This window comes from Hyla sarda, chromosome 1, assembly GCF_029499605.1.
Source record: "Hyla sarda isolate aHylSar1 chromosome 1, aHylSar1.hap1, whole genome shotgun sequence".
In the NCBI taxonomy this organism is placed as follows: domain Eukaryota; kingdom Metazoa; phylum Chordata; class Amphibia; order Anura; family Hylidae; genus Hyla; species Hyla sarda.
In genome coordinates, this window is record NC_079189.1 from 431,318,949 (window position 1) to 431,560,264 (window position 241,316).

A 241,316-nucleotide genomic window follows, 5' to 3' on the forward strand; every position below is an offset into this window, starting at 1 on the left:
GCTGACTCTGCACTTTCCAGTGCTGGACTAACACCGCCCCATTGGCTGACATGCGCACACCCGCCCCCTACCATTGGTGCCAGGGGGTGTGTGCGCTCTCTACAGCCCGATCCTCCACTCTCACACAGCAAGATGTTCAGCACACACTCTCCCGCTGTAAGAGCAGAGAGACAGCGGGGTCTGCAGCGGAATAACTTTTTTTAAACATACAGTACAGACCAAAAGTTTGGACACACCTTCTCATTCAAAGAGTTTTCTTTATTTTCATGACTATGAAAATTGTAGATTCACACTGAAGGCATCAAAACCATGAATTAACACATGTGAAATTATAGACATAACAAAAAAGTGTGAAATAACTGAAAATATGTCATATTCTAGGTGGAAAGTGTCCCCAAGTGCAGTCACAAAAACCATCAAGAGCTACAAAGAAACTGGCTCACATGCGGACAGCCCCAGGAAAGGAAGACCAAGAGTCACCTCTGCTGCAGAGGATAAGTTCATCCTAGTCACCAGCCTCAGAAATCGCAGGTTAACAGCAGCTCAGATTAGAGACCAGGTCAATGCCACACAGAGTTCTAGCAGAAGACACATCTCTAGAACAACTGTTAAGAGGAGACTGTGTGAATCAGGCCTTCATGGTAGAATATCTGCTAGGAAACCACTGCTAAGGACAGGCAACAAGCAGAAGAGACTTGTTTGGGCTAAAGAACACAAGGAATGGACATTAGACCAGTGGAAATCTGTGCTTTGGTCTGATGAGTCCAAATTTGAGATCTTTGGTTCCAACCACCGTGTCTTTGTGCGACGCAGAAATGGTGAACGGATGGACTCTACATGCCTGGTTCCCACCGTGAAGCATGGAGGAGGAGGTGTGATGTTGTGGGGGTGCTTTGCTGGTGACACTGTTGGGGATTTATTCAAAATTGAAGGCATGCTGAACCAGCATGGCTACCACAGCATCTTGCAGCGGCATGCTATTCCATCCGGTTTGCGTTTAGTTGGACCATCATTTATTTTTTAACAGGACAGTGACCCCAAACACACATCCAGGCTGTGTAGGGGCTATTTGACATAGAAGGAGAGTGATGTTGTGCTGCGCCAGATGATCTGGCCTCCACAGTCACCAGACCTGAACCCAATGAAGGCAAAAGGGCCAACAAGTGCTAAGCATCTCTGGGAACTCCTTCAAGGCTGTTGGAAGACCATTTCAGGTGACTATGTCTTGAAGCTCATCAAGAGAATGCCAAGAGTGTGCAAAGCAGTAATCAAAGCAAAAGGTGGCTACTTTGAAGAACCTAGAATATAACATATTTTCAGTTGTTTCACACTTTTTTGTTATGTCTATGATTCCGCATGTGTTAATTCATAGTTTTGATGCCTTCAGTGTGAATCTACAATTTTCATAGTCATGAAAATAAAGAAAACTCTTTGAATGAGAAGGTGTGTCTAAACTTTTGGTCTGTACTGTACATGGGGAAAACAGGGAAACATCAGAGCCAGGGGGATGCAGTTTCACTTGTCTGCGCTCTCCCCTGGCTCTGATCGCAGAGAAGTAGCAGGCAGGAAGCTGCAGGGGGAGCGGGAATAAGGAGTCTGCATGAAGCCCCTGCTCGTTGCATGAAGCCCCTGCTCTCCCCTGGCTCAGAGACAGCAACTTTGGCCCGATGAGAGCGGGGATCCTCCCCACATCTCTACTCCGATCTCTCTGCTCTCACAGCGAGAGAGTGTGTGCAGAACATCCCGCTGTGTGAGAGTGGAGGATCGGGCTGTAGAGAGCGCACACACCCCCAGGCAACAATAGTAGTAGGAGGCCGGGGTACGTGTGTCAGCCAATGGGGCTGTGTTAGTCCAGCACTGGAAAGTGATGAGTCAGCTAACACATTCTACGGCAAAACACATATGGCACATCCCCGGGACACGTCAATGATAGAGAAGGTCTTGCCTCGCTCTTTGGAAAACATCTAAATTGGTCTGGGTGAACAAGACATTACAAAAGCAGAGCCAACCCAAGAGCAAGCAGCTTAGCATACAATTGATTATCAATATTACTTCAGTATATAACTCTGGCAAAGTTTGGCAACTTTCCCTTCTTTAGGAATCACTGTAATGTAAGCACAGTAAAAAGTGGAAAGGAAAAGGGAAGTTTCCAAGACTGCAATAAAATCTGAAATAAAAAGAGAAGAGAGTTCTGGTTGGAGCAATACAGGAGTATCGTCACTCATGATTGAGAGGTTATAGAGGCCAGAGTAATAGTCCTTAGTTTTTGCATTTTAGTTTTTGTTTGTTTGTGTACATCTACTGGTTTGAAAAAATGCTAAAGAAAAGTACTAACCAAAATAAGCCCATATTAGAGCAACCTTAGGACTTGTCAGCTTTTCATCCATGTTTGTTGTTGTGCTAAAAGATTAAGGGCTCGTTTACACGGGCGAATCCACAGCGTATTTTACGCTGCGGATCTGCCGACAATGGATCCCCTAAAGTGTGCCTCCAGATGTAACTGCTCAGAGCGGCAATCCGCCACTATGAGCACATACACTGCTGCGATGTGCGAGTCACCGCACGCGGCGTACTCACACACATTGCAGCTTCTCCTCCTGCTCCCTGATTTACACCGACAGCAGCCGCGATATGTGCGAGTATACTGCGCATTGGCGCAACAACATCACAGTGTGTCTGCTTGTAGTGCAGAAATATGCTGTGGATCCGCCCATGTGAACGAGCCCTCAGGGTGCGTTCACACGAGCGTATTTTTTTCAGCAGATTTGCTGTCACAGAATATGCTACCCATTGAAGTCAATGGGCAACAAAATCTGCAGTAGCAAATCTGCAGCAGATTTGCAGCAAACTTACGCATGTGGACCCCTGATGTGGACCCCGTCCAAAACTATAGAAGAAAAAGGGAAATGTCCAGTGCTTGACTCAGGAATAAATCTTTAATTAATACGCCTAAGTAGACATATAAAAGTACTTTTTATCGTGTCCCTGTATGTCTACTTTGGCATATTAATTAAAGAATTGTTCCTGAGTCAAGCACTGGATATTTCCCTTTTTCTTCTGTTGTTAATTTAATTGACTTAAAATTTGCTGTCAAAATGAACACTGGTTTACAGCATGTATTTAAATGGGTGAGATGTCCTATTTTTGCTCCTACATTATCATAGTGACAGAAGTCAGATGAACACCACCAGGGATGTTGACAGTTTTTAATATAGAAAAGAAAATGATCATAATAAATCAATGTTTACATTGCTAACATATACAGGTACCAGTAGAAGTATATTTGAAGGAAACCTGTAAGTTCCTTTAATGAGCATTCAGCCACAGCATTGGTCGCATGGGCAAAATGCATCACACTGCAACCCAGCCTACCGTCGGCCAATGCGGGACATAGCTCAGGGTGGCGATTTGCTGAGCCTAAGTGTGATGCGTTGATCATGGCCAGACCAGGAAGAAGACAGCAGAGAAGGAGCGAACTGAGATACCAGGACACGGAGGGAATGGGAATGTTTATTGTTTTATATGCAAGCAGCTTGGGTTTTCTACAAAATATATTTTACCATGGAACTCCTTTAAGTTATGTGTAATAATGTGAAATGACACAGGAAATAAGTATTAAACACGTTACTTATATTTATTTACTACTTTGTACAAAAACCTTTGTTGATAATGACAGCTTCCATATGGCTCCTGTATAGAGAAACTAATCACATGCAATGCTCTGGTGTGATTTCGGCCCATTCTTCCAGACAGTCTTCAAATCTTGAAGGTTCAGTGGGCCTCTTCTATGTATCATAATCTTCAGTTCTTTTCATTGATTTCCAATGGGATTTAAGGTCGGGTGAATGGCTGGGCCATTCAAACAGCTTTATTTTCTTACTTTGGATCCATTTGGGAGTTTCCTTGGCTGTGTGTTTTAGGTTATTGTCTTGCTAAAGTGTCCACCCGCGTATCATCATCATCATCCTGGTAGATGGCAGCAGGTTTTTGTCATGAATTTCTCTGTAGATTTGCCCATTCATCCTTCCTTCAATTATGTGATGTTTGCCAGTACCATTTTCTGAAAACAGCTCCACACCATGATGTTCCCACCTCCAAACGTCACTGTTATTATGGTGTTTTTAAGGTCATGTGTAGTGCCATTTCTCCTCCAAACATGGTGTGTACTATAGAATCCAAACTGTTCCATTCTACTCTCATCTGCCCACACTATATTCTCCCAGTATTTCAGTGGCTTTTCCAAATGTTGTGCAGCAAACTATTTAACAAGCTTCAGCATGCTTTTTATTCAGCAATAGACAGGGGTCAAGTCCTGGAAAAAAAAAAGTGAGGGAACTCATCCAAGATTTCCACTAAAGGGCTGGTACTGCAGGACTCCTGCTAAAGGGAATAGTGTTCCTGCTGGGGGGAAAAAGTGCAGGAACTCAGTTCCCATGCGTTCCTGCAGGACTGGAGCCCTGGCAATTGAGTGTGGTGAGCATGCATACAGACCATTGTTGCTGAGGAGTGCATTTCTAACTGTTTTCTTTCAGACAACAGTACCTGTTAATTTCAGGACTTTTTGAAGCTCTGCACAAGTGATCGTTGGTTCTTGGACAATCCTTCTGATCATTCTTTTTACTTCTCTGTCAGAAATCTTGCGAGTTTCAGGTACGCCTTGACGTCCTGGTACTCCCTGGTCCCGTACTCCCTGGTCCCGTTTACGTGGTATAAACCATTCCCAAGAGCGGAGAACAGGTTAAACCCGGTGGGTCCCAGTTGCTACGGGCAGCCAGGACCCACGGCTATCACCGATCAGGCCGATGCCCGGCATTAACCCTTTAGATGCCATGATCAAAACTGCGGCTTCTAAATGATCGTTGCTTCTAAAATGAAAGTGAAACTATCCCGGCAGCCCAGCGGAGCTGATCGGGACTATCGCAACAAAATCGCGATGTCCCGATCAGCTTACTGGACGACGGGAAGGCCCTCACCTGCCTCCTCTTTGTCTGTTCGGCGATCTACTGCTACAAGCCTGCACAGCAGGCTAGAGCAGCAGAGCGCTAAGAACACTCATCAATGCTATGCTATGGCATAGCATTGATCAGTGTAGGCAATCAAAAGATTGCATGTTGTAGCCCCCTATGGGGGCTAAAAAAGAAGTGTAAGAAAGAAAGTTTATAAAAGTGAATTAACTTCCTTATTAAAAGTTTAAATCACCCCCCTTTTCCCCTTTTTTAAATAAAACAACGTAATAAAAATAATTATATGTTGTACCGCCACATGCGTAAATGTCTGAACAATTAAAATATCTAAAACGTATGGTCGATGGTGTACACGTAAAAAAATACCAAAGTCCAAAATTTAGCATTTTTGGTCACTTTATCTATATATATAAAACTCAATGAGGGACATGTATTTGTGTATGGTAGAAGCATTTTACCCCTTTTCCCGAATTCTAAATTATGTGCAGAAGCGCTAAATTTATCAATCAAGTGCAATGAGCTTCATAAATTGCGGGTAAATATAGTAATCTCCTAAATCCACTCTTTGGAAAATAGAATCAATGATTTAGAGCATCTCGCTATGTTAAGTCCAAGATGGCTTATATTTGCGCAAAAAAAACAGCTCTTGCGGCAAAATTTTTGGTGTAAAAAAAAAGTACGCAGTTAATAAATCCATGTGTACTATAGATGGCACTCCAAGGTACCCTGATTCAGCCACATCTGGAGGACATGCTCTACCAAAACGTGCGCAAAAAAATTGCGCAAAAAAAGGGCTTGCGCTAAATTTTGCGCAAAAAAATACACACAAAACAGGGGTAAAATCTTTGATAAATGTCCCCCAATGTGTGTATGTGTGTATGTATGTATGTGTGTATGTTCCAGCATCACGTCCAAACGGCTGAAGAAATTAACATGAAACTTGGCACACGTTACTTATATGTCAACAACAAACATAGGGTAGGTGATTTAACCCTTACTCACCCCCATTTGCCAGGGGCGGGGATTATGTTTAAAGTCCCATACAAGTCAATGGGAAATATATGTTACTGCATAACTTCCAAACGGCTGGAGATATTTCGATAATACTTGGTCACATGTTACTTATATGTCCACTTAAAATATAGGATAGTTAATTTGACCCATAACTACCCCCATTTGTGAGGGTCGGGGTTTTTGTTTAAAGTCCCATGCAAATCAATAGGAACTGTATTCTCCCACATAACTTCCGTACGGCTGGAGATATTTCAATACCTGGTACACATATTACAGGTTGGGATAGGAGGTCGGGATAGGAGGACGGGATATGAGGACGGGATATGAGGACAGCATATGAGGACGGGATAGGAGGACGGGATAGGAGGTCGGAATAGGAGGACGGGATAGGAGGACGGGGTAGGAGGATGGGATAGGAGGACCGGGATAGGAGGTCGGGATAGGAGGTCGGCATAGGAGGTCGAGATAGGAGGACGGGATAGGAGAATGGGATTGGAGGACGGGATAGGAGGTCGGGATAGGAGGTCGAGATAGATGGACTGGATAGGAGGATGGGATAGGAGGTCGGGATAGTAGGTTGAGATAGGAGGTCGAGATAGGAGGTCGAGATAGAAGGTCGAGATAGGAGGTCGAGATAGGAGGTCAAGATAGAAGGATGGGATATGAGGATGGGATAGGAGTTCAGGATAGGAGTTCAGGATAGGAGGTCGGGATAGGAGGTCGAGATAGGACGTCGGGATAGAAGGTTGGGATAGGAGGAGGGGATAGGAGGATGGGATAGGAAGACGGGATAGGAGGACGGAATAGGAGGACTGGATAGGAGGATGGAATAGGAGGTCGGGATAGAAGGTCAGGATAGGAGGTCGGGGTATGAGGACGGGATATGGGGTTGGGATATGACAACAATATATGGGGATAGGATATGAAGTCAAAAGCTTCCTCGTTTGTTGATTTTCCTCCCCAACAAGGATGAGGAAGGAAACGCCGGGTACTCAGCTAGTCTATATATATAAAACTCAATGTGTGTATGTGTGTGTATGTCAGGATCCGGACTGGTATGCAGCGAGGACACTGGAGGTGGATCCTCTGTGTCAGTGGGGTGATGGCGTGGGCCGTACCTGGGGAACGGAATCTAAGGGGTAACTGGTTTTCACCAGAGCCCGCCGCAAAGCGGGATGGACTTGCAGCGGCAGGTAACCCCCAGGTCGTTCCACCCGATAGTGACTCAACCCCAACTGACAGCTGAGACAGGCGCGGTACACAGGGACAAGGCAAGAGCAAGGTCGGACGTAGCAGAAGGTCAGGGCAGGCAGCAATAGTCGTAGTCAGGGGCAACAGCAGAAGGTCTGGGTACACAGGCTTGGGAACACACTAAACGCTTTCTCAGGGCACTAAGGCAACAAGATCCAGCAAGAACAGGAAGGGGAAGTGGGTTTTTACTCACATGGAGCAGGTGGGAGCTAATTAGGAAGATTGGACCAGGCACCAATTAGCGGTGCGCTGGCCCTTTAAATCTGAGAGCCCCGGCGCGCGCGCGCCCTAGAGAGCGAGGCCGCGCGCACCGGGACCCAGCAGGAGATCGGGACAGGTGAGTGGGACGGGGTGCGATCCGCGAGCGGGCACGTCCCGCTAGGCGGATCGCATCCCCGCCGGGCACAACAGAGCAGCGTCTCCGGTCAGCGCTGCCGACCGGAGCGCTGCAGGGCAGGAGACGCCGCGAGCGCTCCGGAGGAGGAGGAGGAGCCGGAGCGCTCGGCGTAGCAGTGTTTGTGTGTATGTTCCAGCATCACGTTCAAACGGCTAAAGATATTAACATGAAACTTGGCACACGTTACTTATATGTCAACAATAAACATAGGATAGGTGATTTAACCCTTACTCACCCCAATTTTCCAGGGGCGGGGTTTATGTTTAACCCCTTAAGGACCCGGGGTTTTTCCGTTTTTGCATTTTCGTTTTTTCCTCCTTACCTTTAAAAAATCATAACTCTTTCAATTTTGCACCTAAAAATACAAATTAAGGCTTATTTTTTGTGCCACCAATTCTATTTTGTAATGACATCAGTCATTTTACCCAAAAATCTAAGGAGAAACGGAAAAAAAATTCATTGTGAGACAAAATTGAAAAAAAAACGCCATTTTGTAAATTTTGGGGGCTTCCGTTTCTACACAGTACAGTGTTTGGTAAAAATGACACCTACTCTTTATTCTGTAGGTTCATATGATTAGAAATGATACCCTACATATGAAGGTTTGATTTTGTCGTACTTCTGGAAAAAATCATAACTACATGCAGGAAAATGTATACGTTTAAAATTGTCATATTCTGACCCCTATAATTTTTAAATTTTTCTGCGTATGGGACGGTATAAGGGCTAATTTTTTGTGCCGTGATTTGAAGTTTTTAGCGGTACCATTTTTGCATTGATAGGACTTATTGATCGCTTTTTATTCATTTTTTCATGATATAAAAAGTGACCAAAAATGCACTATTTTGGACTTTGGAATATTTTTTGCGCATACGCCATTGACTGTGCGGTTTAATTAACGATATATTTATATAATTCGGACATTTCCGCACGCGGCGATGCCACATATGTTTATTTTTATTTACACTGGGTTTTTTTTATGGGAAAAGGGGGGTGATTCAAACTTTTTTTTTTGCAAGGTTATAGCTCTCATAAGAAACCACTGATCGATGATTCTGCCGCTTGTCTGCTCATGCCTGGATCTCAGGCACTGAGCAGTCATACAGCGATCGGACAGCAAGGAGGCAGCTAGGGATCCTTCAGCTGTCATGTAAGCTGTTCGGGATGCCGTGATTTCGCTGCGGTGATCTCGAACAGCTCCCTGAGCTAACTGGCATGGTTTCGCTTTCACTTTAGACGCGGCGTTCAACTTTGCGCTATTTAATTTCATTCAGCCCTTAACTACCCCTATTTGTGAGTGTCTGGGTTTTTGTTTAAAGTCCTATGCAAATCAATGGGAAATGTATGTTCCCACATAACTTCCGTACTGCTGGAGATATTTCAATACAGTGGTCCCTCAACATACGATGGTAATTCGTTCCAAACGACCCATCGTTTGTCAAATCCATTGTATGTTGAGGGATCCGTGCAATGTAAAAAGTGCATTAAATACTCACCTGTCCCCGCCGCTCCGCACCGCGTCCTCACCGCTCCCGATGGTCTCCCAGGGGCTCCCGATGCTGTCCCGCTGCTCCGGCGTCTTCTTCTGGGTCCTCCGGCGTCTTCCGCATCTTCACCGGAGTCTGGGCCTCGCTTTCTGATGACGTTATTACGTTAGCGCGCCGGGACGGCGTGCGCAGCTACGTAATAACGACGCCGGAAAGCGAGGCCCGGACCCCGGAGAGGACCCGGAGCAGCAGGGATAGGTAAGTGAACCTGCTGGGGCACATTACACTGCTATCCGACAGCAGCTTAAGCATTTTGCGCTGCGGATAGCAGTTAATGCGATGGCCCCTACATATAAAAGCATTGTATATCGATGCTGACATCGACATGCGATGGCCTCTGAGAGGCCATCGTATGTAGATTTGATCATATGTCGGGGCCATCGCATGTCAGGGGGGTTACTGTACCTGGTAAACATATTACTGGTCGGGATAGGAGGTCAGGATAGGCGGTCGGGATAGGAGGACGGTATAGGAGGATGGGATAGGAGGACGGGATAGGAGGGCAGGATATGTGGTTGAGATAGGAGGTCGAGATAGGAGGACGAGATAGGAGGACGGGATATGAAAACGGGATAGGAGGACGGGATAGAAGGTCGGGATATGGCCGACTTCAAAATGGCTACCATGGTCACCACTATCTTGAAAAGTTTCCCCCCTCACATATACTAATGTGCCACAAACAGTAAGTTAATATCACCAACCATTCCCATTTTATTAAAGTGTATCCATATAAATGGCCCACCCTGTATATATTACATATACAGAAATATATATATATATATATATATATATATATATATATACATACATATATATACAATAAATATATATATATAAATATTTAACCTCTTGGGGACGCAGGGCGTTAATACACCTTCTAATTGTTGGGGGGGGGGGGGGGCAGATCCACAATTTGCAATGGGGCTCACGGAACTAGTTATACCCCTGATCTTATATCTGCCCTAGGGGGAAAACTAGGAGAGGGCAAAATAAAGTTTTGCCTAGGATGGCATAAATCCTTGCACCACCGCTGCTGAACAGGTTAACATTTCACCAAAGCCTGTGCCTAGAGATAACTGACTATAGCTATTTAGGCAAAGTCTTAGTACATAACCCGAGAGTCAGCGATGCATCTGCAATGTGGAAACACTACAGCTCAGTGCGAAGTGGCGCTGAACTGCCGCTAGGGGCGCGCACACTACATGCCAGCCTCTCCACACAGCTGATCGCGCAATCCTTCCCAGCCAATGGGCTGCGGGCTCGAAACAGGTGCTGGTGACGTTTCGGCTGCGCACGCATTACCAGGTTCTTGCAGAGATGGGTGCGGGGGAGCGCAGCGCTGCAAGGAGAGGAGAGCGCAGCGCAGCCCGAGGCCTGCGGGGCCGGACACCCTGCTACTGATATCATAGGGTGCGGGGGGAGGGGGCTGGGGAGCTCACACTGGCCTGCACCAGGTAGTGTTGGCACAGACTGGCACTAGACAGGGTGCGGTGTCAGTGAAGACAGGTACCTAGTAAGAAATCAGTATTGATTGTAGGCTGCAGGGTTCCTGTCCCTAGACAGTGTCTGGGCCCCGTTTGGGGTGTGTATCTATCCCTTGCTGAGGGTAGCAGGCGCAGAGCCCACGCAATGGTATAGTGCGGGTATGTGAGCACCGGCAGGCCGTGCACCGGCATCACATTTCTCCCCCTGTAGCGCCCACTTAATCTACAGCGCTGTACAGTGACAATCCAGCGGTGCGTGCGTGCCCAGAGCACTGGGGGTGTAACAGGGCACAGTGTATAACCCAGCTCCAGTGCCCTGCTGCCCGGGCATAGCCTTCTGACCGCGGCTCCCAGCTTCAGCACCAGCCGCCCGGACAGCGCCTTATGGAGCTTCCTGTCAGCCGTCGTTCTACGTCCTCCCCAGAGCGGCCTGACCAGCCGGAGCCGGGGTGTGGGCTGCTGGAGCTGGACGAAGAGCTAGTGCTAATGGCTGCAGAAGGAGAGGGGGACCCGGAGGAGGAGGCCGAGGGCTTCGGGGAGGACCCAGCTCTGCTCTCGGTCATTCGGCAGAAGGAGAGGGACCTGATGCTGGCGGCCCGGCTCGGGAAAGCCCTGCTGGAGAGGAACCAGGACCTGAGCCGGCGGTACGAGGAGATGCAGAGGGAGCTCACGGAGCGCCTGGAGGTCAGGGCTGGTATACACTACTGTGTGTATGGGGTGTGTATTCTATGTGGATGAGGTGTGTGCTATGTGGATGAGGTGTGTGCTATGTGGATGAGGTGTGTGCTATGTGTATGCTATATATGTGTATGGGGTGTGTATTCTATGTGGATGAGGTGTGTGCTATGTGTATGCTATATATGTGTATGGGGTGTGTATTCTATGTGGATGAGGTGTGTGCTATGTGTATGAGGTGTGTGCTGTGTATGTGTATGGGGTGTGTGCTGTGTATGTGTATGGGGTGTGTGCTATGTATGTGTATGAGGTGTGTGCTATGTATGTGTATGAGGTGTGTGCTATGTATGTGTATGAGGTGTGTGCTATGTATGTGTATGAGGTGTGTGCTATGTATGTGTATGAGGTGTGTGCTGTGTATGTGTATGGGGTGTGTGCTATGTATGTGTATGAGGTGTATGCTATGTATGTGTATGAGGTGTGTGCTATGTATGTGTATGAGGTGTATGCTATGTATGTGTATAATGTGCTATGTATGTGTATGAGGTGTATGCTATGTATGTGTATGAGGTGTGTGCTATGTATGTGTATGGGGTGTGTGCTATGTATGTGTATGAGGTGTGTGCTATGTATGTGTATGGGGTGTGTGCTATGTATGTGTATGAGGTGTATGCTATGTATGTGTATAATGTGCTATGTATGTGTATGAGGTGTATGCTATGTATGTGTATGGGGTGTGTGCTATGTATGTGTATGAGGTGTGTGCTATGTATGTGTATGAGGTGTGTGCTATGTATGTGTATTAGATATGTGCTATGTATGTGTATGAGGTGTGTGCTATGTATGTGTATGAGGTGTATGCTATGTATGTGTATAATGTGCTATGTATGTGTATGAGGTGTATGCTATGTATGTGTATGAGGTGTGTGCTATGTATGTGTATAATGTGCTATGTATGTGTATGAGGTGTGTGCTATGTATGTGTATGAGGTGTGTGCTATGTATGTGTATGAGGTGTGTGCTGTGTATGAGGTGTGTGCTATGTATGTGTATAATGTGCTATGTATGTGTATGAGGTGTATGCTATGTATGTGTATGAGGTGTGTGCTATGTATGTATATGAGGTGTGTGCTATGTATGTGTATGGGGTGTGTGCTATGTATGTGTATGAGGTGTATGCTATGTATGTGTATGAGGTGTGTGCTATGTATGTGTATGAGGTGTGTGCTATGTGGATGAGGTGTGTGCTATGTATGTGTATGCTATGTATGTGTATGAGGTGTGTGCTATGTGTATATGATATGTGCTATGTATGTGTATGAGGTGTGTGCTATGTATGTGTATGCTATGTATGTGTATGCTATGTATGTGTATGAGGTGTGTGCTATGTATGTGTGTGCTATGTATGTGTATGCTATGTATGTGTATGCTATGTATGTGTATGTTATGTATGTGTATGAGGTGTATGCTATGTATGTGTATGCTATGTATGTGTATGCTATGTATGTGTATGTTATGTATGTGTATGAGGTGTATGCTATGTATGTGTATGTTATGTATGTGTATGAGGTGTGTGCTATGTATGTGTATGAGGTGTATGCTATGTATGTGTATGAGGTGTATGCTATGTATGTGTATGCTATGTATGTGTATGTTATGTATGTGTATGAGGTGTATGCTATGTATGTGTATGAGGTGTGTGCTATGTATGTGTATGAGGTGTATGCTATGTATGTGTATAATGTGCTATGTATGTGTATGAGGTGTATGCTATGTATGTGTATGAGGTGTGTGCTATGTATGTGTATGGGGTGTGTGCTATGTATGTGTATGAGGTGTGTGCTATGTATGTGTATGGGGTGTGTGCTATGTATGTGTATGAGGTGTATGCTATGTATGTGTATAATGTGCTATGTATGTGTATGAGGTGTATGCTATGTATGTGTATGGGGTGTGTGCTATGTATGTGTATGAGGTGTGTGCTATGTATGTGTATGAGGTGTGTGCTATGTATGTGTATTAGATATGTGCTATGTATGTGTATGAGGTGTGTGCTATGTATGTGTATGAGGTGTATGCTATGTATGTGTATAATGTGCTATGTATGTGTATGAGGTGTATGCTATGTATGTGTATGAGGTGTGTGCTATGTATGTGTATAATGTGCTATGTATGTGTATGAGGTGTGTGCTATGTATGTGTATGAGGTGTGTGCTATGTATGTGTATGAGGTGTGTGCTGTGTATGAGGTGTGTGCTATGTATGTGTATAATGTGCTATGTATGTGTATGAGGTGTATGCTATGTATGTGTATGAGGTGTGTGCTATGTATGTATATGAGGTGTGTGCTATGTATGTGTATGGGGTGTGTGCTATGTATGTGTATGAGGTGTATGCTATGTATGTGTATGAGGTGTGTGCTATGTATGTGTATGAGGTGTGTGCTATGTGGATGAGGTGTGTGCTATGTATGTGTATGCTATGTATGTGTATGAGGTGTGTGCTATGTGTATATGATATGTGCTATGTATGTGTATGAGGTGTGTGCTATGTATGTGTATGCTATGTATGTGTATGCTATGTATGTGTATGAGGTGTGTGCTATGTATGTGTGTGCTATGTATGTGTATGCTATGTATGTGTATGCTATGTATGTGTATGTTATGTATGTGTATGAGGTGTATGCTATGTATGTGTATGCTATGTATGTGTATGCTATGTATGTGTATGTTATGTATGTGTATGAGGTGTATGCTATGTATGTGTATGTTATGTATGTGTATGAGGTGTGTGCTATGTATGTGTATGAGGTGTATGCTATGTATGTGTATGAGGTGTATGCTATGTATGTGTATGCTATGTATGTGTATGTTATGTATGTGTATGAGGTGTATGCTATGTATGTGTATGCTATGTATGTGTATGTTATGTATGTGTATGAGGTGTGTGCTATGTATGTGTATGAGGTGTGTGCTATGTATGTGTATGAGGTGTATGCTATGTATGTGTATTAGGTGTGTGCTGTGTGTATGAGGTGTGTGCTATGTATGTGTATGAGGTGTATGCTATGTGTATGGGGTGTCTGCTATGTATGTGTATGAGGTGTATGCTATGTATGTGTATGAGGTGTGTGCTATGTATGTGTATGAGGTGTATGCTATGTATGTGTATAATGTGCTATGTATGTGTATGAGGTGTGTGCTATGTATGTGTATGAGGTGTGTGCTATGTATGTGTATGAGGTGTATGCTATGTATGTGTATGAGGTGTGTGCTATGTATGTGTATGAGGTGTGTGCTATGTATGTGTATGAGGTGTATGCTATGTATGTGTATAATGTGCTATGTATGTGTATGAGGTGTGTACTATGTATGTGTATGAGGTGTGTGCTATGTATGTGTATGAAGTGTGTGCTATGTATGTGTATGAGGTGTATGCTATGTATGTGTATGAGGTGTGTGCTATGTATGTGTATGAGGTGTGTGCTGTGTGTATGAGGTGTGTGCTATGTATGTGTATGAGGTGTATGCTATGTGTATGGGGTGTCTGCTATGTATGTGTATGAGGTGTATGCTATGTATGTGTATGAGGTGTGTGCTATGTATGTGTATGAGGTGTATGCTATGTATGTGTTTATGATATATGCTATGTATGTGTATATGATGTGTGCTGTGTATGTGTATATGATATGTGCTATGTATGTGTATATGATGTGTGCTATGTATGTGTATGCTATGTATGTGTATATGATGTGTGCTATGTATGTGTATATGATGTGTGCTATGTATGTGTATTAGATATGTGCTATGTATCTGTATATGATGTGTGCTATATATATGTATTAGATATGTGCTATGTATGTGTATGAGATGTCTGCTATGTATGTGTATGAGTTATATGCTATGTATGTGTTTATGATATATGCTATGTATGTGTATATGATGTGTGCTGTGTATGTGTATATGGTATGTGCTATGTATGTGTATATGATGTGTGCTATGTATGTGTATGCTATGTATGTGTATATGATGTGTGCTATGTATGTGTATATGATGTGTGCTATGTATGTGTATTAGATATGTGCTATGTATCTGTATATGATGTGTGCTATATATATGTATTAGATATGTGCTATGTATGTGTATGAGATGTCTGCTATGTATGTGATGTATGTGCTATGTATGTGATGTGTGAATATGGTGTGTGCTGTGTGTATGTATAAGGTGTGTGTGATGTATGTATATGAGATGCCTGCTCTGTATGTGGCATGATATGATGTGCTGTGTATTTGTACTACATGCATGGTGTCACCTCAAGGTATTATATGTTTGCACATGTATGAATGTACACATATATGTATGTAGGTAGGTACTATACATTCACATGAAGTTTCCATGTACTCTGTGTGTTGCACTGAATAAGACTATGATATGAACGTGTTCTGCATTCTGCATGTGTGGTGAGTTCATTGATGTAAGCTACTAATGTAATTTGTACAATATATGTGACATTTACATGAACTGTTTGCACGGCATATACCTGCACTATAGGGGTCTGTGTGGTGAGCACATGATATTAGGGGTGGTACGTGAATGTACCATATCTGTGTGATATACACTGCACATGTGGTGTGTACATGAGCTGCATTCACTACCTCTGTGTGCTGTACAATCTCAGCCCCAAACTCACATTCTCAGGGGCGGGGTGTGACGTCATGAGGGGGCGGGGCTATGATGTCACGAGCTCCCGGCGCTAGCTCTAAGCGTTTGGAACATTTTGTTCCAAACACTGAGCAGCGGAGTACCCCTTTAAACAGATCTTATGCTTCTCACACATGAGGGTTTGTTACATTTGTATCTGGCCTAGGCGTTGGTTTTTAAAGGGCTTTCCAAGATTTTTTTTATTGATGACCTATAATCAGGATAAGCCCTAGGATCTGAAATACCATGGCATGGCCACTGCACAATGAATGGAGCCAAGGTATTTGGCTTCATTAACAGTGTCAGCCCCTTCAGTCAGCTGATCATTGAGGGGGGGGGGGGGCAGAAGTCCACCCCCACCTTTCAGATATTGATGGGCTTTTCTGAAGATTGGCCATCAGTTAAAAAGTCCTAGGCAACCCCTTTAAGCTAAATAACCTGGACTTCAGGCTGACACATTTTACCTACATTGATTCATTGATTCGTCAGGCTGTTAGGACTAATGATGGATTTGGTTCACAAAAGATTACCAAGACTGGATTAAATTATAGCAAACGTTCAACTGCAAGAAGTAGTAGCTCTGCATGGACTTTTAGACTAGGGTTAAGCTATGACTCTTTATAGCACTAATGGTTGATTTTAACTATTGAAAGACGGCAGCAGTCCAGAAGATTGTATACAGCTCAACATATGGCTCAGTGCTCCAGCTTTAGATCAATAATTAAATCAATTAAGGTGGCCGAATATTTTCAGTAAGTGCCAGCCAAATGTTTATGTTTCCCCTATGAGGAGGGGAGGGGTAAGCTGCAGCCAGACAGCTCTGGCCTAGCGCCCCAGATTTAAAGGGTTGGGCAGTGAAGTTCCATGCGCAATCCTTCTCTCCACTGATATCATCGGTTGGTGGAGAGTCAGGAGGCCGCCATGCACCTTATAGTTGACGGAGGCGTGTTTAGCCAGCTCTAGTCTAATGTGTATTGGCACCTTTAGTAGCCTCTCAAAAAATTGCAGTGTAGACCAGGCCTAAGTCTTCAAATATGAACTAGAAGCTTTCCAATGAGCACGATGAAGATTATAATAGATGCTTTCTATTTAAGATTCTCCATTTACTACCAGGAGTGGCTTAAAGGGGTACTCCACCCCTAGACATCTTATTTCCTATCCAAAAGATAAGATGTCTGATGGCGGGGGTCCTGCCGCTGGGGACCCCCACATTCTACCATGCGGCACCCACCTGTAACGGCTTCCGGAACCACTGGAGGCCCTCAGGCTAATACGATCCCGACCACGAGAACGGAAGATCGTGACATCACGACTCCGCCCCCCTGTGTGATGTCACACCCGCCCTCTCAATGCAGGTCTATGAAAGGGGGCGTGACAGGATAGGTAATATATATCTGAGCAGTAGTGGTCCAACCACTGGGAACTCAACCGATCATGGGAATGGGGGTCCCTTGTCACAAGTACGTGGAGCAGCAGCGCTTATGCTCTGCCCCTGCCCATTCACTCGCTATGGCTCTTCCAAAGATAGCCAAGTACAACTCAAGCAGTGTGTTTCCAGGCAGGCTTACCAAGCTTTTATTTACTCACGCTCCCTACCATGTTATCAGAGCATTCTCAGTCATAAATGAGGCCATAGAAGTAGAAAATTGCTGTTCAGTGTTTATTCCCTTCCCCCATACACTACACAGCTATTAGTTTGTAATGAGGGCTGTAAGTGACTAATATAAGAGGAAACTGAGTGCATTGTATAGGGGGCCACCTCCGTACAATCCTTTACACTTATAAACAAAGATGTGACCCTATAGAATTTAAAGTGCTCTTTAGTAAGCCTGGTGTAGGGTTGTCAGTCATACAGCAGGTAGTTTGGCGCACCCCTGAAATGCAGAACATTAAATGGGTCACCTTTGTAGATTCAGTCATGTTCAGAGCTGGTTAACAGATTTGTACTCCATCCAGAATCAACTGGTGTGGAAGTAACTGGCTGAAAGAATGTGCCTGAGCCTTTCGCTACTATTTCTTTTGCCTAGATTTAGCGGCTACACAATAAGTGAGACATTTTACACACATTATCATATCTGCAGATCATAAACCAATCCAAAGGAAATCTGTGTAGGTGCAATATACAGCATACATGATCACATTAAATAATACCTTCCAAGACCCATTGCATACAGCCTGTATTGTCATGGGAGGGGAAGGTGCCATCAGCTGCTCATTCCCTCTGCTTCAGTCACTACAGGGGTAATGCAGTATAACATTTGGCAATTTAAATGAATTGCTACCCATATAATACATGGAAATGACCCAGGATCTCCATTGTAGCTGTGTAGAGTGGCTCCCTAACTGTATATCCCTCATGACATCCATATGCCTTAGTAGGGCTTATAGACTGGGGTTATATAGAAGAGAAAATTCCTTGAGGGTTTGTTCACACGCTCTTTGTTTTTGTGGGTTTTCCGCAGCGTATTTGAAAGGGGCGGGCTCTTCTTGGCTGTCCATAGCAGATTGTCCGCAGCAGAATTTAGGCTGCGGAAAATCCGCCGCAAGCCCCATTGAAGTCAGTAGAGAAAAAGACAAAAAGAGAGGTGCGCTCCTAGTGCGGATGGTTCAGACAGGTGAGCCCCTTAGGATAATTAGGTAGGCTTACCAGAAGTGGTCATGCTCAGGGCACAACACCTATATCTGCATGTAGTATCGCTCGGTGAAGATGAGGTCAGCAGCTCCTGAAGTCCTCTCTGAGTGAGCTAGTCACTCAGCATTTCTGATACAGTCTGGAAAAATGTGAACCAAAGGCCTGGGACACATAAAAGGAGGACTGGGTTCCGGGCGCTTCCCCTCCTAGTAGAGTACTGAATCTTAGGCAGGCAGATCCATAGAATAAAAAGGGAGTTTATTCGCTAGCGAATAAACTCCCTTTTTATTCTATGGATCTGCCTGCCTAAGATTCAGTACTCTACTAGGAGGGGAAGCGCCCGGAACCCAGTCCTCCTTTTATGTGTCCCAGGCCTTTGGTTCACATTATTCCAGACTACATTGAAGTCAGTAGGGACTGCGGCGGATTTTCCGCAGTGTAAATTCCGCCGCGGACAATCTGCTATGGACAGCCAAGAAGATCCCGCCCCTTTCAAATACACTGCGGAAAACCCGCAAAAACAAAGAGCGTGTGAACGCACCCTTAAAGAGTTTTAATTTAAGTTTTAGTTTAAGTTTCATTTAACAAAGAACATAGTCATAGAAACTGCTAGGACTAGTTGGAAGAAGCGATTGACTGGACGTTCTCTCCCCATTTCAGTGTAGGAGACAAATTCTATAGAAAGTCCATGGAGCCTATCTCCTACAGTGAGTCGGGGAGAGAAGTGCTCAGCCAGGCTCTACTCCCCACTCGCTCTGAACACCAAGATCCTGAAAACTTTTGACATGTCTCTATGATACATGACAGTAACACATGAAAACTATTAGAATGAACAAGTGGTGCATAGACCTCAGGTGTAGCCCTTATCTAAGTGAAACTAAAGTTTTCATTCCTAAGTTTGCCAGTGAAGTTGATTGTAACATATTTCTGTCCTCAGCATCTGGAGCAGGAAAAGCATGAACTGAAAAGGAGGTTTGAGAATCGTGAAGGAGAATGGGAAGGGAGAGTGTCCGAGCTGGAGAGTGACGTAAAGCAGCTACAGGAAGAGCTAGAAAAGCAGCAGGTGCACCTGAAAGAGGCTGACCGCGAGAAATGCTCAGCTGTCCAAGAACTCTCAGAACAGAACCAAAGACTTTTGGAACAACTTAATAGGGTGAGTGTCACCTTCATACCTTGACACCTTGTAAAATTGTTATTGTAACTAAAAGGGGGACCCATCAGATGGTTCCTTTGACCCTATTCAGAGCTACTGACTGGCTAAGAGGGATCATGGGACACCTGTGATTTTACTGATCCAGGAAGACTTTTCAGGAGATGCAAAAAGGCCCAGTTCACAATGGCTCCATGTCGTCATGGATCCACTACTAAATGACCAGTGAATATGTCAGGTTTCCATCAAGTATCTATTTTGTACTGGATAAAACATGCTACTTGAGGGTGCGTTCACACGCTATTTGTTTTTGCGGGTTTTCCGCAGCGTATTTGAAAGGGGGCGGGCTCTTCTCGGCTGTCCGCAGCAGATTTTCCACAGAGGAATGTACGCTGCGGAAAATCCGCCGCAAGCCCCATTTAAGTCAGTAGGGACTGCGGCGGATTTTCCGCAGTGTAAATTCTGCCGCGGAAAATCTGCTATGGACAGCCGAGAATACGCCGCGGAAATCCCGCAAGAACAAATAGCGTGTGAACGCACCCTTAAGATCATGCTTTCTCTCACCCAAGTGCTGAAGAAGTACAGTTTGCCACACAAAAAAGTGTACAGGGATGAGGTCCATCCCAAGCGCTCTTCAAAAGAAGGGTCCCATAAATCTTTTTTCCATTCTGCAAAGCCCTTTCCAAAATTAAGGATTGGAAAAAAGGAAAGCTAAGAGAAAACATCCATCTTGCTCCCAGCTTCTGTCTGAGTCGTCACCCTAATATTTACCAGAATCTGTAAATCTAAAGGATTACTCCCATCACCTCATAAGGTGGAACTAGGGTTGCATGAGGGTGAGAAAGCTGATGGCCATTCGCACTCACTAAGAATTACAGGTGGGAAACTCATAAGGGCACTGCACCCTGACACACACAGTGGATAGTGAACACTCAGTGAAACATAAGTTACATAAATGAAAAAAAGTCATATCCATGCTATAACATGTTACACAATGCTGACTACAAAGAAATGGAAACCTGATGAAAATCAGCTAATGGAAGTATACCACAACCTTACACTCATAGTAAAGCTCTGTTTGGGCATCACACTATAAACAGTAAATGAAAAAGATCTGTCATACTGACAAATTCTCTTTATTGACAACACAAACAGAAAATACATTGATATAGAAAGTAATGAATAGTCGGCAACTCACTGCTTCTTCTCAGTCTTCTTTATTGTATAAAATACTCACATAACATAGACGGTGGGGAGGGACACAATAGGTTTTTTTTTTTTAAGGCAACAGCAGCCGTTGTTTTGCACGTAACCCGTACGAAACAACGGCTGCTGTCGTCTTCTACATACCCCCCCCTATTGTGTCCCTCCCCACCGTGTATGTTATGTGAGTATTTTCTACAATAAAGAAGACTGAGAAGAAGCGGTGAGTTCCCGACTATTCATTACTTTACTTCACGCCCCTCCCATAGACATGAATGGAGGGGGCGTGGCGTGACGTCACGTCCCTAGTCCCGGAAACCCGGAGGTTTCCAAAACTAGAGACGAAGTTGCCGGGGGGTCTCAGCAGAGGGTCAGACATCTTATCCCCTATCCTTTGGATAGGGGATAAAATGTTTTTGCCCGGAATACCCCCTTAAATACAGTTTAAATCCAAACCTGGAGGTTCCCGAAACTGGAGATTCAGCACCCGCATAGAATGCCGGGGCTGCAGGGAGATCGCGGGGGTGGTCTCAGCAGCGGGCCCCCCGCGACCAGACACCTTATCCCCTATCCTTTGGATAGGGGATAAAATATTTTTGCCTAGAATACCCCTTTAAAGTGCAATGGTGGAATGATGCTTTTTACATACACCTATGTATTACTCTGGGCTCAACAGTGATGTGATATTTTTTCAAATATGCTAAACTTGTCGTCTGTGAAGTCAGCCATTTGCCATTGAAGAAATCCAAAGTACATTTATGAGTTTAGCTGCAGAGGACAATTACATGTAATTGTAGAAGAGAATTGTTGTTCGGAGTATGCTTATTGTATATGACAGTTCCATCACTTGCATCTGCAAATATAGGAAATGAGATTATGTTTGTGTACACAAGGGCAATAGGCCTCCTTCATTCTCTGTCTGGAGACTGTCTATAAATAGAAAAAAAAGCTGCTATCAGCCTTACCTAAGACTGCAGTCTAATAGGATCTCCTGAGCCGGACACTCTTGTGTTTGTTTATGGAATAAACCTTAGTCAGAGGTATGACCATGAGCCATAGTGCTATAGCCTTTTTTCATTCATATATAATTTTTTATGCATTCCTTCAAGAACTTATTCAGTTCTTAAAGTTAATACATTTTTGCAGTACTGACTTCACAGACAGCTGGGATCAGTTTTTATGCAGGTTATCTACATTATGTTAGAAGGGAGCCCCAGTGATCAGCTAATAACAGGATGTCATGCTGCTGCATCGGTAGGTGCACACCACAGGCTGCATTAAAGGGGTATTGCAAGGATTTTTTTTATTTGACTATGCTACAGAGGCTGTAAAGTTAGTGTAGTTCATAATATAGTGTCTGTACCTGTCTCTGATGGTTGGTCTCACATTCATATCTGATCTTTGCTCTGGATGTTCATTTTTAACAGTATATGAAATGTACTTCTGCCTCAGGTATTCCCAGGATGCAGTGCGGCCGAGACACTTCCTCACTAGTCAGGTGATGACAGGGAGCCTGTTCTGCTTTAATGGGTGGAGCGACCACAGGGAATTTGCAACAACTGGAGGCACCCTGGAGGCAGCACTGGTTTTTTGCATGGAATTCAGCTCATTTGTCACTGTTCCATGATGGGAGTAGTAGTACCTGTACTAATTGACAGATCGCCCGTTGCGATCCTCCTGTATAATGTATAGATGCGGCCAGCCGCTCTTCTATGGTCCCCTGCACTGACGTATATATACACCTATTCATATTCACTTTTTTCTTTATTATTTACATTTTTTTAGGTAGTACTACTACTCCCAGCATGGAACACACTGTTCCATGATGGGAGTAGTAGTACATATACTAATTGACAGAATGCCCGTTGCAAACCTCCTGTATAATGTATAGATGCAGGCGGACGCTCTTCTATGGTCCCCTGCACTGCCGTATATATACCTATTCATATTTCCCGCAGAGAGCTGTGATTGGCTAGATGGTTCCAGCCAATCACAGCTCTCTGTGGGAAATAGGAATATGTATATATATAAGTCAGTGCAGGGGACCATAGAAGAACGGCCGGCCGCATCTATACATTATACAGGAGGATCACAGAGGGTATCAGAAGTGACATCCACTGTGATCTTTCCTTAACTGCAGGTACTACTACTCCCAACATGGATCACACTCTGCTCCATGCTGGGAGCTGTAGTACCAGCATTAATAGACAGATCGCAACAGGTGTCAGAAGTTACACTCGCTGCGATCTGTCTATTAATGCAGGTACTACAGCTCCCATCATGGAGCAGAGTGTGCTCCATGTTGGGAGTAGTAGTACCTGCAGGTAAGAACAGATCACAGCGGGTATCACTGCTGCCATCTGCTGCGATCGTCCTGTCTATTGCAGAGATGGAGCGGTTTTCTCCTGTGCTGGCATCTCTGCACTATACTCCGGCCACTCACTCATTCATATTTCCCGCGAGAACGGTGATTGGCTGCAACATCCGGCCAATCCCCACTCTGGGCAGAAAATATGAATGAGTGATGTTCTATTCACATCACTGGCCGAAGTACAGAGCAGAGATGCGAGCGCTGTATAGAGCCACTCAACTTCTCTGCTATATTGTGGACGATCGCATCGGGTGTTACGACTGACATCCGGGGCGATTTGTCTATTAGTACAGGTAGTGGTGTGGATGCTGGATAACCTAGGCAAGGTGCTTGTCCAGTCCTGGTGAAGATGGTGATGCTTCTCTGGGGCGCCTCCGGATATGTGGATGTTCCAACCTCCGACCCAGGTAAGGGTTAAAGAAGGAAGGTGCGGAAGCAATTGAAAGTTTTAAAAGGCTTTATTCAGACGATGCGTTTCGCAAGGGGTCCCTTGCTTCATCAGGTCAGACAAAAGGGGTAAAGACAGTCTTTATATACAGTGTATACTTGAAAATTACCTGATGAAGCAAGGGACCCCTTGCAAAACGCGTCGTCTGAATAAAGCCTTTTAAAACTTTCAATTGCTCCCGCACCTTCCTTCCTTAACCCTTACCTGGGTCAGAGGTTGGAACATCCACGTATCCAGAGGCGCCCCAGAGAAGCATCACCATCTTCACCAGGACTGGACAAGCACCTTGCCGAGGTTATCCAGCATCCACACCACTATCGACCAGACCGACACCACGGAGTATCGGGACAGATGCTCGGCAGCCTAGAGGAGAATATATAGAGTGCATGCACTCAGAAAGCTTACATCAGTGTTGTGCCTGAGCTTGCGCAACACTAGAAGGTGAGTGTGTTAATTCACACTTTTACTCAAACCCACAATTTTTGTACGTGCATCTTGTACATCCGTTGCAATTATCATCATTTACGGCACTTAGATAGCGCCCCCTTTGTTCCCCTTTTATTCCTTTTCTGCACATATTAGTACAGGTAATACTACACCCATCATGGAACAGGCTGTTCCATGCTGGGAGTAGTAGTACTACCTAAAAAATGTAGAAAATAGAGAAAAAAAGTGAAACACAAACACTTTCTTAAAAAAATAATGAAAATGTTGTTATAAAATATATAAATTTAGTTAAATAAAAAAAATCTCTACTGTATCCTTTTTTTTTTTTTTTTTGGTACCCAACAAATTTTGGGTACCAAAAAAAACTGCCAAGGTGCCATTTCCACACAAATGAAAAAACGGCTGAAAAAACGGCTGAAAAAACGCCAGAGGCAGGAAAGTGCACTGGCGTTTTTTCATGCGTTTTTTTAAACCCAAAAAATGCAGGACAAAATAACAAGTGGAAACTTAGCCTAAAGTGTGCTGGTATGCTTTGGAATACCGTTTTTTCTTATGTTTTACTGTATAGGAAGGTGTAGTTATCCCATAGAAAATGTCTTTACTACTCTCCCCCTGTAAATGCTGTGAGTAGGCAAAATTGGAACAGAGTGTATACTAGGAGCTGTCATCCTGTTCCGAATAGTTTATATGGCACCATTAAAAGGAACGGTCAGAACATTCACTCAGAATGGTAGCAGGTGCTGCAACATCACTGATTGTGTGATAGACTGCTGAGAAATGAGATGCTCTGCAACAGCTCTGGACAGGATCTGGCAGGAGTGAGGTGGGAGGGGAGTAGGCAGGGTGGGGGGCTGTGATGAAGAGCTAAGGAAAAGCAATTGTAGTACTGAGCAGCTGCTCAAATCAGGGAGTATAACCAGGAAGTAAAGGGCAGTAAGACCCCCAAAACATTATTTTTTTTTTTACTTAAAGGGTACCTCTCATCAAATAAACTTTTGATATATTTTAGATTAATGAATGTTGAATAACTTTCCAATAGCATGTTAATGAAAAATACTCTTCTTTCTATTGTATTTTTCCTGATCAGTCCTGTCAGCAAGCATTTCTGACTCATGCTGGAGTCCTAAACACTCAGAGCTGCCAGCCTGCTTTGTTCACAGCCAAACAGGCTATGAACAAAGCAGGCTGGCAGCTCTGAGTGTTCTCCTTTGTGAACAAAGCAGACTGGCAGCTCGTAGTGTTTAGGACTCCAGCATGAGTCTGAAATGCTTGCTGCCAGGACTGGTAGGGAGACCCCTAGTGGTCATTTCTTCAAAGTGGAAAATTAAATAGAAAGAAGCATATTTTTTAATAACATGCAATTGTGAAGTTATTCTGCATACATTAATCTATAATATATCAAAAGTTTTTTTGATGAGAGGTACCCTTTAACATCAGAGTACCCCTTTAAGTTCCAGATAACCAGTAGCCTGCACTTGAAGGGGGAGATTTATCAAAACCTGTGCAGAGGAAAAGTTTCCCAGGTGCCCATAGCAACCAATCAGATTGCCTGTTTCATTTTTAACAAGGCCTCTGAAGAATAAAACAAGCAATCTGATTAGTATCTATGGGCAACTGGGCAACTATTCTCTGGACAGCTTTTGATAAATCTCCCCCGTAGTGTGCATATTGTTTCCCTTTCTTATCAAAATAGTGTATTCACATGAAGCACATTTGTTGCAGAAACTTTGGAGACTGAAAATCAGAGCGGTTCCTCTAAATGTGTTTGTTTTCAAGGAATGGGACAGTGTTAAAAATGTCTGTAACAAACTCCTTGTGTGAATGTGTAGTTAACCCTTATAGGGTATTGAGCTTCACTGGTTACCAGCAGACACCACTAGGGGATTCTCATTAAATGGAACCTGTGTCTACACACTGGCCTAAGTACCTGAAAGATGTTGAAAACTGCATTATGCTTTATGCATTCCGAGAAACACTGAAAAACATTGTTTACACCCTGAGGGCAAGGCAGAATTACATTCAGGAGGAAGCACTGTGTACATCATTTTGGCTCCAAACTGTGGACCTCTAACTGTTGCAAAACTAAAATTCGAAGATTGCCCTGACAGCAAATGGCTGGTGTACATAGTAAGAACACATGTTATGGCTGTCAGAAGGTGAAAGCTCCAGACTTCTAACCCCCAGTGATCAACTGTAATCAGCACTGAAATCATTAGGCTTTATGTGTAATACATAAAGAGAGTCAAGATTATGAAAGACACAAGAGAAAAAGACAGCAAGGAAAAAAGTGTACAACAATCATTTATGTAAAAATATGTAGACAACTTTTATTATACATGTATAAAGCAAAAAAGACCAGACAAAAGAATTATAAAATCTATTTAAACACACACTAACACCTGAATATAGCAGTTAATAAGCTATATCAGACCCTCCTAGATGCAGCAGTAAGCATAGCGATATGTACAATGCAAACAGTACTCAATAGCAGCTGCTAATATATACAGTCAATAATAGTAGACAGTAGATGAAAATGCATATGGATGAAAACACAGTAGTGCCAAGTGACTGAGATACTACACAGTGCTAAATGGTCACAATCCATAAACAATATACACATAATATAGTGCACAGAATAAGACATAATGGAAGTTCAGTCAACCAGTCTGCTCTAAAGTATAGCCCAAAGTCTATAAGGGAAGCAGTCCCACATATTGGGTGAGATCTGTCGCTCAAGGCCAGCAGGGCAGATAGAAGCCACCAAGAACCTCCCAAATGACTCATCTATTAGCACTTTACTAATCTTCTAAATGATCCACTCTGAAGAGCAGATTATGCTGTTTAAACTCTTGTATTACATATTACCTTACATATTGCCTGTTAGTGTGGTGACTTCTATCGTAATTCCACTAGTAGTTGGAGTTCCAGAAGCCACAAGTGTGGTGAAAAATTTAAGAAAAGGTTAAATAACAGCAGTTCAATATTTTTTCCACTGCACCTTGTGGATTTAGCATGTTTCTCTTTTATACTACATTTCTAGTTACGTAAGTAGTAGGGCCTCACGTCTGCCTTAGCGACTTCACCTTGCGGATCAAAACTAAAGAAAAATATTTATAAAGGTGCCGTAAAACTTAGCATTTAATTGTATAGCTAGATAAAATTCACCACAATATTTGTGCAATATAATAATACTATCACCAAATCATAATTAAAGAAAATTAATGTATGTATCCTATTTATGATGATCGCCTGGTATGTTTAAGCGAACCATTCACAATACATATCTGATTGCATTAAGTATGCGTAAAGATAACCCCAAGTACACCCGACGCGTTTCTGCCTGGTTAGGTTTACTCATTATCACATATATAACCAGGCTTCCTCAGGGGTAACACAACACACAAAGGGTTAATTGAACACTCAAAAGGGTTAATAATCCTATATAGAGAGTAATATGAATGGTCACAGCCTTTAATGACCACAATTATTAAAGCACAACACTGCAGCTCTAGACCGCTCCAGGTGGAGCAAAAATTAGAATATATTTAAGGATTTTTTCATCCAATACAAGACACCTCCCCTCTGGGTAACGATAAACCCACTTTGGAATGATACCAATGATAGTACGGGAATGTCTCAAAATTGCCTCCTATGTGAATAATTCCAGGTCCACTGTACTGTGAATAGATGTACCAGATAACCTGAAAAAAGATCAAATACAGATACTAAATATATATAATAAAGAAGAGAAGAGGGCTTACCCTATCTTCATCAAAACAGTTAATGATGGTTGTACTCACAATGAACTATAGGAGACCAGACCTGAGCTGCCTAGAAACAGACCAGGATACATCTTAGTTATAAAGAACATACATACAACGAGTCCTCATACGTTTAGATAAATAAGGCATCACAAGGAGGACTTGTACTTACAGTGAAGAAAGCGAACAATCACGCACGTCCTGCAGTGGCAGGGGACCCGACCGTCTGCCCGGCGTCTGCCTGATCTTTTTTCAGGTTATCTGGTACATCTATTCACAGTACAGTGGACCTGGAATTATTCACATAGGAGGCAATTTTGAGACATTCCCGTACTATCATTGGTATCATTCCAAAGGGGGTTTATCGTTACCCAGAGGGGAGGTGTCTTGTATTGGATGAAAAAATCCTTAAATATATTCTAATTTTTGCTCCACCTGGAGCGGTCTAGAGCTGCAGTGTTGTGCTTTAATAATTGTGGTCATTAAAGGCTGTGACCATTCATATTACTCTCTATATAGGATTATTAACCCTTTTGAGTGTTCAATTAACCCTTTGTGTGTTGTGTTACCCCTGAGGAAGCCTGGTTATATATGTGATAATGAGTAAACCTAACCAGGCAGAAACGCGTCGGGTGTACTTGGGGTTATCTTTACGCATACTTAATGCAATCAGATATGTATTGTGAATGGTTCGCTTAAACATACCAGGCGATCATCATAAATAGGATACATACATTAATTTTCTTTAATTATGATTTGGTGATAGTATTATTATATTGCACAAATATTGTGGTGAATTTTATCTAGCTATACAATTAAATGCTAAGTTTTACGGCACTTTTATAAATATTTTTCTTTAGTCTTTTATACTACACTTTTAGTTGTACAATAGGATATGTAAGTTTTTGAGACAACTGGACCAACGTAACTATTAGGCTAAGTTTCTACTTGTTTTTTTTTTTAAACGCCAAGAAAAACGCCAATTCTGCCGCATGGCGTTTTTTCGGCCAAAAAAAGCTGCGGCCAGATGTTAGCTGTAAATCAATGAGAAATCGCTAAATTCTTATTCAACTTGGTGTTTTTCACTTTGGCGTTTTTTTCTTATCATTTTGGCTTTTTTTCACTCTTTTTTGGCATTTTTCAGCTCCTTGGTGGTTTTCCAAAATCGCAGCATGTTGAGCCACTGGTGTTTTTTTGGGGCAAAATCGTGGCGTTTTTCTCCCATAGAAGTCTATGGGAGTGAAAAAACAACAAGAAAAACGATAGGTTTCAACTTTGGCGTTTTTGCAAGCGGTTTTCATTCTTTTTTGGAATGATGGAGATACCTTTTTTGGAGTGATGGAGATACCTTTTTTAATAAAAGTTCATAGGGTACCATTATAAATAAAAAAGATACAGTAGTGAAGGAAAAAATTGTATCTACCGAAATGTATCTTTTTTATAACAACATTTTTATTAATTTTTAAAACAGGGATCAATTTATGTGGGTGGGCGGGGACCTAAAAATGTAGCCGACAATAATAAAAATGTAGTGTGTGTATGTTTCACTTTTTTCTTTATTATTTACATTTTTTTAGGTAGTACTACTACTCCCAGCATGGAACACACTGTTCCATGATGGGAGTAGTAGTACATATACTAATTGACAGAATGCCCGTTGCAAACCTCCTGTATAATGTATAGATGCAGGCGGACGCTCTTCTATGGTCCCCTGCACTGCCGTATATATACCTATTCATATTTCCCGCAGAGAGCTGTGATTGGCTAGATGGTTCCAGCCAATCACAGCTCTCTGTGGGAAATAGGAATATGTATATATATATAAGTCAGTGGAGGGGACCATAGAAGAGTGGCCGGCCGCATCTAAACATTATACAGGAGGACCACAGCGGGTGTCAGGAGTTACATCCACTGTGATCTTTCCTTAACTTCAGGTACTACTACTCCCAACATGGAGCACACTTTGTTCCATGCTGGGAGCTGTAGTACCTGCATTAATAGACAGATCGCAACAGGTGTCAGAAATTACACTCGCTGCGATCTGTCTATTAATGCAGGTACTACAGCTCCCAGCTTGGAGCAGAGTGTGCTCCATGCTGGGAGTAGAAGTACCTGCAGGTAAGAACAGATCACAGCGGGTATCACTACTGACACCTGATGCGATCGTCCTGTCTATTACAGAGATGTGGAGCGGCTGTATACAGCGCTCACATGTCTGCACTATACTCCAGCCGACCACTCACTCATTCATATTTCCCTCAGGGAGAGGTGATTGGCTGCAACCATCCGGCCAACCACCACTCTGGGCGGAAAAATATGAATGAGTGATGTTCTATTCACATCACTGGCCGGAGTACAGAGCAGAGATGCGAGCGCTGTATAGAGCCGTTCCTCATCTCTGCTATATTATGGCCGATCGCATCGGGTGTCACGACTGACACCCGGGGCAATATGTCTATTAGTACAGGTACTACTACTCACATCGTAGAACAGTCTGTTCCATGCTGGGAGTAGTAGTACTACCTAAAAAAAATTAAAAATTGAGAAAAAAGTGAAACACACACTTTATTAAAAATTAATTAAAATGTTGTTATAAAATATATACATTTCGTTAAATAAAAATTTTTCCATTACTACTGCATCCTTTTTTTTTTTTGGTACACAATTGCACTGCCATTTTTTCAGGCGTTATTACTTGCGTTTTTTTTCAAACCAAAAAACACAGGACAAAAAAACAAGTAGAAACTTAGCCTTACATGCATTAAGAGATGGGATTTGTGAGACCAATGTGTAAAAATCTGTAAAGATACTAAGTTTTGATACCTGCCTTTTCCTGTCTGTGTGAGCCTGACAATTGGGGAACAGGGTGTCATATCCTCTGTGCAGTTTTATACAGAATCCTGATAAATATTAAATACAGTGTTCACATAAATCAGGGCAGCCCACAGAATTACAGGGCCTCCTGACAAAACAATATGTTGCCTACGGGGTGACCTATTGAGTTGAGGATTTAATGGTATTATCCCTGGTGGTGTAGGGTATTAAAGATGTACTCCACTGGAAAACATTTTTTAAAACAACTGGTGCCAGAAAGTTAAACAGATTTGTAAATTACTTCTATTAAAAATCTTATCAGCTGCTGCATGATCCACAGGAAGTTTTTTTTGTTTTGAATTTCCTTTTCTGTCTGACCACAGTGCTCTCTGCTGACACCTCTGTCCATTTTAGGAACTGTCCTGAACAGGATAGGTTTTCTGTGGGGATTTGGACAGTTCCTAAAATGGACAGAGGTGTCAGCAGAGAGCACTGTGGTCAGTCATAAAGGCAATTCAAAAAGAAAAGAACTTCCTGTGGAGCATATAGCAGCTGATAAGTACTGGACGGATTAAGATTTTTAAATAGAAGTAATGAGCAAATCTTTTTAACTTTCTGGCACCAGTTGATTTTAAAAAATGTTTTCCCGTGGAGTACCCCTTTAAAGAGTTTAAGTACTTATTTTGTAATCTAAGGTAAAAAGGGGGGTTAATGTTTACATCCCTGGTGATCTAGGGTTGTTAAGGGGTTAATGGCAAGATCTTTGATGGTCTTGGGATATGAATGGGTCAATGTCAGCCCCTTTTGTTGGTCAAGCAGTGAAGTGGTTTATCCTAGTTTCCCTGGTGGTCTATGGTAGTGGAGGGGTTTGGGCTCAATCCAGGGTAGTGAATTGGTTAATACCAGTGCCCATGGGTTTAATCTCCTCCTTAGGTTCCAGTGATGTCTTCTTTCTCTAATAAATGAGCTGTACCTCTGTGCACCATTGGAGTCATAGCAGCTATTTCCTGCACATATTCTTATTTTCTGAGAAGTTTTAATTAGTGACTAATTAGTGACTAAAGTAGAATTAATATTTAACTCCACCTCATCTGCTTATGTTTAGTGAGTTGGTGGCAGATTTCTTATGCTAAGACTCACCAATGCTATTAAAAATAATTGTCATATTACAGCATCATATATGTCATAATACTAGAAATGTATTAATGCTACAGGGGCTCTTAGAATAAGTCCCATCAGATATTTTTTTTTAAGCAGAAACCAAACCAAATCCTATGCTAAAGAGGTATTCAATGACGTCCATGTAGATTGTATCTTAGATGCACTATATACATTTTCTATCTTTGCATTTAAGAGTACCTGCCTGTGACATCCTCTGAAAAATCAGCTGCCAGCATCCACTTTTAGCTGCCACTATAAATTCCTGTCTATAAATTGACAGTCTTATGTTCATAGTTGGACTGTGAAGAGCACAGTCACTACTGCTCCTCCCATTTGGCAGTGCAGGTACTACAGTATTAAGCATTTTGGTCACCATAACTGGAGAACTGGGGGACGCTCTGTATAACTCAAGTGTGTGTATCCAAGTGTGCCAAGTTAAAGTAGGTCTGTTATTGACACCTGTTAAATCTGGGGGATACTGACAGCTGGATTTTTCAGAAGGTTAAACAGCTATTTAGTAGACATAGTGACATTTATTGAAGCACTAGTAAAAAAAAAATGCTGGCCAAGAGCATACGTGCATGGGTGTCTGCAGAAATTTTCCACACACTCCATGCATTCTCTGGGGGAGGAGCACCGGAGATACACAAGCACTGTACTCCTGAGCTCCCATACATAGAAAGATAGATGAGAGATAGATATGATATGATATAGATAATAGATAGCAAAAGGAATCTTCCCACATCACACAAAAAATTGGTGAAAAAAAGTGTTTATTTCATTGCAAAAAAGCTGTGCTGTGAGACTATGTTTTTTTGCAATGAAATAAACACTTGGCCTTTTTTTCACAAATTTTTTGTGTGATGTGAGAAGATTCCTTTTGCTGTTTGAAGTGGAGGTCCCCTAATCCAGGCTAAAGAACCCACGTGCACCAACTACACCTAATCAAAAGGAAAAGGGATGTGCTGTTTATCTACACTAGATAGATAGATAGATACGGTAGATAGATAGAGATGGATAGATAGATAAGGTAGATAGATATGATATAGATGATAGATAGATATGCATGCAGATAGATGGAAATATGTTTGGCAGAAGTGGGGAGAGCTGCTTTGTATCCCTCTGGTTTACAAGCATTTTCAGGGGGAGAGGGGTTCAAACCTGTAGACGCGCATGCTTATGTGTATTGCATTGCATATAAAATCCCATCCCTTCCCCAATATCGCGCCACACCCCTACCCCTTAATTCCCTGGTTGAACTTGATGGACATATGTCTTTTTTCGACCGTACTAACTATGTAACTTACTCAGGCACAACATAAAATTTGCTAAGTATTTCATTTCATGCTTGCTTTTTCAGGGTTAAAAACAGCAGTTGAAAACAAATGCTGTAAGCTGACAAATTTTATCCTGTGTGAACCTGGCTTTAGGTACCATGAGCCCTTCCATCATCTAGGATCTGTTACGTGCATAGTCGACCATGTTGACTTACAGATGAGTACATTGAAATCTCTGTAAAAGACCACCCCCTTGCTTAAAACAGATTTTTTTGTTACAGTTTTTTTCCCATAACAAACAATCACAGCTAAGAAATGACAGCTGAGCTGGAATTGGTTGCAGTTTATGTTGTTGGATAAATGGGTAACCACCATTTTTGGACCTAATTCCAAAACGAGTAACCATTGCCAAAAGCCGATGGTTCTCCGGGCATGCTGGGAGTAGAAGTTAAATGACATCTGGAGGGCCACGGTTTAAAACCACTGCTTTATAATGTTCACATGTACTTGGTTGACCCCAGGAGAAGTGTCACTTAATGTTATATGGTTGTATTTTTCCACAGAACTGTTTTAGAAAAGTCAGGCAACCTGAGTCAGGGTAGTGATTATAGAAAGATACCAAAGTAATAGACAAGGTGATAATCACACCACAAGGGTGGTAGGCAGGCAAAGGGTCACCATGGTCAAGGCTTGTGGTTGGCAACAGTCATGCTATTACTGAGAGAAGGTGAAAGAGTTAGCCAGGTCAGTTTCAGGCCAGGGAGTTCAGTGGTAACCGGCAGTTTTCAGGGAGCATGTTGTAGCTAAATGTCATCACAGACAGTCAAGTGATATATTTGAACAATTAAAGCGTACTTGTCATATCCTACAATCCTACAAAAAAAGCATCTATCACCTATATTTATTATAAAAATATCTCTTTTCATTAGCTCACAGTGTTACAAATCCTCTGATGGAAAGAGGGCGTGTCCCTCCCTTGTAGTGGTGGAAGGTGATTGGTGCGTCTGCTCATGCAGCCTTGTCCATGAGTCATCTCTTTTCATGACTCATGGACAAACCTAATAGTGCTGCAGGACTGGTTAGTGTCTCGATAGGTATGGGGACCCCCTAGTGGTGGGATTTTCAGGGGCCATTTTCTTTCTTTAATAATCAAAAAAATAAAAAATAAAAAACGTATTACAAAAGGTCTTTCATTTTCATCAGTAATATCATATAAAAAGTTTTTGATTCTGACAGTGCCCATTTAATAGGATCTATTGTTTTTGCATTGCCTTACCAGAGCACTTCACTACTGTGCATAGAGGTTGAAAAAAGACCAGAGTCCATCGAGTTCAACCTATATCCTTAATGAGTCCCTACTGAGTTAATCCAGAGGAAGACAAAAAACCCTTGTAATAGAGGTAAAAAGTCCTTCTGGACTCCAAATATGGCAGTCAGAATATATCCCTGGATCAACTTTCTGTTCCTATAAATCTAGTATACATAACCACATATGGTATTACTCTCCAAAAATGCATCCAGGCCCCTTTTGAACTCTTTTACCGAGTTCACCATGACCACCTTCCCCGGGAATGAGTTCCACAGTCTCACTGCCCTTATAGTAAAGAACCCCTGTCTGTGTTAGTGTTGAAACCTTCTTTCCTCTAAATGTAGAGAATGCCCCCTTGTAATGGATACAGTCCTGGGTATAAATAGATCATGGGAGAGATCTCTTTACTGCCCCCTGATATATTTATACATAGTTATTAGGTCGCCCCTAAGCCTTTCTTTTTCAAATTCTGATTATCTTTCTGGGTACTATAGTCCTCCCATTCCCCGAATTACCCTGTCTGCCCGTCTTTGAACCCTCTCCAGCACCACTATATCTTTCTTGTACATTGGTGCCCAGGACTGTACACAGTGGTATGTCCAGTGATTTGTACAGCGGTATTATTTTCTTGTCGTGGGTATCTATGCCCCTGTTGATGCACCCCATGATTTTATTTGTCTTGGCAGCAGCTGCCCGACACTGGTCACTACAGCTAAATTTAATGTTAACTAAGACTAAGTCCTTTTCCATGTCAGTCGTCCCAAGTGTTCTCCCATTTAATATATAACCCCGTCCCGGATTTTACCTCCCCATGTGCATAACCTTACATTTATCAGTGTTGAACCTCATCTGCCACTTCTCAGCCCAAACCTCCAACCTATTCAGATTCATTTGTAACAGTGCACTGTCCTCTATAGTGCTTACCGCTTTACAGAGTTTAGTATAATCTGCAAAGATTGCTACTTTACTATTCAACCTCTCTACAAGGTCATTAATAAATATATTAAATAGGACAGGACCCAAGACTGACCCCTGTGGTACCCCACTAGTAACAGTCACCCAATCAGAATAAGTACCATTAATAACCACCCTCTGTTTCCTATCACTGAGACAGTTACTTACCCACTGTTACGCCGAGCGCTCCGGGTCCCCGCTCCTCCCCAGAGCGCTCGCAACATCCTCGCCACTGCAGCGCCCCGGTCAGATCCACTGACCGGGTGCGCTGCGATACCTCCTCCAGCCGGGATGCGATTCGCGATGCGGGTGGCGCCCGCTCGCGATGCGCACCCCGGCTCCCGTACCTGACTCGCTCTCCGTCGGTCCTGTCCCGGCGCGCGCGGCCCCACTCCCTAGGGCACGCGCGCGCCGGGTCTCTGCGATTTAAAGGGCCACTGCGCCACTGATTGGCGCAGTTGTTCTAATTAGTGTGTTCACCTGTGCACTCCCTATGTATACCTCACTTCCCCTGCACTCCCTCGCCGGATCTTGTTGCCATCGTGCCAGTGAAAGCGTTTCCTTGTGTGTTCCTAGCCTGTGTTCCAGACCTCCTGCCGTTGCCCCTGACTACGATCCTTGCTGCCTGCCCCGACCTTCTGCTACGTCCGACCTTGCTCTTGTCTACTCCCTTGTACCCCGCCTATCTTCAGCAGTCAGAGAGGTTGAGCCGTTGCTAGTGGATACGACCTGGTTACTACCGCCGCTGCAAGACCATCCCGCTTTGCGGCGGGCTCTGGTGAATACCAGTAGTGACTTAGAACCGGTCCACTAGCACGGTCCACGCCAATCCCTCTCTGGCACAGAGGATCCACCTCCTGCCAGCCGGCATCGTGACAGTAGATCCGGCCATGGATCCCGCTGAAGTTCCACTGCCAGTTGTCGCCGACCTCACCACGGTGGTCGCCCAGCAGTCACAACAGATAGCGCAACAAGGCCATCAGCTGTCTCAACTGACCGTGATGCTACAGCAGCTACTACCACAGCTTCAGCAATCATCTCCTCCGCCAGCTCCTGCACCTCCTCCGCAGCGAGTGGCCGCTTCCGGCCTACGACTATCCTTGCCGGATAAATTTGATGGGAACTCTAAGTTTTGCCGTGGCTTTCTTTCACAATGTTCCCTGCACTTGGAGATGATGTCGGACCAGTTTCCTACTGAAAGGTCTAAGGTGGCTTTCGTAGTCAGCCTTCTGTCTGGGAAAGCTCTGTCATGGGCCACACCGCTCTGGGACCGCAATGACCCCGTCACTGCCTCTGTACACTCCTTCTTCTCAGAAATTCGAAGTGTCTTTGAGGAACCTGCCCGAGCCTCTTCTGCTGAGACTGCCCTGCTGAACCTGGTCCAGGGTAATTCTTCCGTTGGCGAGTACGCCATACAATTCCGTACTCTTGCTTCCGAATTATCCTGGAATAATGAGGCCCTCTGCGCGACCTTTAAAAAAGGCCTATCCAGCAACATTAAAGATGTTCTGGCCGCATGAGAAATTCCTGCTAACCTGCATGAACTCATTCATCTAGCCACTCGCATTGACATGCGTTTTTCCGAAAGGCGTCAAGAACTCCGCCAGGATATGGACTTTGTTCGCACGAGGCGTTTTTTCTCCCCGGCTCCTCTCTCCTCTGGTCCTCTGCAATCCGTTCCTGTGCCTCCCGCCGTGGAGGCTATGCAAGTTGACCGGTCTCGCTTGACACCTCAAGAGAGGACACGACGCCGCATGGAGAATCTTTGCCTGTACTGTGCCGGTACCGAACACTTCCTGAAGGATTGTCCTATCCGTCCTCCCCGCCTGGAAAGACGTACGCTGACTCCGCACAAAGGTGAGACAGTTCTTGATGTCAACTCTGCTTCTCCACGCCTTACTGTGCCTGTGCGGATATCTGCCTCTACCTTCTCCTTCTCTACTATGGCCTTCTTGGATTCCGGATCTGCAGGAAATTTTATTTTGGCCTCTCTCATCAACAGGTTCAACATCCCGGTGACCAGTCTCGCCAGACCCCTCTACATCAATTGTGTTAACAATGAAAGATTGGACTGTACCGTACGTTACCGCACGGAGCCCCTCCTAATGTGCATCGGACCTCATCACGAAAAAATTGAGTTTTTGGTCCTCTCCAATTGCACTTCCGAAATTCTCCTTGGACTACCTTGGCTTCAACGCCATTCCCCAACCCTTGATTGGTCCACAGGAGAGATCAAGGCCTGGGGTACTTCTTGTTTCAAGGACTGTCTTAAACCAGTTCCCAGTACTTCCTGCCGTGACCCTGTGGTTCCCCCTGTAACCGGTCTCCCTAAGGCTTATATGGACTATGCTGACGTATTTTGCAAAAAACAAGCTGAGACTTTACCTCCTCACAGGCCTTATGACTGTCCTATTGACCTCCTCCCGGGCACTACTCCACCCCGGGGCAGAATTTATCCTCTGTCCGCCCCAGAGACTCTTGCTATGTCTGAATACATCCAGGAAAATTTAAAAAAGGGGTTTATCCGCAAATCCTCCTCTCCTGCCGGAGCTGGATTTTTCTTTGTGTCCAAAAAAGATGGCTCCCTACGTCCTTGCATTGATTACCGCGGACTTAATAAAATCACGGTAAAAAAACGCTACCCCCTACCTCTTATTTCAGAACTCTTTGATCGCCTTCAAGGTGCCCACATCTTTACCAAACTGGACTTAAGAGGTGCTTATAATCTCATCCGCATCAGGGAGGGGGACGAATGGAAAACTGCATTTAACACTAGAGATGGACACTTTGAGTATCTGGTCATGCCCTTTGGCCTGTGCAACGCTCCTGCCGTCTTCCAAGACTTTGTTAATGAAATTTTTCGTGATCTCTTATATTCCTGTGTTGTTGTGTATCTGGACGATATTCTGATTTTTTCTGCCAACTTAGAAGAACACCGCCAGCATGTCCGCATGGTTCTTCAGAGACTTCGAGACAATCAACTTTATGCCAAAATGGAGAAATGTCTGTTTGAATGTCAATCTCTTCCTTTCCTAGGATACTTGGTCTCTGGCCAGGGACTACAAATGGACCCAGATAAACTCTCTGCCGTCTTAGATTGGCCACGCCCCTCCGGACTCCGTGCTATCCAACGTTTTTTGGGGTTCGCCAATTATTACAGACAATTTATTCCACATTTTTCCACTATTGTGGCTCCTATCGTGGCTTTAACCAAGAAGAATGCCAATCCTAAGTCCTGGTCTCCTCAAGCGGAAGACGCATTCAAACGGCTCAAGTCTGCCTTTTCTTCTGCTCCCGTGCTCTCCAGACCTGACCCGTCTAAACCCTTCCTATTGGAGGTTGATGCCTCCTCAGTGGGAGCTGGAGCTGTCCTTCTACAAAAAAATTCTTCCGGGCATGCTGTTACTTGTGGTTTTTTTTCTAGGACCTTCTCTCCGGCGGAGAGGAACTACTCCATCGGGGATCGAGAACTACTGGCCATTAAATTGGCACTTGAGGAATGGAGGCATCTGCTGGAGGAATCAAAATTTCCAGTTATCATTTACACCGATCACAAGAATCTCTCCTATCTCCAGTCTGCCCAACGGCTGAATCCTCGCCAGGCCAGGTGGTCTCTGTTCTTTGCCCGTTTTAACTTTGAAATTCATTTTCGCCCTGCCGACAAGAACATTAGGGCCGATGCTCTCTCTCGTTCCTCGGATGCCTCGGAAGTAGAGCTCTCTCCGCAACACATCATTCCTCCTGACTGTCTGATCTCCACTTCTCCAGCCTCCATCAGGCAAACTCCTCCAGGGAAGACCTTCGTTTCCCCACGCCAACGCCTCGGGATTCTCAAATGGGGTCACTCCTCCCACCTCGCTGGCCATGGGGGCATCAAAAAATCCTTGCAACTCATCTCTCGTTTCTATTGGTGGCCGACTCTGGAGACGGATGTTGTCGATTTTGTGCGGGCCTGTACTGTCTGTGCCCGGGATAAGACTCCTCGCCAGAAGCCTGCTGGTCTCCTTCATCCTCTGCCTGTCCCCGAACAGCCTTGGTCTCTGATTGGTATGGACTTTATTACAGACTTACCCCCATCCCGTGGCAACACTGTTGTTTGGGTGGTCGTTGATCGATTTTCCAAGATGGCACATTTTATTCCTCTTCCTGGTCTTCCTTCAGCGCCTCAGTTGGCAAAACAATTTTTTGTACACATTTTTCGTCTTCACGGTTTGCCCACACAGATCGTCTCGGATAGAGGCGTCCAATTCGTGTCAAAATTCTGGAGGGCTCTCTGTAAACAACTCAAGATTAAATTAAACTTCTCTTCTGCTTTTCATCCTCAATCCAATGGGCAAGTAGAAAGAATTAACCAGGTCCTGGGTGACTATTTACGGCATTTTGTTTCCTCCCGCCAGGATGACTGGGCAGATCTTCTACCATGGGCCGAATTCTCGTACAACTTCAGAGTCTCTGAATCTTCTTCCAAATCCCCATTTTTCGTGGTGTACGGCCGTCACCCTCTTCCCCCCTCCCTACTCCCTTGCCCTCTGGTTTGCCCGCTGTGGATGAAGTAACTCGTGATCTTTCCACCATATGGAAAGAGACCCAAAATTCTCTTTTACAGGCTTCATCTCGCATGAAAAAGTTTGCCGATAAGAAAAGAAGAGCTCCCCCCATTTTTTCTCCCGGAGACAAGGTATGGCTCTCCGCTAAATATGTCCGCTTCCGTGTCCCCAGCTACAAACTGGGACCACGCTATCTTGGTCCTTTCAAAATCTTGTGCCAAATTAATCCTGTCTCTTACAAACTTCTTCTTCCTCCTTCTCTTCGTATTCCTAATGCCTTTCATGTCTCTCTTCTTAAACCACTCATCATCAACCGTTTCTCTCCCAAACTTGTTTCTCCCACTCCTGTTTCCGGTTCTTCTGACATCTTCTCCGTGAAGGAGATACTGGCCTCCAAGACGGTCAGAGGGAAAACATATTTCTTGGTTGATTGGGAGGGCTGTGGTCCTGAAGAGAGATCCTGGGAACCTGAGGACAATATCCTAGACAAAAGTCTGGTCCTCAGGTTCTCAGGCTCCAAGAAGAGGGGGAGACCCAAGGGGGGGGTACTGTTACGCCGAGCGCTCCGGGTCCCCGCTCCTCCCCGGAGCGCTCGCAACATCCTCGCCACTGCAGCGCCCCGGTCAGATCCACTGACTGGGTGCGCTGCGATACCGCCTCCAGCCGGGATGCGATTCGCGATGCGGGTGGCGCCCGCTCGCGATGCGCACCCCGGCTCCCGTACCTGACTCGCTCTCCGTCGGTCCTGTCCCGGCGCGCGCGGCCCCGCTCCCTAGGGCGCGCGCGCGCCGGGTCTCTGCGATTTAAAGGGCCACTGCGCCACTGATTGGCGCAGTTGTTCTAATTAGTGTGTTCACCTGTGCACTCCCTATGTATACCTCACTTCCCCTGCACTCCCTCGCCGGATCTTGTTGCCATCGTGCCAGTGAAAGCGTTTCCTTGTGTGTTCCTAGCCTGTGTTCCAGACCTCCTGCCGTTGCCCCTGACTACGATCCTTGCTGCCTGCCCCGACCTTCTGCTACGTCCGACCTTGCTCTTGTCTACTCCCTTGTACCGCGCCTATCTTCAGCAGTCAGAGAGGTTGAGCCGTTGCTAGTGGATACGACCTGGTTACTACCGCCGCTGCAAGACCATCCCGCTTTGCGGCGGGCTCTGGTGAATACCAGTAGTGACTTAGAACCGGTCCACTAGCACGGTCCACGCCAATCCCTCTCTGGCACAGAGGATCCACCTCCTGCCAGCCGGCATCGTGACACCCACTTACACATATTCTCTCCAAGCCCAATCCTTCTCATTTTATGCACCAACCTTTTATGTGGCACCGTATCAAATGCTTTGGAAAAATCCATATATACGACATCCAGCGATTCCCCCTGGTCCAGTCTGGAGCTCACCTCCTCATAAAAGCAGATCAGGTTAGTTTGACAGGACTGATCCCTCATAAAGCCATGCTGATATGGAGTCATACATTTATTTTTATCAAGATACTCCAAAATAGCATCTCTTAGAAAACCCTCAAACTATTTACAAACAACGCAGGTTAAACTAACAGGCCTATAATTCCTTTTTAAATATTGGCACCACATTTGCTATGCGCTAGTCCTGGGGAACAGACCCTGTCATTATAGAGTCATTTAATATTAAAAATAGGGGTCTGTCTATTACATTAATTCATTCCTTTAGAACACGGGGGTGAATGCCATCTGGACCTGGTGATTTGTCTATTTTGATTTTTTGTAGGCGGCACTGTACTTCTTCCTGGGTTAGACAGGTGACCTGTACTGGGGAGTTTTTTTTCGACCTTATTTCGCTGTATTTCACCTGGCATTTCATTTTCCTTGGTGAATACAGTGGAGAAGAACTTGTTTAATATATTTGCTTTTTTCTGATCCCTGTCTATAATTTCTTCCACATAATTTATTAAAGGGCCAACACATTTTTAACCTTTTTGTTATTTATATAGTGAAAGAACATTATGGGGTTAGTTTTACTCTCTTTGGCAATAAGTCTTTCTGTCTCTACTTTTGTGGCTTTTATCTGTATTTTACATATTCTACTTTTTTATCTATAGCTTTTTAATGCTTCCTCACTGCCGTCCTGTTTTAGTAGTTTAAATGCTTTATTTTTGTCATTTGCATACAGCACCCTAGACCCGTTCCAGTGGCCATAGTCTAGAAAAGTTTTTCACCAATGTAAAGTTATTTTTATGGCAAATATGTTTTTATTGATTTTAAAGAAAACAACAAACAAAACATACAGTAAAAACATCAAAAAGATGGTACATGGTAAAGCTTGTGTGAAGAGAAGCGTCCGAGTACATTCACATAGGGTCACCCCCCCCCCCCCCCCCCCCCTAGACTGAGTGACCCTCCTCGGAGAGTCCGACAATGAAATATCCCACCAAGACAGTTGCCCCAGTTCGCAACAGGCACAAGATCAAATAGGATACAGTACTAATGTGAAGGCAGGTTCTCCTATTAAGGAGATCTTGTGTATCAGATTCTAACACAGTCTTCCACGAAGCTAGAGCACCACGTAGTATTAATGAGACCCAGAGAAAGGACAAACAATAAGTAAGCAGAAAAGTAGAAAGCAAAGAACGAAAGAGGGGAGACACACAAGCCACAAAGGCAACAATAGAGGGAGACAAAGAAGGGTGAGGGGGGAGGGAGGAAACAGGGAAGGAAAGAATATGGGAGGGGATAGGAAAAGGAAATCATTATGGCATGAATACATCAAACTACTGTAGCCACACTAGAAACTCAGCTGATTCCCTATAATAGTCCCAAGACGCCCAAACTGCAGAGAAGTTATCTATCTTATCCCTATCCGAGGCCACCATCTCCTCCATTCTGCGGATCTTATTCAAGGTTTCAACCAGCTCAACCCTCGAAGGCCTAGCAGCCCCAAGGAAATGTCTCAGTAGACCCTTTCTAGCTCGAGATAAGGACCCAGGCACTAAAGAAAGAAGAGCTATGGCGCGATCAGGAGAGACGGACCCCGACGTAACCCCATTATAGAGGTCAAAAACCTCCCTCCAGAAACCGTTAATCTGAGGGCAGCTCCACCATATATGCAAATATGTACCCGTCTCCTGTCCACAGCGCCAACATATCTCCGATGCCGAAGGGAAGAGCCTATGTAAACGGTCAGGACATCTATACCACCTGGTCAATATTTTAAAATTACGTTCCTGGATCCTGGAAGAGAGGGAGGCCCTGTGGGTCAAGGTATAAATCTTTAAAAGTTCAGGTTCCGAAAAAACCCGATCTAAGTCATTCTCCCAATGAACGACATACGCAGGTTTCAGCGGTTCCTCAATAACCCCCCGCAGCATCGCGTAGACTAAAGAAATTGTATGTAGGGGGGGGAGACGAAAGAGTACATAAGGTTTCAAAGCTAGTTAGAGATCTGTGTATTTGTGTTTTAGGGTGTAAGGAGAGGTAATAGGATCTGAGGCATTCATACGTGAACCACGTGCCTGGAGAACCAGAGTAGAGGAGTCCACCACAGAGTGCAACCTGAGATGTGGATTAGGGGGGTCAGGGAGTAATGCAGCAACTGCAGTGTCCCGGCCCAATGTAAGGTTACTAAAAAGGGGAGTAAGTTGACCAGGGCGTGAAGAAATGTCCGGAGTGAGTAGGAGGGACTCCCATACGGGCAGCATAAGATGAGTCAGGTGAAGGGAGGTCCACGTTCGACGGTCTAGAACCCGGGGGTAACCAGGGCAATGCAGCAGGATGGACAGGAGATAAAGCTACTTCAAGGGCAACCCACTGCTTCGAGGCGGTATGATGACAGAAATCCAAGATACGCGAACAGATGACCGCCTTGTAGTATAGGCGAAAATCAGGGAGTCCTGCTCCCCCCCCCTCTCCCTACTCCGGATCAAAATCTGGTGGCGCATACGCGGCCCTCCAGAAGACCAAATGAATTGAGTCACCATAGTCCGAAGCCGGGACAAAAAGGAAACAGAAATCCTAAAGGGCAACGTCTGCATGAGATATAGTAGACGCGGTAACAGGTCCATATTGATAGCTTCCATCCTACCAAATCACGAGAGCGTGAGATTCCCCCAGCAGGACAGATCTCGTTCTAGGGATCACAACAGGGGGAGATAGTCGTTGTCAAATAGAGAGGACAAGTCAGGACCCAGTTGTATCCCCAGGTATGAAATAGTAGTGCGCTGTACTTTAAAGGGAAAATGGGAGGAAATGGCGGCAAATGTGTCGGGAGAGATAGTAATATTGAGGAGCTCCGACTTATGAGAATTAACTTTGAAATGGCAGAGAGCGCTATTACTCTTCGAATTCAGATAATATGACAGGGATAGAGACATGGGGAGAGGATACATATAAGAGCAAATCATCAGCAAAAAGAGATAACTTATATGTGGACAAACCTAAGGCCAGTCCTTTGATAGAATCATTCTGTCTCAGTGCCACCGCCAAATACTCCATAGCTATGACGTAAAGAAGTGGCGATAAAGGGCAACCTTGTCTGGTGCTGTTCCGAACATCGAATGGAGCAGACAAGGTACCATTAACTTTCACTTGGGCACTCGCACCCTCATACAGTGCCATTACATACCTATGAAATCTCGGACCCATGCCCATGTTTGTCATTGCCAGATCTAGGAAGTCCCACCCCACTCTATCAAAGGCCTTCTCGGCATCTATAGATTGAAGGCAAACGGGTAGGCCCTTCGATTTGGCAGCAGCAATGAGAGAGAACGATTTCAGGGTGTTATCCCTAGCCTCCCGCCCTTTAACAAAACCCACTTGGTCCGTATGAATAATAGAGGGCAACAATGGGCCTAATCTCAGGGCCAGGATCTTGGAGTACAGTTTCAAATCCAGATTAAGGAGTGAGATAGGTCTATAATTACAGCAGCTAGAGGGATCTTTATTAGGTTTTGGTAACACCGTGATATGGGCAGCCAGAGCCTGCTGAGGGAAGCAAGCACCATCCACAATAGAATTAAAAGAGGGAAGCAGAGGTGGTGCCTCCATGGACGCAAATAATTTATAGAATCGAGCCGTGAATCCATCAGGTCCAGGACTCTTACCATTCTTCAAAGCTTTGATGGCGTCGGTTACCTCCCCAAGCTCTAGCGGCCGCTCAAGATGCTCCCATAAAGAGGGGGATAACATGGGGAGACTATGGCGGGTCAGGTAACACTGAATTTTATCACGGAAGATAGAAGTCGGGAGATCCGAATATCTGCCTTTTATGCTGTACAGGGATTGATAATAAGATCGGAACTCCTCAATAATCTGTTGTGTGGTATGTAACTTACCCGAGGAAGGGGATGTCAGGGACAGAATGTAAGGTGTGGATAAACGTGGATACAAGGCCCTAGACAGCCATGTACCCACCCTGTCAGCATACTCATAATATCCCCTATGTGCCCTTTCCCGTAAGCAAAGAGATTTGCTGTCTAACCGACGCGATTTGAGCTCTGGTAGAATCCGTGTAAGATCTCTTGTTTGACGCTTCCAAGGAGGCTAAGGAGTCAAAGAGATCATGCAACTGTGATGCATGTTCTCTCTTAAGTCGAGCTCAATGAGCAATAAAAATACCACGGACTGTACACTTCAGCGCCTCCCATTGGGTGGGCGCCGAGGTACAATCGGAGGCATGGATGTCAAGAAAGTCGGATATCACTTGTCTGACCACCTGGACACAGAGAACGTCCTTGAGTGGATGATCCTTCAGCCTACAGGAATAAGCTCTGGGTGCACCCGGGGAGAGTTGTATGCTGACAAGGACAGGGGCAGGGTCTGACCAAACAATTGGGGCGATAGAGGCCCAGGGTGAGAGGGAAAGGAGGGAGTGACTAATGAATACCATGTCTAGGCGACTATATGATTTATGTGTGGGTGAAAAAAAGGTGAAATCCTTGACCCCCGGATGAGTCGTGCGCCATACGTCTACCATCTGGCGATCAACGAGCCCCCCAGTCAGTCAATGCTGCAAATGATAAAGAGGACTTACCGGTCGAAGTATCTACAAGAGGGTCCCAGACCCAGTTGAAGTCTCTACCCAGAATAAACTGTGAGGAACCTGCGAAGTCGTCCAGGAGTCGAAGGACCTTAGTAGCAAAATAAACTTGTCCCTGGTTCGGAAAACAAACAGATGCAATAGCGAACAAGCGGGAGGAATGTGAAAATTGTAAAAATACATAACGACCCAGAGGGTCACAGGATGATTTCAGGGTAGTAGGTTGAAATGATCGATGAAAAGCTATAGACACCCCTCTGGATTTGGAATCGGGAGACATAGAGTGATACCAGACCGGATACAGCCGATCATTGATCACCGGGAATTCTGTGGATTTAAAGTGAGTCTCCTGGAAGAGAGCTATTAAAACCTTTTGCTTGTGGAGGTATCTAGAGATTTGGTGTCTTTTTTCAGGGACATTTAGACCTTTCACATTGAAGGAGCATAAAGACAATGTATCCATAACGACCTAAGGTGGGTAGGGGAAAGGGAAAAGGGAGGGGAGGGTAAGACAGGGAGGGACAGAAGGGGAAGGAAGGGAAGGAGAAGAAGGGAGACAAACAGACAAAAGAAACAAAGAGAAAGAAGAGAAAAAACAAACTTAGGAACTGAGAAGACAAGAAACATAACAAAAATAGGATCACGATGCCTCTAGTAGACACCGACATGCACGCTACCAACAGAGCAGCATTTGGCGGTATCCCACCAACCGCCCTTGGCAGGCTAGGGCAATGCCAGCCCATCACAGCTAATGGCATAGGACAATCTAGGACCAAAGTGTAACTTATGAAATATAAACACCCCAGCTACCCACCACCCTCCACCTACCCCCCAACCCGCTCAATAACACAATAATCTCCCCGAAGGGAGAGGGGATAACCCATCAAACATAAGCACTTGTATTGTAAGTATGCACAGTATACCGTAGCTTGAAAAGAAGGACTCCAGCAAAAACGAACAAAAGCAATGTCCACAGTTCCATACAGGCGTGACAATTCCTGTGAAAAATTAACAAAAAGAACAAAATAAGCACGCCATGAACTGTGTTAATGGCATAGTAAGGAAGAAAAAGTCGCAGAGTCAAGCAGTGGGGGGGTCCCTGCGATGATCTATTGCGTGGCTTCTGCTTTGGAGGTACCGTCGCCCACTTTTCACGAAACGGTGGATCAATAGGGCACAAGACAGACGGCCAATCCGGAATGGAAACCATAGGCAATTCCAAAACTGTGAGAAACTTCGGCAAGTCCCCGAGATGACGAAAAGTGGCAGTCTTGCCCTGGTAGCGTACATTCAATTGAAATGGAAACCCCCATCTATATGGGATCTCCCTCTCACGGAGCATATCCAAGATGGGTTTCAGAGCTCTGCGTAGTTGCAATGTGCGTCTTGCTAAATCTGGTAGGAGAGTGATAGTAGCGCCGTCTAGGTCAGTGGGGCCATGTGAGCGCACTGCGGTCATGATCCAGTCTTTTTCTTCATAAAAATGCACCCGGCATATGAAGTCTCGAAGTGGTGCGTTGTCAGGTCGCTTAACTCCCAGCAATCGATGGATACGATCAAGTTCAATAGAGGGGGGAGTCTCCATACCCCAGAAGTAGGCCAAAGATCCTTTGGGCTGTACTGTCCAGTTCTGGAGGTGGGACCGTTTCAGGTATGCCCCGTAGCCTGATATTATTTTGCCTGTGGCGGTTTTCAATGTCCTCTTGCATGTAAATGAGGTCAGTGATCTTGGCTGCATGGTCCTGTAGGACCTGTTGATGATAATCTATGCGGTCACCGAACGCCTCCTGCTGCTTCTCTATATCCTTCATATGCTGGCCCAGCTGCCGCATGTCCCCCTTAAGAGAATCCATCCTTTTATAACTGGCTTCCAGTCTATGCACACAATTATCAAAGTCCTTCTTAGTGGGTAAAGCTTTCAGGTAAGATCTAATATCCCACTCACCCTCCTCGTCTGATACATCAGAGCAGGGGGCCGCGGGAGGCACGGGAAGGAGTAGGAGAGGGAGGACCCGCGCGCACAGCCGAACGCTGAGAAGATCTTGTACTTGCCACAGCCGCCATCTTAGGCCCCGGAGATCCTCGTCCCGCTGACCTCTGGCTGCCAAAAAATGGGTAATGGAGCCTCCGTCCGATGGTGTGAGGGTAGGCTGCTTCTTCCCCCTCCTATTAGGCATCAGGGGAGCCGAAAAAGTGCTTTTAAAGCGGGTCGAGGAGCAGAGCCGAGGAGAAGTGTGTCCTCACGCCGCCATGAGCAAGCCACGCCCCCTGTAAAGTTATTTTTCATAAATGCTGATAATATATAAACCAGACAACAATATAGCTGTAAGTGATCTTTTGTATGACATTGTCTTCATACATCATATAGTTTTATTGAGAATACAGGTCACAGATTTTTAAATTCAGTCCAGAAAAACATTTTTTTTTTAATGCACAGTAGAGTTTTTGACTTTTAAGGTGAGGTTATAACCAACCATGATATTATATTTTATTTTTACACAGGTGGAAAATTGCTGCTTTTGTTATGCTTAGTGTAGTATCATGCCATTACATCCAAAGTGTCATATTTGGATTTAAGTATTTTATCCCAAACATGTAATGTCCAGTAATGATACTTGTTTGACTTTAAGAGATGCTGAAATCTTCCTTCCAGTTGCTAGGCTACACCATATTATACTGTCACAGTCTAGTGATGTTACCATAGAGATGGGATTTTATTGCTGTTCTCCTGAGTTTAGACTCAACGTTCCTATGACATCAGAAATATTACTCAGACATCACTCATGGTGTAAATAAAACTGTTATATTCAATGCATTGTAAAAGCTTCAGTACCAAAAGAAATGGAGTTCCTTATTTTAACCTCTTCCCGACCTATCATGTACCGGTACATCATAGGTCAGGTGAGAGGAATAAGACGCAGGCCGTGGGTCGGATCCACGTCATAACCGGCAGAGCCCCGCTGCTATCAGCAGCTGACATCTACCGGTAATGACGGACATTGGAGCTGGCTCCGATGTCCATCATTGAAATGGTTAAATGACCTGATCAATAGCGATCACGGTATTTAAACATTAAATGCCGGTTATCCCTGGGGTCGAGGGGACCCATCTGCAGGTCCTCGGTGGATCAACGATTGCTTCACCACATTTCGATGAAAAACAAAGATCACATAAGAATTGTGAGACCAGCCATTAAACACAGGTAGAGACAATATATTATGAACTACACTAACTTTACAGCCCCTGTAGCATAGTCAAATAAAAAATCCTGAAATACCCTTTTAAGTTACAATGGCCACAGGTTACCATATTTTCAATATACATTGGTCTTTTCTGGACCAATTAGGCTTGAAGCCATACTCAACATACAATGCCAGAAACAGTGCAGATTGGTGACTCATGTGAATGGCTGGAAGATCCATCCAATCAGAATGGGAATTTTACTAATAAAACCCCTGTATTATTGAAGTACACTCACTGATTTCCTGTCTAGTAGTGCCTCCCTACTGTAAAGTGTGGTACTGTACTGCCCTTTACCGGTGCCAGGACATCTACTCCTTTAACATCAATTTGTATCTCTGGTACACGGCGCCTACTGTGCAGGACTATGAAGAAGCCCATGCCCTCTATGAATAAAGTGATTTATAGTTTCTAGCAGCTATAAATTTAATATGTAAGGACTTGCTATTAGGGATCGACCGATATCGTTTTTTTAGGGCCGATACCGATAATCGGTGGAGGTTAGGGCCGATAGCCGATAGCTTATACCGATATTCCGGTATAAGTTATCAGCTATTTATCTCCCCTCGACACCGCTGCACAACATTGATTTAAAGCGGGCGCTTTAAATCAATGCACTGCAGTGGCTTTTGCGGTGCCATAGGCCGCTGCCGCCACCCGCTTCTCTCCCCCTACCTGTCAGGGTGGTCCGGGCCATCCATCCTTCCTGTAGTGTCCGGGGGCGTTCCGGGTGGAGGGTGAACCGGTCCGGGCTGTCCTTCTTCTCCGGGGGTCCTCTTCTCCACTCCGGGCAGGCTCCGGCCTAGTACGCTGCATAGACGCCGCTGCGCAGTGACGCCCATGCGCAGCGACGCACCTGACGTCACAGCGTAGCGGCGTCTATGCAGCGTACTAGGCCGGAGCCTGCCCGGAGTGGAGAAGATGACCCCGGAGAAGGACAGCCCGGACCGGTTCACCCTCCACCCGGAATGCCGCCGGACACTACAGGAAGGAAGGATGGATGGCCCGGACCACCCCCATTACGGGTAAGTTTAATTTTTTTTATTGACTCCGAGGGTGGGGGAGGGGCCCGAACGGTATAGTGGTATGGGCAAAAATCCATACCGGTATACCGCCCAGCACTACGGTGGGGGGTGCGACGCGGGGGGGGCGCTCGCGGTCGATCCCTACTTGCTATATCTATATTCATTGTCTTGTCATTTTTATTTAATCTCCATTTTTTTCTTCTTTTCTTCCATTTTGGAGAATATGGAACTAATTACTAGTTTTCCGTAGCGTTATGGTCTTAACATACAATGTTCATCCTGGAACCAATTAAAGGAGATCTGCAGTGCTCTGAACTTTGTCCCCTATCCGAAGGATAGGGGATAAGTTTTAGATTGCGGGGGGTCCGAGCGCTGGGGCCCCCCGCGATCTCCTGTACGGGGCCACAGCAATGTACAGGAAAGGGGGCGTTCTGTCCCCGCATGACGCGGCAGCCGGCACGCCCCTCCATATATCTCTATGGGATTAATGGAGGGGCATGCCGGCTGCCGTGTCATGCGGGGACGGAATGCCCCCTTTCCTGTACATTGCCACGGCCCCGTACAGGAGATCGCGGGGGGCCCCAGCGCTCGGACCCTTTGGATAGGGGATAAAGTTCAGAGCACTACAGATCTCCTTTAATATCTCCTTTAATCTCTGTGTATGTAAAACAACCGCCAGACTTTCACTGTACATCATGCTCCAATATTGTGAGACACTACCCCATTCTTGGCGCATGGACCGGCGCTGATGTCAGCAAACCGCCGCAGCAAGATAAAAAAGCAAGGCAGCATGTATGTGAATTATACATTCTTCATAACATTATAACTCTAAGAGGGTAGCTTTAATGAACACTTATGGGTTTGTGTTACTGTGAATATGATTTTTCATTTTAAACAGGATGTAAAAAACAAAAAACATTTCAGGAAAGACCTAAAATTGAAGAACTAAATCACTATAGTTTGGGGGAAAGAAGAGACATGATTGAAACCTTTTAACATATCAAAGTGTTAGGTAAGATTCAGGAGGGAAACTGAGAAGCTTAAAGAGGTTGTCCAGGAAGCAGAAAAGGCCCTACCTGTTCTGCCTTCCTTCTGCTCCACGATTGTCTTGTAAATATACTGTTCTGAGACAGGAGGGTGCCGGTGCTTGTACTGGTCATCGCGCAGGGGCAAAACCACACCCATGTGGAATGTCCAATTGTTGCATAATGTCGTCACAAAATCATCATGGATGTGGTTTCTCCTGCATTCGATGATTGAGACAAGCACCCACCTCCTTCTGTCTTTTAGGATAGATACATGTTTCTTCCGGGCATGTTTAGATTCACTTACTGTAGATTTACCAAACCACATACAGTCATGGCCATAAATGTTGGCACTCCTGAAATTTTTCAAGAAAATTAAGTATTTCTCACAGAAAAGGATTGCAGTAACACATGTTTTGCTATACACATGTTTATTTCCTTGGTGTGTATTGGAACTAAACAAAAAAAGGGAGGAAAAAAGCAAATTGGACATAATGTCACACTAGACTCCAAAAATGGGCTGGACAAAATGATTGGCACCCTTTAAAAATTGTGGAAAAATCGGATTGTTTCAAGCATGTGATGCTCCTTTAAACTCCCCTGGGTCAAGTAACAGGTGTGGGCAATATACAAATCACACCTGAAAGCAGATAAAAAGGAGAGAAGTTCACTTAGTCTTTGCATTGTGTGTCTGTGTGTGCCACACTAAGCATGGACAACAGAAAGAGCAGAAGAGAACTGCCTGAGGACTTGAGAACCAAAAGTGTTGAAAAATATCAACAATCTCAAGGCTCTCAAGGCTCCAGAGATCTAGATTTACCTTTGTTCACAGTGCGCAATGCTGTCAAGAAGTTTGCAACCCATGTCAGTGTAGCTAATCTCCCTGGGCGTGGACGGAAGAGAAAAATTGATGAAAGGTGTCAACGCAGGATAGTCCGGATGGTGGATAAGCAGCCCCAAACAAGTTCCAAAGATGTTCAAGCTGACCAGCAGGCTCAGGAAGCATCAGTGTCTGTGTGAACTATCTGTTGACATTTAAATTAAATGAAACGCTATGGCAGGAGACCCAGGAGGGCCCCATTGCTGACACAGAGACATAAAAAAGCAAGACTACATTTTGCCAAAATGAACTTGAGTAAGCAAAAATCCTTCCGGGAAAATGTCTAGTGGACAGATGAGACCAAGATAAAGCTTTTTGATAAAGCACATCATTCTACTGTTTACCGAAAACGGAATGAGGCCTACAAAGAAAAGAACACAGTGTCCACAGTGTAATATGGTGGAGGTTCAATGATGTTTTGGGGTTGCTTTGCTGCCTCTGGCACTGGGTGCCTTGAATGTGTGCAATGAATCATGAAATCTGAGGATTTCCAATAGATTTTGGGTCGCACTGTAGAGCCCAGTGTCAAAAAGCTAGGTTTGCGTCCGAGATCTTGGGTCTTCCAGCAGGACAATGATCCCAAACATAAGTCAAAAAGCACCCAGAAGTGGATGGCAACTAAGCGCTGGAGAGTTCTGAAGTGGCCAGCAATAATTCCAGCTCTAAATCCCATTGAACACCTGTGGAGAGATCTTAAAATTGCTGTTGGGAAAAGGCGCCTTCCAATAAGAGAGACCTGGAGCAGTTTGCAAAGGAAGAGTGGTCCAACATTCCGGCTGAGAGGTGTAAGAAGCTTATTGATGGTTATTGGAAGTGACTGATTTCAGTTATTTTTTCCAAAGGGTGTGCAACCAAATATTAAGTTAAGGGTGCCAATAATTTTGTCCAGACCATTTTTTTGGAGTTTGGTGTGACATTAGGTCCATTTGCTTTTTTCCTTCCTATTTTGGTTTAGTTCCAATACACACAAAGGGAATATACATGTGTATAGCAAAACATGTGTTACTGCAATCCTTTTCTGTGAGAAATACTTAATTTTCTTGAAAAATTTCAGGGGTGCCAACATTTACGGCCATGACTGTATATTAAAAGTATGTCCCGAGCATCTAATACTTTTTCATAAAATATTTTCTCACATTTGCTCAATATCTTCCCTCAACTATTTCCAGAGAGCATTAGGGAGAAGAACAGGTAGGACCTTTTCTGCTTCCCAGAAATAGTTGAGGGAAGATAGTGAGAAAATATTTTATGAAAAAGTAGTAAATGCTTGGAACACACTTTAAATATATGTGGTTGGTAAATGTACAGTAAGTGAATCTAAACATGCCTGGAAGAAACATGTATCTGTCCTGAGAAAAAAATGAAAAGGAAATAATTTATCTGCAGAATTGATGGACAATGTGGTCCTTTTCTCCTACAAATGCTACCAAAAAGGGTAACTATTCCTATTGTTAGGACTTCTGGTATAAGCACTTTAAAAATTAATTCTGTACATTCGGTATGTTCACACGTTCATATTTTGCTCCAGATTTGCTGCTGCAGATTTTGTTGCCCATTTACTTCAACAGGAAGCAAAATCTGCTACAGCAAATCTGCAACAGAAAATATGCATGTGTGGAGGTAGCCTGCAGAAAGATATGCAGCAGATCCTGTAGTCTTTTTAAGGTGTTAAGTTTTTAACAGCATGCAATAGGAAATATGTATGGCGCACACACATACAACAATGACATATTAAGGTACAATAAATGTGCATCATAGTAGGGTACAGCACGCCCAGACAAATGCAGGGACTAATGGTAAAGTCACAGACCAGATTGACATTAATGAGTAAGACGCAGCTCAACAACTGAGCCAAATGTAAAATGACAGCAACATGGCAAAGAAAATAGAAATGACAATCACAGGATCTATCCATAGTAAGATTCTATTTGACAAAAAATATGTATAAAAAACATCCCAAATTGGTTGTACTTTGTTTTCTGAATAGAGATTTTTTGAGATTCACATGGGTACAGGTTTATCAGTTTGGACTCCAACAGTTTGGAGAATATACAGGTCCCATCCCGGGTCTTGGATAGTTGACTGTGCATTGTCAGCCACCACATTCCCGCCTATAATGGTCTTATGTCATAAAGACTAATTTGAAAATTCTCTTTATTAATGTAAATTGATCTGTATTATTGTATTTTCCTTCAAGCTTGACACATTGCTGTGAAATTGAAATCACCTATTTGTTTTCGTTTTGTATCTGCAACATTCCATTTAGCATGGCGTATAAAACCCCAGGCACAGGAATCATGCAGAAAGACACAGGAGGATGTACACAGATTAACCCACAATGATATTGATTTTTCTAGACGTTTGGAGATTATATTATTATTATTACAGTTGGCAAAATTGGCAAAATGACTCATTATCATTATCCAGCTTCACAACAAGCCTGATGCCTGGGAAGGTTCCAGTTAAAATTAAGAAATAATTTCCAAGAATGCTTTTACATCTTGGCAGCAAGTGAATGTTCTTGTGCTATTTGTGAACAAACTGGAAACAGCAACGCAGATACTGGACCCAGTAAAAGTGGTGGATTCCCATCCTATTCTATAAAATCACTATCTACTAATTACAAGTTATTACTGGAATGGATCAAGACATAGTTACTCTAATAGAGACACAAGTCCTTCAAGTTTATTCTTATAGTTTCATACTGTCCTGATCCAAGCACCTTGTTAATTTCCGTTGGGATAGTATATATGTTTGTCCTCATTCAAGGAAAGCCAAAAAAAATAAGTTTCATTTCATTGAGGTGGCTGGAATTTTATTTTTGTCATTTTGTTATTGCTAAAGAAAAAAATCATATATCTGCTTATGTGGATTTACATTCCATATAGTGTTGCCACTATACAACACTTACAAAAACACTTAAAAAAAAGACACTGAGAAAGTTCTCTAGTTGCCCCATCATTAAGACACATGACCAACACAGGAGTCGGCTTAAAAGTAAAAAAAAATTTCCTTAAAAAAAAAAAATATTTAACAGGTTACTTGTTTCAATATATTTAAGAAAATTACATATAGACCAATTTTCTTCAATACGTGCATATATAGAAATAAGTTCCAGGCTTCCGTGACCGTAACACCACAGCGCCGGCCCAGAGATCGTCGGGGGGGTCCCAGCGGCCGGGTCCCTGCAATCAATCTTGTTATCCCCTATCCTTTTTTATAGGATATAACATGGGGTGGAGTACCCCTTTAATGTTGCTGTCTCCTCAAAATAACTCAAAAGTGAGTACACCCCTAAGTGGAAATGTCCAAATTAGACCCAATTAGCCATTTTCCCTCCCTGGTGTCATGTGACTTGTTAGTGTTTCGGTGTGAATGGGGAGCAGGTGGTAAATTTTGTGATATCGCTCTCACACTCTCAATCTCAACACTGGAAGTTTAACATGGCATCTCATGGCAATGAACTCTCTGAGGATCTGAAAATAGGAATTGTTGCTGTACATTAAGATGGAATAGGCTATAAAAAGATTGCCAAGACCCTGAAACCGAGCTGAAGCACGATGGGCAAGACCACTTACAGGACAGGCACCACTCAGAACAGGCCTGGCCATAGTTGACAAAAGAAGTTGAGTGCACATGCTCAGCGTCATATCCAGAAGTTGTCTTTGGGAATAAACGTATGGGTGATGCCAGCATTGCTGCAGGGGTTGAAGGGGGGGGGGGTCATCCTGTCAGTGCTCAGGCCACACGCTGCACACTGTATCAAATTGATCTGCCCGGCGGTCATCCCGGAAGGAAGCCTCTTCTACAGGTGATGCATAAGAAAGCCCACAGTTTGGACTAAGGACATGGATTACTGGAACCACATGCGGATCTCTTAGCATCCACCAACACTGTGAAGTTGTCATGGAGGAGTGGGAGAGGACAACAGTGACAACCTGTGAAGCTCTGGTGAACTCCATGCCCAAAAGGCTTCGCTGGAAAATAATGGTGTTCACACAAAATATTGACACTTTGGGCCCATTTGGACATTTTCAGTAGCTGTGTACTTACTTTTCTGGCCAAGATTTAGACATTAATGGCTGTGTGTTGAGTTATTTTGAGGGGACACACCATTAAACACTGTTATACAGGCTGTGTACTCACTACTTTACATTGTAGCAGAGTGTCATTTCTTCAGTGTCGTCACATGAAAAGATATAATAAAATATTTACAAGAGTGTGAGGGGAGGACTCACTTATGTGACATACTGAATGCAATCTTGCTTATTCTGTAGTGACCTTCATCGTTTTTGATGATGTCAAATCTTATTTTGTTAAGAAGCAGTGACACTTTGATCAGTAATCACTTCAGTAACCCTTTTTAAACTATCCATCAAGGTCTGTATTGAAAATCAAGGTGAGGGCTTCAGCTGCTTTCACTTGATACCAAGTCAGTGGATCATATGAAAACTGTATTGTATGAACATGATCATAATGAGACAATGTCCATTGTATGGCAGCAATGATGGGTGATGCCATATCAATTGATCATCAGAGTGATGCTATATCAATTGATATGTGTTCTTGATATGCCAGCTTTTCTGTATTTTCTGTATTTCAGTCATTTACCATCACTTTCAATTCTTTTGTTTTTCATGGCTGCAGTGGAAAAATACCAGGTCATATTTTCTAACCTAGTGTTACCTGTGCTCCACATACTTCAGTGTAATCACTATATGGAAATCAGATGCAAATTACGTATTCAAAGAATAGCTCCAGGTGTTGTATACTTTGGATATGGACAAATCATTTTTATATGCCCCAAGTAAATCTTTAGTGGTATGCATGTATATATGGAAGTCTACTAAATGTGTACTGGTGAATTGTGAAGAATTAAGTTGCTATCATAGTGTTATACACTATATGTGAAAGTTTTTGTTCATTCACCCAAAAGAGCATATGTGAGATCAGTCTGGAACAGAAAACTGGAACAGAAAAGGGCTTTCCCCAAACTGTTCCGCATACAATTTTCCAGAATGTCTTGGTGTGGTTGTTACGATATTCCCTTCACCTGAACTAAGGGGACTAGGCCAACCCCTGAAAAACAATGCCATAGAATTATCTCTCCTCCACCAAGCTCAACAGTTGGTACAGTGCAGTCAGGCAGGTACGCCGTTCTCCTGGCATTGTTATTGGCTGTTTTCGGTTCTCCGTTGTCCACTTGTGCAGTGTTGTTGACTGATAATAGCACCTGATGTTCACAAGTCTGTTTTCATGATTATGATGTTTGGGGTGATGTACCAACATTAAGGTAGATGTTTATTATAAGTAGTCCATGGTACGGGTATTCTTATTGTACTGGGTTCATAATACTGATCTTAATATAAAATTGTTTGTTATTCAGTTTCAGTTAATTGAGTCAGATTATTATGTAATCATTTGCATTTTATTTGATATACCTCATGTTTAATGCTACATTATCTGTTTAGGCTACAGAAATGGAGAAGCAGCTGTCTGTACAGGTGATTGTCCTTCAGGAGGAGTTCCGTGAAAAGAGTGTATCTACAAGCCAACATATATCACGATTGGAAAGTTTACTAGCAGAGGTGAGTTTAGAATATAGTTTAGTATATGTGATAGTGTTTTGAGTTGAGTTTTACGGAAACACACGGGTTACCAAGAGACTTAATCCTGTAGAGCCATTGAGTTAAAGCTTAACTGAAACTTGATTAAGTTTGTTGGTTTCTCCATAGAGCACTGGAATGTTTATCTTACTTCTGCAGTGGACCATTACAATAGAACTAGAGCTTTCTGCAATCTGGGATGCTAGTATGAAAAGAGCCATAGTTTTCTCTTCCTGTGGGAAAGCTGGGTGACAACCAGTGGGAACACCATTACAACCCTTGCAAAGGTTGTTATCCAATTCAAACTAGGTTATTTAGGGATACATGTCCTGCATCCACCCCATGTAGGAGCTTTATTGATGATAGATATTTAAAACAGTGCCCTTATAATTATGTGTCCCCTACTATAGCTTTTCCTCACATGCAGTATTATAGTAGTATAGTCACCTCAAAGCATTACTCTTTTACATCATGATGATTATGGCATCTGAAGGCGGTAATAGCCAGCTATCCATAAAGTATTTATTTACTGGGCATCATAGGAAACCCGTTTTCAGAAAGGAACTTGAATATATGTATAAAAATAGCCATGCTTTCAAAATATCTCAGCTCTATGGTACTATATGTACTGCACAATTGTTCAGGTGAGATTTGGAGTGATCTCCTGCTGTATAGGTGCACACTTAAAGCTGCAAACATTATAAACAACTTCTAGGGAAATGACCCAGGTTATATAAAACTGTTTACTCTCAATAACTGTCTTCAAGAGCTACATTTAACATCATGAAACATTTAATTTAATTCTAGGATGGGTTTTAATGATAATGTATACATAAAGAATATTGTATACAGAGGCATGACATAAACTCCTGGGCCCCACTGTAAAACTGGTGACAGGTCCCCAATTGTGCCAAGTGCCATTTATAATACTGGTGTCTTCATGTGCAGAAGATTGAATTTTAACCACACACCCTTGGGGTATTCCTCTGATATTTACATAAAAAAGTACAAATCATTATTACTAGTATACAGGCAGCACATTAACTTGCCACACAGGAGTGGAGCCAGGGGCCTCTGTTAAGAGTAGTCTAGTGAAAAATAACTTATACCCTATTCCCCCCCCCCCCCAGGAATCTCCTGCACAGGGCCCCAGCAGTTGTCCAACCCCCACAGGAAGCCGCGGCTGGCAAACCCCCTCCAGGTATCTCTATGGGATACCTGGAGGGGCGTGTCGGATGGCGCTCCGTGTGGAGTCAGTATGCCCCCTTCCAGCCGACTGCCGGGACCCAGTGCAGAAGACCGTGGGGGGGAGATACATTTTTTTTCCTCACGCCACTCCTTTAAATCACTAGAGGGTTGCTTGCGGCCCTGTGGTAGATAATTGTTCTACAATGTCAGAATATAGCATCAATGGTGAGCTGGCACTGGGGCATCTGCTTGTTATACTCCTTTGACTCGTAGCTCAGAGATTTCCATATCTGTTGCATTGTCTATTGATTCAATGGAGCAGATGTTAATAAAAGGACACCATAAACAATAAAACATTTTAGGTTGAAATCTTTAGGAAGAGAGGTTTTTTAATTTATTTATTTGTTTATTTTAAATTTAAATATTTATTAGTTTTTTTTTACAAGAAAAACAAAAATGGCCAAAAACTATTCCATAAGCAGGGTCAAACAGTAATTGAATACATCAGAAGGATCAGTAAGAACAACATAAACCCTTGCCTATAAATTACTAGAAAAACCTGAAAGTTTACAAAATGTTACATGAAAAGCAAAACTGGGAAAAGGTTACAGCAGCACGATGACTTAAATGGCAAAGAAAATTTGGCAACCACTCTAGAAGTAGTAAGGTCGGGAATACTCAATGGACTTCAACAATAAGAGGAAGGGCGTGTACAAAATAAGTAGGTGGCCCAAGGAGCATTACAGATATGAAAAAAACTTTTGATAATGACAAAACTAGCCCATTCCTAGAAAAGCCAACCCACCCTATAATCACTGCCAAACAGTTAACATAAATGGGGGGAGAAATAATCTAACAAAGACAAGGTGGGATTTTGCTGGCTAGAGGAATGTCCTGCCTTGGCCTGTGAGCAGTAGTGTGACATATCAAGCCCCGACACTGGTCTTCTTCCTGGTGCCTGTGCTCAATACGTCATACTGCCGCTAAGCTAATAACTTGGGACATCCCTGTGGCCAGCGATTTGCAGAGCCGCAGCCTGACGTATTGACCACAGGGAACCAGAAAAATTAGAACACCAGGAAATGCAGTTGGAGAACGGAGGTATTGGGGAGTGGAAGGAGGTAAGTAGATGTTTGTTTTTTTATTACGGGCAAAATGGGAAAGTTGCAGACACCCACCCCCTATTTAAATTGCAGACACCCACCCCATATTTAAAAACAATGTAAGAAAGACAAAGTGGGACTTTGCTGGCTGCAGGAATGTCCTGCCTTGGCCTGTGAGCAGTAGTGTGACATATCAAGCCCCGACACTGGTCTTCTTCTTGGTGCCGGGGCTCAATACGTCATACTGCCCCTAAGGTAATAACTTGCCAAGGTGGGACATCACTGTGGCCAGCGATTTACTGAGCCGCAGCTTGACGTATTGACCAGAGGGAACCAGAAAAATTAGCACACCAGGAAATGCAGTTGGAGAACGGAGGCATTGGGGAGTGGCAGGAGGTAAGTAGATGTTTGTTTTTTTTTTATTACGGGCAAAATGGGAAAGTTGCAGACACCCACCCCCTATTTAAATTGCAGACACCCACCCCCTATTTAAAAACAATGTAACAAAGACAAGGTGGGACTTTGCTGGCTGCAGGAATGTCCTGCCTTGGCCTGTGAGCAGTAGTGTGACATATCAAGCCCTGATACTGGTCTTCTTCCTGGTGCCGGGGCTCAATACGTCATACTGCCCCTAAGGTAATAATTTGCCAAGGTGGGACATCACTGTGGCCAGCGATTTGCTGAGCCGCAGCCTGACGTATTGACCACAGGGAACCAGAAAAATTAGCACACCAGGAAATGCAGTTGGAGAACGGAGGCATTGGGGAGTGGCAGGAGGTAAGTAGATGTTTGTTTTTTTGACACAGTTTTTGACATATCAGCACATAGTTTACATTTAATTCTGAAAACTGTCTTGATATTGACAATTTGATTTATTATAACACTGTATTGCACACAGAAAAGTACTCTAAAAATATAAAGGAAAGTAATCAGATACATGAAAGTAATCAGCTCAATGGTTTTCATTCAGGAAATGGAAGCCAAAAAATTGTTGTGATGACTTAGACTCATCAGCTCCTTATCTAAAGGGTTTCTCAATTAAATAAAAATAAAACTACTGCCTGCTGGGGCTAGAAAATCATTACACTCATCCGCCCTCACCAGTGCTGACACTCCCATCTACCCCGACCCACATTGTGTTCCGAACGTTATCCAGGCAGGTTAAACATTGTGTCATCAGGGTAAGTAAACAGAGAGACAATGGTGGATTTTGTATTTTTAAGAAAACAGCACTCAGTACAGTGCTCCAGCTATTCGCGTTACAATTTCCCTCTCAAATCTTCAGGAAACTGAAACGCATACTGTTGAAAGCAGAATACCCCTTTTACCTGGAATATTATACACACTGACACACACCTTCTGATCTTAGGGGCACTGCTAACATATGTGTGTGTCAATACTTTTATTCAATAAATACTTTCATTAAAATTAGAATGCTACAGCATCTATTCTTTGAACTCTGCTGGTTCTGTTCCTCTATTGTACCTAATGGAATTGTATGAATAAATTGGCAATTTAAATAAAAATAAAAAAACATTACAAAAGTAACATCTGAAATTTAGATTTTTTTGCATGTAAATTATGGCAGTTTGTTAGGGCGTATTTTAGGCTGTTTTTGGCTGTACCAAAAGCTATACCCAAAAAATCGGTAATTGCCATGACAGCACCAGGAGGACCCTGCCCCCAGAGAAGGAAACCGAGAGATTAAAAAAAAATACTCCACCTCTTACCGGTACATATCAAAAACATTACACTCAATAGGATACCAACCCAGTGATGATTTTTTTTCTCTTTATGCATTACCCAAGTAACAGGCAAATACACCCAGTGACGAAGAAGAAAAAGAAGGGTGGGAATAAAGGGGTGGTGTCTTGGTTTGAGAAAACAAAATTATCGGTAAGTGTAATTACCGATTTCCCTCTCACTGCAACAGCACCAGAAGATCAGTGCCAGAGTATAAAGCATTAGGGAGGGAAAACAGACTGCAGCACCTTAAGACCAAAGGATATAGTAAAGACATTATCAACATCCAATTGACAGAAGAAAGCATGCGGGGAGGACCAGGTTGCGGCCCTGCACACTTGTTCTAACAAAGCCTCCCTTCTTTCTGACAATGAGACTGCTAAAGCTCTGGTAGAAGGGGCTCTGAGTTACTTTTTACATCATATTATGCATTCTCTATGGTGCTTCTATTTGGAGGCTTCTTTATATACCTCCTTACACTACAGCAGGTGAAATATGGCTATTTGTATAGTCACCAACCCAATAGTTCCCCTCAGGTGCCAAGGTGTTATTAGGGCCTTGAGAAGAATCACTGGAGTCCTTTCCTGCAATGTTCGCCACTGGCACTCATCATTGCAGAAGTCAGAATTCACTAGGCCAAAAATGCTAGTATGCTGCTGGCCAGCTCAGAGAGGGAGAATCTGTCAGCATCTGACATCATACCTGGATAATCGGACGTCATGGCCCTGCACTGAGGATGTTATCTGCCCCACTTACAAACTGGAAGTGGGGCACAGAATTCCAGAACTCTGAGACAGAGCCTGAGGACCCCGCACTGCAGCCGAACTGGCGCAGATGATAGCAAGCTAATCACTGCCACCTATGTTGTCCAGGTACGAGTGAGAGATCCTGAGGTATTCTGAACAGGTCCCAACAAGCAAGCATGCTTTAGACTAGGGCTTAACCCCACAACGATCATGTACCAGGGCCCCCCTAGATACATCCCAGGGTATCCCCTGCCAAAGATGCCTCAGCAGGTGGGGAAAAACCCAGAAGGAATGCACTTTTGATCATATGACTACATGCATGTTGGAAACCACTGTGGAGTAGGAGGTCCGGCATGCATAGGTCTTATTTTTAACTTCGACATTCCTGTCCCTGGGGGTGGGGGTCCCTCTCTTCTGGTGTTATCATGGTGAAGGAATAACGTTTGCTCTGTTTAAAGCCCAAAAATATGCTCCAAATTATGTGTAACATACATGCTGAAGTATGGCTGTAGATAAATATAAAAAGGATCTGACAGTTGATTTTACAGCCAGAACAATAAGAGTTATAAAACGTAATAATACATATGTGCACAAACCACCATTTTACCATTCAATTCAATAGAAATGAACTATTCACTTATTACACTGAACAAAGCCTGATGAGCTTGGAGTTAGCTGTGACAAGATCCATCATCAGCAGGCAGCTATGGGTACTATACTGATGTTGCTTTCAGTCAGTCAAATGCAACAACTGGGGTGTCCTTAAATGAACTTGGTTTTTTTCATTTAAAAATACCTTTAGCCCAAAGATGCCTTTATCAAAACTGTTCCCTGATCACCAGCAATCCAATGCAAATTTTAAGTATATGTCCTATCCAGAATCTGTTAGAGATACCCATAGGAGTGCCTAATTTTATTGTTGTTAAAATGTCAACAAAATGTTATGGTACTGTCTGATAAACTCTTAGCTGTGTGATAGAAAAAGTCCTAAGGCTTGGTTTGCACACCAATTTTTTGCTGGCACTTTTTGAAAAACTGACACTGCCGTTTTTGAACCAAAGCCAGAAGTTTATTAAAAAGGAGCGGGAAATATAAAGGAAGGACTTATTCTTCTTCTTCCAACTGGATCCACTTCTGACTTTAGCTCAAAAACTAGTTTTCCAGAAAATGCCACAAAATAAACCTGTGTGGAAACCTAGACTAAAAATGTAACCCTGACATTTTCTATTCATTTAGAGCGAGCTGAAATCTTTAAAGTTACTTTACCTAAAAAACACACAGTTGTACTTTGCTGCATATATATGTGTGGTATTGGTACGCATTTGATTATTTCAACTTAGTTTCTTGGAATAACCCCTTTAATGTTAAGAGATTGCAACACAAATGGTAATGGCATTATCTGTTTTACCCCTTTTTAATTTGAAGGATGCTTTAATAATAAACAGATCAGAGGGCGTGCCACGCTGACGATGCTGTACTCTGCTGTAGAGAAAAAGTCTACAAAAAAACAAATACTGTAAAACATTACATGGTGCCCAATAAAATCAATAGACTGCGTATACACAGTAATGCATGGACATGCTTGGTGCACCAAAGAGAGAAAGGTTTTTCTGCTCCTAATAATTTATGGAGCCCCTCCTACTTCAGAATTGCCTAATAGGATATTTTACATGCAACCCTTTAAGCATTATCTATCCCCAGTCCCCCCCGCCCCAAAAAAAAAAAAAAGGAAAAAAGTTGAAATTCGAATGATAAGACTATTTTATTGAGGGGAATTTAGTCTGTAAGTATGAAATACCATGTATGGATGCACCCTTTGTCCCTTTCAATTATCCTTACTGGGTACAAGCCCATACGTCTATCCTTCTGTATGATGTTATGTAGAGTGACAATGTAACCTTGGAACAAATCTATGTAGTGTGCCTGACCTAACCAGAAATAGATAATGTTCCTTTGTCTCTGTCATTCCTCCTTCCTCTTCTTTCCATTCAATCCCATTTTCCTTTCTCTTTTTTGCCTGGTGCGGAGCAGCAGATACTAGAAGTAAGTGCCTCATCCTAAGTCTGGAGTGCATGAGCCAACCTGTCACTTGTATCTGTGAGTTATTGTCTGCATGCAGTAGTCCTGACCGTACATTGCGCACTCTTATCGTCTATTAGCGATTTGTTCGTTTTTTAGATATAACATGAAGCATATAAAACAATTCATGTTCTCTTTCATAAAGTTATATTATGGTGTTTTACAGATATCTTGGTCTTGTCAGGTTAGCTAATGGTTACTTAGCACTGTTCTCTGATATGTAAAGGTCATGGCCATGCAGATTAAGTCACCTCATCGCTTCCTGGATTTTACCACATAAGATGAAAATATAAACGCTTACCAAGTATCTTGTTGCATTGTGACATGTTTTAACAATTGCACATACCTCATTATCTCAGGACACAGTGTACAGTAAAATTAGATTTTAAGCCCTTAAATGGTTGCCACATCTTCAACAAACTTTGCAAATAGTAGCATCTTCTTCTGTGTGCGCATGGGAGACATCATCATGGCTAGGCTGCAACCACTAGCTTATGGATTGGAAACTTTGAGAGGGAGTCTGCAGAGAAGAAAACTTGTGAGAATGCCATCTAGTGATAAATTGGTCAGAAATATTGCTACTCCTCAGGTATAGAAACATCTGAGTTTGTTAAGTGACCATTTAAGTTTTGTATATTTATTGATATCAGGTTCCAATGAGGTAGCAAGGCTTCTGGTACTACAAAGGCACTAGGGTCCAAGAGTAACTGCTTCCTTGTACTCCTTAAAGGCAACATGACACTTTTGTTTTTAACATTTCTTTTTAAATTTATATATATTTTTTGTGGGCAACTTATATTTAGAGCTTAGCATCTGCTGTTCTAAAAGATGCTGCCTTCAGACTGGACTGCATTGTCAGTGCGACAGTCTCCCTTTAACATTATTACTCTGACCATATGCAAGGAAGCTGAAAACCCAGTGGGGTTCTAACTGTTAGAGCAAATTGCAACTTCATTCATCACAAAAAACGAAGAAGCCAAGACGTTGGTGTTTTTCTGTAAAGCTGATGGTTGTGTTGTTTCAAAAGTAGCTCTACCTATCCCAGCCAAAAATGCACCACCGTCAAAGAAATAAGAATTACACAGATTTTTCATTTGCTTTGGATGTAAACAGTGCCAGTTCTGTTTGAGTGCAAGTAGAAATTTTAAAAACCAAAGGAAGAACAGGTTGTAAAAAAAATTGTATAACTTTTTACTGGAATTTACACGTGTGTATTTTCTGCGGCAGATTTGCTGTATCAGATTTGCCACCCATTGAATTCAATAGGGAGCAAAATCTGCAGCAGCAGATCTGCAGCAAAAATACTCGCGTGTGAATGAACCCTTAAAGTGCTTCCATAGATGTAAAGATCAGTTACAGGTAATTTGTAATTGTATATTTCAGTGATATAACATATGCACATACTCTGATTGTTGGCATTGGGGATATAGCTGGTATATTGACTGGTAACTTCCTGTGCAGAAAATCCAATTGCTATGATATTAAGGCTTTATTCAAATACAGTGGTGTATCATGGTGTCCCTGGCCCCCAGTTAAAATCTGTAACAGATTGTTATTATTATTGTTATTATGTTATTATATTAGAGAGGGGCCTTAGGCCCCCCTAAAACACCATGGTCTAGGTGCAACTGCTCCCTGTGCACTCCCTGTAACAACATTCCCTTAACATATTAGAACAGTCTGTCAGAGGTGGGCTTACCTTCCTCACAGCCTCTGTTATCTCTGCTTCACTTCATTTCAAGAAGCTGCAAACAATACACCACATTGGCGCTCAGCCAATCGCTTCTCAGCCTTTTGGCTAAGATCAAGTGTAGTATCTGTTCTTATCAGTGGTTTAGTATTTGCCATTGATGTAGGATGGGTGCTGCATGGAGGAGCAGGTGTACCGGGGCGTTTTGGGGCTGGTGCCAGGTAGCCAGCTCAACGGCTGCCCTGATGTGACCTGTTTCCTCCGGGTCTCGTCATGAGGCTGGGAGGGTCTAGAGCCGAGGTACTTTTGTGCCTCGGGGAGTGGTGACCCTGAGGTGCCGAAACTTACTGGGTGTTATAGCTCACTGAGTGAATGCACTGCACCACACACTCTTCACCTTTGGCACTCACCCTTGGTATCCCGGCCTTCTGGCTAGGATCAGGAAAATTTTTTAGAGATCCGGCCAGATGACCGGGCAGTATATCTGCACTCATTCACTTATTTATTCTTTTTGTATGTCACTGTGCCACTTTACGTGTTTGTTTGTACACAGGATTTTTCAGGATGCGGTAGCCCTTCTGGGTGTCCCTCCTGGCGGTCTAGGGGAGGTGTGAGTGACCATATGGTTCCTCACCTCCCTGCAACCCCTGGTCATCTTGGCTTTGGTCAAGATGCCATCAGTATACGGCTCCTTGGCTGATACCTTGGTTAACGCCTAGGTTGAAGCCAGGTGCATTTCTGGCCCATTAGTAGCTTTGGCGAAAAGTGGCATCAAACCTGCACTTTTTCTTGCACTTTGGGTGATAGAGCACTTGCCTTGGCTTGAAAAAAAAAAACATTGGCGCTCAGCCAATCACCGACAGTGTCCCATGAGCCAGTGATTAGCTTAGCGCGAATGTGATGAAGGGTGGTGCAGAGACCAGGCAAGGGAGGTAAGTAAAGGATTTTTAACCCTTGGCAGTTTTCTTTAAAAATATTATGACGTTCATACTGTGTACAAACAGACATATAAACCATACTTCTGGTGATGGCTCCGGTGGCAGGATTTTTTTTTGAATTTTCCAGCAACTTCAGAACTTGAGATTTACCCAAGTCCCATAGACCTATATGGAACTTCTGGAAAATATATCTCCTGATTGCTATAGTCTCGGGGAAGTCTCTGGTTCTGAAGTTGCCGGAACATTTAAACAGATGTCCTGTAAACGGAGCCATCATTGGAGGTATGCTTTAAATCTCTCTCTGTACATAGCAAGTCTAGACATTACACTGTAACCAAGTAGGAGTAGAGAACCATTTATTGAAATAAATAAATACTAAAGCTTGGTCAATCCCACCAAATGTGCATGGAGTTTAAGTGAAAAGTTAAGCAAGGGGTAAAGTTTATACTGTGCTGTATCTCCTGACATTCCTGAACACTCCCACACCGCAGCTTGCTCCTGGTCCCTGGTTCTGCTCGCATTCTTTACCTCCCCCTTCTAGGTAGGCATCACACAAATTCCAGAAGGGTTAGTTTCTTCATTTCTGATTAGCAATCCGCTGTGCTGTTCTATCTTGTTTACCAGGCTCTTATTATCTGTGATTTCCAGATAAAGATGCTTTCTGATCGGAAGCGGGAGCTAGAGCAACAGCTGAGCACTATAATGGAAGAGAACGATCAGCTTCAGGGAATTGTGGAGGAACTACACGACCGAGAGTTAACCCTGAGTCAACAGACTTGTGCCAAGGAAATGCAGGTAGATACAACCTCTTAGTAATAAACATTTGTTTCTTGTAAATAATGGTGACAACCCCTATCCATATGCTGGATTAGGACACATGGACATCATAGATCTATCAAAGAAAAGGGATTTGGCATTGGATATGGGGTTTGTTAGCAAATTGTTAGTTAAAGTGTCTATAATAAACAGTCTTAATCTGTAAAACCATCTGCCCTGCCGTACATGTGCTCCATTTTTATACATAAGACATTGATACATGTATATCTTAGCTGTGACCTACGAGCTACTCTGCTATTGAAGGACATGTCATTGACAGCCTCAGCTCTTGAGAAATCTGTCTAAGATCATCTGAGTCTGTTGTCAGGACATTGAAGTCCAGATTCACACATAGGGGGAGATTTATCAAAACCTGTCCAGAGGAAAAGTTGCCCATAGCAACCAATCAGATTGCTTCTTTTAATTTGCAGAGGCCTTGTTAAAAATCGAGGCGAGCTGATTGGTTGCTATAGGTCACTGGGCACCTTTTCCTCTTGACAGGTGTTGATCAATTTCCCTCATAGTGTTTAGGTGTGTTCTTCCCAGGATTTGTAGCTTTTTTTTTGGTGTTTTTCTAAACTGAAAAACACTACGACCAGTGGTCAGTGTATAGGTATATTTACTCTCATATCATTGTATATGTATATTTACTCGCATAGTATTTTGTTTTGTTGCACTTTGTGGTCAGTAACATTTAGTTGAAAGCACAGCATTTTCTGGTTAAGATTTTTTTCATGATATTAAAGGAGTTATCTAGCACAGGATAGGAGATTATTGTCTGATCGTAGGGGGTCTGACCTCTGGGACCTCATACAATATCCAGAATGGGATCCTGACTCTCCCCGCTGCATGGAGCAAGAGACGGCAGATGCTCCATGTGCTGATTAAAGGCAAAACCTTTTTTTATATATATCAACTGGCTCCGGAAAGTTAAACAGATTTGTAAATTACTTCTATTAAAAAATCTTAATCTTTCCAATAGTTATTAGCTTCTGAAGTTTTCTGTCTAACTGCTCAATGATAATGTCACGTCCCGGGAGCTGTGCATGATGGGAGAATATCCCCATAGGAACTGCACAGCTCCCGGGACGTGAGTCATCAGAGAGCAGTTAGACAGAAAACAACAACTCAACTTCAGAAGCTAATAACTATTGGAAGGATTAAGATTTTTTAATAGAAGTAATTTACAAATCTGTTTAACTTTCCGGAGCCAGTTGATATATAAAAAAAAGTTTTGGCCTGGAATACCCCTTTAAGGTTTCTTTCATTGTACGCATCTGTTGTATGCATCTGGAAAGCGTATTCATAAACCCTAGTCACTTCACGGCTTCCGATCAGGTAGTTTTCATTGAAATGCTGAAAGAGTAGTGTATATTGTTTTTTTTTTTACATGTGAGTCTATGTTTGACTGTGTTGGAGGTATCTGTAGGGAAGTAGCCGATGAATACCCCAGACAGACACATAGTATGAAAAGAGCCTTACTTTCATCTGATTGGATTATGATTTATATGACTGTATCATGTGTTTTTTATTACATTATTTTAAAATTTTGATTGAAAACTATATCAAATTAGGTTATTTATTTCGTGAGCCATAGTTTGCATTCTCAAGAAACCTTATATGGCTTGATTGAGAGCATTAACATTCCACCTTCTTAATCTTCTTTATGACTTTAACACAGAAATTCCTTTGTTCTTTTTTTTTTACTTTCCTACAAGTACAAAAATTTAAATCAAGTTAATAAATCTGAAAAAAATAAATATTTCCAGTTTGGTCAGTTTAGCTTTTAAATAGCATGTAAAACATAAAAAAAATTGGCAGGAACATATTAAAATAATAACTGGTACTATAATAAAAACAGACATCTGCAAGTCCATCAGTTACTATGGTGATTTCTGGCACAGGGCTGCCCAGTAATCTGTAATCATACACTAGAAGAAGATGGAGCAGAAGAATTAATATTACTGATGTAAAATGTAGTAGAATAAATTGTTTATCACCTTAAAGGGAATGCGTCATCAGAAAGTGACTTATTGTTTAAATAAAGTTTTTATGTTCAAGATGTTTTTGAGAATATTTGGTTATTATTTTTTGTTTTTCATGTCACTTTCTGTGTAAAAAAAAAAAAATCCTAAAATTTAGCAATTTTTATTCTGGCTCATAATAAGCTGACACTTCCTGTTTTGTAGAGATCACTTCTCTGTAGTCATTAGATAAGATTACAATGACAAGTAACTTGCAGAGCAATAACAAAGGTTCTTACACTCACAATAGAAAGGGTTAATTTTAGACTAAGTTTGGACCTTAGCAAAATTAACCGTGTGGTCCCAAATAGTGGAGTACCTTATCAAAAACACAGTCCCATACTATAGCTACAGTCACTGTATAAAAGACCAGTACTGTTAATAATACTGATATATAGGACCCATATAATACCATTACATCAGGAACACTACGATTAACACTAAATAGTACTACCCTACTGTTACTGAATAAAAAAAAAAAAAATTATATAGAGACCAAAATTACCACCATAGAGTGGCCATATAAAGTTGTAGATATGAGTTCTACCCAGTCTCTGCAGACCAGATTGATTGCAGTAGAGTTCTCTTTAAGATCAGATTGATTGCAGTACAGTTCTCTTTCAGATCAAATTGATTGCAGTACAGTTCTCTTTCAGATCAGATTGATTGCAGTACAGTTCTCTTTCAGACCATATTGATTGCAGTGCAGTTCTCTTTTTTAGACCAGATTGATTGCAATACAGTTCTCTTTCAGACCAGATTGATTGCAGTACAGTTCTCTTTCAGACCAGATTGATTGCAGTACAGTTCTCTTTCAGACCAGATTGATTGCAGTACAGTTCTCTTTCAGATCAGATTGATTACAGTACAGTTCTCTTTCAGATTAGATTGATTGCAGTACAGTTCTCTTTCAGATCAGATTGATTGCAGTACAGTTCCCTTTCAGATCAGATTGATTGCCGTACAGTTCTCTTTCAGATCAGATTGATTGCAGTACAGTTCTCTTTCAGTTCAGATTGATTGCAGTACAGTTCCCTTTCAGATCAGATTGATTGCCGTACAGTTCTCTTTCAGGCCAGATTGATTGCAGTGCAGTTCTCTTTTAGACCAGATTGATTGCAGTACAATTGATTGATTGCAGTACAATTCTCTTTCAGACCAGATTGATTGCAGTACAGTTCTCTTTCAGACCAAATTGATTGCAGTACAGTTCTCTTTCAGACCAGATTGCAGTACAGTTCTCTTTCAGATCAGATTGATTGCAGTACAGTTCTCTTTCAGATCAGATTGATTACAGTACAGTTCTCTTTCAGATTAGATTGATTGCAGTACAGTTCTCTTTCAGATCAGATTGATTGCAGTACAGTTCCCTTTCAGATCAGATTGATTGCCGTACAGTTCTCTTTCAGATCAGATTGATTGCAGTACAGTTCTCTTTCAGATCAGATTGATTGCAGTACAGTTCCCTTTCAGATCAGATTGATTGCCGTACAGTTCTCTTTCAGGCCAGATTGATTGCAGTGCAGTTCTCTTTTAGACCAGATTGATTGCAGTACAATTGATTGATTGCAGTACAATTCTCTTTCAGACCAGATTGATTGCAGTACAGTTCTCTTTCAGACCAAATTGATTGCAGTACAGTTCTCTTTCAGACCAGATTGCAGTACAGTTCTCTTTCAGATCAGATTGATTGCAGTACAGTTCTCTTTCAGATCAGATTGATTACAGTACAGTTCTCTTTCAGATTAGATTGATTGCAGTACAGTTCTCTTTCAGATCAGATTGATTGCAGTACAGTTCCCTTTCAGATCAGATTGATTGCCGTACAGTTCTCTTTCAGATCAGATTGATTGCAGTACAGTTCTCTTTCAGATCAGATTGATTGCAGTACAGTTCCCTTTCAGATCAGATTGATTGCCGTACAGTTCTCTTTCAGGCCAGATTGATTGCAGTGCAGTTCTCTTTTAGACCAGATTGATTGCAGTACAATTGATTGATTGCAGTACAATTCTCTTTCAGACCAGATTGATTGCAGTACAGTTCTCTTTCAGACCAAATTGATTGCAGTACAGTTCTCTTTCAGACCAGATTGCAGTACAGTTCTCATTCAGATCAGATTGATTGCAGTACAGCTGCAGTACAGTTGCATGTGTTTATATAACCATGGTATTAATTCACAGTACGGTCACGTAAATTTTTACTCATGGCAGTATTGTTCTGTTCTGGTATGGCAGTGTTAGGGTGGGTTCACACTACGTTTTCTCCCATACGGGAGCGCATACGGCAGGGGGGAGCTAAAACCTCGCGCTCCCGTATGCCTTCGTATGCGCTCCCGTGTGTCATTCATTTCAATGAGCCGGCCAGAGTGAAACGTTCGGTCCGGTCGGCTCATTTTTGCGCCGTATGCGCTTTTCCCCCGGACCTAAAACTGTGGTCAACCACGGTTTGAGGTCCGGTCGTAAAAGCGCATACGGCGCAAAAATGAGCCGACCGGACCGAACGTTTCACTCCGGCCGGCTCATTGAAATGAATGACACACGGGAGTGCATACGAAGGCATACGGGAGCGCGAGGTGTTAGCTCCCCCCTGCCGTATGCGCTCCCGTATGGGAGAAAACATAGTGTGAACCCAGCCTTATTCAGTCATGGTATGGCGGTATTGTTCTGTTCTGGTATGTCTTTTTTTTCAGTCACGTTATGATGATATTTTTCTGTAATGAATTGGCAGTTTTACTCAGTCACGGTATGGCGGTATTGTTCAGTTCTAGTATGGTGGTGTTATTCTGTCCTGGTATGGAGGTATTGTTCTATTCTGGTATAGCGGTGTTAGGGTGCATTCACACCACGTTTTGTACATACGGGTGCCGGATCCGGCAGGGGGGTGGCAAACTGGGAGCTCCTGAACCCCGGCCGGATCAGCCCGTGACTCCGGTCGGCTCAGTTTTGACCCGTATGCGGTTTTGGACCGGACCTAAAACCGTAGTAAACTAACCAAGATCCCACCGCAGCTGCCGAGACCAAGATTAAGTACAGCTCGTCCAGCAAAAAATAAGTCCTCACAATGGTCGGACGAAAAATATATGTCATTGCTGTTGGAACATGGCAAAAAAAAAAAAAAAGGATTTTGTTTTGTAAAGAAAACAATGGCATACAAAGCTATATAAATTGGGTATCACCATGATCGTTTCAACCCATAGAATAAAGATAACATAATTTTTACTACACAGAGAATGCCGTAAAAAAAATATATATATTTTTTCTGTTTCAGATGTTACCCATTTTGTATGTACTGTACCGCTGATTGACAGACTCTTGGCTTACGTATTTTGTTTTCTGACTGGTGTATATGAAGTCAGGGACACTTTCTTGTCTTGTTTTATGGGAACATTTGTTCACAATGTTTGTTACTTAATATGTTTACAATGTTAAATGTTATTTTTGCTCAATACTGCATGTATCAACAAAAATTTACCACTACTATAAAGTACAATATGTCACAAAAAAAAACTTTTTGAACCACTTCACTCAGTTAAAATATGTTAAAGGGGTACTCCGCCCCTAGACATCTTAACCCCTATTCAAAGGATAGGGGATAAGATGTCTGATCGCAGGGGTCCCGACACTAGGAACCTCTGCGTTCTCGGCTGCGGCACCCCAGACATCCGGTGCATGGAATGAACTTCGCTCCATGCACTGGTGATGCGGGGCGGAGGCTCGTTACATCACGTTCACGCCCCGCTCGTGACGGCATGACCACGCCTTCTCAATGCAAGTCTCGCCCCCTCCCATAGACTTGCATTAAGGGGGTGTGGCCGTGACGTCACGAGGAGGGCGTGACCTTGACGTCACAAGCACCCGACGCTCTAAACGAACGCTGAGTGCTTCTTTAATGAACCTATGTGGACAAATTTCTTGGTACGTTTCTGTTAAAGACAGAAAACCCACAGTGTTCCGTGAAATGAATTGAAACTGACAAAAGTTTCAAAAATAAATAAATAATGAAAAAATTAACTGGTGAAAATCAGACATTATTTGACCATAGGAAGATGTTAAACTAAGGTGTGTCCTGTAATCAGCGTCACAGGTGTCTCCAAACTTGTAATCAGTCAGTCGCCTATTTATAGGGTGAAAAGTAGTTACTGCGCTGTTTGTTATCATGGTGTGTATCACATTGAACATGGACCACTGAAAGCCAAGAAGAGAGTTGTCTCAGGAGATTATAGATAAGCATGTTAAAAGGAAAGGCTATAAGACCATCTCTAAGCAGCTTAATGGGGGGCATTTACTAAGGGGTTTAGTCATTTTTTTCTGACTATTTTTGGCGCAAAATTGTCGCAATTGCGCCTACCCTATAAATTGTGCGACTTTCCCTAGCAAGAGCTAGAAAGTCAAATTTTTTTTTCCCGCTTAATTTACGCAAGTTTTCAGTTTTTACTTGCAGTGGTCAGGAATTTATTAACTGAGACAGTCGCAGTTGCGCAATAAACTGTCGCAACGGCCATAAAAATTGACTAAATTTACTCCAGCTCCAACATGGAGCAGGAAAAGCTGCTGCCGCCCGGGCTCCGACATACTTTCTCCCCGCTACCCTCACTGCGCTACCGGGACACTACAGTGATTTACATCCCCCCCCCCCCTCTCACCTGCCAGCGCCACACAACTCCCATCTGTCTGCTGTTGCAAGACTACAAGTCCCAGCATGGCCTTACAGTGAGGACACGCTGGGAGTTGTAGTCTTGTAGCAGCGGGAGCTGAGCGGCGCGGGCGGGAGACAAGGGGGGGGGGTAGCGGGGAGGCCGTATGAGGAGCCCGGGCGGGAGACAAGGGGGGTAGCGGGGAGACCGTATGAGGAGCCCGGGCGGCTGCACTGTAATGTCAGCCCGGGCTCCTGCCCTGAGAGCCATAGGCTTTGGCTGTCAGGGCATGCTGGGTGTTGTAGTTTTGCAACAGCTGGAGGGCCACAGTTTGCAGACCACTGGTGTGTGGTCTGTAAACTGTAGTCCTCCAGCTGTTGCAAAACTAAACAGCTGAAGGGGACCGGCGAAGACGTTCACTTACCCTTCCGAGGCTCCAGCGACGATCGCTGACGGAGATCGTCGCGCGGCACTGTCGCGCGGCAGTGTCGCGCGGCAGTGTCGTGCAGCGCTGGATCCTACGGAAGCCGGTAAGTTGCGCAAGCTTCCCAACCAGGGTGCCTCCAAATGTTGCAAGACTACAACTTCCAGCATGCCTGGACACCCTTTGGCTGTCCGGGCATGCTGGGAGTTGTAGTTTTGCAACAGCTGGAGGCACCCTTGCTGGGAAACACTGGCCTAAAACAGTGTTTCCCAACCAGGGTGCCTCCAGATGTTGCAAGACTACAACTCCCAGCATGCCTGGACAGCCATTGGCTGTCCGGGCATGCTGGGAGTTGTAGTTTTGCAACAGCTGGAGGCACCCTTGTTGGGAAACACTGGCCTAAAACAGTGTTTCCCAACCAGGGTGCCTCCAGATGTTGCAAGACTACAACTCCCAGCATGCCTGGACAGCCATTGGCTGTCCAGGCATGCTGGGAGTTGTAGTTTTGCAACAGCTGGAGGGCCACAGTTTGCAGACCCCTGGTTTGTGGTCTGTAAACTGTAGTCCTCCAGCTGTTGCAAAACTAAACAGCTGAAGGGGACCGGCGAAGAGGTTCACTTACCCTTCCGAGGCTCCAGCGACGATCGCTGTCGGAGATCGTCGCGCGGCAGTGTCGCGCGGCAGTGTCGTGCAGCGCTGGATCCTACGGAAGCCGGTAAGTTGCGCAGGCTTCCCAACCAGGGTGCCTCCAGTTGTTGCAAGACTACAACTCCCAGCATGCCTGGACAGCCTTTGACTGTCCAGGCATGCTGGGACTTGTAGTTTTGCAACATCTGGAGGCACCCTGGTTGGGAAACACTGTTTTAGGCCAGTGTTTCCCAGCCAGGTTGCCTCCAGATGTTGCAAAACTACAACTCCCAGCATGCCTAGACAGCCTTTGACTGTCCAGGCATGCTGGGACTTGTAGTTTTGCAACATCTGGAGGCACCCTGGTTGGGAAACACTGTTTTAGGCCAGTGTTTCCCAGCCAGGTTGCCTCCAGATGTTGCAAAACTACAACTCCCAGCATGCCTAGACAGCCTTTGACTGTCCAGGCATGCTGGGACTTGTAGTTTTGCAACATCTGGAGGCACCCTGGTTGGGAAACACTGTTTTAGGCCAGTGTTTCCCAGCCAGGTTGCCTCCAGATGTTGCAAAACTACAACTCCCAGCATGCCTAGACAGCCTTTGACTGTCCAGGCATGCTGGGGCTTGTAGTTTTGCAACATCTGGAGGCACCCTGGTTGGGAAACACTGGCCTAAAACAGTGTTTCCCAACCAGGGTGCCTCCAGATGTTGCAAAACTACAAGTCCCAGGTTGGGAAACACTGTGCCCGGCCTCCGCCCCACCTTACTGTAAGGGCATGCTGGGAGTTGTAGTCCTGCAGCTGGGGGCAGGGGACAAGCTTGTCACATTTATTATCACCTGCTCACACATCTCCTGCACCACACAACTACAACTCCCAGCATGTCCTTACTGTAAGGGCATGCTGGCAGTTGTAGTCGTGCGGGGCGGGAGATGTGTGAGCAGGTGATAATAAATGTACTAAACCATTTTTTTTGTTTTCTTCTCATTTCAGATCCGTTTATCCTGTGGACTCCTTCGGATTCGGTGGACTACTTCGATGACCAGCGTTTTTCTTTGTTTGATTTTAATAAAATGGTTAACGAGGGCTTGTGGGGGAGTGTTTTTTGTAATAAAAATTTTTTAAAACCTGTTGTGTTTTTTTCTTACTTTACTAGACAGGCTTAGTAGTGGAAGCTGTCTTATAGACAGAGTCCATTACTAACCTGGGCTTAGCGCTAGCCACAAAAACAGCTAGCGCTAACCCCCTATTATTACCCCGGTACCCAACGCCACAGGGGTGCCGGGAAGAGCCGGTACCAACAGGCCTGGAGCGTCAAAAATGGCGCTCCTGGGCCTAGGCGGTAACAGGCTGGCGTTATTTAGGCTGGGGAGGGCCAGTAACAATGGTCCTCGCCCACCCTGGGAACGTCAGGCTGTTACTGTTTGGTTGGTATTTGGCTGAGAATGAAAATAGGGGGGACCCTATGCGTTTTTTTTTTTTAAATAAATAATTAAATATATTTAAAAAACGCATAGGGTCCCCCTATTTTTATTCTCAACCAAATACCAACCAAACAGTAACAGCCTGACGTTACCAGGGTGGGCGAGGACCATTGTTACTGGCCCTCCCCAACCTAAATAACGCCAGCCTGTTACCGCCTAGGCCCAGGAGCGCCATTTTTGACGCTCCGGGCCTGTTGGTACCGGCTCTTCCCGGCACCCCTGTGTGTTGGGTACCGGGGTAATAATTGGGGGTTAGCGCTAGCTGTTTTTGTGGCTAACGCTAAGCCCGGCTTAGTAATGGACTCAGTCTATAAGACAGCTTCCACTACTAAGCCTGTCTAGTAAAGTAAAATAAAAATAAAACACAACAGGTTTTAAAAAAAATTTATTACAAAAAACACTCCCCCACAAGCCCTCGTTAACCATTTTATTAACATCAAGCAAAGAAAAACGCTGGTCATCGAAGTAGTCCACCGAATCCGAAGGAGTCCACAGGATACACAGATCTGTAGAAGAAGTAACCAAAAAAAAAAAAAGTGTAAGTACATTTAGGGAGAAAAAAACTGTGTTAAAAAAATGTAATAAACACACACACACACACACACACTAAACGCCGTTTACCACTTCTGAGCCATGACTACAATTTACAGTGATCCCTCAACTTACAATGGCCTCAACATACAATAGTTTCAACATACAATGGTCTTTTCTGGACCATCGTAAGTTGAAACCAGACTCAACATACAATGCTACAGACAGTCCAGATCTGTAAAACGTGTCAATGGCTGGAAGAACCAACCAATCAAAATGGGCATTCACTGGTAAAACCCCTGTATTACTGAAGTGTATGCACTGACTGGTATTACATGTTCTGTACACTTTACCTGTATCAGGGTTAGCTGCTCTTTTGGACACCAGGTGAGGGCAACTCCATTACTTGTTTTGGACATTGCCTGTACTGTACAGGACCCCTGAAGAAGCTCCTGTCCTCTACATAGACCAGTGTTTGCCAAGCAGGGTGGCCCCATTTTTTGCAAAACTACAACTCCCAGCATGCCCGGACAGCCTTTGGCTGTCCAGGCATGCTGGGAGTTATAGTTTTGCAACAGCTGGAGGCTCCCTGCTTGGGAAACACTGACATAGACAGTGATTTACAGCTCCCAGCAGATCTTTATTACTTTTATATGTAGGGATTTGCTTTATCTATATCAGTTATCTACTTATTTTTCTTTGTCACTTTTTCCTATTTTTGGATGACATTTTGGTGCCTTTAGAACCAATTACCCTGTTTCCATAGAGTTATGGTCTCAACATACAATGGTTTCAACTTACAATGGTTTTCCTGGAACCAATTAATATTGTAACTTGAGGGACCATTGTAGTTATTGAATTATTTAGATGTGGTGAAAAAGCTAAAAAAAACCTCAAAAACAAAAGATCCAGAAGGAAACCAGCAGCCAAACCTATTCAGACAGCAGGAAAAAGGAACAGACTATTTTTTCTACTACATGAAGTAAATTTCCCACTTTTGCCTATGTGCGCCAAATTTATTAATGCCGTGCAACAATTTAGTAAATTTGTCGCACATAGTCAAAAATGAAGTAGAAAAAAACAGGGTAAAAACCAGACTACATAGTAAAAGATTAGTAAATGCCCCCCTATGTTCCTGTGACTACAGTTGCACATATTCTAAAGTTTAAGGTCCAGGGGACTGTAGTCAACTTCCCTTAACATGGCCGAAAGAGGAAAATGGATGACAAATCAAAGAGACTGATGAAATTAATGATAACCAAAGAGCTCAGAACAACTTCCAATGATATAAGAGGTGAACTCCAGGGTCATGGTACATCAGTGTCAGATCACACCATCTGCCCTTTGAGCCAAAGTGGTACTTCATTTTAGATGACTGAGGAGGACAACACTGTTTAAAGCATATCATAAAAAAGCCACAAAGCTTCTGTGAGGATGTCCTTTGGACAGATGATCAACCACAAAAAAGAAAAGACAGGTGTATGGAGGGTAAATCATAAATCAATTTGAATACTTATAGACCATAATCAGATGGTCCAAAAAAAACATTCTTCCCATACACCAAAATAGAATATTAAAAGTGCGATCTTTATTGCTTGTACATGCACCAAATTATTAAAAATTCTCAGGGGCCACCTGATGTGGAATTGTGGAATTTCACTGACCAGCCGGTCTAGCAAGATAATGTGTCACTCTAGGTGAAGGTGCCTGCAGAACACCGTCACTCATAAGAGGCAGATGGCTCCTAAACTTTTAAAACATATCACACTGCCCCCCTCGACATGTTTCGCTGTGATGCAGCTTTATCAAGAGGTAAGCGGGCACTGGTTAAAAAACGCCGGTACCAGGGGTTTTAAAACCTCCCCTGTGACATCACAGGAAGGGGATACTCTTCAGCACAATATCATCCTGCTAATCACCATACATGATTCACTGATTGAGATCACCAACAACCAATAAGGATCTATTCTTTGGGACCAATTGGAAGACATTCCTCACCTTAGCCTATCAGTACTAGTTATGCACTAATTGGCATTGATACTCACCTATCAGAGGATTCTCCTCCTCTCTATGACAAGCTGCGCAGGAATAATGTGCGCACACTGACAGTGTATTTTCCAACAAGTGAGTATGATTGCGCATGTCCCGCCGTCCGACACCCACTGTCAACATCCGGCTGCGCTTGACTCTCTGCGCGAACTGACAGAACATTCAATCGTTTGTATCAATCAGCAGAGCATGCGCACCGTTGCTACGCAACACTTGTACACACTCAGTGTGCGTTCTCCCCCGTGTCGGAACTTAGTTTCTCACAGCTCTGCGCAGTAGGAATGCTCAAGAACTTAGAACCAATTACATCCACATCTACATATGCACACCAAAACAATTCTAGGTAAGTATTAAGAACATTGTCTATTATCTGGACATAAATTATTAATCCGTGCATAAGAGATGAGATTGTACAGGGGATCAGTCATACCTGCATATGAGGACTTACACTGAAACATTAAATCCAAATAATTTGAAGTAAGGATGTTAGCCTATAGATCGGGGTGATCACAGATGGTAACTTAGTAACATTATTATTAATAGTCATAATATACTGATCTATTGAGGCCATATACATACTTGTACATATGACACACTATCCTTGTATACTGACATATTGATCATATTCTTGGAGGACATCATAGCTTACTTCCCCCCCCCCCTTTTCTTTTTTTTATATATTTTTAGTTTATTATATATACATGTCACATTTTCCGGCAAGGTGCTAAATTATTGAAACTTGTGTGTATATAAATGTGAATAATTACATACGACAATGGCAGGGGCTTATATAGGAACATACCAAGGACATATCAAATAAATACACTAAAGGTAAACCCTTCATTTATTCCTTTTGGAGACATGGATCCCAATCTGTGGATCCATTTTGCCTCTTCACGTAACAACTTCTTGTCCAGATCTCCCCTTCTCGGACCAAGACGGGGTTTTGCAATCCCATAGAAACGAAGACTAGACCAATTTCCCCCATGACATGTGACAAAATGCCTTGCTATTGGGGTATCCACCCCAGTGCGCATAGTACTCACATGTTTTGAGATGCGCCTTCTTAATTGCTGGGTGGTTTTTCCCACATATATCATGGGACAGTCGCACTGTGCGACATAAATCACCCCCATCGTCTGGCAATTTATAAACTCTCGTATCGTATATATACGTGCGTCTATTGGGTTTGTAAATTCCTATTACGAACCCAATAGACGCACGTATAAAACATTAGACTATTCTGAAGTGGCCTTCTCTGAATCCTATAGGACATCTGTGGAAGGAGATGAAACGTAGTCTGGAGAAGGAACCCTTCACACCTGAGACAGCTGGATACCTATAGACAAGAGCAGAAGTCTTGTTGAGAGTTACAGAAATCACTTGATAGTAGTGGCTGCCTCAAAAGGTTGTGTAACTAAATATTAAAGGGGTACTCTGGTGGAAAACTTTTTTTTTTTAATCAACTGGTGCCAGAAAGTTAAACAAATTAGAAAATTACTTCTATTAAAAATTCTTAATCCTTCCAGTACCTTTTAGCTGCTGAATACTACAGAAGAAATTATTTTCTTTTTGGAACACAGAGCTCTCTGCTGACATCACGAGCACAGTGCTCTCTGCTGACATCTCTGTCCATTTTAAGAACTGTCCAGAGTAGGAGAAAATCCACAAAGCAAACATATGCTGCTCTGGACTGTTCCTAAAATGGACAGAGATGTCAGCAGAGAGCACTGTTCTCGTGATTCAGCATAGAGCACTGTGTTTAAAAAAGAAAAGAATTTCCTCTTTAGTATTCAGCAGCTAATAAGTACTGGAAGGATTAAGATTTTTTAGATAGATAGAAGTAATTTACAAATCTGTTTAACTTTCAGGCATCAGTTTATTTAAAAAAAGAAAAATTCCACCGTAGTCCCCCTTTTAAGTTCAGGGACCACCATTTTTGTCCAGGTCAGTTTTATTTTTTTTTATTTTTTTTATTTTTTTCAAAATGATTCTGTTGGGCCACAATTCAAAAGCAATGTCTGATTTTCATTAATTAGTTTTTAGTGCATTTTAAATCATTATTACTGTTGTCAGTTTCAAGTTATTTCAGGAACTATTGTGGGTTTTCTGTCTTTAACAGATAGGTACCAACAATTTTTGTCCATGTTTATATGTTACATTTGTCATATGTACATTTGACATATCATCACAAGTCTTTATTCCAATTAAGGGATAAGGCTTGTTGGCAGGACAACCCCTCTAAGTAAGTGTTCTGCTTCTTTTATTTAAACTATTGGGCAGATTTATTATAATTTACCAAAATAAGGTTAGCTGAAATCTATTGATGAGCTAGTTTAATCTAGCAGCTCTGTGTGTTTTCAGTTCAGTGGAACTACAGGCCACTGAATAGAGTGATCTTGTGCATTTTGTGCATACCTGGTGTTATATTTCTAATATGGACTAGACCACACAGTGCTTGTGATTTTAACAGTTACTATATATTATATTATTAACAGCTCAATAAAAGCTAAGTTTTAGGAGGTCGGAAGTCCATAATAAGGTGCTTTTGTGACCCTAGGCCTTGTGCCCATTGGCCCTCATTTACTTAGAAAATCGGGTTGTAAGTCTATGTTGCTTTCTTACCCGATTGCTTTTTCCCCTGGTATTTACTATAATGTCGCATCCTGTTTGTCGCATTGGCGTCTTTTTGGCTTGGTTTCCAACTCCTCTGAGTTGTCGGGAAAAAATCCACCACAATTGAACAAATTCGGGTTGGAAACCTTTATAAATACGTGGGAAAGCTCAGAAATGTCGGGTTACGACCCTTTTTCGGGTTTGGGAGAATCCACATCGGGTCCGTCGGGAAAAAATGTTGCATCGTGTCGCAGACTGGCACACGATGTCTGTGACATGTCGCAGACAAAGATGCGACAAAAAAAAACGACAAAACAAGTCGGGTTTAGAATAGTAAATGAGGGCCATTGTCTTGAGTAATGATTGATTGCAGACCCTTAAAGGGGTTATCCAGGCAAAACCTTTTTTATATATATATCAACTGGCTCCGGAAAGTTAAACAGATTTATAAATGACTTCTATTAAAAAATCTTAATCCTTCCAATAGTTATTAGCTTCTGAAGTTTTCTGTCTAACTGCTCAATGATTATGTCACGTCCCGGGAGCTGTGCATGATGGGAGAATATCCCCATAGGAACTGCACAGCTCCCGTGACGGGAGTCATCAGAGTGCAGTTAGACAGAAAACAACAACTCAACTTCAGAAGCTAATAACCATTGGAAGGATTAAGATTTTTTAATAGAAGTAATTTACAAATCTGTTTAACTTTCCGGAGCCGGTTGATATATAAAAAAAAGTTTTGGCCTGGAATACCCCTTTAACCCGCAGTGGGGAATTTTTTGGTTTAGGCCTGAAATACATCCACGTTATACAGTTGGTTTGATCAGATTATTGCCATTCGTAACTCAATATCCTGTTTATGTCATAAAGTCCTTTATGTCAATAAGATCAGTACAACACCTTAGTGTATATCCCATTAATGCTTACATGTTTTTCTTTACTATAGTCCCAAGTGACAAACACATGTACTTATTCCCGGTATCAAGTATACTGCAGCTGTTCTTTCAAGCGCAATTCCAAAACAATTGGCAATTATCAGTGTGTAATATATTATAGTATGTTCGGAAAAAATTAATCGCTTGCAAGTGCCAACCATGTTTTGCAGATCGCTGTTATGTGAGTCAGGCTATATCAATGGTAGTACGGGTCAAAGGTTATATTTACCATCCGTGGCTATCTAATGGAAGCAATTCTGGTTTAATGGGAAATAAAAACGTCCATAGAGGGGTTTGTTCCACTAAGAGTCGAGTTCAAAGTTAATATATACATTTTGATATTTAGGATAATACATACATTATAATATGCATAATCCTTAAAGACAACATTAAGGGAAAATTATTAATAATGATCTACAATACAAGCTATGATAAAGTGAGAGGCACATGGTCTTATTCATAAATATGGTGTTCTCCTTTATTGTCTTGTAAAGAATAACTCAATAATTGTGCAATATTAAGAAGTAGCATAGTTCATAAGGTTGAAAAAAGACCACCAAGTTCAACCTATATCCCTAATGAGTCCCTACTGAGTTGATCCAGAGGAAGGCAAAAATTCCATATACTAGAGGTATAAAGTCCTTCCCGACTCCAAATATGAATATCTATCGGAATAGATCCCTGGATCAATGTTCTGTCCCTATAAATCTAGTATACATAACCAGCTATGTTATTATTCTCCAAAAATGCATCCAGACCCCTTTTGAACTCTTTTACAGAGTTCACAATGACCACCTCCTCTGGCAGAGAGTTCCATAGTCTCACTGCTCTTAGTAGAAACTTTCTTTCCTCAAGACGTAAAGGATGTTATGAATACAGTGCTGGGTATAAATAGATCATGGGAGAGATCTCTGTACTGCCGGCTGATATATTTATGCATAGTTATTAGGTCTCTCCTAAGCCTTCTTTTTTCTAAACTAAATAACCCTAATTCTGATAATCTTTCTGGGTACTGTAGTCCTCCCATTCCCCATATTACTCTGGTTGCTCGTCTTTGAACCCTCTCCAGCTCCAATATATCTTTCTTGTACACTGGATCCCAGTACTGTACACAGTATTCTAAGTGTGGTCTGACTAGTGATTTGTACAGTGGTAGAATTATTTTCTTGTCATGGGCATCCGTGCCCCTTTTGATGCCCCCATGATTTTATTTGCCTTGGCAGCAGCTGCCTGACACTGGTCGCTACAGCTAAATTGACTGTTAACTAAAACTCCTAAGTCCTTTTCCATGTCAGTTGTCCCAAGTGTTCTCCCATTTAATACATAATCCTAGCCCAGATTTTTCCTCCCCATGTGCATTACCTTACATTTATCAGTGATGAACCTCATTTGCCACTTCTCAGCCCAAACCTCCAACCTATCCAGATCTATTTGTAACAGTGTACTGTCCTCTATTGTGTTTACTGCTTTACAGAGTTTAGTATCATCTGCAAAGATTGCTACTTTACTATTCAACCCCTCTACAAGGTCATTAATGAATATAATAAATATAATAGGACCCAAGACTGACCCCTGTGGTACCCCACTAGTAACAGTCACCCAATCAGAATAAGTACCATTTATAACCACCCTCTGTTTCCTATCACTGAGCCAGTTACTTACACACAATCTCCCCCAGCCCAATCCTACTCATTTTATGCACCAACCGTTTATGTGGCACTGTATCAAATGCTTTGGAAAAATCCAGATATACGACATCCAGCAATTGCCCCTGGTCCAGTCTGGAGCTCACCTCCTCATAAAAGCTGATCAGGTTAGTTTGACAGGACCGATCCCTCATAAACCCATGCTGATATGGGGTCATACATTTACTTTTGTCAAGATACTCCAAAATAGCAACCCTTAGAAAACCCTCAAACAATTTACATACAACACAGGTTAAACTAACAGGCCTATAATTCCCGGGGTCACCTTTTGACACCTTTTTAAATATTGGCACCACATTTGCTATGTGCCAGTCCTGGGGAACCTTCCCTGTCACTACAGAGTCCTTGATTATTAAAAATAGGGGTCTGTCTATTACATTACTTAATTCCTTTAGAACACGGGGGTGATTTGTCTATTTTAATTTTTTTGTAGGCGGCACTGTACTCCTTCCTGGGTTAGACAGGTGACCTGTACAGGGGAGTTTACCTTATCTCGCTGTATTTCACCTGGCATTTAATTTTCCTTGGTGAATACAGTGGAGAAGAATTTGTTAAATATATTTGCTTTTTCCTGATCCCTGTCTATAATTTCTTCCTCATGATTTTTTAAAGGGCCTACACTTTCAGTTTTTTACTTTTTTGCTATTTATATAGTTAAAGAACGTTTTGGGGTTAGTTTTACTCTCTTTGGCAATGAGTCTTTCTGTCTCTTTTTTTGTGGGTTTTATCTGTTTTTTTTTTACATAATTTACTTTTTTCTCTATAGCTTTTTAATGCTTCTTTACTGCCGTCCTGTTTTAGTAGTGTAAATGCTTTATTTTTGTCATTTATTGCACCCTTAACATTTTTTATTCATCCACATTGGTTTTCTTTTATTCCTGACCCTTTTATTCGAGGGGGAATTTAAAATATTCTTAAAAGTTTCCCATTTAGTGTCAGTATTCTTGTTTGTGAGGACATTATCCCATTTTATATTGTTAAGGGCTTCTCTGAGTTGATCAAACTTTGCCTTTCTCAAGTTCATTGTTTTTGTGGCCCCTCGAGAGATTCCCTTATTGAATAACAAACTATAATGTATTATATTATGATCACTATTTCCTAGGTGTCCTTCTACTTGCACATTAGTTACTCTGTCAGGTCTGTTGGTTAATATTAAGTCTAGTTGGCGCCCCCTCTGGTCGGGCCCTGCACCATTTGGGACAGATAATTGTCTTTAACTATAGTCAGAAACCTGTTTCCTTTATGAGGTTCACAGGTCTCAGTCTCCCAGTTTATATCAGGATAGTTAAAGTCCCCATTATTATCACCTCATTCTGATTTGCTGCCTTGTTTATTTGCCTCAGTAATTGATCTTCTTCCTCTTCCATTATGTTTGGTGGCTTATATCAAACACCTGTCAGAATTGTTTTATTTTTACCTCCATATATTTCTACCCATAATGACTCCACATTATGGTTTCCCTCCCATATATCGTCCCGCAGTGCGGCCTTCAGACTGGGCTTTACATAAATAAAAACTCCTCCGCCCTTCCGTTTTGTCCGATCTTTCCTGAATAGACTATAACCCTGTATGTTGACCGCCATGATAGCTATGGTCCAACCAAGTCTCTGTTATACCCACTATGTCATAATTCTCCTCAGACATTATCAACTCCAGTTCGTCAGTTTTATTGGTCAGACTTCTGGCATTACAGTTCAATGGTATATGTTTTTTTTTCCTATGAAGCCTATCCCTATTAACTATTCTAACCCCTCCCTCCACTCCACCCTAGGTACATTAATAAGTCCCCCCTCTCTATCTACACTATCTTTCCCCTCTATGTTGTAGGTTCCCTCCCCCCTCCCCTGCGAGTCCCTAGTTTAAACACTCCTCCACTCTTCTAGCCATCTTCTCCTCAAGGGCAGCTGCCCCAACCCCATTGAGGTGCAGCCCGTCTCAGCGGTAGAGCCGGTATCCGACAGCAAAGTCGGCCCAGTTCTCCATGAACCCAAACCCCTCCTTCCTACACCAGCTTCTGAGCCACTTGTTTACCTCCCTGATCTCCCACTGCCTCTCTGGTGTGGCTCGTGGTACAGGTAATATTTCAGAAAATATTTCCTTGGAGGTCCTTGCCTTAAGCTTGTGGCCCAAGTCCCTGAAATCATTTTTAAGGACACTCCACCTACCTCTTACTTTGTCATTGGTGCCGATTTGTACCATGACCGCTGGGTATTCTCCAGCCTCACCCAGCAACTTGTCAACCCGATCTGCGATGTGCCGAACTCGAGCGCCGGATAGACAAACCATTGTTCGTCGATCCCGGTCTTTGTGACAGATCACCCTGTCTGTCCCCCGAATAATAGAGTCCCCCACTACCAGTACCTGTCTGGCCTGCCCTGCACCCCTCCTTACTGGAGCAGACACCCCCCTGGCGGTCAGAGGCAGTATCTTGCTGCAGTACTGCTAGCTCTGAAATGGAATCCCCCTCATCTGCCAACTGGGCAAACTTGTTGGGGTGTGCCAGTTCAGGACTAGCCTCCCTGACACTTTTCCCTCTACCCCGTTTTCTAACTGTAACCCAGCTAGCTTCCTGACTGTCCTGCACCTCCGTCCCACTATCCTCCCCCACCTCTACTCCAGAGAGTACTTGTCCTCTAGTGTTGCCAGTTGCTCCTCTAAATGAACGACTCACACACATCTCGCACAAAAATATGCACCCTCAAACTGCTGTTCAACAATTGCATACATTGCGCAAGATGTACAATGGATTGCATTTTCCAACATGGAGGCAATCTAGTTATGGGAATTTCACAAACTAACAGCCAAAAACAGACAGTAAATATTACAATTAAATTCTCAGTAGACCGTGTGAGTTTAACGTCCCCACACTGTAAGGAAAGAAACACTCACAGCAATCTCAAACTCCTGCTTTCAAATTCCTGTTTTACAACTCTCTTTCAGCTGCCTCTCTTCCAAAGCAACACTTAAACAGAGCACGCTCAGCAACTGAGTCCCAGACTAAGATTTAAGCACCTGTGACCAATCTACCCCTCCCCCTAGAGGCAGGATAGAGAAAAAAATGTGAAAAGGCTATTTAAAATTCTATCAGTGATCCCTCTATGTGCAAATGTAAGTACTCACAAAAGTCACCCCAACTCAACAGATTCACTCTGCACAGCAGGTATCTCCTGTTTTACAATTCTCTTTCAGCTGCCTCTCTTCCAAAGCAACACTCTAAGACACAATAATCTCATCAATGAAATTTATTATTCTGTGTTTACTACAAAGAATTTGTTTTATTCCTGGGTTCACATTCCTCTTCAAATTCCTGAATTCTGTTTTTCTTATAAATTATATATGTATTTGTTTTTTGCTTTTTCTGCAGCTGGGCGAGAGTCAGCTGGAGTTGGAAGAGCTACGACATTCTTATCGGCAGCTGCAAATGAAAATGGAGGAGCTCAGAGATGAGAAGAGTCTCCAACATCTAAACAGCACAAGTACCTCACTGCTGTCAGAGATTGAACAGAGTATAGAAGCAGAAGAACAAGAACAGGAACGGGAGCAGGTAAATTTCGCCAACCTACTCACCATTAACAACTTTTAAAACAAAAATCCTTTAATGTTTTTGATGGTTCAGAAATCTTACTGCAGTAACACTTCCGTATTCAGTATTAATGTGTAGTCAAATCCTCTGAATCTACACACGGCAGATTGGTTGACCTGTGTTGAACTATGTAACTGTCCTATTCATTTGAATGGACCATGTAGAAATCCACATGCTTGCTGCCATAACAACTCTATTCTGCTTTATGGAACAGATTTTAAGGTGTAGAAATTTCTGGAACAAATCTGGCTAGTATGAATTTACCCATATAAGGACTGTGCCTCCATACCATTCTCTCAAAACTTCCTCAGTGTCATGCTACTCAAAGCTGAGGAGGGATTTTTAGGCCACAACTTGTTTCACGCTGGCTAACCTGAGGAGCTCTGTTCTTCAGCCTTAAAGCATACCTGTTGTTTTATGTAACTTTTTACAATAAGATGCCATGTTTGTGTAAATGAGGAGTAGCACTATTTTTGGCCATTATATATTACACATTAAGATCTTGTGTAGTCTTTTTGAAAACTTTCAGTGTCTCTGTTTCCACTTACTCCCTCTGCCATGTCCATCCCCTCTCCATATACTTGTATGGACAGCATGTAACTGATCCCTCATTCAACTGCTAGTGTGTCTTGCAAACACACTATGGAATTTAGGTGGGAAGGTTTGATCAAATGTCAGTACCTTCCACAAGGTTGTTTGGACTTTGCTGCAGTTTATCCCCAGTTCACAATCACCAGAGTAGACACCAGTATACAGCCAGAAGCTGTAGAGGCAACGGGGCAAAAACTAGGTGACTGGACCAAAAAGTGGCCGCAGGACTGGAGAGAGTCCAGATGGAGCTGGGAGTCAGAGACAGGTAACCCGAAACAGGAGTAGAACTAGAAGTCCCAGGCATGGCAACAGAAGGAATCTCATGGAGGCAATGTAGTTTATTATGTTAGTGGCCAGCAGGTAGCAGTTAGTTTTAAGTAAATCAGAAAACCCCTTTAAAGTAACCATACACATAAGAATGCTTGTTCAGCCAACAGCTATCCCTCTCAATCCCCCCCCCCTTACACATAAACATTTCTCAAATGTGCGAGAGCAAAATCTTGAAGAGCAGGGAGGCAATTGATGTTGCAGTACCCCAGCACCTAAGCTATGCCTCCAGGACAATGCGTACGTGAATTTACAAGCAATCTAATTCCAAAGCAATAGGGCTAGGATTATGATACATTTTACAGCATCTATCTGGCCCTGCCTGCAGTTTATCTCGCTGAAATAAGCTTACAGTCTTCCATTAAATCCCTTGTTCATATATATAATGGTGATGTAATGATATATATATGTATAATGGTGCTTGAAAATACATATTAAGACATTTAAAACACAAATACCAAAAAAATAAAAGTTGTAGTTCAGGAGTTAAAAAAAAATCTGGCAGTAATGGCCATCACCTCACTTAAAGGGGTATTCCAGGAAAAAACTTTTTTTTTATATATATCAACTGGCTCCAGAAAGTTAAACAGTTTTGTAAATTACTTCTATAAAAAAAATCTTAATCCTTTCTCTAATTAGTAGCTGCTAAAGTTGAGTTGTTGTTTTCTGTCTTGCAACAGTACTATATGCTGACATCTCTGCTTGTCTGGGCGGTTCCCGAGACATGTGTCATCAGAGAGCACTTAGACAGAAAAGAACAACTCAACTTCAGAAGCTCATAAGTACTGAAAGGATGAAGATTTTTTAATATAAGTAATATACAAATCTGTTTAACTTTTTGGAGCCAGTTGATATTTAAAAAAAAGTTTTTTCCTGGATAACCCCTTTAACATCAAGCGACAGTGACCACACTGGACCTGGATGCTCATTGTGGTCACATGTAGATGGAAGAATAATGCCACTATATGTCATTGCAAATCTGCAAACAATTTTCAAGAAAATACACAATATAAATCAGCACCAAGATATGTGGCTTATGACAAAATGTGTGTATCACGTTATTTTTGTAACTTTCGGCGGTTCCACGGTATATAACGGTATTTCCTCCCCCCCAAAAAATTAATTATTATCCCAGCACTGCGCTGTTCTCCCCCCCCCCCCCCCCCATTATCAGCCCAGCGCTGCCCCCATCGGGGTAAATACTCGCATGTCACCCGCTAGCGCTGCCCTCCTCGTGCTGTTTGTTGCGGCCGCCGGCGCTGACACAAGGTAAACAAAATAAACTAATGCATGTTCCGATGTTGGCCTTACGCTGGGGACGGGAACGTCGGACAGCCGTCAGCCTATTACCGACCGCAGCAATGTTCCGCCTCGGTTACTGATAGGCTGAGCACACTGTCATGTAAGGAGCTCTGGACGGCTTCTTACATTACAGGGAATGGAACGTCGGACAGCAGTCGGTCTATCACCAACTGCAGCGATGTTCCGCCTTGGCGGCTGCGTCCACTGTCATGTAAGAAGCCGTCCAGAGCTTCTGACGGCTGACCGACGTTCCATTCCCTAGAAAGCAGATGAGGCCGATACCTGACCAACGGCAGGGAAGATAAAGTTTATTTTGTTGATTTTTTGCAGCCCGGGCATAGGGATACCACACAGTATAGAGCAGTGGTCTTCAACCTGCCGACCTCCAGGTGTTGCAAAACTACAACTCCCAGCATGCATGCTGAGAGTTGTAGTTTTGAAACATCTGGAGGTCCGCAGGTTGAAGACCACTGGCAGAGTGTCAGCGCCGGCGGCCGCAACAAACAGGAGGATGGGGACAGCACTAGGCTGATAATGAATTGGGGGGCAGAACAGCACTCGCGGGCAACATATGATTAGTTCCCTGATGTGGGGACAGCGCAGCGCTGGGCTAATTCATTCATTCCCGAGGGGGAGGGGCGAAACCGGTATTGCGGTATGGGTTAAAATTCATATCGTGCAGCACAAAAATGTCGGTATTCGGTATGAACCGGTATACCGCCCAGCCATAGCAGGTGGTATTCCTTGCTGGATTCAACTGTCTTCTTTCCTGCCTTCATACATTTAGATTATTTATTAGAATTAAGCAAATGACAATCATCCTCCATACTCTTTCAATTTCCCCCTCAGAGAGTCTTGAAGAGGATTGTGAATCTGGAGTAGTATGTCTTATAAGTTTCTTGAAAGAGGGGCACAAGGGTTGCAAAAATTGGAGAAAGCGTTCTTCAGTTGATTTTTAAACCATGCAAAAGAGTTTTTTTTTCTTCTGACTGCAGAGTTTCCTTTAGAAGAGCAGCATACTGTACATAGTTCCTCTTCAATCATGTCTGGAAATGGTTGCTGACAGGACAGTCTCTGTGGTGGGACTTGTGGGACATGAAGGGGAAAATGAAACCATTATATTAGTATGTGCCATATTTAACAAAAGGCTGTTATATAGAGCCAAAAGCTCATTTTAAACTACAGGGGTCCCTATAAGCACAAGTGCAACATGACACAAACATCCCTTATATAGTATTAATGGCGTACAATCTGCCGCCACATACACTCACCTACAGAGTTAGTTATGATAGGCTGTAAGCAGGTAGATTGTCCAACTACAGAGAGGGCATAGCATTAGGGTTAAGGCAGCTAATGCCGATGTAGCATGTAAGAGAAATGCCCCTTTACTGGAGGCGCAAGTGAAGACTACAAGTGCCCATGAAAAAACGCTTCTGCATAGAGTAACCTTACAAGTCCCCTAACTGGCCCCCTAGAACCTGAGCACTAGATTATGCACAGAGCGCCCTGCTATGGAATGGCTCACCTGGAGTTCAAGTTCGGTTTCTGCTGTCTTGTGGAGGGACAGTATCACATGTATACCACAACAACAGTATCCCATTATGGAAACGCAGAGGGACGGGGTCAGTTGTTTACTGCAATATTCAGTACTGTGTGCAGATATGTGGGGAAGGTGAGTCTACCGGGAAAACACAGTGTCCACGAAATTCTTAACAGCTATAATGGTAGATCAATTCATTAATTAATTACGTTTTAGTGTTATGTGATTAATTAAAGTGTACCTGTCGTCAACAAAAACTTTTTACATAATGTACATAATACCATTATATGTATATTTGTAATATACATTGGTTAAAAAATATGTATATATTTGTCCCTGCAGCTATTGCCTGTGTGTCTCTATGAGGATTCCAAATGCAGGAAGTGTGGGCAGACAAGCAGGGCTTCATGCAATGAGGACAAGCAGAGCTCTGTGCAGTGAGGACAAGCAGGGCTCTGTTCACTGAGGACAAGCTGGGCTCTGTGCACTGAGGACAAGCAGGGCTCTGTGCACTGAGGACAAGCAGAGTTCTGTGCATTGAGGACAAGCAGGGCTCTGTGCACTGAGGACAAGCAGGGCTCTGTGCACTGAGGACAAGCAGAGTTCTGTGCATTGAGGACAAGCAGGGCTCTGTGCACTGAGGACAAGCAGGGCTCTGTGCAGTGAGGACAAGCAGGGCTCTGTTCACTGAGGACAAGCAGGGCTCTGTGCACTGAGGACAAGCAGGGCTCTGTACACTGAGGACAAGCAGGGCTCTGTACACTGAGGACAAGCAGGGCTCTGTACACTGAGGACAAGCAGGGCTCTGTGCAGTGAGGACAAGCAGGGCTCTGTGCAGTGAGGACAAGCAGGGCTCTGTGCTGTGAGGACAAGCAGGGCTCTGTGCACTGAGGACAAGCAGGGCTCTGTGCAGTGAGGACAAGCAGGGCTCTGTACACTGAGGACAAGCAGGGCTCTGTACACTGAGAACAAGCAGGGCTCTGTACACTGAGGACAAGCAGGGCTCTGTGCAGTGACGACAAGCAGGGCTCTGCACACTGAGGACAAGCAGGGCTCTGTGCACTGAGGACAAGCAGGGCTCTGTGCACTGAGGACAAGCAGGGCTCTGTGCACCGAGGACAAGCAGGGCTCTGCACTGAGGACAAGCAGGGCACTGTCCAGTGAGGCTCTGTGACATGCTATGGGCTCACACATGACGATGATTGACAAGCCAGGAGCCTGCACAGAGCCCTGCTTGTTCTGCCCTCACTTCCTGTATTCGGTCTCCTCACGGAGACACATATGCAATAGCTGCAGAGACAGCATTTTTCACCCAAAAATATACATATTTTTTTAACCAATGTATATTACAAATATACCATAGAAGAAGAAGTTCCAGCTCCCGAAAAAATTAGATTTAAAAGTCAAAAATTTATTCAGTCCATATTAAAATCAAAAAGGAAAAACACCCTGTGGTTAAAAACCCCCTACGCCGACGCGTTTCGGACTGTCTAGTCCTTAGTCATGGCACAGGAAAGGAATAATAACTGACCTTATATAGTTACTCACAAAGGATATATAAGGTCAGTTATTATTCCTTTCCTGTGCCATGACTTCTTCTATGGTTTATCTATACCAGGACAACGGCTTGGCTTCTACTCCGGGCTTCCGAACCAATTCCTACGAGTGTCAGGATTAAATCATTACAAACGGTGAGCTGGCTATACACCTTTTTCTTTGTTTGAATATTACAAATATACATATAATGTTATTATCTAAATTATAAAAAAAAGTTTATGTTGACAACAGGTACACTTTAATATAGTTCAGTCAAATGGGATTGGGATTTTGTTTGACCCATTGTATGGTGCATGAGGACAGTCAGAAAAAAAGTTTTTATCTGTTACTTAAATTGGAAAAAAGAAACCGATGAGGCATTCATGCTTTGTAGTGTAACGGCTGTGATAGGTGGATCCACTGACCTGTTGAGGAAGATGGCTTGGGCCGTACCAGGGAGCGGAGTCTAAGGTGCCGCTGGTTTTCACCAGAGACCGCCGCAAAGCGGGATGGACTTGCTGCGGCAGCCAGCACCCTGGTCGCTACCCCTGATACCACTCATCCCCACAGGCAGCTGAGGTATAACGTGGCACAGGTAGGATGAGACTCAGACGTAGCCAGGACAGGCGTGAGGTCAGGACAGGCGGCAATGCAGCAAGGTCAGGGCACGAAGCAGGAGGTCAGAAGGCAGGCAGCACAGGAGCAAGGTCAGTATACGTAGCAGGAGATCAGATACACGGCAAGACTAGACACAAAATACGCTTTCTCTTGGGAACTAGGGCACAAAGATCTGGCAGCGAGCCGCTGGAAGTGCCGGAACTAAATAGGGGCTGATTTTACAAAGCACCAAATTATTGGTGCACTGGCCTTTTAAATTTAATAGAGTCGGCGCGCGCATGCCCTAGGAGCACAACAACAGGAACAAGCAGAAGGAGGACAGAGCGGGGCTCCCAAGCGAGCGTGCCCCGCACCGGACCGTGGGACATGACTGGAGAAGGCAGGGGCAGGTGAGCGGCAGTCCAGGGTTTGCATGCGGTCACGTCCCGCGATGCAAGCCGCGGCACTGCCAAGGACAGGGGAGATAGGAGTGAGCGCTCCTAGCCGGAGAGCCCGACTTGAGCGAGAGAAATGACATGTAGAAGGCAGCTGTTATATAGGGATACATCAGGTTAGATTTATAGGTGTCTAATCCTGACTCAAACATGCATGTTAATGAGAGATTTGGGATGTGATCTATTAACCAGAATGATTGGTTTTACAGAAAACTAATTCTACTGCCTTAAATGCAAAGATGTTGGCTTTAGATCAGCCTATGATCAATATTAGGTCAGGGGAAGGTGAAACTGCTTTCTTTATGTTTAGTGATGAGCTGATAATAATAAAGGTCAGTGACTGGCAAGCAATTCCAAGTGTCCTCCTGTCAGCTGACACACTACATTTTTCGATAGCATGTCTGCTGCTCCTCTGAGAGATTAGAATTAAAGGGGTACTCCACTGGAAAACATAATTTTTCTTTTAAATCAACTGGTGACAGAAGGTTAAACAGATTTGTAAATTACTTCTATTTAAAAATCCTAATCCTTCCAGTATTTATCACCTGCTGTATACTACAGAGGAAGTTCTTTTCTTTTTGAATTTCCTTTCGGTCAGACAACAGTGCTCTCTGCTGACACCTCTGTCCATTTTAGGAACTGTCCAGAGTAGGACCAAGTCCCCATAGAAAACCTATCCTGCTCTGGACAGTTCCTGACATGGACAGAGGTGTCAGCAAAGAACACTGTGGTCAGACAGAAAGGGAATTCAAAAAGAAAAGAACTTTCTGTGGATCATACAGCAGCTGTTAAGTACTGAAAGGATTAAGTATGTTACAAAAAAAAAGTATGTTTAAAATTACCCTATTTTGACCACCTATAACATTTAAATTTTTTTGTATATGGGGATGTATGAGGGCTAATTTTTCGCGCCGTGATCTGTAGTTTTTATCGGTACCGCGTTGGCATATATGTGATATAATATAAATGTTTTTATGAATTTTTTTAATGACATGTTTTCTTTATTCTGTGGGTCAATACAATTAATATGATACTCATGATTACATTCTTTTCTATTATTGTACTTCTTTTTAAAAAAAAATTTTTTATTTTTATTTTTTACAAAAAAAGTATGTTTAAAATTGCCCTATTTTGACCATTTATAACATTCAAATTTTTTGTACATGGGGATGTATGAGGGCTAATTTTTAGCGCCGTGATCTGTAGTTTTTATCGGTACCATGTTTGCATATATGTGATATAATATACATTTTTTATAATTTTTTTTTAGAATATAATGTGACAAAAAGCGGATATTTTGGACTTTTTTTTAATATAAGTTTATGCCATTTACCGTACAGGATTATTTTGGACATTTACGCACACGGCTATACCAATTATGTTTATTAATTATTATTTTAACTAGATAACTAGGTAGTCAGGTATGTAGGTAGGTAACTAGCCTGTTAAGTAAGTAGCCATGCATGTAGGTAGCTAGCTAATTAGTTAGGTAACAATGTATGTAATTAGGTAGTCCGGTAGCTAGCTAGGTAGTTAGGTAGCCAGGTATGTAGGTAGCTAGGTAGTCAGGTATGTAAGTAGTTAGGTAGCCAGGTATGTAGATAGGTAGGTAGCTAGCTTGGTAGTTATATAGCAGGGTATGTATTTAGGTAGCTAGCTAGGTAGTTAGTCAGGTATGTAGTCAGGTATGTAGTTTGTCAGACAGGTATGTAGTTAAGTAGTCAGGTATGTAGTTAGGTAGCCAGGTATATAGTTAGGTAGCTAAGATAAAACAAAAACAGAGACTCATCTGTCCCATGCAGCAGTCTCCTCCACCCTACCTCCGGGCTGCGTCCTTCTTCTTTCACAGTGCAGGTGCCGAGGAGTGTCGTCGTGCCTGCACTACATGGAGGTCACGGTCTCCTCTCAGTGTAAGCTGCAAACATGCAGCTAACACTGTTAGGCAAATTTCACCTGTATGCGTGTATCCTGGATTCTCATTAGTCAGCGAGCACGGGCCAGACTCGGGGCTGACAGCCCCCATAGCCACCCCTAGTGACGCCACAACCTCTCAGTGTAAGCCGCACATGCTCACACTCACAGGCAGCTTTAACCTGTATGGGTGTCTGCACATTCAAATTAAAGCAGCGCTCGCTCATTGGATCCTCATTAGCCAGCGAGCAGGCCATGGGGGGGGGGGGGGGGGGGGGGCACACCTGGGGCTTTAGCTGTTGTTAGTGTAATTTTAATTTTTAATTTTTTTGCAAACATTTTATTGGATTTTTAAAAGACATATACAATATGAATATGAAGCATATTATTTGGGCTACACTGGCTCCTTAACACTAAATTGGGTACATGTATATTGTCCACAAAATATACAGAATAAAAAAATTATAAATAATGAAATAATTTGTAAGTACATGGTCAAAAATATCATGAAAGAGCAAAACAAACCACTGACTGACAGGCCAATATCTAAAATGTTCAGTGTGTTATAAAAGGCTTGATCAAACACTACAGTTGTTTGATTACCTCTCATGAAGAACATAATGATTGCTTTAAAAAAGAAAAAGTAGAAAATATCCTGACTAATCCACCATTAATCGTGTCAAAGTGCCCTTTACATTTTCTAATAAATACAAGCGGGTTAACCCGAATGGTTTCTTTATTTCTTGTCTTTCTGCCTTAGAAAACCCCTTCCATTTCCAAATCCGTTTTCCTTCAGTCTTTTTTATGTTTTAAAACTTCCAGCTTCACCATAGAGAGCACTCGCTTTAACCCCTGTATCACTTCTGAAAGCAATGAGATCTTATTTATAAGCCAATGTGCCAGAAGGCTCTAGTCAGCCTCTTTAAGCATGGTGGGTCAGTCGTTGCAGCGCTGGTGTCTTAGGTTCAAATCCCACCAAGGACAAAATGTGCAAGTAGTTTGTTTGGTTTCCTTGTGTTTACATGGGTTTCCTTCCACATTCTAAAACATAATGGCAGGTGAATTTAGATTGTGGGACCAATTTTAGTATACATCACTGCTGAAACTGTGTGCACTATGTAAATAAAGATTTTTTAATTATGAAATGTTACTTCTCGGACATCCAGTTTTTGCTTACTAAACTTGGTGATTTGGGCCCAAAATTGCTGTACAGCTGGGCATGTCCAAAGCCCATGATAAAGATTGGTTCTTCCTTGACCATGCTTAGGACATGACTCCAATCTGTCTGCTTTGGAGAGAGGTGAGGGGAGGCGACAACCATATATTGAATGGTCTAAGACTTTAAATGGCTTTCTTTAGAGTTGTCACTGATGACCTGCTTCCTCATGTCTGTCAGGGTTGCGAGAATGCACTGTTAGGTTTGGCTTGTTAAGTAGGGAAATCATTTCCGAAAGGCCTGATCAAGTTTGATAGAGGCCAGATGTGAGCAGAGGACTTCATAAAGAAAAGAAATGACCCTCAACTAGGTCATCAAACTTGTTATTTTGGATTTTCTTGGAGCTATCCTGGGGCGCCTCCAAGCCAAAATGTCTAACCTGCCTTGTGTTATTCTTTAATGTTATTAATAAAGTATTCCATTATTTTGTTTATTGTACTATTAATGGTAAGGTTAACTTTGCCATTGTTTTTGTTTGCATTTCAGTTGAGATTGCAGCTTTGGGAAGCACACTGCCAGGTCCGATCTCTTTGCTGCCAACTTAGGGGAAATGAAAGTGCCGATTCTGCTGTATCCACTGACTCCTCAATGGATGAATCCTCTGAAACTTCATCTGCCAAAGATGTGCCTGCTGGGAGCCTCCGCACTGCCCTGAGTGAACTAAAGAGCCTTATATTAAGCATACTGGATACTTGTGAAGCAGCGGTACTTTATCCATCATTTATGTACAAGAGCTTGGTTCTGTGTGGTGATCATATCATATTTTCTCAAAGTGTTACTGTCATTAAAATAAACTTTTGACTAGTCAAAAGTTTAGATCTCACTAGGTTGGACGGAGAGGCTGGCACCGCCACCCACTTCACCAGCTTATAACTCGCGATCACAGCGGGTCTCAGAACTGAGACACTGTGAAATCTAAGCTTTTGACATATCTGGATGACATGTCAAACATTGTTTTATATGACAGTAACCATTTATAATTAAGTTATAGGAATTGAATAATTGTTCACATACAAGAATAATAAAGGAGCTTTAATATTAGGAATAAAAATTATACACTGACACCCATTGCCACTTCGTAAGCCAAGTTAAAAGAAGAGTAACAGTTGTCATTAATATGGGCGGACAGATTAGATAGAAAGGGAGAAAGGTCATCTCTTAGTATCGACAAAGTACATGCATCAGTTATTTTCCACATTCAGCTTATCATGGTTTTCATTTAAAACAATCTCAACATTTCACTGCGTAGAGTTCACGGAAATGTGAAGATGATGGTTTGGAGGAGCAGATTAAACGGACAAGTGAAGACTCAAAAGCTCTACGGGAGCTTTTACAAGGAGAACAAGTAAGAATGAAGCAAACCTTTGAAGAACTACAACGACTTCATAAACAGGTACAATGTAACGAAAACATTGTTAGATTGTGGAACCTGTCTCTAAGTCATGTTGGCATCGGTAAAGGCAGAATGATAATGCTGGCAGGTGCATACTCATTACGGCTCTGTATTGAAGTCTAACTGAAGTCATGCAATGCTTTTGAATAGCTTCTCAATAATATATACTACTAACTTCAACAAGTTCTTTGCCAGGTAACGTTACTGAGTGTGGAAATGACTGAACTTAAAGAAGAAAGGGACCACCTGCTGGAGCTCACCCAGAATAATGATACACGTGAACAGTTACTGAAGGCCATTAAGGATCGAGATGAAGCTATAGCCAAGTAATTCGAATTTTGACACATTCACTGTATCATTTCATAATATGTAAAATATATTGGTTGGGTCCCAACTCCTATATGTCCAACAGTGCAACATGTCAGAGAGCCATATGTTGGAATAGGCTTAATAGGAAACCTATTTTCTGTTGCCTTATTGTAGAATATACCAATAATTTTAGGTTCATGTCAGTTTATATATCACTCTTTTACCATGTGTACCTAATGTGATTCAGTCAGATATCTTCTGTCTATGTTTGGAAGGTAATAGTTTATTATATTTTATTTTACTGCTGGCTGTAAGAGAAGTATGTTTATCACCGGTCTCATGTGAGATGGTGTTTAATAATGATACCATTTTATATTTGGGCTATTCAGAGCTAAACGTTCACATGTTACAAATCCACATTCAAATGCTGTGGATAAAAATAATATGTTTGAGTTTATGCTGCAGAATTGTAGATCTTTAGGACGCTCTGCCATAGATTTTACTCTTCAAAGACAAAAAAGACTCTTTTACATGTTCTGCTGAATGAGACTGTTATTTCCTTCATGTAAAAAGCAGTGTTTAGCCATGTAAATGGAATGTCCTGCTAACAATCATAGAAGTAAACAGACGCATGGACAATCCGGATCGTTTCTGTGGCCATTCACTCCCAATGATTGGCCTTTCTAAAGTGTCCTTTCAGAGAACATCAGTCAACTTTTACTATGTAGATTGGTGCATTTATTAGGCAGCTCTCTGTCTGTGTAAAAGGAGCCGTACACATGCACATTGTGTAACTGATTTGATGGCATGTTCTGCAGTGCAAATGCACATTGCATGTAAACACAGCCTTTGCATGTAAACACAGCCTAACAGTTTGTATACCTTCACCACCTGCCTATTTTCCCATCAACCAATGCCTTAGGCAATACATTTTTATCCAATGTAGTAACTTCCAAAATATACAGTAGGCCTGGTAGGTTTCCTATGCATGGAGTTGTCTGGAGACTTCTTTTTATATTTAAAGGGAAAGTCCCATGTAGAAAAATGAATCTCCTATCGAAAGGATAGAGGATAACTGTCTGATCGCAGGGGTCCGACTGCTGGAACCCCACTCGCCCCCACTTTCCTTGCGCCCACCTTTAATTTATCTCTATGGGAGAGTCGGCTTTCTCATAGTGATGCATGGAGGGGGCGTGTCAACCCCCGCTCTGTGCGCAAGGAGAGTTGGAGCACCATGTAGGAGATCGTAGGGGGTCCAAGCAGTCAGACCCCTCACGATCAGACACTTAGCCCATATCCTTTGGGTAGGAGATAAGTTTTCCTTCATGGAACTCGGCCGGTGATACGCTGAGCGCAATGTCATGTAAGGAGCCCGGGCAGCAGGAAGAAGGCTGAGCCCAGGCTCCTTACATGCCATTGCGCTCAGCGTATCACCGGCCGAGGCAGGACATTGCTGCGGCCGGCCATATGCTGTCCGGTCACACAAAAGAAGAAAGGAGACCGGGACTGGAGGACCGAAGAACTATAGCGGTGCAACGGATGAAGGTGAGTTAATGTTTTTTGTTTTTTTTGCAGCCCGGTCACAATTGGATGAAAAAAATTTGCACAATAGTACTCTAAAATTTGTGTATTTACCTGCCAAGAAATCCTCCCTGCTTCCATTCTTGTGCTACCTGGTTTTCCCTGCTCACCACTTCTGAGCAGCAGTACCAGACACAGGCAGAATTGCAGAAATAGGGGCAAGTTTAAGCATGTGCTCTGTGCAAGAGAGAGAAAGAGCAACTGTGTGCATGCAAGCCTAGGCCTTCTCCATCCTCCAGAGCATCCTCATAGTCCTTAAAGGGGCACTCCGGTGAAAATAAAATGTTTTTAAATCAACTGGTGACAGAATGTTATGTTTATTTCTTCCATTTAAAACTTTTTACCCATCCCGTACTTATCAGCTGCTGTATGCTCCAGGAAAAGTTGTGTAGTCCTTTCCAGTCTGATCACATTGCTCTCTGCTGACACCTCTGTCCATGTCAGGGACTGTCCAGAGCAGCAGAGGTTTGCTCCTACTCTGGACAGTTCCTGACATGGACAGAGATGTCAACAGAGAGCACTGTGGTCAGATTGAAAAGAACAACACAACTTTCCTTGGAACATACAGCAGCTGATAAGTACTGGAAGGATTAACATTTTTAATAAAAGTAATTTACAAATCTGTATATTTTTCTGCCACTAATTGATTTGAAAACTTTTTTTTCCCACTGGAGTACCCCTTTAAAGTTACATAAAGGCTTCCCTCTTATCTCCGGAAAAGTAGAAGTTCAGTTCTTAGTGTAACCCCTTCCCTGCTGTTTCTTTCATTTCTGCTCACATAGCACATTGTAAAGCTAGTGCATCAATAACCTTCTTCCTCCACATGTCATCTATTATGTACTGTGTAAATAGCCACCCAGCACAGTGCCATGTGTCAGTCCAGTGCACTCTCACCAGCACTATGTCAAGGCATAGCAGAAAGGAGAATAGTTACATAGTTAGTACGGTTGGAAATAGACGCAAAGACACGTCTATCAATTTGAACCAAAGAGGTAAAGGGGTATGGGTTTTGATTCAATATTTTTCTATATATGCATAGGAATGTATCTAACCCTGTTTTGAAGCCCACGGCTGAACCTGCTGTGATCAGTTACTGAGGCAGCCTGTTCCATAAATTCACAGTTCTTATGTTAAAGAAGGCTTGTCACCCCTGGACAGTAAACGTTTTTTTTTGGTTGGAGGGAATGCCCCCTTGTCTTTGAGGGTCTATTCCATAAAAACAAATTAGACTTTTTTGACAACTTCTGTCCTTAGCAAAACCATGCAGGCTATCACTATTCCTGTATGTAGGCCCTTATGAGCCCTCATTTTCTCACAATGGACTGTGCTGTGACTGGCCAGAGAAGTAAGGGAAAAGAAGTCCTGCCTACGTACTACTGTTAAACAGCCCAGATCTAGCCCGGAAATAGAGAATGAGAAATAGCTGTGCACCATGGATGTGACACTTAGGGACCTAATAACAGAAGTGTGATAACTAAATTCACCTTGTCACCACTCTGAAGGTTTAATGTAGCAAAACTATGCAGGTTTTGAAATTTATTGAAATGACAGGTACACTTTAAAGTCCCCAGACAACTACTTTAACTTGGGTTACTGAGTGTCTTACTATCAAGCAGATTTAAGCAAACATTTATTACTTTATTACATGACTTCCGTGCTCAAAAAAAATAATTCATTGTATTGTAAAGGGTTACACGTGTATTTCTTTGAATGTGAGGCTCCATAGATTTACTTTCTAAAACTCCTTTGTCAAAGAACATGTGCATTAATATGGATTTCTCTTCAACCAAGGAAAAATGCAGTGGAAATGGAGCTGGCAAAATGTAGAATTGATATGATGTCGCTGAACACTCAATTACTAGATGCCATTCAACAAAAGCTGAATTTGTCCCAGCAGCTGGAGGCTTGGCAGGTAGGAACTACTCTATTTGATGCTTGTATAATAAACTAATCTCTATCAAAAGCCTTAGGGTAGGGTCCCACGGAGCGCATCCGCAGCTTATTTCATGCTGCAGTTGCACCTACAGCAGTCACAAGAGCGACCTCCCTAATGCAACTGTTTGTGTCTCCGCTCGTAGGGGCAGATTTCCAACTGCAGACACAGTGCCTGCTTGTAGCAGGTGCGCAGCGGGTAATCCACCACTATGAGTGGACATGCAGCACTACCCAGCTGCAGCAGGGAGCCTGCTATTGTGACTGCCATGAAATACGCTGCAAATGGGCTGTGTGTGACCCTACCCTTAATGGTAACTAACCTTTCAACAGACTTCTCAGAATACGCTGACATGTTAATTTATATATTCCATTTATTTTTCCTCTCTGCGGGCTTAAATTTTAATTTTCAGTTGTCCCTGAGCTATAAGGTGGCTAGCTGCTGTGATGTCTCCCATACACTGCAAACAGAACAGGGAATTCTGCTCTCCTATATTTTTAACTCAGAAGCAGCAGCAACATGGAGGACATTATAGAGCAGTACAGGCTGTAAATCAAGTACTAAAATGAGATCTAATACTCATTACAAGCTTTTGTCTCCCTTCATCCACCCCTCTCCCTTTTTCCGCTTCCCCTCTACAAATACCTTAATAGGCAGCTGTAGCCTAATGAAAGTCATTTCAGAGCTAAACATGAGTTAGTACAAAATAGAACATTTCGGAGCAGTAAGCACTCCATATACTGCTAGACTAATATGGGAACCATATTGCAGAGCTTACACTTTTTGCCAAGAGGGGTGATTTTTTTTTTCTCTGAGAATGCCACAGTGCTGGTTTATCCACATATGCTCATACACATATGCCCATACATCAATGGGATTGTCTCGTGCTACTAATTTTTTTAAGGTCTCAAACTGGCTTAAAAATAAGAGATACTTGCCAGATCCCTTTCGACTGCCATACCACCCATTCTCTGCAGATCTAAAATCACTATAAGAAAAAGTACAGTACTACTTATATGAATGGGGTTTTTATTCTTTTTTTCCCCTCTAAAGCCAGGAATATGTTCAGGGAAAAAAAAAGCATAAAGGAAAGATTTATGCTTTTCTCTTGGGTCCAAAATCTTCTGAATTTGTACTGTGTGAACAAAGTCTTAAGTTGAACTGTGTAAATTGAGCTCCACATACGTAGCTCCTCTTTGGAACCACAGACAAATACAACTTTATAGGCTGGGTCAACATGAAGCCAAAAGCATTTGCAGTGTGAACCTAGCCTAATAAATGTGAGGTTTTTTTTTCAACCCCATCCATTTATGTTTTGCTGTAAAAATATTGCAGATTAGGGGTTTCTGGCCCAAGGCTGAGGTATGCCCATTCATGGCATTTTTGAATTTGTTATTTTTGTATATAATGGCAGAAAAATGCATCTACAACAAAGACAAAACTAAGTGAGATTTTATTGAATAGAGAGACAATGTACAAGGATACATTTAAGGCTTTGGCTATACAGCAGCTAAAATTGGAGGCAGAACTTTTGCAAAATGCTAGGGTGAACTAGTTTAGAATTTGTTCCAAATTTACTTTACATCTCTCATCTCTGGGCTCTAGTTTGCTTCCTCAGGGCTTTTCACTATCTGGCTCCTTTGGTTTCTGATCTAATGGCCTTTCTCAGTTCCTGTATCGACAACTTTAACATACACCCCCCCTCCTGCCTTAGAGGTGAGATTTTGTATGTATAGATGTACGTGGCTTATCCATCATGTGGGACCATCATCAATCTCACCAAAGGCATTTTTAAATAGCTGGCCATGTGTTTGCTGTATCCATTATTTATCCACATTTCATTTCACAGTACCACATTCTAGTATTATGTGATCATTGTATCCCATCTTTTGGCTGAAAAAAAAAAAAGCAAAAAACTACTACTCCATTTAGAGAGCATCTTTGACTAAGATGCTGCAATGTTTCATCCACAAATGTTTTATGACCATCTATGCTCCCAATGTATAAAGTCTGTGGCCCTACTGTACTAGGTTTCATTTTAAATGTAAGCATGCTATATAAGATGCAATATTACAAAGATATACTAGGGGAAAATGTTTCTGCGATATGATGCATAGGGACCTAGTCTGCTGCCACAAAAGCATACCAGGAGAAAAAGTGGCTAAACCATTGTGTATTCCTATCTGGTTACCCCCTTATACACAGGACAGGTGATAAACTTCTCATTGGGGAACCCCCCCCCCCCCCCCCCCCCCCCCACACACACACACAATAATCCTGAGAATGGGGGCAAGAATTGTCCCTAGAATGAATGGTGCTTCCGGTGCATGCACAGCCACTGCTTCATTTATGTTCTATGGGGCCACTTAACATAACATTGTTTCGAAGTCCCATAGAAAATGAATGATTGATTCAGCTGCTGAAACCTAAGCAATAAACGTCAAAGATTGGGGAAGGCACACATACTTGCATGGGTGTTTTTTTTTTGTTTTGTTTTTAACAAGCCACACACCGCTTTTCCTCTAGAGACCCTTCTAGTAACAATTTGTTGTGGGGGGTCCCAAAAGTGTTTTGTTAGGGAACTGGTCAAGTAATGGAAGGTTAAGGCTAAGAGGGGAGTAGTCATAGTCTGGTTAACTTTGTGCAGTGGTCACAAATTTATCATGTGCAATTTTTCATGAACGTACACTAGCCCAGACCTGGTTTACAAAACTGGTTGTAGACAGCATTGGGATATCGGTTAAAAAGTCGCAGAGAAGAAACCATACAAAGTGATGTACTGAAGTGTAATTAAAATAAATAAATGCGTACTAGCACCATATTTATCACATGCCCTGCACCATATTTTCTAAATTAACTCAGATTATATTCCCTGACTACTCCCAACACCCCTTCCGCCCTTAAAAAAAATTCTGAGCTTTAAAAAGCTGTATATCATACCTTTCCCCTTGCTCACATTGTGTGAGCTCCCGGCAGGAGAAAGTGGGCATTCCCCAGCAGGTGCCATGTCACTGAAGCCTGTGAGCTGTGCCTCGCCATGCCCCGTACGCACCGAGTTTGGTCTCCTGCCATGCTGGGAGGAGACCAAACTAACTGTTTGACTTGCGCAGGGAACAGAACAGAGCCACCTAGGGGCTGTTTTTTTTCAATCACATTAAAAATATATAAAATTATGAGAATTTTAACAGCAAGTAAAAAGCAAAGTGTCTTATAATAACATAAGGAACAATATATTAAAAGTTTTCAATAAACTAATTATATATTAAAAGTTAGTTTGGCGACAGCTACTCTTTAATAAATTTGGTGCACATACACATTACCACCACACAAATTAAAGTGAAGAAAAATTGTTCACCTACACCACCCTTGATAAATTTCCCCCTAAGTCTTCTAGGAATATAATACATTTCTTCTATATTACTCAAAGAGCACCAAAAGGCAGGAAAAGGGAAGTAGCACCATACCTTATTGGAGGTCAAACATGGAGCTACACAAGTAGGAACCTCTCTAACCTAGTAAAGCATGAATCTTCCCAAGTACATAAAAAAAAAATGAGAATTACTTAAACTGTTTCTGCCATTGGTTCCTGGCTGACACCTTTAACCCTAAACTACTATGTGCTAAAGTGCTGCTATCAATGCAAGACACTTCTGAAAGCGTTAGACCTAAAATTATCTGGACTCGCTACTAGAGATGAGCGAAGTTACAGTGATTCGATTCGTCACAAACTTCTCGGCATAAGCTGACTTTTGCCTGCATAAATGAGTTCAGCTTTCTGGTGCCTCTGTGCTGGAAAAGGTGGATACAGTCCTAGGAGAGAGTCTCCAGGCCACCGGCTGCAGGATAAAGTCAGTAAATACCGCGAGGTTCGTGAAGAATCGAATCACTGTAGCTTCACTCATCTCTACTCTCTACCTGTCTTCTCTCCCTTTGCAGCTCATATAAAGTTTTAAAGTTAAAAAGATAAAATATTTTTAAATTTCCTTTAATAAAAAGGATGTTAAATATCAGACAGCCACAGCCAAGACAAATCCTGCATGGTTCGCCTGGTAAATGACTTGCAAAAATTTCCATTCCTATCTTTCATTACATCCAAAAGACGACATTGATCACCTATTTTTCTATAAAGCCATTTCCCAGGTAAGACAAATTGTTTATGTTTGATTTATGTATTTTTTTTGTAACAGGATGACATGCACAGAGTCATTGACCAGCAATTGATGGACAAACACCAGAAGGAATGGAGCCAGACTGTATATTCCTTCTCCAGTGGCCACCAAACCAAACATTGTGGCAAGGTTACCACTCTGAATTGCACAGAGAGGCCAGGAGAAGAGCCTATTGGGTCTGAAGGAAGACGCCTTTTTTCATTTCTTAAGAAAACAAAATGTTAAAGTTAGTTACCCAACCTTTCCATTGAAATTGCTTTATGAATCATGGCAGACAGCTGAGTAGTGGAATACAGTTTGCTGGCAGTCAAAAATCGGAAAGGCATACTGTTAGTGATCCATAAAGCCATCTGTGGGTAAGCAAATCCTTAGAATACCCCCATGGACGGTCAGAAGCCAGCAGGCATTTGGCTTAAGAGTTACTAGAAAGTATTCTGCTCAGTGCCCTTGCTAAGCACCTTGAGGTACTTGTATTTATTTCAGATGTATTTTCTATTGTGAACAAATAACACTTTGTTCAGTGGATTTTATCCATTAAGGACACCTTGCACTTTTAGAGCCATCTCTTTCTGTTCACTCCATAGCTTCCTTTATAAACAGAATTTAGCAGGTATTACCATTGTAGACAGGTCCTGAGCTGCTCTCGGTGCAAGGAACAGACTCCCTACCTCTGGTCTTCCAGACAGAGCACAGCACAGTGGAATGGTTCCTACTGTTCCCTTCAGCTCATGTACTGAGACATGCTCCATGTACATAGAAGAAGCAGAATTTTTATAATGAATATTGCATACAGTTTTGGTTTTATAATATACAGATATAAAGAGAATGTCATATTTTAGTATAAAATTATGCTCTTTTTATTGTAAACTCTGGAATAAAATATTTCTATGATTTTCCATGGTCCCTCTGAACACTTTTGTCTAACACCCGTTCACATCACGCTCCATGTGTATTTTTATAGACATTAATATAGACACTTTTTTCCCCAAATTCAGGATCCATATTTCACATTTTTATTAGTTTGTTCCTATTTATGAACAAGATGGTACAAAAATTTGGCAGATTTTTTTCCATTATATAGCTATATATTTTTTTTCTTTTAACATAATGGTTCTTAGATTGTAATAGAAGACTTTATAGTTCAGGATCCATCCAGCCTTTTTATTAAAAACAATATGATCTTGTGGTTGTCTGTCCTGCACTGGTCAATGGGATAGATGCTTGGTTTTCTTTAGCATGGTTTTAAATAGTGACAAAAACTAAACAGCAGGGGTGCAAATTAACAGCTAGGTCTAGTAAGTCTTACCCTTACAGGCAGGACTAAAATCCAGGCATGAGCCAAGGTTAAGATGCCAACTGTCCTAAATCTTTAAAAATTTGATCAGTTCACATTCATCACGCGCCATGACAGATTGGCGATCGAAAGGCAAAAGCCAAAGCAATAGGAGGGAGGCATGGCTGGTTAACACAATATACAGTATGTACAGACTCTTGTTAATCAGTCCACGGGGTAGGCACTGCAACTGTCCTTTCCTAGCAGACGCTCCTGAAGAGCAGGGGTGACAAGGGGATGACAAGGATCCACAACACCTTGTTGGCACAGCAATAAAAAGGTGCCAGCGCCTCTCAATAGAAAACCTTGAGAAAATTCTTAAATTAACAGCACAAAACTGAGAAAAAGCCCCAACCCCTGAAAGCTGGGCACTGCCCGTAGTACAGTTACTCTTCGTCTCAGGAACGAATGTTCGGATTGAGTGCGGCCTCTCTGTGCTGTGCCTGCACCTAGCAGCATCTCTTCTTCCTTTTACTGTTTTTGTTTAATTTCACCACGTCATTCTGTTGCTGTTGTTGCTGCTTTGCCAAGTTCTCTTTCTTTGCTCGGAGGACTAGCTCAGTAATGCAATTAAACATCTACAAAATGAAGTATGGATACATTAAAACAACCATATACACATACCAGTATTAAAACATAAAAACACAGCTCTGAACAGTCTCTCAATCATTTTTAGACCTATCATTAGTGCATTAATAAAATGCCATATGGTCTTGTTCACACATTCCAGCTTAAAGTAAACTTAAAGCAGCTTAAAGCAGTAAAGTAAACAAGTTTTATAGGCTTTGAGAACTGCTACTGGCAAATTGTAGTAAAAGCACACTATGCAACTAATACTTTAGTTTAGGTACCTGCAAATGAGAATACCTTTAAAGTGGTGCTCCGGAGGAAAGAAACATTATTTCAAATGAACTGGTGCTGGAAAGTTTTACAGATTTGTAAATTACTTCTATACAAAAATCTTAATCCTTCCAGAATTTATCACCTGCTGTATTCTACAGAGGAAGTTGTGTAGTTCTTTTCTGTCTGACCACAGTGCTCTCTGCTGACACCTCTGTCCATGTCAGGAATTGTCCAGAACAGGAAAATAAATCCCCATAGCAAACCTATCCTGCTCCAGACAGTGGTGTCAGCAGAGATCACTGTGGTCAGACAGAAAGAACTATACAACTTCCCCTGGAGAAAAACAACAGCTGATAAGTACTGGAAGGCTTAAGATTTTTTAAATAGAAGTAATTTACTAATCTGTATAACTTTCAGCCACAAGTTAATTCAACTTTTTCCCCCCCTCCGGGGTACCCCTTTAAGAACGTAGGGAGTACAGGTAACGTCCTGACATCCTGGTACTGAAGGACCAAGGGTGTACCTGTACGTCCTGAGTCCCGTTAACAGGGTTTAAACCGTTCTCCCGAGCGGAGAACGGATTAAACCCGGTGGGTCCCGGTTGCTACGGGCAGCCAGGACCCACGGCTAACTTTGTGCAAGTAAAACTAAAATGAACGTAAAACAAAAAGTGAAAGTAAAACTATCCCGGCAGCTAGGCGGAGCTGATCGGGACTATTGCGACAGAATCGCGATGTCCCGATCAGCTTACTGGACGACGGGAGGGTCCTCATCTGCCTCCTGGTCGTCCGATTGGCAATCTACTGCTCCAAGCCTAGAGCAACAGAGCGCCGACAACAGTGACCAGTGTATGCAATCAGAAGATTGCATGGTATAGACCCATGTGGTGGCTAATGTATAAAAAAAAAAAAAAGGGTAAAAAAAAAAATACAGTTATAATAGGTGTGAATAAGCCCCCCCCCCCCTTTAATAAAAGTATGAATCGCCCCCCTTTTCCTATTTTTTAAAGAAAATAATGTAATTAAAATAATCATATGTGTACCGCCACGTGTGTAAATGTCCGAACTATTAAAATATAAGTTTAGCTAAACCGCACGGTCGATGGCGTACATGTAAAAAAAAAAATAAAAAAAAACAAAAAAAAAAAACACCAAAAGTTCAGAATTATGAATTTTTGGTCACTTCATATACCATAAAATAAAAAGCGTTCAAAAAGTCCCATCAAAACAATGGTACAGACCACGCAAAAATCCCGCCCTCATATAGCTCCATATGCGGGAAAAATAAAGGTTATAAGTGTCAGAAGATGACAGTTTTTCAAATACTCATTTTGGTGCATGTACCGTATTTATCGGCGTATAACACGCACTTTTTAGGCTAAAATTTTTAGCCTAAAGTCTATGTGCGTGTTATACGCCGATACCGCCCCAGGAAAGGCCGTCACTGCCCGCTTCTCTCCCCCTGCCTTCCCTGGGGTCTAGAGCCCTGCTGCCGGCCCTTCTCACCCCCTGGCTATCGGCGCCGCTGCCCGTTCTGTCCCCCTATCGGTACCGGCGCCGATAGCCAGGGGGAGAGAAGGGGCAGCGGCACCCATTGCCGGCGCCGCTGCCCCGTTGCCTCCCCCCATCCCCGGTGGCATAATTACCTGGGTCGGGTCCGCGCTGCTGTAGGCCTACGGCTTGCGTCCCCTTCGTCGTTGCTATGCACTGCACGGCGCATGACGTCAGTGCGCTGCGCCTTGCATAGCAACGACGCAGGGGACGCACGCCGGAGGCCTGGAGCAGCGCGGACCCGACCCAGGTAATTATGCCACCGGGGATGGGGGGAGGCAACGGGGCAGCGGCGCCGGCAATGGGTGCCGCTGCCCCTTCTCTCCCCCTGGCTGTCGGCGCCGCTTCTCTCCCCCTGGCTATCGGCGCCGGCAATGGGGCGCCGGCACCGATAGTCAGGGGGACAGAACAGGCAGCGGCGCTGATAACCAGGGGGAGAGAAGGGCCGGCAGCAGGAAAGGCAGGGGGAGAGAAGCGGGCAGCGATGGCCTCTCTCCCCCTGCCTTTCCTGGGGGTGTATCGGGTATACACCCGCACACACGCACCCTCATTTTACCATGGATATTTGGGTAAAAAACTTTTTTTACCCAAATATCCTTGGTAAAATGAGGGTGCGTGTTATAGGCCGGTGCGTGGTATACCCCGATAAATACGGTAGTTATTTTTTTAAAGTAGTAAAATAAAATAAAACCTATATAAATTGGTTATCCCTGTAACCGTATGGACCTACAGAAAATGTGTCCTTTTTACCGACAAGTACACTGCGTAGTAACGAAAGCCCTAAAAAGTTTCAAAATGGCCTTTTTTTTATTTCACCCCACAAATATTTGTTTCGTCGCAGATTGTTATAAAATAAGTAATGTCATTACAAAGTACAATTGGTGCCGAAAAAAAAAATAAAATAAGCCCTTATATGGGTCTGTAAGTGCAAAATTGAACGTGTTTGATTTTTAGAAAGTGAGGTGGAAAAAACTAAAGTGCAAAAATGAAAATTGTTTTGATTCCTTAAAGGGATACTCCAGCGCTTAGACATCTTATCCCCTATCCAAAGGATAGGGGATAAGAAGCCTGATCGCCGGTGTCCCGCCGCTGGCGACCCCTGTGATCTTGCACCCCAGTTAAAATCAGTCCCCGGAGCATGTCAACAGCTGTCACGCCCCCTCCCATAGGCTTGCATTGAGGGGTGGAGCATGACGTCACACGTGGGGCGGAGGCTCTGTGGTCGCCGGTAATCCGACTCCGGGGACTTATTTTAACTGGGGTGCCTAGTGCAAGATTACAGGGGTCCCCAGCAGCGGGACCCTCGCAATCAGGCATCTTATCCCCTATCCTTTGGATAGGGGATAAGATGTCTAAGCGCCGGAGTATCCCTTTAAGGTGAAAATGGGCTGAGTCCTTAAGGGGAATGTTTACCTTTAAACATCTATCCATTGTAAGATTTTTAACACAATTTATCATCATGTCTGTTTTAGGGTAGGTTCACGTGCCGTATTTTATTGCTGCGTATGTTCCTACACATTGAAGTGGCTGGCAAAATACGCAGCTGATTTCCCACAGCCGGTTATGGTTGTGTTAATGTACCCTTATACACAGAAATCCTGCCCCAAATCATATAAAGCTATATACCACAGAGCTTAGATTCTCTCCCTCGGTCATATCCTGCCCTAAGACAGGGAAGCAAAAATCACTGGTGCATAGTAATAAAAAAAGAGAAACAAAGACCTATGGATGAAGTGAGATGATATTGACAAATGGTCCTTCCTCCGGCAAATCTAATTAAAAACTTACTAATTATAGGTTATTTTTGTCTACCAAACTAGACCTACTGGACATGATCAGTTCATACAATGCTTCCAGTATGTAGTGATGATACACACCTCCTCAACATTGAGGTTTTCTTTGGCGCTAGTCTCAAACAGCTGAATGTCCATCTGCGCAGCAAATTTATAGGCGTCTTCTGTTTCCACCACTTTCCTTTCAGGGTCATCATTCTTATTTCCCACTTTGAAAAGACAAAATTAAATTAAAATCACACATTTATAAATTGGGAACTCTACCTCTTATCCAAAGACAAAGAAATTCTCACCTAATATTCGGCACACATCATCACAGTTCTGGTTTATTTCATGTAACCATCTTTTTACATTTACAAAAGACTCGGCACTGGTAACATCATAAACAACAATGACACCATGGGTCCCTCTATAGTACCTGAAAAACAAAAACAAAAAAAAATAAACACATTGCAAGGAAAAATGAACAATTTAATCTGAACAGAGCAGACCTACATCTCATAAGCAACTGTTCTTCTCATCTATGAAACCTATAGCTTAAATCTACATAGCCGTGCTCTAGATTTTATGGAAAATAGTAAGAACGATCCGGCACTTGCAGGACTAGGGTCAGTTATTATAAACAGGAGCGGTAACGATGGGATCCTGGAGGGATGTGGATATAGGCGGTGCTCAGTCTAAGTACTAATGCATAGAACAAGACAAAGCAAAGACTGCACTCACCATCCACGTCTCTTTACTCAATCCTACGTAGGCATTCGGCAGAGGAGGCAGGGGCACGCCGGGACAAGTTGTTTCGCGCGAGATCGCGCGAAACAACTTGTCCCGGCGTGCCCCTGCCTCCCTCTGCCGAATGCCTACACAGGATTGAGTAAAGAGACGTGGATGGTGATTCTTTGCTTTGTCTTGTTCTATGTCTAAATTCTATAGTTCTGTGTATGTGTAATATAAATTATTCTGTAGGTGGTGAGGCACAAATCCGGCAGGTCTCTCGTAAGTTCTGTTAGTCATCAGGGACTCTAAACCTCATTCCATCTAACCTTTTCTAAAGCACTCTCCATTGGAAAGTCATTATTTCATGAGATGTACTGCACGTCCAACCACAAAGATGTTATAAGAGTAGATAGGGTTTAATTCACATTTTGAATGTCCAGTACAAAAATAGTTCAGATAAGAACAGTGCTGCTGTCTGTGGCAACCACTATAGAACGGTCAAAACTAAAATTCAGGAACACAATAAAAAGGGCAATAAACTGTACATCAGAAAAAAAGGAGTGGGTGTGCATTATAATAATGCACAAAAGGTATAAAGGGTCCAGGGGGAAGACGCCAGTACAAAAGGGCAAAATGGTGAGATTACTTTCAATCCATTCTTTGCTCACAGTAAACTTACGTTGATGTTATGGTCCGGAACCGTTCCTGCCCCGCAGTGTCCCATATCTGGAGTTTCACTTTCTCCCCATTAATTTCAACTGTCCTGATTTTAAAATCAACCCCAATCGTTGTGATGTAGCTGCCTGGAAAAGGAAAGCAGGATATGAGCGGATCCGAAGGGAGTTCAAAAATAAGAAGTCATTTCAGGTATATACTCATAACTGAAGTAAAGTATTCTTCCCTTGGGATAACACACCTATTTACAGTCATGTGTTTCAATATATTGTTTTTGTAAGTGTCTACATTCCTTTCTGTTAAAAACGTGATGCGTTCTTGCATTTTATGGGATGATTCAACTTTTTGTAGTACAGTTAGCCAATGGGGGGGGGGGGGGGAATGCCATCTCTAAGGGCACTGTTACATGGAGCAATTTCGACTAAACAGGCTTATATTGCCCTGTTTAATAGAGCCAGCGACCAGCTAATGAATGAGTCCCTTTGGATAGGGGATAAGATGTCTAAGCACCGGAGTACCCCTTTAAGTAATGCACAGAGAGGAGGTTACATAGCTCTGCGTGGGGATTAGTATGTAATGATGTTATCCTTACCTGAAAAGGTATTATCAGCAAACCTTAGGAGTAAACTACTTTTCCCGACACCTAAAACAAAAATGAAGGAGTTAGTAATAATGAAGTCTCCTTGGGTATTAAATACTTATGAATAGATGTAGCATACAGTACAGTTTGCTGGACACTACTGGTAGGGGGTTGTAAAACATGAAACATGTCAGATAGAGCCCCCGGTTTATTAGCCCAGCGCTGCGCTGTCCCGCACATCAGGGAACTAATCATATGTCACCCACGAGCGCTGCTTCTCTCCCCCCCCCCCCCCCCAATTATCAGCCGATGCGCTGTACTGTACTATCCTGTGCCCGGGCTGCAAAAATAAACAAAAAATAAACTAACTCTCCTTCCGACATTCCCCGGCCTCACAGTCCCTCCGCTGCGGTCCTGGGGATGGGAACGTCATAGAGCAGTCAGCCTATCACTTGGCCGGTGATAGGCTGAGCCCACTGTCATGTAAGGAGCCGGCCTGACAGTAGGATAGTCATACTTTCCTTATAGGAGAGTTACTAAAACAATGTTGACTGAAATATACCACACTAACACTTCACACTAAAATATGCCAACCAGATATTACCAGTACCAAGAAATTCAATATGGCCTACACAATATTCCACTGAGTTACTATACACTAATCCAGGACAGGGGAGAACTAATGTATATAGAAATGTACTCATGGCCAATCCAGGAGGCGATTTTACCTTTAAAGTCCAGCTGGAAGAGTCTGCCATCAGTGCTCAGAGTATAGACTAGAGTCCTCTGCGGGACTGGTTTTTGAATCCCACTCCCAATGATTTTCTGACCAATCCTACCCGCTCCCATAGGGTGTTTGCTCCACTCCTGCTAACATAGGAATGTACAGACACTGTGGTGCAATGCTCTGCACATATTCCCCATGTATATCAGTGTGTTTAGTAGGGATCGACCAACATCGGTTTTTTAGGGCCGATACCGATAATCGGTGGAGGTTAGGGCCGATAGCCGATAACTTATACCGATATTCCGGTATAAGTTATCGGCTATTTATCCCCCCGAGACACCGCTGCAGATCATTGATTTAAAGCGGGCGCTTTAAATCAATGCACTGCAGTGGCTTTTGCGGGGCCATAGGCCACCGCCGCCACCACCCGCTTCTCTCCCCCTACCTGTCAGGGTGGTCCGGGCCATCCATCCTTCCCGTAGTGTCCGGCAGCATTCCGGGTGGAGGGTGAACCGGTCCGGGCTGTCCTTCTCCGGGGGTCATCTTCTCCACTCCGGGCAGGCTCCGGCCTAGTACGCTGCATAGACGCCCATGTGCAGCGACGCACCTGACGTCACGGCGTCTATGCTGCGTACTAGGCCGGAGCCTGCCCGGAGTGGAGAAGATGACCCCCGGAGAAGGACAGCCCGGACCAGTTCACCCTCCACCCGGAATGCCGTCGGACACTACAGGAAGGATGGATGGCCCGGACCACCCCCATTACGGGTAAGTTTAATTTTTTTTTATTGACTCGGAGGGTGGGGGAGGGGCCCGACTGGTATGGGCAAAAATCCATACCGGTATACCGCCCAGCACTACGGTGGGGGGTGCAACGCGGTGCGGTGGGTCGGGGGGCGGCCGCGGTGCGGCGGGTCGGGGGGGGGGGGTCGATGCATTATCGGCAAGGTAATTGCCGATACCGTTAATGCCCAAAATCGTGATTATCAGCCATACCGATAATCGGTCGATCCCTAGTGTTTAGTACATACTGCTCTCTAGTCTTCAGGGCTCCGGCCTTCTTCTGCATCCCCGGGATGCAGAAGAAGGCCGGAGCCCTGAAGACTAGAGAGGAGTGTCAGAATGTGCTGAGTTTATCGCCGGCTTCAAAGATGTTCCGCCTTGGCCAGTCATAGGCTGAGCGGCAGAAGTGTCATGTAACTGGTCCGGGCACCAGGGAGAAGGCTGGGTGCAGACAAGTTACATGACAATGCTGCCGCTCAGCTCATCACTGGCCAAGGAGGGATATCTTTACATCCGGCGATAAGCTCAGCACAGTCTGATGTGTTGGACCCCAGAACGCAGAAGGCCCGGAAGACTGGAGAGAGATATCTGTGCATCGAGGGAGTGGCAGAAGGTGAGTTAACCCCTTAAGGACTCATTAAGGCCCATTTTCACCTTAAGGACTCTGACAATTTTCGTTTTTGCACTCTGCTCTTCCTCCTCCCCTTTTAAAAATCATAACTCTTTAAATTTTCCACCTATAGACCCATATGTGGGCTTGTTTTTTGTGCCACTAATTGTACTCTGTAATTACATTACTCATTTTACCACCAAATCTACGGCAAAACAAAATATATATATATATATTTGTGAGATGGAACAGAAATAAAAAATGCCATTTTGTAACTTTTGGGGACTTCTGATTCTACACAGTGCAATTTTTTTTCCCGTAAAAATGACACTTTATCTTTATTCTGTAGGTCCATACAGTCGCAAGGATAGCCAATTTATGTAGGTTTTATTTTACTACTTTAAAAAAATTACAGCGAATTTCTGTTGTAATGGGACTTTTTGATCGCTTCTTATTAATTTATTATGGCATATGAAGTGACCAAAAATGCGCAATTTAGTATTTTTTACGTGTACGCCGTGCAATTTAATTAACATTATTTTTTAATAGTTCAGACGATACCACATACTTTTTTTTTATTTGATTACATTATTTTAATTAAAGAATGATTGATTCAAATCAATGGGGATTCAAGCTTTTATTAGGGAAGGGTTTTTTTTTCCTTTTACTTTTTGTTATAGGACCCATTGGCAGCTCCCATAGGGTATGTGCAGACTGCAGAACATTGCACCCCCTAGGGTCCGTAGAAGACCCTAGGGTGCAATGCTCTGTAGTCTGCACATCCCTCCCCCCATGTGTATAGCAGTGTGTGCGCAAATTCCTATACAGATGGGGTACGTGCAGAGCATTGCACCCTTGTCTGTAGTACAGACTAGGGTACAATGCTCTGCACATACCCTCCCATGTGTATAGTAGTGTGTGTAAATTTCTATACAGGTGGGGATACGTGCAGACTGCAGAGCATTGCACCCTAAGGTCTGCAGACACGGACGGAAGCCAGGCTGAGAAGGGGATGAAAATGGTGGCACTACGGCAGCAGTGGGGGAGGAGACAGCTAGGAGGAGCAGCCCCACCCTGGTGAGTGGTGACTGTACTCGGAGGGTGCTGCCACTCAGTCACTGAGGCTGCTGCAGGATTTGCGGGACCCGCAGGCATAGTGCCTGACAGCCCACACCTACTCGCAGCAGCCTCCTGACCGCCAGCAGGTTTTGGGTTGGGTCCCATGGGATCCCAATGCAGGGCTCTAGTATAGACTTTCCACTCATGCAAAGAGTATACTATGATGTGCCCATTTGGTTGAACGTGCATGTATTTTATAAGTGAAAAAAAAAAAGTGGCTTATCTTATCAGAAAAAAATAAATAGATGGGCAGAAATCCATCTGTCCCCAAACCTTAGACGGTCAGCCAATCCTGCTCCAATCAGAAGGTTTGAATAACATTTATGTGATGTATATAGACAGCTTAAAGGGGTACTCCGGTGAAAACCTTTTTTCTTTTAAATCAACTGGTGGCAGAAAGTTAAACATATTTGTAAATCACTTCTATTAAAAAATCTTAATCCTTCCTGTACTTATTAGCTGCTGAATACTACAGAGGAAATTCTTTTCTTTTTGGAATGCTCGCTGATGACATCACGACCACAGTTCTCTCTTCTGACATAATAACGCTTTATTTATTGTTTTCCTTAGTGGGATTTGAACCCAAGTCCCCAGCACTGCAAGGCAGCAGTGCTAACCACTGAGCCACCATGCTGCCCTTAGCATACATCAGCTATGCATGGTTGCTAAAATGGACAGAGATGTCAGCAGAGAGCACTGTGTTCGTGATGTCATCAGAGTTCCAAAAAGAAAGGAATTTCCTCTGTAGTATTCAGCAGCTAATAAGTACTGGAAGGATTAAGATTTTTTAATAGAAGTAATTTACAAATATGTTTAACTTTCTGTCACCAGTTGATTTAAAAGAAAAAAGGTTTTCACCGGAGTACCCCATTAAAGAAAACCTTTCCAGATTGGGGTCCCTACACTGTCTGCTCTGCTGGAAAAAAAAAAAAAAAAGTTGACACCGTGGAGAAGCACTGCAAAGCTATCATGTCCAGACATGATGGGAATTGTAGTTTTGCAACATCTGGAGGCACCCTGGTTGGGAAACACTGCTATAGACAGAAGACCAGAATATGTTGTCAGGACATGATAGAGAGAAGGTACAAACCAGGGTGACCTCACAGGGTAGTCTGGTAGGCATTTTGTGCAGCCAAAGGAAAAAAAAAATGGAACATAACCACCATTCCACAGCTAGACTAAAGCAAAGCAGGTTCTGAATGCACAAAAGGGCCATCTACAGCCGGCTGAACGGAAAACTGTCAGATATTTTCTCCTGCACTATCCACAGGTATTGGTGGATAGTGTGGGAGACGCTGATTAAAACGAGCCCTACCTTGGTCTGATCCGCGCCGCCGTTCGCCCGCAATTGTAGTTTTAATCTCAGTGTATATCCAGCTGTAACTGGCAAAGGCGGTGCTTCTACGGGCTAACGGGCACTGACATCAGCGCCGCTCATGAATATTCATCCCTCCGGTACTCCCTCTCTTCGCCGCTCCTAACCAGAGGGAGGGATGAATATTCATGAGCGGCGCTGACGTCAGTGTCAGTTAGCCCGCAGAAGCCCCGCCTTTGCCAGTTACAGCACGATATACACAGAGATTAAAACTACAATTGCGGGCGAACGGCGGCGCGGATCAGACCAAGGTAGGGCTCGTTTTAATCAGCGTCTCCCGCACTATCCACCAATACCTGTGGATAGTGCGGGAAAAAATATGTGACAGTTTTCCTTTAACACAAGGAAGAGAAGTAAGGTTATTAAAAATTATAATGATAATAAAATAAATTTAAAAAAAAACAACAACTGGCAATTTAATGACTTAGTTATTTTTTTGCAGCATCTGCGAGGACAATTTTTTTTTTTTTTACCAGACCAATGTTACGAGAGAAACAAACCGGAAAGTCCTCCAAACTGTATCACCTGAGTATTCATATAACTTCTGACATGTCAGTTTTTATGAGCTCAACAAGTTTTGTAGATGCTGAGTGTGGCAGAACATAAACGCCTCTCAAAATTACCCCATTTTAACAACTAGACCTCTCAAGGTATTCACCATGTAGACTGTAAAAAGATGAGAAACAGAAACAAGCGCAACAATGTGCCGTTACTCCTAGCAACCGTAGGCGAGTTTAGAGGGAGACAATTTTGCTGCGGGTACAACACCGTATATCATGGTATATAAGATCCAGGCGTGCTGCCACCTTCCCCGTCTTGGAATAATCCTCGGCGGTCTTGAAAATGGAAGAAGCTGTAGTTTGCTCGGCAGCAGAGAATTTCGGTGTATTCGGGCACTCTCCTCACAGGCGTCTGGTAATCCAGGAAAAAATTAAAATCTAATCCAAGTGGGGATGATAAAACCAAATGGATATATATAATAAAATCAATTTGGTTTTATCATCCCCACTTGGATTAGATTTTTATTTTTTCCTGGATTAACCGACACCTGTGAGGAGAGCGCCCGAATACACCGAAATTCTCTGCTGCCGAGCAAACTACAGCTTCTTCCAAGGTATTCACCCCCCCCCCCCCCACCACCACAAATGCATCATTTTTGGGACATATTGTTTGTACATCGCTTCTGAAATGGAAGAGAAAATGCCCCTCAAATTTTATTACACTGTTTGTTGTTTGGCCACATGGAGGGACCCAGAAGGTGAGGAGCGGCATTTGGCGCTCTCCGTGCATGCAAAGGATTCTTGCTGGCAGTGGGATACCGCTCTGCCAGAAGTGACCCTATTTTGGAAACTACACCCCCTAAAGTATCAATCTAGGGCAGTAGTGAGTCCTTAACCCCTTAAGAACTGACCGCTTTTTCCATTTTTGCACTTTCGTTTTTTCCTCCTTACCCTTATAAAAAACACCCTTACAAGTTTGCACCTAAAAATCTATTTGATGGCTTATTTTTTGTTTCTCATAGGAAACCATTGATCGATGATTCTGCTGCTTGACTGCTCATGCCTGGATCTCAGGCACTGAGCAGTCATTCGGCGATCGGACACCAGGAGGCAGGTAAGGGACCCTCCTGCTGTCCTACAGCTGTTCAGGATGCCGCGACAATCCCGAACAGCCCCCTGAGCTAATTGGCAAAGTTTTACTTTCACTTTATAGAATGGGAGCTGACTCAGGACGTACAAGTACGCCCTGTGTCCTTAATGGGTTAAAAGGGTACTCCAGCCCTAAGACATTCTTATCCAGAGGATAAGTGATAAAATGTCTGATCGCGGGGGTCCCGCCGCTGGGAATCCCCTCAATCTCTCATGCAGCACCCACCTGTCTCCCATAGCCTTGCATTGAGTGGACAGGGCATGATGTCACAAGGGGGGGGCGGAGTCGTGACCTCACGATACTCCGACTCAGTTGTCGCGAGTCTTCAGACACAGAGCGATCATCGCTTTGTAGAGCCGAGACAGGTGGGTGCTGCACGAGAGATTGTGGGTGTCCCCAGCGGCGGGACCCCTGCGATCAGACATCTTATCCTCTATCCTTTGGATAGGGGATATGATATCTTAGAGCCGGAGTATCCCTTTAATTGTGTGGCTGGAGTTATTATAAAGTCTATGTAAAAATTTGGAATTAGCTTTTGTATATTTTCTATATAGCTTTTTTGTACATTACTTCTGAAATGGAGGAAACGCACCCCACATTTTAGAATGTTTGTCCTGTGTTAGGCAGTACCCCTGCTTAGGCCATATTTCATTGCTTGGCCACGCGGTGGAATCCACAAGGCGAGAAGCAGCATTTAGCGCTCAGCACATCAGACCCCACTCCATGTCTGCAAATGATTGGAGCTGGTTGAACCATACCGCACACCCTTTAGTGACCGCAAGATTTTTATCTCGGAAAGATTTATTAGGCTGGGTTCACACTACGTTGTCCCCCATACGGGAGCGCATACGGCAGGGGGGAGCTAAAACCTCGCGCTCCCGTATGTTACCGTATGCGCTCCCGTATGTCATTCATTTCAATGAGCCGACCGGAGTGAAACGTTCGGTCCGGTCGGCTCATTTTTGCGCCGTATGCGCTTTTACAACCGGACCTAAAACCGTGGTTGACCACAGTTTTAGGTCCGGTTGTAAAAGCGCATACGGCGCAAAAATGAGCCGACCGGACCGAACGTTTCACTCCGGTCGGCTCATTGAAATGAATGACATACGGAAGCGCATACGGTGACATACGGGAGCGCGAGCTTTTAGCTCCCCCCTGCCGTATGCGCTCCCGTATGGGAGAAAACGTAGTGTGAACCCAGCCTTAGTTGAACTGGGAACCTCTCTCGTTGGTCCTTGGTCGGCTAGTGGTGATGTGCGGCTGTCTGACTGTTACAGTTCATGACGGATATATCAGTTATCTTGCCATGATAAGCACCCGCTCACAATTAATATATCCATTATTGGGCATTAAAAAGGAGAAACATTTTAAATAGAAAACAAATTATTTATTTTGTTGGTGACTCCCTTAGTACCAACTGCACCAACTCCATTCTGGAACGTTATCCACCCAAACACTTTCCCATCAGGTCTTGATCCAGATTGATCAATCGAGACCAATATTATGGGCAGAGATAATGAAAGAGTAAAAACTATTCTATACTGGTGGCACCAGGGATGTCATAATTGGCACTAGAGTCTAAAATATAACACTGGCAAACGGGTGACCGCTACGAGGCCCATCTATGGACATTCTTTTCCTTTTAAAACCCAGTGTGGTCCAGGATCACCTGTCACATTTGGAACAAGCTTACGGTAAGTTAATAAAGGTCACAAACAAAATAAAATAAAAATCACATCAGCCTCACAGTCCAGTCTTCACATACCACACAAAGACCTCAGGCCTTGAAGTTACCAGGAATTTTAAATAGAGGTCCTGCTACTGGGACCATCATCAGGGGTACAAATTAAGGGTGTATTCTCATTTTAGTGCTCAGCAGTGTGACATAGCGCCTTCCTGTATCTATAAAGGTACTGGGTCCGGTGTGACATAGCGCCTTCCTGTATCTATAAAGGTACTGGGTCCAGTGTGACATAGCGCCTTCCTGTATCTATAAAGGTACTGGGTCCGATGTGACATAGCGCCTTCCTGTATCTATAAAGGTACTGGGTCCGGTGTGACATAGCGCCTTCCTGTATCTATAAAGGTACTGGGTCCAGTGTGACATAGCGCCTTCCTGTATCTATAAAGGTACTAGGTCCGGTGTGACATAGCGCCTTCCTGTATCTATAAAGGTACTAGGTCCGGTGTGACATAGCGCCTTCCTGTATCTATAAAGGTACTAGGTCCGGTGTGACATAGCGCCTTCCTGTATCTATAAAGGTACTGGGTCCGGTGTGACATAGCGCCTTCCTGTATCTATAAAGGTACTGGGTCCGGTGTGACATAGCGCCTTCCTGTATCTATAAAGGTACTAGGTCCGGTGTGACATAGCGCCTTCCTGTATCTATAAAGGTACTGGGTCCGGTGTGACATAGCGCCTTCCTGTATCTATAAAGGTACTGGGTCCAGTGTGACATAGCGCCTTCCTGTATCTATAAAGGTACTGGGTCCAGTGTGACATAGCCCCTTCCTGTATCTATAAAGGTACTAGGTCCGGTGTGACATAGCGCCTTCCTGTATCTATAAAGGTACTGGGTCCAGTGTGACATAGCACCTTCCTGTATCTATAAAGGTACTGGGTCCAGTGTGACATAGCGCCTTCCTGTATCTATAAAGGTACTGGGTCCAGTGTGACATAGCCCCTTCCTGTATCTATAAAGGTACTAGGTCCGGTGTGACATAGCGCCTTCCTGTATCTATAAAGGTACTGGGTCCAGTGTGACATAGCGCCTTCCTGTATCTATAAAGGTACTAGGTCCGGTGTGACATAGCGCCTTCCTGTATCTATAAAGGTACTGGGTCCAGTGTGACATAGCGCCTTCCTGTATCTATAAAGGTACTGGGTCCAGTGTGACATAGCGCCTTCCTGTATCTATAAAGGTACTAGGTCCGGTGTGACATAGCCCCTTCCTGTATCTATAAAGGTACTGGGTCCGATGTGACATAGCCCCTTCCTGTATCTATAAAGGTACTAGGTCCGGTGTGACATAGCGCCTTCCTATATCTATAAAGGTACTGGGTCCAGTGTGACATAGCGCCTTCCTGTATCTATAAAGGTACTGGGTCCAGTGTGACATAGCGCCTTCCTGTATCTATAAAGGTACTAGGTCCGGTGTGACATAGCCCCTTCCTGTATCTATAAAGGTACTGGGTCCGGTGTGACATAGCCCCTTCCTGTATCTATAAAGGTACTAGGTCCGGTGTGACATAGCGCCTTCCTGTATCTATAAAGGTACTGGGTCCAGTGTGACATAGCCCCTTCCTGTATCTATAAAGGTACTGGGTCCGGTGTGACATAGCCCCTTCCTGTATCTATAAAGGTACTAGGTCCGGTGTGACATAGCGCCTTCCTGTATCTATAAAGGTACTGGGTCCAGTGTGACATAGCGCCTTCCTTTATCTATAAAGGTACTAGGTCCAGTGTGACATAGCGCCTTCCTGTATCTATAAAGGTACTAGGTCCAGTGTGACATAGCGCCTTCCTGTATCTATAAAAGGTACTGGGTCCAGTGTGACATAGCGCCTTCCTGTATCTATAAAGGTACTGGGTCCGGTGTGACATAGCGCCTTCCTGTATCTATAAAGGTACTAGGTCCGGTGTGACATAGCGCCTTCCTGTATCTATAAAGGTACTGGGTCCAGTGTGACATAGCCCCTTCCTGTATCTATAAAGGTACTAGGTCCGGTGTGACATAGCGCCTTCCTGTATCTATAAAGGTACTGGGTCCAGTGTGACATAGCGCCTTCCTGTATCTATAAAGGTACTAGGTCCGGTGTGACATAGCGCCTTCCTGTATCTATAAAGGTACTGGGTCCGATGTGACATAGCGCCTTCCTGTATCTATAAAGGTACTGGGTCCGGTGTGACATAGCGCCTTCCTGTATCTATAAAGGTACTGGGTCCAGTGTGACATAGCGCCTTCCTGTATCTATAAAGGTACTAGGTCCGGTGTGACATAGCGCCTTCCTGTATCTATAAAGGTACTAGGTCCGGTGTGACATAGCGCCTTCCTGTATCTATAAAGGTACTAGGTCCGGTGTGACATAGCGCCTTCCTGTATCTATAAAGGTACTGGGTCCGGTGTGACATAGCGCCTTCCTGTATCTATAAAGGTACTGGGTCCGGTGTGACATAGCGCCTTCCTGTATCTATAAAGGTACTAGGTCCGGTGTGACATAGCGCCTTCCTGTATCTATAAAGGTACTGGGTCCGGTGTGACATAGCGCCTTCCTGTATCTATAAAGGTACTGGGTCCAGTGTGACATAGCGCCTTCCTGTATCTATAAAGGTACTGGGTCCAGTGTGACATAGCCCCTTCCTGTATCTATAAAGGTACTAGGTCCGGTGTGACATAGCGCCTTCCTGTATCTATAAAGGTACTGGGTCCAGTGTGACATAGCACCTTCCTGTATCTATAAAGGTACTGGGTCCAGTGTGACATAGCGCCTTCCTGTATCTATAAAGGTACTGGGTCCAGTGTGACATAGCCCCTTCCTGTATCTATAAAGGTACTAGGTCCGGTGTGACATAGCGCCTTCCTGTATCTATAAAGGTACTGGGTCCAGTGTGACATAGCGCCTTCCTGTATCTATAAAGGTACTAGGTCCGGTGTGACATAGCGCCTTCCTGTATCTATAAAGGTACTGGGTCCAGTGTGACATAGCGCCTTCCTGTATCTATAAAGGTACTGGGTCCAGTGTGACATAGCGCCTTCCTGTATCTATAAAGGTACTGGGTCCAGTGTGACATAGCGCCTTCCTGTATCTATAAAGGTACTGGGTCCAGTGTGACATAGCCCCTTCCTGTATCTATAAAGGTACTGGGTCCGGTGTGACATAGCCCCTTCCTGTATCTATAAAGGTACTAGGTCCGGTGTGACATAGCGCCTTCCTATATCTATAAAGGTACTAGGTCCAGTGTGACATAGCGCCTTCCTGTATCTATAAAAGGTACTGGGTCCAGTGTGACATAGCGCCTTCCTGTATCTATAAAGGTACTGGGTCCGGTGTGACATAGCGCCTTCCTGTATCTATAAAGGTACTAGGTCCGGTGTGACATAGCGCCTTCCTGTATCTATAAAGGTACTAGGTCCGGTGTGACATAGCGCCTTCCTGTATCTATAAAGGTACTAGGTCCGGTGTGACATAGCGCCTTCCTGTATCTATAAAGGTACTGGGTCCAGTGTGACATAGCCCCTTCCTGTATCTATAAAGGTACTAGGTCCGGTGTGACATAGCGCCTTCCTGTATCTATAAAGGTACTAGGTCCGGTGTGACATAGCGCCTTCCTGTATCTATAAAGGTACTAGGTCCGGTGTGACATAGCGCCTTCCTGTATCTATAAAGGTACTAGGTCCGGTGTGACATAGCGCCTTCCTGTATCTATAAAGGTACTGGGTCCAGTGTGACATAGCCCCTTCCTGTATCTATAAAGGTACTAGGTCCGGTGTGACATAGCGCCTTCCTGTATCTATAAAGGTACTGGGTCCAGTGTGACATAGCGCCTTCCTGTATCTATAAAGGTACTAGGTCCGGTGTGACATAGCGCCTTCCTGTATCTATAAAGGTACTGGGTCCAGTGTGACATAGCGCCTTCCTGTATCTATAAAGGTACTGGGTCCAGTGTGACATAGCGCCTTCCTGTATCTATAAAGGTACTGGGTCCAGTGTGACATAGCGCCTTCCTGTATCTATAAAGGTACTGGGTCCGGTGTGACATAGCGCCTTCCTGTATCTATAAAGGTACTAGGTCCAGTGTGACATGTGACATAGCGCCTTCCTGTATCTATAAAGGTACTGGGTCCAGTGTGACATAGCGCCTTCCTATATCTATAAAGGTACTAGGTCCAGTGTGACATAGCCCCTTCCTGTATCTATAAAGGTACTAGGTCCAGTGTGACATAGCGCCTTCCTGTATCTATAAAGGTACTAGGTCCGGTGTGACATAGCGCCTTCCTGTATCTATAAAGGTACTAGGTCCAGTGTGACATAGCGCCTTCCTGTATCTATAAAGGTACTAGGTCCGGTGTGACATAGCGTCTTCCTTTATCTATAAAGGTACTGGGTCCAGTGTGACATAGCACCTTCCTGTATCTATAAAGGTACTGGGTCCAGTGTGACATAGCGCCTTCCTGTATCTATAAAGGTACTGGGTCCAGTGTCAAGCAGCCATTTCCCGTATCTATAAAAACGAATGAATAAAATGAATGAATAAAGTGCTAGACGGACCCTTTTAGTAGCTGGTGGGGGGGGGGGGGGGGGGGAGGTTCTGATGGGGTAAAGTAAATGTGAGATCCGGCAGCACACCATGGATGACCGGGCCCAGGGTAACTGAGTGTTCTTCTAAGAGTTCTTCCAGCAGAACAGGGATATTAAAGAGACATCTTTTGCACTGACCACAGGTTTGGGCCCCCGGATTGATGAGGGGCCCCTAAAGCTACACCCCATAACCCCACCTGCACTGTGATTAGCCGGTGCCCACTGGGCGACCCTCATCTTATACCCAATGGAAAACAACATAGCTGTAGAAACATAGGCAATGGCACCAGAGACTCAGACAACCATTATGTAATGTGCCGTCCTACCGGCATGTCCCGGGCAGGGGATGGCACAGATCTATGGCACACCGGGGGCACGGTAATCGTACAGGGGGTGATGGAAGGGGCAGCCCAGGAAGCCCACACTTCCGCACACCGGCTCACACTAGCCCGGGGCTCTGCACAGGAAGGATACGAGGCGCCGGTAAGCGGATGCAGGTGCCGGTGGGTCCTCACCGCTCCGTACACTGCACAATGGCTCAAACAGGAGCCCCCGCTGTCAGCGACCACTGCCCACCCCCTGTGCTGACCCCACGGGCCTCTCCCTGATCAGCCTCCCCACCCCAGGGACCGGTCCTCACCGCTGTCTCCGATGATCAGCAACTTGAACAGATGGTCGTAATCCCGGGCCATTTCGGCGGCCTGTGCAGCTGGTGGGCCGGCTCCCGGGATCCGCGCGTTCCGTTCCGACCGAATCCGCTTCCCGGACAAACAGCCGGAAGTGACAGAGAAATCGCGACGAATGCGCAGGCGCAGACCACGCCCACGGCAGCCCCACCTGATCGCGCGCCCGGGGCGGCTCCCTCCTGTGCGCGCCCCTTCTGATTGCCGCGCCGCCATTTTAACCAAAGCTGTGAACGCCATGCTTGTTATGTCACCGCCAGTTCCTCTAGATGGCGCTGTTCACCGTGAGAGGTAGAATCGCTCATATGGTGGTTGAAGCGTTATTGGGAGCAATGGCCCAGATGTAGTGACATGTATACCACATGCTTTCCACAGTTCTGGTCGACCACGTTTTTGCCTGCGGCCGGGAAACCGCATACAGCTGAAAAAGCAGCCGACCGGAGGCTGCAGTTCATTCCGGTCGGCTCATAGACATACATTAACTACGGTTCCCGAATACGGCTAAGGGTGGGTTCACACTACGTTTTCTCCCATACGGGAGCGCAGGGGGGAGCTAAAACCTCGCGCTCCCGTATGCCTTCGTATGCGCTCCCGTATGTCATTCATTTCAATGAGCCGGCCGGAGTGAAACGTTCGGTCCGGTCGGCTCATTTTTGCGCCGTATGCACTTTTACGACCGGACCTCAAACCGTAGTTGACCACAGTTTTAGGTCCGGTTGTCAACGCGCATACGGCGCAAAAATGAGCCGACCGGACCGAACGTTTCACTCCGGCCGGCTCATTGAAATAAATGACATATGGGAGCGCATACGAAGGCATACGGGAGCGCGAGGTTTTAGCTCCCCCCTGCCGTATGCGCTCCCGTATGGGAGAAAACGTAGTGTGAACCCAGCCTAAGTGCGGGCGCAGCAATTAAGCGCCGCCCACCCCTCCTCCCAGCCGTATACGGGAACCATAGTTACAAACCGTAGTGTAAACCCAGCCTTACATAGTACAGGGTGTAGATTCTGGTGTCAAGCACTGTAGTCTGGCCTAACAAAATGAATATGTCTGATGCACATGCATGTCAAGTGCTCTGTGGGTGCACTAGAGGGCTCAGAAGGGAAGGAGTGACAATGGGATTTTAGAGAGTGAGTTTTTCTGAAATGGTTTTTGGGGGGCATATCACATTTAGGAAGCCCCTATGGTGCCAGAATAGCAAAAACAACATGGCATACCATTATGGAAACTACACCCCTCAAGGCACGTAACAAGGGGTCCAGTGAGCCTTAACACCCCACAGGTGTTTGAAGACTTTTCGTTAAAGTCGGATGTGTAAATGAAATTTTTTTTTCAGTAAAATGCTGGTTTTCCCCCAAATTTTACATTTTTACAAGGGGTTATAGGAGAAAATGCCCCCCAAAATTTGTAACCCCATCTCTTCTGAGTATGGAAATACCCCATATGTGGACAGTGCAGTGCAAGTGCACTGCGAGCGAACTACAATGCTCAGAAGAGAAGAAGGCTTTTGGAAAGCAAATTTTGCTGAAATGGTTTTTGGGGGGCATGTCGCATTTAGGAAGCCCCTATGGTGCCAGAACAGCAAAAAAAATCTAACGTAACAAGAGGTACAGTGACAAATTCCCGCTCAAGTTGGACGTGAAAATGGAAAATTCAATTTTTTTACACTAAAATGCTGGTGTTACCCCAAATTTTTCATTTTCACAAGGGTTAATTGGAGAAAAAGCCTCCCAAAATGTGTAACTCCATACCCCATATGTGCTCTGCAGGCGAACTACAATGCTCAGAAGAGAAGGAGCACCATTGGGCTTTTTGTGAGAGAATTTGGTTGGAATAGAAATGGGAGGCCATGTGCGTTTACAAAGCCCCCCCCCCCCGTGGTGCCAGAACAGTGGACCCCCCCCCCCCTACATGTGACCCCATTTTGGAAACTACACCCCTCACAGAATTTAGTAAGGGGTGCTGTGAACATTTACACCCCACTGGCGTTTGACAGATTGGAAAAATTACATTTTTCATTTTCACGGACCACTGTTCCAAAAATCTGTCAGACACCTGTGGGGCGTAAATGCTCACTGTACCCCTTATTTCAATACATGAGGGGTGTAGTTTCCAAAATAGGGTCACATGTGGAGGGGGTCCACTATTCTGGCACTATGAGGGCTTTGTAAACGCACATGGCCTTCAATTTCGGACACATTCTCTTTCCAAAAGTCCTATGCGCTCCTTCTCTTCTGAGCATTATAGTTCGCCCGCAGAGCACTTTTCATCCCCATATGGGGTATGTTCTTTCTCAAAAGAAATGGGGTTACAAATTTTGGGGGCTTTTTTCCTATTCTCCCTTGTGAAAATGAAAAATGTAGGGTAACACCAACATTTTTGTGAAAATATTTTCATTTTCCCTTCAAACACCTGTTGGGTGTTAAGGCTCACTATACCCCTTGTTACGTTCCGTGAGGGGTATAATTTTCATTTATTGTTTTGTGTTTATGTGAGAACCGCTGTAAAATCAGCCACCCCTGTGCAATCACCAATTTAGACTAGGAATCAACCAATTATGGGTTTGGCCGATATTATCGTCCGATATTCACGATTTTGGACGTTATCGGTATCGGCAATTACCTTGCCGATAATCCGATAATGCCCCGCCCCCCACAGCCCCGGCCAGAGACCGCCGCTGCCCCATTGCCTCCCCATCCCCGGTTTTATAATTATCTTTTCCCGGGGTCTTCGCAACTTCTGGCTCCTGCGGCGTCCTGCGTTATGCTGTGCGCTGCGCAATGACGAGTGACGTCCTCAACGCGACGTCACCGTCAGTGCGCACAGTGACAGTTCAGGATGCCGCAGGAGCCAGAAGTAGCGTGGACCCCGGGGATGGGGGAGGCAATGGGGCAGCGGCGGTGGTTGGACGAATGACAGGCAGGGGGAGAGAAGCGGGCAGCGGCAGCGGTCTCTGGCCCCGCAAAAGCTGCTGCAGTTCATTGATTTAAAGCGCCCGCTTTAAATCAATGATCTGCAGCCGCTCCTTCGGGGCCGGGGGGGGGGGGGGGGGGGGGTTAGTGGAGAAATAGCCGATAACTTATACCGGAATATTGGTATAAGCTATCGGCTATCGGCCTGAAAGGCCACAGATATCGGTAACGGCCCTAAAAAAAATCGATATCGGTTGATCCCTAATTTAGACCTTAAATGTATGTGGCACGCTCTCACTCCTGAGCCATGTGGTTCGCCCGCAGAGCACTTTACGCCCACATATGTGGGCGTAGGAGAAATTGCATTACAAATTTTGGGGGTCTTTTTTTTCCTTTTACTGCTTGTGAAAATTAAAAGTATGGGGGCAACACCAGCCTGTTAGTGTAAAGTGTTTTTTTTTCACTAACATGCTGGTGTAGACCCCAACTTTACCTTTTCATAAGTGGTAAAAGGAGAAAAAGCCTCCCAAAATTTGTAACGCAATTTCTCCCGAGTACAGAGATACCCCATATGTGGCCCTAAACTGTTTCCTTGAAATACGACAGGGCTCTGAAGTGAGAGAGCGCCATGCGCATTTGAGGACTGAATTGGGGATTTGAATCTGCCTCAAAAATACTATATGGCAGTGTTTCACAAACAGGGTGTCTCCAGTGTGGCAAAACTCAAAAAAATGCCTTGACAGTCAGTGGCTGTCCGGCAATACTGTGAGTTGTGGTTTTTCAACAGCTGGAGGCTCCGTTTTGGAAACAGTGCCGTACAAGACTTTTTTTTATTTTTATTTGGGGGTGGGGGGGGGTGGGGGTAGTGAAGTGTTTTTAAGGTACATTCACACGGTCGGAGGTTTACAGTGAGTTTTTCGCTGGGAGTTTGGGCTGCGGCGGAAAATTTGCTGCATCTAAAACTTGCAGCAGAAAACTCACTGTTTTTGTAGTTGGAACTCCAGTTGTTGCAAAACTACAACTCCCAGCATGCCCTTTGGCTTTGCATGCCGAGAGTTGTTGCTAAGCAACAGCAGGAGGTGAACAAGCCTCACCTCCTGCTGTATCCTGCCGCCAGGTCCGCCGCCGCTGCTGCCACCGATCCTGCTGCTCCTGACGCTGCCACCACACCAGAGGGGACCCCCGCCGGACGAGGGCAAGGTAGGAGACCCCCGCCGGCCCCGATCACCACCCTGATTCCCTCCCAGCAGGGTTGTGATTGGTCGGTCGTTTCGGCCGATCAATCACGTGATCGTGAGGCGGCACCCGTGCCACCTCACTCCTGCTGGGTAAGGGTGAATGGGGCTGTCTCGGACAGCCCCATTCACCCTTTTTTTTTCCGGGTACCCAGAGACCCGATTGACCCGGAATAGCCGCAAATCGCCAGTCTGAATTGACTGGCGATTTGCAGCGATCACTGACATGGGGGGGGGGGGGTCTCAGGACCCCCCCAGGGGTTTGCACGGGGTGCCTGCTGATAGATATCAGCAGTCTCGCGGAGACCCATTCACACTAGTGTTAAATTCACACCGCGGAATTCCTTAGTGTGAACATACCCTTAGAAGGATTTCGTTTCAGACATAGGGAAGTTGTGATGTTTGAGACAGCTGACAGTCAGAGGTGTTCGGTAAAAGTGCAGGAGTGATGTCATGGGAAGAGGTATGTAGCTGGGTGTCATTATCATAAAGATTGCACAGAAAGCCAAATCTGCCAATAGTTTGTCCAATGGGGGCTGTGTAGAGAGAGAAAAAAAACATAAGACCCAGGATTCATCCCTGCCTGAGGAACTTTGACAGCAAGAAGAAGAGGGGAAGAAGTAGAGTCAGTAAATAATGCACTAAAGGTGCAGTCAAAAAGGTAAGAAGAAAACCAGGAGAGGGTGGAGTGCTTAAATAGGCACTGTCAGAATCCAAAACCTCTTATATGTTGTACATCAAAACATTAACCTTTCTAATATACTTCTTTTTATAGAAATCATGGCTTATATAAAACGTCCTCTGGGGGTCCCCATACCATCCAGGACATAACCCTGTCCAGCTGTAGCATCATCTTTGTCCCCGCTGAAGCACAAGCTGTGACAAATTCCAGGTATTGAGGGCAGGTCTACCACTCCTCTGTGCTCACTCCTGTCCTGTCTGTCACACTCCTTTCTGAAAAAAGAGAGTAGAGATTACAGAGCAGCCTGCAGTGATTGGACGAAGAGACCCAGCACAGCAGGCCAAGGGAGAAAGTGAGTGCATGGTGAGTAAAACAAGCACTGAGGTTGCTCTCACTGAGCAGTAGAACAGAGGTATTTGTGAGCAAAATTTCGAAGCTAGACACATAAATAAGCCATGTAAAGCATCTGCATGACCTAGTGAGTAACATATATAAGCATGTTATGACCTAGTTAGTAACATTATATAAGCATGTTTTTTCTGTGATATAACAGATACGTGTAAGACCAGTGGAACAATACTGAGGAGAAGTTGTCTTGAGATTTAGAAGTCAGAAGATTGTTTGAGATGTTCCTTAGGGCAGTTTCTTTCTAAAGTGTGGACACCAGCTTATATGCAGTGAAGGACATAGGGGGAGATTTATCATTATATATACTGTTTTCAGGCTCTATATTGTATTAAAAAAAATTGTGCAAATGCGGATTTTGCGTGTTTTTTTTTTTGCGTAATTTTTGATAGAAGATCACATCTGGAATTCTAAGTTACGGTCTACGGTAGAGCTAATTCTGCAGTGCACCTCACTCCGTGTAGTAGCTGTAATGTCCTGGCACTTTGGAGAGGCCGGGACCTCTGGCTAATACCGGACCTCACCATTCGCGGTGATGCCCGGTATTAACCCATTAGACACTGCAATCAAATCTGATCACCGCATCTAAAAATAGCCAGAAATACTCCCGGCAGCCCAGTGGAGCTGATCGGAACCACCGCGGTAAAACCGCAGTGTTATGATCAGCTATGAGGACATGAGTTAGAAATTATTCCCGATGTTCAAACTTCAAACTGTGCAGGAGATTGCACCCGTGTAGAGTGTAACCATAGTGACCGTACAGCTAAGAATACCACTGTATGTGCAGGGATGGAGAAGGTACAGCTGTTATGTCTATTTATATAGACATAGAGTGTCAATAGAGTGTGTGATTGTGTGCATGCAGCAGAGCTGAGTGTGTGTGATCGTGTGCATGCAGCAGAGCCGAGTGTGTGATTGTGTGTATGTAGCAGAGCCGAGTGTGTGATTGTGTGCATGCAGCAGAGCCGAGTGTGTGATTGTGTGCATGCAGCAGAGCTGAGTGTGTGATTGTGTGCATGCAGCAGAGCTGAGTGTGTGATCAGGTGTATGTAGGAGAGCCGAGTGTGTGTGTGGTCATGCTTACACATAATCACACATTCAGCTCTGCTCCATACACTTGCCGCACACTAATTTCTGCTACGCATTCATGATCACACACTCAGCTCTGGTACATGTACACAGTGTTTACCATCCAGGGTGCCTCCAGCTTTTGCAGAACTGCAACTCCCAGCTTGCCAAGTTTTGCAACACTTGGAGGCATTCTAGTTGGTAAACACTGATACAGAGGTAAGGGGACAGATTGTTCAGCAAAATTACATATTTTTTAAACCCAGACATTCTGTGTACTTTATAAAGATTTATACTTTTACTATTGTGCAGAGTTTTGTTCAGCGCACACTGCTGCTCCGGCACTTCTAGCTGAGTGAGCAGTGTACCGCGGGAAAATGCCACAGCTCTGTGAGGGAAAGAAGGAGTGCACGGTAGAGTGAGGGGGGGGGTGTTTCTATATTTGCACAAAATTTATCAAAGGACGTGCGCAACTTTTGCAAATTTGGAGCAACAGTGTAAATTAGACAAGCAGTGTAAAGGGGTAGATCTGTGTCTACAATAGACACATAATGATAAATCTCCCCCATCTTAGATAACTAGATAACAGATGTTTTTAAGTAATGGGGCTATGATAGAATGGTTCAGTTTGTAGGGGATGCTAGGGTGACTTGAGTGTGTCTAGGGTATTAAGGGTGTTATGGTAATGTTTGGTAGCCAGAGGTTTGTAGTCAAGAAAGTAAACAGGCATATAAGGTTCTACTCATTTTGGTTCATCTGTATAACAGCCAATAGCTGTGTCCGGTCAAGGCTGGGATATGTGCAGTCCAACAAGTGAATCTCACCTACCACAGTAATGCAGAGTACAGGTGTCCGGGCGAAACTAAAAAAAAAAAATTGCCAAATCCTTGCCAAATTTATGTAAAATTCAGCTTCTTTATTTGGAAAAATAGAAAATACAAGCAAATGACATCTTGTAAAGATGTGGCAAAATAGACTGATGCGTTTCTAGCATGACTAAGAGCATGGAAGAACTGGAAACGCATCAGTCTATTTTTTGACATATCTACAAGATGCCATCTGTTTGTATTTCATATTTTTTCTAAGTGAAGAAGATGAATTTGACTGGAATTTGCCAAGGACTTTTTTTCTGTTTTGCTGTGATATGTGCCAGTTTTGTGGGGGCAAGAAATTGGCTGTGGTACGAGAGTGGTACTCTAAAAGACAAAAGGAGAAGGGAGGGATGCTATAGGAATTTATAGTATATACTCACTGGTCTAAATGTACACCTTGCTAGTACAGAATTCTGACCCTGCCATCTCAACGTCGTAGCTGGAATTGAGATTCATTAGACCAGGCAATGTTCTTCCAACATTCTTTTATCTTCCATTGCCCAATTTTGGTCAGTCTGTGCAAATTGTAACCTCAGCTTCCTGTTCTTGGCTGACAAGAATAGCACCTGGTGTGGTTTTCTGCTGCTGTAACCCATCTGCTTCAAGTTTGGACATTTGTGTTCAGAGATGGCATTCTACCTACAGTGTATCCCCATAGTAAACCTAGGTGTCAGCAGATAGCACTGTGGTCAGAAAAAAGAACTTCCTGTGGCACATACAGCAGCTGATAATTACTGGAAAGAATAAGATTTTTAAATAGAAGTAATTTACAAATCTGTTTAACTTTCTGGCACCAGTTGATAAAAAAAAAAATATATAGTTTTCCACTGAAGTACCTCTTTAAAAGGAGATCTCCAGCCAAAACTAACTTTGGATAGGGTATAAGTAGCAGTTGGACCCCCCCACCGCGGTCTCTGGAACTGGACCCCGGCTGTTAGTGAAGAGCACATGTCATCTACCGGTAGCTGGAACGCGCTCCATCCATTTCTATGGGAGCACCGGAGATGCCCAAGTGATGTACTCTGGTCTCTTCAGCACTCCTATAGAAATAAATGGACTTGTGCCATCTGCAGCACGCGCTCCTCACTTAAAGTCGGGGGCCCATTCCCATCCCCTATCCTGTGGATAGGGGATAAGTTAGTTTCTGCTGGAGTTCTTCTTTAACCCATTAAGGACACAGGGCGTACAGGTACACCCTGATGTCCTGGTACTTAACCTCTTAAGGACCGGGGTTTTTTCCGTTTTTGCATTTTCGTTTTTTGCTCCTTGCCTTTAAAAAATGATAACTTTCAATTTTGCACCTAAAAATCCATATGATGGCTTATTTTTTGCGCCACCAATTCTACTTTGTAATGACGTCAGTCATTTTGGCCAAAAACCTACGGTGAAACGGAAAAAATAAATCATTGTGCGACAAAATTGAAAAAAAAAACCCCACCGTTTTGTAAATTTTGGGGGCTTCCGTTTCTACGTAGTACATTTTTCGGTAAAAATGACACCTTATCTTTATTCTATAGGTCCATACGATTAAAATGATACCCTACTTATATAGGTTTGATTTTGTCGGACTTCTGGAAAAAATCATAACTACATGCAGGAAAATTAATACGTTTAAAATTGTCATCTTCTGACCGCTATAACTTTTTTATTTTTCCGTGTATGGGGCGGTATGAGGGCTCATTTTTTGCGCCGTGATCTGAAGTTTTTAACGGTACCATTTTTGCAGTGATAGGACTTATTGATCGCTTTTTATTCATTTTTAAATGATATAAAAAGTGACCCAAAATGCACTATTTTGGACTTTGGAATTTTTTTGCGCGCACGCCCTTGACCGAGCTGTTTAATTAATGATATATTTTTATAATTCGGACATTTCCGCATGCGGTGATACCATATATGTTTATTTTTATTTACACTGTGTTTTTTTTTTTTATTGGAAAAGGGGGAGGAGTTAAATGATCTTTATTCACCTTTTTTTTCAATTTTTTTTTGCAGTGTTATAGGTCCCATAGGGACCTATAACACTGCACACACTGATCTTTATCATTGATCACTCGTTTCTCATAAGAAACCAGTGATCAACGATTCTGCCGCATGACTGCTCATGCCTGGATCTCAGGCACTGAGCAGTCATTCGGCGATCGGACAGCGAGGAGGCAGGTAGGGGCCCTCCCGCTGTCCTGTCAGCTGTTCGGGATGCCGCGATTAGCCGCGGCTATCCCGAACAGCCCGACTGAGCTAGCCGGCCACTTTCGGTTTCGCTTTTAGCCGCGCGGCTCAGCTCTGAGCGCGCGGCTAAAGGGTTAATAGCGCGCGGCGCCGCAATCGGCGCTGCGCGCTATTAGAGGCGGGTCCCAGCTTCACTATGACGCCGGGCCCGCCGTGATATGACGCGGGGTTACTATGTAACCCCGCGTTATATCAGGAGAGCAGGACCAAGGGCGTACCTGTACGCCCTTGGTCCTTAAGGGGTTAAGGACCCAAGGCGTACCTGTACTCCCCTGGGAATTCGAAATCATTCAGCAGGCACCCCGTGCAAAACCCTAGGTGGGGGTCCTGAGACCCCACCCCCCATGTCAGCTATCACTGCAAATTGCCGGTCAATTCAGACCGGCGATTAGCGGCTATTTCGGATCAATCGGGTCTCCGATGACCCAGAAAAAAAAGTGTGATAGGTGGCGTCCGAGACTGCACCCATCAGCCTTTAGCAGCAGGAGTGAGGTGGCATGGGTGCCACCTCACAATCACGTGATAGGTCGGTCAGAACGACCGACCAATCACTGTCCTGCTGTGCAGTGATCATCGGTAATCAGGGCCTTTCTTACCTTGGCAGAGGTCAGCGGGGTCCCCTCAGACAGCAGCAGTATCAGCAACAGCAGGAGGTGAACAGGCCTCACCACCTGCTGCTGCCATCCTAAGTAACAACTCCCAGCATGCACAGCCAAAGGACATGCTGGGAGTTGTAATTTTGCAATAGCAGTAGGCACAACTACAACTCCCAGCTTAACTTTTGCTGTCTGTGCATGCTGGGAGTTATAGTTATGCTACAGCTGGAGGCATTTTTTTCTATGAATAAGTGTGCCTCCAGCTGTTGCATAACTACAACTCTCAGCATGCACGGACAGGCAAAGGGCCTGCTGGGAGTTGTAGTAATGTGCCTCCAGCTATTGCATAACTACAACAGCCAGCATGCCCTTAGGCTGTCCGTGCATGTTGAGAGTTGTAGTTTTGCAACAGCTGTAGACACACTGGTTGCGAAACACAGCGTTGTTACCTGTGTTTCGTAACCAGTGTGTCTACAGCTGCTGTAAAACTACAACTCCCAGCATGCTCTTTGGCTTTCCGTGCATGCTGGGGGTTGTAGTTATGCAACAGCTGGAGGCACACTGGTTGCAAAACACTGAGTTAAGTACCTAACTACCCCCAGCATGCATGGACAGCCAAAGAGCTTGCTGGGAGTTGTAGTTTTGCAACAGCTGAATTACTTACATTTTTTACACTAACATGCTGGTGTTGCCCCATACTTTAAATTTTCACAAGAGGTAAGAGACCCAAAGACCCATAAAATTTGTAAGGCAACACTCCTGAGTACACAAATACCCCATATGTGGACGTAAAATGCTCTGCGGGTGCACAACAAGGCTCAGGAGTGAGAGCGCACTATGTACATTTGAGGCCTAAGTTGGTGATTTGCACACGGGTGGCTGATTTTACAGCGGTTCTGACATAAACGCAAAAAAAAAAAGCCCACGTGACCCCATTTTGGAAACTACACCTTACGTAACGTAACAAAGGGTATAGTGAGCCTTAACACCCACAGGTGTTTGATGAATTTTCATTAAAGTTGGATGTGAAAATTAAAATACAAATTTTTTTCACAAAAATGCTGGTGTTACCCTAAATTTTTCATTTTCACAAAGGAAAATAGGAAAAAAGGCCACCCAAAATTTGTAACCCCATTTCTTCTGAGTATGGAAATACCCCATATGTGAATGTAAAGTGCTTTGCGGGCGTACTACAATGCTCAGAAGAGAAGGAGCACCATTGGGCTTTTAGAGAGAATGTGTCCGGAATTGAAGGCCATGTGTGTTTACAAAGCCCCCATGGTGAAAGCCCCCAGAACAGTGGACCCACCCCATTATGGAAACTACATCCCTCACAGAATGTATTAAGAGGTCCAGTGAGCATGTACGCCCCACAGGTGTCTGACAGATTTTTTAAACAGTGGTCCGTGAAAATGAAAAATGTAATTTTTCATTTGCACAGCCCACTGTTCCAAAGATCTGTCAAACGCCAGTGGGGCGTACATGCTCATTTAATGCTCATTGCACCCATTATTACATTTTGTGAGAGGTGTAGTTTCCAAAATAGAGCACATGGGGCACATGTTCTGGCACCATGGGGCTTTGTAAACGCACATGGCCCCTGACTTCCATTCCAAACAAATTCTCTCTTCTGAGCATTGTAGTTCGCCCGCAGAGCACTTTACATCCACATATGGGGTATTTCCATGGTGTTACAAATTTTGGGAGGCTTTTTCTCCAATTACCCCTTGTGAAAATGAAAAATTTTAGGTAACACCAGAATTTTAGTAAAAAGGAGTTTTTTTTTGTACTCACCGTAAAATCTCTTTCTTGTAGCCTTCATTGGGGGACACCTTACTGATGGCTATATGTTCTTGCCACTAGGAGGCGCTGACACTAGGAAAAAAAGTCGGCTCCTCCCTGGCAAGATATACCCGCCCACTAGAAGTGAGGTAACCAGTTTAGCACAAAGCAGTAGGAGAAGCCAACCAAGGACATGTTGCAGAAGGGAATCATAGAGCATGACCTGCCATAAGACCCCGAGGATGGGAGGCCGGCAGACCTGACAGATGCAGAATCTCAAAAGAAACCTGAGCATTTCACAGGAACGCAAAAGGGCTAGTACATTGTATGACAGAGTGCTTGAATATATCCCCCAGCAGTTTCCAAGGAAACAAAGCTCTGGCAACAACCAGCCACGGCAGTTTGCCTATGCTCCATGACGGTAGGATTAGTAATGCTAGAGGAACACTTCAAGCGAGTGTGGGCATCAAGGGGGTGCCAAACCACACCAGAAGGTGTGAGTGGCCAAGGAATACATACATATATTTTTTTATTATTATTATTATTTTATTTTTGTTATTTATTTTTTTATTTATTTTTATTTTGTGAGAAAATATGGCAGGGCGACCTGCAAAGAACTATCCGCAGTACATATGTCCCATATGCAACATGAAGCCCCTGGAGCAGCGACGGCATCTAGCAGCATGCTACAGGAGCACCTGCTAGCCGACTTGCAGCTCCGATGCAGGGGAAAATTGCGGGCTGGAGCAACGAGCTCCCGTCGGGCTCTGCCTGTGGAGCAGAGATCTGTCAGGAATGGAGCAGTCCTATCCTTAATAGCAGGGGGGCAGAGCTAAGCGTCACCATGAGAGGGGACGGCTCCCAGCAGCGCATGAGCCAGAGAGAAGCTGCATGACCTCCCGGCTCGCGTGTTGAGTAATGGGGTGAAGGGCGGAGCTACGGCCACCATAATCCCCCAAACTCCCGCCTGTGGGATATACTTGCCCAGCTGCCACATACTCACCCTCGAAGACTTCGACCCGCTAGGGCCACCTGCCTTAAGCCAGCTCAGCAGGTAAACCGGGGCAAATGGGGGACCCGGACCCAGGGTACACCGCCAGGCATTGGTTGTTTGTGAGGAGGGGTTAACGGCCCATCCAGCAATGCACCGTGCCCCTAGCTCGCAGGTGGGGGAATAGGCAGCACCATGCTCCAGTCGCCCCACGCTAGAAAAAAACAACAGAGGAGAGAAAAACTAAACTTTATACTGAAACTAGAAAAAAAAAAAAAAAAAAAGAAGCTGACACTAGCTAAAACTGGTTACCTCACTTCCAGTGGGCGGGTATATCCTTCCAGGGAGAAGCAGACTCTTTTTTTCCTAGTGTCAGCACCTTCTAGTGGCAAGAGCATATACCCATCAATGAAGAGCGACCAAGAATTTTTTTTTTCCATTTTCACGTCCAACTTTAGCGAAAATTTGTCAAACACCTGTGCTCACTGTACCCTCGTTACCTTCCTTGAGTGGTGTATGCCAAAAAGTATGCCATGTGGGGCTTTTTTTTTGCTGTTCTGGCACCATAGGTGCTTCCTCAATGCGACGTGCCCCCAAAAACTTTTTCAGGAAAGGCCAAAATGTGGCTCCATCTCTTCTGAGCATAGTAGTGCGCCAGCAGAGCACTTTACATCCACACATGGGGTATTTTCATATTCAGAAGAGATGGGGTTACACATTTTGGGGGGCATTTTCTCCTATTACCCCTTGTAAAATGTAAAAATTGGGCAAAAAAAACTGCATTTTAGTAAAAAAAAAAAAATATTCATTTACACATCCGACTAATGAAAAGCAGTCAAACACCTGTTAAGGCTCACTGTGCCCCTTGTTACGTTCCTTGTAGTTTCCAAAATAGTATGCCATGTGTTTTTTTTTCCTTTTGCTCTTCTGTCACCATAGGGGCTTCCTAAATGTGACATTTTTCTTCCATATAACACGGAAAGGAAAAAAAATAAATATAACTTAACTTTAAAGTTAAAAAGGTCTGAAGAAAAAAAAAAACTATCTGCCTTCATATGGACATTGGGGGGAGATTTATCAAAACCTGTGCAGATGAAAAGTTCTCTCTTTCATTTTGCAGGGGCATTGTGAAAAATGAAAGCAGCGATCTGATTGGTTGCTATAGGCAACTCAGCAGCTTTTCCTCTGCACAGGTTTTGATAAATCTCCCGCATTAAGCCTAAACTGATCAGCTCAGTGCCAGTAGGCAGGCACGGCCTTCTTAGGAGGAACCAACTTCCTTTTAACCCTTAGTGGTAGCAGCTTGAACCCTTCATCTCCTGTGCCCCCAGTGAAAAGAAAACATGTAATGTGTAAATGTTGCTATGCTTAATTACTGAACCCCATTGTAGGGGCCATACAGACAATTTACCCAAAGGAGATTAGTTTTCCCTGTATCAAAAGGGTAACTATATAAAATATTTGGTGAACAGAGAAAGAAGCTCCCAGTGTAATGAGTGATAAGGAACAGAGCTAAGGAACCCACTTGTTTAACCCCTAAACGACAATGAATGTAAATGTACGTCCTGGTCAGCTGGTACCTAGCACACCAGGACGTGCATGACCGAGAGCAGCGGAGAGGTGCTCGCGTCATGCATAGCAGCCCTGCCGGCAATGGCCGATATCAGCGATCGCGCTGATGTCCGCTATTAACCTCTCAGCATCTGCGGCTATTGTAACAGCTTATCTGATCGCCCACGGGATGGCTGCGGGGGGGGGGATCAGATTAGCTAAGATGGTGGCCGGAGGTCCCCTAACCTGCCTCCGCCGCTCTCCCGGCATCTTCTGCACTGATCTGCCTTCCAGCAGACCAGAGCAGAAGATCACCAATAATACTGATCAGTGTTATGCCCTATGCATAACACTGAACAGTATTAGCAATCTAATGATTACTATAGATAGCACCTATGTGGACATAATAGGTTAAAAATAAAAGTAAAAAAAAAAAAAAATCCCCTCCCCCAATAAAAATGTAAATCACCCTTTTCCCCCTTTTTACTCAAGGCGTATAAAAAATGATTATTGAACTTATTTTGTATTGCCGCATGCATAAATGTCCGATCTGTCAAAATATAATTTCAATGACCCGGTGAATGGCGTAAACATAAAAAAAAATAAAAATAAAAGGCCAAAATTGCTGATTTTGGGTCACATCACATTCACAATTTTTTTTTTTTTAAAGTGATCAAATAGTACAAAAAAAAAACACAGATCATGACGCAAAACATGAGTCCTCACACATCCTCGTATATGGAAAAATGAAAAAGTTATAGGTGGTGAAAATAGGGCGATTTTAAACTGATTTTGAAAAAAAAAGTTGTAAAGCCACAAGAAGGAGGCCGTTGGTTTAACAAAACAAGAAGGTAATGCCACATGAAGAGCCTGGACTCTTAGTGCTTGACACTGGGGTATTTGATGCTTGCAGTCTTTGTCAGGCACCTACCACTTATTACCTGCACTAGGCATAACCAAGTGTATCTGCTTTAAAATTACAGGATGTTTTGATTTTTTTTATTATGTTCTAGAGTTGTGAGCTAAATCATGTGTGTATCCCACTTATACCTTAGCCAACCAGCTTTAGGCAGTATTTAGATATTCATAATAGGGTCACATTTTAGTGCTCATCCATCCTATGATGGGACAGATCCACACCGCTTTTTCTTAGGGCATCAACTGAAATCAACGGGAGCATGAAGAAACACCCCTAAATGCATGTAAAATATATATCAAATAGACATGAAAATTGGCTTAAAAAATTGCAAATAAAGAAGCACCTCTATTACTAAATAAATGCCACACGTCTTTTAAAAGCATTTCTGCCTTGAAATACATGTTTATTTTTCTGCTTTTATTTTTTTTCACTGTGTGAATCCAGCCCAAGAGTTTGGTTCAACTGAACTGCAGGAGGTTGGGGTTTTATGTTAGTTATGCGGATGCTAAAAATCTTTCGAAACGTTTCCCGATCAAATTAATAAATGCTTAATGATATTGTTTGTGTCTGATTTTACCTAAAGGTGTTTTTGTACCTGCCAGGCCAGTGTAGAAATAGCCCTGCCATTCACATCATTATTATGTTTTTGCCAAGATCAGTACCAACTTTCAATTAACAAATTAATTTATGACCAATTTCAAGTGTATTTTGATGAACTTTTGGGTGGGTTTACAGGATACAGAAATTTAAACTTCATTTAGTTCACTGTTTAGAGCCAATAGTTTTTGTGCACTATATAGTCAGTGCAATTTTCAAAACAAAAATATCAAGTAGATGCTCAGAAGTGAAATGCAGTCCATATGATTCCTGTTCACGTTAGAATAGTTTCATCTATCTGTTCAGTGGAGTCAGGCTGTGCCGCAAGCTTCTTCAGGGATCGTCGGTGGCTTTCGTTCAGCATCTCTAAGCTGGCAGTGTCTAAAATCTTTGTAATATCCTGAAAAAACAATCAGAAATTAACTATATCACTAGATTCAACTTTTCACACACAGCACCCCTCTGAAAGCCCAAATATAGTAAACAGTTTTAAGTAGCATTCGTTCCTAAAGTGACACCAAAGGGCCAACTAGAGGCTGAGGGGGACCATTTTTTTGTTTTTACTGCATGTGGGCTTCTTTAATACTACACTGCTCAAAAATAAAGGGAACACTTAAACTACACAATGTAACTCCAAGTCAATCACACTTCTGTGAAATCACACTGTCCACTCAGGAAGAAACACTGATTGACAATCAATTTCACATGCTGATGTGCAAATGGAACAGACAACAGGTGGAAATTATAGGCAATTAGCAAGACACCCCAAAAAAGGAGTGCTTCTGCAGGTAGTGATCACAGACCACTTCTCAGTTCCTATGCTTCCTGGCTGATGTTTTGGCGACTTTTGAATGCTGGTGGTGCATGAGACGGAGTCTACAACCCACACAAGTGGCTCAGGTAGTGCAGCTCATCCAGGATGGCACATCAATGCGAGCTGTGGCAAGAAGGTTTTCGGTGTCTGTCAGCATAGTGTCCAGAACATGGAGGCACTACCAGGAGACAGGCCAGTACATTGGGAGACGTGGAGGAGGGCAACAACCCAGCAGCAGGACCACTACCTCCGCCTTTGTGCAAGGAGGAGCAGGACACTGCCAGAGCCCTGAAAAATTACCTCCAGCAGGCCACAAATGTGCATGTGTCCACTCAAACAGTCAGAAACAGACTCCATGAGGGTGGTAGGAGGGCTCGACGTCCACAAGATGGGGTTGTGCTTACAGACCAACACCGTGCATTTTCCAGAGAACACCAAGTTTGGGGAAAGCAGATGAAAGCAGGTTCACACTGAGCCCGTGACAGAGTCTGGAGACGCCATGGAGAACGTTCTGCTGCCTGCATCATCCTCCAGCATGACAGATTTGGCTTTGGGTCCGTAATGGTGTGGGGTGGCATTTCTTTGGGGGGCCACACAACCCTCCATGTGCTTGCCAGAGGTAGCATGACTGCCATTAGGTACCGATATGAGCTCCTCAGACCCCTTGTGAGACCATATGCTGGTGCGGTTGGCCCTGGGTTCCTCCTAATGCAAGACAAAGGCATTGATGCTATGGACTGGCCCGCCCATTCACCAGACCTGAATCCAATTGAGCATATCTGGGACATCATGTCTTGTTGCATTCACCGCCATGTTGCACCACAGACTGTCCAGGAGTTGGCGGATGCTTAGTCCAGGTCGGGGAGGACATTCCTCAGGAGACCACCTCATCAGGAGCATGCCCAAGCGTTGTAGGGAGGTCATACGGGCACATGGAGGCCACACACACTACGGAGCCTCATTTTGACTTGTTTAAAGGACATAAAATTTAATTTGGATCAGCCTGTAGTGTGGTTTTCCACTTTGATTTTGAGTGTGACTCCATATCCAGACCTCCATGGGTTGATATTTTATGTCCGACTAGGAGGCTCATAATATGCTTCCCAAATTCTTTACTACTCGTATAGCAGCAAAATAAAGTAGTGAACAGGTGAGAATTTTTTTTAAATGTGTGATCAAACATGCTATAAAAGGTACAGTCTGCAGGTAACCAATCAGGTGCTATGCAGGTTATATAAGGAGGAGAGCCCCTGTAAATGTCTCCTTTCTTTGCTGCTCGTCTGGACAGTTACATTTATCCCTGTTACCTATTGATTTATTAAAGACTTTGCTAATAAAAATATAAGAAATATATATTTTCCCTCATTTTCTCTGTTATTTATAGTATATTACGTGTATATCGTTTCTTTCCCCCTATCACCCCCCCCCATTTTAAATTTCTAATATTAATTTCTATTTTTCATTCTGATCCATCTCTTTACATACTTCTACCACTTTCCGATCCAGACAATGTCCGGACTGTGAAATATAACTGATTTCTCCCTCTTTCATACGGTGCTGCAAATTTTTCCCAAATCGCTCTGCAGCCATTACTAGCGGATAATCTCTTATTCCGCGTTTTTTACATCGTTCCTATACCTCCCCGATCCCACCTTTGTTCCAGTCAGTGACCTTCTTACTGGCGTTATCTCCCTCGGTTCCATACAACACTGCGAATCTCCTTGCTCTGCAGCCATTACTAACGTGTAATCTCGCGTCTTGCGAGATTTGCCATGGTGTCTATTAAGGATACAATTACAAAATCTGTATCTATGGCAATTAATAATCCATCTACATCCATTTTACCTCCCACCACACCCTCTGACTAATTCTGGTCAGCTGATGACTCACGTTTAAGCTGGCCAGAGGTCACCACAAATCTGGAAAATGCGCCCAAAAAAGGTATGCTAACCCCAGCATAAAACTGACAGGTAATGTTCTAGCTCACCAAAGACCCTCAAGCCCTTGAGGAAGACGAACAAAAAAGGGCACGAAAAGCTCAGTCCAGAGCAAAACAGGATTCATATGTTATTCAATCATCAGACTCCTTAGGAGAATGATGATGACGACTATGATGATTTTGCTCAATATTCTGCTGTGGAAGAGGGTGAGGTATCGGATGCTTCAGATCTCATCCATGAACCATCTGCTCAATCTGACTCCATTGTCCTTGATAGTAAAGGGACACCCCTTTTTGACCCCTTACCTCATTAGACATACACAGTCAGGGGAGTGGGTAGCCAAATACATTCTATCTGGGCAAAGACATCCCTTGATCGAGGGGCTAGGAATAAACTTAGATCAGAATGCCGCAGGCCTACCCTGCCTCACAAAACTTTAGCCACACCTGAAATTGATCCTATATTGGTATGTACAAAATTGGAAAGAACCCCCAAAAACGGCTAGATAGATCCCTTCATTCTTGCCAAGATAAACTCCTTGATTTGCTTGGCCCACTAACAAAAATCCTGGATTTGGCTGAACACTCCTCCTCTTCAGGTTTACCTGTAGACACATATTACGAGGCTGGGCCCAACGGCCATCTGTCTATTTGGCAACGTTAATGCCTCATTATATTCTGAGAGAAAGAGAACGCTTCTCATGAAACTTGACCCACAACTAGCTTACCTAGCTAACTCAGACAACCTTCTAGCGAGGGACTTTTTGGTTAAAATGCAATCAAAGAAATTAGAAAATATCGTATATCCCGGCGTATAAGACTACTTTTTAACCCCGAATTTTCTTCTGAAAAGTCGGGGGTCGTCTTATACGCCGGGTATTGGGGTCCGGCACAGGAATACCTATTATTATCTGCCCGGGCCGGCTCCCGTGTGTGGCTGCAGGCGGGGGCCGGCCAGAGCAAGTAAAAACGAATACTGTATACTAAAAACCAGGGGGCCTCCAGCTGTTGTAAAACTACATCTCCCAGCCTTTGCCTTGCTGGGAGTTGTAGTAACCTAATGTGGGAGGGGGGGGGGGGGGGAGCTGGCAACCTAATGTGGGGGGGGGGGGGGGAGCTGGCAACCTAATGTGGGGGGGGGGGGAGCTGGCAACCTAATGTGGGGGGAACTACAAGGTACTGTACATCGCGGTAGGAGGGGTACTCTTATATGGCGAGTATATGCCAAACTCTATATTTTAACTGTAAAAGTTGGGGGTCGTCTTATACGCCAAGTCGTCTTATACGCCGGCAAATACAGTATGTGGGTATTTTTACCTCACTTGACAAGGCACAAGCCTAATTGAAAAAAGTCTTCTCCCAAAGAGTTTTTGGGAAGGCCGGGAAAAACAGGGGCAGTTTTCCAGGCCGCTCACACTCCAACCGTCAACCCCCCCAGTAGTTATTTCCAATCAGAAAGAACATTTTACACCTCCTCTTCCTTCCAATCGGCTCCCCCACCATTCTTCCTGGCAAGAGGCAGTCCATGGCTCTCACAAGGTTTTCTCAGCAACATCTTCCTTGTGAAGAAAAAAGACGGAGGACACAGACCCGTCATCAACCTACGTCACCTCAACAATTGTGTCCATTACCAATGTTTCAAGATGGAGGGCATACATCTTTAAATAGATCTTCTATTAGAAAATGATTGGATGGTGAAAGTGGACCTGAAAGATGCCTAACAGTCCCAATACATCCTTTTTCCCAACCTTACCTCCAATTTATTTGGGAAGACATCAAATGGCAATTCACTTGCCTTCCATTCGGCCTGTCTTCAGCCCCTTGTTGCTTCACCATACTAATGAAATTGGTAGTATCCTCATAATTTATCTGGACGACATTTAGATTATGGCAGTCTCCCATTCTCCTCAATCGTCACTTGAGTTGGACTCTCTCCCTTCCTACCAATCTAGGCTTTTCAAATCAATATGAAGAAATCTTTATTGATCCCTTCAAAGGAAGTGGAGTTCCTGGGATTTATAGTCAATACCCAATCTTCTTCCTTCCAGGAAATTATGCACCATTCGAAAAGAAATACGATCCATTCTTCTCAAACGATCAATATCATTGAGAATAGCGAGAATAGTAGGCCTTCTTTCTGTCTCTACAGAGCACTTCAACGGCTGAAAGCTCACCATCTGAGAAAAGGTCTCACTTATACAGACACCAGCCTTCTAAGTTGGGGTGCCCTATGCGGTTCCGCTTCTACAGGAGGCAATTGGTCAGAGGATGAATCCTATCTTCATATCAAGTGCTTGGAACTATTAGCAGGATTTTTAACCCTCAAGAGCTTTGCAAAGTTCAGATCGCACTGCTGTATATTGATTCATATGGACAAAATTCCAGCGGTTCAATACATCAATCGCTTAGATGGCATGGGTTCCAAGATTCTTACAGATATAGCCACTCAATTATGGAATTTCTGCTTAGACAGGGATATTGTTCTGAAATGAGACTCTCTCTCAGGTCTATACAATTCAATAGCGGATCTGAACCCCCGGTACCTCATCGACTTCAGCAACTGGATCGAACGATCTTTCAATCCATCAACACTTTTTGGGGTCCCCTCCTTCTGGACCTTTTTGCATCTCGCCTAAATCGACAAATTCCAATGTTTTACAGTTGGTGTCCAGATCCAGAAGCTCTGGGCTATAGACACTTTTCTTCAGACATGGCCTCGAAGCGTTCTTTACACTTTTTCTCCTTTTGCAATGATTCCCAGAGTTTTAATGCAAACAATCTCTCTTCGATCGACTCTTGTCCTAATCACACCTTGGTGGCCATCTCCGACGGGTTTCCCTCAACTTCTGAGCCTCACCATAGACACTCCGAGAATACTTCCCTTGTTCCCTCATAATCTATTAGATCCAAAAGGCAATCCTCATCCTCTCAAATTCTCTATCCCTAGTTGCATGGCTCATTTCAGGTCTTCCTCAATCAATATCGAAATTTCACAATCCGCTAAGGACATCCTCGCTGAAGCCTGGGTTCAAAGTACCAGAAAGGCTTACAGATCAGCTTGGAAATTTTGGGATCAGTGGTGCCTTAGACTATATTTGGATCCCATACACTCATCTGTCCCACACATCTTAAATTTTCTTTCTGAACTAATCGACTCAGGGAAAGCCTATTGTACGATTAATCTTTACTGGTCCGCCATCTCAGCGCATCATGCTCCATGGCACGATATCCCTATTGTTAAAACACCCTCTTATCTGCAAATTGCTTAAAGGCATCCGTTTCAAAATACCTCCACGTCCTAAATATAGCTCTACTTGGGACGTCTCTTTAGTCCTTTCTCTCTTTTCTTCCTGGCCAGATAACGATTCTCTTTCCCTCAAGTTTCTATCTTTTAAACTTACTATGTTGCTATGTCTAATTTCCATCAAAAGAGTTTCTGATGTCCATGCCTTGGAACTTGCCATGCCGCAGAACTTTTTCTCCTCATGGTTTTCCTTTTTTAAATATGTAGGCATACCAAATCATCTCTTCAATCAGTTTTTTACCCTTATTTCCCTAATCATCATGATTTACGTGTAGCGGAGATTCAGCTACAGTTCCGCAGTGTGAACATACCCTTACTTTGGTGAGATGGATAAGAGCTACTATGACCCATGCTAGTATAGACATTTCTCTTTCCGGAGCTCATTCTGTTAGAAGTGCTATGTCCACAAAAACGGCCATCACGTGTGGTTCTCTTTTTGACATTCTCAAGGCCGCTGATTGGTCTTTAGAATCTACTTTTCGTACCTGTTATTTTCGCCCTGAACCTCATGTTTCCATGTCTCTGATCTAAATCTAACATGCTAAAAATATATATATATATATATATATATATATATATATATATATATATATATGTGTGTGTGTGTGTTAAACTAGCATATTATGTGCCTTCTAGATTCCGAGATGATTGGTTTCCAGTTTTCTTCACGTTGGAAGACATCTCTACAATTCTTCTGCCTTCTTCATGGTTGACCAGAGCTGAAGTCCGCATTTTCACCATTGACCGACATTATATACATTTGGTTTCCTGTTTTCGATTCCAGTTATTACAGGGGCTCTCCTCTTTATATCACCTGGCATAGCACCTGATTGGTTACCTGACGATTGTACCTTATAGAATGTTTGATCACACTTATTTCAAGTTTTTTTTTTTCTCACCTGTTCACTACTTTATTTTGCTGCTATACAAGTAGTAAAGAATTTGGAAAGCATATTATGAGCCTCCTGTTAATAAAATCCATATTTTCCATCACATATGTTAGGAAAATCATACATTTCCATTGATAATGTTAGTGTGATTTTGTTGTCAACACATTCAACTATGTAAAGACTAAAGTATTTCATATGATTAGTCCATTCATTCAGATCTAGGATGTGTTATCTTAGTGTTCCCTTTATTTTTTGAGCAGTGTATATATATTTTATACATGGTTAACCCTTTAATGTAAGAAAAAGAAATGTGCCAAGGTTAAACTTTTTTCTATGGGTGGTAGGGGCTGGCTTTGGTTTGCGCAAAAAGAATGTCGGGAAGGTGGCAGTCAAAGAGTTGCATGTTTTAGACAAAATTCTACAAAAGAACTGGCAGAAAGGCAATGATGAATTCCCTCTAAAAAGTAGATTTTTTTTTATACTTACTGTAAAATCTTGGAGGATCCATTGGGGGACACAGGAACCGTGGTTATATCTTGCTGCCACTAGGAGGCTGACACTAGGCATTAACAAAAAAAAAAAAAAGTCTGCCCCTTCTGGCAGGCTATACCCCATCCCATGCATTTCCAGCCCCACTTGCAGAAATGAAAGCAGGCTTGTTAAGGAAAAACCAACCGGAGGTACGGACCAGGCCTTGCACCATTGAAAGTAGGCATGCCAGGTGCGATGGTAGATCCTGGCAGAGGACGGCTTACTCGCCCGAAGCATGGTGCGAATGACCCAAACAGAGAAACCTCGAGCCCTTAGCACCGCGGTTTCAACCGCCATGCTGTCAAACGTAGCGGCAGCGAATTGGGGTGGCAGAGAGGACCATGAAACAATGTCGGGATGGTCCGGAATCCGCATGGGGATGTCCACCACAAGACGAACTGTCGGCGAACCATTAGTGCCGGGGCCAATCCAGTGCCAGAAGAATTGCTGAGATGCCTTCCGCTTTGAACCTCCTCACAACCCTGGGCAGAAGGGGAAGCAGAGGGAAGAGGTAAGGAGGGGTGAACTGCATCCACGGCCAGAGGATCGCAGGACTTGGCCACAAACTCTTGGACCTGTTGGTATAGACGGGACGCAAAGAGGTCCACGCTTGTGGTCCCCCAACATTCGCAAATTGCTGCGAACACCTCCGGGTGGAGAGGCCACTCCCTGGGGTCAGGCGAGGAGCAGCTCAGAAAGTCCACTTCCCAATTGTCCACCCCGGAATGTGGATCGCTGAGCTGGAGGGAACCTGAAGTTCCACCCAGTCCAGAATCCTTGTCACCTCCACCATTGCCGAGAGGCTGCGAATGCCCCCATTGCGATCGAAATAGGCCACTGCTCTGGGCGTTGTCCGTCTGAACTCTAACTGGATAACCTCTGAGGGATGACTCCCAGTGGAGGAGACAAAGAAAGATGGTCCGAAGGTCCAAGACATTTATGGGGAGACCAACATCCCTGAACCGTCCGGTCCCTCCCCCCCAGCCGTGGAGACTCGCATCGGTTGTTGAGACCTGCCAACACAACAGAAAAAAAACAGCATCCCTCCTGGAGAAGAGGAGTGCGGAGCCACCAAAGGAGAGACTGGCAAGCTGCGAGGGGCAGACTGATCCGGTGGTGGAGGGACAGTGGGGATTTGTCCCACAGGGACAGGATGGCCCACTGGAGAGGGCAACACCAGAACTGGGCAAAGGGAACGGCTTCCATGGCCGCCACCATCTTGCCCAGCACTGCCATGCAAGAACGAATGGCCACTGGTTCTGGACAGTGCAAGAGGTGAATCCTGGACAGCAGAGCATTTCGCTTGTCCGGAGGAAGCAGAACTCGAGCCCTTGCAGCGTTGAAACGAAGCCCCAGAAAAAACAGCGACAGAGGGAGAGAGGTTGGATTTCTCCCAACTGATCACCCAACCAAAACTGGTCAGGGTTTGAAGGGTGAAGTTGCGACTCTACTGGTTTTGGGCCAAGGATGGAGCCTTGACCAACAGGTCATCCAGATAAGGGAGTACAGACACTCCCCGAGAACTGAGAATAGTGATCACCACCGCTAAGACCTTGGTGAAGACCATGGGAGACATGGCCAGTCTGAAGGGCAGAGCCACAAACTGAAAATGTCCTGCAGGGACGGCAAACCGGAGGAACTGTTGGTGGACCGGAAAAATGGTGATGGGGAGGTCCCGGAAGTCCACTGAAGACAGAAATTCGCCCTGGTCCATGGAAGCAACAACAGAACGGAGGTTACCAGTTCCCCTTTTTTGGGGACAAACAGATTTGAATAAAACCCTGAAAAACTTTCCTGGGGTGGAACTGGCACAATAACCCCCTGTGCAAGGAGGGTGTGGAGTGCCGAATGAAAAGCTGCAGCCAGGGCAGGAGAGTGGTGAGGACGGGACTGGAAAAAACAATCCCGGGGAAAAGAACCAAACTCGATTTGGTAGCCGTCGGAAACTACGTCCAAACGAAGGAATCCTGGACCTGCACCAACCAAACATCCCAAAAGAGGGACAGGCAACCACCTACCTGAGAGGAAGGCTCGGGTGGGGGGCAACCCTTCAGGGGGAGGTAGGCTTGCGGGTACCTGGTTTGGTGGAAAAACATCCAGGACAGCCGTCCTGCTTCCAGGAGGGATGCGCTTTGAAGGAAGGAGCCTTCCAAGACTGCAAAGCCGCTGGCTTGTCCTGGCGGCCTGAGGCAAAGGGCCGAAAAGAAGAGAACTTGCGGAGAGAATTGGTAAGCAGAGAACTCTTACCGCCTGTAGCCTCAGAAATAATTTCATCCAGTTGTTCTCCAAGAAGGTGGCCACCAGCAAAAGGCCTCCAAGGACTTCAGCCACATAGAGCGGCGGATAGTAACCAAATTGCCCGAAGCAAAGGCCGCACAACGTGCGGACTCTAGAGATGCCGAGCAGATAATCACCAGCATTGGAGATCTGGAGAGCGAGGTCATCTGGAGGAGCCCCGGATAAAACACCTTGGCGAAGTTGGGAAGCCCAGGCTGACAACGCCTTGGACACCCAGGCTGCGGGAAACGCTGGAAGCAAGGTTGAAGCTAATGCTTCAAATGCTAATTTCGTCAGGTTCTCAATGCGCTTGTCCACGGGATCCTTGAAAGAAGCTGCATCAGCTAGAGAAAGAGTGGTGGACTTGCATAGGAGAGCGACCGGAGGGTCCAATGTAGGCAGAGCAGTCCATTTGGGGACCAGGTCCTGGGCAAACCCCGAGGAAGTGTTTTTCAGGATGCTTCCAAGTTGCGTTCAGCAGGTCAAACTCCGCATGAGTACTGAAGACCTTGGAAGAGTGCAGAGTGCGGCGGAAGGAAACTTCTGGAGCAGGGTCCGAAATTCGGGGGTCCTGTAGGTGAAAGGTGTTCCTGACAGCTGACACCAAACTGTCCACCATGTCCGACATGGATGACAGCTCCTTGGCCTCAGAGTGCGGATCCGAGTCAGCATACACCAGTTCCCCAGGAGACCGGGAACGGGCGGTGGAAGCTCCAAGATCCAGGCGCAGGAGACCTGGAACGGCGGGCCAGAGATCGGGAGTGGCCCCAGGAGAGCGACTGCCGCCGGAGAGCGACTGCCGCCGGAGAGCGACTGAATACGTCTCATCGGGTGAGGAGTAAATGAACCTAGGGCGCTTGTGAGAGCGGGGCGGCCAGAGGAGGTTGAACGAGCCTCCCGGGAGTAAGGGCGCAAGGAGGACCGCTTTAAGGCAGTAGCTACCTGTCTAGAAACTTGCACCAGATCAGAGATCGTCTGAGAGAGAGGGGGAGGGTCAGAGACCGCACGCTCCAGGAAGCCGTCCTGGGTGGAAGGCACAAGGGGGCTGGGACGTGAAGCAGAGCAGGCAGAACAGGTGGACTCAGCTGAACCACCTGGCATTTTAGTTTTACACCCCATGCAGGAATAGTATGTAACCAAGGTGTAGACCACCTGTCCGGTAAGGGGTTCGGGTCTGGGGTCGGACATGGAAAAACCCAACAGTTAAGTCAGCCAAACCAGCCTAGTACCTCTCTGCATCATGTCAGGCTGCTGAAGCGGGGCGAGCAGGGGTAAGAGGGGACCCGGACCAAGGGCACAACCCTAGAGCTGGTCGGTGGCGAGAAGGGGTTAACAGTGCATACTTTGTGTACCGTGTCCCTTCCTCGCAACTGGGGGATCAGGTAGCATCATGCTCCTGTTGCCCCAACCTAGATAAAATAACAAAGGAGAGAAAAATCTAATACTCTATGAAAAACTAGAAAACAAAAAAGAAGACCAGGTCTGGAGAGCTACAGACCTGTGCCTGTCTCCTACTGACACTAAGCTAAAACTGATTAGCTCAGAGCCTGTAGGCGGGGTATATCCCGCCAGGAGGGGCAGACTTATTTTTTGTTTTATGTCAATATACCCACGGTTCCTGTGTCCGCCAATGGAGCCGACCAAGAAAAGAACAATGTTCTAGTCCCTCTTGTAATTCATTACTTCAAAGAACTGGAAAGATAAGGGACAGAAGACAGAACTGCCTTTGCATCCTAAAAACTATACACAAGATTGGAAAGGATAAGTTGGTGTTAAGAAAATGCTTGTTTGTCACCTGACTTCTTAAAATCTTGCTTTATATTCCCACAGTACATAGTGAAAACAGGAGGTGAGCAGTTCCTAACTGTGCAAGTGGATACATACCTGAAATAGGTTGTTGTCTAGTCTCATTTTTAATAGGTTTACTATGGCCTGGTCACTGTATGCCCGCACACTTGTATTTTTGTCTTTTGTATTGTCTAGCAGCACTTTGAGAATTGGCTTAATAGTTTGTGTGTCTAGTGGGGGCATGTGGTCTTTGTTTGCCCACCAGATCATCTTCTCTGCTATCAGCTTGATATCACTTGATGGGTTCTGGAGACACTGTAGGGAAAACATGAAATGTTAGCAATGAAGTAACAAAACAGAGATTATTATTGGTCCACATCATAGAAAATAGACAAGACGTAAATACATTGAAAATGCAGCCCAGTATGCAGACATCATGGTATAGAGCAGGGGGAGCTGAGCAGATTATTATATTAGTTTTATGGGAAAAGTTTCAGCATAACATGTATGACTACTTAGCCCAGAATGGCATTGATTTACATGAATAAATGACAAGTTACCCTGGAACTTTCCCAATAAACTATATGTTGAATATATGTGACAGGTTCCCTTTTAATGTATGAAAATAAATGTTGCACTGTTTTTCTTACTGGTTGCTATGAGGTCAAGTTCCTGTGGCAACACTGGAGCAAACTATTGGTTATTTAAACTCAATTGTAAAAAAAGTTTGCTGCATGTAGCAAAGTGAAGGATAGACTGTAAGTTCTCGCGAGCGGGGCCTTACTTCTCTTGTTTAAATAATCAATGTATAAAAATGAGAATGCCAGCCGATTCCTCTATTACTTTTTTGTTTTTAGATATTCTAACCACATAACATTGTAATAGGAAGCTATGTAAAGGCTACCACTCATTTTCTGGATAAACTAAGCAATTATAGGGTGATCTGTGTCTTTCCAGTATGCAGCGATCACTCTACAAGCCATATAAAGCATTCTTATGAGAGCTAATTCCATCTCTTCTGGAGCTTCAAGTAGTGATGTACACCCTAATATATATGTCAGTGGGATTTTTTCAATACATATATCATATACTTTTTCTATCAGTTCCACCAACCCATTCCAATATCTCCTCAGTTTGGGACAGTTCAAGATCATGTTAACTACTGTCCACACTATCTTTTCCCTTCCCTTCTCCTCAGCTCAGATAATTTAGAGTACTTCAGTGTGTGATTATCCATGATTGGCTAAGGCGCGCACACACATCTCCCTCATCTATATTTACTGCTTCCCTAACCATGTGAGCTGCTCAGCTTTCCTCCAGAAGCTCCTTAGCTCATGGTCTGTGTAGTGTTCTGCACCCACCAAATGAGCCGAGTGGACACACATGCTTAGTTAGACACTCTCCATAGTGATATGTACCCTGCACATGCCCACTCTTTACAGTTGTTTTATTACATTATATTTTCATTGGTTTCTAAAGGAATGCATACTGTGGAGTCTTACAGTAAGTAATCTTCACTACTCTGGATTTAACATTACCTATTTGCAGGAGATGTAAGAAGGTACTACTATACTGTGGGCTGCCATAGGAAAAAGGAAACTGATGCTGCCAGTTCCCCGCAAAAAGATTAGCAACAGTGCCAAGGGGGACAGATTGACCCACAAAGATGACTGAACAACTTTTAACTGTTAAAACACTATAAATTACTTTAAAACTAGCTATTAAAGGGGTACTCCGGCACTAAGACCTCTTATCCCCTTTCCAAAGAATAGGGGATAAGATGCCTGATCGCGGGTGTCCCGCCGCTGGGGACCCCCCTGATCTTACACGCTGCACCCCGTTAGAATCAGCCCCCGAAGTGTGCTCGCTCCGGGTCTGATTACTAGCGATCACGGGGACGGAGCATAGTGACGTCACGGCTCCGCCCCCATGTGACATTACGCTCCGCCCCCTCAATGCAAGCCTATGGAGGGGTGTGACAGCTGTCACATGGGGCGGAGCCGTGACATCACAATGCTCCGGCCCCGTGATCGCTAGTAATCAGACCCGGAGCGAGCACGCTCCAGGGGCTGATTCTAACGGGGTGTGGCGTGGAAGATCACGGGGGGTCCCAAGCGGCGGGACCCCCGCGATCAGGCATTTTATGCCCTATCCTTTGGATAGGGGATAAGATGTCTTAGCGCCAGAGTACCCCTTTAACTGTATTTCTGGTATGAAAATAATTAATGAGATAACCCCTTTATAGACAAAGTCTGTATGTCAAGTGACTTGTTCACAACATTTCTGAAGACACCTACTTAAAACTAAAGTAAAGGCACATTTACACTACAGAATTTAAAAATGGAGAAATACCGCTCGGAAAATCCAATGCAGTAGCCTTCTATTTTTTTTTTTTTTTTTTTTATGGGATTTGGTTGCACTGTGCACACTGCATAATTTCTGCAGCGAAAAATTGTGCAGCGGAAATAAAAATTCTGGACTCCAGCAAAATAATTATTTTGTTCACTCGTTTGTCGGAATTCCAAGTGCACTGTATTGCTGCGAAGGGGAGATGGTGCATGTCCGTGCGGTCCTATCACTAAGTGATTTAGGTGGCGCCTGCTTGTACACTGAATGTTCCCCCAATTCTAGTCAAATATTCTGTAGTGTGAATGGGCACTAACATGATGCCAAAGACTTTCAGATAGAACAATCTCGATCAATCACTTAAAATTTGCAGAAACATAAAATATCACACACACATCCAAAGGGTTTACACCATTCAAGAAGATGGCATTTCACACTACAGTCTTACATAGAAGCACACACCTATTAATACACATAGATTTAAAGTATAATTTAGGCCAAGTTTCCTCCTGCTATGCCCTGCCTACTTTTACTTTAAGTTGTTAAGCATAGCACAGTCTAACGTCATGTGAAGAGTCACTGAAAGATCGCAAATTTTATGCAAATGCAACTTGCACATAAGTCTGCAATGTTTGTGCACAGAGTATGATAATTCCCCCAAAGTCCAATAAGTATTTATATGGCCATTTACTTCTACCCACCTTTACTAACAGGGTTACCAGTTTAGGAGAAATGTTTCCACTCTGAGATTCAATGTTATATTTGATAAGGTAACCAATTCCTCTGATTCCACTAACAGCAATGGGAATCTACAAGAAACCAACAACAATCATCATACCACCAAAAATAATCAATGTATTACATATGCAAACAGGTCAATGACACACCAGGGATGCTCCATAAATCCCAATAAAATATTAGATATATGTTACTTACCCTATCTGCTGTTGCATTGCTGTAGACCATGGACTCCACATTACTGCAGAATTTTGGTGTACACAATTTGCTTGATGCAACATTTATGGCCACAGAAAGAGCCATGCTTCTCCCATGCCTCACCATCCAATCTATTCCAGTAAAATCAGCTGTAGATCAGAAATAGAATAATACTACTAAATTCTTTTGTAGTTACAACAATTAGACATTTGACATTTTCTTACACATCATTTTAACAATCTTGTTCCTGAAGCAAGCAGTATGCAGAGTAGAGAATGCTTGGTTACAGGTTTCCACAGTGGTCTATACTTGGTTGGGGGTGGGAGTTATGTTAACTATAACTGTAAACATTACCACCATGGATATCTAATAAACTTCTGGATAGGTTTACAAACCCAGGAGGTGCTGCTGCATGAGTACAGAAAGTTCTTCTTCTGGAAGATGGGCACAAATCTCTCCAAGGCAGCCAGCAGATGCCATGCGTGTAGCATCCTACAAAAGAAGAAAAATGGCAGGAGATAATTTTGTTCACATTAAAGAAGATTTGCAGCCCTAGACACCTATCCCCCAGGATAGGGGATAAGTGTGTCTGATCGCGGGGGGGTCCAAACGCTGGACCCCCCCCCCCCCCCCCGATCTTTTGTACGGCGCCCCGGCTTTGCCGCATCTCACATGCAGGAGGTGTGTCGGCCGCAGCATGCTGCCGTGCCCGACACCCCCCGCCATGTATCTTGGCAATGCTGACTGCCAGTGGTCGGACCCCCCACAATTACAAACTTATACCCTATCATGCGGATAGGGGATAAGTGTCTAAGACTGCAGTACTCCTTTAAGCTCGAACACAAAACTACAACTATGCATCTTCTACAAATACCTCATCATGTCCCAACATCCCGATCAACAAGGTCACATAGTTTTTCCGTATTGCTGCATCCATCTTTCCTCCACCTCCTTGGATAATAAAACGTACAGCCTGAAGCATGGTCTCCCTGACAACAACACAAAAAGGTAAGTAGGTATGCAAAGATTACTCTACTTGCCCCAACCAAACCTTGCATACATCAGTTGGAATCCATTTAGCAAATAATAGGTTACCTTACACCAGAGTCTTCACACAAGCGGATGATATTCAACAGTTCTGTAAAGAGAGGGTCAACCTTTGTATGGATAACAATAAGCTTCCCCAGGGCATCTGCTGCCTTGAGACGTACAGCGCGATTTGAGTCTTGCAGAGCTTTAGTAAAAGTGGTTTGCAGTTGTGGCAAGAAAGGTTTTAATGCAATGCCAACCTAGAAAAAGCAGGAAAAAGTAGTAGACATAACACTCAAATGTGTTAACAGAAAGTATTACTTATGGTGAATCAAAACAAGTTCTTCTTACCTTAGCTAGAAGAAGACTCAAGGTTTCCAAAAGAGCTACTTTTACACTCCAGCTGAATCGATCTCCCAGAATACGGATCAAAGGTCCAGTAATGCCAATCACAGAAGGCTGTAAAGCTTGTGCAGAGGTCAGTTTAATGACCAAGCCCAATGCCTTGGTGGCCTCTTCTTTCTGTTCTGGGTTCCCAGTAAGAACACCTTCTCTCAGGACTGGCAGAATTGATGTTACGCCCTAAAGCAATATAGGGAAGTTTGAGGTCACATTTCACACACAAGTCAGTATGGCCAATTTGTGAAAGCCAAATGGTCATTCCTGTACCTTCTTCGGGATACAGAATCCAGCCACATTCCCTCCTTTGGCATCATTTCCCACCATGCGAATATCTCTATGAAGGTCATCGATTAGTGACAACTGGCTAGCAGCATCCAACTTCTACAAAAGGTAAGTAGTGGTAAAGATACAGGTCTTAGAAGAAAAACAGTTCTGCTTGTTATATACACGATGAGATTTTCATACTCACTTTAGTTATGGCATTTAGAGCATCCCAGCTTTCATTCAAAACAACACTGTTCGTGTCATTAAACAACCGCATAAGTCCAGAAATCAGACTCCTGAGATGTGCAGAGTAGTCCGCTTTTGTTTTAGCACAGTAGATATTCAGAATAATAACAGCTGCTTTACGCATTCCCACATCAGAACTGCGAGTAGCTTCTAGGAGATCTTCTATTACGATCCTCTGACCTACATCATCTTCCACAGACAAGATGACGGCTTGACAGTTTGCCAATTCCTATTAGATAAACATATTGTAGTGATAGAGACTGTAAATGATTACAAAACCAAGAAGCTTTGTTATTATTAGAATGTTACTAGAATTTCTTCAACCAATAAACATGTCAGTTAAGAAAACTACAAATGACAATCTGTTTGTATTATTCACGGCACATAAGAAGTAATGTTGCATAAGGCCCCAGGGGTTAAGCAAATCCAGAATAAGGGTAAAAGATACTTACCACTTGCTCATTCTCTGTTCCCAGCTGAGCTTTCAGGGCTGACATGACAGCAGGAAGGATGACATTCAGATGTCTGGTCAGGGCATCACCTGCCACTGATGAAAGGAACGCCAAAACACGAGTGTTCACGGGGGGGCTTGTTAGCTATGGAAAATAAACAGTAAATACAAAGTCATTGGAGTTAGCAAAGCAACCAACATAAGCCTGTTATCTGTAAGCCCAGTGTGTCATAAACCAGGAGCTTCCAGCTGTTGAAAAACTACAACTCCCAGAATGCCCAGACAGCCTTTGACTGTCCAGGCATGCTGGGAGTTGTAGTTTTGAAACAGCTGGTTGATTCCTGTTTGGGAACCACTGGACTATACCAAATGAGCAACACACCTTAGGAACAAGATAGGGAAGTACAACTCGACTCTTCACTGCCATGACCTGCTTAAGCCCATCCAAGGCGAACTCTGACATTTCTTCATTCTCCTAAATATGAGAAAATATAGTAGTGTGAAAAACATGAAAAAAAAAAAAAATAGTGCTTATATGGATGGGCTGCTTTAACCTTTCAAGGATTTCTCATATTTGCTTTTTCATTTTTTTTCTCTGCGCCTTCTTTACAATTTTCCACTTATAGACCCAAATGAGGGCTTGTTACTGTCACCACCAATTGTACTTTGTAATCAAAAAGGCCGATCAAAACAAAAACGGTACCAATAAAAACTTCAGATCATGGCCCAAAAAATGAGCCCTCATATCGTCCCTTATACGGAAAAATAAAAGTTATAGGGATCAGAAGGACATTTTTCAACGTATTAATTTTGGTGCATGTAGTTATGATCATTTTTTAAGTAGTAAAATAAAATCAAACCTATAGAAATTGGGTATCCTTGCGGCCGTATGGACCTACAGACTAAATATAAGATGCAATTGTTACCGAAACTGCACTGCGTGGAAACGGAAGCCGCTAAAAATTTTAAAATGGCTTTTTTTTCTTCTCACAAATTTTTTTTTTGGTTTTGCTGTAGATTTTGTGGTGAAATTATTAATAGTATTACAAAGTAAAATTGGTGGCGCAAAGAACAAGCCATCATATGGATTTTTAAGTGGAAAATTGAAAGAGTTGTGATTTTTAGAAGGTGAGGAGGAAAAAACAAAAGTGCAAAAATGAAAAATTTCCAAGGAGGCAAGGTGTTAACGGTACCAGTTTTGTTTTAATGGCATTTTGATAAGGACTTTCAATTTTTCCTTCTTACATTTAAAAAATAACTTCAAATTTTGCACCTAAAAATCCATATGTGGCTTATTCTTTGCACCATCAATTCTACTTTGTAATGACATCAGTCATTTTACCCAAAAATCTACTCCGAAACGGAAGAGAATTCAGTGTGCAACAAAATTGAAGAAAAAATACCATTTTGTAAATTTTGGGGGCTTCAGTTTCTACGTAGTACATTTTTCGGTAAAAATGACACTATCTTTATTCTGTAGGTCCATACAATTGTTCTGTAGGTCCATACGACTTATGTAGGTTTGATTTTTTTCGGACTTCTGGAAAAATCATAACTACATGCAGTAAAATGTATACGTTTAAAATAGTAATCTTCTGACCCCTATAACTATTTTTCTGCATATGTGGCAGTATGGGGGCTCATTCGCGCCGTGATCTTTATCGGTACCATTTTTGTATTGATTGGACCTTTTGATTGCTTTTTATACATTTTTTCATGATATAAAAAGTGACCAAAAATACACTATTTTGGACTTTGGAATTTTTTTGCGCGTACGCCATTGACTGTGCGGTTTAATTAACGATATATTTTTATAATTCGGACATTTCGGCACGCGGTGGTACCACATGTTTATTTTTATTTACACTATTTTTTTTTTTTTAAAGAAAAAAAATATTTAGGAGACATTAGGGGCCAAAGGAGCTGCCAAAACCACATGGATAACTACAGAGGACACAGAACAGATATTGTGGTGGCTTTGGGGCATTTTTATGTTTCTTAACTTCCCTGGAGTACCCCTTTAACCCCTTAAGGACTCAGCCCATTTTGGCCTTAAGGACTCAGACAATTTAATTTTTACGTTTTCATTTTTTCCTCCTCGCCTTCTAAAAATCATAACTCTTTTATATTTTCATCCACAGACTAGTATGAGGGCTTGTTTTTTGCGCGACCAGTTGTCCTTTGTAATGACATCACTCATTATATCATAAAATGTATGGCGCAACCAAAAAACACTATTTTTGTGGGGAAATTAAAACGAAAAACGCAATTTTGCTAATTTTGGAAGGTTTTGTTTTCACGCCGTACAATTTATGGTAAAAATGACGTGTGTTCTTTATTCTGAGGGTCAATACGATTAAAATGATACCCATTATTATATACTTTTATATTATTGTTGCGCTTAAAAAAAAATCACAAACTTTTTAACCAAATTAGTACGTTTATAATCCCTTTATTTTGATGATCTCTAACTTTTTTTTTTTTCCGTATAAGTGGCGGTATGGGGGCTCATTTTTTGCGCCATGATCTGTACTTTTTTTTGATACCACATTTGCATATAAAAAACTTTTAATACATTTTGTATAATTTTCTTTTTTAATAGAATGTATTAAAAAAGTAGGAATTTTGGACTTTTTTTTCTTCTCGTTCATGCCGTTCACCGTACGGGATCATTAACATTTTATTTTAATAGTTCGGACATTTACGCACGCGGCGATACCAAATATGTCTATAAAAAATGTTTTTTACGCTTTTTGGGGGTAAAATAGGAAAAAACGGACGTTTTACTTTTTTATTGGGGGAGGGGATTTTTCACTTTTTTTTTACTTTTACATTTTTTTTTACACTTTAATAGTCCCCATAGGGGACTATTCATAGCAATACCATGATTGCTAATACTGATCCGTTCTATGTATAGGACATAGAACAGATCAGTATTATCGGTCATCTCCTGCTCTGGTCTGCTCGATCACAGACCAGAGCAGGAGACGCCGGGAGCCGGACGGAGGAAGGAGAGGGGACCTCCGTCCGGCGTTCTGAATGATCGGATCCCCACAGCAGCGCTGCGGGCGATCCGATCGTTCATTTAAATCGCGAACTGCCGCAGATGCCGGGATCTGTATTGATCCCGGCACCTGAGGGGTTAATGGCGGACGCCCGCGAGATCGCGGGCGTCGGCCATTGCCGGCGGGTCCCTGGCTGCGATCAGCAGCCAGGATCAGCCGCGCATGACACGGGCATCGCTCCGATGCCCGCGGTTATGCACATGACGTAAATGTACGTCCTGGTGCGTTAAGTACCACCTCACCAGGACGTACATCTACGTCCTGCGTCCTTAAGGGGTTAAGTGACCAAAAATCAGCACTGGACTGTCATTTTTTTTTTTACGTTCATGCAATTCACTGTGCAGTTTCATTAATGCCATATTTTAAATACATTATATTTATAGCTTAGACATTTCCGTATTTGGCAATACCACATTTTTGATAAAATGCTTTTATTTTAAAGATGGGAAGAAATTAAACTTTCATAAGGGAAGGGGTTAATTCACATTTATGAATTTTTTCCCCCATTATTTTTCAGTTCCCTAAAAGGGACTTTTACGTACAATCTTTAGATTGCAAACACTGAAAAATGCTATGCCTTAGCACAGCACTGATCAGTGTTATTTGCGCTCCACTTGTACAGGGACCTCTGGCCATCCTCTCAGTTGATCAGTAACCTGTGATTTCGGCACAGTGGTTCTGATCAGCTACCCGGCAATATAATTTTGCCACTTTGTCCGGCATTTGCCATGGGGCCCGGCTGCTGACAAACTGGGAACAACTGGGTAAGTAGCGGGCTTAGCTCTGAGCGTGCTTCATAGACCAGGAGAGGGCCCAGGACGTACATGTAAGTCCTACATCCTCTAGGGGTTAAAGGTTGCTAACTTATTTTGTTTACCAATTGCTCCAGTAAATATGGCAGAATGTCCTCTAGGGCTTGGTAACCAATGGTAGAATGTAACTGCTCAAATGTTTTGGCTGCAGCCTCTCTGACTTCCTCAAGGGGATCACACAAGGCTTTTCTTACAGTCGGAACAAGGGACTCAGAGAAAAAGAGCACCTATAAGAAACACAGGAGTAAATTTAAATGGGCAAGAAAAGCATGGGAATGCACACTTTACTGATTAATACAAAATAAAGCACAGAGAATGCTCTACAACTCTCTACTTACTGCATCCCTGCTTGTTGACTTCATAATCTCACTTAAACCAATACACACACCCTGCCTTTCGTCACTTTTATCAGATTTAAGGCCAGATTCCAAAATTGGAATGATCTCTGGAAGTATTTTCTCCCCAAGTTTTCGGACAAGGTCTCCAAGTGTTCTGGCAGCAATCTAAAGCAAAACCAAACAAATTCTTATTCAGGACATCAAATCATTTTTTATACATTAAAGAAAGGGACCTTGTAGGTGGCTCACCGTTCTCTTATCTGCACAAGTACTGGCTAAAAATCCTAGCAGTAATGTAAAGAGAGTAGGCAGAATTTCTCTAAGAGTGCGTGGTGTGTTTGATACAACAATCTTCCAAACGTGAAGAGAAGCCTGGCGAACAACTAGCTGTGTATCTGAGCGTCCCATGTACAATCCAGCAAGAACACGATTTCTCCTTTCAGCTCCAAGGGCTGAAATAATGGCCTAAAAACAGAAAGGAAGTAAATCAGAAAAGTGACTGGACAATGTAATACACAAACAGTTATCACTCAGGACACCGGTCTAACTCAGGTACGACATGGCAGAAAACAACAGAACCTCAAAAATAGATTTTTTATGCTTCCCGTAAAATCTCTTTCTCGGATGATCCATTGGGTATATCTTGCTGACACTTGGCATACAAAAAGAAAGTCTGCCCCTACTGGCAGGATATACCCCACCTACTGACCCTGAGCTAATCAGTTTAGTTCCAAAGCAGTAGGAGAGGACCGACACAGAAAGAAACCATCAGGTGTCCAAGGAAGCCAGACAAAAAAGGAACCGAAAACAACCCCTCGGACAGAAAACTGAACCATAACAACAAACACAATGGGAGGGTGCTGTGTCCCCCAATGGATCCTCCGAGAAAGATTTTACAGTAAGCATAAAAAATCTACTTTTCTCGGTCGGCTCCATTGGGGGAACACAGAGACCGTGGGACGTACCAAAGCAGTCCCCGGGGTGGGAAAAATACCCAACTCAGAATCAGGCAGAAGACTGAGCCACTGCCGCCTCAACACTTTGCGACCCAAACCAGCATCAGCTGACGCAAATGTGCACATTGTAAAATTTAGTGAAAGTGTGCAAGGACAACCAGTTGGCCACCTTACAGACTTGCAAGGCCTAAGCCCTATTGCAGAGCACCAAAGAAGCCACAACGGAATGGGTGGAATGTGCAGTCACCAGACTGGAATGGAAGCCAACGGCTGCTGAAACAGAATAGAAAGGGCTGACACTTGACCTTTAAGAGAGCGGAGGGCCAAGCGCTGATCCAGACCATATTGAAAAAAAGCAAGAAGGCGTAGAAAAGGAAAAAAAACAACCGGGGAGAAGGACTTAGTCTCACAGCGCCGGAAATAAGCCCGCCAAGTGCGGTGGTAAATCCTAGCGGAGGAAGGCTTCTGAGCCCAAAGCATGGTACATGGAATCGCCCCGGAAGAAAACCCCCGAGCTCTCAAAACCACGGTTTCAACCGCCACGCCGTCAAATGCAGAGACAGTAAACTGGGGTGGCAGAGAGGACCCTGGGAGAGCAGATCGGGGCGAATTGGAAGACGCAGTGGTACGTCGGCGTACCACGTGCGCCTGGGCCAGTCTGGAGCCACCAGAATGGCGGGAACGCCCTCCACCTTGAGTTTCCTCAGAACCCTGGGCGGGAGAGGCAGAAAGTAGTAAGGAATACGGAAGGACAACCACAGGATGCAACGGTCTTTCAACGTCGCGACAAAGCAAGGAACTTGTCTTTTGTGGCGATACATGAAGAGATCCACATCCGGGGTGCCCCAAAGATCGCAGATCTGTGCAAATGCCTCCAGATGGAGGGACCACTCCCTCCGATCCACGGAGGAGCGTCTGAGAATGTCCGATTGCCAATTCTCCAAACCCGAAATGTGGATCGCGGAGAGGGCGGGAACTAGTCTCGGCCCAGAGCAGAATGTTTGAGACCTCCTCCATCGCCGAGCGACTGTGCATGCCGCCCTGGCGATTGATATATGCCACAGCCGTGGCGTTGTCCAATTGGACACAAACCGGATGACCCTGTAGGAGGATCTCCCAGTGGAGAAGGCAAAGAAAGATGGCACGGAGCTCCAGAAGATTGATGGGAAGGTGAGCCTCCTGAGGGGACCAGCAACCCTGGGCAGTCAGGTCCTGAAACACACATCCCCAACGCTGGAGACTTGCATCGGTCCCAAAGACCTGCATGTGGAGGGGAAGAAATGACTGCCCCTGGAGAAGGAGGGGAGAGTGCAGCCCCCACAGAAGAGACCGACGAACGGAGGGGCACCATAGGCAATGGACACACCCTTGCAGGGAGCGCCGCTTCTACAAACGGAAGACGAACACGGGCAGCAGCCATGTCGAAAAGGAGACCCAGAACAACAAGAGACTGGGAGGGAGACATTTTGGACTTTGCCTGGTTGATCAACCAAAGGCGGACAGAGTCTGTATCCTGAGATGATGGCTCTCCAAGTTTTGGGATGAGGACAGAGCTATGAACAAAAAGATCGTCCAGGTAAGGGAGGACCAAGATCCCCTGGGCCCGAAGGATGGCAATCACCGCCGCCATGACTTTGGTGAAAACCTTGGAGCCGTAGCTAGGCCAAAAGGAAGAATCACGCAACGCTGGGAAAATGTGGATATGCAGATAGGCATCCCGGATATCCACTGAAGAAAGAAACTCCCCTTGATGGATGCCACCACGGAGTGGAGGGACTCCATGCGAAAATCACATAGCCGCAAATGGCAGTTAGGCTGGGTCCACACTACGTTTTGTCCCATACGGGAGCGCATACGGCAGGGGGGAGCTAAAAGCTCGCGCTCCCGTATGTTACCGTATGCGCTCCCGTATGTCATTCACTTCAATGAGCCGACCGGAGTGAAACGTTCGGTCCGGTCGGCTCATTTTTGCGCCGTATGCGCTTTTACAACCGGACCTAAAACCGTGGTCAACCACGGTTTTAGGTCCGGTTGTAAAAGCGCATACGGCGCAAAAATGAGCCGACCGGACCGAACGTTTCACTCCGGTCGGCTCATTGAAGTGAATGACATACGGGAGCGCATACGGTAACATACGGGAGCGCGAGCTTTTAGCTCCCCCCTGCCGTATGCGCTCCCGTATGGGACAAAACGTAGTGTGGACCCAGCCTTAAGTAGCTTGATGTCCAGGATGGGGCGGCAGAGCCCTCTTTCTTGGGGACGACAAAGATTCGAGTAGAACCCCTGAAAAACACTCCCCTGGAGAAACTGGCACAATCACTCCCTGAGCAAGTGGCACAATCACTCACTGAGGGTACTTAAAGCAACCTGAAAGGCCGCCGCCAAAGAAGGGGGAATGAGGAGGTTTCTTCCGATCCCGGGGAAGGGAAGCGAACTCTATCCGGCAACCATTGGATTTGGACTTCCCGGACCCAGGAGTCCTGAACCTGCACTAGCCAAACGTCCCGGAAAAGAGTCAGACACCCTCCCACCCGAGAAGAGGACACGGGTGGAGGAGTCTCGTCAGGAGGAGGGAGGCTTACGGTTACCAGACTTGGCCGCGAAACCACCAGAACGGTTGTCTGACTTCCAGGAAGGACGTGCCTTGAAAGAAGGGGCTTTCCGAGATTGGGAATGCACCTGCTTGAGAGGGCGACCCGATGCAAAGGACAAAAGGAAGGCGCCGAGAGCAGCATAAAGAAACTGCCGGATCAGGATCCGAAGTTCTTAGGTCCTCCACATGAAAAGTGTCCCTGATGGCTGACATCAAGCTGTCCACCATATCAGACACGGCAGAGTGGTCCTCATGATCCGAGGTGGATTCCGACCAGTCATCCGCTACTTCCCCTGGAGAGTAGGAGCGCGTGGTGGTGGCCATAGACCTAGAATAAGGAGTCGGGGACCTGGGATGGTCAGTGGCCCCTAGAATGTCTATCCCAATTATGCAACTCTGGAGAAGAGCCTGACGAAATCACCTCAGGGCACTTGCGAGAGCGCTGGAAGTGTGGGTCAGGAGAAACAGAGCGGGACTCCCTGGGGGTCATGCACAGGGAATACCGCTCCAAGGCAGACTAATCTGGAGACCCTAGCTAGGTCAGAGATCGACGGGGAAAGGGAAGAAACACACTCTGGGGGAGGGGCGGACACCGCGCGTTCCAGGGGGACATCCCGAGAGACAGATACAGGAGGTATGGTGCGCGTGGTGGAGCAGTGGAACCACCGGGCATTTTGGTCTTGCAGCCCACGCAAGAGTAGTAGGTGACTAAGGCTGTGGCCGCCTTTCTGGGGGGAGGTTCGGGTCTGGAGACGGACACAAGTGCTAGTAAGGAAGCAGTCTGCACCAGGTCCTGTGTCCCGCAGCTGGAGCTGAGAAGCAGGCTGTAGCTTTCCTGTGTCCAGAGATGAAGAGGCAGGGAGCCACTGAGGTGATATGGCATGCAGAGCAGGAAGGAGGGAGGAGAGAAGTAGGATGCACCGACCAGAGGGAGTGGACCCCATTGGAGGAGGAGAGGAAGGAGTACAGAAGCTGACCCCCCAAAAGACTATAGATTGGCTGGCAGCAGGAGGCGGCTGGGAGCCCCGCCAGCGCGCCCGAATGCGAGAAGTGGGCGGAATTAAGTGCCGGACCAGGCGGCAGGCGCGGCCTCAATTAGTTTCCTGCCAGCCGGGCAACTTGCCCAGGAAGCCGGCAAAAAGGAAAGTAAACTGAAGAGCTGGCTGCACGACCGCAGCCCAGCTGCTAGGCGCTGTGTTCGGCACGCCGAAGCAGAATGATAGTAAAGTAAGCAGTGTCAGTGATGGCGAAGGGGAGTGGGAGGAAAGCTGCCCCACGGTCCCCGGAGTCCCAACACTGCAGATATAAAGACCGGAGCCTGTATTGCTGCCCCCTATAAGAATTAAAAATGAATGAAAAGTCCCACTGGGGCCCCCTAAATCAAAGAAGGCAGAAAAAGGGGGAGGGAGGGAAGAGAAAGATACTCACCCAGTGAACAGCACATACTCATCTAAGATGTCTTCAGCCAGCTATTTGTCACCTGCGTCATATCAGGCTGAGACAGCAGGACGAGCAGAGAAGGTAGGGGGACCCGGACCCAAGGTGCAACCCCAGGTGCTGGATGTTGGTGGGAAGGGGTTAACAATGCATACTCTATGTCCCGTGCCCCTTAGCCACATATGGGGGAACAGGTAGCACTATGCTCCTGAACCCCGACCTAAAAAGAAAAAAGGAGAAAAGAACCTACCACAGGCCCTAGATATCAAATAAAAAAGACCAGGTCTGGAGAGCTCCAGACCTGGGTCTGCCTCCTACTGACACTAAGCTAAAACTGATTAGCTCAGGGTCAGTAGGAGGAGCATGTCCTACCAGGAGGGGCCGACTTTCCTTTTCTATGCCTAGTGTGAGCCTCCTAGTGGCAGCAAGATTTACCCACGGTCTGTGTCCCCCCCCCCCAATGGAGCCGACCGAGAAATAAAATTTACCTTTGAGGACTGCGCAGTCCCAAAGTTGTCATCTTCAGAAGCAGTTTCTGTGGTCATTTTTCCAGTTACTCCAGATATATGAAATAGGAGGTCACCAAGAAGCTGAACAGAGCTAAATCTGAAAATAAAAAGAGCACATATAATTCATGAGATAATATGGGATTCATCTCAGCTCTATGGTCATTTGAGATTTTGTACTAATATTTACCTGATTCTCCATAGGTCGTCAAACAAGCCCTGTTCCAACTGTGGCAGAAGTAGAGCAATAGCTGTCTCTGCATACATAGTGATTATTCTTTGCCCTGCACGCAGAGCTGTGTCACGCACAAACTCATTCTCATCTGCTAGAGCCTGCAATGCAAAATTTTCTACTTAAATAGAATATTGTCCTAAATAGGCGTAAAGTGTAATAAATTTGGACTGCTTAAATGGGTATTATCAGATACAAAAACTATATGTTGTACATCTTGGCAAAATATTAACCTTTCTAATGTACTTCATAACAACATTTTATTTCCTTTTTATAGAAATCATGGCTTTGTCCAAGCTGAAGCACAGGCATGGACAATGTCCAGAAAGTGAGGGTGAGTTAGCACTCCTCTGTGTCTGATAGGACTCCTCTGTGCTCTCTCTCCCGTCTGATAGGACTCCTCTATGCTCTCTCCTTTCTGATAGGACTCCTCTATGCTCTCCTGTCTGACAGCCCTCCTCTGTCCTTTCTCCTGTCTGATAGGACTCTTGTGCTCTCTCCCGTCTTTTAGTACTCAGGAGAGAGCACAGAGGAATCCTATCAGACAGAAGAGAGCACAGAGGAGTGCTACCAGACAGGAGAGAGAGCACAGAGGAGTGCTATCAGACAGGAGAGAGAGCACAGAGGAGTGCTATCAGACAGGAGAGAGAGCACAGAGGAGTGCTATCAGACAGGAGAGAGAGCACAGAGGAGTGCTATCAGACAGGAGAGAGAGCACAGAGGAGTGCTATCAGACAGGAGAGAGAGCACAGAGGAGTGCTATTAGACAGGAGAGAGAGCACAGAGGAGTGCTATTAGACAGGAGAGAGAGCACAGAGGAATTCTAGCCCACCCTCACTTGCTGGACTTTGTCCATGCCTATGCTTCAACTTGGACAAAGCCATGATTTTATAAGCCACGATTTCTATAAAAAGGAAATTAACTTCTTATGAAGTATATTAGAAAGGTTAAAGCTTTGCCAAGATGTACAACATATAAAAAGTTTTTGTATCTGACAGTGCCCATTTAAGACTACATCCAACATAAGAGAGATTTTACCTTTAGAATACAGGGTACGATGGGTCCCACATAGGGTGTGAATTTGTCACCAAATGTAATTGGTAGATAAATGAACATCATAATATAACCATCTCTGACATTAGGAGCAATATCCACTTTGCTGGCTGTTGATACAATTTCTGGCATCAGTTTTTCAAGTTTTTCAACACCTAAGCCAGCCATCACTTCCGAAAGACCTGAAAGACACAAAATAACAATAAATAACTATTTATAATTATAACACACTGCAATCACTATACAACTTCTTATATTAGATACACTAATATAGCGTTTGTGTGCCCTCAATGTTGTGATTAGCTACTCTTTATCCTCTTATATTACACGCTATAGGTTGTATATATTTTACCACAATTTTTACCTTGAGCAGCACCAGAACGATCCACTGAGCTGTAGTCCGAGGCTAAAGTGTCCATCAGCCAAGGTAACAAATCCTGGAAGCAGGACTCCCCTGTTCCCTTCACCATTGCACCCAATGCCTTGGCAGTCACAGTGCGAACCTAAGCAGCGATAACACATTAAGGATCAGTAAAGGTTTTATGAAAATAGTCGAGTCAAGAGGACCAAGTATCCCATAAATCTTACTTCAGGAACAGGGTCTATCAAAGAAGCCTTAAGTCCAGGTATGACACTTGGGAGGTATGGAGCCAGATCCTGAACAAAAGAAATAACATCAATATCTATAGTCAATGTCTATAGCATAACAATGTTGAAAACAATCTATAGTCTATGTCTATAGCAAAACACAGGGATGTGGAAATCCTATCGCCTGACACCCGGGACATGTAGTTCCAGGCGCCAGGCAGGTGAATTTTTTCATACATTTAGCCCTGTATCGGGCTAGGAGGGCAGGACCGACTATTTTTATAACGCCGGTGTGAAGTGCAGACTGACTTGCATGAGACGCAAGTGTGCACCTCACACCGGCACTTAGGGAGTATGGAGCGGGCTCCTGACTCGAGCCCGCTCCATACCCGACGGCCCCTGGCTGATTTCAGATGCCGGGGGCAACCGCTAATAGCCCGGCATGCAGCACTCACTGCGGCCGGCTATTAACCTTTTAGGTCGCCGATGTCAAAATTGACAGCGAAGTCTAAAGGTTTCTTATAACCATCTCTGGTGGTCTAGTGGGGTGGAGGTAGCAGGAGGGCTTACCTCTGCATTCATGGCTGCCCCCATAGATCTGCATTTGATTGAGCCTGTCTTGAGTAGGCTCAACCAAATGAACACAGATCAATAGAGTTCAATAGAACTGCACTGATCTGTATGAGGAATCTAATGATTCCTCCTAATAAAGTGTATTAAAAAGAATAAAAATAAAAGTTTAATAAAAGTTTTAAAACACCCTTTAACACCTTCCATATTAAAAGTTCATATCACCCCCCCCCCCTTTTTCCATATAAAAAATATGTAAACATAAAAAAAATAAACATATTTGGTATTGGCGCATGCGTAATTGTCCAAATTATTAAAAAACAACATTTTATATCCCGTACGGTCAATGGCGTTAACGTCAAATCACAGAATTGTGTTTTTTTTTTTAGGTTTATATCATCATAGCCCAGAAAAGAAAGAAAAAAAGTGTTCAAAAAATCCGATCAATAGCAAAATGATGCCGATACATACAGCAGATTATGGCCCAAAAATTGAGCCCTTATACAACCCGGTAAACGGAAAAGTAAAAATTTTATAGGGGGTCAGGAATTTTTTTTTCTTTTGAAAAGAAAAAAAAATGATTTGATATTGGTATAAATCAGGCCGACCTAAAGTATTAAAATAAGGTTTGACCACAAGGTGAATGGCGAAAAAAACACCCAGTTTTACGTTTGATTTTCATGAGGGACAAGTAGATTGCTCTTCATTGGGGACACCTTACTGATGGGTATATGCTCTTGCCACTAGGAGGCGCTGACACTAGGAAAAAAGTCGGCTCCTCCCTGGAAGGATATACCCGACCACCTGCAGTGAGGTAATCAGTTTTAGCTAGTGTCAGCAGGAGGCAAGACACAGGTCTGGGAGCTCCCCAGACCTGGTCTTTTTTGTTATTTTCTAGTGAGGGCTGTTTAGTCAGGTTCTTTACTCCTTTTTGTTTCCTTTTTTCAGGTGGGGGTTCAGGAGCATAGCGCTACCTGTTCCCCCATAAGCAGCACGGGACATAAAAGTATGCACCGTTAACACCTTCTCGCCAAAGGCCAGCGCCTGGGGTTGCACCTTGGGTCCAGGTCCCCCTATTTTATCTGCTCATCCCGCTGTCGCAGCCTGACGTGATGCAGGTGACTTAAAAGCTGGCTGAAGACATCTTAGGTGAGTATATGAAGATGTCATAGGTGAGTATGTACCCCCCCCCCTTTCTTTAAAACGGTGACTCGCTCCTTTATTGGGAGTTTTATGTGTGGGGGCCCCCTCAGGGGGCTGTGTTTCTGGTACTAGGAAAGCCGCCGGCCCTTTGCAGTGGCTCCCTCCGCAGGTGTTCTTTACTGCTCAACTCTGCACAGCTTCTGTTATATGTGTTACCTTACACCCCCCACCCCCCCCCCCCCCCCCCCCCACTGGGGTTTGGTAGCGCGCTGGGTGAGGGGGTTATGACAGCTCCTTCTCCCCGTGCCAGAGCACAGTCCAGGGATAATGGCGGCGCATGGCTCCGCCCTTCTCCGTGCCAGCGCGCGATCTGGAGGTTTATGGCAGCACGTGGCTGCGTGAACAGAGAGGCCAGGCAGCGCCTCCCCCTCTTGGTTCCCTCCTGCCACGGCCTCTTATGACCGGCGGGCGCTACATGCGGCCGTATTGCAGTGCTCCTCCAGTCCTCAGGGGAATATTCCTGCATGGGCATGGATTAGACCTGATCTTATTTTGCCAGACAGTAGTCTCGCCTGTTACTCATTTCATGGCTGCCACGTCCACGGCTCACACTCGATCTGCAGCTGGAATCCGGTACCTCACTACTGTGTGTGAGGCGTCCGATGGAGTGTCCCGTTGTCTACTATGGACCCATACCAGTAAGCCAGACAGTAGTCTACAGGGTTGCCTATACTGCCTGTCATACCTCAAACGGCTGATGTATCTGCGGCAGGAGTTTCGGTACCTCACTACTGTGCGAGGTGCCCGACTGAATGACTCTCTGTCCATTATGGATCCATACCAGTACACCAGACAGTTGTCTGCATGTTTTCTTCTGCAGTCTGTCACACGTCGCACGGCTGATGTATTTGCGTGGATTTCCGGTACCCCACTGCCGTGCACGGTATACAGAGAAATGACCCAGCGTGTCCCACGGACCCTAAACGGGATGTCAGGGATGCATTCCATGCTTCCTCTACATCCCTCTATCTCCCAGGAGGCGGGTTTCTAGGCCTCCCCACAAAGGGGCACAGTTATCGCCTTTCTGACTGCTCCAGTTTCACCAAACGCCTGAAGGTGATCTTGTTCAGCCAGACTGTTGTCTACAGGGTTTACGCCGCCATATGGGCTGCTACGGACATAGCCAGGTTTCCCGTACCTCACTTCTGGGTGAGGGATCTGAAGAAGGGTTCCTACAGGTATACGGTATTGATACCAGTCAGACAATCCTTCGTCTGTTGGGTTTTCTACACCACCGGGTCGCCTGTTGGATAGGCCGCACCCTAGTACCCCGCTTTCTGTGGGAGGTTGAATTGAGTGACCCAGGGTGCTCAGGAATCGTATCCTGCCGGCCAGACGGTTTTCTGCATAGCTTATTACTACGTCGGGTCAACTACCATACACTTTCACCTCTGGATGGTAGTTCAAGTTACCCACTGCCATGGTATAGTTTTGAGTAAATCACCCTATGGGCCTTCTACAATGCACCACATACTGGTTTATAGGGTCACTTATTGGCCAGGTGCCTCTCTGCATGCCTGCTGCTCTGTCTACAGGTTGGTATCTCATTTCACTGTGTTTACGTATGCGGGACCCGGCATGGCCACGGTCCCTTTGCCACATAGCCAGGCAGTGTCACCTCCCACGTTTCTGCCAATGCCGTGGCTGCAGTCCGGTGTCTCTCTTTCCAGGTGCAGTTCCGCAGAGTGTGTACCTGGGGGTTCTTGGGACCCTTTCTACCAGTAAGTCACACTGCGTCTGCATTTTTCCTGCTCCACATTCATTCTGAGTCTGCAGCCTTGGTGTCTGGCACCATTAGGAGATGGGGTGTGGACTTTTTTCTGCAGGTCCCAGGGACTCTCTCAGCAACAGCAGCATCACTCTGTTCTCCTTTCTTAGGTTGCAATGTTGGTCTGCTAGAGGCATACCTCCCTTCCTACTGGTCACTTGGACGTCTCAGGTTTCTTTCGTGTCTGCAGTCTTGGTACACCACTGCTATCGTGGGGTACCCATGTCTGTGTTCCTACATATGCTACGACTGCTCTGTAGGGGTAGAGCCCACCTTTCCTTTGGTTCGGTGGGGTGAGCCTCGGGGCTTACGGTTATTTTGTTTCCGCAGTTCTGTGGCGTTGAGCACTTCTGTTCACATGGGGCCTGCTGGGGTGCCAGTCAGTTCAGCCCCTTCCTATGCCTCCAGGTGTTTTTTGTGGGGTTTCTGTCCGGGGTGGCTCAGGCACCTACTCGTCACTGTCTGGAATGGCTCTCAACAAGTCTTGTATTTTTTGCCCAGCTCCAGTGTACAGGATTCCGATCCCTCTTGGACACAAGGTGGCTCCTCCAGAAAGATAGTTGCCGCTGGGGCCTGGGGGCTCAGTCCACCCAGCACTTGTCCCGTGGCTGTGGGGCAGCATTTCCCTGCTCCTACTGCGCTTTGCCAATCCACTTTCCATAGGGGGTACGGGGATAAGGATGCTTGGCATGGGTCTGTGCTTGAGTTTTCATCTCGAACACCCTTGTTTACCCTCCTCTGAAGGGACTATTTTGTTGAGTCTTTCCTGCCACCAAGATGATGCACTCTCGCTGTTCCCACTATTTAGGTGGAGCATCTGGCAGGGCCCTTTTTTTTTGCTGAGAGCATTCAACAGTGCTTTTTATTGTCTGAGCTTGTGTGCTTATGGTGCACTATTGCAGCCTGGCTCTCTCCCGGTTTTGTTTTTTGTTATCTACTGCTGCTCATGCAACCTTTGCTCTCTCTGTTGGAGGAGTTTGTGCAATCTCCCTGGAAGGGTGTGTTGTTCTTTTCCTTTTTGCCTGTGTCAGCTGTACTGCACTGACACCAAAGTCTTCTGTAGTAATCCTTCCTGCACCCAGACCCTATGAGTCCCAGCTGGGTTCTCATTTGTTTCCCCCTCTGTTCCCGTTCTGGCGGAATGTTTCTTTAGAGTGCTCTGGTCCGCTCGGACCTCTGGGATCTATGACTGGTTGGTCTCCTTGGCTTGGACTTTGTCCTAGGGTGCTGTGGCATGACTTCTTTTCAGGCGGCTCTTTCGGTTCCTTGGGTCTTGGTGATGTTTCAAGTCTGGGGCACATGTAGGGATCTGGCCAAGACTCTTCTGCGATCCCATTAGTTAAGGTGGTCTTTCTGTTCAGCACTCCATGTTTTTACATGGCAGTTTGTCGCCCGGAGAGTTTTTGCGGGAATCTGTTTTCCTTACTCTTCAGGGGTTCATCTTCCGAGTGACTCCACGTCTCCAGTTTACTTGTCGGTCTCTCCAGTATCCGGGATACCCCCTTTCAGGGTGTTTGCTGCTCCTTTCTTCCTTCAGGGTCCATGTCCTCCCGAGTTGGAGGGCGTTCAGGTCATCCGCATTATGCCAGTACAGATATTGTTGCCTTCTGGGTGCTCATGTCGGGCTCCTGGGACAGGGGTTTTTTGGGTCTACGGCTGTTCAGGTCTTTGATGTCATGCACCAGACCTCTCCAGAGCTGAAGTCCATCTTTATTTTTTTCCTATGGTTTCTTGTCTCTTTATATGACCCGGATGCCTTGGGTCTCTACAGAGGACGGCCCCTTCCTTTGGCGTCCTAGTCCACCTGCTTGGACGGGAGATCTTCCGGGAGCTCATTTTCTGGGCCCAGTGTGTCTGCGACCTGTGGGCTCGTCCGCAGACTTTGTGGACACGCGAGTTCCGTCTCGGGACTGATTCCTTTTCTCTGGTGGTTGTTTTTCCCACCCTAGGGGACTGCTTTGGTACGTCCCATCAGTAAGGTGTCCTCCAAATGAAGAGCTACCGAGAAAAGGAGATTTTTTTTTTGTACTCGCCATAAAATCTCTCTCGTAGCCTTCATTGGGGGACACCGCACGCACCCATTGCTTCATCTTTTTTTCTGGACTATTTTTTCCGGTTCTTGGGTTGTTATCCAGGATTCCTTTCTAGGGTACTTAAGATGTATTTCTTTGTAGGCTTCTCCTACTGCTTTGTGACAAAACTGATTACCTCACTGCAGATGGGCTGGTATATCCTGCCAGGGAGGAGCCGACTTTTTTTCCTAGTGTCAGCGCCTCCTAGTGGCAAGAGAATATACCCATCAGTAAGGTGTCCCCCAATGAAGGCTACGAGAAAGATTTTACGGTGAGTACAAAAAAAATCTCCTTTTTAGTTCATACACTTCAACCTTTTGTGTATGTGTGTATATAATATACACACACTATAATAAATGTGTGTTTCTATGTGTCTGTGTGTTAGGTTATGAAAAAGATAGTGAATTTATTTCAGCAAAATAGTACCTTCTGATCAGTAAGGGAGTACATGTTTCCAATAATCTGGGCTGCCATTTTTCTAGTATCTGTAGAGCGATCTTGGAATGCCCGCTGTACTATGGGCATAATCAGGGCTAAAGACGGAGCATCGATGAAATGTACAAATTTCGTATCCAGCAAGGTTTGCAGGCACTGTTGTGTCATTTTTGAGGGATCAGTAAGTGCATCCAGCAATATTGGAGAAATTGCTAAAAAGAAAAATCATTACAGTTAAGAAGAAAAACCTTCCAAATGATAAAATTCACTTTATTTAATTATCCCTCCACTCACCGAGAATTTCAGGGTTACGAATTACTGAGCCAATCTGGCGCAAGGCTTGTTGACCAGCTTTCTGCACCTTTACATGCGAATCTGTAAGCACTTCTGTGAGTTTGGGCACAATATTTGGCAGACAGGATGAAAGCTGCTTTGGGGCACAGTATGCCATCGCTCCTAATAACTCCACAGATCCTTAAACCGAAAAAGGAAAAAAAGAAAAAAGAAAAAAGCACCATCAGGGCTAAACTATTCAGCTCAAGGATTCATGGATTTGGCATATACAGAAATAACACAGCAATCAGGACTGGAAAATAGCTGTGGAAATCCCACAGATTTTGGCTCAGTCATAACTACCTAAAAATGACATATATAAAAAGTACCAGCTTTGGTTCTCCAGGACTCCTCTTCAAGAGCCACCAGAAGTGACGGCAATACAAGCTTTACACCGTGGGCACTAAGATTACTCATAACTGCCTTAGCACATTCATCTGCAGCCTAAAATAAAGTAAAAATATGTTTAACAGCTGATCCTTTTAACAATACTTTACATATTCATGTATGGTAGACACTTACCTCTCGCACATACTGGTTTCCATCACCAAAGCACAGGAGGAGATGAGGTAACACATGAACCACATATGGCTCGAATAACTTGCCAAGCATACTGCAGAGCATCTCAAAGGCAAACAAAGCCCCTGGGGAAGAAGTAGGCAGTATTTAAGTCTATTTTCCCACAGTTTACACTAAGGGGTATGCAAAGCTTTTTTGTGTGTGGAAAAAAATTGGCTCCCTTTTGCCATGTCCACCACTTTTTAAAACTTGGGAGGAATTAAGCCCACCGCATTTACTGTAACTTTTGCCAGTAACTGGCATAAATTACAAAAAAGCTGATGCCTCAATGAATGTAGCGCAGCAGACCCAGGCAAGCTTTGCAAAACCTCTCTCAAATATTCAAAAAACATTTTAGATAATATTACTTACCCTCCCGACGCCGGAAATTCTTTTTATCTTGGATAGCCTCTGTTAGGGTGGTCATCATTTCCTGCTGCTTAAGGGAAAGAATTCCTAATCCCTTTACTAGTCCAGCAAGTCCATATGCAGCACCTTTACGTTCTGCATATTTATCAGACTCTAGAAGAAGGGTCATAAGTTTCTGGATCATACCACCAGCATCCTCCTTGATAGCTGGCACAAGAGGTGGGAGACAGCCGGCAACAGATTCTTGAACCTGCGAGGTGATCAGACCGATGTCAATATATCAATATAGTACAAAACGAAAACTACACAACACATAGTTTATGCAAAAGAATACCTGCTGTGAAGGAGTAGAAAGTGCAGCTATTAGTTTGGCAACAATGGGCTTAACTTTAGGATCACTTTTGTCCAAGTGCTTTGCCAGTGAACCCATAAGAATTACAACACTTTGTCTAACAGCATCATAGGTAGCATCATTTGGAGCATCTTTCAAAAAATCTTCAAAGACTGGCAATAAAGAGCCAACAGTATCCTGAAAAATAAAGATGTCAGGAAATTATTTGATGGGTATATTTGGACAAATCAGTGGTCATGCTTTCATCTCCCTCTTTGCCATCGCCCCCATTGCTGTCCACTCTGTTACAAGTAGTGACCAGTTTTAAATATTTGGGCATAATCGTATCTCCTAGGGTGCAGTACTTTGTCTCAATTTATTTTTCAATACAAGGTGAATGCCCGGTCCTGCTTCCCTCTGTCAGTAGTGGGAAGTAGCAATTTACTCAAAATTAGAGATGAGCAAAGTTAGAGTGATTCGATTCGTCACAAACTTCTCGGCTCGGCGTTTGCTGACTTTAGCCTGCATAAGTGAGTTCAGCTTTCAGGTGCTCCGGTGGGCTGGAGATGCTCTCCTTGGACTGTATCCACCTTTTCCAGCCCACCGGAGCACCTGAAAGCTGAACTAATTTATGAAGGATAAAGTCAGCAACTGCCGAGCCGAGAAGTTTCTCACTAATAGAATCCCTGTAACCTCGCTCATCTCTACTCAAAATGATATGATGCCGCAGCTACTGTACATTCTTCATAATTCCCCAGTTTGGATACCCGCTAAATATTTAAAGCAAATTAACTCTCTTTTTAGGGCCCTCATATGGAAGAAGGGTGGTGCTAGAACTAGCCTTGAGACCCTACAGCGGAGAAAGGTCTCTGGGTGGTTGTCAGTCCTCAACCCTTATTGTATTTATATTTTTTGGCATCCCTGTTGCAGCATCTGAATTGGTGGAGGGTGTTCGGAGGGTCTTGGTAATCAGGTAACCTGGCTAACTGGTTTCACACCTCTATTGGGTGGCCTTAAAGTGGGATTATTAACAGTCCTAGTCTGTTAACTATAGACTACACCAGTGGTCCCTAGACTGCACTCTTCCAGATGTTGCAGAACTACAACTCCCAGCATCTGGAGAGCAACCGTTTGGAGACCAATGTACTAGACTAAAATTCTGTCAGCAACTGTGCAGAAACATGAGTACCATATCATCACATTGACAGCAACAAACAAAAATATTCCAGCTGGATAGGTCCCATAAAAATTCTTACTTTATTGGTTAATCTAAAACATTGTCTACACAGCATGAATAAATATAGATAGAACAGGTTTCGGTCATCACATGGCCTTAATCATATAATGATGGTTTGTGATTAAGGTCATGTGATGATCCATGTCTGTCCAGGGTATGTGGACAATGTTTTAGAACCAATAAAGAAAAGTTTTATGGGACCTATCCAGCTAGAAAATGTGTGTCCGTTACTGTCCATCTACTGAGGGCCCTACTCCAGGCTGTCCGTGTGAGACAGCATTCCCTAAAGAGTTAAGAGCTGGTCTGTACTTTGTACATTTTGTCTGTATATCCAAAAATTCATTAGTCTCACCTTTCCATGTGTGTTTAGGGCAGACAATGCAGCATCCAGCATGCATTTTCTAACATCAGGGTGACGGTCATTAAGAGCATCAGGAACAAAGAATTGGAAGAGCGGCTTAACTTGGGAGCTGTCTAGATACTGAGCCAGCTGGTTCAATGCCAGAGCTACTCCACATCTAATATAGGAAAAAAAAATGGTACAAAATATGTAGCTGCAGAGGCCTGATAACAAAATGCATATCATACACACATTATACCTATAAATATATATCTATATATAAATTTGGTACCTTGCTTCAAATTGATCAGGAGGGGAATCTGAAATCACTCTTCCCAATGCATCAAGTACAGGAGGTGGTCTCTAAAACAAAGAAAGTATGAAACTGATTATATATTTATCGTAAAAAAAAATTAAATTAAATTTAAAAAAAATATGGGTAAAGCCCGGAGAACCCACCAATGTGTTTGCCCCTATAGGAGTCTGGCAATGGCTTATTCCCCTCTATCATTTATACAAATGTGCACAAATCTAGCACGACTGTTTATGGAGGAGTTGGGTAAAATCACTGTTAGATGAACACTTGTTTGGCTAACATCTCTTTAACCCCTTAAGGACGGAGGGTATTTCTGTTTTTGCACTTGTTTTTTCCTCCTTATCTTTTAAAAATCATAACCCTTTAAATGTTGCACCTAAAATTCCATATTATGGCTTATTTTTTGCTCCACCAATTCTACTTTGTAATGACAGTCATTTTACAAAAAAATCCACAGTGAAACTGAAAAAAATATATAAAAATACATTAATTGTGCGACAAAAGAGGCTGGCTTCACACCACGATTTGACCTTCCGATGCATAGATACGATTTCGGAAGCTCAAATGGCCTGAAATCGTATCTGTGCATGGACAGGTACTGACCGATACGGAGCCATTAACTATTCTGGTGCTGCTGACCCGATCGTAGTCTGCTAGTGACTGCCATCTGGTCATTTTCTCAGCATGTCAGATTTTTGACAGACTGAAAATCGATGTCTGCCTCGAGAAAATGACCAGATCATAGTCACTAGCAGACTACGATCGGATCCGCAGCACCATAATAGTTAATGGCTCCTTATCTGTCAGTACCTGTCCGTGCACAGATACGATTTCAGGCGATTTGAGCTTCTGAAATCTTATCTGTGCAGAGGACACTCAAATCGTGACGTGAAGCCAGCCTAAATTTTGGGGGCTTCCGTTTCTACGCAGTGCATTTATCGGTAAAAATGACACCTTATCTTTATTCTGTAGGCCCATACAGTTAAAATGATACCCTACTTATATAGGTTTGATTTTGTCTTACATCTAGAGAAAAAAAAGAATCATAACTACATGCACGAAAATGTATACGTTTAAAAATTTTCATTTTCTGACCCCTATAACTGTTTTATTTTTCCCGTGTATGGGCCGGTATGAGGTCTCATTTTTTGCACTGTGAGCTGAAGTTTTTATCGGTACCATTTTGTTTTGATTGGACTTTTTGATCGCTTTTTATTCATTTTTTTGTGCCATAAAAAGTTACCAAAATTACGCTATTTTGGACTTTGGAATTTTTTTGCGTGTACGCCATTGACGGTGCGTGACGGTTTAATTAACAACATATTTTTATAGTTCGGACATTTCTGAACGTGGCGATACCACATTTTATTTTTATTTACTCATTTTTTTGGAAATGAAAAAAGGGGGTGGGTGATTCGTACCTTTATTAGGGAAGGGGCTAATTTATAATTAGTTACTTTTTTTTCCACTTTTTTTTGCTGTGTTACAGCCCCCTCTAGGGGCTATAACATGCATTACATTAATTCCTAACAGCGATCATCGGCATAGAACTACATGCGGATGATCAGTGTTAAGGGGACTTGTCTTTCATTAGCCACCGGGACCAAACCGCTGTGACGCGGGGTCAGGCCGTGACCCAAAGTTATAGACCGGGCATCCTTAAGAGTTTAAAGTATTTGGCCTGTTTTAGGACTGGGCAATATTGAAAACTTTATATTGGTAAGACATAGAAAGAGAATGCATCCACTAAGAGAGTAGTGGATGCATGGAATAGCCTTCCTGCAGGAGTGGTCGCTGCAAATACAGAGGAGTTAAACATGCATGGGATAAGCATAAGGCTATCCTTCATATAAGATAGGGCCAAAGACTACTCACAGTATTCAGAATATTGGGCAGACTAGATGGGCCAACTGGTTCTTATCTGCCGACACCTATGTTTCTATGTTACAGATATTTTCCCTAATCATCTATCATCAAAAAGATTAATATTGGCCGCAGTTTGTATATTCTTTCTCCACATTCTTACTATCTTGATAATGTACACCTACAGAGTTATGTGCATAAATATATGCTGTCGGGCCATCAGAACAATAAAATAAAAGTATATGTTATTAATACATGATAAAATAATGGCATCATTGATTCACAATAAGACTCCATCTTTTAGGATGAGCTCATTTGCAGACCAAGGTATTTTCGACCATAATTCCTAATGAAGTTATGACATTCTGAACAATGCAAAATATGTAAGAACAGTTAGCTGGCACTATGAGTCATGTAATGTCCCAATCCATAACTAACACCAGGAAGACATTTTAAGGCAACAGTGGTGCACAACTTTAGAAGAAATAACTCCTTGTGAAACCATATGACAATATCAGCAGTAGCTGACTGAGCAGTGGCAAACCTGTGATGATAGAAAACAACAAACATACTTGAATTTATATACACCGATGACTAAATAATGCAGCGTGTCTCCTGTATACCCATGACAAACAGGAGCCCAAGATTCCATAAGACAGTCCTTGATTCCAAGGCCCCAGAATAGCGACATTGGTCATTGTTGTGTTTTTCCCACAATAAACTATTGTTTTACCACCATTAACTTACAAAAAGCTTCTCATGATACAGCTGAATCAGTTTCTGCATGACTTCAGAAGCCTGACCACGATAAGCCGCTACTGCATGAGAAAGCGCCTCAGCTCCTGCATGCCTTACAGCTTCTTCATGATAAATGACATCTTTAATCAGTAGGGAACACAAGTCTGGTCTTAACTTCAAGTCCAGCGCTTCCCAAAATCTAGATAAAATAAAAAAAAATACATATATAATATGAAGAAAATGTTTTCCTTATAACATCTATGAGATGGATAAATGTACAAAATAACAGGACTAGTATTCACAGTGCAGTCCAAACCACTGTCCTGGTAATGTTAAGGAAGACTTCAGAACGCTATGACTACTATACTATGCATTGAAATACTCACAAGACAATGAAGAAAAACTGTTTCTAGAGGTGGACTGAGGGGTCTGGAGGAGAAGGAGGGGACATAGGAGTCAAGTGGAGGAGGACAGAGATCTGGGGGGACAGAGGGGTCTGGGGGAAGACATGGGTGGGATTCAGCCAAACTGAGAAAAAACAGCATGTGCTTTTTTAGGGGCGTAGGGTTTGGCAGGGTTATATTCAGGGGAATGGTTTCTGGCTGGGGTATAGTTTATTTTATTTTTTTTAGATACAGAATGAGGATTTGCGGACAAAATAATGAACCAATGATGTCTGGGCATCATACTCTGCAGAGGGAAGATATAGCTAGAAGTTGTCAGGGCATCTGGACCAGATAAAGGAGAATTTGCAATTCATATCTTTTACAGTTCATTGTAAACTATTGCATAAGTCATGACGTTTATGCCTATCCCAGATATGCGCAGTGTTTTTTTTGTTTGTTTTTTTAACTACTTTTGCTTAAATTAAACAAACCCCTTTTTTCATTACAACATGAAATGGGAAGGGGTTACAAAACCAGATGTGCAGAGAGCCATTGTATAGGGCACCTCACCTTTCAGCTTGTGCTTTTATTTCTGCTTCAACATCAAACGTCATCACCCAGAGCCTGTGCAACAAGGCTAGTCCATTTGTTTCATCTGTGTCTGGTGTTGGTAACACCATTTCAAGTTCCATTAATCCCTAAAACAGTATAATAATGTAAAAGGGCACATCTGAATTTAATGGTGCAAGAATAAATGATATACACTGATCTAACAGTTGATGGAAACTAAAGATGGCTCAAACTATGGCCAACACTTACCCGCAGAGCAGCATCTCGCACATTTGAGCAGGAGGACTGTAAAGCTGCAAGTAAAACATCAATTTCCTCTTGTTCTGCATACGTGCATCCTTCACCACCACCACTGCTAGTGCACAGCGATGTCAGGGCATTAGAAGCCAGGACCTGTGAACAATTCATCTCTGTAAGGACTACAAGTAAGCTAACATAAATAAATGTCTTTTAAAATGCATTTACATTCCACCCAGGAACCTTTTTTAGTTAACAGTCACAGCTTCATTTATAGTTTTCAGAGCCACTAGATGGTTTCCACTATAAAGTTCAGTTGTTGAGCTATGAATCACTATGCAGAGTAAACAAAGTAAAAGTGCACTCGGAATACAGCAGTTATTGCATGATATCTTTGGAGGAAACATTGAAATGGGACCCTTAGGACTTCTGATTACAACATGTAAAAGCACAAGCTATGGAGCTTCCGTTCGTCACTACCTTAAAGTGTCTTAGTTCCAACCCCTCCAGTGTCACATTTTGGGCTATAGCTAGGGCCTACAGCAGCAGTTTGGCATTTTATAGACCACTATTTACTGTGCAGCAGTCAGATACATTTTTGGCTGTGCGAGCTGTCTGAGGCCTACTTATTCCCTTTCTTGTCGTTAGATGCTATTGGGTTATTTAGATAGGATAAATAGTAGGTCTCCAGTTACCTTGTAGTCTAGTTCGATTATTTTGTTAAGGGATTTTTCTTCTCTCCATTCCTCCTCATTAAAAGGGGTACTCCGATATTTTTTTATTTTATTTTTTTTAAATCAACTGGTGCCAGAAAGTTAAACAGATTTGTAAAAATCTATTAAAAAAATCTTAATCCTTCCAGTACTTATTAGCTGCTGACTACTACAGAGGAAATTATTTTCTTTTTGGAACACAGAGCTCTCTGCTGACATGACCACAGTGCTCTCTGCTGACATATCTGTCCATAGCAGCATATGTTTGCTATGGGGTTTTCTCCTACTATGGACAGTTCTTAAAATGGACAGATGTCAGCAGAGAGCACTCTGTTCCAAAAAGAAAATAATTTCCTCTGTAGTATTCAGCAGCTAATAAGTACTGGAAGGATTAAAGGGGTACTCCTGTGAAAACCTTTTTTTATTTTAAATCAACTGGTGGCAGAAAGATAAACATATTTGTAAATTACTTCTATTAAAAAATCTTAATCCTTCCTGTACTTATTAGCTGCTGAATACTACAGAGGAAATTCTTTTCTCTTTGGAATGCTCTCTGATGACATCATGACCACAGTTCTCTCTGCTGACGTTATTATAATAATAATAATAATAACGCTTTATTTATTGTTGTCCTTAGTGGGATTTGAACCCAAGTCCCCAGCACTGCAAGGCAGCAGTGCTAACCACTGAGCCACCATGCTGCCCTTAGCATACATCTGCTATGCATGGTTGCTAAAATGGACAGAGATGTCAGCAGAGAGCACTGTGCTCGTGATGTCATCAGTGTTCCAAAAAGAAAGGAATTTCCTCTGTACCATTCAGCAGCTAATAAGTACTGGAAGGATTAAGATTTTTTAATAGAAGTAATTTAGAAATCTGTTTAACTTTCTGGCACCAGTTGATAATTGATTAAAAAAAAATAAAAATTAATCCATCGGAGTACCCCTTTAACATTGCCAATGAAAATCTTGTTGAGGAATGTTAAGATCCCCTAACAATGACAGGTTTGACACCACCTTAAATATTTTTTTTGAGGATGAAATGCTTTCCAGGTACGGTTACCTGTCACACCTCAGATACTGAGGGGAGATGGTCACACATCGTCTACCATCATGAAGGTAAAGACTTTACTTTGTATAGCATTAATGCTCCTAAGAGAAACCTTCAAACGTCTGTTGTAGAAGACCGTAAAGGGGGTGCCGTGGGCACTTCAGCTCTTCAACCCACAGACCTCATTTTCCTTCCCTTTAATGCCCACTATTCCCTTGTGCATGCTGCATGATTTCAAATAGATCAGTTTTTGGTGAGCTAGGAGTTACAACACGCAGCCATAGAAGTTGACATCCATTTTGTGATCATCTTTTACCATTCTCTGATTTTACTCATGTTGTGAGACCTTTTCTTTAAAGAGACTGATTTCTTGTGGGGGGTTTATGAGATTAAAATACTTTTAAAGCCAGCACTTATAACCCCATATCCCTGATAAATCATGGTGAATTTTTCCAATCTACAGGAATCTAACCTTTTGCATCTGTTTTGGTATGTCTACAACTGATTACACAATTTAAGCTTGTATTCCAATATTGCCTTGAAGATACCCCTAGTGTTCCCCTGGGGACTGGGCTCTCGTTTGCATGTGAGGCTCTCTTCTCTCTCCATTTATATATTTAGTGTTTTGCTAACGTATGTGACACAATGGCACAGAGAAGTGAGAAAGGCTTTTAAGCATCCCTTTCTGTTGTCGTGAAGGATGACCTACGGGATCATCCAGAGTTCCCCCAGGAACAGAAGAACAATTTTTTTCTGTTTGTGGAATTCAGCAAATGACAAGCACAAATTATTCCTTTATTCCTTCAAACAATTGATGGCTTTAGCTTTCTGGAGATATTGCCTGGGTAGGAGACATTTTATCCAGGCTTTACAGTTGTTATCTTATTGTAAATCTGGGTTAGCTGTTCTGATCCATGAAGCAATATCTTTCAGGGCTTCCTGGGTAGCAGCCCCAGAAAAGTAATGTAATCTGTAACATATAGAGTTACAGCACAGTTGCTACTTTTTTAGGGTCTCTAAACATATGCTTTTCTTGAAATGGGAACATCACATTTCTCATATGAAAAACTGTCCAATACATTGAGGGTATTTGGCCTGTGCAATTGCCTTTATAACCACAAACAATGTGTTTTTACGATGTACAGCTCGCTCTCTTGTTGGCCTCAGACCCTAGTTCACACCACTTCATTAGTGGCAAAGTGGGGGAATCGATATAACCCCAGATGCCAGAGATTCTAGAAGTAGACAGAATTGATGCTGAATGCCACAAGGAGCATAGTGCAAAGACATTGTTCATGAAACTCCTTTCTGGAGGTTTACAATACTCGAACAGATCAGAAAAATAGCAAGACCATTCAAATATACTAAATGGTACTCACTTTCTGATCTCAATAAAATAGCTGCTTGGTCAGCATTTCTTTACTGCAGCATCCTTGTCCGACCTGGCACCTTTATCAAATGGGTTTCAGTGATGGATGTTTCCACGACAAGAAACCTGTCCGTTTCCCCTTATCGCCCTTTTCCCACAGCCAACTTTCCTGCTCCCTAGCTCCTTTTTTTTTATTTTCTTGCTTTAGTAACGTAATTTGATGTCTATTTCTGCTTCTTCTTTAGGATGCTGTGGCACCCCCTCCATATAATGCCTTTGGTTCTTGTTACTAACAAAAAAAGTCCTATTCTTAATAAGTTTATAGAAGGGAAAAAATGGGATCCCTAAAACTGGACTACAGAACGGAATGATGTACTGTTAACACTTACTTGTAATCTTGGAGTGGCAGTTCCTATCACTCTAGTTAATAACAGTAACATATCTGTGCGAGGCAGCAACTCTGGTCCATTCTAAAGAAAAAAAAACAAGGATATATATCTTAACTATAACCACCTAAACCCATAAGAAATATTGCTGATCAGTGTTATATATTTAATACCTCATCGATGCATTTGGCCTGACTATGGGAACACCGTAGCTGGCAATGAACAGTGATAATTTGCAATGTTTCCACTAGTAGTCCTTCATTATTTTCACCAGTATTACTTGTCTCCATTAGAACCATTTTCAGAAAGGGGAAAACAAGGGCAAATGCTGGTGCAGACAGAGGAGATGCCCCTGCAGTAAAGCAAAGTATAAAATCATTTCATACTCCAATTATTCAATACTTGTTACAAAATCCATACATTAACACTAGTGTTATCTGTATCAATATCAACCTCATCTTTATTGACCAAATTCTAAATTGGAGCTTAGTAAGTGCAGAAAATCATCTTAAGGATTACTTACTGCAGACATGGCGTACATTTACAAGGTTGGGATTTAGCGTCAATTCAAACATATACACTGCTCAAAAAAATAATAAAGGGAACACTTATTCCCTTAAGGACATAGTGTTTTTATGCAGTACATTTTTTGGTACAAATTACACCTCATCTTTTTTCTATAGGTCCATACGGTTAAAATGATACCCTACTTATATAGGTTTGCTTTTGTCTTACTTCTGAAAAATATCAATCATAACTACATGCAGGAAAATTTATACATATAAAACTGTCCTCTTCTGACCCCTCTAACTTTTTTATTTTTCCACGTACGGGGCGGTATGAGGGCTCATTTCTTAAGTTTTTATCGGTACCATTTTTGTTTTTATCAGACTTTTTGATTGCTTTTTATTCATTTTTTATGGTATAAAAAGTGACCAAAAATACCATTGATCGTGCGGTTTAATTAACAACATATTTTTATAGTTCGGACATTCATGCACACGGCGATACCACATATTTACACAGTTTTTTTTTTTATAAGAAAAGGTGGGTGATTTGAACTTTTATTAGGGAAGGGGTTAAATCATTTTTTTTAAAAAAAATTTAACTTTTTTTTTTTTTTTTGCTATAACATGCAATACATTGATTCAATACACTGATCAATGATCATTGATCAGTGTTATCGGCGGTTGATTGCTCAAGCCTGGATCTCAGGCTTGGAGCAATCAATCACCGATCAGATGGGTAGGAGACCGGTAAGGCACCCTCCTGATGCGTCCTCGCTGATCGGGACATCGCGATTTTACCACGATGGTCCCGATCAGTCCAACTGAGCTGCCGGGAAGCTTTCACTTTAGATGCGACAATCAACTTTGATCGCAGTCTCTAAAGAGTTAATGCTGGACATCTGCCTGAACGGCGATGTCGGGCATTAGCCACGGGTTCTGGCTGCTGATAGCAGCCGGGACCGTGCGGGTATGATGCGAGCTCAGCTCTTGAGCTCGCTTCATATCCCTCCCATGCCACGCACCGTTTAGAAACTGCGTTTTGCGGCAAGGGGGTTAAACAACACAATGTAACTCCAAGTCAATCACACTTCTGTGAAACCACACTGTCCACTCAGGAAGCAACACTGATTGACAATCAATTTCACATGCTGTTGTGCAAATGGAACAGACAACAGGGTGAAATTATAGACAATTAGCAAGACACCCCCAATAAAGGAATGGTCCTGCTGGTGGTGACCACAGACCACTTCTCAGTTACTCTGCTTCCTGGCTGATGTTTTGGTCACTTTTGAATGCTGACGGTGCTTTCACTCTAGTGGTAGCATGAGACCCCCACATGAGACCTACAACCCACACAAGTGGCTCAGGTAGTGCAGCTCATCCAGGATGACACATCAATGCCAGCTGTGGCAAGAAGGTTTGCTGTGTCTGTCAGCGTAGTGTCCAGAGCAGGAGACAGGCTAGTACATCAGGAGACATGGAGAAGGCCGTAGGAGGGCAACAACTCAGCAGCAGGACCGATACCTCCGCCTTTGTGAAAGAAGGAGCAGGAGGAGCACTGCCAGAGCCCTGCAAAATGACCTCCAGCAGGCCACAAATGTGCATATATCCACTCAAACGGTCAGAAAAAGACTCCATGAGGGTGGTATGAGGGCCGACGTCCACAGGTGGGGGTTGAGCTTACAGGCTAACACCGTGCAGGACGTTTGGCATTTGCCAGAGAACACCAAGATTGGCAAATTCGCCACTGTGCTCTTAACAGATGAAAGCAGGTTCACACTGAGCACATGTGACACAGACGTGACAGAGTCTGGATACACCGTGGAGAACGTTCTGCTGCCTGCAACATCCTCCAGCATGACCAGTTTGGCGGTGGGTCAGTAATTGTGTGGTGTGGCATTTCTTTGGGGGCCGCACAGCCCTCCATGTGCTTGCCAGAGGTAGCCTGACTTCCATTAGGTACCAAGATGAGATCCTCAGACCCCTTGTGAGACCATATGCTGGTGCGGTTGGCCCTGGGTTCCTCCTAATGCAAGACAATGCTAGACCTCATGTGGCTGGAGTGTGTCAGCAGTTCCTGCAAGAGGAAGGCATTGATGCAATAGACTGGCCCGCCCGTTCCCCAGACCTGAATCCGATTAAGCACATCTGGAACATCATGTCTCACTCCATCCACCAATGCCACATTGCACCACACACTGTCCAGGAGTTGGCAGATGCTTTAGTCCATGTCTGGGAGGACATCCCTCAGGAGACCATCTGCCACCTCATCAGGAGCATGAACTACTGAGTCTCAATTGGACTTGTTTTAAAGACATTACATCAAAAGTTGGATCAGCGTGTAGTGTGGTTTTCCACTTTGATTTTGTGTATGACTTCATATCCAGAACTCCATGGGTTGATAAATTTGATTTCCATTGATCATTTTTGTGTGGTTTTGTTGTCAGCATATTCAACTATAAAGACGAAAGTATTTCATACGATTAGTTCATTCATTCATCTAGGATGTGTTATCTTAGTGTTACTGTTAATTTTTTGAGCAGTGTAGTATCCTGTGCGGGATTTGATCCACAGAATTTGAAGCTGTGTTCAGTCATTTAGTTTACACTGAACGCTGCAGCGATAAATTTGCAGCTTTAAATACTGCACATCAAATATGCGTAGGATACTGTATGTGTGAACAAACCCTAAAGAAGCTTTGGTAATTTTTTTTTTTTTTTTTTTTAATCACAGTGTATTTGTTGCTGTTTTGCAAGTTTTCCCCGATGGCTTCAAAAGAGAAAAATCACGGCACTTAACAATGAACACATTCAGATTTTTACGTCCGAGAACAGTTTGGTTTAATGGTCATCTTTCATACAAGATAAACGACAGCACTAGTAAAACATTTCCACATTTGTTCCAATGTAAAAATTATGTATCTGGTGCAAAAACCATGTCCATTTAGTCACATAACATGGTCATGCATCTATGCAACTCCTGGAGCACATCTGTGTGTGTTCTGCCCTCATCCAATGCTTAAAAAGAAATCCCCTACAGACCCTGCCCAGTCACTATTAAACCACTTTAGCTAATCGCTACCTGGAAAAGTTTGGTGACTACCAACATGCCTGCTGCCATCTGTCACCCAGCTTTCTCAGCCTTCGTCACACACACAAGGGAGCTATGCATGAGTTACTATGTAATTAGCTGAAATTGCAATACAGAATTCTGGAAAATATGGATGACAGGTGGTTACTTATTGGTAGCTGCCCATATTTGGCAACATTTGGTGTGAAAATAGTCTGTACCTAAGATAGATAAGACATGTAATGCCTTTGCGTATTTCAACATACTTACATTGGAAGCACACTGGGGAAATATGGGGTATAATAAAAAGCTAAACCCAATACAAAAGACAGTGGGTGCAAGCTGCATTACAGTTGATGCGCAGCAGGATCAAAGATCACTCCTATTCCAGCTGTTTTAACCTCCTAGATATTGAATTAAGGGGGGTATATCAGGAACAATCCCGGCACACACAGATGAAAAACACTACATGAATAAGGCCTAAAATGGGCATGTACAGCCATGTATACTCAACAACAGAAGTATACTATTTTCTTACTGTGCTGTCATATTACTACCAGAAATATAGCAGTACAATGAGAATTTTACATGCATTAGCGCTGCCAGATTACTGCTCTGTAATACTTTTCTGTGCTGCTGTATTACTAGTACTTATTATAGAGGCAGTAATAGCAGCATCACAGATGTTTACCACAGTGATACAAAAGCATTGTGAGATTATCCCTACAGAATTATATTAGCAGAACATCACTTGTAGGAGGAACTACTGATCTCTGGTCAAGGGGGCCAGTCAGCTGACTTATTTACCTACTGCAGCATTTCTAAGCTACAGAAATAAAAACAAATCTTTTGTCACCTTGGTCATCCTTTCGCTTAGGGACTGTATAAGTGTGCAGAAGGTTTACTGCTCTCTTCACAGCTACTGGCAAATCTTCCTGGCACCAGGCGGGATCGAGATTACATTCTGGTTTCAACAAGCGTAAAGTAATGTAGGCAAGCAATTTTCCTGTGTACAAAGAAGCCAGATATCATTGCAGATTCTGAGATACAAAAGACAAACTCATCAAAAGGAAAATCTCTTCCAGACTTTATTAAAAGCACATGGAAAAAACAAAAACAAAGTGTGTTTACCAAAAGTTTTCAAATGGGCTGGCATTATGCAGCCAGCTAACTGCACAAAAAGAACGTGGATCCGAGAAGCAGCAAGTGGAGACTTGAGTAAAGGCAATAGGCTACTGGTAAGTGCTGGAATGTGCTGAGAAAGACCAGGGGAGCTCTGCTGCATAATACTGTCCAGAAGTCTAATAGTGTTTTCCAGCTCCATGTCCAACTAAGAAAAAAAGCAATAAAAATCTTATATATTAAATCAGCAATAAATATTTCATAAGACAATAGCCTGTAAATATCCTGTATAGCCTACATAAAACAGTGTTTCTTACAAACTAGCTAAAGGTTTACATTTTAGAATATGACAACTCCCTTTTCATTCCAATGTTGTGAAATTTACATTGACTTCATATTAGGGATCAACCAATCAAAAAATATTTTTAAGACAGAGTACGGATACTTTTTAGTACTTAAAGATACCAATTACCAATACTGTCCAGACTGCTACTCTTGTCACGTAGCCTTCACGTCTCTTTATCTTATGATTGGTTTCCTTTCAAGAAGCAGATGATGGCTTCTTGAAATTATTCAACACCCTTGTGCTGCTTCCATTTTTTCTTTTGAAGCAGCAGTTGCGGCACAGAAATTGGGCAGCAGATATTTGAAAAGGCATCAGGATATTTGCATGAGAAAAAATGACTGGAATCCAGTCATGGATTTTGAAGAGTACCTGTGCCTTAAAGGGGTACTCTGGCAAAAAGGAGATTTTTTTAATACTTACCGTAAAATCTCTTTCTCAAAGGATCCATTGCGGGACACAGACCATGGGTGTATGCTGCTGTCTCTAGGAGGTATGACACTATGGCAACAAAAAAGTCGGCTCCTCCCAGCAGGATATACCTGCCTCCAGGCCCTGAGCTAATCAGTTTTAGTTCCAGAGCAATAGGAGAGGACCGACAGGTCAAGGAGAAAACACGAACTGTCCGAGAAACAGAGAAAATATATAACTGAACTCACCCTCGGACAGAGAACCAAAGAGAAAGCCAAAAGGGCGGGAGCTGTGTCCCCCAATGGATCCTTCGAGAAAGAGATTTTACGGTAAGTATTAAAAAATCTCCTTTTCTCTATCGGCTCCATTGGGGGACACAGACCATGGGACGTACCAAAACAGTCCCTTGGGTGGGAAGAAGAAAACTCGGTTAGGCGGACGGCTAAACCACCGCCGCCTGCAGTACCTTCCGGCCCAGACTAGCATCAGCCGGTGCGAAGGTATGAACCCGGTAAAAATCTTGAGAAAATCTGCAAAGACTACCAGGTAGCCGCTTGCAGATCTGCAAGGCCGAGGCCTTGTTCTGGAGAGCCCAAGATGCTCCAACAGAACGGGTAGAATGAGCCAAAACCCAGAAGGGAGGGATCTTCACCCTACAGCGATAAGCTTCCAAAATGGCAGACCGGATCCACCAAGAAATAGTGGTCTTGGAAGTAGGTTGTCCCTTGCGACGACCTTTCGTAAGGAAGAAAGGGAATCGCATTGAGGAAAGAAAGCGGTGACAGAGAAGCAAGACCGAACGGCCTGCATCACATCCAGATTGTGGAGTAAACGCTCCTTAGAATGAGAAGGAGCGGAACAAAAAGACGGAAGGATGACGTCCTCATTGAGATGAAAAGCCAAAACGACCTTAGGCAAAAAAAAAAGGGATCAGGCCGAAAAACGACCTTGTCCTGGTGAATCACCAGAAACTGAGAACGGCAAGAGAGAGCTGCCAATTCAGACAGACATTCTCCGAATAGAAGACACCTAGAACCAGATTTAAGTCCCACGGGGGAGAAGGGGACAGATGAGGAGCAGCATGTGCCACTCCTTGGAGGAAGGTCCTGACATGAGAATTAGAAGCCAAATGACGCTGGAAAAGAATAGAAAGAGCCGAAACCTGACCCTTAAGGGAACTGAGAGACAACCCTAGTTCCCAATCCCGACTGCAAGAAAGAGAGAAGACGGGAAACAGAAAAAGTAACAGGACACAAGACCTGAGCTTCACCCAACTAAAATAAGACCGCCAGGAGGTCTGCCGAGGAGGGCTTATGAGCCCTGAGCATGGTGCGAATGACTAGGGAAGAGAACCCGCGGTCTCAACCGCCACGCCGTCAAATGCAGCAACTGTAAATTGGGGTGGCAAAGAAGAACCTGCGACAGAAGGTCCAGACGAAGTGGAAGGCGCAGCGGAGCGTCGTCCAGGAGCCTGACCACGTCTGCGTACCACGTCCTTTGGGGCCAAACTAGAGTTACCAGTATGGCGGGGACGTCCTCCGCTTGGGCTTCCTCAGAACCCTGGGAAGGAGTGAAAGGTGAGGGAACAGATAGGGCAGGGGAAACCCCGCCCAAGGAATCACTATGGCATCCACGGCTAGAGCCAGGGGGTCCCGGGACTTTGACACAAATGAATCAATCATTCAATTGTGCCGAGACGCGAAAAGGTCCCCGTCTGGAATGCCCCAGAGGTCGCAGATCTGCGCAAAGACCTCTGGATGTAGAGACTACTCGCTGGGGGTCGGCTGAGGAAGTCAGCTTCCCAGTTGAGCACACCCGGAATGTGAACTGCCGAAATGGCCGGAACCATGTTTTCCGCCCAGAGGAGAATCTTTGACACCTCGGCCATGGCTGCCGAGCTGTGAGCGCCGCCTTGACGAATGGTGTCGTGGCGTTGTCCGACTGGACGCGGACAGGGCGGAACTGAAGCAGGGACTCCCAATGAAGAAGACAAAAGAAGAATCGCCCTCAGTTCCAAGATGTTTATCGGAAGAAGGGCTCCCCGGGGAGACCAGAGGCCTTGAACCTTCCAATCCCTGAACACACCGCCCCAGCCCAACAGACTGGCATCAGGTGTAACTACCTGCCAGTGGAGGGAAAGAAATGATCCCCCCTGAAGAAGAAGGGGGGAGCAGAGCCACCAGAGCAGAGACTGACTGATCCGACGAGGGAGAGCAATCTTGCGATCGAGAGACAGAGGAGGTCTGTCCCATCGAGAGATAATCGCCAGTTGATGGGGGCGGTATGAAACTGAGCAAAGGGTACGGCCTCCATGGCTGCTACCATCCAACCCAAGACTTCCATGCAAATGCGGATGGAAACTGGGACCTGGGCCCGAAGGGAGCGGACTCCTGACAGGAGAGTCAGACGTTTGTCTGGCGGCAAATCCGAGCAGAGGCCATGTTGAATTGAAGTCCCAAGAAGATCAGAGACTGGGTGGGAGAGAGGACAGACTTGTCCCGGTTGACATCAATCCGAAGTGAGCCACAAGGAACGGCGGAGGGCCGCTAGATGACCCACAGCAAAGGCAGCACAACAGGCTGACCATATTAGAAGCTGCGCACAGAAAGTCCCCAGCTTTAGAGCATTGGAGAACCAAAGCAGACAGATCCTCTGGGGGGGGGGGGATCCGTCAGGATACCCTTACGGAGTTTGAGTACCAGCAGGGCCTTGGACACCCATGAAGAGGCGAAGGTAGGAAGCAGAGAAGAGCCTGCTGGTTCAGAGGCAAACTTTGCCAAGGACTCCACCTTCTTGTCCGTCGTATCCTTGAAGGCAGTCGCGTCTGCTAGCGGCAATGTAGTAGCCTTAGAAAGGCGGGAAATTGGTGGATCCACCGAAGGGGAAACCACGTTAGAGACAAGGTCCTTGGCGAATAAGTTACTAACTTGAACCTTCTTCCTTCCCGGGAACCTCTTGTCTGGATGTTTCCATGCAGATTCCAGAAGGGTGTCAAATCCAGCGTGAGAGCTGAACATTTGAGGTGCTGGTTTAGCACGATGAAAGGATAATTCAGAAGGACGTCCAAAGATCCTGGGTCCTCAAAATGAAAGGTGTCTATTATGGCCGCAACCAATGACTTCACCTTTACAACTGTATCCGAGCGGTCCTCTTCAGATGCCGATTCGGAAGCCTCATCCGCCAGTTCACCAGGAGAATGTGAACGAATGGAGGCAGCCCTGGAGGGGGACGACCCTGATCAGGTACGCGGCTCTGGCGAGGCAGAGCAGCGACTACCGGAACGTCCTCTGGAGCGACGTTTGTGACCAGATGACACGAGGGGAGGGAACCCACGAGGGGAGCACCCACGTCTACTTGAAGACTCAATGGAAGAGTCAGAAGAAGCACCCCTAGTACGCTTGGCATAAGGAGAAGAGTAGCGGGATCCTATAGAGGGCCGCCACGTCACGGGAGGCCTCCACCGAACGGGAGACTTGAGTCAAGTCATCCATATACTGGGATAGGGAAGAAACCCAGGCTGGAGGGGCGGCCAAATCCACCGGGACTGCTAGATAACATGTTTTTCGCCAGAGTACCCCTTTTAATCCAAAGTCAACCTTTGGATTTTTGCTGTGGATTTGCCCTTTTTTATGCCAAAGAATCACACAGACTGGTCACAATGAATGAGGCTAATATGGTGGTTACCTCATGTGGTTTGTGTGTGTGTGTGTTTGTGTGTGTGTGTGTGTGTGTGTGTGTGTGTGTGTGTGTGTGTGTGTGTGTAATTGAGAAAATCTTTTTTGTTTCCTTGATCCAAATTTCAAATCCTAGAAAGAAAAATCCACACCATATAAACTGTGGAAATGTTTTCCACTATAATAAATGGGACGCAGATTTCACAAGGATTTCGGAAAGGGATCTGCATCCAAGTCCATTAGAAAAAGTTGCTGTGTAAACATATCCTTTGTGTCTCATGAATTCACTAAAAATATGGTCATGTAGCAAACATGCAGTTGCTTTTTGGTAGAATTGAAAATAATATTTTATGTTTTCCTCACCGCCTTCAGTCTCTTACGGATCTGGTTCTCTTTTTCCATCTGAGCCTGCAGCATTTCCTTCTGTTTACTTGTTAGCTGGAGCTCTTCCTTTATGCCTTTCTTCTTTTTTATCTCCTGCACAGTATCACAATAATTTTGTTATCTACAAATTTAAACTTAAGATTGCATGGAATAAAGTAATATGTAAAAAAAACGGACACTGCAAAAAGAGTCCTCAACACAATTAGCCCAGCAGTTATACAGACATATAAATTCAAGCTATAAAGACAGTAAAAACTATGGAAATTAGATATTACTGAGTGAATCCAGCCTAAAAACATGCTGGCCAGCAGCCATGACTGAAAATAAACAAAGCCATAAGAGTACAAAACAGGGAGAAAAATAAACCTATTAAAAATATTAAGAGAATACCTCTTTTAGCTCCAACTCAATGATTTGCTCCTTGAATGAGTAAGCTTTATTCTCCCTCTTCATATTTGCCTTTTTTAAACTATCCTGTTGAGCACTAGAAAAAAACAAAAAAAAAACAACAAAATAAATAAAAACTTCAAAAGCAGCAAAAACATTTCAATTCAATTCTACATAGTATAGCACTTTTATCAGGGTGAATTCTCCTCAGCATGGCTAATACAGTAGTTCATGCAGTAATCTCCATTAAGTATTTTTTATATAAATGTAGGTTTATATTTCACACAAACTATAAAGTGATAATTACCTGTGTAAAATCGACTTGTCATACAGCTCTCCGTCAGGTGTCTGCATGATCGCATACTCTTCTTTGGTAACTAAACACAAGGCTGGATTTTGCAGGGATTCCGTAATAACACTTATCAGCATGGGAAGAACTCTGTTTGGAGAAATACGAGACAGTGTTCCAGCTGCATTGAGTATAGCCTGAAATAAAAAGTAATGCCGTATTATTATCAGAAAAGGTAGATTCTAATTTCCCCAAAAAACATACAAAATCCTTAGGCACTTTGTGCAGCAAGAAGCAATTGTTATAAGCATTCTAGAAAATTCTGAGATGGGTTTAAAAAAGCAAAGTTGATCTAAACCCCTTATAGGTGTATTATCTTAGCATGTTATTCCATATCCACGAAATAGGAGGTAAACATGCTATTGGAGGGTCCAGCTGTTGTGACTCCCACTGATCTGTAGAACATAGGTGAAATATGCCATGGAATGAATGAAGCACACCATGCATGCATTGCCAGAACTCTATGTGTTGTTGTTGAGGCTTACAAACATTAGCAAGTGCTGAACTCACCATTGTTTGGCAGTTCTATAGTGAATAGATAGAGCAATGGCCACACATGCTGTGCGCTCCATTTATTCTGGGGACAATTTGTTCCCCGTTTGGTGATGCTTAGGATTGGTGAGGATCCTGTGAATATGGGTTAACATGCTGAGACGGGAATATCCCTCTAAGTACACAGCCTATATTATTGACTTTTTTTTTTTCCAAATCACTGCCTTCTAAGAGCCACTGATTATTTTATTTTTATTTTTTTTAATCAACATAGCCATATGATGGCTTGTTTTAAGCAGGATAAGTTTGCGAGAAGAAATGCAGCAAAAAAAAAAAAAAAAACATTTTTCATGGCAACTTTATTCTGCAGGGTAAAACGATAACAGGGATAAACTCATAGCTGTCTTTATGTTTTAGTACTTATAACTTTTTTTTGGGTGACCTAATTCTAAGAGTTCTAACTCTTGAATGTCACTCCTATTGGTCTAACAGGCCAGGGCCCCTGCAATTGGTCGATGGCTGGCTTCAGGGATGCTGCACAGCTGAGCTCCCTAAACTGTCAAGGCACTGGCAGCTGTGAGAGGCCTTGTTTACTGAGCTGCAGTTTTAATTTTGGTACTACTTTGCAGTAAAAAAAAGTATGATAAGAAACGGCAACAATTAAGTATTTTTTTTTCTTCATTTTTTTAAAGCATTCACTTTGCAGGTTAAACAAACAACTTTATAGTGGCACTGTTCGAGACATGAGAATAGCAATTACATGCATTTGTTAAATTTTTTATTAAACACACTGCAAAACATCTGCAATGTAGTGTATTATGCCTGTCATTGTATCGGGACCCTACCATTGTCTAACCACATAGATGCCAAAGTCTCTATTGAAAACAGAATCCAAAGAATTAGATGAGGGTGATTGAAGTTATAGGTGCAACTTCTGCACAATAACCAAGATGTGCTATTACAGCACATTGTGTTAATAGACTCTCTGCCACAATGTAATAGGACCATAAAAATGTAGTGGCAACAATACTCAAATGTAGTGGACACTGACCTGGTCACTGGTAGTATTAGAAGTGATTAAAGGTAGAAAATCATCAAACTGCTCGTTTATGAATTCAACAGGGTCAATCTTCAGCTTGTACATAAGGTCTACCCACAGGTCCCTGTACAACGAGGCTGCATTTATTAAAGGAAAAGTTAGACTGTGCAAGAAGTAAGATCATCTTATTTTTCTCTTAAGTTTGTTTTCTCACCAACTAATGGGTGGTTTGCTAAAACCAGAAGCTCCTGGGCCAAATATTCTGCTTCTGCAGACTCCAACCCTGGCACAAATGTAAGAACATGAATTGCTTCCTGAAGGATCCTAGGAGATACTTGATACTTTCCAGGCTCTGGTCCTTCTTCAGAATCGGTGACTAAATTATCAACTGGTACCAGCTGTAACAATTAAAAACATTGCTTGTAAATGCAGTAAAATTGTGTTTAAACTCCAGCCCCAGTGCAGGTATGTATATTACCTTGTTTGAATTTAGAACAACCTTCAGCTCAGACAAGAGGCCGCGCAAAAGTCTGATACCTCCAAGAGAGGCCAACAGCTTCTTAATGGTTTGTTTACACTGCTTACGTACTTTCCATGAGCGAGTCAGCAGGATAGTAATTATAGCACGGTAGTATGGTCTAAAAAGGGAAAACCAAAGGCAAGATAAACCCTGCAACCATCAATGAAAGAATAATAAAGAAACCATAAATTGTAAACTTACTGAGTGCGGTTGTCGGGGAACCTGTGGATGTGGTCTAGTAAAAGCCTCTCGCATAACTGCAGAAGTGTGCAAAGGCCTAAGGAAAAAATTAGAATGCAACAATTATTTTTAAAAACTAGCAGACACAAACATCTACTTTATAACTTATCACAGGCAAAATATACAAACAAAAACATGCAAACAATTAATATAGCAGCTTAAAGTGTTACTTTTAAAAACAACCTTTTAATTTAATCATTTCCTAAAACCAAGCATTTTCCTAATACACTTCACTAAAAAGAAAAAAAAAAAAAAAAAAAAAAAAAAGTTTGCTAAAGATGTGAAAAAATTGTTGAAAAAAATGGCCACTAGGGGTCTCTGTCTCTTTTGCAAACCAACTTTGGTATCCAATCTCTTTGGTCCTAACAATAAGACATTTGGACCTGTTTGCTGAGAGTGAGTGTGGTTATCTCCCTCCTCTGCTCCCTCCCATGCCTCAGTGCAGTGTATTAACCAGCTTTCACCAACATGAGCTAAATCCCTGAAAGAACTAGACAGGACCCAGACAGCTTGCAGCCTTTTCAGAAGAAAATCATTTCCATGCACACTCACAAGCAATACAAGGTGCCAAATTATTATTTATATGCAAAATTATTTCTCTTAGGTTCCACATGGCTACTTTAGAGTTATATAAAGCTTTGCAAATGTAAATATGTTTATTTTTTGGCACAAACTGGAGGGTTTTCTTGTGTATTTGCACCATATAGGTTCCATATGGCTGCATTAGAGTTATATGCAGACCTCATGACAAGGGGGAGAAGCAAGTTTGTCATGCTCCTGAAGAAATGCCCCAGCTTCCAGGAAAACTGCGATCAAAAGGTATTTTACATTATTTGTACTCCCCGTAAAATCTCTCTCTCGTAGCCTTCTTTGAGGGACACCTATACTTATGGGTATATATGCTCTTGCCACTAGGAGGCGCTGACACTAGGAAAAGAAGTCGGCTTCTCCCTGGCAGGAGATACCCACCCACTGGAAGTGAGGTAATCCGTTTTGTCACAAAGCAGTAGGAGAAGCCAACAAAGAAATATGTCCGAAGGACCCTAGAAAAGAATCCCAGATTTAAAAAAAAAAAAAAAAAAAAAAAAAACAACAACTGGAAAAGAATATCTGGCAAAAAAATGAAGAAATGGGTGGGTGCAGTGTCCCCCAATGAAGGCTACGGGAAAGAGATTTTACTGTGAGTACAAAAAAAATCTCCTTTTCTCGGTCGCTCTTCATTGGGGACACCTATACTGATGGGACGTACCAAAGCAGTCCCCTAGAGTGGGAATAACCACTAGCAAAATCGAATCCGCAGAGACTGCGGACGAGACCCCAGGCCAGAGAAATCAGATGCCTAGAAACAGAGCTCCCGGAAGATCCCCTAGCCATGGAGATTGACTGGGCCCCCAAAAGGAAAGGACAGTCCTTCGTAGGGACTCTAAACCTACAGTCCTCATAGAGAGACCAGAAAAAGTTGAGTAGGAAGCCAGGAGGGGCCGGAACTATCCCGGAAGGTGGTAGGAAATCAAGAGTGCCAGACCATACCTACCAACCCCAAAGATCGTTTTGCTTCTAAAATGCTTCCTTAGGGGGTGTGGAACCACACCCCCTGATGAAGCATTTTAGAAGCGAAACGATTGTTGGGGTTGGTAGGTATGGTCTGGCACTCGATAATCTGTTTGAGCATTGGGCTGTATCCCTTTATCTTGACACATGTCTGTCACAGTCTTATACTGTGGTTCATTTGTATCCTTAGCCTTTACTGCCCAGTATATACATGTGACTATTCTTGTATATTTTTTCTGATGTAATCATATTATATACAGACCTATACCTGCCTTTCTATAGTGATCCAGTGCCTTTTATTTTATGTATTATGTATTTTCCTATGTATGTTTTAACTTTGTGAGTTTAATAAAGTATATGGATTTATAATGATTTCATTTATTTGTGTGCACTGATTGGTACACGTTATCAGGCACTGACCATGCCAAGCCCCCTGATCCCCGTACCCCCATGGAAGGAGGATTGTCAAAGTGCACCAGGCACTTTTAGGAGCAGGGACAAGCTGCCCTACTGCAACGTACAAAGTACTGGGTGGACAAAGCCCCCAGGAACTCTGCGAGACCATATCAAGGAGCCAATTTGTGTCCCTAGAGAGATCGGAATCCTGGACACTGGAGCTGGGCATAGATGCAATGACGTGACTACAAATGCAAGGAAGAAGCACACACACGGAGCAACCAACAGAGTTGAGAGGAACACCCCATCGGGGAGCTAGTCTAGTCATGTGTAAGGCAACCGAGCAGGCGCCTGAGCGCTGAACTGTCTGTGACGCCCTACCAGGCCCCATGCCAGAACAGAGGTGCTCAACCGCCGCAGACCTGTGGAAACAAGATTACAGGAAGGTCTGAAGCACACCCCACCAACAGAAGGGAAGGTGGACTCTACACGTGCTGGGGGACCTAACATACGTAGGGACACAGACATAGATACCTCTGGATAGTAGTGAGGAATCAAGACTGCAGACAGGCTCAGCACCCAATAGTGTGCCACAACCATGCCCCCTAGCAGACCAATGTGGCACTCTTAGAAAGGGTTGAATGAGGAGGAAAAAGGAGGCCCTTGTGTCCAGCGCTGCTCGGTCCAGAGATGGTTCAGGCAAGATGTAGGTTTAAAATAGGTTTATTTATATAACAAATAAATAAAACTATTATTTAAAAGTGCATGCAGGCAATAACGCGTTTCGGGATCAGCATATCCCTTCTTCAGATTGCAGATGTAAAAATGATGAAACAGAACATTTAAATAGGCGCCAGACCGATATTCCAGGTCAGGGGGCGTGTATCTGACCCGGATCCGGATCGGCGTAATGTCTTAAAATTTTACCATTAAGTAGACACATTAAAAAGAAACATAATACACGGGGCATATATTGTAAGAATAGAACAGGTGTGTATCTAAGAACAAAATATCACAGTGAATTGGCTTTTGTGTGAAGTATATATGAAAATGTGCTAAAAGAACATCCCAAAGGGAGGCTTGGAGCGCATCAGTCGGACAACATAATCTGGTGTGATTGAAGTCTAGAGTCTAGAAAAGGTGAGAGAACTCAATGCGAACTAGTATTACTGGGGAAACGTAAGTTCCCGGGGTACATTTGAAAAAGCCGGATAGATTGAGGGACATATGCAGCCAATGGAAGTTGGTGGGAGGGGCATAAATGGAAGAACAACAACCAATCCAGTAGCAGTACGGCATAATGTCAGGAAAAATGTAAACAAAGGTCACATGTTTGGTGTAAACCAATCAGGGATGAAGTCTATGAAAAAAAACCAATTAGAACAGACAGAAGCAGCCAATCCAAGGTGGATGGAGGCGCTAGCAGCTGGTCGAGATATGAAATGTATATGATGATGAATATAAGTAGTACAACGGACATCTGTGTTCTCGATGAGAAAGAGAAAGTGCGAAACAAACTATCGTATCAAGGTAGGTAAGAAGTATGTAGAGTATATAGTAATGATGATTATGTTACGTGCTCGATGTACTCGTTAAGACCTGACGGTTGTAAAGTTTGTAGGCGGAATATCCAATAGTTTTCCCGTCGGCGGAGGCAAGTGAATCTTTGATTAGTATCTTTGATCTCTTAGAAAGGGTAACAGAGTGCTGCAGTTGCCATGAAAAGCCATGGAACCTGTAGGAAGCGCCCACACGCCATTTCCTAATGGTGCCCCACACCAGGACTGCTGTCGCAGATGCAAGAGATGAAGGAGATATATGGGGCAGGAAACATGCAGAGATAGTCTGAATGATATAACCGGTTCAATGAAAGAGACACACTTCATGGAATGGGTGGAGGGAGGATTGCTGCAGATGGGGCTGACGGTAGAGTGACCAGGAGGTCACAAGGTTAGCCCAGCACAGCCACGTGTAATGGCAGCTGTGGAGCCGGCGCTGGGGAAAAGGGACCTCAGGATGGAGAAACGCTAGTGGAGTACAGAAGAGGAGGGGGAGAAGGGGGGGGGGGTGTTATGTTACCAACAGACATACTCTCCATCTTCTCATACTCACCCAGGCGTCTTCAACCAGCTTATGGCCACGCTGCATCATACCAGGCTAAGATAGCGAGGAGAGCAGGGGCAGTAGGTGTCCCGGACCCAGGGTAAAACCTTCAGGCGCTGGCCGTTGGTGAGAAGGGGTTGACAGTACATACTGTTATGTCTGTGACCCTTTGTTGCATATGGGGGAACAGGTAGCACCATGCTCCTGAACCCCCACCTGAAAAAAGGAAACAAAAGGGAGAGAAAAAACAAAACAACTAAACAGTCCTTACTAGAAAATAATAAAAAAAGGACCAGGTATGGGGAGCTCTCGGACATGTGTTTTGCCTCCTACTGACACTAGCTAAAACTAATTACCTCACTTCCAGTGGGCGGGTATATCCTGCCAGGGAGGAGCCGACTTCCTTGTGTCAGCGCCTCATAGTGGCAAGAGCATATACCCATCAGTATAGGTGTCCCCCTTTGAAGAGCGACCAAGAAATAATACACAATAGAACAACCAGGGTGCCTCCAGGTGTTGCAAAAGGCATGCTGGGAGTTGTAGTTTTGCAACATCTGGAGGCACCCTGATTGGGAAACACTGCAATAGAAGCTAAGAGAATCAATCAACTATACTTGCTGTTAAGAGCTGCAGACATCAGTAGATATCTGTACCCTTACTAGAGCTAATGGTGGTTGCCAAAGCTATAAAATCACCTTTTTTTATTTTTTAGTCTACAGACAAGGAGGCGGAGTTGAGCTGTTCAAGTGCCACATCCTGGCATGCCTCTCCACTTGCCTTTACCTCCCAGCTACTGTTTGGCTGACATACAGAGTTCTGTATGTGAATCAAGGAGGGGCCAGTAGGTAAGGGAGAGAGAGGAAGTGTGTCAGGCTGTGGCACTTGATCAGCATTCACACTTGGCTAAGAAATAAAAAGGCATTTTTGTAAGTTTGGCAACCACCATCAGCTCCAGAAAAGGGACAATTTGCTTTTTATACGCTGACAGCTATCCAAGATTCTGCAGCTCTCAAATGGGCACTGTCAGATACAAAAACTTTTGATATGTTGTAAAGCATGTATAACCAATAGGTTTTGCAATTGCTTTCATTAGAAAATTTTCAGTTTTTCATACTGAAAAAGCCAGTCAAACAACTGTCCGCCTGCCTGCTTGGACACATACTAGTCCTGCTGTGTCCATGCGTCTTCATCTATGTCATGGACACTGTTCCTTGACTGACAGCGTAGTGCAGGGCTCAGAGCTGGAGGAAAAATCCTCCCACTGTCAGCTTGTGTCCCACTACTGTCAGTGAGGACAAGCTGGGAGTTGTAGTTTTGCTAATGCTAGGGGAGATGTGAGCAGACAGCATACTGAGGGAGGGGGCGGAGACCTGCACAGTGAGGCCACGCCCCCTCCCTTTGAGAGGACTTCAGACTAGTGAGCTAAATTAAAAGTGCAATAAATAAATAAAGGTGCTAGACACATACAAATTAGATGTACATGGTCAGGATTAGGTACGGAGTGATATATATATAAAAATTTTGGATCTGACGGGTACGCTTTAACATGAAATAGAGCTGACACATTCACCACGAAATGGTGGCGTATTAGCAGATCATTATAAAAAAAAGTTTTACTATTACTTACACTCTTCAGTTGCTGAAGAAAGAAACTTTTCAGAAGTGAAAATCTGTCTCTTATCATCAGACAATAACTGCCAAAAGCTGTTCAGTTTGTTCTCTGTTTAAAAATAAAAAAGGTGTTAATGCATGTTATTGGCTATATCAAACATTGTGAGAGGGTCGCAGTTATAAAAGCTTGTGACCTGCCATATAGGTAGATTACAAAACAACCTGGCACTCTGAATTGACATTAAAGGGGTACTCCGCCCCAAGACATCTTATCCCCTATCCAAAGGATAGGGGATAAGATGCCTAATCACATGGTTCCTGTCGCTGGGGACCCAAGCAATCTCTACTGCAGCACCCACTTGTCACCAGCTGCTTCATTCCGTGCAGCTGGTGACAAGTGAGTGCTGCAGTAGAGATTGTGGTGGTCCCCATCGTTGGGATCCCCACGATCAGACATCTTATCCCCTATCCTTTGGATAGGGGATAAGATGTTTAAGGGCGGAGTACCCCTTTAAGGCAATTTTATTTCTGCAATCCGTAATAGTACAACATTACAGTTTGAAGGTCCCTTGAGGCCAAAACGTTAGATTGTACTACTAAGGATTGCAGAAATAAAATTGCCTTAATCTCAATTCCGAGTGACAAGTTGTTTTGTAATGTACAACAAAAGTAGCAGGATCCTACCATTTGCAGGACAGAGTGTGGCATATAGATATGCCAGAAATTTGATATTGTCTGGATGCTGGGACTCCTATTAAATGCTAAAAGAAAAACAAGAATTCTGCTGAGCACTGTGTCATTTGTTTTTGTTGTACTTCCTCAAAAAGTTATTTTTCTCCTTTATTTCATTCTTTTTACATAATTTAGGCCGGGTTAATACTACAGAATTTCTAACTGGATTTCCACTTTAAGATTCCACTCGGAAATTGTGGTGCAGCAGAGCCCCATTGCTGTCAATTGGATTTTACTGCACAGAGCTTGTGACAAAATTTCATTCATCTGCCAAAAAATCTACTCTTTAATTCTTTCGGTGGAATGCCACGCAGAATACTATGCAGTCTATGGCTACGGCAATGTCCTTGTGGTCCTAGCGCTGTCTGATTCAGTCAGCATTGGCCATCCTCAGATTCTCCAGCCTGAATAATTCTGTTAGGAGATTCCATAATGTGAACCAAGCCCTACTCTCTGAATACTTACAGGGTGACTTCATTACTAAGTGCAGATATACATTTATTTTTTTTTACAAACATAATTAAGTACTCTTGTGGATAGCACAGCAAAAAAATATATGCTCGACAGTTTATTGGTTTTAGTATGTCCAGTTTAAAAGATTTACATATAGAATTATATTTACAAACATCTTCATAATAACAGATTCACATGTAAATCTGGTATTTTACTCAACAACTGCATCTTCAATTCAGCTAGTTGTGGCTGGAACTAAGATTTTAAAGGGGTACTCAGCCGAAAAACCATCTTAACCCCTATCCAAAGGATAGGGGATACGATGTCAGAGATCGCAGGGGTCCCCAGCGGAGGGACCCCGGGTTCAGAGCCAGTAGCAGCAGTGCCTGGAACACGGAAGCTTGGAGTATGCAGCCGTCACACCTCCTCCCATAGACATGAATGGAGGGGGCGTGGTGGCTGTAGTCTTCAGTCATCAAGCACAGAGTTCGTTTTGTGCACAGATAACTGGGGTGCTGCGCCAGCAGCGGGGCCCCCGCGATCAGACATCTCATCCCCTATCCTTATCCATTTTTTTGGGCAGAGTAACCCTATAACACTAAAGCTTACAGCATTTTGAATGCAATTCTGGACTACAAAAAAAAAAAAAACTGAGGACAAGTCAGCAGCCATTAATGTAAAAATGTATTGAACATTGCATTGAACAAATATGGTTTATGCAAAGGTCTAACAGGCAATTGCTGGATATGACTAAGATACTTAAAGATACTTAATTTTCCTTTTCATGCACATAGAGAATACATTTTGTCAATAAATTCCCTACTAAATACTATAGATCATAATAGGGTAAACAGAAGATGACGACTTATGGAATCTTACCAACTTGAATTTCAGTGTGGGAAATCCTACATACAAGCACAGAAGCAGCTACAGCTTCCGCCAACGATGATATCTGTGCACTCTGTGCTGCGGCCTTCTCCACAGTTTGAACCAAAAGGGGTAAAAGTTCTAGCGCTTGCCCCAGTGTATCGCCTAAAAAAAAAAAAAATATCTTATTAGCTACTACTTTGTTTTCTGTATTTTTTGTATATACAATTTTTCCAGAAATATACATGGTGCTACAGTTTAATGTGCAGCAATGTTAGAATCAAGCTGTAATATGAAACTTACCCTTGAATGATACCAGCATGCACTGGCAATATGAATGCCTTACTCCAGAAGTGCTGGTTTTAAGAGAAGCCGCTTTCTGAAACCATTCTATCAGCTTCTTAGGAACCTCAGTTGTGAACTTCTGGCACCACTGAGTAAGCACCGAAACAGCATGAATAAGAGTTCCTTCATGAACTGCGGGCAAAATAGCAGGCATTAAAAAAAAAAAAAATAAATAAATAAAAAAAAAGAGTAATGGATAACTTTAATACATAAACTAAAAAAACTATGTTATGGCTGGATACTTAAAGAAGATATCCCATGCAGCAAAGAAAAAAAAAAAATACCTAGCCATTCCATAGTATATTTACCTACCACCTCTCTGACATGTTTGTGATTTTTTTTCCGGCCCCCATTCACCGGCTATTCAGCTCATAAATTGCAGTTACTTCCTGGTTATGGTGGCTATGCCTGTGATCTCAAAGACTACATTTCCCTGCATGCACTGCTCACATTTCCTGCTCTCAGCTGCCTGAGCAGAGAACTTGTTACCTCCCCTAACTTATGTTAGTCACTCCTACAGCTCTGCTAGCTCCCTCCCACATAACACTGAGCTCCAATCATAGCCCTATACAGCAGGGTGGCCACGAGGAAACAAAATGTAATCTCAGTGCTCAGAGAGAGGGACCCGGGAGGTGAAGCTGCAGTTTTACACTGTAAAATCACTCCCTCCCCCTCCTCCTCTCAATGAAACAGCTTTACAGTGGCAAAATCACCTCCCCCCTCCTCTGCCCTGCACTCCTCTCCCCTCCATTCTCAGTGTGACAGCCCTACGCTGGCAGCTCCCTCCCCTCCCCCCTCTCCTCCGTTATCAGTGTAAAAACATTAGCAAGGAGAGGGGAGAGAACTATGATCTGAATCAGCCGACATATAGGCAGTGCTGCTCAGCCAATCACTGCAGAACAGAGGGAGGACAGTGTGAATATTCATCAGATGGGAGGGGCTAAGCCCGAGCTCAGGGAGCTCTCTGCAGCACAGGGGTTTTCTGGGTAATTGTCACGTCACGGCCCCTGGATGCTGCTGATAACAGCCTGAATAGGGGGTCGAAAGTCATGAAAACCTGGAACAGCTGAATTTCCTGTCAGACAGAAGAATGCAGAAAAAGCTTGTTTCTAAGCAGCATTGGTAATGGAAGTGATTTACAAACCTGTATAACTTTACCTTCTGCACTAAAAGCTGAACAATTGTTTACTGTGAGACTTGTCCTTTAACTATTGCACATTCCAACCAATCTAGTCCAATGAGGGGAAAGTTCCACAATGGTTATGTTAAGATCAGCTTTTTTTTTGCGCCAAACATACCCTGAACAGTTTGGAGCATTTTACAGGAGTTGAGTGGGGAAAAAATAAAATGGATATGCACCGTATTATTCTCCCCTGAACTCTAGTCCTTCTGGAGGGACTAGCCAATGAAGCCCCCTTTACTGAAGCACAATGGCTGTGTGAACGAGTCCTTACAAACAATGAAACAAATTAGGTTTGTTCTTAGCCGACAAATTTAGTATCATAATACTGTTTTAGGCTATGTTCACACACAGTTTTAATCTTATACTTTCACCCGCAAAAAAAGTCAGATTTTTTTGCAGCTGACTTTCCAAAAAAGAATTTCCATCTGTTTCTAAAATAATGTTGATTAAATAATATGATGCGAAGTAAGAGCCATTTTGGAATTGAATATAATAATTAAAAAGGCAGTTTTTGCCTATCTTTTGAACCAGCTAAATAAGGTCTGAAAGAAAAAAAAAAAAAAAGTGAACACACCTTCAAACTGAAATACAAAAGGACATTGGGGCGGCTCCTGTTCTGGTGGACCTGACCCATGATATTATTACAGACATTTATTTTTAGGCATTTATCATAAATTCCCTTTGCTACAGCTATTACTAACAAGCAATTTGCAAACTAACCTTTTATTTAGAACTAGCTGAGTACCTGGCGCTGCCCGGTTTTTCCTACCTTACCCTTGTGGGGGAGGAAAAGCAACAAAGGAGGAAGCTTTTGTCCTCATATCCCCTCTTTAACCCCTTAAGGACTCCGTTTTTCCGTTTTTGAACTTTCGTTTTTTCCTCCTTACCTTTTAAAAATCATAACCCTTTCAATTTTCCACCTAAAAGTCCATATTATGGCTTATTTTTTGCGTCGCCAATTCTACTTTGCAGCGACAGTCATTTTACCCAAAAATGCATGGCGAAACGGAAAAAAAAAATAATTGTGCGACAAAAATCGAAGAAAAACGCCATTTTGTAACTTTTGGGGGCTTCCGTTTCTACGCAGTGCATATTTTGGTAAAAATTACGCCTTATTATTCTGTAGGTCCATACGGTTAAAATGATACCCTACTTATATAGGTTTGATTTTGTCGCACTTCTGGAAAAAATCATAACTACATGCAGGAAAATTTATTCGTTTAAAAATGTCATCTTCTGACCCCTATAACTTTTTTATTTTTCCACGTACAGGGCGGTATGAGGACTCATTTTTTGCGCCGGTATGATTTTTGTTTTGATCGGACTTTTTGATCACTTTTTAATGGTATAAAAAGTGACCAAAAATGCCCTTTTTTTGACTTTGGAATTTTTTTTGCGCGTACGCCATTGACCGTGCGGTTTAATTAATGATATATTTTTATAGTTCGGACATTTACGCACGCGGCGATACCACATGTTTATTTTTTTTTTTACACTGTTTTATTTTTTTTATGGGAAAAGGGGGGCGATTCAAACTTTTATTAGGGAAGGGGTTAAATGACCTTTATTCACACTTTTTTTTTTTTTTGCAGTGTTATAGGTCCCATAGGGACCTATAACACTGCACACACTGATCTTCTACACAGATCACAGGCGTGTATTAACACGCCTGTGATCAGTGTTATCGGCGCTTGACTGCTCCTGCCTGGATCTCAGGCACGGAGCAGTCATTCGCCGATCGGACACAGAGGAGGCAGGTAAGGGCCCTCCCGGTGTCCTGTAAGCTGTTCGGGACACCGCGATTTCACCGCGGCGGTCCCGAACAGCCCGACTGAGCAGCCGGGTCACTTTCACTTTAGAAGCGGCGGTCAGCTTTGACCGCCGCTTCTAAAGGGTTAATACCGCACATCGCCGCGATCGGCGATGTGTGGTATTAGCCGCGTGTCCCGGCCGTTGACGAGCGTAAATATACGTCCTGCGTCGTTAAGGGGTTAAATCCCGACCCTCACAAATGAGGGTAGATTAGGGTTAAATTTACTATCCTATATTTTTTGTGGACATATAAATAACATGTGACCAAGTATTATTGAAATAACTTCAGCCATTTGGAATATATGCAGTAACAAATTTCCCATAGACTTGTATGGGACTTTAAAGAAAAACCCTGACTCTCGCAAATGGGGATGGGTAAGGGTTAAATTTCCTATCCTATGTTTATTGTTGACATATAAGTAACATGTGTACCAAGTTTCATGTTAGTATGTTCCAGCATCACTTCCAAAAGGCTAAATACATTAATTAATGCTCCTAAAAAATCCACATCAAATCCTTCCTTTTCCAACATAACAGATAAGGAAAAGGAAAAAAACAAAGGTTTGAAAGTCAGACTTCTACAAGACCATTTGATGCAAGATCTTACACAGGCCCTTATAAACACACATAATGGCCCTGATTCAGTTTATTTTTAATTATTGTGGAATGTTTCAGACTGGCATGATTCCACTTCACTATGTGGATTCACAGGTTAGTAAAGTTCTGACCAGCTTTTGCTTGGTGGAAATTTCCAGGCATTTATTCACAGGATTTTCTGTGAATTTTAGTAAAAGTGTTAAAGCCCTTTTCAGTCTAACCACACCCCTTTTTAGGTTTGACTGGTTTGTAGGTCTATTTTGGACCAATGCGCAAAGTTGTGGCACACAACCCAACAAAAGCAAAAATCGGGTTTACAATAGTAGATCATAGCCACAGTGTTTACTTTTATTTCTGTATTTTCTCTCACTCATTTCTGGTTTTAGTGCTCCTTTAACTATTACCATGACTTAAATGGGCATCCTTAGGCTACAAACTAGAAAGTGGTCTCCAAACTTTGGCTTGCAACACATAGAATGACAGAAGTGAGACAAAGTACACTGAGTATCAAAAGGAAATGTGAAAAAAGGAAATGGTATATGATTTATTCTTCTTATAAGTAGATTTTTTTATACTTGCTGTAAAAATCTCTCTCTCGGAGGATCCATTGGGAGACACAAGAACCATGGGTATATCGTGCTGCCACTAGGAGGCTGCCACTAGGACCCTCCTGGCAGGATATACCCCGCCAACTGACTCTGAGCTAATCAGTTTAGTCCCAAAGCAGGAGGGAACCGAAAAACAACAGAAGTCCGAGTAAGGCCCAGACAAAAACCAACTGAACCAACTGACAGGCAACCGACCCTCAGGTCAACAAACCAATAACCAACGGGGTGGGTGCTGTGTCCCCCAATGGATCCTCCGAGAGAGTTTTTACAGCAAGTATTAAAAAATCTAATTTTGCTCCATTGGGGACACAGGAACCATGGGACATACCAAAGCAGACCCCGGGGTGGGAAAAACAAAACCCAACCAGAAAATCAGTCAGATGGCACCGCCGTCTGCTACACCTTACACCCAAACTTCAGCAGACGCAGTAGTGTGCACCTGGTAAAACCTGGTGAACGTGTGCACAGACAACCAGGTGGCCGCCTTAAACACCTGCAGGGCCGAAGCCCTGTTGAAAACCCCCCAAGACGCCCCAACAGAGCGAGTGGAGTGAGCCGTAACCCGGAAAGGGGGAGCCTTCCCCTTAGAACGATATGGCAGACTGGATCCACCGGGATATGGTCGCCTTAGAAGCTGGTAAACCTCGGACTACGTCCAGGTTGTGAAGAGAGCGCTCCTTAGGATGAGATGGAGATGGGCAGAAGGGGGGGGGGGGGGGGAAGAACAATATCCTCGTTCAGATGAAAAGAGGAGACTACTTTAGGCAGAAAGGAAGGCACCAGTCGAAGCACAGCCTTGTCCTGGTGAAGGACCAGAAAAGGGGGGGGGGGGTCGGCAGGAGAGAGCCGCCAGTTCCGACACCCGTCGAATGGAAGTAACGGCAATGAGAAAGGACACCTTCCAAGAAAGGAAGAGGAGAGATAGTTCCTGAAGGGGTTCAAATGGGGCGATTTGCAAAGCGCCAAGGATCAAATTCAGGTCCCAAGGCGAAGTGGGAGACCTATAGGGAGGAATCTCACGTGCCACCCCCTGGAGGAAGGTGCAAACATGAGGATCAGAAGCCAGAGGGCGCTGAAAAAGAATGGAAAGCGCAGACACGTACCCCTTGAGAGAACCGAGTGCTAAACGTGTTTCCAGCCCTGACTGCAAAAAGGAAAGCAGATTCAGTAAGGAAAAAAAGAGCAGAAGATAGAGAACGAGCCTCGCACCACCGAAAATAAGCCCTCCAGGCCCTGTGATAAATCCTAGAGGACTGTTTATGCATCCAAAGCATGGTGCAAATGACCCGGAGAGAAAAAAACGCAAGCCTTCAGCACCGCGGTTTCAACCGCCACGCCGCCAAATGCAGCGGCAGAGAATTGGGTGGCAAAGAGGACCTTGAGAGAGAAGGTCGGGCAGATCCGGAAGCCGAAAGGGAACGTCCGCTACGAGACTAACCATGTCAGCGACCAACGAGTGCCGGGGACAATCTGGCGCCACTAGAATTGCAGAGACTCCTTCCGCCTTGAGCTTCCTCAGCACCCTGGGCAAAAGGGGAAGCAGAGGGAAGAGGTAAGGAAGGGCCGAACTGTGACCAGGGAATGACCGGCGCGTCCACAGCGAGAGCCAGAGGGTCACGGGACTTTGTCAGTTTAGGCGGGAGGCAAAGAGGTCCACGTTCGAGGTCCCCCAATGTTCACAAATCGTTGTGAACACCTGCAGGGAGCCCACTCCCCTGGGTCGGGAGAGGAGCAACTTAGAAAGTCCGACTCCCATTTTTCCAACCCCGGAATGTGGATCGCCGATATGGAGGGAACCTGGCATTCTGCCCAGACAAGAATCTTTAACACCTTGGCCATGGTAGCAAGGCTGCGAGTGCCCCCTTGACGATTGATTGTAAGCCACAGCTGTGGCGTTTTCCATTCGAATCTGACGGCCCCGGACAATCGACACCCAGTGAAGGAGGCAAAGGAAGATGGCCTGAAGCTCCAGGATATTGATGGTAAGATGAGCTTCCTGAGGAGACCAGCGGCCCTGAACAGTCTGGTCTAGAAAAAAAACCTCCCCAGTCAAGGAGACTCGCATCGGTCATTAAGACCTGCCAACAGTGGGGAAAAACAAGCGACCCTCCCGAAGGAGAGGAGAGCGGAGCCACCAAAGAAGTGACCGACGAGCCGTCGTGGGCAGACTGATCCGGCGGTGGAGGGATTGTGGAGACTTGTCCCATAGGGACAGAATGGCCCATTGAAGAGGGCAACTGAGCAAAAAGGAACGGCTTCCATGGATGTCACCATCCTGCACAACACATTTGGGGGTTTAGGCCGAGAGGCTGAGCAGGCAGACAGGTGGGCTCGGCCTGGCATTTTAGCTTTACAGCCCGTGCAAGCATAGTAAGTGACTAAGGCAGTGACCGCCTGTATGTTAGTGGGTTCGGAGCTGGGAACGGACATGGGAAAACAGATAAGTCAGCTAACCCAGAGAAAAAAGGAACAAGCTCACCCAGATTCCTGTGTCCTGAAGCAGCGGAAGTGCAGTTTGAGTCCTTGCAGAGGAAGCTTGCAGCAGCAAAAAGGAGCAGCTTGCAGCAGCAAAAAGGAGCAGCTTGCAGCAGCAAAAAGGAGCAGCTTGCAGCAGCAAAAAGGAGCAGCTTGCAGCAGCAAAAAGGAGCAGCTTGCAGCAGCAAAAAGGAGCAGCTTGCAGCAGCAAAAAGGAGCAGCTTGCAGCAGCAAAAAGGAGCAGCTTGCAGCAGCAAAAAGGAGCAGCTTGCAGCAGCAAAAAGGAGCAGCTTGCAGCAGCAAAAAGGAGCAGCTTGCAGCAGCAAAAAGGAGCAGCTTGCAGCAGCAAAAAGGAGCAGCTTGCAGCAGCAAAAAGGAGCAGCTTGCAGCAACAGCAGAAAGTACAGCAACAGCATGCAGTCAGACTTGCTGGTAATGAGAACTTCTGAGAGCAGCAGAAAGGGAATAAACGCACTCAGACTGAAGAGCACGTGACCCCTCTCCCTCGCTGGAGCTCAAAGGCCTCCGATAGGTTAAGAGGATCCAGAGGGAGGTGACCCCTGTAGTGCGCGCCAGAGCAGGAGAGGCTGAGATTGACCCCTCATGCGCGCGCTAGTAGGGAATTGGAAGCACGCATAACGCGTGAGAATAGGGGGCGAAGCTATCCCCCCAGAGGAGAACCGGCTGAAGCCGCTGGCAAAATTTACGGGCGGCCGCCAGCCGCGGCCCCCGCTCTCCAAAGCGCCATGCTACGACACCCTCCGGGGAAATATAGAGACTGGCTGCGGTCTCCAGAGGACGGCAGCAGGACCTAAGTCGGACCGCGCGCACATAGAAACTCTGCGGCTGAGGTAGAGAGGTGACGCAGTAGAGCACTAAATGGCAGACCCAAGGGGAAAAAAATGCCGGCCCGGCCTAAAAAAAAAGGAAGGGGAAACTGAGGTCCCAACAGGCTCTCCAACCTAGGTAAGAGCTTGCAGCCATGAGCAAACTAAGATAAAGTGAGAGCCCGTAGAATTAGAGAGGAGAGGGGACCTGAAGTCACCCCTGAAGTCTTCGACCAGCCTGGTGCCACGTGCATCATACCAGGCTGCAAAAAGCGGGGCGAGCAGGGGCAAGACCCAAGGTACATCCCTTAGTGCTGGTCGGTGGCGAGAAATTGTTTACGGTTCATACCCTATGAACCGTGCCCTTTGTTCGCAAGAGGGGGGGGGGGGTTCAGGCAGCGACATGCCCCTGTCGCCCCAACCTAGAAAAATAACAAAAGGAGAGAGAAATATATAATTCTATAAAACTAGAAAATAATAAAGAAGACCAGGTCTGAAGAGCTCCAGACCTGCATCTGCCTCCTATGGACACTAAGCTAAAACTGATTAGCTCAGTCAGTGGGCGGGGTATATCCTGCCAGGAGGGGCCGACTTCTTTTTTGTTAATGCCTAGTTTCAGCAAGATATACCAACAATTCCTGTGTCCCCCCCAATGGAGCTGAACAAGAAATTTATCATATGCAAGCCCACAATGGTTTCTATTCTATGGCCCTTTCATAACTACAAGCTTGCAGACAAAATAGAAAACAAAACATTTGAATAATTAATCTAGCTCTTGCACAACAACAACTTTTTTCCATTTTAATAAGGGTATATAAGCAATTTATATTTACACTGTAGATGCGAGGTCAAGAACAGCAAATATACATAGTAACCACATACACAGATGTATGGGTACTCTGCCTCTAGGTATCTTCTCACCTATCCAAACAATAAGGGATAAAATCTCTGATCGCTGAGGGTCCGGCCGCCAGGACCTCCTGCAATCTCTGGGCCGGCACCGCGGCATTGTGAACACGGAAGCTTGGAGATTCCGTGTTCATGACGTCACTCCCCCTCCATTCATGTCTATGGGGCTAGTAAAAGCTGTCATGCCACCTTCTATAGACATGAATGGAGGTGGTGTGACGGCTGTGGTCGCCAGTCATCTGGCACGAAGTAGATTTCACTCCATGCACCAGATGACTGGGGTGCTGTGCCCTAACTTTTGGATAGGGGATAAGATATTTAGGGGCGGAGTACACCTTTCAATAACATTGGCTGAAATTAACAAAACATAAAATGAAAAAAAAGAATACTGGCTCAAAATAGAATATGTTACCTTCCTGTTGAAGAAAAGGAATAAACAATTCTGAAATGGTTCCGTTCAGCTCCTGACTTGAGGTGCCAGAAACAACATGGTGACTTAGTGCACCAATCCCTTAAAAAGGAATTAACAACAATTACAGCCTGAAAAATCTATTATACATACATAAATCACTAAATACCATTTAAAGAAGCACAAAGAACATTTCCAAAAACAATTGAAACTGTTTTAGCCAAAAAAAAAAAACATGTGTTTTAATATACAGTTTCAATGGGCAGTGTCTTAAAAAAAAAAAAAATATTATATTATATTATATTAATATATATATATATATATATATATATATATATATATATATATATATATATATAAAAATAAAAAAGGCACTAGGGGAGATTTATCAAAACCTGTCCATAGGAAAAGTTGCCCATACCAATCAGATTTCTTCTTTCATTTTACAGAGGCATTTTCAAATATGAAAGAAGCTATCTGATTGGTTGCTATTGGCAACTCAGCAACTTTTCTTTTGGACTGGTTTGGATGTATCTCCCCCTGACTTTTTGAAGACAGTGGCCGGCATTTATCATTGTAGGTGTAAGTGAAGCATTTTTCTACACTTTTTTGTGTTCTGTAATGTGTAGGAGAACCAGATTTATTAACCCCTTAAGGACAAGGACAATTTTCACTGTAGGACCAGAGCGTTTTTTTTTGCACAACTGACCACTGTCACTTTAAGAATTAATATCTTTAAAACGCTTTTACCAAATATTCTGATTCTGAGATAGTTTTTTCGTGACATATTCGTGAAAAATCCCCAAATTTCATGAAAATTTAGAAAATTTTGCATTTTTCAAACTTTGAAGCTCTCTACTTGTAAGGAAAATTGATATTCCAAATAAATTTTATTTTTATTCACAAATACAATATGTCTACTTTATGTTGGCATCATAAAATGGACATTTTTACTTTTTGAAAAAATTAGAGGGCTTCAAAGTATAGCAGCAATTTTCAAAATTGCAAAATCTGAAGGGACAGATGTTACAGAACTACAACTCCCAGCATGCCTGGGCAGTCTAGGCATGCTGAGAGTTGTAGTTTGGCAACATTTGGAGGGCTACAGTTTGGGCTCCACTGTAACAGTGGTCCTCAAACTGTGACCCTCCAGATGTTGCAAAATTACAACTCCCAGCAGCCTTTGGTTGCCACAGTAAAGATCACATTACTTTCACTTTCATTTCTCTCCCCCCCCCCCCCCCCCCCCACGTCGCTTCCCTACCTGAGCCGGGATCCAGCTGTCTGCAGCGACGATCAGCTGTTCTCAGGCATCATCTCCTGCAGGTACCGACCAACATCTTCTCCCCATGTTCCCCGCGACATCCAGGTGTGGGCAGAACGGGCAACCCACTGTCCTGCTCTGCCATTGGTCAGAATCAGTTCTGACCAATGGCAGGGGATAGGAGGAGATCGCAGCACTGCGACCTCACTCCTACCCTGCAAGATGATCTGCTGTCACTGACAGATCAGATCATCACTATTTTCCGGGATGCGAAATTCCCACGGACGTATGAGTACGTGCCTGGTCCTTAACCCCTTAAGGACTCAGGGTTTTTCCGTTTTTGCACTTTCGTTTTTTCCTCCTTACCTTTTAAAAATCATAACCCTTTCAATTTTCCACCTAAAAATCCATATTATGGCTTATTTTTTGCGTCGCCAATTCTACTTTGCAGTGACATTAGTCATTTTACCCAAAAATGCACGGCGAAACGGAAAAAAAAATCATTGTGCGACAAAATCGAAAAAAAAACGCCATTTTGTAACTTTTGGGGGCTTTCGTTTCTACGCAGTGCATATTTCGGTAAAAATTACACCTTATCATTATTCTGTAGGTCCATACGGTTAAAATGATACCCTACTTATATAGGTTTGATTTTGTCGCACTTCTGGAAAAAATCATAACTACATGCAGGAAAATTTATACGTTTAAAAATGTCATCTTCTGACCCCTATAACTTTTTTATTTTTCCACGTACAGGGCGGTATGAGGACTCATTTTTTGCGCCGTGATCTGAAGTTTTTATCGGTATGATTTTTGTTTTGATCGGACTTTTTGTTCACTTTTTATTCATTTTTTAATGATATAAAAAGTGACCAAAATACGCTTTTTTGGACTTTGGAATTTTTTTGCGCGTACGCCATTGACCGTACGGCTTAATTAATGATATATTTTTATAGTTTGGACATTTACGCACGCGGCGATACCACATATGTTTATTTTTTATTTTTTTTACACTGTTTTATTTTTTTTATGGGAAAAGGGGGGTGATTCAAACTTATTAGGGAAGGGGTTAAATGACCTTTATTAACACTTTTTTTTTTACATTTTTTTTGCAGTGTTATAGGTCCCATAGGGACCTATAACACTGCACACACTGATCTCTAATGCTGATCACTGGCGTGCATTAACACGCCTGTGATCAGCATTATCGGCGCTTGACTGCTCCTGCCTGGATCTCAGGCACGGAGCAGTCATTCGTCGATCGGACACCGAGGAGGCAGGTAAGAGCCCTCCCGGTGTCCGATCAGCTGTTCGGGACGCCGCGATTTCACCGCGGCGGTCCCGAACAGCCCGACTGAGCAGCCGGGTCACTTTCACTTTCACTTTAGAAGCGGCGGTCAGCTTTGACCGCCGCTTCTAAAGGGTTAATACCGCACATCGCCGCGATCGGCGATGTGTGGTATTAGCCGCGGGTCCCGGCCGTTGATTAGCGCCGGGACCGACGCGATATGATGCGGGATCGCGGCGCGATCCCGCCTCATATCGCGGGAGCCGGCGCAGGACGTAAATATACGTCCTGCGTGGTTAAGGGGTTAAAAGGGGTATTCCAGGAAAAAAAAAAAATTTTATATATATCAACTGGTTCCAGAAAGTTAAACAGATTTGTAAATTACTTCTATTAAAAAATCTTAATCCTTCCAATAATTTTCAGCTGCTGAAGTTGAGTTGTTCGTTTCTGTCTAGCAACAGTGCTCTCTGTTGACATCTCTGCCTGTGTCGGGAACTGCACAGGGTAGAAGAGGTTTGCTATGGGGATTTGCTTCTACTCCGGATAGTTCGAGAGACAGGTGTCATCAGAGAGCACTTAGACAGAAAAGAACAACTCAACTTCAGCAGCTCATAAGTACTGAAAGGATTAAGAGTTTTTTAATAGAAGTAATTTACAAATCTGTTTAACTTTCTGGAGCCAGTTGATACATATAAAAAAGTTTTTTCCCGATAACCCCTTTAAAATGGTCACAGAGCATTTGATAAATTTTGTGCAGGTACACATTTTCTGAAATTTCTCTCTTCTCTAAGCCAAGTCTGGGCTGGTGTAGTTTTAGAGACTTTTCAGTGGCTTTGCGCCTTTTCACAAAAAAGGCACAGTTCATAAAACCTTTCCTTATCATGTGTATTGCCAAAATCAGTGGACTGCAACTCAAAATCAGCAGAAATGTGTAAACCAAAAGGCACAAAAAAGGCGCAAATAAACCCTGCTTGCGCCTTTTTTGGCACCTAAAACAGATGATAACCTAAGACAATGATAAATGTCGGCCAGTGGGCGTAATATACTAAAAAAGAAATGAGAACTTTTACCTGAAAGAACACTCATCTTCTGAGCCACAGCTGAAAGCTTTCCTTCTGAACCTGGAATATGATGTTACATTATAACCATATTAAATAAGTTTTATTATATTATCATTTTAAACTATTATATTTTAAATTGCATGTATTTCTCACCTCCTAGAATCGCAAATAAATGCCTTCCCAATGCCTCAACAGCAGCTGGGTCACTGCACTGATGCGCCAGGTTCTGCAAAGCCACCACTGCACCATCCATCAGTTGTGGGTTGTTAGACTTCAACTGCCCTAAAAAAAAAAAAAAAAAAAAAACATTTTACAGAAGATATTTTTTTCCTTTTGTTGCTTAAAGTGTTGCTGCCATTCGTTGTAAAATCTCCAAAAGTGCTCAAAGTAGTGTAGTAATTAGCCCTTAAATGATTCTGTACATTAACATGCACATTTTAAATGTGAAATCCCTTATTTTCTGCTCTATAGGGGTGCTCACTCTCTCTGCAGTCTTGCTGGAGCTGTTCCTTTAGGAGCACAACAACTTGCTCCTCTTTTTCCCCTTCCATCTCCCTTGTCACATGGCCTGCACTGGAGCGTACCATGTCCACAGTATATGGTGCAAGTCCACGAGAAATCTATTCATTTTGCACCCATAGAGTAACATAAGTGTGCATATAAAAAATAAAAATTTAAAAAAGGGGTAAGGGGGCATTGGGGGTTACTTTTTACTATATTTTACTAGTTTATTTTGTAGACCCACAAGGGGGTTTTGGTCACTAACACCAGCTAACAAGCAATATATTCTATTGTGCTGGAGGCACTGGCAGGTAGGGGACACCCATGGCAGACCTATGGACTGTCAAAGTCTTTACCTGCTATGGAAACCCATCATCATCAGAGGAGGATTTTCTACTTCCGCTAGTTAGAGTGGGAGTTCAGCTCAGGGAAGGTACTCCTCATTTATAAGGCCCAGGGGTGGACATACAGGAAAGAAAACTCAAATACAACCTCACATGCAAAAGGAAGAAATTGTTTTCTCTAGTGCCACCTGATAGGTAGTTAACATGTAAGGTCCTCCTCACATACTTTATGCCGTCTGTACAGCGCTAGATGGAAACAGATGCTGAAAGTGATCCAAGGGACAGCGTGTCGGTGGGGACACTGGACGGCCAGGTAGAAGAATCAAGTGCTGATATTTGTCAGGCACCATACCCTATACACCAACATTATACTAAAAGAAGATGACCTAAGGATACACACACACACACTATATATATATATATATATATATATATATATATATATATATATATTAATATATATATATATATTAATATATATATATATATATATATATATATATATATATATATATATATATTACACACACACACTATTTAAAAATCTTAATCCTTCCAGTACTTCTCAGGAAGTTGTATAGTTCTTTTCTGTCTGACCACAGTGCTCTCTGCTGACACCTCTGTCCATGTAAGGAACTGTCCAGAGTAGGATAGGTTTGCTATGGGGATTTGCTCCTACTCTGCACAGTTCCTGACATGGACAGAGGTGTCAGCAGAGATCACTGTGATCAGACAAAATAAATTAAAGAAAAGAACTTCCTCTGGAGCATACAGACGCAGATAAGTACAGGAAGGATTAAGATTTTCAAATAGAAGTAATTTACAAGTCTGTTTAACTTTCTGGTACCAGTTGATGAAACAAAAAAATTTTTTTCCACCGGAGTACCCCTTTAAATGTGACTAGGGCAAAGAAATAATATATGTAATTCCCTAGGTCGAATGAGTTAACAATAAGCTGTTAAATTACTCTGCAGACAGAAAGGAGACATTTCCAAATACATAATTATGAGAAGTTGATGATACGTACCAGCCAGGCCTTTTCCAATGTCAAGAGCATACTGACTCAGATCCAGAGTCACAGAAGCACAAAGGGAGCAAACAGCTGAAACAAAAAAAAAGTATTAAACACCACTCGCTCAACTTTCAAATGAATTTCTTTCTTTCAAATAAATGCAGAAAGACTTACTATCAATGACATTTTCAGGACTACGTAGGAGAGACTTCTGCAGCATAGGTAAGATTTGTTCTTTAAATTCTTCATGTGACAGACGCTGCAGTAGTGGGGTGCAACTCTCCTACAACCAGAACATATCCAAATAAATTCTTGGCAGTGACTGATACTAAGGTAAAGCAGTTAAGAAGCAAAAACCCTTACCAGTATATATTTCTGAGGTTTCACTTTACTCATAAGAACCATTTTGACGTAGAAATCAAGAAGATTACTCTGCAGGAGTAAGAAACAGAATGACCAACTGATTATACAGCAACATTTCATTTACACCAGAGCTACTTTACTCACAAACACATCAAAGCATAGCTGTTCTTTGAAATGGATTGTACCCCTGCATGGTACACAGCTATTTCTCACTCTCTTCATAGCAGGGGGTGAGCATCCAGCGCACCAAGGAGAGATACTGAACGAGCGTGACTCACGGGAGCAGAAGATCCGCAGCCGGGATCTGCTTCAAGCGCATCAGCTTGGTAGGCAAACTATGCATTATTATATGTGACTTAAGTTGTGTTATCAGCATAAGCCACTTGATACATATATAGTTTATCAGGAGTTGATTATATGCCGTGGATGAATGCCACAAGTATTGATGCTGGACATAACTGCAGGCTGCTTTATGTAAACAGCGCTCATTCGGGCTTATTCATAACAAGGCAAGATTGTTTATTGTTTTATACAGTGGACTCTGACTTATTGTATACTAGCAGAGTATCCGGTGTTGCCAGTCTTTCCTACCTAATCCTTTTGGGAGAGGAAAAACAACATAGGAGGAAACTCTTGTCCTCATTATGTGTCCTCAGGTGGCGCCGAGTTGTGATGAAGAGATTGTAGGCAGAAATTAGAAGGGGGTGTGGCTTTGTGGGAGTAGATGTGACTTGCAAGCCAGACCAACACACAAAAAGGGTTGAATATAGAAGGGGTGTGGATTTGTGGGAGGGGCTTGCAAGCTGGACTGACGCACTTACCGGGAGATTACATTAATCTATCTATCTATCTATATAGATAGATACAGACACCTGTAGTCACTTTTAGGCTAATAAATGGAGGCAGGTAGTTTGAAACAAAAGTATTTAAAGCGCAACTGTCATGATGTTTCGGCCATATAAAGTAACAACAGTATGTTAAATGGGCTTTGAATATCAATCCAGCATTACCTTTATCTACTTTATTGCAGGTTTTATGATTTCAGAAAACCCTTTTGTATACAGCCAGCAACAGTCAGATAGCCAGAGGTTTGCTATGCCCCAAGCTCCTTTCCTGAATGGCTCCTATGTGCTGATGGTAACACTGGCGAGTTCACTGAGCGAGCGCTTGCTCCCAACGCCTGTTAGCTCTCTGCCTCTAGTGACCGAAGCAACCAGCGGAGAGGGAGGTCAGTGAACTCACCGATTCAGGATGCATGCGCTGGGACCTGTGTGTCAATCACACAGCGGTCCCAGCGCTGCAGAAAAGGAGATAGACGTGGAGGCTCGGGGCATAGCGAACCCCTGGCCACGCCTATCCAACTGTCGCTGGCTGTGTTTTTTGAGATCATAAAACCTGCAATAAAGTAGATAAAGGTAAAGATGGATTGATATTCTAAGCACATTTAACATACTGCTGTTACTTAATATGGCCGAATCATCATGACCGTTGCACTTTAACCTCTTATGGAAGAAGGGTATATATGAACGCTTTTGTCCTGCTTCTCTTCTCTGACACGCACTTAGGAGCTGAGCGCGGGTCATAGCGGTGTGGTTGCAGCAGCTATCTGCTGCCGGGACCCTGGATGCTGCTAGACATCACTGATCCCTTAGATGCCACATGTTAAAAAACCCGTCCCGATAGCTCAGCGGTGTTAAATCGGGACCACTGTCCCGATCAGCTGAGAGGACGGAGGAAGGCCCTTATGCCTCCTCGCCATCCGATCGATGATCTGATGCTTCAGCCAGCCATGGCAATCTGGAGCAGCAGAGCACCGATAACTCTGATCAATGCTATGACATAGCATTGAACAGTGTATGCAATCCAAGGATTGCATGTAATAGTCCCCTATGGGGAAAAAAAAAAAAAAAGATTGAAGTGATCAAAACCCTTTCTTAATAAAGTTAGACTCACCCCCTTTTCCCATTAAAAATAAATATGTGTAAACAAAAACAAATATATGTGGTATTGCCACGTGCATAAATGTCCGACCTATAAAAATGAAACAGTACTGTAACCACATGGTCAATGGCATATACATAAAAAAAAAAAGTCCAGAATTGCATATTTTTTGTCACTTTGTATAACCAAAAGAACGTATAAAAAGCTATTTAAAAAGTTCCAGCAAAACAAAAATGGTACCGATAAAAACTACAGATCACAGCGCAAAAAATGAGCCCGCACAAATCCCCGCATACGGAAAAGTAAAAAAAATTATAGGGGCTGGTAGACGACATTTTTAAACATACTAATTTTCGTTAAAAAAAAAAAATTATAAACATTTTTTTTTTTTTTAAATTGGTGGCACAAAAAAAAAAAAAAAAAAAACAAGCCCTCATATGGGTCTGTAGCTGGAAAATATTAAGCGTTATGATATTTAGAAGGGAAGGAGAAATAAATAAGTGCAAAACATGAAAAATGAGATTTTTTTGTACTCACCATAAAATCTCTTTCGCAGCCTTCATTGGGGTACACCTATATTGATGGGTATATGCTCTTGCCACTAGGAGGCACTGACACTAGGAAAAAAAAAAGTTGTCTCCTCACTGACAGGATACACCCACCCACTGGATATGAGGTAATCAGTTTTGTCACAAAGCAGTAGGAGAAGCCAACAAAGAAACATGTCCGAAGGACCCTAGAAAAGAATCCCGGATATAAAAAAAAAAAAAAACCCACCACACAAGAACCGGAAAAGTTTATCCAGACAGAAAATATGGAGAATTGGGTGTGTGCGGTGTCCCCCAGTGAAGGCTACGAGAAAGAGATTTTACAGGAAGTACAAAAAAAATGTCCTTTTCTCGGTCGCTCTTCATTGGGGGACACCTATACTGATGGGACATACAAAAGCAGTCCCTGGGGTGGGAAAGAACAACCACCAGAGGATGCGAATCAGTCTGGAGACTGAACCCCAGACTCCCATAAGGCTCACGGACGAGACCCGGTGCCAAAAGGCAACCGAGGCCTGGAACTGCGGTCCGATGTAGTGAAGAAAACTGTTCCCTGTATAGAAATGTGTCCAAGCAGCTGATGATAAATGACCCGCCCCATACTATTGGTTGTTTGGGGGGAGGGGGGGTGCAGCCTTGCTCAGCTCAGTATTTGGCACCAGCTCCCTGGACACATTTCACTACACCCCGATCTCCGTGCTCTTAGCAGGATAAAGCAAACTGTATCCTCACTATGAGAGCAGAGAGATCGGGGCAGAAGCAGAGAACAGGAATGTTGAAAACGGTGTCCCCGCTGCTGCGGCTCACTCTTGCCGCTGCTGTAAAACTGTGAACCCAATCCCCACAGCTTTCATCAGCCTGGGGGATGTAGAAATGTGTGTCCCCGCTGCTGGCTTTCATCATCCCGATCGAGAGGATGTAGGAATGTGTATCCTAGTGCAGAGGCAGGGGAGACCGCTATCCATCCCCGCTCTCCCCTGCCTCAGATTACTGCTTCTTCAAATCAGTGGTACCCATGTCTCACAATAATAATGATAATATACAAGCATGACCCCAGACCTCACTATCAGATATGCAGTAAATGGTAATGCTACAATACAGCCTTAATACCAATATGTCCACGTGAACTCAGACAGGAGGCTGGGAAATGCAAGAATTAGAGATAGTTAAATGTAGAAGTTCCCTGGCAGGTGTCCACCTGAACCCCACACGTTCCGTCACCTATCGATGACTTCCCGCCGGGCTGAAGAGACTACGGCCCTTAACCAGGGGAGTCAGAGGAGGGATACAGTCTCTGACATCCCTGGTATCACTAATGACCCCTGTAGCACGCCAAGCCTGGAGGGCTAGCTGCGAGTAGGAGAAGGGCGGAGCTAAGCTCCGTTCATGAGAGGCGCAGAAAGATGCTGATCCTTCCCTGTCAGGCGCTCAGAAGGCAGCGCCGACAGAGCAGAGAGAGTCCCCCTAAGCTGAACCCAAAATTCCTACGCTGAACTCAGGAGAAGAGGGGCGGAGTTACTCACCACCATTATGGCTCTGGCTGGCCAGCACGGAAAGTACAGGGAGCCGACGGCTGCCTGAGACAGAACGTCCGCCGTAACTCCTGTCATATAGACAGGTGAGACTACTGGTGGACAATCCAGACCCCATATAAGATCAGGACCATGGCCCCTGACATTGCCCTGTTGAGGACCGGCATATCCTCAAACCACAAACACCAGTCCACAATGAAACTGCGCTAACAGAGACCCAGGGAGAAAATTAACCCCTGAAGTCCTGACACAGGCCCTGCCAGAAGGGGTAAGGGGGGGGGGTTCATACTCACCCACGGACTCAATCTTTGTATACTCACTTCAGGCGGCTTCAGCCAGCTTATGGCCACGCTGCATTATGCCAGGCTGCCATAGCGAGGCGAGCAGGGGTAGTGGGGGACCAGACCCAGGGTACAAGCTCCAGGCGCTGGCTGTTGGCGATAAGTGGTTGACGGCCCATACTGTTATGTTCCATGCCCCTTTGTCACATGTGGGAGATCAGGTAGCGCCATGCTCCTGTCGCCCAACTTAGGTTCTTTTTCTTTTTTGTTATTTTTCTAACTATACGTACTTAACTAGAAAACAAGAAAATAAAAGCTCCCGGACATGTGTCTTGCCTCCTACTGACACTAACTAAAAACTGATTACCTCACTTTTCCTAGTGTCAGAGACTCCTAGTGGCAAGAGCATATACCCATCAATATAGGTGTCCCCCAATGAAGAGCGACCGAGAAAATGGCCCGGTCTTCAAGGGGTTAAGGATGCTTACCCTGTACTTGTTCAGAATATCCACTTCATTTTGCTTCCCACTGAACTGTACAGCAAGGCCAAGCATACCAGCGTATTTTTGGTTGGGTTCAAGACTGAAAAGTGCATCCAGATATTTAGATACAAGGCCAGGATTCTGAAAAGAGAAAATAGAGGATAAGACTGAAGAATGTCTATGACCTTAATATGTAAACATATTATGTATAAAAGCCAGATTATTAAGTACTGTGGAATAGAGTAAATATTGGAACAGCAAAAGTGAAGGTTATCACACACCTCCTTCCATAAAGTGTTAAGCTTCTTTGAAGAACCTTGCACTGCATGTCTGTGCGAGCCTCCCAGTATGTCCATCAACAGAAATGACTGGCACTCAACCTAAACCGAAGGGGGGCAAAAAAGATCAAAACTTAAAGAACCAAAAGCTTCTAATACCAAAAGAGTAAAATGTTTTATAAATACTTTAGATGCCATCAATCAAAATGCAAAAAGTTACAAGCAATTTTTCCATTATACAGTCATGGCCGTAAATGTTGGCACCCCTGAAATTTTTCTAGAAAATGAAGTATTTCTCACAGAAAGGATTGCAGTAACATTTGTTTTGCTATACACATGTTTATTCCCTTTGTGTGTTTTGGAACTAAACCAAAAAAAAAAAAAAAAAGGAGGAAAAAAAGAAAATTGGACAATGACACACCAAATTGTCTGGACAAAATTATTGGCACCCTTAACTTAATATTTGGTTGCACACCCTTTGGAAAAATAACTGAAATCAGTTGCTTCCTATAACCATCAATAAGCTTCTTACACCTCTCAGACGGAATGTTGAACCACTCTTCCTTTGCAAACTGCTCCAGGTCTCACTTAATGGAAGGGCTTTTCCCAACAGCAATTTTAAGATCTCTCCACAGGTGATGGGCTTTAGATCTGGACTCATTGCTGGCCACCTCAGAACTCTCCAGCGACTTGTTGCCATCCATTTCTGAGTGCTTTTTGATGTATGTTTTGGGTCATTGACCTGCTGGAAGACCCAAGATCTCGGATGCAAACCCAGGTGTCTGACACTGGGCTGTACAGTGCGACCCAAAATCCGTTGGTAATCTTCAGATTTCATGATTCCTTGCACACATTCAAGGCACCCAGTGCAAGAAGTAGCAAAACAACCCCAAAACATCATTGAACCTCCACCATATTTCACTGTAGGTACTGTGTTCTTTTCTTTGTAGGCCTCATTCCGTTTTTGGGAAACAGTAGAATGATGTGCTTTACCAAAAAGCTCTATCTTGGTCTCATCTGTCCACAAGATGTTTTCCCAGAAGGATTTTGGCTTACTCAAGTTCATTTTAGCAAAATGCTTTTTTATGTTTGTGTCAGCAGTGGGGTCCTCCTGGGTCTCCTTCCATAGCATTTCATTTCATATAAATGTTGACGGATAGTTCGCGCTGACACTGATGCTCCCTGAGCCTGCAGGACAGCTTGAATATCTGTGGAACTTGTTTGGGGCTGCTTATCCACCATCTGGACTATCCTGCGTTGAACGGAAGAGAAAAATTGATGAAAGATGTCATGTCCAGGGAGATTAGCTACAGTGCCATGGGTCGCAAACTTCTTGATAATGTTGCGCACTGTGGACAAAAGCAAAACTAGATTTCTGGAGATTGACATGTAACCTTGAGATTGTTGATATTTTTTCCACAATTTTGGTTCTCAAGTCCTCAGACAATTCTTGTCTCCTCTTTCTGTTGTCCATGCTTAGTGTGGCACACAGACACACAATGCAAAGACTAAGGAAACTTCTCTCCTTTTTATCTGCTTTCAGGTGTGATTTTTATATTGCCCACACATGTTACTTGCCTAGGGGAGTTTAAAGCAGATTCAAATGCTTCAAACAATCTTATTTTTCCACAATTTTGAAAGGGTGCCAATAATTTTGTCCAGCCCATTTTTGGAGTTTGGTGGGACATTATGTCCAATTTGCTTTTTTCCTCCCTTTTTTGGTTTAGTTCCAATACACACAAAGGGAATAAACATGTGTATAACAAAACATGTGTTACTGAAATCCTTTTTTGTGAGAAATACTTCATTTTCTAGAAAAATTTCAGGGGTGCCAACATTTACAGCCATGACTGTAGATAGCCAACACACTAGGTAAATACACACCAATTTTTTCCATGTTTCTCCTTCCTGCTTGTCAGGGATAGAAAACACGACCCTGGCAATGACACAGGTCCATGACAAGGCCAGGGCTGCTGCTGAGCCACTACTTTTGCTGTAAGACATCAAACAATAAATGAATGTTTATTAATGACACTTACATATCACTGATGGTAAAGTAGCATAAATCAGACATTACCTAGGTTCTGCATTCTTGTTTCCTATGCCAGATGTCTGAAGAGACTGCAGAATGTTCTTAGCAGCAGCATCTGGCTGGGTTTCCACCAGTTGTTGGATAACAGATTGAAGAGCTCGACGGGACCCTGCATCTCTGTAAAATAACCAAAGACACATAACTCAGTTATGTCAAAGTCTTGGTGAGTAGATCAACCTTTAAGGGGTGACCCCCTCTCGGGGATAAACCCTTACTAGATACCCTCCCCTAAGAAATAACTTTTATTCAATTCATATAAAATATAGTAAACCCTACACACGTTTTAAAATTGTCAGCAATGCAGTGTTGTGCTTCAGAGGGGGTATTATTATGACCCCCTGCTGTATCCGGTATCACTGAAGCTATGGTACTAAATTATTGTATATAATTGGTGTGCTTAGTATCTGCAACACCTAACCATGAGCTATCAGTCCTCTTATAATTCAACCTGCCGCTGGTTAAAACTCATTCAGAACCTCCCCGACGTTTCGCGGAGAAATCCGCTTTGTCAAGGGTTGCGAGGCTACCTCGCAACCCTTGACAAAGCGGATTTCTCCGCGAAACGTCGGGGAGGTTCTGAATGAGTTTTAACCAGCGGCAGGTTGAATTATAAGAGGACTGATAGCTCATGGTTAGGTGTTGCAGATACTAAGCACACCAATTATATACAATAATTTAGTACCATAGCTTCAGTGATACCGGATACAGCAGGGGGTCATAATAATACCCCCTCTGAAGCACAACACTGCATTGCTGACAATTTTAAAACGTGTGTAGGGTTTACTATATTTTATATGAATTGAATAAAAGTTATTTCTTAGGGGAGGGTATCTAGTAAGGGTTTATCCCCGAGAGGGGGTCACCCCTTAAAGGTTGATCTATACACAATTACCCTGAGACCCTCAGGGACATCTTGTTTGTTTTTCACAAAGTCTTGGTGAGAACTCAACTATAGCAATATTAAAAAATAAAATAAAAATCACCTGTATCGATGCAATGTTAGACAGAATAATTTCGAGAGACCTTTAACAGCAGGCTCTGGTAGATCTGGAGGGGAAAATGTAGTTCAAAATACTGTATATAGCTAAGTACATCCTGTATTTTTGTCAAAGAATATTAGAGTAAACTGAAATAAAACAGTCAATAACTGAGTATAATATGAATATTTCATGCTTTTTACAGTCACACATGACTGGTCACAGTCTTCATGGACACTTAAGATAAGATTTTACATTATATCCATAAATATGTTGCAATACTGGATCACTTGTTTAATTGACTACTACAGTATCACCTAAAGCAACTATCACATAGTAATAAAGTAAATATGTTTGGAAACATAAAAAGGCAGAGCATTTACTGCTACAAGGAGGATACCTACCTTTAGAAGAAATACATAATTTCAACTCATTCAAAATCTCTTTCCGTTCCTTTACACTAGATGTTGTTACTTTAGCTGCAAATTTCTTCAGAGTATCCTGTGCCTAGAATAGTAAAGATCTCAGCTGAACAGAGACAAAAAGAGAAGGCGGCAGCCACAGTATCTATACTGAATTACCAATGTAGAGATAAATTCTCTATAACAGTGAGGTAAATGTCCAAAGGAAGCAATTACAGATACTGGATGTAAATGGAAGAAGCACTCCAGGAATATTAATGCACACTCGCTATTACTAGTCCTACACCGCCATTTGTTTTATTCCAGCACAGCAGCGTCTGTGTGTTTCATAACAGTAACCTGGTCATGTGATCACTAGCCCAACTCTCCAAACTTTCCAGTGCATAAAAAGGAGTACTCCAGTGGAAGTTTAAACAACAAAAAAAAAAATGCCCACTCTGCCTGCATAAAAAAAAATAAAACATTTATTTACCTCCTGTGCTTCCCCAATGTGTCATTTTTTTAAAATTTAAAGTGGAATACTCCTTTAAATTGAATTGTAATATACTAACGTGAAATGTGAAAGATGATGGATAAGATTACATGGAACTTTATTTCTTACTCATAAGTCTTATAATAAAAATGCAAACAGACTAGCCCTGGCCTGGCTTACAAAACTGGCTGAGGAGAAAAAACAAGACAAAAACACAAACAGTATTGTAAATGTAACCTTAAAAAAAAAAAATGTACTAGTGCCATATATATCACATGCCATGCAACCATTTAATAAATCTGGAGCAAATTCCTCCTTTGACTTTTACGAGTCATTTCAAAAAAACTCGACATACCACAGAGACATGTCAAAAGTTTTCATCCGTCAAGGTTTCGGGGCAGAGACCCCTACAAACAGTAGAACAAGCGGGAAGAAGAGCGCTTCACTCCCCGGGCTCCCAAATTTGTGAAAAAAGATTCAGTAGAAGTTGTTGTTTATTAATAGAAATCTATGCTCTTTCTGGGCTGAGGAGTCCAGTGGGTGGTGCTAATTAGTGGCTACTTTTGAATGTAAATTTAAAAGTACTCTCTGCTGACCTCTGCTGTTCATTTTAGGAACTGTCGAAAGCAGGAGAAAATCCCCATAGCAAACATACGCTTCTCTTGATAGTTCCTAAAATGGACAGCAGAGGTCAGCAGAAAGCACTGTGGTCGTGACATAAGAGAAATCCAAAAAGATAAACATTTCCTCTGTAGTATACAGCCTCTAAAAAGTACTGGAAGGATTAAGATTTTTTTTATAGAAGTCATTTACAAATCTGCTTAACTTTCTGGCACCAGTTGATAAAAAAAAAAAAAAGTTTTCCACGGTAGTACCCCTTTAAACAGATTTGTAAATTACTTCTACTTGAATATCTTAACCCTTCCAGTACTTATCAGCTGCTGTATACTACAAAGAAATGTGTGTAGTTATTTTCAGTCTGACCACAGTGCTCTCTGCTGACTCCTCTGTCCATGTCAGGAACTGTCTGGAGCAGGAGAGGTTTGCTATGGGGATTTGCTTCTAATCTGGACAGTTCCTGACACGGACAGAGGTGTCAGCAGAGAGCACTGTGGTCAGACAGAAAAGAACTACACAATTTTCTCTGTAGTATACAGCAGCTGATAAGTACTGGAAGGCTTCAGATTTTGAAATAGAAGTAATTTACAAATCTGTTTGCGTTTCTGGCACCAGTTCATTTGAAAACATTTGTCTTCCACTTGTTTCCACCAAAGTTCCCCTTTAAGAGCAGAATGAGCAGACATTGAGCAATAAATAACTAGTTCTACTGAATCTTTTCCTACAAAAGACTATAAATTAATAAATACATAGATTGCACTAGATTTTCAGTGTGATAAGTGACTGTCATTTATAAAAAAAAAATAAAAAATTCAAAAACACCTATATGTCAAATGGCAATGAGGGAAGTACAAAAGATAGGGGGTTCTTAGGAGCACAATTGTATGCAGGTGTGAATAGAACAAAATAGAACATAAGCCAGCAGGTTTACAGGACTAACTTTTATTGAAAAGAAGTCAGATAAAAAAAAGGGGCACCGCGTTTTGGCGCACACTCGCGCCTTCCTCAGGTCCACAACATTATATTTTGTAGTCCCAGCTGGAATTCCTGTGTGCTGGCTGTCCAGCCGGGACTACAAAATATAATTTTGTGGACCTGAGGAAGGCACGATTGTGGGCTGAAACGCGTTGTCCCCTTTTTTTTTTAAATCTGACTTTTTTTCAATAAAAGTTAGCCTGTTGTTCTCCGTCTTTTCCGGGAACATGGAAAAAAGGGGTGAGAGCAGCAGATGGTTTACCTTTCTCCCTGCAAACCCGCAGACCACACGACACCGGTTACATTGGCCTTTTTTGCACCTCTACAGAAGGACAGTACAACACCTTGGGTGTTGGTGGTGGGTATTTTGCAGTGTCTTTTGTATCTACCGGAAATACTGCCTAGGGAGCGCCCCTTTTTCCCCCCATTTTCTCCTTCTGCTATATGTCAAATGTTATCTGTCAGGGTCTCAGTACAGAGACCCCCAGCGATCAGAAAAACAAGCATGTGGCCATGCACATTAGGGATCGACCGATATAGTTTTTTTAGGGCCGATACCGATAATCGGTGGAGGTTAGAGCCGATAGCCGATAACTTATACCGATATTCCGGTATAAGTTATCGGCTATTTATCCCCCCCACGACACCGCTGCAGATCATTGATTTAAAGTGGGCGCTTTAAATCAATGCACTGCAGTGGCTTTCGCGGTGCCATAGGCCGCCGCCACCACCCGCTTCTCTCCCCCTACCTGTCAGGGTGGTCCGGGCCATCCATCCTTCCTGTAGTGTGGCCGGTGGCGTTCCGGGTGAACCGGTCCGGGCTGTCCTTCTCCGGCGGTCATCATCTCCACTCCGGGCAGGCTCCGGCCTAGTACGCTGCATAGACGCCGCTGCGCAGTGACGCCCGTGCGCAGCGACACACCTGACGTCACGGCGTAGCGGCGTCTATGCAGCTACTAGGCTGGAGCCTGCCCGGAGTGGAGAAGATGACTGCCGGAGAAGAAGGACAGCCCGGACCGGTTCACCCTTCACCCGGAATGCCCCCGGACACTACAGGAACGATGGATGGCCCGGACCACCCCCATTACGGGTAAGTTTAATTTTTTTATTGACTCGGAGGGTGGGGGAGGGGCCCGACCGGTATAGCGGTATGGGCAAAAATCCATAACGGTATACCGCCCAGCACTACGGTGGGGGGTGCGACACGGTGCGGTGGGTCGGTCGCAGTGCAGCGGGTCGGGGCGGTGCATTATCGGCAAGGTAATTGCCGATACCGATAATGCGCAAAATCGTGATTATCGGCCATACGATAATCGGTCGATCCCTAGTGCACATTACTCCCCTGCTCTTAGTCATCTTTGCCTTGCTGCTCTAAGGCTGCATTCGAATCACGATTGCAGCCTACAGCTACCATATCTGATTTGGGGACAGAAAATCCAGGGGCTTCCGTACCTGGCCTCCTCATTCATTTGAATGAGACGACCGGAGTCAAACAGTGACTCCGGACGGCTCATTTGTGTCCTGTGTCCGGTTTTGTGACCGGACCTGAAACCGTAGTATACTACAGTTTTAGGTCCGGTCACAAAACCAGATATGGGGCAAAAATTAGCCAACCAGAGTCACTGTTTGACTCCGGTCAGCTCATTAAAGCGTAGCTGTCATAGTGCAAAAAAAAAATAAATAAAAAATAAAAAAATAAAAAAAAATAAAGTGATGTTACTCAGTACCCAATCCTGATCATGTACACATTTTTATGTGTCTAGGACCTATATATCCCTAACAAATAGCATTTATATCTTGCTCACTTGCTTTGTCTTCTTGCCTTGTGGATGACTCATCTGCTCTGACTCTGGGAGCAGCCTGGCAGTCTGCAAATCACTGCACAGTAGTTTTTATGCATACATTTTCTATATGTTCCTAGTAAAGCTGGATGCTAATGAACAGAGCTGTCACTATGTCTGTCATTCAGCTTTCACAGACTCCTGAATGTCTGATCAGCTTCTTTGTCATTCAGGAGTCAAGAGAAAGCTTTGGCTGTTCAAGCATGCTGGTAGTTGTAGTTTTGCATTGCAACAGCTGGAGCTGCAGTGTTTATAAAGCACTGTGTAAGAGCAGTGTTGCCTTTAGCTGTAGCAAAACTACAACTCCCACTGTTGCAAAACTACAACTCCCAGCATGCCCACACATCCTTTGTCTGCAGTTTTACAAGAGCTGGAGGCACACCGCTGAGAATATACAGCTCTAAAACAGAGTTTTACAAAGATTGTACCCCCGGCTGTTGCAAAACTACAACTCCAAAGTTGTAGTTTAGGAACAGCTGAAGGCTGTAGTAGTGCAATGGTGATCTCCTATACTGGATACCAACACACTTTATGGCAGGAATCCAGTATGCTGCAAAAATATAGATGACCTCTAGTGGCGGCTATTTTCATTTTAGATTTTTAAGTAAAATGTATATATTTTTTTCTATAAATGTATAGTTAAAAAGTCATCTTATCAGAAGAACTAGAAAATATAAAAGATTCCCAAAATAGAAATGCAGCCGCGACTGCTAACTATGCTTATCCCACAATATGGCAACACACAATGAACCTCCGGTTGTCTGCGGCACTGAACATCGGTGCTCTCAGCCAAATACAGGACAGACTTCCACAAATCGAATGAAGACTTCAAGCAGTTTATTGCAGGTGGAAATGCTCAGCAACAATTGTTTCGCTACTCACAGGTAGCTTTTTCAGGGCTGTGAAAAAGCTACCTGTGAGCAGCGTAACAATTGTTGCTGAGCATTTCCACCTGCAATAAACTGCTTGACCGGACAGTGCCTCTTTAACCTATTGGGGACAAGGGCTTACCTTTACGCCCTTAGCCCCATCCCTTTCTATAAAGCGTGGCCTCGCGTCATAGCAGGTCGGGACCGGCCTCTAACAACGTCCGGGACCCTTGGCTAATAGCGTGCTGCACTGATCGCAGTGCCGCTCACTATTAACCCTTTAGCCACGGCGTTCAAAGCTGATCGCCGTGGATAAAGCGAAACTAAAATGCTCCCGGCAGCTCAGTCGGTCTGATCGGGACCACTGCAATGAAATCGCGAAGTCCAGATCAGCTAGGACGCAGCAGGAGGGTGCCTTACCTGCCTACTGCACGTCCGTTTCCCGAATTAATGCTCCGTGCCTGAGATCAAGGCAGGAGCAGTCAAGTACCGATAACACTGATCAATGCAAAGCTATGGCTTTGCAGTGATCAGTGTGTGCAGTGTTATAGCCCCTATGGAAGCTATAACACTGCAAAAAAAAAAAAAAAAAAAAGAAAGGTGTGAAAAAAAAATGTTAAGGTCATTTAGCCCCTTCCCTAATAAAAGTTTGAATCACCCCCCTTTTCCCATTTAAAAAATAAATGTGTAAATAAAACCATATGTGATATCACCGCATGCGGAAATGTCTGAATTATAAAAATATATTGTTAATTAAACCGCATGGTCAATGGCGTCCGTGCAAAAATTATTTTTGGTCACTTTTTATATCATGAAAAAAAAGTGATCAAAAAGTCTGATCAATACAAAAATGGTACCGATAAAAACTTCATATCACTGAGCAAAAAATGAGCCCTCATACAGCCCCATATGCAGAAAAATAAAAAAAAGTTAAATTAAATGTTCATGCATGTAGTTATGATTTTTTCCAGAAGTCCGACAAAATCAAACCTATATAAGTAGGGTATCATTTTAATCGTATGGATCTACAGAATAAAGATAAGGTGTCATTTTTACCGAAAAATTTACTACGTAGAAACAAACCTCCAAAATGCATTTTTTTCTTAAATTTTGTCACACAATTATTTTTTTTTTCCATTTCGCTGTAGATTTTGGGGTTAAATGACTGACGTCATTACAAAGTAGAATTGGTGGTGCAAAAAAAGAAAGGTACCGTGGATGGATTTTTAGGTACAAAATTGAAAAGGGTTATGATTTTTAAAAAGGTAAGGAGAAAAAAATGGAAAAACCATTGGTCCCCAAAGCGTTTAAGTGAATGGGTTTCAGCGCCGATCCGGCTGTATGGGAGCGCCTGGTTTTCCCATCCGGATCCGGCAGCTGCAATAGTGACGTGAATCCAGCCTTACGGAAGTCTGTGGAGCAACGAGACAGAGACCACTGAGAGCCGGGGTGTAAAGCATGCTCTCCTGATCAGTGGGGGTCTCAGCACAGAGACCCCAATGGATTACTTTTGACATACCCACCCCAAAAAAAAAAATTTTTAAAGACATGTATCACCTCACACGTGTACCTGGCTAACAACTGCAGTATAAAAGGAAGTTTTCTTCACACATAACCTGACAGGGGGCGGTCCCAGCGCTATGTAGGAGTGTCAGAGCAGGGACAGCACATGACCATGGTGACTCGCCAGCTGTTCACGTCCTGCACATAGTACCCATTCCTTACCACACCAGCACGGTAATGCCGGGCTCATCCAGTGCACACATCATTCCCACATAACCTGACAACACACAATGGCACACTAATGCCTTAACATGTACATTACACCCGCGCTCACCCAGCGGGCATCTATAGGAGAGGTAAAGAAATATACATTCATCTCAACCGGTGCCACACCAACCTGCGTGTCCGCCGCCATCTTACCAGCCCTGACCCAGGAAGCACTACCGCCAGGAAGTTCCACTGTGATTGGCTTCTGATGACGCAGCAGATACGTCATTTCCGGTACAGCGGACTCTATTATTACCCGTGATTCATCGCGGGAGGCGGCTGCCATGTGCAACACTACGAACGTTACATATATGGCATCCACCGGCGGGGCTGCTATGTTCATCTATCAACCCACCTGCGGGAAAACTACTCCCAGCATCGGCCGTGTCTGTCATGAGGGGAATTGTAGTTGGGGAACTTCTGGAGAGCCACAGAATTGTCGATTTCTTATCATGATTGACAGATCCTAAAATAAGGCCGGTGTACTGACCTCTTCCTGATGAGCGACAATATATCCTTATTTACTGAGCCTGTACCATACATCAGGCGAAGCTCCTAGTGTGACCATAACAAAGGTCTATACCAGGGTGCCTCCAGCTGCTGCAAAACTACAATTCCCAGCATGCCCGGACAGCCTTCGGCTGTCCGGGCATGCTGGGAATTGTAGTTTTGCAACAGCTGGGGGCACCCTAGTTGGGAAACCTTGGTCTATACCAGTGGTCTTCAACCTGCAGACCTCCAGCATGCTGGGAGTTGTAGTTTTGCAACATCTGGGAGGTCCGCAGGTAGAAGACCATTGGTCTATACAGTATCCTGCACATATCTGATGCGCAGGATTTGAAGCTGCAGAATTTAATGTAAGCTAATTGAGTGAACATAGCATAAAATACATAGCTTCAAATTGCGCACAGGGTACTGTACACGTATGAACAGAGCCTAAAACTTTTCGGATTGAACTACAGTTCGGCCAGCGAGGAGTGTAGCGATTTATCGAAACTTGTCCAGAGACGTTGCCAATAGCAACCAGATTGGGTCTTTAATTTTCAGAGGCTTAAAAAAAGTAATCAGATTGGTTGCTATGGGCAACTCCAACTTTT

The 241,316-nt window shown here is 43.7% G+C and overlaps 3 protein-coding genes, 1 long non-coding RNA gene and 1 pseudogene across 6 annotated transcripts; 3 read left to right on the forward strand and 2 right to left on the reverse strand.

The window, feature by feature from the left end:
• The first annotated feature begins 10,500 nt into the window (after positions 1-10,500).
• Positions 10,501-109,319, forward strand: BICDL1 (BICD family like cargo adaptor 1). 2 transcript variants are annotated; one of them, XR_008846224.1, is made up of 11 exons: positions 10,501-11,341; positions 19,602-19,817; positions 57,751-57,867; positions 68,021-68,167; positions 88,581-88,760; positions 98,761-98,979; positions 99,524-99,667; positions 99,863-99,993; positions 103,349-103,469; positions 105,096-105,206; positions 107,678-107,815. XR_008846224.1 is itself a non-coding variant. In XM_056529867.1 (10 exons), the coding sequence occupies exons 1-10, from the start codon at positions 11,042-11,044 to the stop codon at positions 107,882-107,884; spliced, it is 1,782 nt and encodes a 593-aa protein (XP_056385842.1). In that variant the 5' UTR covers positions 10,503-11,041; the 3' UTR covers positions 107,885-109,319. The 2 variants fall into 2 exon arrangements, 1 of the variants encoding a protein (XP_056385842.1); XM_056529867.1 differs by lacking the exon at positions 105,096-105,206 and having other exon boundaries at positions 10,503-11,341; positions 107,678-109,319.
• On the forward strand, positions 66,523-66,690 carry LOC130343607 (U2 spliceosomal RNA; annotated as a pseudogene).
• On the reverse strand, positions 108,650-128,506 carry RAB35 (RAB35, member RAS oncogene family). Its single transcript, XM_056529880.1, has 6 exons — positions 128,349-128,506; positions 115,160-115,210; positions 114,572-114,695; positions 113,472-113,596; positions 113,263-113,387; positions 108,650-109,570 (listed from the first exon to the last, which is right to left on the reverse strand). The coding sequence occupies exons 1-6, from the start codon at positions 128,398-128,400 to the stop codon at positions 109,442-109,444; spliced, it is 606 nt and encodes a 201-aa protein (XP_056385855.1). The 5' UTR covers positions 128,401-128,506; the 3' UTR covers positions 108,650-109,441.
• Positions 128,507-132,696: 4,190 nt separating this feature from the next.
• Positions 132,697-134,412, forward strand: LOC130282048 (uncharacterized). Its single transcript, XR_008846225.1, has 3 exons — positions 132,697-133,199; positions 133,314-133,583; positions 133,774-134,412. It is a non-coding gene; the product is annotated as an uncharacterized LOC130282048 (long non-coding RNA).
• Positions 134,413-144,004: 9,592 nt separating this feature from the next.
• Positions 144,005-240,795, reverse strand: GCN1 (GCN1 activator of EIF2AK4). 2 transcript variants are annotated; one of them, XM_056529896.1, is made up of 58 exons: positions 240,350-240,795; positions 233,657-233,759; positions 233,259-233,322; positions 232,261-232,392; positions 232,068-232,176; positions 230,187-230,285; positions 229,912-230,046; positions 225,122-225,190; positions 224,933-225,041; positions 224,774-224,848; positions 223,055-223,183; positions 222,911-222,961; positions 219,292-219,390; positions 210,427-210,600; positions 210,136-210,288; positions 208,088-208,180; positions 202,372-202,447; positions 202,129-202,288; positions 201,865-202,048; positions 201,663-201,787; positions 200,078-200,256; positions 199,774-199,867; positions 199,363-199,476; positions 194,581-194,779; positions 194,306-194,455; positions 190,045-190,223; positions 189,875-189,955; positions 186,366-186,509; positions 186,117-186,244; positions 185,170-185,359; positions 182,536-182,606; positions 182,256-182,421; positions 180,670-180,864; positions 180,339-180,585; positions 179,931-180,052; positions 179,738-179,852; positions 179,370-179,549; positions 179,067-179,287; positions 173,028-173,096; positions 172,804-172,942; positions 172,425-172,621; positions 171,345-171,487; positions 171,137-171,254; positions 165,912-166,127; positions 165,663-165,827; positions 165,390-165,551; positions 161,830-161,922; positions 161,449-161,592; positions 160,956-161,225; positions 160,754-160,867; positions 160,436-160,666; positions 160,151-160,344; positions 159,930-160,044; positions 159,451-159,547; positions 159,056-159,204; positions 158,821-158,928; positions 155,870-156,088; positions 144,005-144,630 (listed from the first exon to the last, which is right to left on the reverse strand). In XM_056529896.1, the coding sequence occupies exons 1-58, from the start codon at positions 240,560-240,562 to the stop codon at positions 144,505-144,507; spliced, it is 8,196 nt and encodes a 2,731-aa protein (XP_056385871.1). In that variant the 5' UTR covers positions 240,563-240,795; the 3' UTR covers positions 144,005-144,504. The 2 variants fall into 2 exon arrangements, with proteins under 2 accessions (XP_056385871.1, XP_056385877.1); XM_056529902.1 differs by having other exon boundaries at positions 240,287-240,368.
• Positions 240,796-241,316: the final 521 nt, after the last annotated feature.

Coding starts and splice junctions, on each gene's coding strand:
- BICDL1 (XM_056529867.1), top strand. CDS start 11,042: ATGGAGCTTCCTGTCAGCCGTCGTTCTACGTCCTCCCCAGAGCGGCCT. Junction 11,342..19,601: donor AGCTCACGGAGCGCCTGGAG/GTCAGGGCTGGT, acceptor TTCTGTCCTCAG/CATCTGGAGCAGGAAAAGCA. Junction 98,980..99,523: donor TGGATACTTGTGAAGCAGCG/GTACTTTATCCA, acceptor TTCACTGCGTAG/AGTTCACGGAAATGTGAAGA.
- GCN1 (XM_056529896.1), bottom strand. CDS start 240,562: ATGAACATAGCAGCCCCGCCGGTGGATGCCATATATGTAACGTTCGTA. Junction 233,760..240,349: donor AGATGGCGGCGGACACGCAG/GTTGGTGTGGCA, acceptor TTACTATTCTAG/GCACAGGATACTCTGAAGAA. Junction 223,184..224,773: donor CATTGGAAAAGGCCTGGCTG/GTACGTATCATC, acceptor TTTTTTTTTTAG/GGCAGTTGAAGTCTAACAAC.
- RAB35 (XM_056529880.1), bottom strand. CDS start 128,400: ATGGCCCGGGATTACGACCATCTGTTCAAGTTGCTGATCATCGGAGAC. Junction 115,211..128,348: donor GCTGATCATCGGAGACAGCG/GTGAGGACCGGT, acceptor TTTTTGTTTTAG/GTGTCGGGAAAAGTAGTTTA. Junction 114,696..115,159: donor TGCTGATAATACCTTTTCAG/GTAAGGATAACA, acceptor TTCCTTTTCCAG/GCAGCTACATCACAACGATT.